Raw genomic sequence first — 288,358 nt, 5'->3', positions numbered from 1 at the left:
ACATTGATTTTTTTCTTATATATATGTAAGCTTTCCGAATAATTTCACTGAAAATCTAGTGTGATTGCTAGTGTGATACTTAGTCGAACTTAAAGGGCAGAAGAGCACATCTTTTAGTTTTAGAAAATAATTTTTACACACTGCTCCTATAGCACGAAGAAATGCATTTACTATGCACGAAGAACAAGGCATTACTATGGCATTATCATAAACTAAAGTGGTTAGAATAAAAAGAAAAAATCGTAGAAAAATAAGCTTTTGAAATGTTTTTAAAATGATTAACGTAAAATGGGCATAAATAATTGGCAAAATATGGCGTCGTACCGAGAACAATGGAGACGAGTTGTAAATCAAGCTAAGGCTCATCCGGGGCTTTAACGCTGATAATGATGATGATGATGAATTTTTTTGAAAATTTAATTTAGAAGTTAACTAGAATGAGAAAACTGTTGTTGGAAAATATGAGCACTTACTTTATATGAGCACATTTTTTATAATAATATTGTGCACTAACTTGTTTAACTTTACTTGCCCGTGCAGTCAATTTTTATAGAGTAAATACATAAATACACAATTAAGTGGTAAAACTATTGACAAATTAATTTTAAATTGAATATGGGAAAATTGTTTGAACGAAGTTTCGAATTTAGATAAATTTGTCATGAATAATCTATTTTGGAATTGATAAATGAACAAATAAAAATTTAAATAAAAATTTCATTTACAAGAACACATTTGTTGTAACGGGAGTTTCATTTAGCTTAGGATGAGCTGCACTGTTCCATCGGTTGATTGCTTAATGAAACAAACTAATAGAAGCTTTCTTCTGATAGAAATTTGCTCAGATAGTAACAAAAAGTTCAAATTAAAGCTCGAATCTAAGTTCTTAAAATCACATTTATAGTCAAAATTATTCAATTAACTTTGGAATTACGAGAACCTCTTTTACTAAGTTTCTGTAACCAATAATGATTAATATTTAAAAAAAAAGAAATCTAATTTAGTCTGCAATTATCGGAGACAATATAAGAAAACTATAAGAATATTAGGCTTTGTGAATAGATATTAGTGAATCTTTGGTATTGTCCGAATGGTAATTAAATATATTTTGGAATTTTTCAAAATTTTTTCGTAGGTACCCCGTACTGTCATATTTGGCGCCTTTAAATAAAAGCTCAGGACTTACAAAGACTGTTCTGAATCCGACATCAGATCTCTTTAGAGCGGTGGACCGCATTGCACCAACCACTTCCACGACTTTTTATATACGATAAGAAAAAATTACAAAATTCGCACCAAAAGCCTCTAGCTAACTATAATAATGACAAAAAAAACATTTTTTAAAAAGTAAAAAGGTAAAAGAAAAATTGGAGTGGTTGGTACAATAGGATCCCGCTCACTGAATTCTTTTGAATGTTATACATATTTTCTAATATTAGAAATGGCTCCATTCTTTTACTGTCTGAAATAAATCAATGTCCAAAATTAAATTCTACTAAACTGATTGTAAAAGACATGGAACATCAAACTATGGTATGTAAATGTGTACGCTCAAACCTTTACAATATATTTCTAAATAATATTAATTTCGAAAAGAAAAATTGTTAGATGAAAAAATTTATCAATCACTTTAATGAAATTAGTTTTCCCTTGAAGTACATAAAGATAAAACAAACCCATATTACTTAAAATTTATACAGTATAAAGCTTTTATTTATATTTACCGCGAGTAAGTAAATACTAGAAATTTTATCTAAACTTTACAATAAAATTTATGTTATATGCTATGCTAAAGCATCTATAATTGAAAACATAAACATTTTATTTGTATTTGTATAAGCTTGAGTGAATTCAGTGAATGGTTAACATTGAAGAAGTATAAGCTATATATAAAATTGTAATCTATAATTAATTTATCTAGTGTTTAATCGCTTAGCATGTATATTTGATAGGTTTATGTTACGCTGTTTGAGAAAACAAAACATTAGTCGTTGATGATTACCAACTGTGGAATTTATTTTGATTTATTCTACTGATGGAATTCCAAACACTAGACAATTGAGATTATACCACAAGGAATATTATCTGCGTATATGGGTGTACATACTTATAATTAAAGGTTTTTAAGTGTATATTAAAAATATTTTAAATATTCATAGAAAATATTATTAAAATTTTATGTCCGCTTTCATGTTATGTTGGACAAGTATATTATTAGCATACTGAGATTCATTAATAGTTTTCGTGAAATTTTTAAAAATTTTATTAAAATATCTTTAATTTTAGTTGTGGAGGTTACAAGTCAAATTTTTGACAGATTTATATGTTAGTATTCTCCAGAGATGCAAAGACAAACAACTGTGTGAAAAACAAATCAAACATATATTTTGATAATATACCATTTTAGTTTCAAAATAAGGACGGTAAACTTCATTGTGAGAATAGTAAATTTCAATATAAGAATTGTTAAAGTAAAAAGTAATCCTTACAATGATTTCAAAAAAATTGTAAAATAAAATTTTAAGTGTTACTGTAATTGACAATGTATTTTGTCATAGCAAAATTGGTGAAGTTCTGCTGGAGCAGGAATTTCGTGACAACCATACACTCAGATTTGCTCACTGTTGAATGCTTAACCCTATTGAAAACATTTGGTTTTTATTAAAGAGTTACCTGACAAAAAAGCTTTTAAGACACTTGTCTTGACAAATTCTTAATGTAATAGCAGAAATGATTTAATCATAGGAGAACAGAGAGTAAGAACGTTATAGAAGGCCTTATAGAAGAATCTTTGCAAATAATCGCATTACTTACTTGGTTGGTAAACGTACCAAAAGAGACTGTATTGTTTTTGTTTAATGAACTAACATTTAGCTCATATTTAATTATATATTTATAGTAACTTTACACTCAAATAATCTCAACCTTTTTCAGGCATATTCAAAAGGATTTATTCAAAATTTCTTTCTAAACGTATGCAATCATGATAGTGATTAGTTATGGAAATCATAAAGTGTTGTTATGCAGATTAAATTGAAAACAAATTGATGAAAAAAACAAATTTGTGATGTTTAAACTGTTAGGTCTTCTTTACAATACATCTTCAAATTCTATAAGCCATTTCTGTTTTTATTAATTGTTTTCTTTTAAATTAACCCGTTTGAAGGATTATTCAAAATAAATTTGTCACTCTATTTTTAACGCAAACAAATTGACGTCTGAGGGATTGACAAAAAGTATACGTTTTTGATCGGCGTCAAATTCTCAGTTGATTTAGCTAAGTCTGTCCCATCTTTTCTTAACTGAATGTGAAAAAATGAAAACACATTTAATGTCTTCTTAGTTTCAAGGTACCACTTTTACTGCCAATTACTTAAAAATCGTTCACCTTGATTTTATTATTTCTATCTTAAAAACAAAAAAAAAATTAAATAAAAATTTATTATTTTAGGTTTCTTAAAGCTTTAGAATTATAAAAAACAAGAAAAAAAAAGAATAATTATTTTTAATATTTTAGAGAAAATTCTTTGATGTTAAAGTGGAAACAAATACATAAGCACATTCAATTAATATTATGGATTTTACAATATTTTTTTAGAAAACAATAATATTGAAGGTTTTTTCAAAAAGTATTATAGGGTTAAAAGGTTTTCAGAGAATATTACATGTTATTACATTGTATATAGCGCCATTTAATTGAACACATGCTGTGACTGCTGTATTGGAAAACGAAAAATTTTCTTTACATGACAAAATATTGAATTTTTTTAAATTAAATAAGAAATTATATAGAACTTTTCGGAAACATAATAAAATTCTTAAGAAATACGAGTACTTTAATAGTATTGTAATTATAATTTGTAAAAATTTCAATGTGAAATTTATTATTCCTTGGATTTATCATCGTATTATTAAATTTGAAATAATAAAAATTGTTTTGCTTTTATTTTAGCAACATAAATGAATTCTATATTAATTGTTTCATCGTGACCGATTGTATTTGCAAGATATTTTGTAAAAATAAAATATGATTCATATTTTAAATAAATAATAAAGTGGTTTTTCAGGATAGTTATTTTCTCCTATGCTTATTATAAGATTTATTTTTAAATTTATTAAACTTTAATTCACAATAATGTAGAAGTTTATAGAAAAATTGAATGAAAAATTGAAAAAAATGCAAACCTAATACATCAAATTAATATTTTTGTATATTTTATTTTTGAAAGACTGCGGTTTCAATAAATATTCACAAAAGAAATGCAATGATGTGGTGAGTAATAATTTGTAAATATATAATTTGTATGTTGGATAAAATTTTTGATGGCTTTACCTATATATACTCCACATATCATATTAAACAAAAACTTAAAGTTAAACTAGCAAGGCTTGAACTAATGTTCGAATCGGTGGCGCGCTTAGGGGTTGTATTGCAATGATTCAGTGTCTTTGTGCCATATTTGAAACTGATAGATATGTGCCATGCATAATTGAGTATATCTCTCTTTTGTTTTATTCATGAAAGACTTTAGAACTTCGGTTCCATCAAGGCAAACGTGGAAGGATGGGATGGCTCCATCCATAATAGTGTGTGGGAAGAAATCTACCTCAAACAACTTGGTGTGAAGATCTCTTTTCATCTTCCAAACTAATGCAACGTTTTTCAGGCGGAGCTGGTTCCAATAAAAGAGGTTTTACAATGACTGGCTTGCAATATAATATTAGGCTATGTATGTCAGCAATTCAGTATTTTCGTAGGTATAAAGATGTTAGAAGTGAAGACGTCTTCTTTTAGTACGGTACGTTATTATATATCATTTTCCAATCAAAAGACGGAATTGTTCGAAATTGACCTGATTGACCAAGGAAGAAGCTATGTAATGCGGCAATAGAGCAACAAGTGAGCAAATGAAATGCATTTTTACTTATTATTACTTTTAAAATCATTTTTATCTTAATTTTTAATATTATTTAAAATGATATTACTATATGTTTATAAAAGTTTTACCTATATGTAAAACTACATGCAAAAATATATGTAAATTTAAGAATATTATGTGATGTATGCTTATTACGAGAACCTTGAATAAAAAAAGAAATAAATTCATGAAATTTTTTCAATTAAAGGTGAAATAATAATTATATCTTTGTTTACAGCTATAAATATACATATTTATATATTTTGTGTATATATATACGCACATGAATGCATAGAATTCATTTGAGAAGAAATGAATATCAAATAACAAGAGAAACAATAATCTTACAGATCGAATTTCATCATAACTACATATTTCAAATCAATTATATACACATATTATATTAATAAATTGCTTCGAAAATGTTTCACTCACGTTGATCTTATTGTATAAATTATATTTACAAAGACACATTACAAAAATCTCTACATAATAAACTATACTTAAAATTTTCATAGTTCTTTAATTTAGTTCGACAATAAAATCATTATTTTTATTATTGACCATATATTTTTCTAAAAACTTCAAGTAATAAAGCTTCATTTAAGTATATGTAATTGCAATTTTTCAATATGTCAATATATAATAGAAAAAAGTAACAAAAAAGAAGGCTACACCAAAAAGTAACACAACAGAAAAAGTGTTCACAATAATTGTAGCTGGTGTGATCACCAATCACAAAAATTAAGCAAAATTACAACAAAATTGCTATAAGAAATGGAGTTAACGTATTTTAGAAATTCTTACCTCTTCCGTAAATAAATTAACAAAAAAAAGTGAATATTAAGAAAAATTGAAAGAAAACTATGTGATGCAACCAAGTTCTAATGCATGTATTTCTTGCTTGTATATTACTACATAAATACTAATGTAAATGAATGACCTACTGTTGGTAATATTATTGCACTTATTATGCATGTTTTGAGCCGGAAAACTCTAAAAATCTTATTGTTTCGTCTTGTTTACTCAAACTCAAATTTTAATAAAAATAAGTAATTTCTTGAAAGTGAACAAATTCAATGTTTTCTTACAAAATTTTTCTTACATTTATTTCGTAATCGTTACACTTTAATTTCAATAAATTCACACTATACACTTTCTTAATATAGTATTCATTATCATTATCATTATCCTTTTTAATTTATTTTTGGTAAATTAGTCGTCATTGAATTAATATTTTCCATTTTTAGTTATATTCTAACATGAAAATTTCCTACCACAACATTTCGAATATTTATATTAAAAATATTCGATTATTTAAGTAGATTCAATGGCACATGTTCGATACATAATATACTCGAATTAGCATTGTTGTGACTGATTGTGAAAATGATTATCTTATATAAAGTATAGAAAATGATTTAATATTAAACTTTGTTAAAAAATTATACTTAGCACATCTATGTATGGGTGTATTCTAAGTTTTTTGTATTTGATATAGAGAGCTAGATATTAGAAAGTGTTGAAGTTAAAATCAATTCTAAAAGGATTTATATATTATTATAAAATTAAATATTTATATACATGACAAAATAAAATCAATATACATTGTATGTATATACCTATTAATCAAAATGAATATTAATAATCAAAATTACATATAAATATTATGAACTTGTGAAATAGTTTTTTCCCATCTTGTATATAAAAATAATTTTATTTCTAACACGTTTACATATTTTTTTTTTGCATACGCAAGAATGTAACTTTTACCTTGAAAATCTACAATTTTTTTTTTCCATACTAAAATAGAAATATTATTTGAAAATTCGATTTTTCCTTCTGATAATAATTTTCGATTATTTTAATTTGACAATTACATAATTTTAATGATTTATTAGCATTTCTTGCTGCACGGTAAACAATATAAACGTATTACATAGCCTAGCTATTTCCGAAACAAAATTTAATATATTTTTCTTCGCCTGAATATATGCAATTATTACAAACTATGTTGAAATTCAATATAACTTTGTGTCATTATGAAAATCTTATTAAGGGAAGAGTAAATTTAAATAGATAAAATATTTTTTATAAATAAAGAGACTTTGTAATTGTATTACTTTAAAGAGGTGGTAAAATATTTGAAAAACTACAATAAAAAACAAATAAAAATTAAATAAATATTATTTTTTTTTATAAGAGGTTTAATATTTGATTTGTAAATGGAAAAAGTAGAAATTAATTTTTACACAAATGTCAAATGAATACACAAAATTATGATAACGGTTATCGTTTTTATAATTATCCTTATTTATACATATATATATTGTATAGTATTCAAGATATGAAATGCATAAATCAATATCTAAATGAAAATGTTAGAAATCTATGAAAAATCTATGAGAAATCGATAAGAATATTGATTCCTTTATAATAATTATATAAGCAAATATAGGGTGTTTAATTCAAAATTAACGCCACCTTTTACTGGCAATGGTTTCCATTTTTTGGCAAGTAAGTGTCAAATTCTAATATTGTTCTTAATAATTATGGAAGATTAATCTAACAAAGTGATATTTAGTAACAAAACACATTTTGATGTCGGCGGAAATTAAAGAAAATCCCATAAAATAGTTTTTTTTTGTGGATGCAGTTTTATGTAGGACGCTGGTGTTATGTTTATATGCAGATTTCCAATATTACTAGTGAATTTAATTTTAACACCATATTGGCTGTTACAGCAATTATTTAATATAATATAATAGTTTTTGGAAAATTGTTATTATTAAGCATTATATAAAAAATTTAATTATTATTTTTGTTATTCTCTTCAGTTTCACGTTTGGTAATTGAACACCATTGCCAACGTCTTGCTATATGATTTTACTTTAACTTATAATTGAAATCCTTAAATGGTTTCTAATAGATTTTAAGTATATGAGAAAAAATATTGCATGCAAATTTACTTTCTATACACATAGAATTTATTCTATATTTCATTTTGGTATTACTTGGAAACGTGTTATAAATTTTCTTTTTAAAAATAAATTATTTTCACGATTTAGAAAAAAAAATTGATATTTTTGCGTGTGTAGTGAAAACATCGTGTCAAAAATAAAATATTTTTGTTATTGCTTTGTCTTTTATTTTAATTTCTTATGAAGAAATATATTTTACCACATATTTTCAATTGATAATAGAAAATCGAAGGGGAAAAAAGGAACTAAATTAAATAGAAAAATTGGTTTGGAAATCTTAGTTTCATATTTGATATTGAATCGAAATTCAATAGGTAAATAAATAAGTGAATTAAGGTGTTATATGTAGGGTATCCGAGACTTTACAGTAAGGTGATAAAATGCATACCTTGTAGAAAATTATAGTGGATATTTCCCCGCTCTTTTCCTCAAATTACTATGTACCTCAGGCTTGATCCTTCTTAAAATAATCTTTGTCTTACTATTTCTGTTGTCACTACTGAAATCAAATTTTAATTAGTCTTTTTCAACCGAAAAAGAATTATCATTAATTTAAATGTGCACATTTAACTAATTAACAAAGATATCAATTATATGTTATGTGTTTGTTAAAAATATCAATTATATATCAAATAAACTTAAATCGCATAGTTTTAAAAGAATTTGTAGGAAAAAACAAATTTTTCGCAGAGTACATTCAAATGGACTTCCTTTTGATTGATACATTCTAGTGATCAAGGAAAGTCGATTCTAGATTCGATTGACGTCCATGTCGAGAATTCTCGGCTAAATTTAAAACACTCACGAAGCTTCATGCATATTTCAAAAATTCAATAAAATCGGCAACACTATGTTTATCAAACACATTTTATTTTTCAAAATTTTATTAACAAAATCTTAAAGAACCAAAGGAATGTGAAAACATTTTTACTTTTTGAACTCATATGATATACATTGCTTTTTATAGTAAAGTTGTAATTGAAAATATTTTTATTTTAAAAATGTGTTTATTTTATACATTTTGAATAGAATTATCCTATCTAATATGATAATATACTTTTGCAAGTACCTCACCAGTACATGTTTATGTAAATGTGAAGTGTTCGTTACCTAATTATGTACTTCACATATTTGTTCTCTCTTTCGTTTTATAGTCACGCTTTCCCTTTTATTATTTTGAGCTTTTTAAATTTTGTTGCTCTTTATGTTATTTATTTTCACACTTTTTTTTTCTTATTGAAGGTCCTTTTTGGGAAGTTCTCAGACTTGTCTATTTACTTTTTGTTTTATTTTTTCACTTTTTGTTCTCATTTCTTGCAATAGCATAAATACTTCCAAAGAACAACAAACAGTTTTGTAAGTGGGAATATGTACAGAAAAAAAAATAAATAAGTTATTTTCAGAAAATAAAGTGAAAGTTTCAATGTTTTTAAATATTTTTCTGCACAAGTTTAACATTAATGTTAATGTACTACATTTTACTATTTTATTTGAAACAAAAAAAAATTAAAATGAAAGGTGAAATTTCATAAATAATATCATATATTGTGTGTATGTGTGTAATAAAATATTTAAACATAAAAAAAATGACAATATCACATGAATTCAAAAGGCACATGTATGTATACGAAAACATCATATAATTTTGTGTTAATATCATCGATATTTATAAATTATTTAGAATTAAAAAGAAGAAACTAAAAATATATGTTAAAATATGAAATTTTATAGGTGAGACATATTAAATGTATGACATAATATAAATGATTTGACATAAATATTAAAATTCATTCGTTTCGATTTAGCCAATGAGCCTTTCGGGCTGATGTGACATTATGTGATTTTAAGTGCTATGAGCGGAGTTATAATTGCTACACATGATTAACATTTTAAAAAATAAAGGAAATTCATTATTGAATTTAATTTTATGTATAATCTCCAACAATTTAACAATTTTACCTTTGTTACGGTTCAAATTCAAATTTTGTCTCATACATACACAAAAAAATCAATCAATTTATATTAAATTTAATATTTTAATTGTGAATTGGTAAAAGAATGAATAAGAATATCAAGGCTTGGAAATTTGGCTTTTAATAAAAATAAATTAAATTTCTTGAAATTTAATATTTAAGAGTTCTGTGTGTGAATTAAAATATATGAAGAAGATTTTAAAAAAGTCATGAAAAATAAACCTTTACTACGAACGATATCAAATACATTTTTCTATAGGTAATTTTATTAAAAGGGTACTGACTCTGTTAGAATTTTTAAATCAGGACATTGCACCTTCTCGTCAAATCAATTGGAATATTCTTAATAATTATCTGAAAATCCACATATATGTCCTGACCTTATCATATGTGGTTGTAAAAAGGAATAATGTGACAGTAATAAGATAACGTAAGAGAAAATTTTCGAGTTATTTATGCGTAATAAGTTTAAATAATAGCTATTTACCCATAATATATTCCATTATATTTAAGAATTTTCAATTTTAGAATTCAAGACTAGTTATAAACCACATGCTTAGCATCACATTTAATTTATTTTCTTTTATTTTTCAAAAGTTTCATATCTTAATAAACACCTTGCTATTCTCAAAATATAATGAACAATAATTTGTAATATAAATCTATTATATCATTATTTCATATAAATCATTTACAAATAAATCAATTCAATATATATTTTTGTATTTTATGAAATCACATATAAAATACACTAAAAATAATATTATGAACTACATAAACATTCTCACACATATTATATATTGTTCATAAATGTAAAAATAAATAAAAAAGGATATTCTAATATGAATATATAAAAAAAAACACAAATCTCACGCAAGTTTGCAAGCTATTAAAAGGAATCCAAAAAGAAATTAGAAAATAGCAAAATAGAAAAAAAAATTATTTCGGTTTTCCTTTCATTTTTTGGATAATTCGATATAGAAACACTTAAAACTTAGATTTTGATGAGTTAAGACGTGTAACACGGCATTTTTTCAAATGGAAACTAAAAGATTATTTGGAAAATAAATTAAAAATAAAAAATATATTTAAAATAAATTCGAATTTAAAAAATGAAATGATATAAAAAGCAAGAAAAGAAAAAAACAAAAATAAATTGAATAAAATAATTGAATTTTACTGTGAAAGTGAAAATAAAATTAAAACAAATAAAAAATTGAAAAATGACTGATTTTAATAAAGGTACTCCAATAACGCAGGAAATTGCTGTTGTAAGTTTTTTCTTGAAAATTTCATTGAAATTATTGAAAAAAACTTAAAAATTATAAGGTTTTTGTTGGTAAATAGCTACGCGGAGTATAATTTAATTAAAAGCATTTTAATTCGAATATAAAAGTGGCTTTATTACAGTAATCGGGGAATTTTTAATTGAAATTGAAAAAATTTTCAAAAATATATGTATATGAATTTAGAAATTCAAAAAGTCAAAACAATAGCAGTATTTTTTAAAAATTTAAATGTTTGGTAAACTTTAATTCGGTTTTTTTTAAGTTTGACATTTAATAACTTTAGTTTTGACAAATAATTTCAGTTGAAATCAAGTTATGTTCGACGAAGAGTGTTAATCTATTTTAAGTACAAAAATCAGAAATTAAAGAAAATCTTAATACAATTTGGTTTATTCACCAATGTAATTTTAATCGAAGGGTATACAAAATTTGCCTTACCGTTTGTAACGCTAAGAAATAATGGTCTTAGATATAGACTCAAATGTATGTTTTTGATCAGCGTCGATTTCTGAGTCGATTTAGTTTTGTCTGTCTATCCATCCGCCCCAACGATAACTCGAAAACTAATTGAGCTAAGTCCGAATTTTCACAAATGATTTTTTATAGTAAGTGCCAGAACCCTATTTAAATTGGACATACAACTTCAAAATTTATTTGACTATATCTCAGAAACTATAAAAGCTGTGGTATTGAAATTTCGCACAAGTAAATATATAAGTAGGGCCGATGTGTTTGATAAAAATTGTTGAAATTTCTTGGCTCTTTTTGGTAGCTGTCATGCAGCTTCAATAGTTCTTTGCCACACACAGTAGTTTTAAAAACACAGTGCTGAAATTTTGCATAAATTAAAATGGTAATATGGCAACTTAAGTCATAGTCTGTCCCATAGTCAGCTATGGCATATTTATTCGCACATAGGATAACGAATTCCCAAGGGTATCACAGAGTTGACATGGTCAACTCTATTTTTTTCGTTTATTACTGAATGCAACTTACTTAATTGTAGACTAATTTCCCTATAGGTTAATGGTCTACGGTTTAATGGCTTTTCATATCCGTTCAAATAACATGGCTATCAGGGACAGACAAGATAAAAAATGCTGGATAACATTAAAATGATTGTTAATTTAAAAAATGTAAAATATTTGAGTGAAATTTGTTCTTTGCTGAAAATTTAAGAATACCTAGTAATTTTCCAAAAAAAAAATAATTAGTTCCATTTATTTTGAAAACAAACACTATTATTAGAGCTATTATTGTTGAAATTGTTATTTTCTGAAGGAATTTGCAATTTGCACACGCGTGTAAGTAAGTTGCAGCTCAAAAAGAATAACACAAAAAATTTCGTGTTAATTACCTCTGATTTAACTAGTTTTGAAATTTTTAGTTTTGCTACAATAGGACAATATGATTGTTTCTTTATCAATTAGAGTCTTACAATCTATAATCTTGAAAATAAAATAAATTTCTTGTATTTAAAATTTATTTTTTTTTTCGATTCAAATGAAATATCAAATTTCACTATTAAATACTATGACTGACTTTTACTTTACTATCTGTATATTGATTTACCATAATTTAATAGCAATATATAAATATTATTATTATGAAAATATATTAATATTTTTATTTTAACAATTTTATAAGTGCAAATATTAACAAACTGAGTAATTTCAATACAACATCAACAATATTATTATGAAAGATAATAAATTGCGCCTATTTTATATGCAATATTTTTCTTATCATGTGAACTGAAATAAATTTTCTAAGTAATTCTCCGTTTTGAAAAAATCTATGTCTGTTCAAATTCCATTATATGAAATTCGGTGCGATATGAATTTCAAAAATGAATTACAAAATAACAAACATTTTCATATGTAACTTAATTTTTTTCTCATACATACATAATAATATATTATTTATAGGAATTACGTCAACTTGTTTTTGGAACAGCAGCAGCTCCACCACGTGGAGAATGGACAAGAACACCATTTACATTTAGTACACCAAATCAAGATTTGGCATATGGATTAGTTTGTCCAAGAAATGGTACCAGAGGTTTATTATCTGCTGTTCAAGCTTTCATTTTGAAATATTTTCTATTTGATAGACGTATTAAGGAAAGAAGTCAGGGTTTCGAATCGTAAATATTAAATATAAATTAATTTTTTTTTTTAATTCATATTCAACTTATAAATTTATTTTAGTGTTTTAAAACCAAATGAAGCACAACAAACTGAAGCATTAGTTTCATCATTAACAGAAATTCTAAATTTAATTGCTGATAAAAATAAAGTTTATGTAGTATTACCAAGTGAAGAATCTTATATACCGCATAGTATAACATATTTTCAAGATTCTGTGACAGAAAAGGTTTGTTTTAATGTGTTTTAATTATAAGTCAGGCATTTAAAAATTTTTAATTTTTCAAAAAGCTACATATTTTTGAATTGAGAAGAGGTGAAGAAACTCAAATGTTTATGAAGAAGAATATTCATTATGTAAGTTTCAATTGAAATATTTATATTAATATTTTTATGGTTTTCTAAATTATTCACATATCTTGTTACAAATCACAAAGTGTCAATATTTTTTTATTGATGATATATGAAACATAATTGTAAACACGCGATAATTTTATTGAATTATTAAATTCATATGTTATTAACACAATGTAGATACATGCAATTATTTATAGAGTAAATTTATTGATTCTAATTCTAATTTACACCTTATGAAAACCTCAAAAGGTTAAAATTCTTTTGTTAATTTAAGCATATTTTTAGGTACTATGAATTTTCTAGAAAGAAATTTAACGAAACAATTTGCGCCTTGCATGTATGCAATTTTTAAACAATATTATTTTAATGTTTGCAACCATTATTTAGTTGTAGCATGGAGTTAAGTAGATTGACGTGATTTTTCATTAAAGTTATCGTTTCCATAGAAGATTTTTAGTGCTTAATAATTTCAAAACAATTTAACAAGATCTTAAATGAAAACCCAAAAATTTTGCTACTTTGTACAAATTTTAAACAAACAGTCATTGACACCATTCATGGAGTATGTTGATAGTTTCTATAACACAGTTTTTATTATGAGTTCCAAAATCATATGTATTCGTACCAATAAAGGCTTCTGATTTACAATATTTGTAAAGCCTTTGAACTATTCACGTCAAGAAATTTTTATAATTTAAAATTGTTTTTCATAGGAATTTTTATTAATATGCTTTTTTTCAATTATTATCACAGTTTACAGAAGAAGAGGGACCTGGAACACTTTTATTTTTATATTGTTGTGTTTTTACAAGACATGTTGCAAGGTGATTTAATTTTTTTTCGGAACAATTCATTCAATCTAAAATTCAAAAATATTTTATAGAACTAAAACCGATTTAGATGCGCCACGTGGCTCATATTTAGTTGGAAATCAAGAAGAAGGTTCTCTTAATATAGTTATGTTATTGTTGACAGGTCGTGCCACACCCTATTTACACAATGGTGTCGTTCATGTTGGAGATGAAGAGTCATATGTATGTAAAATAAACTAAAACCAACTAAAATATTGTTTTCGCAAAAACCTAAATTTTTCTTTTAAATTATTTTTTTAAGGCAAATCCACAATATGGTGTCCTAAATAGATGTGTTGTTGGTTTATTAATTTATGAAAATGATAAAAATAATGCTGTAAGAAAATTTTATTTTAAATTCCCATAGCTAGTATTTTAAATTTACTATTAAAAATATAAATTTTGTAGTTTGTTAATCGTCAACCAGGATCACGTTTAAAAACACCTACAACACCAATATGGGTATCATGTTGTACTGGTCATTATGGTGTTGCATATAATACAAATCCAGATTTATTACGTAATTATCATGCTGAATCACGTTTTGATCTATATTACTATAGTTGTTCTGGTAGTTTAATAACAATGACAATTGATAATAAACATACAAATGATAGAGCAAGCTTTATGTTACAACGTCAAACATCAACAGTAAATGCTCCACCACCACCAGATGAAAAAGGTGAAGAATTTCAAACAACACCATTAGAACGTTTAATACATACAAAATGGGAAGAAGCACATATTAAATTCCATGTACAACCATCAACATTAAGTTATCTCTTTAATCCACATAAATAAATTGTCATATTTTATACAAAAAATACACGACATATTATTTATATATACAAATAGTACATATATATAATGTAAATGCAAATTATTTTATAACACAACAATATTAGAAATGAATCATAATATAAAATGATCGTAAAATTTTCTGAGTATGCAGTATTTCCCGAAAAGTACTAATTTTCTTCGGTGGTAATATAGATTTTAATGCAATAAGTGTAAACAATTTCTGTTTTTGACGTGTATAATAAAAGTTACGGCATGTGTGTAATGATGCTTGCTGTCAATTAATCCCAGACAGCAAAAATTATGACTATGTACATTTGCATTAGAATAAAGTGCGAAATTTTCCAAGCAATTTAAAAAAATTTTGATTCAAATTAAAGTTTGAAATTCAAAATTTTTACTGTTTTCAGAAAATTTGCTAGGCCGTGGTCATTTATAACATACACTTACAATATATTATATTATAGTGATAGGGCATATAACTACTGTGTATACTAGATCTCAACAAAAGTTACAAAACTTATTAATTATATGAAAAAGTTTTCCAACAATAAAATTTTTTTGTTAAGCTTTGTTTTTTCTTATTTTATTTACAAATAAAATAAGATTAGAGGCTCAGGTAGACATGCAATTTTTAGCTTTGCAATTACTGCTTAATTGTAGAATCGTTACGTGTAAATTTAAGCAATTAAACTATTACGCCAATTGAAAATCCATTGCGTTATCTAAAAATTGTAAAAAATTACAAACTATTTGATTGCTTAATTGCATGCGATCATATAGTTGCACGTTTGTTTGAAATAGAATACAAACAATGAAACTGTTGTAAAATTGTATTTCTCCCTGAACCCTAATATAAAACAAGTACCATAGAGAGTAGAATTCAGTCTAGATCGACTAATTTTATTTGAAAACAAAAGCTTGTGAAAAGTTGTACGATATACAAAAATATTATACTTATTTTAATTAAATTTTTGAATTTGTGTTCTAATACACAAATTTTGCATTTCTTTAATTAAGTTTGTGGGCAAATACCAATACAATACATGACGTTTTACATTGATTTAAACATATATTTATTAAGCGCTTTACACTTAATTTCACACCATCCTTCCTGTAAACTCAAGAGAAGAAAAAGAAGTTAAAGAAAGAAAGTATGAAATGAACTCCAAAGCTTTTAACACGTTGAATCGTGTGAAATAATTGATTAACCTCTAAAATTTAATATATTTTAAGTGGGTTCGATTACAATAATATTTCATTTATCATATATATATATATATATATATAACAAAAAATAAAATGAAATCACAAATACTTTACAATACACGTACACTAAGATTTCAAATAAATAATATTTTATTAAAAAGATTTATTAAGGAAAACAACCTTAAGGACATTCCAGTATTAATATAGTCAAGAGATATTGTTATTGTTAAAATTGTAAACATTAAAAATAAATATTTAATTTATAATATTATAAACACAAAATGTATTTTAATTTACTTATTATTTGGATATTGGAATAACATTTGTAATAATATTTATTTTACCAATATTATTAATGTATTACCGTTATTTAGTTTACTGCTTATCATAGGCATCTTTGTATATATGAAATACATTAAAATTTTAAACTCAAATGTAGATTTAATAGAAGAGAAAAAATATAGTTGACCTTGTCAACTCTGTGATACCTGTACGAATTTGTTATCCTATGTGCGAATAAAATTTGCCGTAGTTGACTATGCAACAGACTATGCCGAAGTTTAAGTTGCCGAATTACCGTGTTAATTTATGCAAAATTTCAGTACTGTGTTTTTAATATTTTCTAAGATATGACCAAACTATTATTGAAGTTGTGACCAAACTATTTTTATACCCTTCGAACAAACGTTCGTACGGGTATAAAAATGTTATCGTAAATTAATGAAATCTGAAAATATTTTTACATTATACTTGCATAAACACTAGTCTTTGGTCTACGTTTTTTATTAAATAATATGTACTTCATATATTTAAGTTTGGAAACTCAATAAAGTTAATAAAAACTGTAACGTATTATAAGGATACATAAGGATACATGCTCGCTCCATCAATAAAAAATAAAATTTACGAAAAATTATAAAAACAAAAAAAATTATAAAAGCATCATTTGCAAGTTATTTTTTAATTACAAAGGAAAAGATTTGTTATTAGTAATATTACAGATTTATATAAAATAATCCTGATTTTTATGAGAAACTAATAAAGAATATAAACCATTTGATTACGTTCCTATAGAATATTTCATGCACTTTAATTAGCTAATTTAGTTTAAGTTTGGTTATTCAACCATTTTTTTAAAAACTTCATTAAAGTACTTGAATAACGTAAAAAATTCACTAAGAAAATTGTTATTACAAATATGAATTCTCAATAGAATTCCCTATATGCTTTTAAACAAAGTATATGTAAAATAAATGTTTGAGCCTGTTGTAGTCCCAATAACATAATCTTGACTTCATACCAGCCAAAAACTAAATATGTAAGTTTACATATTAAATTTAATTAATAAAATTATTTTTTAATTGATCAACTATTACACACCTTCTTAAGTTTAAAAATTTCTTAGGTTCAGGTCATTAATCTGAAAATTTTATATACGCGTATATGTGTATATTAGAATATATAATAAGCTTAATAAATATAAAATGCCGGATTCCAAATTTATTCAAGTTAAAAACAAAATTTTTATTAAAAAACAAATTGTCTGTTTTGAAATTTGTCCTACTAGTATTAGTAAATTTACACTCATTTCCATTATAAGGTTTTTTTTTGTAGGTGAAAATTTTTAAATATCGATGTTACATTTTAAAATTAGCTTTTTGAAATTATAAAACCCCAAAGAGCTTATAATGTACTTCAATATACATATGTACATAGAAAGTATTCCAATTGTAATTTATTCATATGTATACATGTGATTATAATTCAATGCCAGTTAAATATTTGCTAAGCAATAAGAGTATGCAATATAAGAGAATTTTTTTAAGAAATGATGTCAGTTGCTATTTGCCACCATTTAATTCAATTTTCATTAATAATAAATAAAATAAGTACATGTTTTCTGTCAACCTACGTGAGCAGTTATACGTAGATTGTAACTATGTATTTAATATTAAAATACAAAAAGCAAAATCCTTGAAATTTTATGTTTCCTTGGCCACTTTCTTTACCAAATTTACACTTATATAATGAAAATTTTACAAAAAATTGTGCTATATTATTCATTCGTGTTAGTCATTTAGAAATTTTATTTCATAGAAACATTGTCCGTGTATATACATATATTATATTCTTCCCACATATATGTACGTCTTTCTTTATAAATATAGACGGTCTTTCTATATATATATTTACTTTTAGAAAACGTTCGACATTAATAAATATTTTTAAACCGTGTATATATGTTCGAATGTCATTTTATATTTGTATCATTTTAATATCAACATGGGGATTCAAGTGAAATTCAACATGCCTACTAGTAGAACACTATTTTTTTATTACAGTTTACAATATTGTAAAATAAATTCAATTCGAAAAATATTCAAAGTTTATAGAACGTATTTGTAGTAAATTAATTTATTTAGTTTTCGCCTGCAACAAAAAAAATTTAAAGTATATTTTATTTATAGCAAATTAAATGATTTAACATGCTATATAAATAAAATATACTTGCAACAACAAGTGGCACCGATAAGAAACTATAACAAATCTATTAAAGTATATTGACGTCTTTTTGGGGTGATTTAAGTAACAAGCCTGCATATTATATCCTCTCGTAGTTTAAAAATTCATATTTTTAAACAATATACTAAACCCTAAACACCAAAAATATATTTATTCCAAAAGTCAGCAAAAGGTGAGTATTATTATAAGCGGACTACAAAATATTAATTTTAATTATAATATTAATAAAATATAAATACACAATTAATTACATGTATATCTATGTAAGTATATACATACATTTCATAAATGTTCTGGCAAAATTATATTAAAAAAAAAACAGACAAAAAAAGAACAAGCTTTTTGTTTCCCTATTTGCTAAATATATGAGTCTTTCGTTTATTCAGTTGAGTACCAAATTATTGACACAATTAGACTTTTAATAGGCTTCGATGATTTTATTATTTTGAATTTTTAAAATATAGCGTTCAAAATAATTTTAATCGTGTACCCGTTAATTAGAGTTTTTAAGATCGTGAAAATTATTATATGAATTTTTCGTATTTTTAAATTATAAAGATGATATTTTAAATTTTCGAAACCAAAAAACAAAAAAAAATTTATAAATATATTTTTAATTTTAAATAAAAGTGTAGAATATTAAAATTTAATTTTATATTAGTAGAATTTTTATACTGTTTTCTTAAACCGGTAAGTGAATATAAAATATTTATATTTAATTAAATTTTTTGTGGACCATTTCTCGATGAGATAAAAAATTTACAAGCCATTTTACGATTAATATTAGAAAATGAATATTATTTTATAAGATATTATCAGAAATAATGTTAAATGAATTGTAAAAATCTCACTAATGTGCAAAAACTAAAACTTACATAAGGAGTCGTGAAAGAGTGAAGATCACGACTATTCAAAATAACCACATATTTTGTATAATAGGAATTGATTTTTAATTTAAAATAAAAAACTATTTAGCACAAATATAGATAACTAAAATATTTTAATATATAATTAAAAATAATAATTAACAATATTTAAGTTAAAGTTTTTGGAACAGATAAATTCAATATTAAAGTTAAAAATTTTATACACGTATTAATTAATTTAGTAAAATTTTAATTAATGACCGAGTATTTCTGAAAATGCAGTTTGCGTTTGCATTTCTAACTTAAAACTAAATTAACTTTAATAGCAAAAAAAGTGACTGCAAAAACCTCAATATTGCTACTTGTAGCAGAGAAATTTTTTTTGTAGTTGATGAAGTAATGTCACAGTCAATTAAAAAAATGGAAGCTAATAACATTTTAAAAAAAATTTGCATTTGAAAATTTATAATAAATAAATAAAAATTAAAAAATTAAAACAAAAAACTTACTTTAATAATTCTTTTGAATCTTCCGATATTTTTTTTTTTTTTGCAGTATTAAAATAAAATTTCGAATTTCCAATAAATTTTTTAAGATCCTACAACACCAAATTGTTGTTTAAAAAAAATACTGACAAAACATTGCTGCATTTTTAAAAAACACTTTTTTTGCAGTTCTTGTAGTACTCAATTTTTAATAAAATGTACTGCAAATGGAATACTAGAACAAAACTGAGTCATCAAAAATTCCCAACGTATTAGTGGTTAAAGGATTTTTTTCAGTAATATCTAAAAGTTAAATTTAATTATATTAAAACTTTAAATTCAAAAATTGGTATAACAATTATTTTATAACCGTACACGTGGACATGCATTCAAAAATTTCAATTTACACTGTAAACAATTCAAGACTTTAAAAATTAAAAAAACATTTTAGTTGTTTACAAAGTTTAAATAAAAATCTTGTGTAAAAAAAATACTCTTTTCCGTGAAAATATTTAACCATTATCCATTTTAGTACTTCATTATTTTATTAACTATTTTTAAAAATTAAATTAAAAACAATATTTAAAATCTAAAATGAAAAACACGATAAAAATTAAACAATTTGAATAAATAGGGAAGAATAAAATCGCAAAAATACACAAATTTATTTCATAAATTTTACAACATTAAATATTTTTTATCATTATTAATAATATTATGTAACTAAATTTTTTTTTTTTTCAAAATTCTTTTATTTTAATGTAAATTTAGTTCATTTCATGATCGAAAATTTTACTTATTTATTTATTTATCGATATTTTTTCGATTTTTTTTAACTTTATTAAAATTATAATAAAAATAAAACGTAAAGTATGTAATATAAACGCACATCATTATGATTTTTCTACAATATTATATTAGTAATATTATTTTATTATTTTAAATTAAATTTAAAATATTTCTGCAATAAATTTTCATTGGTTTTCATTATTCAAAAATATTTTTTAGAGCCATAATCTAACACTTTGATCCCAGCTAGTTGATGCTAATGCCATACCATTTGGTGTCATTGAAATACAAGTAATACGATTTTCATGTCCAGCCATCATTCCTACAATTGCGTTTTAATAAAATATTAAAAATAAAACGATATTAAAACGATATTATGCTATAATATATATATTTTTCGCCCTTTGTTTTTTTACAGTGTGAAATTCAGTTCTATTAAAATAGCATTCAATAATAGGTCAATAATTCAATACAATTGTACAAATTTAACCAAATGAGCTGCTTGACTTGGTATCAAATATTTTTCTAATTTAATATTATATTACACAATTATTTTGTATTCAAATTATGTGCACACATTTTATTTTAAATGTTTTAAACTTATCCTAATTAAATCTAGTTAAACTTTTGCGCGATTAAATATTGTCAACATGAAAGAAATTTTTTATTTTTAAAAATTTTACATATTGGCAGCGGAACTGTCATCACATATTGCCATATGTAAATAATTTGTTTAAATTTTTCTCATATGACCGTTAGAAAATTGTTAAACAATTTATGAAGTACACTACTGAAATATAGATGGCACTACATATTACGTATGTATATTTCCTATTTTGACAATTTCATTTGAAGTGGTATTCAAACTTTAATGTCAAATTTTAATTTTTTCAAAACGGATGCCTATTTATTTCTAATTTTTATTAAACTAAATATAATTTAATATTTAAAAATTATTTATTAAAGAATTGCATTATTCAAAATAATATATGCAAAAATGAAATTAATTAGATTAAGATCACGTACATTTTACCTGTGTGTTATAAAACTGGAACGGTGAATCAAATTAGAATTAATTCCGGGTACGATTTGAAAGTCAAGGTAAGAAAGTTATCTGTTGGTTTCTCTACATCAGTTCAGTTTTTTTAAATTGAATACTTATAGAATCAATACATTTTAAAATGAATGAATCCGTTAAAAAAAATATGCGCAAGAGTTGCGTATGTTTGTACATACATGCCTATGTAAACATATCAATCGGTAATAAGTTATTTCCAATTTTCCAACTTATTTAGTTATTTATGGGGCTCTAACAACAAACTTTATGTAATGTCAATAAAACTTACCATTATGAGTTTCTTTCATCGTATCCCAAGCATGAATATTACCTTCTATTCCTGCACATACCAAATATCTACCACTTAAAGACAAAGCTGTAATTAAAAATTAAAATTCAGGTATTTTAATAATTATACAGGTTCTTTTAATTGATTATATTATTGCTGTGATATTTACCGCAAGAAGTAAAACCAGTGTTTTTCGCTGGTGGTTCATAAAAACCAAATTGTTGATCAGCTCTAAGATCATAAAATCTAGCTGTTTGATCTTCAGAACAAGATGCAAATGCATTTCCACTTGAATGATACTATAAGAAAGTATATAAAATACATAATTAATTGTACATATTAAATTTAATATGTATATAGTTTTTTAATTAAAAATAGTAAACTTACACAAACACAATTCACATCTAATTCATGACCGAAAAACATTTGTTTATGCTTATCTTCACGTATATCCCATAATTTTGCTGTACGATCAACAGATCCAGTTATATAATTATTTTTATCAGGTGATAATGATATTGATGCAATATCACCAGCATGGCCATTGAATTCCATTGTTTTTTTACCAGTTTCTAAATCCCAATGACATCTTTAAAAGTTAAAAATAATTTTATTGTTATTAATAATACTTATGTACACTTATATTTACTCTCAAAAATTTATTTAAAAGATTTTAAAGAATAAAAATCTTACATTTTCATATCACCAGAACCGGTTACAATATGAGTATCATCCAAAAAACGACATGAACTTAAAAATCCTTCATAACCTAATAATTCTCTTGTCATTTTAGCAACACCACTAGAATCACGATTATTTAAATCATATATGGTACATTGATTATCCATACCACCACAAGCTACAAAATTACCAGATGGTGCATATGCAACTGACATTACCCATGCTGAACGCAAAGGAATAACCTAGAATATTTTATTTTGATTAAAAAATAATCAGTTTAATTCAATTTTTATTTAGAATTTTATTGCTTTTTTACTTGAACTTTATTTCCAGACCATGAATCCCATATTATTAATTTTCCATCTAATGAACCAGTTACACAATGACGATTATCTTCACAAAAATGAACTGAATTTACTTTATTAATATGACCCTTAAAGATTTTTTTACATTGCCATCGAATTTTTGGTATATTACCCATATCACCGCATTTATCTTTTAAAGTTGCATCTTGACCAGCTTTGTGGGCTTCCTAAAAATAATTGTAATGAAACGAATCATTAAAAATCTTGCAGTGTCTGAATGGAAAATAAACGTATTCATTTTGTGTTTTTTGTGATTTTTTTTTTTTGAAGAAATAATTATTCGAGAAGTTATTAAATTTTGTTATCAAGTACTCGGAGATTGTAAAAACTTTAACTATAATTTTTTTGAAATGTATGTGTGCATGTATAACGTATTTATATACACAGCCTTACATACTAGTGCATGCCTACATATTTTATCCGACATTGCAGCGAATTTACCTAATTAAATTTAAGGAAAATGTACAGGGCTTCATTATTACGGAATAAAAACATGCGCATTAACTTAATTTATTATTGCAAAATGTTTTAAAATTATTTGTTAATTTCCAAATTTTAGAAATTTTTAATGAAATTTTGCATAAATTTGCCACACAACTTTTACTAATTTTACTAATTCTAAGAAATAAATTAGAAATGTAGAGTTGACAACGAACTGTAGGACTAAAGTTAAATTACAGGGCTAAGATTGTGAAATATTAATTAACAAATTTGTTCACGGATTGTTCAACAACAATTGATTTTAATAACAAAAAAAAAATAAATTTATGTACCAAAATCAAATAAAAAAGAAAAATTAAAATTTAACATCCTTAAAAATTTCAATTATTATTAATATTACAAAATTAAAAATATTTTCTAAAAGCAAATTTAATATACATAGGTACAGAATTGTAAAATATTTTCTTGAAAATTAACTCTTACAAAGCATTGCAATAAAATTTCATTATTGAAATTATAATTTCATTATTAATATGAATGGTTTATAATTAGGGATTAGCAATCATCCATTTCTCTGGATAGTAGTGTTCTTTGGTTGTTTTAACAAAAAATTATAATTTGCCAATTAACTTCATATTTTAACTTTAGCGTGCTGTTAGGGAATCGCTTTCAAACGAATAATTTGTACCAATTTTTTAACAGTAGGATTATTACAAAATTATACTACCTTGAATTTTTCGATCATTCCATTTAATTCATCTTTAAGAGCAGCTACTTCAGGTTCATCCTTTCCCATTTTGAATTTTTAATTTCAGTGTTAAGTTAATAAAATCAATAATTTATTATTATTCAATTTGAAATTAAATAATTAATTTTATTTTTATTGAAAAAGAAAAAAATATTTTGATTTGCAATTTTTAAAATAACTGAATTTAATTTGATGTGGCAAACACAATTGATATAATTGGTATCCGACTTTAATTGTGTTTTACGGCCGATGTTAAAATTCAAACTAAACCATTCAGAAAAAAAAAAATAAATTTAATATTGAGTTTTATTTTTTTTATTATTATTTTTTCTATTCTTTGTTTTTGACTTTAATACTGCAATTTCTTTGTGATTTTGAGTCTTTTCGTATAATTGTTTTGAAAAAATAAAAAATGATTTTCCAATATTATACAAAAGTACATAATATAATTAACTAAATGGATTAAAAAATTTTTATTTTGTGGTACTCGGAATATAATACGTAACTATTTTTTTAATATATATTTTTTTTAGTTTTTCCTCCATTTTCATTGTACTGCTGCTAATATAAATTTTCTATTAGAATTTTCGTTTGTAACATAAAACAGTATAATAATTTCATTGTCCTTCCCCTTCAGGAAATTGAAAATTTTCAATACCGTGAAGATGTCATTCTCTTATCTCTAAAAATGATAAGCAAATATCAAAATATCGGGCCGACCCCTAAAATTAACAGTTTATTATTTTGAATCGAGTTTGCTTTAATTTTTTAAAATCATACACAGTATAGTTTTGAGGATTATATTTTTTTACATAATTCGTTACAAAAAAATTTTCTTTTACCTCATTCCTTTCCAAGTTATTTCACTTTAAATTTCGCAAATGTCAAATTTTGAACTTTATAAAGATAGAAATGTTTTTTTTTTATAAGAACGAACAGTTCTCTTATCCACACTTAATAATGAAAATGATAACAACTTTGTCTATTTACTATCGTTTACAACTGCAATTCTCTGGAGGACTAGTTCCCCATCAAATTAATTATCAAAAAATAAAATGAATTAATTCTTTTTCAAAATATCCTACGATTGTTTTTTGATTCGTTTTTTCCCCTCTTATTTATTTCTTTTCAAGTTTTATAATTTCAAAATAATACTTTTAAACATCATTGAATAATTTTATGTTTATATTGTCATATAACACCTTTATATGTATATATACATATGTAAATTATAACAGAGCCAAAGATATTTATGTGTCGATTTATTTATTATTTATTTATTTAATCTTGTAAATTTATCGTATCAATAAAAATTTTGATAGTAAATAAAATTTGTAATTTGATGATTTTTTTTTATTTCAAATTTTTCTGTTTATTGAAAATGTTGCATCCAATTCTGATTTATAGGAAAATTTTAACTTAATTGCTTATATTTGTAAAAGATTGCGTATTGAATTATTTCTTTCTTCCAATAAATTTAAATAATGCAGGGCCCCGAATTTTAGGTAAACTTTTGTAATAAATCAAGCTGTTCTGAGCAGTTTACTTTCCAATTTTTACTGATACGTTAATTTTATTTAATTCTCTAAATATTGCCATAAGGAACCTCATATCACACGGCAAGGATAGATCATTGAAAATCTTATATAATTAAAACTGAAATTCTTAAACTTAATACTTATAAATAACATAAAATCAGAAAAAAAAAATTTGTTGACCTAGATTAGTAAGAAAAAACTACTACTATTTTTAATACAATTTTTATAACGATTCTTCTTTAATATGATATGGAACCTACTTAATTTCCTTATTTAAAAGAAGTAAAACGGCGACTTTTACTATTAAAGAAGAGAAACGTATAGAATTACAAATACGTAATGTACATACATTATGAACTATTTTTAAAACAATTTTCGTAACTATTGACATAAAAACTAAGTAAAAAATTCTTTATTTTCTTCCAATATTCATTTTATATTTACATACACAATTACACAATAAAAAATATTTGCAAATATACGCGTATGTATTATAAAATTAATTGAAGGGCTTATTTTTACTAAGTAGAATTTGTAAATGAGCATGTGTACTTTTCAAAAAACATTAATGACATAGGATTAAATAATTAAAGTAAAATAATAATAGCATAATAATAAAATTACATTATTTTACAAAACATTGCAATATTTAATACCTTAATAGTTATAAATGTGGTAGCTATTTAGTTTATATCTTTAATTTTCTTTTTCCATTTTATATATTCCTACATAGCTATATTGAAAAAGAACAAAAGAAAATAAAAGTTTTAAAAATTATACCATTGTTTGTTCTTTTTCCTAGTATTTTAAAGATGATTTGATTTTTACATTGAATAATTTTAGAAATTATATAAGAATTATTATGAGCCATTACAACATCTTTTCATCAACAAAACATTTTTTCTACTAGTTTAATTAATTTTAATTTAATGTTCTATAATTAAAATCACGTATTACACTATGTTATATCTGTTGAAATTTTAGACTCTTAATACGAAAATAAATTTGTCCCACGATGGACGGGTGTGTTCATATTTTGTTTTTTGCAGGTCTGCCACAGTCAGAAATAAAAAGTTTCGAAGAAATTTTATTCATACATTTTGAAAAATTTGAAGGTCTCTTACTGAAACGGAATTACTAAACTTCTTATATTTTTGTTTAACAATCCCATTACTTGTCTAATTCAGAAAGCCCGTTATCAGCTTATGTTACCATCTTTTTAAAAATTAATCAAATTTCAAGAACCATAATATTTTTTTTTTGAAAATAATTACATGGATTTTTTTAAGGGTGTTTTCTATTTTTTAATTCGAGTAAAGAATTGTCCAAACCGAAAAAATTTTTTTGGTAAATTACTTTACCTAGGCAATTTTTTATTAACTATGTCACTGATATTTTCTTTAAAAAAATTTTTTGCAATTCTTTGGTATACAATTTGGTATTTTTTTTAAAGTAGTAAATGTATTTAAGGCCAAATATATTACTATGAATAATATGGAATTGTGTTATATTAATTTATTCTAAACTTAATCCAAACGCACGATAAAATACTATAGCATATATCTTCGACTCCAATATCATATGTTATAATACTTTTGCATTTTAGCTAACGATTACTTAATAATTTTGTCTGTTAGAAAATAAAAAAAAAATTAATTGAGTAATCCGGGTGATAATCGAAAAATTTTCAAAAGAAATATTATTAAAAATATAGCAACAGTTTGACTATGATTCAATTTCAATTAAGGTTAGACATTTTTAAAAAAAAACACAACACTTACTCAAAACAATGCCACCAATCTTTTGTTTTGCTCTATTTCAAATTTTCCTATTTTCTTCTTTTTACCATTTCTAAATAATTTTATTTAATTTTCAATTACTTATTATGAAACCACTATGTAAATGAAGAAAATTTTTACACTTCTTTGAAATTTCAAAGAAAATTTGTATATTATCTAACAATATCATTTAACAGTGAATTCATGGATCACTAAATAAGTAAGTTTTTGTGTTTAGACCAATAATAAATAACTTTCACTGATCTTTAATTAAGAAACAAAACAAAATGAAGAATTATAAAAAAAAAAAAACAAAATTGCCATTAAACTATAAATAAAATGAAATTTTCTTTCTATTTTTCAGATTATAACGAATATGCATTGCAGTGCGGTATTAAAATTTTCTATTTTAATTTTTATCTCACTTATTTCCGATAATCAAGTTATCGGACAACATTGTACCGTGTCCTCGGATATATCAACATGCCAAAATATTAGCTTTAAAGGTAAGTCTATTAAATTTTCGAAAAAACTATATTACCCTTTAGTTATTTAATTAATTTAATTGAATTTTATAATTATTTATTATTTATTACAATATTTTGAAACGGTTTGTTCTTGAGAAATGTGAAGTTTTGATAACAGTTCTTTGATATTCTAATAACTTCATACATTCTATAAGATATTCCCTTTTTTCCTTTTACATCCATATTTTTTTCAAATTTTATTCTCCCATTCTATATAAATATGCGAATAAAAGATATTTATCGCATGCTAGAAATATATTTTAAATTGTTATGCATTGTTTATTTATATATAAAATTAAATAACAATGTATAACAGTTGAAATTTATTTTCTGTTATACTTTCAATCTTTTAAAGTCAAATGTCAAAAAAAAATGCAGGGATGGCTACGTTGTCTACATATGAATGATACATTTATTAAAGCATTTGTAGCGTATAAAATAAATATATTTATTGTGTGAAGTTTTCGAATTTAAGCAATGTAAAGAATATAAAATAATTCAATTAATAAAATAAGATTATTCTTTTAAAAACTCTTTTTAATTAATTTTACATATATTATTATTTATTTCATGTACATAATTTCAAAAATGAAATTAACAAAAACAAATGAAATTATTATTTAAATATGCCATTATTATTTATTTTGGAATAATTTTTAAATAATAAAAATAAATTAATTCACTATTTTAATATTTATTTGATTTCAATTCCCATGTCTATTTCAAAATTATTATAAATTTAAAATTTGAATAGACAATTAATTGCTATATTTGTCCTCTCCTTGAAGGGATACTTTTAATTACGCATATTTTCAATTTAATTACATAAAATAGACTACATTAAAGAGTAGATAAGGAGTACTTGCACACATTTGTTTCAGTACACATGTTATACATTTATACATGAAAAACTAAATCAAAAACTTGATATTTATTTTCTTTTATAAATCTGTAATAAACAGTCTAATCGTTTATTTCGCTTTTTTACACACTTTTTACTTCCTTTCAAATCAGAATTCCCCGTTCTTTTAATGGATATTTTTCCAATAATATTACACATTTTTTCAATTGAATTTTTACATTTTTTTTTTTTCAAATTGTTGACGGAACCTCTTAAATAAATTTTGTATACATTGTTTTAGAAAAAACGGGATACGCAATACTGAATAATTCTTCTCAGTTGCCCAATAAAATAACGAGATAGACAATCAGGCTCTAAACTTTTATACAGAAATAATTGTATTTATAAAACTACATTGAACATTATTCTCATATATGGAAACGAAATAAAAGGGTTGTATCAACTATGATACAGATTTAATTTATTCCAAACACTATTTTGTTATATATACTCGTATCATAAGAAATTTGATATATTATCTCTTTTATACTATCTTAATAAAAGTAAACATTGATAAGCTGAATTGCTTAATGCATATTTTGTTCACTTTATAGCTGAATTAATTGTAAATTTTACAATTCAAAGAAGAAGAGAGTTTCTCTCTCTTGGTTTCAAATTCTCAGTAAATTCTCATTCATTCATTATTCTGAAAAGAATTTGTTATTTGACAGTATAGTGACAGAATTCCTAAATGAAGCATGTTTTATATTTAAATCGCATGCGTTTTATTTATTTTTTATTATTATTATTTTTATAATATTTTTTGTTTACAATTTGTGCGAACAATCATTTTAATATTTAAATTTGAATAAAAAGAATAATTTTAAAATAATTAATTATTCCAGTTAACTAAAGAATAAATTAAAAACAAAAATTGATTAAGATTTTTTTGAAAAAAATTAAAAAAAAAAGATCTAGTCCTTATAGAAGCCAAAATTCCAAAAATTATTAATATGATACTCATAAGAACATACAATAAAAACAATTAATAAAATAATATTCTTAATCTTATATACATATGTAGACAAATATAATATTAACTAGCATATGTATATGAATATATATATGCCATTTATTCTTAATAAAAAAAATTGTGACGAATAAGCAAATAAATTATTTTCTATACTTAATAATATTATAAAATACTAGTGATAAATTAGATTTAAAAAGCAACAAATATAAAATGGAACAACAAAGAAGATATTTTTTATACCTTGCAATCACATTAAATTTATTAATTCCAAATATTTTTGGCTTATCATCTAATGAAATTGAAGATGATATTTTCGGTAAGTTTATACTCAATATATTAATTTAATTGTAAACAAATATGCACTCTGTATAACATATTTAGTATGCTGTACATACACCAACTATATGTACCTATATATGTGAAATATTAAAAATTCAAAATCAAAAGAGTTGAGCGAACAAAATCGACAAAATATCAAATTAAAATTCGAATATTCTAGAATTTATAACATAAAATATAAATATATTTGTATAAAATTAGCTATAAAACATCTTTTACGTGCTGTTATTTAAAAAAAAAAAATTTTTATTAAAATTTTTCAACTTCCTTTTTCTTTTGTACATATAGAACATCAAAATTCCTAAAAATAGAATTCCATTATAGAAACAGAAGAAGATAAGAATAAATCTTTTTTAAAAATTCTTATAAACACATCATACATAATTTATAAATTATAATTCTTTATTTTTTAAAGAATATTTCTTTAAAAGATATAAGTATGTATACATAATATTATGTACATATGTTTAACTGAAACTAGGTCCGAAATGTGTTCATCATTTTCAAAAAAAAATTCAAATAATTGTAAATTACATATTAATTTAATATATTTAATAAGCATGTATATTATATTTGTATTGGTCTAATATAATTGATAAAACAAAAGCTTTATACTAGCAACATTAATATTCATACTTACCCTTAAATTTTTTTATACATACGAGCATATAATCTTACAAAATGCAATAATAATGCAACAGCATCACATATATACATACTACGATTTGTTTTTTTTTTTTTTTGCTTTACATTGACCGCGGGATTTTAATTTTCATTTAGATCCATTATATTCGGTTATGTATGTTCATATCATATTTGTTCTTGTACTGTACATACTATAATGAACTTCTACTAAAACACTTGCAATATACTAATGTGTAGCTGCAATTTTAATAACTAATGTTATACTATATATTTGTATCTGTTATGTATAGTAAAAACACTTAATTGATTATTTAATTGAATTATGCAATAATAAAAGTTATAATGTTTAATATACCAATAAAATATCCTTGAAACAATAATATGATATTTATAAGAATCAACTATAATCATTCCGTGGATCCATGAAAATTAATGACTTGAGATGGGTATTTGATTGTTTTAAGTATATTGGTATACAATATTTTGGAAAAGATACTATGTTTATCCTGCTGGATTAAAAAAAATTGTGAAACATAATATTAATATATAATGTGTCAGGGTAATAAGATTTATCGATTATAGTATAATAGCCTATTTGTTATAAATCATATTATGAACTATTTGCCGAATATAGCATTTTATAAATATGCATGTTTTGTATTGTACGGGAATTATGCAAAATATAATAATAACTAAAAAATATCACTTACTTTTCCTAATCTTATTAAAATTCTAAATAAAATTTCTGAATTTGATGAAGTATTTCTGGAAATTCTTGTGAAGTATTCTTGGAAAATGCCGAATCGCTGCTCCAAATTGATTAAATTGAAATGATATTAAACAAGGTTAAATATATTAATTTTCTATAATAAAGTACCCATTCGAATATTTTCCATAATGAAATACCCAACCGAACATTACAAATAGTTCAACAATTTCTTTAAAATTGCGAGAATTTTTTCATTTACTTGTCATCTGTTATGTCATTGTTCTATTTACAAAGTGTTATATATAATCATAAAAATAAATTTACTGAATTTATTCAGTAACTCTCATTATTTTGGAAATTTTCCTTAGGTAGGCCCTATTACCCCTAAGTATTCTATTACTCGGAAATTGTAGTATTTGAACAGTTTTGATATTTCCTAAATAAACGGTATATTTCCGCTATACTTATAAAGTAAAATAAATATAGCGAAGAATATAAGAATTTGAATTTTCAGTAAAATATGTACATAATCCATGTTTTCCGTAAATTTTTTTTACAAAATTATAAAAATTGTATAACAGTATAAACATTTATTAAATTTCCAATGCATTTATTTTAATATTAGAAATTTATAACTTTAAACAGAAAGTGTCTGCATTTTAAATCAGTTTCATAAATCTTTTATAAAAGCAAAAAATATATAATGGCAAATGCATGTGGTTGAGTGTGCATAATAATAATACATATACATATAAAATATATTTATGTATATTTTCATTATCTTCCTGTTATTTCACACTATAAACTGATGCCGGCAACATAAAATACATATATATGTTATATAGGGTAAAATCGACTAAACAACAGCAAAAATTATAATTTAAAATTTCTTTCTCTTAATGTGAAATGATAACAATTTTTTTTTTTTTCTTAATTTCAAAACATTTTAATCTGGAAACCTATATAATTTATATTATTTTATTTTGTTTTTTCAAAAATTTACAATGGTGTACACTAATATAGAAATTCATACATATAACTCAATGCTTGATTCAAAAGAGTAATTATGTTGTAACTGCAAAAACAATGTTTCGAAATTTTAGAGGGGAAAAAATTTTGCTAAAAAAGTTTATAGATAATTGCTAAATGCTATTTGAATTAGCGAGAATAGCACAATAGTTAGAAACAACAACTAGTAGAGTTAGAAACGGCAATAAATTAATTGTGTTGTAATGTTCATCCGAGTTCTATTTAAAATTACTTCCTATTCTTCTATACTAAAATGTTCTAAAACGTTATTTTTGTGTTAAACTTATTAGTCCGTCCGTTTGTTCCTGTTTGTCAAACTTCTGCATCTTTTGAGATAGAAACTTGAAATTTTATACACAATTAAATCTTTAGTAACAATTTATTTGATTACTTAGAAGAAAATTTTTATTTAACCTCCATCTCCTCTCAAGTTATTAACTCTTTAAATTCGAAAAATTCGAATATTTTATTTGAATATTTTATCGAAATATAATGCCTTATTCTAAACTGGAAGCTTTTGAAATATTATTGCTTATCTATATTAACTCCCGAACTTAGGCGTTCAATTCAACAATTATCTAAAGACTTCTCTAAATTTCTTATGAATATAAAAGTAATTTAAATAATTATATTAAACTGTTTGAATTTTTTCAAAAGCAATATTTGTTGTATTCATTTGCAATTCACTTGTTCAAAGGAAAAAGGCTTCATTAGAAACCATTGGTTTGATCCAAATTTATTTTACAATAATGTCAATCAAATTATGTAACCATGCAATACTATATATAGAGCATGTGGCGTTATTATTCCAGGCTCAAAAATTAATTTTGTTACATACAACGTTTCAGTCTTAAGTATGATATACCGGCTAATTACAATATAAAAACTGTATCTGAAAATCATTAAAGATTAGGTTTTAATTTATACTATTGACCTATGATTTAATTTGTACCACTTTAAGTATAAACGCATAATACGTATACAAAGAACGGAAATTTCATGTATGTATACATTATATAACATTATACATAATGACAATTTCATATATAATATGTAATTGAGTAATTTGATGTTTAATTATAATGTGAGTTGTATTTGTATTTAGTATAATTAATTGCATGAAATGCATTTGTAACAATAAATTATAGATGTTATTCAGCTGAAATTTTACACGTTCGTTACGGCACTATAAATAACAAAAATTGCAATATTATTGATAAAAATTGTTAAATGTAATTTTTCAGCTCTGTGAATATATGATGTTTAAAACCATGAAATAAAAATTAACGATAGACACAAAACAAAAAAAAAAAACATTAACCAACAACGCTGTACTTTATTTTGTAAAAAGAATAACGAATTAAATATTCGAAATTGTTGATTTTCAAATTAAATTATAAAAGAAACAAAGGATTCAATTTTATGGTATTTATACATTTACATATAAAAATAACATTAATTGGACTTTAACAGTCTTTTTATATTTTACTGATTTTGACCACTGCAGTTTCAATAATTTGTAATATTTGTAAATTTATGACAAATATATTAAAATAAATATTAGGTGTGCCAATTTACACAAGAAATCATACAACTTTTAACCCTTTTTTAATAAATTTGCTCTGTTGTAAATATTTTTTTTTTATGAAATTTTAGTACTCAATCTCAACAATCTCTGGGATTTTTTCCATTATAAATTTATGTAACAATATCGAATCACTGCATCAATTGCATCGTAAATATTTGAAATATATTGTGTTATTTACTATTACCAATCATTTTTAATATTTTCGTGAGTTTGTAGCTCAATATATCGCAAGACTATTATAGTTTTTGAAAGAGGTAGATGGATAGATGTACATATATGTTTCATTAAGATAGCTGAAAATATTTGTTAAATCTTTCATTGTATTAATAATAATTGTCCAAGTCAAAGAAAGAGTTTAAAACGATATGTCGGCCAGAAAACGATTACAATTTTAATATATACTTATCTCCAATGCAAGCTTAAATTCAACAAAGCACATTAAATCTTCATATAGAAGTTTACGGTTTAAATCTAATATAAAATTCCTGAACACATTTTACTCTTAAAAAGATAATAGACATACAAAAAATTAAATAAGAATATTAAAAATATTATAAAAAATTTTTTCTTGAAAAAGTAATATCACATGAAATTTTATTGTACAATCATAATCTCTTTGATTTGAAATTAGAATTAAAAAACAGGAATAAAATAGTGTCAAAAATCAAGGGTCAACATTCTTTTTTCTTCTAAGTTCAATATTTTCTTCTATTTGAACGAACCTACGAGAATTTTATTATTTTGATTAAGTATAGAATAAGTTACTGATTATGATGTTTTTTTTCTTAATTTCTTATTCTTTTATTTATTTAAAATTAAGAATTAGAATTAAAATTAAGTTATAGAAGAACTATAAAACTGATCTTTTAAATACAATTGATACCATAAGATTTTAATAGCATTTTTCTGTTTTTCTTTTTCAAAATTTTATTCTAATTTAAATAAAGGAGAGGCTTTGTCTAATACATATACGAATATTTTACTAAAATCATTATGATAGTAATAAATTTTTGATGAAAAGTTATAAATTAAAATAACAAGAATAAAATATTTTTATTTTAAAACTATAATAACAGCGCAAGGTCAATGAAATTACGGAATTATAATATTATATTATTAATGAATCAGACAAAATATTTTATTTAAAATATATAATTTTAATTTTTATTGAAATTTTTGTTTATTTATTTAAACTCTACACTTTCGAGTAATCGAGCTTTAAATTTAACCCAAAAATAAACAAAAATTTGCAATTAAACAATATTTTTAATTAAAATTTTATATTACAAAATAAAAATTTAATTAAAAAATTTTTAAATTTTTTATATTTATTTAATAAAATATTTTTTCTGAGTAATTGGAATATTGCTTACTAAAAATGTTTTTAATTAATATTTCATAATTCGTTAGCAATTTACATATGAAAATATTCGCATATCTTCAAATTGAATAACAAAAAGAACAAAAATTTGCTTACGCTTGACTAATTTTCCAAAAAAAAATATACTTATATACTCGTATATATCTTAAATAATTAAAATAGTTATGAATTATTTAGGAATTTTTTATTTTAACTACTTATATATAGCTTAGGTTTTTTAATGTATTCTTATAAATTCTTGTAATTTGTAATATCTTGTAATTTTTTTTCATTATAATTATAATTAGCAGTTGCTATTATCTCATATAATAATTTTATTTTTATATTAATATTAATGTGCTCCAAATTATATCAAGAAATTGAAAGAATTTAAACAATTTTCATTAATAATATTGGCAAATTTTATAATTTTAATGAAAATAGATTTTATTTTAGTGGTTCTTGTTTAACTTTTAATTTCTGTCTTTATTATACGCGTAAATAATAATAAATTTACAATACAAAAAATAATAAATCAATTCATATTTAGAATAAATTATTAAATAAAACATAAAATTTCAAATAAGATATGAAATAAACGATTAACACTTTAGTGATATAAATACCAGCATAAATTAATATTTTAGTTTAATTATTAATTTATACTGTAATCTGACAACAAACATAAATTTCGTGAATATTAATAAAATCTCTATCTCTTAATTTCTTTTTCTCAATTTCTTAATTCTTTCAGAATAACGTAATATAGCTAAAATTTTTCTAAAATTTAATCTATGTTATGAACTCTCATGTTCAATTTGAATACCCATTTCCAATATTCTTATGGGTTCTATAATTCCGAACTCACTTAATAAATCTAATAAATTAACAAAATTTAATAAATTTGCTAAATTAATGAATTGATTTATGCAAGTGATTAATATTATGTATTTTTACCACTTTTCCAAAAAAATTTTGAAAAAGGGTGCTTATTAGTTTCATTCAGTCCGTCCGTCCGTGGACATGTTTACAAAACTTCTACACCCTTGAAGACAGAAAACTGAAATTTTATATGTACATAGATCTGTACTAGAAACTTATTTCCGTAAAACAAAATTTTTACCTATCTCCCCCCCTCTATGAGTTATACCCTGCCAAAACCCTAAAAACTGCCTTTTTTAAATATTTGTTGCAATGAAACCATAAGCATTTTTCAAATTTTGCAAACGCAGAAAGGTAGTGGCTCGCTTCCCCTAGCGCGGTATACTACAGGTAAACTTTAGAAAAACAAAATGGCCGCTCAAATTTACCGTTATCTAAAATTCGTTTGTTCCAAATTTTTGATGTCGTTTTTCTTGTAGACCACAGGTTGTGGGAGCCTAAAATTTTAGCTGTTAGGCACTAACAAATAGTTCATTTCGTTAGAAAAAAATCTTTTTCTACTTGAAATTTGAAATTTGAAAATTTATAAATTTGAAATTTTGTCGCCTTATATTTGCGAACCAGCAAGCTTTTTCAAATTTCTATAAACGCAAAAAGCTGACGGTAAATTCCATAACATTAAAAAATATAATTATTTTTCTTAACTTACACAATTAACCCTTAAAATTAAGCATTATGTTAACCTCTCTTCAAAGTAATTTTTGCTTTATTTTTTTTACTGCATAAATTCTTTATCCTAAATATATGCAATCCTAGAAGTAGTTTCTTATATGAATGAAAATAATTTTAATAGTGTGGTAGGTAGGTAAACATAGACTGTATTTAAAAGCAGTATTTTCACTTGTTGAAGGGAAAAGTGCTACAATACAAACCATTGGTTTGACCCAACTTTATTTTTAATTATTTTTCCATTTCGCAACGTGTTCTTTTGAAGAAAATGAAAGTTCCGCGCATTCGAAATCTTTCATTAATCATAAATATTCACTTTTTCTAATTTATTATTTTCTTTTTATTTCTTTCAGATGATGTCAAAATATTTACTGTGGCTAGTGAACCAACTGATGGTTACCTTAGATATTTATGGTCAGCTGATCACTATAAAATTAAATTTACAACATTAGGTATGGGTAAGATATGGAATGGTGGGGACATGAGTAGTGTTGGAGGTGGTCAAAAAATTAATTATCTTAAAGAAGCTGTTGAATCATTAAAAGATAAGAAAAGTACCATAATAATGTTTACTGACAGGTAAGTAAAAAGCCATATACATATAAATAAAACGCATTTCTTATATTTTAATAATTTTCAAAATATTTACTAATTCTAATTAATTCTAATAATACCACCAAATATAGCTATGATGTCGTATTTGCAACTGGTTTAGCTGATATAATAAAAAAATTTAAACAAACTGGAGCTAAAATATTATTTGGTGCTGAACATTATTGTTGGCCTGATAAAATGTTAATAGAAAAATATCCAGCAGTTGGAGCTCATGGTGCAAGATTTTTGAATTCTGGGATGTTTATAGGTATATAACGAATAATATTGAATAACATTACGATTTTAATACCATAAATATTGTACTTGCTAAAATTAAAATTTTACTATATTAATAATTTTATTTTAGGTTATGCTCCGTATGTGTACAAAATGCTAACATCAATTGATATTAAAGATGCTGAAGATGATCAACTAGCTTATACAAAATTATTTGTTGATAGTGAAAAACGAAAAACTCTTGGAATGGAATTGGATTGGAAATCAGAAATTTTCCAAAATTTATATGGTGCATCCGGTATGGAATACAATTATTAAACACCTTTCATAGAATCTTCATTAAAATATTTTTAATTTTTGTAGATGATGTTAAACTTGATATTGATTTGCAAACAACCGAAGGAACCCTCCGTAATATTCATTTTATGACAACACCAAGTGTTATACATGGCAATGGATTAAGCAAAGTATTTTTAAATGCATTAGCAAATTATCTTGGTGGTACATTCAAAGAAAGAAATTGTTTAATATGTGAACAAGGAAAAATTACGTTAGACGTAAGTAATTTACTAATTTTAAAAAGAAAAAGATTAAATTCACGATTTTTATGACTTCTGTTCAGTTTTGATGCAAAAGTTTTTGATTAGGCATTAATTTATCGCAAAAAAATCTTCCTAAAACTCTTTAAAGTATTTTTATTTTAAATTAAAATTTTTTTTATTTTGTTTCCGTTTTCAAGAAAACAAGCTTTTGCTGAAGTACTCCGTAATAAGCATCACAAAATGCATTGCAAAGATTTTAACAAGCCAAAGCGTTCCAAAATCAAACAATTAATATGACTGATAGTGAATTAGATTAAGAAACGTCCTACAAGCTACCTTTAAGACTCACTTAGTCTTACCCTGTATCATTTGAGTAAAATTAAAATCATTAAATGACTGAAAAGGCTTTTATAAATATGGAAGTTATCTCACCTATTCTTTTCTTTTAATGAAATACTAAAATTACACAAATTTCGTGAAAATTTCTTAGATTCTTTTCTAATAATATTATTAGTTCTCTTGCAATTTTTGTTTGATTTTTATACCCATTTACAGAATTTACTTATATTTAATTTTATTTTATTTTTCAGGAAACTAATCTACCATCAATTTCATTATCAATTTTTGCTGAAAAACCTGTGCCATTTTTTGAAGAATTTCTTGACAAAATTTTAACTATTAATTATCCTAAGAAAAATATTCATCTATTTATATATTGCAATGTAAGTTTTAATCTAAAATATTATCTTAATATTACATACATATGTAAATATATTTTTAATTCTTCTCATTTATTTACGAATTTTTTGTAAAAAAAAATGTTTAAATTACTTTTAGGCTGCATATCATGATCCTTTAATTAAAACATTTGTTAAATTATATGGACCAGAATATAAATCTCTTAAGTATATTTATTCAGATGACAAGATTAGTGTTGAATCAGCTAGAACATTGTCCATGTAAGTTAAATTTCTATATTGTATTTATATGTAAGGTTATAATGTTCATTTTGCTGTATTTTCTAGTAACTAAAATCAACTGCCTTTCAATTTGTCGTATATATCGAAAATGATGAAACTGCGAATAATTGTACTTAAAAAATCTCGAATTATTAAGTCGCTAAATTAATGTGCCACTTTGAATGCATACTATTTAAATTTTTCATTCAATCTTAATAACTGACCAAACTAAATCTAAAATTAAATCTAAACAATATACCAAAATTTAAATTTGGGAACATGTAGACATATGAATTAAATAGATTGAAAACTTTCTAATTATTCTAGAAACGGAAGAGAAACAACTGCGCATCTCCATGCTGCTTTCACTTATTTTCTTATTTTCATTAATTTATTGAAGAATATCGTGTTTTTTTTTAAATAGAATTTTTCATTATAATATTCTTTTTCATTAAGATTCTGTCATAAGTGCTATTATATATACGTTTATATGCAATAGCTTTTCAAAATCGTTTATCAGCAACCTGAGAGTAATGCCACATCAATCTAGTACTCGTATAATTAACTAGACATATTTAGGACATATATCGTTTAGACATATTGTGGGGAGTTGAAAATATTTCGCTATATCTTTGGCTCCAAGTGAATTAGTGATATTTCATAAATTGATAATTTATTAACGACTAAGTGAACTCAGTTTTTCACTATTTGCCTAATTCAATGCTGCAAGATTTTGAGATATAGCAAAAAATCTAAAATATCTGTTGTTAATGTAATACTGTAACATGTTAAAAACTATACTTTTGTAGTAGAAAAATTCAATAAAGAATGCAATATGTTGTATGAAATGGTTCCGTTTTAAAATTGCCATAACTTAAAAATAATATAATTTCAAACTTAATTTACGCCAAATTTTTGAAATCTATACATACATTACAAGGGTGCAACATTATGTTAGACCTTCGTTTAGTCTGTTAAGTTTATGTTTTAGATCTTATAAGATCTCTACTACTCAATGAACATGTTTAATTCAATTAGTAGTCGAATTTAAAACTAAAAATCACAATAGGTGCGTTCGAATGAATTTGGCAAACTTACGATTACATTTATATAAAATTTAATATATTTTTAGTAAACTATGAAATATTTTTTGTTTTAATATTGAAAAAAAAGTTTCTTATAACTTTCTCATTTTTTTATGATTTCAGACAACTTGCTAAAGATAAAAAGAGTGATTACCTGTTTGTCGTCGATAATTTCGTACATTTAGATGAACCCGAAATTTTAAGAGACCTCCTAATTTACAACAGGTGGGCAAATATAAAATTGTTATTAAAAAAATTAATATATGTACATAATTACATATATGTACATATGTATGTACATATTCAATGTTAAAATTGTAATTTATTTTTTCAGAACATTTATCGCACCTGTAATAGCCCGAACAAATGAATTATGGAGTAATTTCTGGGGTGCTTTAAATGATCATGGGTATTATGCCAGATCTCATGATTATGTTGATATTGTCAAAAGGGCGTTAACGTAAGTTTTTTTATTTAATTATTTAAAATTATAGAAAATAGTGGGGTTAAATTTTAATAGAGATTGTAACTTACCCTAAATTAAAATGGAACATCGATAATTTTACAAATAACCTGCTTCGATTAAATATATTATTGAATTTAATAAACCTAATATTAATGGGCGTGCTATAAATATAAAATTTAATGATTAACCATTCTGTATTTTTAACAAGACAATCTGTTACACTATCCTAAACCAAAATTGCTAAAATTAAAAACTATTTTTTCCTTGTCAAAAATTTATTTTTATCCAAACTTGAATCAAATATGAAAAACTAACAAAAAAAAAAGAAAGTTATTTTTAATTTATTATTTTTTTTTTTTATAATTAATTTTGTGTATCGTATAGCAAATATATTAAGGTTAGTTTAATCAAAAGCTATAGAGAAATCAGTTTTAAAACTGCGACGATCAATCGAATACATATTATCGGCCGTACATTCATAGACTCCGGCATCCATTTGTGTTGCTGGATCAATTTCAATTTTTGATTTGACTTTATCTTCACCTATACGCCATTCGTGTATCTAAAATGAAATTATTTCCAAGTTATAAAAGTTCATTCACAGTGTTCATAGATTTTAGGAAAATAAATTTTAATTTTAGTTGAAAAAACTAACGTGCATGTAAAGATGTTGAAAAATCTCTGTACCATCCTTATACCATGTTATATGAGGTCTTGGATTACCCTTTGCAACACATAAAAATGCTATTTTATGTCCCAAAACATATTCAAAATCAAAATGTGATGCTTGTAAAATTTTTGCTCCCTTAAAAAAAATTAATTTTAAAAATTTATTAAAAATTAATGGAATTAAATTCAAAATCAATTTAATATTTAAATTTAAGTATTGATAGTAAAGTCTAAATGTATCCAAATAAAATATCTTTAAAATCTTAAATTACAATAAACGAATTTATGTAATACGTAAAGATATTGTTATTAACATAATTGACATGGTGTTATTTTGAACACTTAGTATGTACTGGCAAATATTGCCAATCATAAGGTCGGCCCAAAATAAAATTCTACTGCAAAAAATTACATTCTTGCTTTTTTCATAATTTAAAAAAATTCAGAATAAAACATACGCGAAATTTCACTAATATAAATTTATTTTAAAGATTATGGAACATAACAAACGTCCATAAGTTCTTAGGTAAATAAAATATTTATTTGTTTTTAATCGCCATTATTTGTTTAATTAATATTAGTCATGCGCTTTTCTATGTCACTTGTGAAGCAATAATTTTTACATGATATATTTTTCTACTTTAAAAAATTATTTAGCATGATAAAAGAGAAATGATCACTCAACATATCGTCGGCTGTATGCTTGTCGGCCGCATACGCCAAGCACTGTAAACCGAGAAAATTGAAAAAGAAAGTTTGACAAAGAATTAAAGAAAAACTGCGCGCTGGGATTTTTTTATATTTTATATACGAAATAGTACTTTTATTTTTAGTTTTAATTTAAAATTTCAGTTTACGGACTCTTACGGTTCTTGAAATATTGCAACTTTTGTAAGACCAGTCGTTTTGGCCTTTGCTGCATATTCCATGATCTTGTGCAAATTTGAAATTTTATTTTGTTATGGAGCTTTGCGTTATATTTTTAAGGGAAAAACTATATTACTATGAAGCAAACAAAAATTTTCAAAAAATTATCAAATTAACTAAGGGAATGTATGAAGTGGAGCAAAAAAGAAATTAAATTAACATGCAAAACAACAACAAATTTATTATTAAATATTAAAAAAAAAATTTTAAGCATTTAGTACTGAAATATATAAAGTAAAACAAGTTATTTAAGTAATGTTTTTAAAAATTTTTATTGAAATTATTAAATTCCGAAAATTTCATAACAAAAATAATAAGAGTATGCTACCACGATGAAAAAAAGTATAACAACTCAAACAAAACTATTAGCCTCTGCATTTACAAAATGATTTATTGTTCTTTGTTTATATTTTAAATACTATAATATAAAAATATTTAAATTCTTCTTATAATCTATACAGGAATTGTTTTCAAAATAAAAAATTAATAACTTCTTACAAAAAATTAACAGCCTTTTCGTAGCTTAAGTTTTACGAATTAATTATTGTACTTTGTTTCATTTTTAAATGCTATAATATAAAATATTGAAATTCCTATAATCTAACAGTAAATCATTTTAAAATAAAAATTAATTACTTAAAAAAAAAAATGCAGCCTCTTCTTAGCTTTATACATTTTTAAATACTATACTATAACAGAACGTTAATACATTTGTTGTTTTTTTGTTTTAATTTAATTTAGTAATATAAATTTTTCAATTAAGTTTCAGTAAAGCTTTAAAATACTCTTGATCGACTTTAGGTAAATATGGCAATATAGATTTTATATCACCTTTCTTTTCATTTGTCACATAAGGGCCCATATTTTTAACATTGCTCTCAAATAGATTTTTTTGTCCCTTTTTTATAAATGGAAATCACCTTGAATTCTAGGTCTGAGAAAGAAGTTTTATATTTTAAATTAAATGGTTGATTGCTTTCGTAGAATATATATTTTGCTTTTGTAAATGGTATAGCCGAGTAATTTAATTGGGATGCCATTGCTGAGTAGTTTTTAAAGTCGTTATCTAACATTTGAATTACATCGAGCTTGACTTTAGGCATTTGCATGTTTTCAATTTTATTAAGTGCAGAGGGCTATGTATCTCCAAATTTTTCAAGTACTTTTCAATAACTGAATGAACACAGTCAACCTCCTGAATTTCGGAATGCTCTGGTTCAGAATATTTATGTAAAATTTCTTTGATATTTAAAGATGAATTTATAAAATACTTCATACATGTTGCATTAATTTTATTTTTGTTCTGGGGTACACAACTGTCACTCCATAAAGTTATTCTCGTTAAATTTGGATTTGCTTGGCATACTTTATTTAAAATTTTGGCTAAAGCACTGCAAATGTCATTTCCAGTTCTTCCACTATTGGCTTCTGACCAAACTACGCAATATGTTAGCTTTTCTTTATTTGGAATCATCGCAGTGCCAGTTAAATTAAAAACATTTAACTTTCTTTTGTAAAAAAATGCAGACGCATATCCTTTTGGTAAGGCAAAAACATTTTGCAAATCATAGCATATGATGCAATGATTTGGATCTATGTTGCTTCAATCTACGTCTTTATCCATTGTTGCTAAGTTTTTTTCATGTGTATGCCTTTCCATTTCTTTTGTTTCTTCAACAGTATGTGTGTTGCTATTTTTTGTATGTTTGTTGTATTGTGATGTTTTTTTCCAATGTCTATGCAGCAAAATAAAATTTTTTATAATTTTGAATTTTAATGCTCTATCACGCAGTACTATGTAAATAGAGCACACAAGAAAAACGTAAAAATGTTCTCATTTTTCCATACAAATTGTGCCGCAACAACCAAAAAATGGTTCATGGGGCACATAAGCATTAGAAATTCGTAAAAATGCAGTCTATGGAGCAAACCTGACACTCTGTATCTCAGCAGCAGATCGAGATAGAGAAAAACGGATTAGACAGACAGAAAGAGCATCATTTAAAACCTATAGATCCACTCATAAGTCAAAAAGTGCAAAAGTGGCGTATGGAGCCGATAAGCATACAGCCGACGATATTTCTCTCAATTTCGTACTGTTCTATCTTGAATTCTTCTTATTATATAAGGCATTTTATAATGAATGCACTTTTTAGACAGACCTTAAGTGACAAATTTGAGTCACTTTGGAAAAATAATGGAGAAATTATAAAAACAAAATAAATATGTTAAATAAATACTTACATTATTATTGTTATAATATTGATCTGATTCAGGATCTCTATATTTTCCTGTTATTGGTAAACCTATTTGCACCTAAAAAAAAAGAAAAAGCAAAATACATTATTTTTCTTCTATAAATACTCGTACATTTAAAATTATTAATAAATTTGTCATTAATTTTTGAAAACATTCCCTTAGTTCCTCAGGTTTTAAATTTAGGTCTTAAGCATTTTAAGTTGAATTCAACGATTTATCTCTAAGATGAATCGAGTATAATAATAAAACTACAATAAAATTGCAATATGGAACTCTCGGATTATTAAATAATTTACAAATTTTGAATATACTCGTATGTACATAATATGTTGCAATGTTTTAAGAATTTTCGGCATTTTTTTTAAGTTACTCTCTAATATTCGAAATACATTAAAAATATTAATTAAATAAAATGATTATCATTTAAATTCAGGAAAACTGCATAAAATAGTTTTCTGTTGTAAAAATTTGCAAAAATATTTTTCATTAAACCTGAATAAATAGTAAATTTTGAATTTGCCGAATTTATATTAACCCGGCAAATAGAACATATAGAACACATTAGAATAATTTTTTCATATTTAAATTTTTTTAATTTTCATTTAAAATTAAAAATAAGTAATATACTTAATGTGTATATCAAATATAGGTAAATTAAATATGATTTCTACTATATTTATATATGCACTTATTTCAATTTACATCCCCATTTACAAATTATTTACAAATTAAATAAAATAATGTGAGCTTGTAATACATAAAAGTTTTGAAAAAACTGAGCCGCACAACTAAACTGAGATGTTATTTACACAAATATATTATACGAGTAGTAACAATAAATTAGTATATGTGAATTGGTATTTATTGTGAATTGGTATTGGTATTTTAATGATTTAAAATCATATAAATTCTAAATTAATTAAAAGTATTTATAAATAATATAAAAGAATATTTTGTTTGTAAATGGAATTGAATTGAAAAGTTTAATAACTAAAAATTACATTACTTATTTCATCAAAATAGCCTTATTTAAACCCGATTTTTTATATATTAAAATAGAACACAAATCAAGTATATTCCTTGAATAAAATGCAATTGTGTGGTCATAAGGAATAACAATCTAAGTAGAAAGAACGTATTTCGAGTAAATGTACTTCAAAATTTGGATTTCATTAAAAACAAAAATAAATTGTAATAATTGTAAATTTGTAACTAATAACTATTACTTCCAACAATTAATTTCAAATCAATTATAGGTACAATGACTAAATTATGACAACAGGGAACCACTCTACCTAATTTTATTTTAATTTTTTGCTTTATAAACATTAATATTTAATTAGAAAAGTTTAGAATTCATAATTAATAAGAAAGTTTAATATTTAGAATTATATATCAAAATATTAACAATAACTTAATTTGAAAATTAAATCTAATAATCATAAAATTTAAATATATGTGAAAATCTTAGTTAAATTTTTATTTTGAAATTTTAAAACTCAAATACATTATCAGTATATAAGGTTCATTCTATTTGATTACCCTAAATTATTTTGACATAGATATTTAGACATTACAAGGTTAAATTTTATTCATATGTAACTTAATATTATCATTGCATACAATACACCTGCTTAAAACTTTTTTCAAACCAACCAATTTGTTTAAAATCATGAACAAAAATATTGTTTATATGGTACTACTATATATTGTAGCTTTATATACTATGTTTTTTTAAATAACTTTTATCATTGGAAATATGTTTGATTTAATATATGTACATAGCTATAACGCAAAAAAATTCCCAATAAAATATGCAATACAAATAAAAATTATTTAATTTTTTTTTTTATTTTTAATTATTAAATAGCTAGTAACTATATTTGCTTTTTTTTTTTGGAATTTTTAATGGTATTTTAATTAATGCAAAACTAAATGCAATAAATTTCATATTGAGAATTAATAATTTTAAATAATATCATATGTGTGAATATATGTATTACATATATATATATGTTTATGCCTTCTATAGCCAACTGAAAAGCACATTATTATGTATTTGTGTTTATTAGCTATATATCATTTTAAATAATTTAATTTATGTTTTTAATTTATCAATATAAATGTTTTTATTTATAAAAATTTTAATTTATCACAATATAATTTTATTTATTTTAATTATTATTAAAAATTTATCATAATTTCTCACTATATTCATCACTAATTATTAATTCGTCATAATAATTATTTTTTTTTTCTAATAATTTCTTTAATATTATATGATTTATGTTTATTAACAATTTTTTTTATCTCAAAAGAACTCTTTCTACTTTTCATGAATCTTATCACTTGTTTAAATTAAAATATTATCTTATACATCAAATTCAATTAAATTAAAATTTCTTTATATATATTAGCCAATTAAATTAAAATAATATTAAATTTTTTAATTTTTATTTTAAAATTCTTAAAAAATTTTGCACTTTCACTAAATAGAAATAAATTTTTTAAAAATAATTTCATTTTAAGTATTTATTTTTAAAATTTATATTTTTCATTTATTCATAATGTACCCACTTTGATATATATATTTATATATATATATATATATATATATATATATATATATATTTATATATATATATATATATTTAAAACCCACTTACTCTGGATTTGGTTCTACCGCGTCCACGCCCTCTTCTTGCCATACATGTATCACTTGTAATTAAAATTATTGTTAAAATTATTGTTAATATTTTTAAATTCATTATAATATTAAAAACTATAATTTTTTTTTTTTTTTGTTACAATTAAAATATAAGTATATATGTGTATACGAGTTTAATTAAAGGATAAAATATATGTATAATATTATAGAGTAATAATAATTATAATATTTCAAAAGAAGGAAACAATTGGAAATAAATAATGCAAGTATAAGAATAAAAAAAATATATATATTAAATTAGGAGAAAAAAAAAAACTCAAAATTCTATTTTATTCCTCGTTTTTTAAAAATTAAAATATCATTGATGGAATTTTTACAGAGGCTATAAGCCATATAAAAATTTTATTTTTTTAATTTATGAAACACAAAAAAAAAAACAAAAGGAGTACAAAAAGAAAAAAAAAAACTATTTTGCGCAAAAAAATTTTTTTTTTTATTTTTTATATATATATTTTTATAAAGATATATATATATATGTATTGAATGAATGTTCCTTCCTTGAATTATTACACTGAACTAAATTTTTATACATGGATATTAAATATAAAATCTCTGATTTTCTAATAAATACAAAAAAAGCAAAAAAACAAATAAAATAAAATATAATAGAAGTGAAAGGTATATACCGCGATTTCAATGCTCTGCAAAATAAATTTTAAAATATTATAAATATTATATAATATGTATATATATATATATATATATTATAAATTTATTATAAGGTTGGAATTATTATAATATAATATTTTATACGAGTATGAATACTCTTGTATGTATGCATAAATTCAGATTTCCATAATATTATATTAAGTGGTCTTATTTTAAAACAATATAATATTATATTAAATATATATATATATATATATATATATATATATATATATATATATTAGCAATAAAACTATATTACACTTTTATATATTTTAATAAATTTGTTTAATATACAACTACTATTAAAAAAAATATCCAAGTTATTAAGTTTAAGTAAAATATTAAACACAAATTCAAGCCAATTTTAATCATCGATGGTCCCTCTCTTTTTTTTAGCATTAAAGAATATTTCCAAAAAATATTCTTTAAAATGTACTAATCAGTTTTCTCTTCGTCGAACTCCTGCCTGTATATGCATTTGCTTACAAAATTTTAAATAAAATGATGAATTTCTACAAGTTGGTAGATAGTACTAAGATTTTCATCTATCTTCATTCTCCTTCAAGTTAGATAAATAAATTTCTTTAAATTTCTAATTTTTAACATTGTTTTTCTCTGACAAACTACGTTATATTTAAAAGTCTGAAATTTTAATAATTTTTTTAAAACATTTGTAAACAAATTTATATCGCTTTAGAGGATATTCCCTTTAGCGTCACAAATATTTAGGGAAAACTTAATTTATGGCATCTTATTTTTCTAAAATTATAAGCTTTTTTTATTTAAAATATAAAAGCGACTAACTAACGGTTAATGCTTTGCTACCAAAAAATATAATTAATTTTAATTGTTAATTTTTATTGTCATCCCAAAGGTATGCAATGTTTATGATTTTATAAACTAATAAATGTGAGAAGTGAGAATAACATGAAAATGAAAAATTTTTTAAACATGTAAAGCACTTTAGTTACCCTCGTCTGATTGAATTATACTGTAGACTTATACTATGAAAATTTGTTTTTAGAATTGTATGGCACCTTCCTGAACTTGTTAAGCGATTCCACAAAAATTTATAAGATATATTTGAACTATAATTGTACACGCTGTAACTGTATTTATTTTCGACGCTACACTCTATTTCACACAACTGTAGTTTTATTAGTTTTTGAAATATTTTAAATAATCTGTTTGTATACCAACTGTCTGAACATTTTATTCGAATTAATTCAATTATACAATAGCAGGCGTCCTTGACACAACAAAAAATATTTATGTATTTAAAAATTTGGTAGTGTGTACTAGGACAACAACTAGAACAGACAGACTAATAAACATGTTTAAATCAACGCGCAATTTCAAGTTGAGCAAAACTACACACGTTCATAATGCGACCAAATCCATCAAATAATTACAAACTCCATAGCAACGATAACGCTCTTCACTATGATGTTTTTCATTTCTTCAATGGAAATATGCTACTTTATAAACCATTAATTTGATCGAATTTATTTTGTTTAATTTTAAGTGCATCTTAAATTAAAATAAAATACTTGTATTTGTGCCTTTTTTTTTTTTTTTTTGCATAAAATTTAGAATTCTAGAAGAAATTTTATATATTTAATAATAATTTTAGTAAATATAGTAAATTAGTAAATTTTTTTTTTTTTTTTAAATAGGTATAAAATTTAATATGGAATAATTTTTTTCAGTAATAAAATAATTCTCATATAAGTTTTATTATAGTTTTTTAAAAATATAGAATAGATTATGGGTAATAACCATAGTTTCCGTCACAAAAATAAATTTTTTGCAAACATTTTAAACTTCTATATAATTTCGAGCTTATTGTGCTCCACTACGACATCTTAAAATTTAATGGTATTTTCTAGTATTATCAATGTTATTAAAATAGCATAATCTCTGAGAGAAAAAAAAACTGAACAACACATTATTCATTTTCGAAACTTTCTCATTTGATTGTCATTTTCAGAATTCTAAACCATGCGAGAAATACGCACTCTATATTCATGTTGTTATTTATGAATAAGATACAAAATAAAATAAGTAGTGCATTTGTAAAGAACAAATAAATCTAATTTAGTATATACATTCGAATCTTATTAAATAATTTAAAAAAAAAAGGAAATTCAAAACAACTGCTCAGGAAAACAAATCTTCATAAGAAGATAAGCAAGATTTTTTAAGAATAACCTTGTTCATTTTTCAAGTAAATTAATATAAATGATTTAATAATAAGCATATATTTTAATATTATATTAATAAGTTCTATATAGAGGCTTCTTTTTTAATTCCATTAAAAGCTTAATACAAAAGTACCCATACTTACATTCTAATTTTACATTTAACTGTTGTATATGTACAATATTATAAATTACAAAATATTAAATCGCGTGCCCTTCCTTTAGAAAACATCCTTAAGAAAAATTTAAATTAAATTAATAACAATTACATATTAGGTATAATTTAAATAAAAATTTTATTTAAAATAATGTTATTGAAACTTAATATTTATACACTATATGAAAAATTTAATATAAACATACTCCAATTGAAATATTCAAGGGAAACTATAATACATAAATCGCATGCACTATATTCAAAATTTTGTTTCTTCCGGATAAAATATATACGTACATAATATACACACACATGAAGTCAAACATATGATAAACATTTACAAAAAAAAATCGCATGGTTAGTATAAGTAATAAATTGGATATCCTACATTACATACATATATACACATAAATATAAATATATACCTTTAATATAAGTACATATTATCTATTTTAGTATTTACTTCCATCTAGAGGTGAGCACTTACTATATGGTATATACAAATACATATGTACATAATATATATATATTAATATAATATATAAATTAAATAAATTAAATGATTGAACCCAATTGTCTCATCTTCTCTTTTATTTATTTGCATATGCACAAATAATAAATAATACAAAAAAAAAAAATTTTTTAACAAACAAACAACTAAACAAGAACAGATTACCTACCATTTTTTTTTTTTACATTCACATATTAAAAACTAAAAAATTAAATAAACATTTTTACATATTTTAATAATATTCTGTTCTAAAATTTGCCAAGCTTACATATTATGTATTCATATATGTAATGTTTTACAAAAATATTTTATCATAGTAAAATATCGGCGCCCTGAAATAATACTCCTAGGAAATAAAATTTAATTTAAAGTTCATTTACCTTTTATTATGCATATATGTATATACCAATTATTGATATATGTATATATATATATGAATCTACTTACATGTTATTTTATTATTAAAATTAATAATGTAATGTACAATAATAATATGCATAATATTATTATAATATATGGCCTTGATATTTAAATAAAAATTAATTAAATTATAATTTTATAATATTATTTAAATTCTAATATAACAGAGTTTTGTTCTCGATTTCTATATATATATATATATATATTAATTTATCTCTTATAATACACATATATTTTCAGCATTTTATATAATTTTTTATGCACAACATATATAAATCTATACATTTTAAAGACAAAAAAATATTTGGGAAAATATGGTGGGAAAAATATAGTTCGAAAAAAATCTGAAATAAATATTGCATATATATAATATATATTGTGATATATACATATATATATATATATATATATATATTGTGGATAATATCTGCAAAAATGTATACATGTGCAGATTTAGAAAATACAAAAAAAAAAACTAATAAAATTTAATTTTATTGTGTGAAATAAACTATGTATATAGATCGAAGAGCATTTGTAGAGAAAAGCTTCCAATTCAATTCTGGCTTGAGTTAGGAGTTAAAAATCCGACATATATGAATTTTATCGAATAAGAATAATATTGACAATTTCCAGCTGACTAATGAATTAAAGTTTTTCTCACACTTTCTGGATGAAAGACCAGTTTTTGCATTCAATATGTTTTCGGTATATTTTTTATTTTTTATATACATTGTATTAAAATTTCGGAAAAATAAAGAACAAACAGGGCTATATATCAATTATAAAAATAAACATATGTGTTATATTTATAACATATAACTATTTTGTAACTAATATATAACTCTTATTCATATATAATAAAATTTACGTACCTGCATCCATCTGCGTTGTTGGATCTATTTCCATTTTCGATTTAATTATATTGTTACCAATAAAAGATTCATGTACCTATATTTAAATAAAATGAAAAAGAACAAAATCGAACATTCGCATTCTATAAACTTATAATTCGAAATTTATTAGAATTATTGAAAGAAATATTGGGGTCTGAAAAGCTAATTACTTTATTTCCTATATTTCAAATCGATTTATATACATATATGAATTATAAAAAACTATGTATAGATTCTTTCCGGCAAATATCGTTGTCGCGTCGCGTCGTCACTTAGTAATTCTTTATTTAGTGGTAATATTGATTAAATCACTTTAGAAGAGATTCATTAAGCCAATACAAAAAATTTAATAGTAATATCTAGTTTATATTTTGTTATCTGAAACGGTACATTCATTCAATTAAATTTCAAAAATTTTATATTTAATTTCAAACAATAAATTATCAATATCAAATTAAAAAAAAAATAATATAATTAATCAACAAAAATTAAAGAAACTAATTAAGTTATTATTATTGCTAAAATACACATTTTTTTTGCACCGTCGGTCTCATCAAATTATAACACGATTTTTCTATTAACGCGATTTTAAATCTAAAATATAAATATTATATAATTTGTTTATAGCTAAATATAGAATTTTATATATTGCAATCAATTTAAATTTTAACAGAATAATAAAAGATTTTTTGACAGATTGTAAAACCTACAAACAAAAATGTATAACATATTTTGACAAACCTGAAAGAATCTATGATGATATAATTCAGAACCATCTTTAAACCATGTTATCGTTGGTCTTGGAACACCTTTCAAAAACAATAAAAAATAAACATGAAATTAAAAAATTTATTAATTTTAAATTTTGTATATATGTATATATATTTACCTTGTGCCATACAAAAGAATGTTATTTTTCGCCCTAAATGATAATCCAATTCAAAATGTGATGCTTTAATTATTTTTGCACCCTAAAATTTATACACGTTTTAATTTTTCAAAAAAAAAAAAAATAATATTTCTAATAAATAATTTATAAATTTTAAATTTATAATTTAATTATTTTATATTTATTTACATTTTCATGATCGTAATAATTGACTGCATCTGGTGTTCTATGTTGTATAAGTGCTGGTTTTTTACCAGTATAATTTCTTCTCATCGCATGTCTTCCAACATTTAGTCCTAAAATTTCAATTTTTCCATTATATATATATATATTTTTTTCATATAAATAAATAATTTATAATAAATTTATATTAATTTATTTAAAATATTAAAATATAAAATTGCCAATATAAAATATATTAAATGAATTTTGAATGTTTACTATTGAAATTATTTTTAATTATTAATTTAATATTAAGTATTTTAAATAGAAAACAATTACTGAAATGAAAATAACAATAAATTAATGTTTAAACAAATTATGTGTATATATATACATAATATATGTAAATATAAATAAAATAAATAATTTGTTTACTTTGTGCAAATATATTTGGTAAAATAAAACCACCATATATAACAATTGTTAACCAAAATATAAATGTTGTCGTCGTTTTCATCTTTAACGCTTTAATAATTTTCATCAACTGATGAGATTAAAAATGAAAAAAATTTAATACTTTATTTTTTTTTGTTCTTCATTTTCGTTGCCTTTTTTTTTTGTATGGTCGGTCTTTGATGTTTTGTTTTAATTTTTTTTTTTTTTTTTTGCATTACACATTATTATACATTTTCGTTCATACGATATTTGCACATCTATTCATATGTGTATAACATTTTTAATATATAATATTATAATGTATGTATTGTGTATAGAGTATTGAGTGTTATACAGAATTTGGGACATACTACATTAAATTTATGTATAAATAACAATATTATTGAGTTCTCTTCGCATTTTTTTTTTTTGTTTTCATTTCTCATTTAAAATAACATTATTTTGTTATTGACCATTAAAGTTCCGTGATCATCAGTTGTAATGAGTTTATCAGATCACTCTTATACAGTCTACATATCGTATAATATGTAATCTCTCTTGTTTTACTTTTTTCTTTTTTTAATTTTATTATTTTATTATATTGTTATATTATTGCCATTTTTATATAATGTACATATCAAAGTGATTATAATAATAGTGATAAGAGAATATTATATGCATACATATTATATAATATACATATATATGTTTATATATATACGCCTGTACATGTTTGCTTTACCTGTACATGTTATAGATACAATTAATTAATTAAATTATTAGATATGTAGTAGAGTCTTATATTAAAATAGTTCTCTCCTTTAATATTGTAATTTTCTCATACTTAAATAATATGAACATACATTATACATATTACATTATACATAAGCTGCGAAAAATTTTTTTTTTGTTTTACACGATTTATTAGTCCCTTTAAAAAATGTGCTTAACTGAAAAAAAAAATCATATAAAACAAATACATATACGATTTTAATAGTAAAATATATATACATACACATATAGTATAATTCATTTTATAGTATGTTTAAAATAGTATCCTTATAACAGTTATTCAAAATGCAATATTGATTAAAAATTTGACAGCTGTCTTTTCTTAAATAATTTCGAATTTAAAAAAAAATACGACAAAAAAAACATGGCAAGAATGCGTAAGAACTAAGAACTTTTAGCGTGTGCAATTTGTTAAATTTTCCAAGTGTTAATATAAGGGCCCCATTGATAAGCTCGTTTGATTTAAATTGAAACCTCTTTTAAGCGAATTATAGGCAAAGTATAGGTATAGCGAAATTCGCAAAGTAATAATAGTTATTTAATTGAGCCCTTTGATATAAGCTGCCAGTACAGTACTATAATTTTTTGAATATTTCGACGTTCATTATCCGAAAAATTTGAACTTTTTTTTGTAATTAGTTTTTATAACATATTATAGAAATGTTCTAATTTTCATAAAAAAAATTTTTACTATTAGACCAAATGTATTTTTTATTTTTTGTAAAAAAATATCATAATATGTTTGCATGTTTACAACATTTTTGGTTTTATCTAAGGAACACTGTATTTAAATTTGTAAATGCAAATTCGCATTATATCTATGGAGGCATGTACGTATACATATATGTATGCATGTATTTAAAGTACCTGAACAAATTTTATATCGTTAATTTTGTTTTATGTTTGGCTCTTAAAATAGACTTATCAATTGTACAATGTTTGTCTATTTATATGTTTTTATGTCATTAATTTAGTTTCTATAAATTCGTTTGTGCACCTTAAAATGATTTAAAAATCTTCTATTAATATTCTGCCTACAAGACGAGGACAACTTTTTAATTGAGGAGTTTTTAACATTTTTTGCGTAATACAAAAGGTTTTTTGACCCTCTTTTGATATATATGACTTTGGCAAACTTTTATGGGTTATCGGAAAATATGTACTATGTGACTATGCAATATGTAGGAGTATGGGCCCCTCAAGTTTCTTACATTACCTACTTACAAGAAAAATTACATTTTCAACTAATTTTATTGAATTTGAACCAATTTTATTTGAATACTTTTAAGCTTAGATATTGGTGGCAGATGAAAGAACATTCGATTTTATAACGCCTAGGTTAATTATCTAAAAATATAAATGAGTTATCTAGTTGTAGCATTAATCTTACAATCTATTATTGAATTCTCAAAATTTTTTTGAACAATTTTAATTAGCGCAATCGAATATAATGGGCCACATTTGTAGGTTAAATGGGCCGTATTTTGCCGATGGCCGCTATATACTATAAAACATGTTTTAGTAAAGTTAACAACCCTTTTTCATAAATAACATGCAAAACGTAACAAATTTATTAAAACTTCCATCCACATTTGCTCTCTTTCACCAATGATATTACGTCATGCATGAAAAATCTTACATCTTCTTCTCGACAAGTTCTAATATTACTTTTTCGGCTCTGCCACTCCTATTTATACCTAACACTCATATCTCCTCTCCTCTCATTATTACGATTGAATCTTTATCAATTCAGATTTTTCAAAATGAAATGCATTTTTTTAAAAACCATTGGTTCCCTCAAAGCTAATACATATTATGTACATATGTATATACTTATGTGATGTCGTATTAAAACAAAAAAAACCTTGTATTAACATTAACGTAATTATAATAAACAAATAATATCAAGAAATGTTGGAGTACACACAGTTCATTAGAACCATTATTTTAAATTAAATATTAAATTAAGTGAAAAACAAAATATAAAGAGCAACAAGACTACAATCATAATTAATTTTGATTGGCGTTAAAAAGTCATAGTGCTGCATAGAATTTTTTTTTTATTATTACATTTTATTATAGAATAAAAATTTTTTTTACCTCAGCTTTTTGTCCAACATACTTGTTGTAGTTATAAAAATAGAATTCTCTTATGTGCACAAATTTTTTAACGAATGCAATATTGACGAAAAAATAAAATAAAAATTAAGTATATTATATATGCGATGGGTACATGCCCACATATATAAACGATGTGTGTGTATGTATGTGTATGTAATAACGTTATAAAGTTTTTCTAATTTTTGTAGTATACTTAAAAAGCGGCAAAGATTTTTCTTATCCTTGACAAAAATAAATTTTCATGAATTTTTTGTTTTTTAACTTAATTATATTGTAGTTATATATGCAGCAAACAAATATCTTATAAAAATATCTATTGTCATTGGAAACTACAACCACAATTAAGATTTGCAAAGATTAAGTTTTGTGGCGTTCAATTAAATGAGAAGCTATTTCAGTAAAGCAAACTATCTACTTTTATTTTTTGTTGTCATACTTACATTCCACGTAATAAAATTTAAAATTTAAAATTTATTTTACACATGTATACAAAATTCATATTACATTTATATATTATATGTGTATGTTGTAATATATAAATGTAATATGTACTATACACATTATATAATCACTTAAATTTATTATGCAAAAATTATTTTTAAACTTTCTTTTTGAATTTCTAAATTACTCAAAACTTCGATTATAATACATTTCGCAAATTCTCTAATGCAGCACATAGTTATTCCATCTTGATTTAATGCCTAAAATTAAAAATGCTGAAATTGTATGTTTTGAATCTCGAATAGAATTTGCATTTAACTTCAAATTGTGACAAACGTACTGTTAATGTACTATTACAATAGATATCTTAAATATTAATATTACATTCAATGTTGGTATTTAAGTCATCTATCGTAATTAGCAAATTGATTTTAATAAGCTAATAGATTAAGGGGACATTCCTCAGTAGAGCAAATATGTTCGTCAGTCTTCTTTTCTTTTAAACTAAAAATTAGGCATACAATTCGACTATGCAGTTTTGCAGAAAACCTCAATCTTATATGGACTATAGTTTGATAGTACCTAGACAAGATTAATTTTATAATTACCTAGACAAGATAATTTTATAATTAAACATTAACAGAAACAAATTAAAATGGGATCAATTAAATAATACTTAAATTATTTTTATATTTTAAAATTATTATTAAAAAATAATAAAAATTATTTATATTTTACAGTGGAATGTGGAATGTTCCTTATATTTCAACAGCTTATTTAGTTAAAAGTTCTGCATTCGATTCTTTAAAATATAAAAATAAAGAAGTTGATCTGGATATGGCATTATGTGAAGAATTAAGATCAAAGGTATAATTAACATTTATGGTTAATTAAATTGGTTATTTTACTTTTCTTGTAGCTTTTATCATTAAAAATACTTTATTATTTCAAACATAAATAAATTCTAAATAATATTTATGTACCATTTATTATTTTAAAGGGAATATTTATGTATGTAACAAATGAAAAATATTATGGACATTTGGTTGATTATGAAGAATTCAATACACAATTGACGAGCCCGGATTTCTATCAACTTTTAAAAAATCCTAAAGATTGGGAACAACGTTATATTCACGAAGATTATCAAAAACAATTAGAAGCTGGTTTTAAACATATGCAGGTAAATAAAATAAAAAAATAAAAAAATATTAAAAAAAAAAAACAATATTATACATTTGCGTACTAACATATATATTTATAATTTAGCCATGTCCAGATGTATATTGGTTCCCGATTGCAACTGAAAAATTTTGTGATGATTTAGTAAATATAATGGAAGGATTTGGTAAATGGTCTGATGGTACAAATTCTGATGAACGACTTCAAGGTGGTTATGAAGCAGTTCCAACACGTGATATACATATGAATCAAGTTGGTTTAGAAAAATTATGGTTAGCATTCTTAAAAGATTATGTAAGACCATTACAAGAAGCTGTATTTTTAGGATATTATCATAATGTAAGTAATTACGAGTATGTATTGCGTAAAACATTTATACATATGCATATTATATACAATTATTTTTTCATTTCTATTTTATTTTAAATATTATTTTATATTATAATAAATTTTCTTTTGTAGCCACCAAGATCATTAATGAATTTTGTTGTAAGATATAGACCGGATGAACAACCAGCATTAAGACCACATCATGATTCATCAACATTTACCATTAATATTGCCTTAAATAGAGCTGGAATTGATTATACAGGTGGTGGTTGTAGATTTGTAAGATATAATTGTTCTGTTACAGATACAAAAAAAGGTTGGATGTTAATGCATCCAGGTCGTTTAACACATTATCATGAAGGTTTACGTACAACAAATGGCACAAGATATATTATGATATCATTTGTAGATCCATAAATTTAATAAAATATTATAATATCATTTAAGATTCATACTATTATACAATAAATATTTAATTTATAAGTTTTATAAATTTTAAAAAGAATAAATTTCAAAATTTTATACAAGAAAAAAAAAAATAAAATAAATAAATACATGCATTCATTTGTACTTGAAAAATAAAAGAAAAAAAAAATAAAAAATAATTAAATTGATGTTTTATTTATTTCCATTTTAATTTTTAATATTTCAAATCTGATTATTTCAATAAAATGTGGTATCGCAGGGACCATAGTCTAGTACGCAATTTAAAAATCGAAATTATGTAAGGATTGTTATTTGTTATCCAAAACAATATTGCTATCCTATAATTAGTTGCAATAAAATATACAAATTTAGAAAGTCTCATATTATGCCCTTAACTTACGAGTTCGCATTTGAGTGATTTGTTTAAAACTTTACTATATTTTATGAAGCCCTCAATAACTTTCTTTCGTAAATTCTCTTTTCTTCGAAATATAAAAATTTTAATTAAATTTCACTACCAACCTATGATAGGTTTTAAAAAACAAAATTTAACATTTTAGGTACATTCCCTGTTTATAGTGAACAATTGCGTCATTAAACGTTTATTGTACAAAATTAAAAATAAAATAGTGTATATTTTAAAAATATTTTATTGCCACAAATAGGTGAATACTCTTTAATACAAATATGTAATAACGAATTCTGCAATTATTTTTTAAATTACATCTTATAAATTAAAATAATCTTTCTCAGGATATCGAAATTTCTTTAAATAATCTATTACTTATTACTTACTTTTCTGTCTCTTCTAATTTTACACCCTATTTAAAAATAGAAAAGTTTAAAGATTTTTATAAATTTTATTTCATAAAAATACCCAAAATAATAATTTCATTTTATTTAAATTTCATATTTTATGCAAAAAAAAAACTAAAATTAATTACAAAGTAATTAAAAATTAAATTAAATATTTATAAACAACAATTAAAAAGTTCAAATAATAAAAATGTCACATAAAATGACAAGAAAGTATAAGACCAATTCACCCATTATAAAAGCTATGTTAAGAAAATAATAAAAAATTAAATAAATTAAGCCCCCATTATAAAATAAATAAATTATAATTTTATATTTTATAAGCTTTCATTGAACTAAATTTTTGTATTTAAGAAAAAAATTTAATTTATTTACTATTACTTACCCCATTACTAAAAATAATTCTGTAAAATATTGTTGCTTTAATATTTTTTTTACGTAATTTTATAAAATTAATATCTTTAAATTGAAATTTAATATAAAAACTTTTTCTTTTTTTTTTTTTTGCAAAATATCTTTGATTATATTATTGGGCTGAATTTATTAGAATATATTTCAAAGTTAGAAATTTTGGTAAGTATGATAAGTTAATAAAATATTGTGTGTATACTCATAAAACAAATGGAAAAACTGACGATTTATCAATAATAATTAAAATCAATAAAATAGTATTACAAAAAAAAATTATGTTTTTAAAAGTAAAATTGGTTAAAAATAACATTTTTACAATTTAGTATTTAATATAATAAACTAGTTAAAAAGCAAGAAGTTAAATAAAATAATTATATCGGAAAATAATTTTCCAAATCTTAAAAATATTGGGAGCCTTTAGTAATCAGTAAAATTATCATACTTTAATGGGGAATAACTTAAATTTTTTTATATTTTTACGATTTTCTGACTAAATAAGTAGAACCTCTTACGAATTAATGCTGAAGAACTTTAATCTTTGATGAATATTAAAAGATCTTATGAACGTATAATTTTTATTATTAATAAAAAAAAAAATTTCGTCAAAAAGTAAATATTCATGAAAATTAAAATATTCATATTTATGGAAAACCAGAATTATATATCAACTGTTTTAAAATAATAAAATGAATGCTTTTTAAAGAGGTCTACTCTCTCATTTAATATCTTTTTAAATAATCACTAAGCTATATTACTAAAGACCATCTTTAATTATATCAAATTATTTGTTGAATCGAAAAATTAATTTTTAGAAAAAACTTGTTTTATTATGAGAAAAACATTCTTTAATCAAGTGAATACTATATACTTATGCACTAGTTTAGTTTTACATTTCTACGTTTTTATTTCATTTCTATATTTTTCATATATATATATATATAAGTATTTATATATAATTCTTCTTAATTTTTTTTTATAATTTTTTTTTCTTTTATTTGTTTTAAAATTGAAAATTACTCAATATAAAGTGTCACAACATTTATTAAAATTAATAAACAAGATCTTTAATTTTTTTTTTTAAAACTATAATTACGAATTGCAAATCGATACATAATTAAGATTTTTATTTAATATTATTTTTTTTTTGTTTAATATAATATATATTTTTATTTTAAGATAAAAAAATTTATTATTCATTGCTAAAATGAAACGATTCCTTAAATAAAAAACACATTATTAAATAATTATTATAATTAATATTTTTTTTTTTTTCATTTATTATTAATTAAAAATTAATGCAATTACGAAGTCATATTCCAGGAAGATGATGAAGAGCATGACGAGCACTCATCACTTTCTGAATTATTTGTTTGTTGCAAAGTTTTTGGGCCCCAAATTCGAACAGTACCATCATCAGATGCTGAAGCTAATAACGATGGATAAACAGGATTCCAAGAAACACAATTAACAGTTTTTGTATGACCTGGTAATTTAGCTAATGGTTCTTCGTTTTTAACATTCCATATGTAAACCTTATAATCTTCGCTACCACTTGCAATAAAGCTTTCATGAACACCGCCAAAACATGAATATATAGTGAAATTTCCTTGGCTAACACCTTGGAAACGTCTAATTAAACATTTATCTTCAAGATCCCATAAATGTAAACCTTGTGTAGCGATATTTAATAATGCCAAGCGATCAGATGAATTAACACTAAATGTCATGATCGGATGTTGTTCGTGTATTAATAAGAAATCTGACCTTGGATTATCAAATACATAGCTAAAAATAAAAATTAATACATGTACATAAAAGATTGATTATGCACTCAAAAACTAAAAAAATAAACTGAAAATTAACTCATATTGCAAGATACGATTCCAATTTACAAGAAAATGTTAGAATCTCAAAAAAATTAACAAGTCTAGTCGGTTTTAAGTTTAATCAGTTAGATTATGTCTGATAAGTTTAGTCTATAATCACGTTAAACAATAGAAATCAAATGGTGCTGTGCTTATTTAAAATATTATAAACAATTTGAAATTATATATATATATACACAAATTATAAAAGGAATTGTATCAAGCTTGGCACATCTTAAAATATATATATGTTAAAATAATATAAGGAAAGTATTTTAATTTTGCAAAAAAAAAAAAATTACCCTCTAATGCGATGATGAGTATCTGCAGCTAAAACAGTTTTGTTATCGGCACGAAATGCTAAACAATTAACTCGAACACCCTCCCAATTCTCCAAAACTGTACCGGTTAAATCACATAAATAAAATTGCCCACGTACACCCCCACAAACAAAACGTGTACCATCTTTATTGAACGCTCCACATGATAAACTATCATCCATTGCGTTTGACATTCTAACAACAAGTCTACCGTCTTCAATATTCCATACAACAATTTCTGGGCATTCTTCTGGGCCACCTATTAACAATAATTTTGAATCTGGACTCCAATCAACAAATGATACACCGTACTGCTGAAATTGTATATCTAATGAACGCCTATTATTTAATATTAATTTATGTGGGTCAACATCCCATATTATAACAGATGAATCTTTACTTCCTGTAGCTAATTTTAATCCATCTGGGGAAAATTTACAAAACCAAACTTCGTCACAGTGATCAGTCAATATTTGTAACGTGTGCATTGGAAAGCCATCCAAATTACAACTATGATCGGACAATAAAGATATATTTTCTATATTCATTTCCCATGCCATACCATGGCAGTAACATCTTTCTGTTTGCAGTTCAACTGCTTGATTTAATAAAGACCTTAAGCGTCGTGGAGGGAGCATTACAGATGATGGCAAATATGTTTGTAATCGTTCCATGACTTGCGATCGCGAAACTACACCTTTACCTTCCCAATTAGCTCTTTGATATAAATCATGATTATTTGAGCACATCATATATGAAGATAACTGATGAACACGATTAATATTATGTTGTAATGGTGTTAATTCATTTCGAAGAACATGTAAAGCATCGTACGGACGACCATCTTCTAATAATTCAAGATACTTTTGTTCCAAAATTAAAAATTTCATTTCAATGAAATTTGAATTTTTCTTATCTATTACAGGTTGTAGTTCCTACAAATAAATATAACAAATAATATACATAGTCACTTTAATTATTTGCAGATAAGTACATTGAAAAAATGTGTAACTAATATGCAAGCTTTCTTAAATGACTTATTAGCACAATGCTCAGAAAAGCAAGTATTTTTTGAAAGCAATACACAGTTAGATATATTGTAACTTGTAGGACCTGTATGTTCACACATAAGAATACATTTTAGACTTCAGAATTCGACTTTTCGTTCCTCAAGTAATTTTAAAAATTGAAAATATCACAAACACTTTTTTCAGTAACTTTCATTTAACTTCAAAATGTTATGCAAACTTATATTGTTAATTTAAATACGTCAATTTACTGCTACTCATTTGAATCTGATTTCTTATAACATAAACTAACTGAACTCACCTTTAAATCATTGTCTGCTTTGGTCCAATCACCTGACATAACATGTTGTCTAAATTTAGTTGCTGAAGGATGTTCTAAATAACATCCAGATTCTTGCATTAAAACATCAGCTGTTTTTTCAAGTCCAACATTTTTTAGATATTGTCCAATTAATCTAACAATATCTTGATTTGTTTTATCGAGATTAATTTTTGAGAATTGTTGTGTGAAACCATTACGTGAGTCACCACCATTTTTTTCTAAACGATCTTCATTATTAATATGTCCATTTGATTCACTAGTGGAACCTCCACTTTCATTATTTGTTGTGGCTGTTGTTGTTGTTGAATTTGAGGATTGTTGTTGCTGATGATTTGATACAGATTGCTGCATTTTATCGTTCGTCTCTTTTATACCTGAATTAACTAATTGATTCAAAGAAATATTTGACGTTTCTTTGTATATTAAAATATGGAGAAATTATAAAAAAGAAAAATAAAAATGCATAAACCCAACAATTTCTTTTGGACAAAGAAATTAATTTTTCTTTCTTACCAATTTCACTGGCTGTAGAACGACGTCCTTTTTTGCGCGGCGGCTGGCCCTCAGGTGAGGCACCAGTAGCAGCTGCTTTTTTGTTATTTCTATCAATTTTGAGATTATTAAACTAACCAAAGAAATAAAAATTTTACAAAAAAAAACTTTTTCCTTTTCGTAAACGTCTTGAAGGCTGACGTTTTAAAAATTTTATAAAAAAAAATTTTTTTTAGTATTTTTAAAGTGATTTTTTTTTTACACAGCTAGCTCTTTTTCTCCTTGCTTTATGCTGATTTCTAAATATGTTTCTATTAAATATTATTTACGAAAATCTTAAGTTTGATAATATGTTTAATAATTTTAATTTCAATGGTATGACGAAACAAAGAGCTGAGGACCTACTTTACTTTATTTTAAATGCTCTACCACTTCCAAAACGTCAAATACGAATAAGTACACTCAACTTTTCTGTATTTCTTCAAACTTGAAAAAAAAAATATTTTGGATGCGTTTTTAACATGCACCTTTTACTTCAATTAAAGTTGATATTTTGACAGCAATATGATCTATTGTGAATTATTAATATGTTGTTATACAAGCACAATATTATAGCTACGATTACAACCAATAAAAATATAGGTAATTTCAATGAAATGACTGTGAGACTTTCGCGATTAAAAATATTCCAAAAGTTGTCTTTTTTATAGTGTTTCTTAGCGTTCTACCAGCATGAAACTTAAAGTGATGTTACAGCACTAAGTCCTTGCGAAGTTCAAAGTTGAACCTTTTGTAGGTAAACTTTTGTACAAATCTGTTTTGCGCAATAATACCAATTATACGTTATACTTATCTGGGTCTTGCAGTAAATTGTACCAGATGTGTATTAACTCAGACCAGATGTATATTGTGAGCGGCAACTGAACCGTAAGATAAAACGATCACGATAAGATTAACTTCGATCACGACACTGCTAAGTTGTAATTTGAAAAATATAAATACATGAAAAATTATAGATTTCTCTGTTATAAAAGTTAAAATTTTTAAAAGCAATGTTTTTCACAAGTTAATTTTTTCTAATCTCAATCTAAATCATCTGCCAAAATCGTCAGTAGCATATTTTCAAATTGGTAATTTATATTTAAATATTTGAATAAATGATGCAGTTTTTGTTGGGTTTTCAAATCGCGTGCTTTGTCATTTGATTTTTTACGTGATTCTTTGAAAAATTAAAATATGCAAAATCATTATGTTATTTTTATAAACTTAAATAAGATTTGAAATTCTTCTAATTCTCCATAGTATTTATGAAATTAAAAATTCAAACTAAAAAATATGTGCCATAATAAAAGTAAATGAGGCTATTCTGAATTTCACATTGTGAATTACTATGTTGTTTTGTTGGTAGCAGTTTATTTAGATTTTGTCAAAATTTGATGTTTATAATATATAATATTTTTCACAATTTAATAAATTTTATAATGGTAATTTACTTATTTTTTAATATGAATCACACATTCAAATACATTAATATTTATTTTTTTTCTTATTTAGAATAAACTTAAGCCAACACAAAAAGATAAAGTGAGAAAATTTATTTCATTAACTCAGACGGGCGAACAAACTGCAATATTTTGTAAGCTGCTGTTTTATAAAAAAAATTAATTTTAAACTTTTGTAAAACTTATATCGAATTAAGTTGAATAATATTATTGTAGGTTTAGCTCACAATGACTGGAAGTTAGATTTGGCCAGTGATAATTATTTTCAAAATTCTGATTTTTATTATCGGGAACTAGATCGCAAAAAAATCGATGGTAAATAAGACAACAATGTACTGCTTGTGCTTCGGGAAAATATATATGATTTTTTTATTTTAGCATTATTCAATCGATACAGAGATTCTTGTGATCCATCAAAAATCAATTTTGAAGGTGTTATTCGATTTTTAGAAGACTTGCAATTAAGTCCCGACTCCAAATTAGTATTAATAATTGCATGGAAATTTCGAGCGGAAACTCAATGTGAATTCTCCAAAGACGAGTTTGTTAATGGCTTAAGTGTTTTAGGTGTAGATAGCATAGAAAAATTAAAAGCAAAATTACCGTCTTTGGAAAATGAATTAAATGATCAATCTAAATTCAAAGACTTTTATCAATTTACTTTTAACTATGCTAAAGACTCTGGCCAAAAGGGTTTAGATTTAGAAATGGCAATTGAATATTGGAAAATAGTTTTACAAGGACGTTTCAAGTTTTTAGACTTATGGTGTAAATTTTTGACGGTAAATATTAGTTATTGTACATAAGAATTTTCTTAAAAAGTTGCTTTTTATTTCAAGGAGAAACACAGGCGATCGATCCCGAAAGATACATGGAACTTATTGTTAGATTTTGCTTCTCATATCGATGATAATATGTCAAATTATGATTCTGAAGGAGCGTGGCCTGTACTTATTGATGATTTTGTTGAATGGTGTCAAGAGAATAATTTTATCAAACAGAGGAATATGACTTCAACTAATTTTCAAACATCTCATAGTACAAATATGAATTATGGTTAGTAAAAGTCTAGAAAAAATTTTTATTTTTAATTCTATGAGATGTTTGGAGATACAAAATTGAAATATATTATTTACTTTTTCGGTTGAATAATATGTAATTGATAATGATTTTTGGTTGTTAACTCTATTTTATCTGTAAAAATATTCTCTTTTAAATAATAAATGAATTCAATTATTAGAAATATTTATCGTTTTATTAATATATGTAATTAGAGAAAATAAATGCTGTTTATTACTTTTACAAATACTGATATCATTTTTAAGGAAAAGGCTTCAAAAAATCTAATAATCAGTCTATATAAATTTAAAATAAATGAAATGTACCTATAAATATATATTAACCATCTTTATATTTTTTAATTTAGCTAAAATTGACCAGTACGTCAACGAATTTTAAATAACAAATAATCTTATACAAAAAATGGTTTCTGCGATTTTATTTATAAACTTTATTAATTAAATATTTATTTAACTTTTTTTTTTAATTTCATGATCAAATTTAAACTACATATTAGTAACTTAGTGTGGTATATGACAAATTTAAAGTTATTTTTCTAGGAGTTTTTCACTCTTCAAACAAAATAAAATACAATTTACATGATGATAAAATATTTTTACTTTCTTTTATTTTTTAAAATCAACTGTTTTAATTAGCCATTTTTATGTATAAAAAATGTTACGGCAAAATAAACATTCTGTTTTGCCTTTCAAAACTAATTAAATTTTTTTAATTCTCCTAGATCAAAATATCATTACTTAATGATGAAAAACTTAGCTTAAATATGAAAAATAAAAAATTGATATTAAAACAAAAATAAAAAGATGATGATATATTATATAAGTTAAAAATTATGAAAGTTTTTCAATTAAGACTTTTAATTTTTCGTGTGCATAACGTATCTTTTGATATAAATCTTTAGAACAACCATGTTCAGTGATTGTTGAGAATCTATAAGTTCGAAAATGTTTTTCACTATCCATGTATGTCACTGCACTCATTCTTGGGCAAAGTATAATTTTAACGTGATCTGAAAAGTTTAACTAAAAATTGAAAAAAAAAAAAAAAAATTACAGAAAGTTACGCAGATATATCAAACGAAAATTATGAATTTTTTTATTACTTGCACAGATCCATTTGTCAAATGCATTACTACAGCACATGTTGTTCTAAACCATGTATGTAAATGTGGAATTCTGGAAATTGAATCGCTTTCATGATTAACAGCATCTGCACCAGCCTTCACTAAATGTTCGGACATATAGCGTTTAAAATAAGACAAAAGCTTCATTTTTTTTTCTAAAACTTGTGGGTAATCATCTACCTTCATGTAAGTTTCTTTACCGTCTTTATCGATAAAATGAACATTGCTTAAATTAAAATTATTAATTATATTAGTAGCCTTTATAAATAAATTTACTAATTCCATATTCTTACATTTTATTAGGAAACATAATCAATTTTGTTGTATCATTAAACATAACACCCATTCCTTCATCACATAACTGATATCCAAATCCATATTTATCGCTATAATCAACCCATTTAGAAACCCAGAATAATGGATTGGCTGCGGGATCAGTGTTTTCATCACCGAAATTAGTTTCTAATTTCATTGGCTGCAACAATATAAGCATGTTTAATATTCTTAAAATTTGGTTTTTTTTTTTTATTATAGTGTAGATAGAGATTTAGTTACAGACATAGGGATATAATTAAAAATTAATATTAAACTTACTTTTGAATGAATTAGAGAACTAAGTTGAACATATAAACTTTGTATATCATTTCGATATTCATCGTTATGTCTAGACATTTGTCCAGAAGCTGTAATAGCGTCATGCAAATGATTTTTAAGAAATGTTAGTTCCAATTTTGTATCATCTACGTTATATGCATGAATTTCAGCTAATGGGGCCCTTCGGCCACCGTAATTTTTATCAATACTTTCTAATAAATCAGGCCTTGGAGCCATTGTTAAACAAGAGCTCGGTAAACTAGTTGGCACTGGAGTACTATTAATAAATTCATAATTCAAGAGATCAGATATTGTTGGCCTTTTTGTTGGATCTGATTGGAGCATTGCTATTATCATTTCTGCAGCACTTCTACGCAAGAATGTTGGAACCCTATAATTTTAAATTTACATGTTTTTTAATATTATTGCAAATCAATTTGAATTAAAAAAATTTTTAATTTGCTCAATTGAAACAACTGAAAAATTAAAATGCAACGGTAACACTCACTTTAGTAATCAACAGCCAAAACAAAGTATTTATATATACGTAACAAAATATGTATGTACGTATATATTCAACTCTTTTGAAATAATATGTGACAATATGACAGCGTAAAGGTATGCTTAACAAAAACAAAATTCGCATCCGAATTATACAAAGCAAAAAATTAAACAATAAAATATTCGAGTTTAGTTCTCAAATTTTCAATGTTAACACAACTTTACCAAATTAATTTATACCTATAGTATCTATATGTATAATATTACAAAAGATAAAAATTTTTTAAATTTTGATTCGAAGAAAATAAAAAGCTAACCTCAAAAAAATAACTGGCAAGTATGCACTGTCTATCTTTTTAACTGTACAACAAAATGAATAGATATTTATTAAACTTTTCATACATTGGTACTGCGTTCAGAGGACTTCAACGCCAAATTATAAAATCTGAACCATATAAACCAGATACAAATACTGTACAAGGCTGTATTGAAACCGCTTTGAGAAATATATTTCCTGTAAATAAACCAGAGCTTATACTATCTAGCAGAACAGATAAAGGTGTTCATAGCCTTTCAAATTACGGTCATGTGGACTTAGAGGAAATCAACGGAAAATCTTTTCGAGAAGAAGAAATAACAAGTACTCTTAATAGAGCGTTTTGTGTTAATAATATTCCTATAAGAATTATACGTACAATTCATATCCCAAATTCTTTTCATTGTAGATACAATGCTAAATTAAGAACATATCTTTATAGAATAGCGAATACTAAAAAAGAAATTAGTAAAGAAGAGAAAAATATCCACTACATCGCTTACATTCCCATTGAGGATGCTAACAGATGCTTTTACTTGCAAAAGAAAATCGATATAGATATTTTAATCAAAAACTCGAAACTTTTTCAAGGAAAACACGATTTTAGAACTTTTATGTCTTCTTCTAAGAACAATGAAAAACAAAAGCATCCTATGCATAGTATAAGAACCATAATAGAGATAAGTGTGAATCGCAGTATACCCCCAATTAACTCATACGAATATGAAAAAGCTATAGAAAACTACGATTATTGGGAAATCAAAATCATAGGACCTTCTTTCCTATACAAACAAATTCGAAGAATTGTAGGAACACTAATAGCCGCCAGTTCTGGTCGTATAAGCTCACAAGAAATTTATGAAATGCTAACAATTCCATCAAAGTTTTCATGGAACACAAAAGCAGTTGTTGCTCCACCACACGCTTTATATTTATGTGAAGTTCATTACAATGAGACAGATTTTAGGTTTAATAAAGATATTGATAATATAAATGAAATTGAAAATGAGTCTATTAGAGAAAATAATGCAAAAAAAGAACAAGCTGCAACCAACTAAAACCGTTGTAACAAAATACGATGGTACCAAATTTCTAGAAAATCATTTAGAAGGAAATAGTATAAAATTAAATGAAAAATCCTTGGGTTTTGTTGTAGATACTGCACCTGATTTTATTCCAGCATTAATTTTTGAAGAAAATAATAATAAATTATATTTAGGATCTCAAGATTCAGTTTTTTTAGAAAACATTGAGAAATATCAAATAACAGATATACTAAGTATAGGGATTCAAACTCCTTCATTGCCAAGTAACACAAAAAACATACGAACAAAATTTATTGATTGTTTAGATTTACCAGAAACCAAAATTAAAGCAATGCTTAAAATCAGTAATCAATTTATAAATGAGTCACTTGAAAATAATGGAAACGTGCTTGTTCATTGCAACGCAGGTGTATCCAGATCCGCAGCTGTAGTTATAGGATTTTTAATATTGGAAAAGAAAATGAATTTTGATGAAGCTTTTCAGTTAACTAAAAGTCGTAGAGAGTGCATCAGACCAAATGACGGATTTTATAAACAATTAAAAGAATTAACAAATTAATATTCATTACTGAATACTTATACTTCACTAAATTTTTTTTAATCAATTATGAATTAGGTTATCAAATGATATTTGTAAATATGTAATATATGTAGGTAAATAAAACTTACTTGTAATCGCACTTTTTTATTTTTGTATAAGTATCTTTCAAAGTTTTAGTTTCAAAAGGTGGCTGACCAACCAATAACGTGTACATCACACAGCCGATAGACCAAATATCAACTTCGTACGAATGCCCTTTTTTTGTAAGTATCTCTGGTGCAATATAATTCGGCGTTCCACACAACGTTTTTTTTCTTTCACCTATTTATTTTACAATATTGTTAAATATTCCTTTATTAATTATTCTATCTCACCATCATATTCCACTCTTGTAGCTAAACCAAAGTCACCAATTTTAACATGTAATTCATCATTCAAAAACAAATTGCCAAGTTTCAAATCCCTATGTATTATTCGATTATCATGTAAATATTTAACTCCCTGAATAATTTGATAAATGTAATATCGGCATTCATACTCTGTTATAATTTTTCTTCTTTTGTGAAGTTCCATCATTGACTAAATAAAAAAAAAAATAAAAATTTGCCATACGCTTGATTGAATTTTAAAAAAATATGTACACACCCTCTTCTTGCAAAGTTCTAATACAATGTAAATGTTAAGCATATCATCAAAGAAACTATGAAATTTAACGATATTTTTATTGTTCAGACTTTTGTGGATGGAAATTTCTTGGGTCATTTTGTCTCTCTGGTTGTGCTTTATCATTAACTTTTTTGAAACAATTTTTCCGGCGAAAACTTCATTAGTAGCTACATTTACTATCTCATAACATTTAGCGAAACCACCCTTTAAAATCAAATATCACAAATTATTTGCTTCTTTAGAAAATTATTTTTATTAAAAATGCTTACTTTTCCGAAAAAACGCATCCGTTTATATGTTGTGTCAGTTGAAACATCATAGAGCCTTTCAGGTATATCACTAGCTTTTTCTTCGTTTCTTGATGTCATGTTTTTAATTTCCTCACTTAATTTTGAACAAAATTAAAATATAAAAAAAAAAACTTATTATTTAACAAACTTTATTTTATAATAGTGCAAAAGATCAAATATAAAATATTTTTTTGATTTTAAAATTAACAATTTAAACGCTGACCTACACAACACTTGCTATAGAATTTTAACCTTATGAAAAATTTTAAATTAAAACAGATTAAAGCATATACCGCTCAAACCACCGACAAACATTTGAATTTGAAATACCCTACCCAATTAACATATGATTTGACATTTAGTAAATGCGTCGATTTAATTAAAAAATTAAAGCTGATCCCTGATAATGTACTGAAAATTAATTTGGCAGCTCTGATTTCAAAAACGAACACAATAGCGCTTATTAATATTTGAATCAATTAACAATATTTGAAATTTAAAGTGATAAAATAGTATATAACCTCTGTGAAATTTTTCTGCGGCCTGCACTCAATACGCTCTGCTCGCAAAAAGAACTCGAATTCCTAGCTCTTAACGGTCCAAGGTAAACAAGAATGCTAATCTATTTTTGAAGGATTTGAATCTGTTCTAATAAAAAAACGAAAACTTCTATAGAAAATGTGATGTAAACGCTTGTCTTTGTCGTACAATATTTCATAAAAGTTTTGGGAAAGGTGTAAAATGTCACGAATTTTGTGATAAAAGCATTAATTTCTCTTTAATACTTATTAATTGATTAAAACCTGTAGAAATTTGAAGGGGTAGACAATAGTATTTTTTTTTATATAATACACATATACCCATTTAGAATAAAACACTGACAACAAAGCTTTCAATTTAATCATAAAATAGTTGAGCATAACCAAAAATTCTGATAAATTCGAAAAATGTATTTAATGCTTACTTTAACTTTATCGTCTTCGTCTAGATTTTAAAACAAAGTTTTTATCAACTACGATAATTAAAAATATTAATGCCCTATTCAGACTATTGTAGAATAACATGTCATTCTATTCCATTAGCATGTTATAGAAAATTGGTAGTAAATGTGTTTTAAAAAATGTTTGATTTTCATAGTAAATTTGTTTTGTTTGAGATTTTATTTATTTAAAAATTTTTAAAAAATTTTTGTACATTTTGTATTCATGTCATTTTTGTATTTTAAAATTTCTATCCATAATAATAAAAATTATTATAGATTTAAGCTTTTTTTTTAATTTTTTTAAGTTTCTTTCAAAATTTTCTTTAATTTGGGAAAAAATGCATATTAGAATAAATTATTCGTTAAGGTCTAAATAGGGTATAAGATATATGGTCATACGATAATTAAGCATCGTCAAATTATATAAAATTGGTAAATTTGATATAATTATGTTTTTCATCACAATACTTTAAATAAAAACAAATAACAAAAATTTATTTCATATTATAAAAAGTTTACTGACTTCTTAAACTAATGAAATAAAAAGACAGACGTTAAATAAAACCTGGAGACTAATTTTTAAATAATTTGATAACTATAACTAACATGTTATTGTCAAATTTTTTAATAAATCAAATTCATTTCTATTATTTAATTTGGTTCTGTGAAATAAAAAATATTATATTTTATTTTAGTGCCAATTCGTCGTTACGAAGAAATGATTTTTTTTATTAAATTTATAGCTTTTCCTTGTGTTTAAAATAAAAACATGAACAAAGGTTAGAAAATGTCAAATATGTTAATTGTCATATTGATGTCAGAAAGAGCTTAAACTTCAAATAATTGACAATATAATTTTTTTTATTATTCTTTTCTAACAAATGTAAATTTAAAATCTACTCGCTTTAAAGTATTGTACTATAAAATTAGTAAAATAAGAATAATGAAAGTAGTATTCAAATAAAAACTAAAAGTTTTTCAAAAAATTTTCTACTACATTAAGGAAAATTATTATTTACAGATTCCAAAAAGAAATTTCAAAGTACATACATAATATTGTACGCAAAGTGAAAAAAAATGGCTGGGAATTTCTGGCAAAGTTCTCATGCTCAACAATGGATTCTCGATAGACAGGATTTAATAAGAGAAAGGCAACACGATTTAGCCATTTTAACAGAAGAAGAATATCAAAAATTATTTATATTTTTCGCAAATGTGATACAAGTTTTAGGAGAGCAGTTGAAATTAAGACAGCAAGTCATAGCTACTGCCACTGTTTATTTCAAAAGATTTTACGCTAGAAATTCTTTAAAGAATATTGACCCTCTATTATTAGCTCCTACTTGTATTTTGCTAGCGTCTAAAGTGGAAGAATTTGGTGTTATATCAAATTCAAGATTAATTTCTACTTGCCAAACAGTGATTAAAAACAAATTTAGTTACGCATATCAACAAGAGTTTCCTTACAGAACCAATCATGTATTAGAATGCGAATTTTATTTATTAGAAAATTTAGATTGCTGTCTCATAGTTTATCAACCCTACAGACCTTTATTGCAACTAATACAAGATATTGGACAAGAAGAGCAATTGTTAACACTAACTTGGAGGATAATTAACGATTCATTAAGAACTGATGTTTCTTTACTTTATCCGCCATATCAAGTAAAAAATAACTGCTTTTAAAGAAATATGAGATTTTTAAAATGATATTCTTTACAGATTGCGATAGGATGCCTGCAAATAGCTTGTGTAATTTTGCAGAAAGAATTCTTAAAGACTTGGTTTGCTGAATTAAATGTAGATATGGATAAGGTTCAAGAAATAGCCAGAGCAATCATTAATTTATTTGAATTATGGAAGGATTGGAGAGAAAAAGAAGAAATACAAGCCTTGCTGGCAAAAATGCCTAAACCGAAACCAGCGCCACAGCGATGAATTATATGGTAAAAAAACTTTAATTTTCTGGTAACACTTCTTTTACCAAGCTTAAAAATGAATTCTTATTTAAAGGTTTAAATTATAAAGCATAGACAATACATATTATTTTAACTACATATATATTATCTGTTTTATGAACTTATTTGGAAATTTAAAATAAACTCTAGGTTTTTAAATTACTTTACGACAAAACATAAATTCAAAAAAGTTCTAAAAAAATATAATTCCGAAATTTTTATGTTCTCTTTAATTTTTTAAGCATTCTAAATATAGTGCATTTGTGGAATACAAGTTTTTTATTTCATTTTACAAAACTCAACATTGGATCTTCTTCTCTTTGTCGTTTCTTCATGAACTCTTCCATTTCTTCTTCAGTTGGTGCCTTATTTTCGTACATACTATTAAATTTTCGTTTTCTTTCATTCAATTCCATTAAATGTTCCAAATTCTGTTCTTCTTCTAATTCTTCTATAGTTTTTTCCGAATAATCTTTCTCCTTAGTTTTTTCTTTCTTTTTATGCTTAGGTTTTTTCAATTTCTTTCTGTGACTTTCAAAACTTGTTTCTGACATAATTTTGTCGCTTTTCTCCAGGTTTTCACTGTTATTACTTTGGTCCACGTCAGCAGTATGCATATTTCTGTTTCCAACACAGTAAGAATTTTTTACAAAGGAGTAACAACATTTATACCCCCACATTCCCTTATCCCAAAATGAACCCCATATAGATGTGTGATTATTTATGAGAACATCTTCTTCATAAATGCTCTTAACTTTTTGCTTTTCTTGGCCTCTAACCACTTTTCCACTTCTCGAATATTCGATGTATTCTTCCGTTTGAGCCAAAAGTAAGCTTTTTGGAGGCGCTTTTAAATGTTCGTCCCCCCCATACTTTTCTAAAATTTGATTCTTAGTCTGAGATTTGAATTGTTCTTTCTTTTTATCGTATTCTGATTGTAACAGCTCAAGTTTGGTTGGTTCTGCTAGCAGATGAATATCAACACCCTTTTCGTGCGCTTCCCAAGCAAATAATTGGGCTTTTGTGTGTTTTTGTGTATCTCCTGTAAAACGAACAAAATTTTCACCAGCAAATTCTGATTGTTCTGGAGTATTATCCGGATTAGGATTATCTCGCATTGAACGTGTTTTCGGGTCATAATATGCAGAGTTTGGATCTAAGTTTCTTAAATATTTAGCAGTGTCCTCTCGTATTCTTAAATTTCTAACGGTAATACGTTGTTTTGAATCTACTTTGGTTCCGGGCATGTCGAAATCATCTGCATATTTATCTTCATCTTCTTCTGCTTCATCTGATAGTTCTACTTCTGGGTTACTTTGCAATTTACTTGCTTTTAGTTGTCTTTTCGCTTCTTCAACTTTTTCAAACTCTTCTACGATTTCCTTATGGCAGGCTGGATCATAGTCATTCCACCGGTCGCGCTTTTGATCATAATCTGAATCATTTTTTTGGGGAATATGTTCGTCGTAAGCTACTACAACTTCCGCATATTTAGCTCCTATTTTCCTAGGTCTTTCCAAACAATCCTTTTTTTTATGTGTCATTGCCCCACAATTTTCACATGCTCCTTTTCGATATTTCGTAATTACTTTTGAGAGATCTGTGCCTTTCTTTGGTATAACACTTAAATCTTTACTCTCATCTTCTTCGGAAATATGCTGAGGGCGTTGATGTTTTAGTGTCGGTCCAGCGGCTCCATAATACCAAGGAGCATTAGCTATATATTGCGGTATATGTGGGTTTATGTCCTTTCCTTCTTCATCAACGGCAGCCGGAGCAGTGCCTGCTTTACGAGCTTCATCAAGTTCTTTTGCTTTTCTCCAATCTTCTCTCGACTTTTTCTTTGGTTCTTCTTCAGTAGTTTGATGTCGTATTACTTGAGAAACTACCACACGACTTCCCGAAGACATAATTATAAAAACAGTCCAGTATTTCGCTGGTTTTCAGATTGCTATGTTTTATTTTTGTAACAACTTAATTTTACAAAAAACAAAAAATCAAAACGAGAAAATTAATATTTACATGCAAATAAAAGTTGTGAATTTTGCTTTACTTATTTTTGTTTTGAAATATTAAACGTCATATTTTGACTTTCGATTTGATACCATCCATAGATGTATAGCATTAATAAACTAGCAATAGAGTATATCTTTCCTTTTCCCTCAAAGTTTTTGCTTCATTTCATTTTCAATCAAATAAAAACAAACATTTCGTTCCGTATTGAATGAAATTAAATATTTTTATGTTAATCAGATTTTATTCAAATTCATTAAGTAAAAACGCAGCTATGTAGTTATGTTGTTTTTTTGTAGGCAGGATCAACTACTAATTTTTAATACATATAAAAATTTAACAAAATATTAAAAATTCATATCCCAGCAGAAGTTATAACTAACCAATTTGCAAAAAATTAAGTTTATAACTACAAAAATTAAAATACAAATTACAAAAAGTAAAAGCAATATGGAAAATAAAAATTTGGAAACAAAATCCAGATGTATTATTAAAAATGATATAGAATGCGAAGTAAAAAAACTCAATTTTGGGAGGAAAAATTTTTTTAGTGGCAGTCTGGACTTGCAACAAGTTGCTTTATCTAATAATTCAATAAGGAATATACATTTATGTTCATCAAATAAGAATTAAAATTGTACATAAAATATATTGTAAACGAAGACTAAAAAAACTAGCAATGGATGTATTGTTACTGCACACAGGTTTGGGTTAGTTACTGAAATATTAGCTTGCTTAGAAAAGGACAAAATTTTTTGAGTACCTAGGTGGATAAATTTTCGTTATTTACAATACTTATTTTTAAAATTTATTTTACACAAAAAGTACATACAATATGTACGTAAGTTTATATATAAAATATGTAAAGATACATAAGATATTTATTCAATAGATTCCTCAGACCAATCAGATGATTCCGTAATGTCCGATATATCTTCGTCTTCCAAGTTGATTTTCGCTTGAATATTTTGCATCTCCTGGAAGTTTTAAAAAATGTTTAATTGTCAAACGATTGAAATAAAAGTTTGGTTATAAGCCCAGTTCTCATTTCTAAAATAACAATCTTCAGAGGATTATAAGGATTTATACTTACTTCAACAGACAATGTATTTAAATATTTTTTGAACTTTTTTAAAAATTTTTCTTCGGCTTTTTTATGTTTTTCTACCAACTGCTTTCTTTCTTCTTTTGTCAACCGCTTGTAATTATATTTAGCTGAAGCCTTAGGACCACTGAAAACGTTGAGCGCATAAAACTTGTATAGTGACCTTTAAAAATAATAAAATAGTTAAAGAGAAAAAGTATGCCAACTATTTCCATAAAAATATTTTCATACTCTGGTGGTTTTTTTAAATTAAACGAAGGTTTTTGAACAGTTTCCTCTTCTTCAAAATTAATCAAATTTTCATCTTTCTTTTTTTTGTTTTTTTTTGTAGATGAAGAATTTTTAACGTCAGCGGCATTATTATTCAAGAAATTTTTGTCTTGCGAGTTATTTTTTACCTCAGATTTTTTGATTGCATTTTTTTCCTTTCTATTTCCTAAATATTCAATTTTTAGTTAATAAAACCTTTTTGTTAATTTTATTATATAAAAAGTTGTTACCTTTATCAGTTTCAGATGTAATCAATTTAGATTTTAATGTTTTATGTTTTGTACTGGTTGTTTTTTGTGGTGTAGTATCTTTTTTGACATCAGCACCAGCCTCATCTATTATATAATTATCCAAAGTTTTTTGCTTTTTATTATCTTCCTTAATGTTTGCTTTCTTTTTTCTTTTACGTTCAGTTATTACCTCATCTTTTCGATCTTGTGGAAGTGTGTCAATAAAATGTTTAAGGTCTTCGTCGTATTGAATTTTTAGCTTGAATTAAATAATACCTATCTTTAAAACTAAATCTAAAAAAAATATGCTCTAAATTTGAAGTACCTGTCCAGCTTGTTCCTGATATTTTTGCTTCTCATATTCAGGCAATTGCTTCCAAGCTTCTACTGCATGTTTTAATATCATTGCGCCGTTCAATTCAGTTCCTCTATTCTTCATGTCTTTAAAATAATTCTTAATAAAGTAATTGTATGGTGTCATTTTTTTTGGTTTTTCCTCATATTCATCTATTATTTTCATTTCTTGTTGATTTAAAACGTCTTTAGCTTTTTTGTACTGTTCTAAGTTTAACTGAAAAAAACTTCTTTAATGGACATGGTTATTTATTTAAAAACATATATTTTACTTTTTGTCCAGGTATAACTTCTAAAAACTTTAAAATGCATTTAAGTTTTTCACTATCTTCCATATTTTTGTACTTTGATCTGGCTTCATTGTATTTAACTAGAAATAATGAAATTTTAGTTTTATTTATAAGGCTCTGTCAAAATCCAATAAGTATTTACCTCCATTATTTTTTATTTCATCATAATAATCAAAGAAAGGTGTTCTAACAGTCTCTTTCTTCTTTTTTGGTTCATCTAAACTATTAAAACATAAATATTGGTATTTGAATATCAAAAGATTAATTTATTTGGCTTACTGAAATTTATTTATAACTGTTTTAATGTCGTCAACTTTTGAATTTTGAGTTTTAAAAGCAAGTTTTGCATCTTCCAAAACCTCAAGTAATATTCTATGTTTTCTAACCTTTTCTATTGCAGAATGTACTAACTCCTTAATTTTTTTGTATGGATGTTGATTAATTTGAATCTGAAAAAACCATAATATCAGATTTACGTATTTGTATATTGTATATTTATTTACTTTCTTCCATTTTATTTTTTCCAACCTTTCTTCGAATGGCTCTTCATCGTTCTGAGGAATTTGACTAATGATTTGGGTAATAACGTTATCAAACGTATCCACTGATATTATGTCATTAGTTTCTAAATTTTCAAAAATTAAAACTGATGTATTTTGAAGAAAATAAAATTAATTGAAAGTGAAACTAACCTTTGTTGTCTTCATCATTTAATTTTCTAACTTCATCTGCAAATAAACAAATAATGACACTCTTTATATGGAATATTAACAAATCCCGCCATTTCATTTTCTTCTAATAAATTTTAATTTATAACATACCAGGAGAAACAAAGCATGATTTAGATCTTTGCCTCATTTTTAAAACTTTTTAACTTCTTAAGAACATTCAATAAAATTTACAAGTAATATTTAATTTTGAAAAAGCGTGCAAGTATCAAAAATAGAAATGGTTTAAATTTACAATACAACAATTTGAAGTTTCCAAACTTAAAATTTGACAATAATTGACAATCTCCCTTTTCCCATAGCGTATAATATTAATGAGTTACACAACAAATAGTGAATGCGGCATTTGCGTTCTTACGTTTTTCAAATGCGAAAAAACGTGTGTACCATAAACCAAATTATATAGCATATATGTACGTATTAAAATTTTAAGCAAAATTCATTGAGAATAATAAATTATAGATTTATAGTAAAATTAATTATTAATTTCTATTTTTGTGTTGAGATTTTTAAAGTTAGAGTAAGTTTGAGGATATTTGCAAAAAACAAACAAAAAATATGAACAAGTTGTATCTTTTTAATGTTAGGGATGAAACCCTCTAAATCTAAACCAAAGTATATCTACTAATATCTAAACGTGTGCAAAATAACTAATGGGACTTAACTAAAAAGAAAACAAGATATAAAATGAGGTCTTGAATAAAATTTTTAATTTGAAATATACTACTTCAATGTTGACTAATTGACTTTAAATTTGAAAAAATTGGGAGTGACGCAAACTCGCCCAATAAAAAAATACCGTCGAATGTGATTTGTAAAATGGTATGCATAAAATTCTTATTTAAGATAAAGCAAAAAAATATTTGTTGTTAACTCAATTAACAAGAAAATTTCCACCAGATTAATTACATAATAAGTCTGTCTGGGATAAGAAAGATTTTAAAAACTTTTAAATTTTATAAAGTTTTTGCATGCAAAACTGTGTGGGAAAATACCTTTTTAACAAAAATGAAAGAAAATGATGGCATTCTCATTTTCTCGATGTTTAAAGTTTTGTAAAGTTTTAAATTTAGTGTTCTGAAAATTTTTTAAATCTTACAACTGTCAAAACATATATTTTTCTTGGTTATGTCTAAAAGTTTTTATTTTTGAAAAATTTTTCATCAACAATAATTTTTTTTTTCAAAACATTTTAATTAAAAATAAATTATAATAACCAAAAAGTGTTCACAAATGGTTTTTTTCTAAGTTCCACACTTTTATAATCCAAATCAAAATTTTTGGTTTTTGGTATAACCAAAAAATATTTGTTTATGTTTGATAAATACTTTGAAATTTGACGTTTATAACATATAAATTCTTTTATAATAAAGTTTTTAAGTTTTTTCAAGTTTTCTCTCTGGTTTATTTTTCCTTTTTTAGAGAAATTTCGCCATTGTTTCTCTTTTTAAAGTTTTTGCAAGTTTTATCCCATACAGACCAAATGTTTAAAAAATTTTTTCCAATATTTCAACACTGATCAGCATAATTTCCTAGACATTCTCGGAAAATTTTCTAGTTATCCCAGTAATAAATATGTAATTATTCAACTCAGATCATCCTTCTTCTTCCAGAGTAGGATATAGAACACACATGTTCACTAAGTACATAATTTATTTTAAATTAATAAAAATAATAAACAAACATAAATCTGATTTTAAAGATGTTTGGTACGGCCAAATTCGGTATGGCTTACTTTCTTATTTATAAAAACTAATAAATAACGGTTTGGTGAGAAACATAAACTAATTTTTTTTCTATTGTTAAAGCAATGTCGTTTTATTCCTTACTTTTAGTTTTTTAATTTTGTAATTTTGTGAGAAAAAAAAAACAATGTTATAAAATTAATTTTTATTTATTTTTAAAACTAATATATAAAAATTAAAATTTTTTCTTAAATTTTGCACTTTTTATAATGAACTTTTACAATACATACATATATTAATGATAATATTTTATTCGAATTAATTATTTTGTCTTTAGAAATAAAAGAGAATTTTTTATATACATACTTCATACAAGTATACAAGCCTACCGTACAAATAAATGTATAATTTAGAAATAAAAGTATCGAGTAATGTAGCTATTGTGTACAATGTATATATACAAGAATAAAAAAAAAACTATATACATGAAATTTTTTTTTAAATTCATACAATTTTTTTATACATAGGTACATATACTCAAATTTTACGGTATGCATCACATATTTTCGACATACAACAATTCAATATTTTATAATTATGTATTATTATTTATATATATATTTTTTTTTTACTGTTAATGACAATGTTCTGTAACATCTACAATAACTGATTTTTTCCAACAGAATAAATAATAACCAAAACCAGCACCTAACACAACAGCTAAACATAACCAAACATTATAAGTCATAAATATTAACATTAATAAAAATGATAATGTAACTTGTATTAAATGTAAAAATGTTTGATAAAAATGCATTAATGAAAACATTGAAGGTGGTTGCTTATGTAAAACTTCACCAACAAAATGTACAGCTGATGGTACATTATTTTCAGCATTTGCATTAGATATTTCGGTTTTTGGTATTGCAACTGGTCTATATTCAAGTAAATTATATGTTTTCCAAAATAAATATTCTCTATAATATTTTAAACCTTCATATACAGTTGCCATTACAAATATTGCTAACATTGAACCAATAAGGCCACCAATTGAATTAATTTTCCATTGTTCAAATAATATTGTTTCATCATAACCAAAATGAAAAGCCATCATCATCATATGATTCATAGCATTATGACCGCTATGATGATCATGATCAATATTATCATTAGCGCCACCACCAGAAGCAATCATATCAGCATGATTATGATGTGCATGAACATTAACTGTTGGTAGTACAGTTGATGTTAATATTTGCGGAATAACTGTTGCATTTACCATATTCATATTCATGTGTTGACTGTGGTCATGATGTGCATGATCATGATGATGTGAATGATCCATTTTATTTTTTTTTTTTTTTTGTATTTTACAACTGCTTTTTATATATTTTTAACTGATTCAATGTTTTTATTGATTTTTTTGAGTTTAATCTGAAAATTAAATTAGCATTATAAAATTTTTGCTTAAAATCAATTTTATAAATTTAATAACTATTAAAATTCAAAAGATTTTGTTAACTAAATTTATATATGTACATTATAAGTACAAGTAACTTTTTTTAATACAATTTTATTTGATAAAATTTTCTCATAAAATTGGTTATATTTCATGAATTATAAAATAAATTCAAAATTTGAATTTCACGTTTAAATTAATTTACTTCTCTGTTATCTTGAGTACCTATATATATTAATGTTATAATATATATATGTATTATTTATAATATTTTGAATTATAGGTATTTGGATTTTCCTGATGAAAATCTTGTATCTAAAGCTTGTGCTTTCTTTATGATAGATTGTTTGCGTGCTTGATCGAATCGGTTAACTTGTAGATCTTCTTCTCGATTAAATGGACGTCTTTCCGGTTTTAATTTGTCCTTATCCTTGTCTTTTTTCTAAAAAAAAAGAAAACAAAATATTAAGTAATTAATATGTAGGCAGCATTAATATAAAATATACTTTAAAAGTTCTACAAAAAAAACCTGTACATAGTGTCTGTAATAGCAATTTGAATTTTTCAAAATTCGTTTGCGATACAAATTGCTTATTATTTTTCTAATATGATGATAGATTTAGGGTTACATAAAGTATTTAAAACACATTTCAAATTGTAGTTAAATTGGAAAATTCTACATCAGTTCCATTAAAATAGAAAAATTATTTTAATTTTGTGTGATTGTAACATTTTTTAATTATTTTATGCATTAAAACTTCTTTATATTTAGAAAAATAACAAGATAATGTACAATGATTGGATAGTAAAAGAGCTCAATTAATTTTAAATAAAAATTATGTATTTTATTTAAAATTATAAAGAATTGGGGCAAGTCATAAAATCTTATCATCTTTATTGAAATTCTGTTAAATGTTCTTATATTCTAAAATATAAATGAGCTTCTCTTTTTATCTCTTAACAATAATATTAGATATTAAAAAAATAAAACACTTATTTCTACTGTAGATATGTTGAATTCTGTGTTTGTAATACGCTATTATTTTTTAAATTATTCTATGAAAGTATCAATTGAATTACATATTAATTACTATATAGAGTACTTTTGAAACACACTATTCTCAAAATTATTTATAAAATTCAAATCAAAACACCAACCTTCTTTTCCTTCTTCAATTTCTTTTCATGCAATTCCATTAACGATTTATCACGTTTATGTTTCTTTTTATGCCTTTTTATAATATCATCTTGTTCTTTATCTTTTTCATAGTCGAATTTAGTTTTTTCAATTTTTAATTCTGATGATTTTTTAGATTTTTTTTCGTTTTTAGAATTTGGTGTATCTGTCCATATAGATCTAATATAACAAACATACATACATTTTTTTTTATAAATAAATAAATAATTTCTAATTTATTTTGGAAAAGTGTTGAAGTAAAAAAAAAAACATTAAGAATACAAGTTATGTATGTACCTATCACTCATGTCGGGTCCGTCTCTTTTACGAAATTGTCTAGCAAAAATACCTAAACCACTTTTATCCAAATCTGGTAATTCAGTCATCCATTCTTCGCGCGATTTTTCATCTTTACTTGTTGATGATGTTGCATTATCAATATTTCTTATTTTAATTTCTAATGCTCTCTCTTCTAATTCTTTTTGCTGTTTTTGATTACTACTTGTAGAAGGTAATATTGGACCAACAACATTATTATCATCTTCCCTTTCACTTTCGTCTGTTGAAGATTCATCATTTGAATTTGAATTTTTTCTTCTCTTTTGATTGTCTTCATCCGTGTTCTCATGATCTTGATGTTGCCGTTTCAGTAAATGTGGTGGAAGTTGTGGTCCAAAATATTCAGGTGTTTTATCATTAGATTGACTATCATTATAATGTAATTGTATATTAGATGGTAAAACTGGACCATAAATTCGCTTAATATTTTCCTCACTATCCATATTTATATAAGCGAAACAAGAAATTGTTTCGAAAAAATTATTTAAAAATAATTTTTAAATTTTGTTGAAGAATTGAAATTTTCTTTTCAGTTGGAATCTGCGAAGTAAAATTTTTTTGGTTGCGATTTGATTTCAAAAAAAATTTGTTTTTTGTATGTTTTTGCTTTATATTAAAATTTAATTTATTATTAAATACTATAAATTTAGCAAAATATTATTTTACATTTTGAATTGAAAGAAAATAAAATCAGGGATGGTAAAACTAATTGCAACTAGGTTGTTGTATAAATTTGACAATTCGGAATTAATTTGTTTTAATTGTGGGGAAAGGGAAGCGGCAGGTATACAATCGGAACAAATACAGGGTTGACTTGTAAAAATATGAATCTGTTTCAATTTTGCCAATCAATTTTATTTAGACAAGCAACAGTATTAAAGTTTATTCATATAAATAGTTGTATCTCATTTTTAAATAAACTGTAAACAAATCCCCTTACTGTTTCTTCAGTAATTTCCTTATACATATATTTTTCTAATTAAAAATATTTTCTCAACATTAAATTTTACTAACACAATGGTAATGTTCTTATGTAAAACCAAATTGTTTGCCGGACTAGTCATTTAAATAAACCTATAGAATTTATTTATCATATCATATACTTTATTGTAGAACTGAACAAATTTACCTGTTTACCTGTTTAAATATTAAATATGCAAGTTTCATACATTATAGCTAAATTCCGTTACAACTTATAATTACATAACATTAAAATATTAGAAATTAGAATACATATACTTCTGTATTTGTAGTGTTAACGTAGAGCTGATTAATTTTCATTTTAGGAAAATAATAATTCCTTTTTTAAAAATTTTAAACTTTTAATACATACGAGTATATATATATATGCAATATAATATGTACTCTTAAAATCGCATCTAAACACGAATTAGGATTTTTACAAATCAAAACATTTTTAACCTCCATAAAATTGTGAATATTTCAGATTAAGTTATTAAATATAGTATTTGGATGATATTAGCAGATTTTATCAAATTGTTATTAAAGCGGTAAATATGCATAAACGTAATCGTATTACGTGCATAAATATATATATATATATATATATATATATATATTTGAGCACTTTTTTTGATAAACAGAGATATTGTGTGTGATAAGAAAAAATTTATAAATGCTATTATATCCGAAAATAAACTAGGTACTTAAAACGAAAAAAATCCAAATAAATTTATATAAGCACATCATACATTATTATGATTAGGTTTTTTTATTTAAATAATGATAAAAAGTATTCATATACATACAATGTACGTAGGAGTTCATGAACTTAGATCAAAGAATTTATTATATTCAAAAAAAAAAAAACCCGGAACTTGAAGAGAATATAAAAATTCAGACAAAATTTACACAGAAGATAAATTAAATTTAATGCATACCTTTAAAAAATAGCCGGCATTTTTTAAAGGCAATTGACTGATGGCCGGGTCGCGATTCTGGTCCTAAGTTCGAATAGAGTGTTCTCGAAGCTTGGTATTTGCTGGCCATAGTATCACACTTAGGTTGCTTGCAATAGTATCACATTTCGATCCCGGGTCACCATAAATCATAATATCGGAGAAAATGAGCTGGCTAGGTATTGCTCAGTCATGGATATTTGCGGGGCTGAACGGATTTTTGTTCCCATAAATACAATGAAAATTAATATGTATAGATATAATATAAAATCACAAAGCTGTCGAAACATAGGCCCTTATTATGATCGGCGAAGGTAATGAATTTTTCTAAACAGAGATATTTTGTGTGATAAGAAAAAAATTATAAATGCTATTAATTCAAATAAATTTATATAAACACTTTATACATTATTATGATTAGGTCTTTTACTGAAAGCATTCGCCGATCATAATTTAAAATGTCATTTGATTCGCATTCCCTTCGCTGATCATAATAAGGGTAATTATGTATGTGTCTCTTTGTGTATGGACGGTTTATGTTTAATAAATATTTCAAAATTTGAGGCTTATTAAGTATTTTATAAAGTTTTTAAAAATTTTCCGTGTGGTTTATTTTCTTTGCGAGAAGTTACGTCACGCTTTTCTCTTTTTAAAATTTATTCAAAGGAACGAATTAAGGCAGAAAAAAAGAATTGTATGAAGTAATTTCTATATAGTTGTATTGGTAATTAGTAATAGGTTTTTTAAGTTTTATACAAGACAGACCTTTTACTTTATAAAATTGGAAAAAACTTTAAACATTGAAAAAACGATGACGTTATCATTTTCTCTCATTTTTTTTCTCAAAAAGCATTTTACCAGATGCTTTGCATACTAAAACTATATAAAATATTTCCAAGTTTTACAAAGCTTTTAAAAACTTTTTTATATCATAATAAGAGTAACCAGACCATAAGAAAAGTAAAGAGTATAAGAAAAAAGTAGAACTGACAAATTGTTTCAAAAAGATTGTCAGGCATTCGCTAGCAATTCCCCTAAACAATGCGTAATATTTTAGACTAGTACAATTCTCCTAATAAAGTGTAATATATATATATTCTAAATTTGGAAATCAATTATTGTTTGTTGTGATAAACATTTAATTCAGCAAAAAATAAATAAACAACATATTGGAAAAATATAAATTTGCTAGTAAAAGATAAATTTATTTCTTACTAAATAACTAATTAACGTCACAAAAATATTTGGGGATAACCAATTTATCATAAGAGCTTTCCGAAATTTCGAAAATAATAAAAAATTAATTTTACACTGAAGTAAACTTAAAACTATTTTGACTGGTACAAACAAGCTGTTCAAAATAAAATATCAAACATAAAAAATTCAATATAACAAAAAATTATAAAAATATATTGTAGATAAGTATGTATGTACATGCATGTAAAATATAAAATTTACTGCATTAGAGATTAGTATTGCAAACTATTAAAGTAAAATTCTTTAGTTATACATATTAAGTTAATATGTATAACTAAAATATTATTCATATAGTCATAATTTTATCTTAAATTATAGTTCATACAGTAAAAAATTATTAAATATCGGAACATGTACATATATATATGTATATAAATATAAAAATATCAATAACAAAATTGTCATAAATTACAAAGTTTTATAAACTTTTTATAATATTTATTTATATATGAATGAATGTATGCATTGTTTATAAAAATAAAATTTTGCAAAATATTCTTTTTTTTTTGTATTCACAATGTATTTAAAATGTATGTATTAAAAATTGTTTATCAACTCAATTTAAAAATGATAATTTTTAAAAAAATTTTTAGTAAATAACGATAATGTCAATAAACTATTGCAACTAATTTGAAATCACATACTTATGTATGTATAACGCATACAAACGCATTAATATTGTTAATTAATTAAAAAAAGTATTGGATTGTGAATAAAAAGAATAAATACTTTCATAGAATATTATTATGAAATTTCAAAATTAATAAACAAACATTGTCTCTATTAAACAATTTTGAAGCAGTAAACCTATGATTTTCATTAGAAACTCATATTTTTTACAGCGTCGCATAATTATTATTCCAAAATTCATTTTCCATAATTAAAAATATATATTAGGCCTTTTCATAAACGCAGTATATTGCGATATAAAACAAATGCTATATTTCTGTTTATAAACTAATACATAATTGTTAACCGAATTTGCTAATTTCGGCGAATTTGTTAAATAATAACGGCTAATTTGTTGGAATACGGCGAAATTAGTATGAATAGCGTAGTTAAATCATATGAAATACTTTGATTTCATAGAATACTGGAAAATATATTGCATATTCATCACGCTATATTTTTGGAGTAGTGCGTTTTGCAGTTATTGTTTTACAGTATTGCGTCAATGAAAATCTCTACTACAATAACACTTTCCTTTATTATTAAATTTTTGGTCATTTTTTAAAATTCATTTACTAAAAATTAATAATCTGTAGAGTAAGATTAATGTAATTTAACTTCATTCAGAGTGTTTTTTTGAATATTATTTATTTACCTTAAAATGAGTTTGAAATAGAAACATAATTATAAATAATAAATTTTAATTAAATAATTAATTATGTCGTACTGTTCTGTATTGCTGAAATAAATTATGATCAATAAAATTTATAATATAAAATGAAATATATTTATACAAAGTTAAATCTGTAGTACTGTTCAACAATTCAAACGCAACACACATTTTAATTTCGAAATAATTTTGTTTTGATGTGAAATATATGTTTTATGTGTAAATTATTACCTAAATAATATAATTTACTTTATAATAATAATAATATCATTTCATGTAAGGATATAAAAAACACAAAATAGAATAATAAAATAGAAAATGTAATTTTATAAACATGTAGGTGTATTAAAATACCTTTGCTATTTAATTCTTCAAAATTTCTGTTTTGTTTTCATAAAATGTAAATAGCTTAATAATAGAATAAAGAATAATATTTGTGCATTAATACATGTGAATTTAATATAGCCATTCATTGATAACAACAACCCAGCTATACAAATAACAAATATTCGAAACGAAAAATAGTAGAAACTAAAGAAATTTTAATACGAGTATACACATAAAATAGATAGAATTTAAGAATCAAATTTTTCTTCATATTAAAATAATCTCCATTAATTGTACATTAGTACGTACATAAAATAATTTAAAAAATAGTTAACAAATAATTAGATATAGATAATATAATTAGATTTATTTTTTTTTTAAATAGTACATAATTATAATATTTTACGATTAATGTCTAATAGCATATTATTCAGTTGGCATAACATTATCGTCAAAGAATAATTTTATTAACATGTATGCAAAATCAGTAAAAACTAATTAAGTGCGTTATTAAGAACATTGATATTGGCTCTGATATTGTCATAATTATATTCTAGAATCTAGATCCTAAAATATTTTCTTTTCGAGTGGTATAATAGCGTGTTATTATGATGAAAGATGATACTAAGTGGAAATAAAAATCGTTAATTCTTTAAAAGAAAAACGAAATTTCTAAAATATTTATAGCGATAAAAAGCATTATATATTAATTTTATTTTTTGCTAATTTTGATATATTGTGCTTGACTGTTTACTTGAGCTACAGGTTACTTATCTTTAATTTTTTTTTTCAGAAGAGACAAAACATTGGTATTGTCACTCTACTTATGCTATCACAAAGGTCAACCAAAAATTTAATAATAAAGTGATAATATTTCCAATAATGATAAAAATAATTTTATTTTATAAAAGCAAAAATGATGATTTTACCTTGATTCCATGAGTAATTAAATATATTTATTATAATATTATATAATATTATGTATACTTGTATAAAATGTTTTAGTTAATTAACTAATTATTTATTTTTAAATTTTAAATCGACAATAGAAATTAATATGATTAAAATTTCCTAGGCCACTGTTAAAAAATATAATACTTGGTGAAATTTTTCTTATACTTAGTATTTGAAATGTGATCATTTGCATCTTATTACATTTATTATTATAAATATAATAAGATTACTATTATAAATATAATAAGATTATTATTACATCGTATTTTAACCATTGTTGACAATATGAATGTATTCGAATTTGAAAATTAAATATCTACTTTTATATTTATTTTGATATTAAAATTTAATAATAAATTTGATATTTATCATTTTAATCAGAAATAGATTCTCAAAATAGAATATGTTTTTTTGTAATAACTTATAAGTATGAATCTAACAATAATTTAGTCAAACAACAGAAGACACCCCTTACATTAAATAATAAAATAATAAATAACAAAATATTTATTACAATTTTTATTATTGTGACTAATAATGAAACATCAAAAAAATATTGTTATTGTAAAGGTGGTAAAAATCCCTCCCAGGCTTTTTTCGTTATCATAATTTAGCAAAACTGTTCGGGATCTTCACATCACACTAATATTACGTATATGTGCTTAAATTTAATTGTAAAATATATAATGTATCGAATTAAAATAATCGTTTCCTGATTTAAACATAATTTAAAGCAACCGGTAGAAAAGAATTTCTAATTTGCAATTGTACACTTTAATGATGGTAAAAATGAATTTTTTCATAAATTTCAATAACATTTTAAATTTATACTATAATTTATAAATAGTAATTTTAAAAATTTTATTTAATTCTGTTTAAAGATATGTATGTACATTACCAAAACGAAGAATTATCGTCATATAACATAAAGTAACTAAACAATATTAATTTCAAAAATAATAAAAGAACTGCACAAAATGAATGAATCATAATAACTGCTACAAATTAAAATTGCTTTTAAGTCAATATTTTGCGTTATGGATAATGTGGAGCGTTAACCATGAACGCTATGCACATACCATTTTTAATAAATATTAAAAATAAGTGGATATTTACAATAGATAAGTACATAAGCGTGTATTCCGGTATCAATTTTTCTATATTTTTCACAAACTGAAAAACGTTCAAATATTACTATATACGTTGACTGAATTCAATAATTATCATGATTAAATAAAATTCTACAAGTAATATATAGCCGTAGGTGCCAATAAAAAATTCGTTATTAAAATTTAATACTAAATAACCATAAATGAAATTCAATCAAGGTTTTTACGAAGCTGAATTAGGTACGTGCATACTATGCTGTTACATTATTTTCAACATAGAAAAGAAACACTCATAGGTATCGCTGTTTAATTTTTATAACTAAGTATAACCATACTTAATTTATGTTTCTTTAATATAATATATGATGTTAAATAGATTACACGTAAGATATCGGCGGAACTGAAATTAAATTAGAGAATTAATTTTATTTATCAGCAAAATTAAAAACTCTAAATAGGATGCCTACATGTCACCCACAAGCGCCGCTTTTGTCTTTTTACGTTTGAACCAAAATTAACAATTTTCCTTAATTGCTTCATTATACTTCAGTGATTCCTATTGAGAAAGTATCATGGCTTACTAAACACAATAATTTAGGAAAAAAAAACATAATATCTATGTACATTTTGTACATTTTTTTTATTTTAAATTCCTTTAATATCTCAAAATATGTAGCAATTACAAACAAAAAGCTATGTCTACATATTTATATACAGATGTTATTTCTTAATCTTAATTGATACGAATATTATTGTTTTCTTTTTTATTTTCATAACCTAAATTTGATGTATTTGAATTAGAGTTCCTTTAGAAGAAGTTTGTACAATGTTACTATAAGTAATAGGTAAGTAATCCATTTGCTTAAGAACATTTTGAACAATAACAATCAACAAATTATTTATCATATCATAAATTTTCTTTCATAAAAGTTCTATGTACATAATTAGTACTTTGCCTACATAATCAAAATTCAATATAATTACTATAAATTGAATTGAAATTTATTTTAATTAAAAGTTTTTAAAGCTTTTTTCCAACTATAGAAAATAGATTTTAAAATACCAGCTGTCGGAATATTTTTTATTGATTGTGTGATGCTACTACGCCAAACAATTTCATCAACTGATTTAGAAATTAATTTATTACAAGTTTTTTCATTATTTGAAATTATTTCAATTATTTCTTCAGTTTTTTCATTTTTGATATCATCAATATTCTCTAATTCCATTAATATTTCATTTTTGTGATTTTTATCACTAATTTTGGCGAAGTTTTTAATAACAATAAATTTTAAGTTATTCGGTAATGCTTTTATGTGCTCTTTAATTGATATTTTAGATTTATCTTGCTCATATAATATTTTTCTAATATCATCATTATTATTTTGTATTTGCGTTACGCAAGACGATATTTTACTTATTGGTATTTTATACAATTCATAGAATTCTTTTAACTGTGGACTTACTATGTTATGTACTTTATTTTTATTTTCGCCAAATATCATACGAAAATCTCCTTTATAACTTAACTCAGAAATTTTATAAAATAAATCATACGAACTAAATTTTTTTGGTAGTAACAATAAAGAAACGTGTAATGCTGACAATAAATTTTTCTGTATTGCTTGTTGCAATTTTTTTTCACCATCATTAATGACAATAGAAACTGGTTTATGCATACGTCCAGCCATATATAAATGTGTCCAATTACATAAATCATCAATAAAATTATCAATTGATATGACATTATATTTAATTTGCAAATTTAAATCTTCTAAATTTACTAAAGTATTACAATAAATATTTGCTCCATAATTTTTTTGAAAATCAGTTATAAATTTATTACCAAAAAATTTTAATCCAGAATAATGATTTGGATGTAATGATAAATTTTTTGAATGCCATTCTTCTGTATTTCGCACACAAAATACCAGATCAATCATTTTAGATTTCTTTTTTACATTTTCATATCCAAGTTGTTGTTTTACTCCAGATCCATAGGCAATACAATAAGCAATTTGTGGGGGAAATTTACTTGCAATCTTTTTATACACATTCATTTTTCCTTTTTTTCTGTTTATTTTGTACAAACTATTGTGTATATGTGTATTTATGCTGAAAACCATTCACTTTTCATTACTTCTACATTAAACGAAGTGTTTTTTTTGCATTTTTTGATACATATTTATAGATATGTAATGCTTTTGTATTGAATTTGAAATAATTGAATAACCACCAATAGCACAATTCATAAAAACGAGAAGGGTAAAAGAAAAAAATCAAGTTTCGTTTTCTCGGAATTAGAATAGACGAAATTTACATCTAAAAACGTTTTTAAATTGTTGGAATTTTTGAAAAAACTATTATAACTAAAATATTTACTTACTTGTTATAATAATTAAAAAAAAAATATTAATAAATTATACAACTTGAAAAATAATTTTTTAGAATAAAACCTTCGAACACACGTATGCACACACCGAACTTTTCAACTAAACTTCAGCAGAAAGAGAATAATAAAATTTAATAAAATTTTTGACATTTTTGACTTATTAATGTCAAGTGTCAAAATATATTTCTTAGCTTTCAAAAAACAGGGCTACCAGCACTAGCTAATATTAAAAACGCATTGTGCTTTCGCAAATTATATTTTTACGTCAAAATTTTTTTTTGTTAAATATGACTTTCATTTAATAAACAATTTAAATCGGCATACAATTATTCTATATAAAGAAAAAATGATAAATAATATTAATTAATATAAATATAAATAATATTATTTTGATGTAATCAGACATTAAAATTAATTTAAATTTTCTACAATATTCTTTTTAAGTTCATTCCAAAGTTAAGTTGTTTTAAGGGCAAAATATATGTTGTAACTGGAATCAATTCCGAAAATTTCTACAAAATTATCAGTTTCCAAAGCATTTTACCGTTTTTGGTGGTAAAAACTGACTATTTTTAAATGCAACTTTTTTAACGTTGCATTCATATATATTTTAATTATAGCATTAACAATTCATTTTTAAAAACAATAATTTATACACTTGTTTACACTTTATCCATTTGAAATATTGAATAGCTCAAAGTTCCACTTCATCTCATTCGGTTTTTTTTGTGAAACATGTGTTTCATAGTTGAACAGTGGATTTTGCTGTTCCACTGTTTCACTGTGTTAACAACATAAATCACCTGTGGCAATTCACAATACATTTCAAAATGAAGATTAAGAATAAGAGTTTGAAAAAGTTAAATTATCATTTATGTGGTGTTTGATTGATTTTTATAATATTGCTTTTTCTTTTTCCGTGAACGTATCTGTAAAACAATTACGTAACAAATGTGTAAGTGTCGAACTATTATACATAAATTTTATTTAACTTTTCAATTATAAATATGAATTTGAAAAGTTTTTCAGCAGCATGAAAGTTAAAGTCTCTTACATTTCAACGCTGAGGTTAAAAGTTGTGCTACAAATTACACCGTACTTACAATACAGATGACCTATATTTATATTTGCAATATAAGATGAACTACATTTTGCTTAAAGTTCGACTTTTTTTACGTTGCGCTTTCTATTGTGGATCTGAAAGGGTAAGTTTGGGTTTTTCACATTATTGCGTCATTTTCGTGGTATATCAAAATTCAAAATATAATAGAATGAAAATTTAAATCAGTGATTTAGGTATGGAAGTCTATTATATATATTATATATAATCGCGATATGTGACATGAATCTTTAAAAAGTTTCGAAAATTACAAATATCAATCAGATTGCAAATATATCTTTTGTTGAAAAGATATGTCATGACAATTAAGTCACAAAAAAGTTTTGGAAATTTAAAATATAAAATTGATTTCCAATAATTTCATCAAGTACCAACAAAATAAATTAATTATAGTTAAAAAAACTCATTTTGTTCGATTTTAATCTAAAATATAATTTTATTCTTCTTTTTACCGTTGATTTATAATTCAAAATAATTCAAAAACCAAGTTTTCAAATAGGTGCTTATTGTGAATTAAAAATTGACGTTAAATTGAATTTCTAACATTTTGCGCTTTTTTCTGCTGACGGTGAATAAAAAGCGATATTTCAAACTTGCTCGTTTTTAATGAAAATTCAATTTTCTACTCAACTATCATTTTAATTTTAGAATTCAGACTTATTCGAAAATTTTAAAACATATGTACATTATTTGAGAATATTATAAAATTCGATGGCTAAAATAATATATAATATGAAAATATGGATACTACACACACGAAGAAATACATACATATGTATGTAAAATAAGATTTTCAGAAGACGTCAGTATTATTGGAGCTGAGAATTATTTTGAAGATGGCTTAAATTTAAAGTTACTTTATTACAATTTGTAAAGTGTTAATATGTAATATTAAATATGTTAATATTATATATATATATATATACCTTAATGTGTGTTCATCTACGTACATATCTACATATATTGTGTTAATAGAGTATTGGTTTCACAAAATTTGTAAGTGAAATGCTTATTAAACGATATTATTTAAAATTAATTAGAAAAGTATGAATTTTTCTTTTTAGGATAATAAAATTATGGCAGCATACACGAAATTATTAAGAATTCATCAAAAGACAAATAATGTTTGCAATTATTTGATGAAAGTGCACAATATATGTATCTGATAGTTAACTAGCGCAGAAGTAGTAGAATAAACTCACCCGCATACTTACGTACATACAGAGTTCATAAGTTAGTTATCATTTTGTAGGTAAGTTATATACCAACAGATTAAATAAATTACCCAAATATACTGAATCAGTATAGTAGCTTGGTTGATATCATAGGATGAAACAATTTTCTGTATTTAGATTTTAACGGTGAATTTCTTATCAAAATTTTGTACATTTTGAAAGAGAATTACTCAAAAAAAAAATAATTATAAAACAAGAAATACTAACATACAAAAAACTGCAGAAATTCCAATAGGAACGTTTTTCATAAAAAATAAAATTTTTGTTCTTTTAAATTCCAAAAATAGATACGTATAGGAGATACTGAGAGAAAATATTCCAAAAAATGTACATATGCATGTAATTTTCTTTTGAAGAAAACTATGAACAGGGGAAAATTTTCTATACGTGTAAACAAATGTCCTTAACTCTGAACTTGAATTATACTTAAAATTCCAGTGATTTTCGTACATGAATCTATTTATTCCGATCTGATTAGAAAATTAAGAGAATCAAAGTTCTTTAATAGATTCAGTTGAGTTTCAATTGCGATTAAAGTCGGATGTATCATCGGCAGATTTATTTTTCATTTTATCTGAATATTTTAGACTCCAGTTACATATTCTATCAATCATTCCACCAACTTTACATATTATTATGTAATTATTTTGAAAAGTAATTTGAATTTAATATAAAAATTGTAATTAAATAAATAAAAAAAAAATAAGTAAAAAAAATGTAATCAAAGATAAAATAATTTTAAAATTTATTTTATTAATTTCAATAATTATTTCAAAACTTTTCTCTTTTCAAACATTTGAACTAATTAAATAACAAAATTATTAGAAAAAAGAAAACATTATATTAAAAACGATTAAAAAAGAAATTCAAAAGTGCAGTGACATTTTTATATGTTTAATCATTTTTGTTACGTATTAAGGAATCTTCTGTTTTTTTTTTCTATATTGTAATTTTATCTAAAAATAGACACCTATAATAGACAAGAGCAAACGTAACCAAACAGTAAGTGCAATGAAACATCCGCTTATAGTTTTATATTTTTGTTTTGCTGTTTTGAAAATAAATCCTTATAGTGATTTAAAGCGTTAAATAACGCAACACAAAAGATAATTCTTCGCAGGGGTTCAAATAGAAAAACTGAAATATTTTAATTCTATAAATAGATGAAATGTTTTGAATATTATGCATATACCTATACATATAACTAAATATATGCGTACGATAGATAGGTAGATACGTTTCTTTCTTTTATGTACTAAAATTTAAGATTTTGAAACGCATACGTATGGTATGTACCTACATGAAATATCAGATCAGAAAAACTAAGAATATTTTCTAATTCAAATACGAGTGCACAGAATTTTCATTACATACTTGGGATTTAATATCCTTAAAAGTGAAAATTTTAAAATTGAAAAGTGAGAAAAACTAAGATAATTTTTTTTTTTGTTTTAATTTGAAGTCACAATATATTTCTGTTCTTGAATATAGAAATAAATATTTAAAAGGTAGTCTTGCGTTTAAAGAAACTTGGGTTAACAACCTCAGTTTGAAGAAGGTTGTTGAACTATTTTTATATAAATGTTTTGTTTTATAAGGGGATTGAATAAGATTTTGTTTGCTCTCTACATATTTTAATTTTTCACGTTCAAAAAAAAAAGACTGAATTTATTTAATAGAATATGATGTTTACTAATGATGTTAATAATTTCGGTTTGGATACAAGTTTGGATTCAGAAACATCTTCATTATGTTCAATATTGAATACAAATCCATTTAATGATCCATCACATGAAATTAATAATGTACCGACAGTACAGAATATATTTAAGCAACAGCAAAAACAAATGCATCCACATAATCATCATAGAATCAGATATTTATCATGCATACATGAAGGTGGTAGTGATGATTCAACTGAATCGTTACTTAAAATTGATTTTATTAATGAAACTGATGAAAAATTTAAAAATATGGCAGCTAGTTTTTATGTAAAAAATAATACAAATATTGATGATATTATTGATTTTCGTAACTATGATAATAACGGTGATGATGATGACGATGATGATAATGATGATATTATTGCAACATTAGATGAATCAAAACCTTTTGAGTTAACTGAATTATATCAAAAATTAATTAAAAAATCATCAAAAAATTATACAATCAATAATAATGATGATGCTGATGATGATAATAAAGAATTTTCTGAATTTTGTTCAGGATTAAAAAAAACACAAAATGTTGATATAAAAGATAATATTGTAATGAATGAAAATTTAAATCAAGATCAACTAAATTTTGTTGAAAATTTTATGACTGAATCATATTGCTTGAGTATATCGGATGGTGGTAATGATGGTTCAATCGGTTTCAACAATTCCTATGATGATTCAATTTTTAATGATTCAATTGATTTTGGTCCAGAAACAAATAATATTGAGCAAAACGAAAATCAAGGATCTGGTAAGTAAACGAGAATCTTTAAACTAAATATTTTTATGTATATGTAATAATTAAATATTTTATAATAAGAGAAGAAAAACATAGGATTGTTACTAAAAATTCGCATTATCATGCTAAAAAGAAGATAAAGGTTGAACTTTTTATGTTAGTAATCATCCATTACATATATTCATACATAACTAATGTTAGTATTGAAGGGAAAATAATATTGGATAACATTTGATGAAATTTTGATACGTGTGAAATCGAGTTCTTTTAAACGGAGCTCCTTACGAGTACAAATCTTTAAATTTTGTATAAGATTTTAATTTTATATAAGGTTCGGAATAAGACATGACCTTTACTCTCTAAGCACATACGTATTAACGAGACTTTAGAAATTTTTTAAGGGCAAAATGAAAATTTATAAAAATTTGTATTAATATTAAATAATATTTGATGAAATATGCTGCGCTTAAATATTTGCTTTAATGTTGTTAGAGATTTATTTTTAGTACTTAGAGTGATTTGCCAAACAAAATTTTGTGTGCTCATCCAACAATATGTGCTATTTTGAAATGGAAGAATACTTCATTTGGATAATTTTGGTTAATTATGAATATTTTTAGAGCACAACATAATTATTTTGGTCCTAGAAAATAGTTTGATGGTTTCGCAAAAACGCTTCACTAATTAAAATATAGTTATGGTTTTTGAATAATTTTAAATTAAAATTGCGTATAGAAGAATTTTCAAATGATTGAAAATCTCTTTGTTAAATGTGTTTTCAGGAAAACTCATTCCAACTTCAAAACTAATCTATATACGAGGATGTATGAATATCTATTTTAAACAATAATGACATTATTAAAGAAAATTATATTACCACATTTATAATACCATAAAATTAAAATTAAACATAAAGAAATCGAAAGTTTTTTTTTCTTAAGTTTGCAATAAACATTCTTCTATTTGAGAATTTTTTTTTTTAATATCATATAACACGGGAACGTGTAATGTGAAAATGTCTCTCCCCTCTTTATTTTAAAGTTCATTTTGATTTAAAAAAAAAAAAATTTTAATGTTTTTATAAAAAGATCGGTTGTTTTTGTTTAAAATTTATATTTCAGATATTTTATAGGTAAATATGTATAAATATGTAAAAATATACATATGCACAAGCTTAAAAATTTCCGCCAGAAAAATATTATTTTAAAAATATACCAAATATAGCATTGTTAATAGTAAATATATATGTATGTAAATATTAAGTATTATAAATATATGCACACATCTATATGTGATATAATTATTTTAATATTATATAATATTGTATTAAAAAAAAAATAATACGCTATAGAATTTAAACAAAAAAGAAAAAAAAAATTTTAGTTGTTAATGTTTTCCACGTTATTAATTAAATTTCTCTTTTATTGTCATTTACGATCTTTAATAATATAAAATTAAATATGTATATACTTTAAATATCAATAAAATATATATGTAGGTATAACATTACGTATTATGTACATGTAAATCTATATTATTTTCTTTAATTATATAAAAATTTTTAATAGAAAAGTTTTTAATTTGAAGATTCTTTCCCTCCCCCCCTCATCTTCTATTCGAATTACAAAATTTGTATTTTGAAATTTTACACGAAATTGCATCATTAATCTCTTCAATTTATTACCATAGACTGGGATGTTGATGAATGCAATAAAATTTTACGCATAAGGAAAAAGTTATATTACAATTATATAGTATAGGAATAAAAAACAAAAGAATAAAATGAATTTTCCAAACATTTCCTGTTTTCCTCTGCATTTTTTTTTACCTATATACACTTAATTCCGCTTTTTTTCTATATTATTACTTTTTGGAGGGTGCGTGAGTATATGGTCGTTTTCTGCATTCTCTTGAATTACAATTAGAAAATTCTATATAGATTTTCCATTTTTATATTTTTAAATAAAGTATAATAATACTATAAAATATAAAGTGATCTCTAAATTTTTTTTCCCTTCTTATTTTCTCTTAAAAAAAAAAATTTAGAAAACGAAATGGGGAGAAAATAAGTTACGATCATAATATTGAAATAAGCAATTAAAAAAAAATATGTATATATATATATACATATATATTTTTAAAACCAAATTTGACCAAAAGCTTTCATTTTTTGTTAATTAAAATATTATAAAATTATTATTTATTCTTATTTAAATATATGAATAATCCTTAGGATAGGTGATCCTGATATCGTATTTATATATACGTATATGTATATCATAATTTTGCTCGCATACAAAATATATATAATTTAATATTAAATATAAATTTAAAAACTGCCAATTATAATCTTAATACGTTTTGGTCGATGAAAATAATAAATCTTTTGATCACGATCCGATTTAATATATTAACATGTGTGTATGCATATCATTATATTTTAAACCCTAATTTATATAGGTTTGCTTCTATATATTAGCTGCATGCGGTATATATTTATTATGGGCACACAACTTTTTTTTCATATTAACTTTAAATTTGCATTATAATGAGGATGGCATTTCGATCATGCTAAATTTCAATATTGAATGTCTGTCTCTTTGAATACTTCAGTGTCTCAATTTTCAGCTGAACCGATCTTAATAGAAATTTAGATTTAAGTTTACTTTTGAGAAATAGTTATTTGAACTTTTGCGGTATGCCAAGTGTAAAAAAACACATAAAACCACGCAAGTTTTTTCCAGATGTTAGGATAATTGTTTTAATAAAAGATAAATTTGTGCACCTATTCCGCTAAAATGATGAAAAAAATTTTATTAGAGTTTCTATTAAAAATTTTTATTTACGGTTTTTATTTTAAGTATTAACATATTAATTTTATATGAACAGAGTTTGTTTAACAAATTATGTAACAAATATAGGCACGTAAAATGTATCAAATCGCCTGGATTTCAAGCTAAAGAATACCCATTTTAAAATCTTATTTTATCTATGTTATATTGATTCTCCGAAGAATGGTTTTCTGCCAATTTTTTAATATAAACCAATACCATTTAAAGTAGTTCGACTTAATGGAACAGTTAATACAGTTTCAATGATTTAGCAATTACTTATATTACGAAAATTTTTCGTCCAACAATAAAAAGTTACCGTGTGCCTTAGACTATTACCAATGCCCATTGTTAATAAGACCTACTTGTTAATATAATTTGTCCATATGCTATAATATACCAATGGAATTAGTTCTTCTGAACTTATATTATAAACGAAAATTTATGCATGTGTGGCACATGTGCATGATTAATTGCTATCGTGAAAGAAATAACAACAATATATTCTTGCAAAAAAAAAAAAAACAATATGTATCTAATATCAATATGAACTTTTTTTTGTATAGGTCTCAAAATTTAGACTTTGAACTTTAATCAATATGATGTGGAAACTAATTTTGTGTAATATAAAAGTGAAAAAAAATAAAACAAAAAAGAAAAATATTGGAAACCAAATTCTTTTTTTCTCTTTTCAGTTTTTTTTTTTCACTTTTATTTTTAAGAGATTTTATCGGACAACATTAACCCTTTAATTCAAAGCATAGAATTTAAAAGAAAATAATCTGAGTATACGGGTATTGTTAAATGGCATTAAATGTCAATGATTTTTTTTAATGAGTGCTTTTATTGAAAAATATTCTTATTTAGGAGTTAATATCGTTACCATTCTTGAGTGAAAGAAATTGTCCCCAACAATAATTATAAGAATTAATAAGCATTAAAAGTGAATAGCACTTTCTCTAAATTATTGTGAAGTGAAAATGTTATTTTCATATAATGAAAGTTGGCTGCCTTTTGGTAAATATTAAGCTAGCAAATGGAATTCATTTCTAAATAGAATTTAAAAAAAAAAGTACTGATTTTATAAATTTAATTATGACAGGCTTTTAACTGATCTTTTCATATATTTACGGTATTGTACCTGGGAGTGTCATATGTTTTTAAAATAATACAATCAACAAGCGAGATGGACATTAATTTGATTATTGGGAGAGTTTATATTATGAATTATGAGTTAAGATACGTACAATACGAAAACTGAAAATGCAATTAGGTATTAAAATATTAAAGTTTTTGTATAATATTTAGAATTTTTCCAAAAAAGAAAAAAATTGGAAAGAGTGCTAATTCACTCTATCCACTCCATCAGTTGTTGTCATGCGAAGTTTGTAAAATTTAAGTTTGCATCGCTTTATATCCCTAAAACTACAAGCTTCTGCATCGAAATATGTGCTTATGCTAAACTGTTCGAATATGTTCATTGAGAAGTGCTTATATTTAAATAACTAAATAGGCAAGTGAATAACCCTTGAGTTTAATTATATATTAAAGCGGAATTTTGCAAACTAAACCTATAAGCGGAATCGGTTTTATATAAATTCCAAAGTTATATTATTTGGTAATAAAGAGTTAAAATATAAATTTATAGGTATTTATGTATGGACGTATGTATATTCAAGCAAGAAATTATATTTTTTTTTGTATAATATGCATTCTTATATATCAAACCCATATTTTATGCAATAATGATATCTTCTGAATTTTTACTTAAAAATTTTTTTAGTTTTATTGTCTGGGATTTTGATTTTAATTTTAGTTTCGCTGTTTTTTCTTTTTTTCGTTTTTTATTTTTTTTTTTTTTTGAAATAGAGAAATTGGATAATTCTTTTGTTGAAAATTTAATTTGATCAGGATGCAAAAAAAGGAAAAAAACTAAGCAACACAAAAAAATGAGAAAGAAAAACGTTAATAGTGTTAAATTTGCTTTTGTTTTAAATCGATATATGACATTTATTGATACATGTATGTATGCATGTATGTGAATATATATACGTTTTTAGTTATATTTGAATGTCGATACTTTTTGTCAAAGAAAAAAAATTTTTTCTCTCTTTCGCTGCCCCTTTTTTTAACATCTTCAGTTTTGTTAGTTCTTATCTTATATTGCAAAAAAAGAATTTTCAAATAAAAAACTATATAAAACAAAAGTCAAAAATGTGAGGAAAAAAATCACGAAAAAATTTTTAAATAAAAAAAAAAGTAAAAATGTATTACAAAATTTCGAAAATAAATCAAGATTTTCAAAAAAAAAAAATAACAACAAAAAAAAAGAAAATGATTTAGTTGTGACTCATCGAAATTTAATTCATTTGTGCGCTTTCTGAAATGAAATTAAGCAAAAAGAAAAAAAAATTTAATCGGAACAACAAACAAGCAAACAAAATTCGCGAGAAAGAAAAAGAGAAACAAGAATTGAAACTGGTCCAGCTCCAGTCATTTCTTCTTATTTTCAAACTTCTTCTTGTTTTCCATTTTATTTGTTATATTCCAGCATTTTATTTTGTTATATTATTTTTATGTTATTTCAAAACTGCTCAAACTATGGAACATTGACTCTAATCCTTAAATTCATGTCACTCTTGAGACATCGAAAACTAAAAAAAATCGCGCCTTCATTCTATAAAATTAATGTTAAAAAATTAAGAAAAAAAAAACCTTTAATTTAAATCAATTAGCACAGATTTAGGTTAAGTGAGAATAAAAAAAAATTTTTTTTTTTCAATTTATTTTAATGTTCAGTTTTAATTTAAAATTAATCGAAAAATCCTTTAGGTCTTAAATTGTTAAAACGACAAAATAAAAAAGATGAAAGGTATTAATAACAATTAAATCCTATATTCCTGCTGCGTTTAATAATTTCGGATCTATGTACATATGTATTTCAATAATAAATAGTTATATATTATAATGTGGTAATAGAACAAACTGCCCAAGTGAACTCACATAGTACGAAATCTACTATAGTAGTAGATGTTATACTATATTTGAATTTTCTATATTCAAATTATATAATATATTAAAAATTGGCCGTAAGATCTTATTAGTATTATTAGGATTATTAATTTAGACAATTAAATTCAAAGTAAGGAAAACGAACTAGTAGAAATTTCGTCAAATTATAGAAAACTTAAGAATGCAATATTAAATTTCGAAAATCTGGTGAAAATTGAAAACTTCAAAGCTAGTAGATTTTCAAAACTAAGCATTTATGAAAAGAACCTGTTTTAGAATCTATTTTACTAGTGTCAGAAGATGAAATTCTCATTCACATTAGAAGAAATTTGAAATTTGTTTCAAATTTGAAACTGCAATATTTTAAATAGCATCTGACATTTTAAAAATTAGACTCAATAACTAAGAGAATATATTTAAAATCATGAATATTTAGAGTTAGATTATTAATAAAATTTTATTTCTCTAATTTATTAAATTATTGGTAAAAATTCTTATATGTCTAGGCTCGCTAAAATCCCGAATTCATTTTATGTTTTAATTCCTCAGTATGAGTTTTAAGTCGAATTTTAAATTTAAATTCAAATTTTCAGAACGATTTTATATCAGAACAAGATTCAGAACCGTTTTGTCTTATATTAAATAGCTATTTTTTCCCAGAAATTCAATATTCATTTTACATTGTGTAATACAATTGTGTAATACAATAGTTATTCAATAAAAGAGCAAATCATGCATCTCTTAATATTTTCAAAAATAATTAAAAATTTTTAAATTCCTTAAATTGTTGCCATTTATGATAAAAAAAATTGTTGATAAAAATATGCACTAATTTCTTTTGAATATTTTATTTCAGAAATTTATAAAATAATTTTTGTTATACAAAGTTATCTCAAATATTTTCTTACAATATAAAGATGACCAGCTAACAAGAAAAAAAAATATTTAAAAATTATTTTTTTTTAAAAGTTTGTGATGTAGTTTTAAAAGCTTGAAATTTTAATATAAAATATTTTGCAAGTTTTTAAAAATTTTAGACGTAATTTTAGACAAAAAAAAAAAGACACTCCAGAAACAACTAAAAAATAAAGCGAGTAAACAAAAAAAAAAACCAGACAAAATATCAATCTTTTTTCACGCTTCTTTAGTTACGATCATTCTTCATCTTCCTTTTAATACTTTTTTTTTCCAACTATAATAAAAAAATAAAAGTTAAATTTTCGTTGTACAAGACCTGTAATACATAGGTACTTAAAGAAAAAAAAACTGAGTTTTTTAGAACAAAAAAGAAAAACAAGGCGAACAAAAAAAAGCCTCGTCAACTGTTCATTATAAAAAAAAATATAAACGAGCAAAATTTTTAAATTGCGCTTCACTCTTTATAAACATTAAAAAAATGGTAGTAAATAATTTCAGTTATATTAACTTAATGTATACATTTTTGTATTCTAGCTTATTATATTTCAAGTAGTGTATAAATAATAATGTATGCATAAACCTATTTATGTATATATATACTCTATGTATACTCGTACATGCATGTAAGTTTTCTTAAAACTCTTCATTTAAAATAGACTGAGGCATAATTGCCTTTTAATAATTCTCTGATATCCAAATTACGGGAATACTGCATATACTTATGTCCATATACAACTTATAGTTTATTAAAGGCTTAATTTGAAGGCTTATTGTTGAATTATGTAAGAACAGGGAAACTTCAATATAGGAGTAATACGGACTCGATACTAAAGCACTTTATTTAGCTTACGAGTTTTTGAAATGAAAAATATAGCATTAAGTGCACTGGGTTTTAAACAATGAATTGTTTTTCAAAATAGAGTTCAAATGTCTACTTGGCTTATTCCAGAAAACCATATTTTCGTTAACGAATAAAATGGATTGCAAAACGATATTTGCATTTAAGTTTAAAATTTACAATATCTTAAAACTTTGATTTGACATTTTTCACGTTTTTTTGCCAATACAATTGATTTAATAAGAGGTTTTGCAAAATATAGAACGCTTTCAACAAGATTCATGTTGAAATTAATTGAATTAATTGATTGATTATTCTAGAATCTATAGATTGAATTAATTGAAGATTCTATTTGAAATTGAGATTGAATTTGGATTAACTTAAAAGCTTCGGGTTTTGATTTATTTGTTTAATGAAATAAAGATTTCATAAAAATTTGAATTATTTTTTTATTATTAATTTTTTTATTATTTCTATATTCATTTTAGGCTATTTTTAGAGATTATATTTACAGTTGCCTAAATGTAGGCAATGTAATGCAGTAATTTGCAAATTTATGATTTTGTATTTTATTTGTAATAATGGGCAATAGTGGCCAAATTCTAGTTAAAATATTATGTTCTTGTTAATAATACATGTTCATATACAAATGCAATTGTTTATGTTTAAAATTGAATAATTCATATTATAGGAGTGGAGTAAATTTTCAAGAACAATATTGCAGTCATAAACTTTAGAATACAAGGATTGCATGCCTTCCCAATTGTAACAAATATAATTTTGATTAAATAACTATGTACGTATACATTATACATGACCCTTTAAAGTCAAGTTGCAGTATTTTTGTAATACGATCAACTCTTGAACAATATCATATCCTAAAACTAGATTTTTATTGACTTTTACAAATTTATTTAATTAATTAAATTAACAAAAAAAAATCAATTAAGAATATCGATACAGCCAGGATTAAATTTGACGCTGAAGTTTAATAAGTTGAATGAAATTTTGGGGCATTTAGCATAGTTTTTCTTTATCCAGTTTGAAACTTCAATACAATTTAATAGGATTAATTTTTTAATTTTAAATGTACAAATAAGCAAGTAATGTAGTCGTTACCTATGCGTTAATCGCATTAAATTTTTCATTTAAAATATTATTATACTATTATAACCAAAATTAAAGTTTAAATGCTTAAATTGTTATTTATAATTAAACAATTTATAAAAGCCAAAATTATGAAAGGTTATAATTTTATTTAAGTATACAAGGACCGACAAAATTAATTTTGTGAATATATTTTTATCAAATTGTCTTTATAAAAATTACACACATATATACATACATAATATACACAATTATTTCTATATCATTATACTTTAACTAAATATGTATGTGCATTGTATATATTATTATACAGATAATTTTTGCACAGGTAGGAATAACTATTTTAATAGATGTACGAATTTTTTTTCTCATACAATTTTTTTTTGTCTGCTTACTACAGGTTTTTCGTTTTATATATATACATATCTTGAATTACTACTCATATACATACGAATTTATAATAAAATTTTAGAATATCGCAATATCTATATGACATATGATAGAAAAGACTCAGATAAACTCTATAAACTCTTTGTATTATAACATATGTTGCTATATATGTAGCTATATATCACAAATTTATTCAATATGGGTTTTGTATTTACGAATACAATAAACATATACAATAAATAAATAGAGAAGTTAATATTGTAGAAAGAGAACTTGGAGAGCGAAAATTATTTTAAAATCAAAAGTTAAATTCTGTATAGTTTAAAAATTATCACAGGTGCATTGAACAAAATAAAAAAAAAAAAAATAAAAATTGAGATACTTATGTATTGAACATTTTATCAGTGCAGGTAACAATGATTATTTTAACAAACGCCAGACACATGTTTCATATTTAAGTTATAGTTCAAATTTTTTTTTAATTTATTAGAGAAATAGTGCACATTCCGGTTGTGTTATGTACTCAAATTACTTTTCATATAATGAGAATTTCTCCTATTAATTATAAAGGCTTAATAATTATAAAATATCTACTTTTAATTTCGTTCAAATAACGACAACATCTAATGAAATCGGGCCATCTTTTTCTCAATAATTATTTTCCAAATTTTTTATTGTGTAGTTTGTTCTTATTTTCAAAATAAAATAATTTATTTTTTAATATTGATCCAATTTGTTTACACTGTGCATATGTATATACTATATGAAATCAGTTATTTTTTTATATTTTTACTTGTTTTAGATTAATTTTCGTAAACAATAATTTTTTACGCCCCTTAAAATTGGAAATTAAATTTTGAATACACATACATATAGGTATAACTATAGGAGTTTTTGATAATGCAATTTGAGTGTGCATTCCTAACTGAGAATTTACATAAATAACTTTCAACTGTAAGATTGTTGTAAAGTTTAATTTAATTTACAGCTTCAGGTACTGTAGCATTACAGTAACTGTACTATTTAAAAATGCTGAAAATGTATTTGTGTAATGGTAATCTGTTAATAAATGCCAATTTGCATATTCTATGCTTTATGATTATCCCAATTACCACCTAATTGAATAATAATAAATATGTTGACAAAAAATTTAGAATTAAGTAAAAATAGAATTACTGTATGAAGTGTCAGTCTGCTATGTGTATAGTGAACCTTATATTAAATTAATGTTATTATTTATTAGTTAACTCATTTGAAAATGAAGCCTATAATTAAGTGTTGAAGGAACTCCTTTATTTTAATTTAAATAAAACTGAAAAAGGAAACACTTTAATTTACCAATACAAAAGACGGCGAACTATTGTTAAAGTAATAACTAATAACTATATGGTTAATAAACCAGTTACGAAATTAAATATCTCTTAACACCACTGAATTCTATGATCAGTTTTGTTTTTTCTTTTTTATAATTTTCGTTTTATTTTCATTATTATTATTATCGTTTATGTTTTGTTTTATTTTTTTTGCTTTTCATCCCAGACCAGACATAAAGTTAGGCTTCAGCGATCAGCTTCTGCAATATTTAGACTGAAGTTAAGATTTAGTTCTTAAAATGACGCAGTAAATTTATGTTGTGTTGTTATGTTGTGTGCACAAAAAAAAAAAAATAACTGTGTATGACTAAATAGTGTTAACGCTAAGTATAATTTTAAGTATAGTATATGTAAGTGAATCTGTGTGAAGACGAAAAAAGAAGTGATTTTTTTTTTTATTTTTTTAATTTTCATTTTCATTTTTGTTCCGATCGAGCTTAGTTTTCTCATTAAAATGAAAAAAAAAAGAACTCGTTGTATAGTTTAAATTTTTTTTGTGTTTCCTTCTATTTGCTTTTGATTCTCGCTCGGTTTTAGACTTAAAAATTTTTAAAGTGCGGTTTAATTTTTTTTTTTTATAATAACATTTTCGCTTAATTCTTTTCTTTAAAAAACAATAAACGAGTTTCAAGTTATTGCTTTTTTTTGTTTCATTTATTTATTTACGATATATATACGGTATTTATACATACATATGTGTATGTTAGATATAATATAATATTTACATTTACGTTTTTTTAATTTAAATTTTTAAAATTTTGTTAAGAGTTTTTTTTTTTTAAAGAGGCTTGTTTTTTTAATTTGTTTAAAAGAAAAGAAGTTTTAACAAATTATTTTTTAAAAAAATACATGAAAAATATAATTGAAAATTAAAATAAGAAAACAAAGAAAAAGAAAAGAAAATGAAACAAATTATTTTATAGGTAGTCAAAGTCCAACATTTATGTTTGAATTGCATTTTATGGTTTGTTTAAAAGAACAGTTATGAAAAGAAAGTTATAATTCAAAGAATCACAAAAGTAATAAATTATATAAAGAGAAGTAAAAAGAGTAAATTAAAATTAAAAAAAAAAAAATAAATATTGTACACATACACGAATATACATACAAACATATGTTTGTAAGACACAACAATAAAAATAGTATGTAGAAATGTAGAGATAAATGATAAAACAAATTAAATATCAAAAAGTTAGTGACAACCTACCACCATCCGAAAATAAAGAAAATTTATGTTAAAAAATCTTTATGTTTTTTTTGTGTTTTTTAATTAAAGAAAACCGTCAAAAAAGAGAAAATCATAACAAAAAAAAAAAATGAAAGATGTGTAAAAGCGGTAAAGTGGCCAAATTTAATTTTGCTGTTTTTTCTTTTCTTTTTTTTTTTAATTCATTGATAAATAAATAAACAAATAAAAACGCAAAAAAAAAAAAATATTAATTAAAGCGAAAAAAAATTGTATAAAAAATTAAACGAAAAAGAAATACGAAGAAAAAAAATGTCTTTTATCAATTATGCAATACAAGATATTCAACATAACAGTAACAGTATAAGTAGTAGTAATAGTAACAGCAGCAGTAATAATAACAGTAATTGTACAACAAAACGAGATAATCGACCTAAAAGTGGTCTAAGTTTTAGTGTTTCTGGTAAAGAAAAAAAAAAATATTTTTTTGTTTTTTTTTGCATTTTATTTCTATAATTTGTTTTTATGCAGTTCTATTTATTTTTTTATTATGAATATTATTTTGCAATTTATTTTTTCTTTAATAGAACAATATGTTCTTGATTTTTATTATAAAATAATGTATGTAATCATGAATGTTATGTGATGAAATCCATATAATGAAAGATAAATAATGATTGAGTGTTCATAATAATTATAAGCGTTTTTCATAAACGTAAGTATGTTGCGTATATGTGCAAGAATTGCGTTATATACTTGTGTTCATAAAAGAAAAATGTTGCTAATCTAATTTGTTCATCAACATTGATAATTTTTCGGAATATAGCGAAATTAGTATGATATAGCGCATATATTTATATATTAAATCATATGAACTGTTTTAGTTTTATAAAAGAGTTAAAAATATATTGGATATTTATTACATGAATGTTTAGTTGCAATACTGCAAGCGTCTCGTAGTTATTATTTTTCACTATTGCGTTTATGAAAATTTCTTATGATATGTACAAATTGAGTATTGTGCTAATTTTTATACCTATGTAAATGCATTCTAATATATGTATATTTCAAAAGGCATATTTTGAGCTTACAGCCTAATCGTGTTTCTCACTTTTACTCACTTTCAAATCGAGAATTGTCCTTTTTTCTAATGAATATTTTATTTTTCCACTAAGACTACTCATTTGGAGTTTTGCTTTTTGTTTTTAAAATTCATTGATTGAACCTATCACTCTTAAAAATAAAATGAATAAATAAAGATTAAATTTTGTATGCACTTTAGAAAATACGAGATGCGGAATATGGAAAAATTCTTCTCACTCGAAAATTACTTTTATATAAATATATGATAGTCGCTCACTTTCACACTTGGCGAATGAAATAACAAAATACACAATCACATCCTTATAGTCATTTTTTTTGGAAGAAAATTGAAATATTCTCCTGGGTATTGATTTTTGCAAATGTATGAGAAAGTCGGTTGTTAAGTTGAACATTTGTATAATACAAGAGAGACACAATTCTGAACGGTTGTTTTAAATTTTTCTAAGTCATGGAAAAAGAAATTGATATAAATTAACATTTGCAGTACTGTATTTCAAATAATTCAATAACTCCTAAAACAGAACAGGTGTGAAAATACTAAATATCCATATACCAAATTGGAGGTCAGGAGACAAGGTTGCCAGCTGTTTTAAAATTGGAGAATGCTCCAATGTTTCGTCGTTATTTTTGAAAACGAAAAGTTAAAATTTCAAATTTTTCCAAGTTTAAAGTCTTGTGATTCCAAACTCTGAACAGATTATAGCTAATACAGATATTCATAAGAAAGCTGTTATTCTGTAGTTTTTAAATATTTAATAATTCACCTGTTTTACACGGGCACTGAGTTAATTTTATTACACGGGCACTGATACTTAAAATTTCAGAAAGTAAAAAAGTCAATCGAAATTGACTTTAAGCCGCTGTAATTCCGAACCTGTTGAGCTGTGAACATCGTCTCCATACAAAAGTTTTGTCTTCCCATGAGGGCCTATATACAATGGTATATTGCAGTACACTTTGATACGAGAAGCACTCTGTATACTTACATATTATGTGCTATATGGATACATGTTTAAATATTGAAATGGTACTGAAAAACGTGATGCATTTATCCGAAATATTTTCAATACAATAGAGATATATATTTTAAAATTTTACTATATACAATTTTCTAAAACATAATTGTGTTGTTGTATGCATATTGTGTACCCTAATATTCAATACAATATCTTATTGAGTTATTTTATAATAATTAAATTAAATATAGTTATTATGAGCATGTAAATGGATAGGTTGTAATTACGAACAAATTAACTTATATTTGCATACTATTTCTATTTACCATATATTAAATTGCCTTGTACATATACCTGTGTTATTTGTTTAAATATATAAAATAAAATATATGTATAATAATGTTGCGCACGTAATATAATGAAATATCCAGTATTTAATTGCATATTTACTTTTTAATAAATGATATTTGTTTAAATTTTATCCACCTTACCTCCTAAGAAGGCTATATACAATTTAGTCTATTATAATTTAAATATGTAGTATGTAATTAATATATAATTTTAAGAATTATTAGTTGTTGTCTACATTTTGTCTAATATTATATAAGGTGTGTCTATTTTTCATGAATTATATAAATATTCAATTTGTATTAATAACATTTATTTTGTTGTTGTTTTAAATAGTTAGCAGTTTTACACTTAATTTTTTCTATTTTAATTACTTTAATTTTTTATCGCTGATATTTTAAACACTAATAATTTAAATTGCATATGCGAAAGAACGAACTTGCATTTATTTTAGTATGAATATTTTAAGATTATTTTCTATATGAAATTTATAGTGAAATTGAATTTTGTTATAATTTATAAAATGTAAGAAAAGTAAGTTATAAAGTGGAAAAATAAAATTTAAATACTACGAGTAAAAATGAGTCCATTAAACTCACTATTTATTTTTTAAATCTGAATTTCAGTTTTTACATAAACGCTCAAAAAATTTTTTTTGGAACATTTAGAAATTTGAAAAATTTTTTGTTCTAAATTTAAAATGTGCCCAATTTTCGTATTTGACTTTTACCATTTTCGTCTAATTTTTTATACCCTGCACTTCGTGAAGGGTATATTAACTTTGGTATGGAGTTTGTAACTACTTGAAGGAGTCATCTGCGGTATGGACATATATATATATTCTTGCTCAGCGTAAAATTCTGCGTTGATTTAGACATGTCCGTCCGTCCGTCCGTCCGTCCGTCCGATCGCACGATAACTCAAAAACGAATAATGCAATCGACACCAAACTTTCACAAGTTGCTTCTTTTGTGCCAAGGACGAACCCTATTGTTATTGGACCAATTCGGACAACGGGTTCGGGCAGCTGCCATACAACTCAAAGAGTTTATTTTAATTATTTCAAAAACTAATAAAGTTACAAATATAAAATTTTGTATACATATGTCCAATTATATTCTACATATGCTCTAAAAATTTTAATGAGATAGCTGCACCGGTTCGGGTGGCTGCCATACAACTCCAAAAGCAAATTTTTTATATTCGGCAAAATAATAAAGTCAGATTCATGAAACTTGGCAGTCGTGTGTCCAATTATGGGTCAAAGATATTTCTGAAGTTTTGGTGGAATTGCTTGACAGGTTCGAGTGGCTCCCATATAAGTCCAAAACCTTATTTTAAATATTTGAAAAAATAATAAAGTCAGATTCATGAAACTTGGCACTTGTGTGTCCAATTATAGGTCAAAGATATTTCTGAAGCTTTGGTGGAATTGCTTGACAGGTTCGAGTAGCTCCCATACAAGTCCAAAAGCGCACTTTAAATATTTGAAAAAATAAAAAAGTTAGATTCATGAAACTTGGCAGTTGTGTGTCCAATTATAGATCAGATATATTAGCGAAGTTTTAGTGGAATTGCTTGGCAGGTTCGAGTATCTGCCATACAAATATAAAAGCTAATTTTAAATATTTGGAAAAATAATAAAGTCAGATTCATGAAACTTGGTAGTTGTGTGTTTAGTTATAGGTCAGACATATCCGTGAAGTTTCTATAGAATGGTTTCACAGGTTTGAGTAATTGCTATACAACAATGAAAGGTGCAGGGTATAATTCAATCGGTTCATACCGACTGAAACGTTTTTACTTGTTTAATTCTTACTTTATGGCTTAGTTTAAATTTTATTTAGTCAAAAATTGTCATAGTGTGCATATTTTTAATTGTTGAAATAATTATTAAAAAATTATTAAAAAATAAAGTTTATACATTAAGTACAGAAAGTGTACATTGTTACAAAAATTCTAAAATTTTTTGAATAATGACAATAAAAAAAAACTATTTAGGTTCACAAATTGGGTGAGATAACATCTTCTTGTTTGATAATTTGAATGCTGTAACTTTATCTGCCAGATTGTTATGTTTTAAAGGTTTTTGTTGTCTAACTTTTAACAAACAAGATTTTGTTAAATTGAGATTACAAGATTAAGTCAAAATATAAATTGTATTCATAATGATATGTACAAGATGAGTGATAGAATAAAAAATATTTAATTTAGTTTGTAGAAAATAATGAATAATTATGATAAGCCAATAGGTTTCCTTTTCAATTAGTTTTATTGATATCTATCTAATTTATTTTTAAATTCATAACTGCAGTGTTTCGCAGTAGCTCAATTAAGTTCTTATAAATTTTTGTATTGCATATTTATAGGAAACTACTTGAATTCTTTATACTCATTTTACTTTCGGTTTATTCAATTACAATACTATGTACAACATATACACAATTCTATGTGCGAACATGCATAAATTTTACGGTACGCACAGTTGAATGTAAGTACGCTACAGCAGCATGTAGTACTTCACAGTTAAATGTAAACATGCAATAGCAGCATGTAGTCCTCAACAATTCAACAAATTGCTAAGCAAATTTTTTATAAATATAACTCTGTTTTGAACTTCACTCATAAAGATTTTTGATACTTGTATTCCAGTAAGTAATCAACTTACTGGATCAAACTAAATTAAAATAAAACAAAAAATTATTCAAAAAAGCATTGTGATTGTCCATTAAATTAATCATGTAATCTTTCATCTTTTCATATATTAAATAAAGGATGGTTAATTTTGACAACCAAATTTATGCAATTTTATACTTTAAAAGATTATTGCCTTAAGCTTTTTCTGTTGCAAGTGAAAGTTATATGAATAAAATCAACTGTCTTTTTTTTGAATTACATATGGTAATGTAAAAATGATTTGGTTTAAATTGCTTTAAAAAGTTAATTTTTGATAGTTTTTTTTTTTTTGAAAATCTGTAAACAAAAATAAAATTGAGATCATAGTACAAGTTCTTTGATTTTGACATATTAAAAACAATATCTTATACATAAATACAGTAGTAACCAATTAGTTTTTAAAAAACATAAATTGAATTTGAGTGGTTCAAGTAGCTCCGAAACACATTTACGGTCAACAGGGTAGGGTGAAGATATTAAAACGTCATCTTTCAAGGAACTTCATTTAAATGGGAATTTATGCATTGCGTAAATTATTTATGTTAATCAAGTTTCATTTATAAAATTTAACAATAATATCCTATAAAAAGTTTTAAAAAACCATTAGTTACTCGCGTATTTTTATAACATATAATATTCTAAATTTTTAAACGTTCAAACGCCACTAACATATTATGTATGTTTGTATGTATTGACCTTTAACGGTGTGTTATTTATATAACAAGCTCTCAATCATCTTTTGTTTAACTACAAAAACTCTAAAATATACAAAACTTTTTGTTTTAAATGCTTAACAAATCCATATGCTTCCTATACAAATACAACAATAAGCTATTATAATAAAAATTTATTTAAACACTTTCATAAAATTTATAAATAACTATCATTCATAATAAAATAATTATGATATTATGATAGCAAAAAAAAAAAAAATTCAAATAAAAATCTAAAATAAAAATATTGCTAATTTCAATAATGACTGATAATAGTGTAAATAGATTATAATTATAGTTGGTATCTGTATTTACCTTTATAGTATTTATTTTTCAATTTAAAAAATATTCTTATATATAGGCAGTATAATTAGAAATGTCAAAAAAATATACTTTGATAATGTATTACGTTCCGTATTGTCTTTTCTTAAAAAAATTTTACAATGCAATGCAGAACGCATTGTATAAAATGCGTTCGAAACGCAGATACTCGTATAAGCAAATTATGTATTCAAAAAAATTCTGGATGGTTTTCGTAAAATTTTGACGATAAGAATTACTAGTAACCCTTAAATTGACATAACGCTAATTTTTGATTTTTTGCGTTGACTTTGATGTTGAAAATTGGAAAAATAGGCTGATAATTTTAAATAGGCTGATAATTTGTACTTAATAATGTTTACAATTTTATTCATATAACATCAATTTAAAGAAAAATGAACGTCAATGTCAAAAAATTAAAATTTATATTCAAAAATGTATAAGAAAAAAACTTTGTTTTTGATAATACGAAATACTGCGATAATTATTACATTTATAAAGGTTGTCACTTTAATATACATTCAAAAATTATCCAAAATTAAATTTTTTAAATTTGAAAGCAATTTAAATTTTTAGTTTCTTTCTTTTTATAACAAAATATTAAAATACATTAATTAGTATTGTAATAAAATTAATATTTTGTTTTCCTTAATTAATATGTTTTATTGATAATTTAATGTTGATAAAAATAAATTATTTATACAAAAATTTATTGGTAATATGAATTTGATTTTACAATCATGAGATGGAGGAAAGGCTAATGTCATTTGCTTAGTTTAATTAGTTAGAAAATCTATTATTAATATTATGTATTAATATTAATAAATTTCGATTAAGCTGATAAAATTAGGGAACAGATTTCTTATATGTGATTTTATAAAAATTATTATAAAATCACATATATATAATGAATAAGTCATTATCATTTCATTGCATACATTTGTACGCAATGAAATGATAATGACTTATTCATTATAATTGCAGGTTATTTTTTAATTTTTAAGCGCATATATCTTAACAATATTCCAGATTTGGGGGCTCTTATGTACATACTTTATTGCGGCAGACTTTGGGGAGTATTAATAAAAATTGACATTGAAATCCACTTTCGTATTTAAAGATATACACAAAATTTCCCTAATCAAATTTCGAGTGTTTATTTCAAACCTGTAGTATAGAAAAACTTTATTGTTTATTCTAATTACAAGTTAATTGATTGTAAATTCCTCACATTTTACACACCTTTTTGAAATTATTTCTTTTTTTTCATATTTAAATAATTATTTTCAATTATTCTTTATTTATTAATACTTGTACTTAGAATCAAAACTAATAATTAGTTGCGAATCGTAGTCCCTTCTGCAAATTATTGCAATAAAGTTTTTATATAATATGTTCCGGTTCAAGTAACTGAAGAATCAATGTTTATTATACCCATTAGAATATGCGCATTAGAGTATTACTTTCTATTATTCAATTGCTAAAAAGAGATACATTTCCTGTTAACTGTAAGAAAAATTAAGTACTAAGTGTAAATATACATATATAAATATAGACAATTATTTTTTATTAAATTAGAACATAGTTTTTGAATTTGAAACGTACGTAATTAAATTAAATTCAAAAATATTTGGGACTCTAAAATCTGTCGCAGAAGGAGGTGAAAGCATTGTTAAAAAGTTTAAAAAAAAATGTAGTTTCTCATCTCGGTCGGTATTATGTTACGTTAAAAATTAATTTTGATTAAAATTTATCAAAAATTATGTTATTATTAATTAACAAACGTTTGATTAAATTTTTGTTAAATTCTAATTCAGCTATATGTCTCTGTAATGATCGATGATTATCGATACCATCGGTTTGGTTCTCACTTACTCTTAAATTGTATCGACTATGTAAATTACAGCATATTCATTTTATTTGGTATGAGATTATCCCTTTAAATTTTGTTCTTAAAGAAAATACTGTGTGGCTTTAAAAGCTGCACTTTGAATATAAAGTTAACTATCGTAGATCTATGAAAATTTAATAGGAGATGTCGCTCGTTATTATCCTACTCGTGAGAAATCTACTCCAATTCCTTTTTGGGGTAAATGTTGTAAGGGTTACAAAGTGTATTGCAGATGGTGAGATGCCATATAATAATTAAAATGAGATGCCATATATTGATTAAAATATATTTATAAATAAGTATTTGAAAATTTATTTTAATCTTTTTAATTGACAATTATATAAGCGGTGAATTTTTTTATTTAATTTTTTTTAATTAGTTATAGTCTTTAAATTGTTACATATATGATTATTTACATGGGTGCGTATGTATGTTAGTACGCGCGTATATACCATGAGCATGAATATTTTAAGCCATAATTTTATTTTTTAATTTGCAGCTATTTTAAATTCTAGTTTTTCTCTTTCTTTTTTTTTTTGTCTAACTAAAGTAACAATTTATATAATATTATAATTTTTAGTGTTTTACGCTTATGACTTAGCGTACACTATATTAGAGACCTTTATAGAATATTATTCATAATATTCAGTGAATATGAAAATTATTTATTTATGTAGATTAGTTTGAAGGAGAAAAAAAAAATTGTTTATTTATTTTAATTAATATAAGAGATAAAAAAGCTATAGAGGAGAGAAGAAGAGGTAAGGTGGAAAAAGGGTGTTGGAGTTGAAAAATATTATACAAATTTTATCTTATATAACTTTATTAATAAGTTTATGAAAAAAAAGTTCTATTTAAAAAAAATTTATGTATATATATTTATAATTTATTTTTCATAATACACCTTTCTTCTTCATGATTCTTCAAAAAAAAAAACCTTGGTTTCTTGGCGTTTGTTTTTCCTGTGTAGTATTTGTTTCATGTTAATATTGCATTTTGAAGAGGGTTGGGTCCAATTTTAAAATATTGGGTACGTTAATAGATATACTTATACTAAGTATGTATACCAAATAATATGAGAATTTTTTTAACAGTTTTTAATTAATTCAATTAATATTCTTTTTTTTCTCTTTTTTTTTTTTTGAAATTGTGATCATTTTAATATTTTATACCTAGATAATTGATAGAATTTATGATGCTTCTTTTAATTAAAAACACGTTTATTTTCAAAATATTGTATAGACTATAGAAGGTATATGAAAATTGGTATTTTTGTAATATATTTATGTAGTGTTATGGAACAAGAACTATATGCATATTTATATAAGCAGTTATTGAAAATTTAAAGTATAATACTAATATCGAATTTTTAAACTGTCAAGTCTTTCAGGAATATTTAGGAAAAATAACACAGCGTCTTGCAAAATCATAAAATTTTGATATAATTGACGAGTTTTTTTTTTAATGAATTGCATTTTACAGAGTATGTGCTTTGTTAAGTAATAATATAAGAATTATTTAGTGTTTTATTCTCTATGCATTGCTATATTATAGAGAATAATACTATCACAGTTTGTGCTATTTACGAACTCTGAATATAAATTTAGAGAAATATAAATTTTGAATTACAAAGCTAAAGATGTTGTAAAGCGAGTGAATAACGGTAAGAAATTGCAGATGCATATTCTCAGAGCTTTAACATTTTGCAAAATTCATGAATTTTAATAATATCTGACATTAGCGTCATGAATTCCAGCAGTAAATACTATTACAAATTAATGTCAATTTTTTAATATTTTTGTAATCTTTCTTATTTGTAAGAAAAATATTTTGAAAATGACTGCTTTATATAGAAAAAGAGTAAGAAATATGGGATTTTTATTTATAAATTATAAATCCAATTGATAAGATTAGTTTGATTAATTGCATTAGACTGTAGATAGATCTGATTGAAATGACCAGATTCATAACATTCTGGGAAAGTGCCAAGTTATTGCATTGGTAACATTTTTTCAATACAAAAATATATTTTTTTTCAGCAGCAAGTCTGTTGGCATATTATGTGAATAACTGAAACTAGTAAATGATGTCATTAATTTGACAGATAAACAAACAAATATTATCGTGAAATCATCTCGACTAACCCAAAATAAACCTTATAGTGTATACAGAACTTTTCAAGTATAATAAGTTTAATATAAATAACTATAAAATTTATTTTCTTAATACGTAAATTTTTAAACAGGAAATTGATAATTTTTGAAATCGATTTTTTTTTTTAACTGAGTTTTTTATTAGCAATTTTAAATTTTATATTGCTGCTGTCAGATACTCGTTGCATTTAAATTCAATTATAGTGAATGAAAAGTTTTTTTTGGTTATTGTGAATTTTATATAATTTTAGTTTGCTAACTTTTGTGTGTCGCTAAATACATGTAACAATTTCGATCAACGATAAAATTTTGACATTTTTCTGTTAAAAGAAAATATCTATAGCTTAGCACAATAAAGTATTAAGAAAATTTTGCTTTAACTGTAAACTAAAACTACTTTTAATATATAAATTAAATTAGAAAATTTTCAATTCATTTAAAAAATTAATTTACTTCAAACACCATTTATAAAAAATTTTTAAAATTTTTGATTAAATTTTTATATGCATATATACTTATATAAATTATTTTTTTTGTACATGTAAAATTTTTTTTTTGTTAAATTATTTTTGTAATTTTGTTATTTAAACTCTTATTTGGTTTAATGCATCTAAGGTATATGATATGTGTATGGAATTTTTCATATATAGACGAGAAAAAATTTTAACTCGGTAGTTGATACTTAATTTAAATTAACATTAAATTCTTATGATTCCATAAATTTAATTAATTTAAAGTGATTTAATTACACTTATTTCTTATTTAAAAGTGATTTTTTTTTTAATTGGTTTTATGAAATTAAAATAAAAATTATTGAAATCAATTTAGAATCAACTACATACATATATGTACCAGTTTTAGTTTCCTATAATGAATTTCTATTAATCATTTTATATGAAGAAATCATTCTATATGTGCGTGAATTATATCATAATTACAATACTGGAATGTACTTAGTTTATACAAGGTTATTTGTGGGTGATTCTGCATAATTAAAAAAAAAATAAAAAATTTCGGAGGTGTTGTATGTACATATGCAAATATTATTTTTAATATATTTTCAATTTTATTTCTTCAATTCTTGTTGCGTTTTTGTTTTGTTTTATTGGTTAAAATTTTGTTTTATTGGAAATCAATATACAATTAATTTGAAATTCTAAATTCAATACTGTTTTGTGAAAACCGTACATATTTTATTTGCAAGAAAAATATTCGATACGGAATATCAATAAACTATAAGAAAATTCTATAGTATATTCGCTCCTAAAAAAAAACATTTAATTTTTATGAATTCAATAGGTATTTTCACAAACACCAGTATATTGCTTCAGTACATATGTATGTATATATAGGCAAAACTGTGCTAGATTTATGTCTATAAACAAATGTTGCTAATCTAGTTTGTTCAAAAGCACTAACATTGTTAAATTTTCGTAATACAGTAATACCCCGCACTTACGTACCCTTTGGGACCGCAGCGTGTACGTAAAACAAAAATGTACGTAGAATGAATCTACTACTCGTACTTTATTGATGAATAATATGTTTGAAACAAACTAAAACAATAAATATATAAATAAGAAGAAAAAGAGGGATATTATGTATGCAGTTTTATACTTTTATTTCATACGTTTTTATACTATATTTAACACTTAACGTGTATTAAAAAAACAAAACAAAAAACAAATTCATATACATATATAAATATCAAACAAAACTGAAATATAAAACATAAACTTCAAAATTCATCAATACATAATTTAAATATAAATAATATTGTAATTGTTACGCGAGAGCTCAGAACACTGGAGCTTGGATTAGCCCCGGGAGAGGAATGTTTGAGAATGCCGCCAGACCAGTCCAAGTTACCTCCCTTTAATACCGCCTTTTTTCCATAAATTTCAAAACCAGAAAAAATGTACTTGGGGACAAAAATGAGATGTACGTAAGTGCGAGGGTACGTAAAACGAGCGTACGTAACACGGGGTATTACTGTATATAGCGAAATATATATGAGTAAATTATTTGAACTGCTCTTATAATGAAACAGTTAAAAATATATTGCATATGTTTTGCAGTATTGTGTTTTGCAATTATTGTTTTGCAGTACTGTCTTTATGATAATGCCCACAGTCTATAATTTATTTCGAATAAGATTCGGTAATAAAATATAATTTTGCAGATATTAACTCTAAAACTACAAAATACATACCATTATTTGAAGAAATTCGTTTGCAATATCAATTATTTATACCAAGCATATAAATTATTCTTGCTAGCAGAAAGTTCAATTATTCTTACTAGTAGAGAGTTTTAGATAAGCTTAGAATTATTTACCATACCGCAATAAATTTGTTTTTTTTTAATTTTTTACAAGATTTAGAAAAAAATTTAATATTTATATTGCAAAACAAGTCTGTTTTGGTTTTTATGTCTCATAGGGTTGATTTTGCAAAATATTTCTATTCAAAATCTATAAAGGTTTTCAAGCTCATTTCAAAAGTATTTTACTCAAATTTTTTTAGGAATTTCTTTTGGGATCTTAAACATCGCATATCCAAAATAAATATTGTTTACAAATTGAGATAATTTCGACAATAAATTGAACATAATGCTTCTAAATTTTTAAAAAATTAGATGTATCGTTTACGATATGGTTTTGTGTTCTTGATTATTATGTACTATATATAAATTTATTTATTGCAAAATGTTTACCCTCAGTTTGAAAACGACCATTTTACACCTTAATTTTATTTCATTTTCTTTTTTTTTTCGTTTATAATCCAAATTTGATAACAAAGCGAAAAATATGAATAATTTAAGAAGTAGCATAGGCAACAAAAAAAAAATAAACTATCTTGGTGTGTTTTTTTTAAAATTACTTTAGTTTAAATTCGAATTACTTAAACTTGAAAACTGTGTATTTTATGTTCCAATTATATGAGATTTAAATTAAAAGTAAAAAGACATTTTATGCTGTAGCTATAGAAATTTAATATTATTTTTTTTTTTTGTTAATTAAATTTTAGTACGTACACACCAAACCAACATAACAAAACCGACAAGCAAATTAATAATAAGCAAAAAACAAATAAAAAACAGTAAAATAAACATAACTACGATTATCTCTGATCTTAAATTAAAAAAATTGCAACAGGTGTAAAAAAACAAAAAAAAAATTATAATATGGAAGTAGTAATTAGAGTAGTGGCATATAACAACATAAAAGTGTAGTGAAAAAGTGTAATATTGGATTTTTGTTTGTTTTTTTTTTTTGTTGTAAAATATGGCAATAAAATTATAGTCATGTTTTCTTTTAATTAAAATAAAACCTCAAATAATTTGTTTTTCTTTTAATTTCATTTAAAATGAAGAAATTTAATATATGTATCTTATATTTAAATAACTGCGTGTGTGTATAGAATTCTATGCAGCTTATAATTTTTGCAATAATGTAATTTTTTCTTTGAAATAAGAACACTTCACTTATTTTTATAATATTATAAATTGTATAGAATCATGGGATTATCATGTGATCTTGCAATGATATTCTTCGTTTTTTCTATAAATCTACATACATAATAAACCATTTCATATATTCATACATATGTTTGTGTGGAATTTCATGAATAATAAATGTGGCGAAAATTGTACGCGAAAAACATCACACAATTTAAAATTATGAATTAAAATTAATAAGGTTAAGCTTCGTTCGAATACTTTTGAAATATGTCAGTCTAATTCTGAATATTAGTTTTTAATTTGGCCATTTTACTCACTTTCAAATTAGATGTACGAAAGACACAGAGCTTCAAGACTTTAGTTAGCGCTTTCAAAAAAAAATATTCATGCGATAGAATAGAAGTGCGATAGAATGTTATAAACAAGCCATACTTAACCGAAATTGATTTGTAAGCCGTATTCAAAAATGTATATACTAAAAAGAAGCCACAATCTTTTAACCATAATCTGAATTTTTTTTTTTTGCTTTAAAACGGCGGGGCATTAAAAATAAGGTACTTCCATTTGGAGCTCAGAAGACACTCAGAAGTTATGTCATCGATAGAAAATGGATTGAAAAAATCTCCAAATTTTATTTACATCTTTTTAGCACTTTTCCAACATTTTTTTGAAAAAAAGTGCTTATTAGTTTCACTCTGTCCGTCCGTCTGTCCGTGTGTCTGTTTACAAAACTTCTACACCTTGAAGATAGAAAGCTGAAATTTTGTACGTACATAGATCTTTACTAGAAACTTATTTTCGTAGAACAACATTTTATCTATCTCCCCCCCTTTAGAAGTTATACCCCACCGAAACCCTAAAAATGTCATTTTTTAACTATTTAGTGCAATGAAACCATAAGCATTTTTCAAATTTTGCAAACGCAGAAAGGCAGCGGTTTGCTTCCCCTAGCGGGGTATACTAAAGATTAACTTTAGAAAAACAAAATGGCCGCTCAAATTTACCGTTATCTAAAGTTGTTTTTTTCCAAATTTTTGATGTCGATTAATTTCTAGACCCCAGCCTCTAGTAGCCTGAAATTTTAAGGGCTTTTAGACACTAATAAATGCTTCATTTCGTTAGAAGAAAATTTTTTTCCATCTCCACCCCCTCAAGTTCGCCTCTTGAAATTTGTAAAATTTGAATTTTTGACGCCTTATATTTGCGAAACCGGAAGCTTTTTCAAATTTCTATAAACGCAAAAAGCTAACGGTAAATTCCATGACATTAAAATATATAATTATTTTTCTTAACTCACACAATTAACCCTTAAAATCGAGCATTATGTTAAACCCACTTTTTATTAATTTTTGCTTTATTTCAAAGACTGCATAAATCGTTCATCCTAAATATATGCAATCCTAGAAATAGTTTCGTATATGAATGAAAATAATTTTTATAGAGTGATAGGTATACATAGACTGTATTTAAAAGTAGAATTTTCAATTGTTGAAGGGAAAAGTGCTACAATACAAATCATTGGTTTGACCCAACTTTATTATTTTTTTGAATCCAAAATCAAAGCGTTTTGCCAAAATTCTCAATTTAAATACCTTTAAAGGGCATTAATACGTTATTAATATTAATTCCATAAAAAAAAATAATGTTTTTGTATGACAAATTTTTACTGAAATTATTGAATTCTTTGAACCGCATATATATCGGAGCCGCAGAAAATTATTGAAAGAGATACATAAGGTTCATTAACCACTGATTAAGCCTAATAGTTATAAACTACAGGGATTATTAAATAACGATTGATCTTATACATATAAAAATTTATCAGAAAAAGTGAGTCACATTAAAGTACAATAGGGCAAGTTTGAGATATTTGAAATATTTAAAATTAAACATATTCTGAAGTTTCTGATTTTTCGTGCCATCAATTATCAAAAATGTATCAAAAACACAATCAACAATAAATTAACAATAATGTCATACACTCTTCTTCCACAATTCAAATTTTTTTTTTCAATTAAATTCCTAATGTTATACAAATTTATTCGAACATTTATTATTATAATTGCGTACAACAGTGAATAATATGATATTGTTTAATTTAAGTATTGAATGTAACATTGTATAAAATAAACAGTAGCAATATTAATGTAAATTAAATAACATTGACATTTCAAAAATTTTTAATTAATTATGGTTTGCCCATATTTTGTATTTTAATTCTACAATATAATAAATTGATATCTACTCAAATTACTGGTTTACATTTTTAAATTAAATGTATATCAGTGTGTATGTGTGTCTAAAGATTATTTTAAAGAAAATATTAATAGCAAGAAATTTTCAATTAAATTTTTAATGTATTCATACATTGTGTTTAATTATTTATATAATAAAAAACAAAACCACAAAATTATATCAATGAAAATTATTAAATTACAAATTAAATGGTTAAATTTTTACTTGTAAATAATTTATTATTTGTGTTATTTAAATTAAATTTCGTAAATTTAATTGATTGTATATAACGAAAAAAAATTATTTCAAGTAATTTTTTTTTGAACTAAATTTGAATATATACAGTAATCTCTAGTTAACTAGACCTTTGTTTGACCTACAAGATCAGTATGAAACAAACTGTTGCAACCTTTGTTTCATACAAACTGATGCAATGTTTGTTTCATACTGATCTTGTCCATGTGATACACAATACAGATTTTTTCATTACAGCAGTTATTGTTATTATTATATAACATAATAATGGTAATAGAATTTAGTAATCAAACAAAATGGGTTGTAAAAGCGCAAAGTTCAGAATAATAAATTGAATTTTAAAAGCTAAATATCTTCAAAAATTTGGGAAACTAAAAATTAAGGTTAAGGTTTAAGAATTTTAAATTTTATTTAAAATTCGAAATTTATATAGAACAAAGAGTATGGGAATAAGAGAAAATTTTCAAAAATTATCTATGTCAACAAATTTTGTTGAACACATTTTGGGAGGAATTGAATTTGGAACTAGTATAATCGAAAACGACATATAAACAATTTTATATCGTTTATGGTATAATGGTCAAATTTTACTGAAAGACTGAAACATTTTCAAGACAATTTTAGTTTTTTACTAAGGTTTAATTTTCTATAAAATTTCAGTTTTTTTTTCCTCTTAACGGGTGTAGAAATTTTGTAAATGGAATTATTAATGTGCTGAAAATAAGTCGCATTCAATATATTTTTGGGTTTTTTCATGTAGCGAAGATGAATACTCGTAAACGCGTCATGAGTTAATTCTATGAAATTTTTTTACTAGCTGCATTTGATCTAATCTTTTTGTCTATCAAATTATCTATGAGTTTTTAACAGCTTATCCAAAATCCCGGTGAATATCATACAATCCAATCCCGAATATCACAAAATTAATACGACGTTTTACTGTATTTTATATGCTATGTAAAAAAAAATAAGAAAAGTAAAAAAAAAAATAATTTTAAAATTGGAACCAATTTAATTGATTGTTTAAAATATCAAATTAAATATTGTACCTACCCTACTTATGTATATGTACATGCTTATTTCAAATTTACATTAAAACTCGAATACTATAGTAGTTATACGTTTAGGATATAGAGATCTTGTTACAATGTAAATCTTTAATTCTTATTTTTTTTTCGCAATATTTATTTAAGTGATTTAAATATCTTGGCATATTTAACTTGCTTACACATATATATTTGATTATTTTATTTGCTGATTATATTATGTTACATTAGAAATCAAATTGAAATAATTTATGGTTATATTAATCGTTGATTATTTAAAATTCTGAAATTATAATAAATACTTAAGGCTTACATTTGGAAAAATATAATATCCTTAATTCTTTCAGTTCTTCTAATAACAACAATAACAATTTCTATAAACAATCTAAATTGTTATTGCATTATTATTGGATGCCAAATGACTGTCGATGCAGAACTGTTTAAATTTTTTACATTATGTAAAATTATTTTGAAATAAATGTTTAATGTCGATTGTCTGTTAATAGCAAAATATTAATGGAAGTAATTAATTTTGATTGCCAAACATTAATTTTAATGCTAAAAGTATTTCGAAATTTCCAATTTAATGTGTCATTGGGTAAAATAGGTTTTTTTTTAGAATTTAGCTTTAAGTTTGAAGTCCTGATATTTTTGCGTCTTAAATTTAATGTCTCTGTGGTATTTGAGTATTCCGAGTTAAAATTGATTGTGTAAAATGTGTAATTTACACTTACTCTTATTTTTTAAGAAAATGTGTAATTTATAAAATACTTTTACTTTATAAAATACTATTATTTTACAACTTTTTTAGAAAAATTTTTCATAAAAAAGATATGATACTCGTATGTGACAACTAAATGAGTCATTAGACAAATTTGGAATAATTCCAAATAAAACTTGCTACATATACAAGGATTAGGTTAAACTTTAATTATAAAATTTTTTATTTTTTAAAATTTTAATGACAAATATTGTTTTTGCTTTTATAAGTACTTCTAAACCAGCCCACGTATTTTGTATTGGAATAATGAATATTGTTAGTGCAAAAATAATATGAAAACAAAATATACAAAATTTTACTAACTATGTATAAATATTTCAACACTGTTGTATCAAAAATAAATAAAAAATTATGATTGCATTTTAATTTCATATTAAATTGGAAATTTTGTAATGTTATCCTCGATGAAAAAACCTCAAGAAATTTCTCTTAAAGCACATGAATAAATAGATTGGTTACCAATTGCTCCAAAATAAAATATAAAATGAATTCAAGAAAATTTCAAGTTTTAATCTCCCGATATGTACATATATATAAATATATGTATAGCAAATATTAATGTGAGAGCGTATAATGAAACAGTCTACTGTTATGAATGGGTATTTTTTTTATAATTCAGTTCTTTCTAGTATTTAATTTTGCAATTTGATAATTAAGTGCTGCATGAACCGTCAAAAAAGTATTTTTTGGAAACGTAACAATATTTTGACAATAGTTTATTAAACTACAGATTAAAAGTCGCAGATTTAATATTGTCAGAAGAATCACAAAGTAGAGTAGCTCTTCTTCACTACATTCAAGTTGCAATTTTGAGGTATTTGCTACTTAAGTTAAAAAGGTAAACGCAAACTGCAAACCTTTCAAAAATAATCTCTTCTGCTATAATATGTACAAAAGATGGTCTGTTTATTTTTCTGTCTGTTTAATAATACAGATTTGGAATAGATGTGAAAAAGTGTTACCAGAGTGAATTTTTAAATTTCCATCGAATACAAATGAAACGGGAAAATTACTAAGTGTCCTCTACAAATAAAAAAAAAAAAATTATAAAAATGTGCTGGTTTGTATGCTTAGATGAAACAACAAAAATAAAAAGGGAAAATAAAAAAAAAAAATAATTCTTGCTATTTTTTTCTACTGACACTAATACTGGCCCGCCTTTATTGATTTTCATTGCGGTGTGTAACCGCAGTGAATTTATTATTTTTTTTATTTTTTCTTTTTGTTTCCTAAAATATCAAAGAATTAAAATAACGTGGTAAGTTATAAAAATGTTAAAACAAAACATAAAAATTTATAAAAGAGAGTATAATGATAGTATCGCAATGATAGTTGTCTTCACAAATAACGTGTTTTCAGATATACGAAAATGCACTAATGTAAATTTTCTTAATACCATTCTTTTGGTTATTATACGTACATACATAATATATTTTGATAATTTTTTTTTTTGTTTTTGAAAATGATCTCAATTATTAATAAGTTGGTAGTCAGATAGGATCAAATTTTTCTTCAATTGTGGTTAATTTTTTTACAGTATAAGTATAGATGCTTATACTGTAATAATAACCTTGAAATTTTTAAATAATATTGTACGAACAGTAGTAGTTATATTTATTAACTTTCTTTTGATTTAAAATTCCATGTTATTTGATAATTTGAAGTATTAAATTGCAAATTATATATAAGCATGTGTAGATTTGTATTTACTTACATACCATATATTAATGAATAAATTACAAAATGTACAATATTGTTAAATTAGAGTACATTCCTTCAATAAGATTTTTTAAAAATTCCAAATGAATTGAATCAAAATCAGACGGGGATTCAAATTAGGTTTTAACGAATTTAATAAATGCTGGTGGCAGATCTGATTATAGTTGTATGTTCTTAATTCAAGTTACACAATAATGAAATGCAAAATAAATAAAGTAAATTTTATCAAAGAAAATTGTAATTTTGGAATTTTACATTTAAAATTCTGTTCGTTAGTGTAATATTCACTGCTACCTAATAAATATTGTGTATATTTTGATTAAAGTGTTTATATACATACATTTTTAATTGAATTTAAACCTTAGTACTTACTTCAAGAATTGTAAAATTCTTATATTAGAAGGAAATTGACTAATCTTTTCTTAAAAGGATTTTTGGAGTATACTCGTATATGAAAACGTTTGAAATTTGTGAAAGTTTTATGATATTTACTTCTAATTTCCGGGATACTCTCGGAAACCGAACAAAATATTGAATCAATAAATAGTTTATTTTATAAAATACATTAAATATTTTTCTCTATACACGTTAATTTATAATTAATGGTTAATTCATTAACAAAATTTTACAATAATTAGCAAGTCAAATATTAAGTACATTTATATGTATGTATATTTAGTTTTGTCGAGAAAAACGTGTTTTTATATTCTAGTTTCAATAACTTTACAGTCTTTATATTTGAGCTTTATTTTATATATTCGGAAAAAAGGGTTTTATAGAGAAGAAACAATATTTAAATGAGGTGCCAAAATTAAATTTCTAGCTTTTAGTTTTAGCGAATAATTGTAGACAATTTTTGACCAATGTTATAGAGAACCTTATTTTAATATTAATGTTTAGGCTTTATTAAAAATGCAGTTTTTTTTCTTAAATATAAATCGAAGCCATTATTATCTTATTTTAATAGATGAAGGTATTTATACAGTCACATTTATTAATCAGTGAACAATATAGTCGTAACTTTATATTTTTACAGAGTAACTCAATACTATTTAATGTTTTAATTTATTTAAATTATTTAAGAGTGATCTTATTGAAATTTAATTATTCCTCGATTTAATAAAATAAAACAGAATTATTATTCAAATACAGAATCATTATTTTTTTTTATATTTTTATTATTTGAAATCACGGAAAACCACCTCATTTATTAAGACTTCTTAGTATTTCATAAATTAATTTTTTTGCTTTATATTGTACACATAAATGAAGTGAACTTAACATTGATTACCTTAATTCAATTACTATTTAATTGTAATTTAATACTTTTTATTTTTTTTTTAATAAACAACTTATTTATCAAACAATAATAATTTAATTGGTATATAAAAATAACTAGTTTTATACTTAAACAGTAGCACAATTGAAAAAATAATGTACTTAAAATATATTGAAATACATGTGTGTGCATATAACCTTATAAAATATATTGTATTTGAAATTACTGAAACCTATGGTTGCCACTATTGTTATGATATTTCGGAAAATTTATTTTTTTTTATAATAACACTGAGTATCCAAAAAAATTTTATTCCGATAATGATCTAATTGAAAATCACGAAGATTCTGTCTAATATTTTTTTGATAAATTTTCAATGATATTTTTTTTATAAAATTTTCAATTTTAGGTAAAAATAATTAAGAGGGAACTGGAAAAATTAGGAGTTGAAGTTTTTAACTATAGTCATTTAATATGAAAATTTTTAATTATAAATAATGCTATATAATTTATTTAATTCATGTATGTATGTAACGATGGTAAATAGATGAAATCGTGATTATTGGAGGTCATCATTAATTTGTTATAGAATTAAAGTGGAATTAGGTTATGTTATTGGAAATTTGCAAAAAAACATACAAGTATTTCTTTTCTTTTGTTGGCTCTAATATTAAGTACATTGTAAAATCAGAATATAAATATGAAATATTAAAATAATTTACGATTATGAAATTTTTATTTTATAGAATTCAATTGAAATTTGACAAGAAATGTTTTTTTGAATTGTAATTAGTATACAATTAAGTATACAAGTATATAAAAATGTGAATAAAATTTTAAGAGTTATTGGCGAAAAATTTCGAATTCTTTCTTTTTGTCTGCTTATGAAGGTTTTTAGATTTCGAATAACTCATATTTTTAGGACGCAGATAGGCATTGAAGGTATTGGAAATTTTTAATAAATTTATAACTAATTTCAATTAAATTTCAACTTATAAATTTATACTAAAATTGCCATGTTACGATTATTCTATAAAACATTTATATTCTAAAATTGTTTTATATAGAAATACGTCATTGTTTTTAAAAAATATTTTCCTAAAAAAATGACTAGAATGTTTTTACTTTATAGAATTATTAAAATATTCAAGTTCATGTCTATTGAAACTTGTCTTTTGAACTAAATATTTGAATTAATAAATTATTTGTGGAGATTTCCCAAAGCCCTTAATGTATTAAACATTATTTGGGCATTTCTAATTAATAATTACAATTCTTGATAGCTTAATTTCCCAACTTTTCGTTAATAATAAGCATTAATTATAAACGATAAATTATTGTTTGTTATGCCAAACCGTGATGGCGTAGGCCTTATAATTTTGCTAAATTAAAAAAATGCCTTTTTTAAAACTTTCAAATAGCCGTACTGAAAAATTACAATTTTGCCGACATCACAGTTCTTGAATTGGATCACATTTTCTTAAATGTAATTTTTTGAAAATTTTCATGGGGTATTGAAGAATTTATGATAAAGATTTACGACTCCAATTCCAGTTTGTCTTAAATTGTAAATTGATTCCGGTTCTAGTTTCGGCTTGCTGATTATGCTATCTTTGTTTAATCAAATTCAAATTTAAATACATACTTATGTCCTCCGACTCAACAAACCTGTTGTTAACTTGAAACCTTCTTTTTAATATAAAACAAATGGTCACTTTGTATTTGTAATATTAAATAAATTTTGCAAATAGAAAAATCTTAGAAAATTGCGATCTCTATATTAATGATTCTCTTATACCAATTCTATAATAATATCTATTCAAAAAAAAAAAAATTAAAATTATAATTAACACAGTTGCCGGTAGTAACAAATTACATATTGATTGAAAACTGTTTTTTTTTTCTTTTTTTTTTGTAAGAAAAATCAATTTTTTATTAATTTATGCAGTAACTGATTGCATGTGTAATTGAATACTTTGATGATTCCTAAAGGCTTTAACATGTAAATATGTTATTCTTATATGTTATTAATTAAATTTTCTGTCGCTTATAGCTATCACATACCTTAAAGGCTTATCTTTGCGTAAGATATCAAAAATAATTTGTTTAATATTTTCCAACATAATCTACATATGTATATTTACAATGTATATGTGTATGTGTTAATAGTAATTATTATTAAAGTATTTATATGCACTGCGAGGAAATCTATATCATAAAAAAACAAATAATTAATAAGAACGTAAAACATAATTTTCAAACAGGATGAATAGTTGGACTGACAACAAATAATTGTTAGGTTTCAATTTCAAAAAAATAATAATTTAAAATAATTCCAAAATTAACTGACCAGATTTTTTTTGTTTAATTTTTTCTATAAATATTCACATATATACATATACACATACATTATATATGTATGCGTTTTTTAATAATAATAACTTCCTTTGAGCTGTCAAATTTATCTTTTATTTTATATGTAATAAAAAAAAAAAATAGATAAAATAGAAAAATAAAAAATAGAGAAAAAATTAAGAGGTTTTCTGGGAGTGTTATGGAGCAGAAAGAGAGAGAGAAAGGCGAAGAAAAAATAGAGTCCTCGTAGGTTGATTTAAAGATGCAGAATAGTTCAAATTCATTTTTATGAATGAAAAAATCAAAATAGAATCAAAAAATGGATGCAAAAAAGAAAAAAAATTATAAAAGAAATCTTAAGCACCATCAGAATTCAATGATTTTGAAAACATTTTTATAGTATTTTTTTTTTTTTTTTCGAAAGTGATAAACTTACGTACATGCATGCTTAATTTTATATACAGGCGCAATATCACTAACTATATACATACATATATACAAAAAATATAAAGTACTTACAACTTAACTCTAACGACATGCAACATCTATTTATGGAGACTGGAGAGTATAAGGAGTACATTTACATGTATGTAGGTAAAATAGAAGTTGAGGTTATGATGTTAAATGGCAAAAATGTTATACATTGCATTTTATATGCATATATAAGACGTTAAATAATTCGTATTTCTTTTTGTTTGTTTTTTTTTTTTTGTTTTTTGTTGGTGTGCTTTTAAACCACATAACTTTTTGTATACGATAACAGGCGTAAAATATAAGCAAAAGTGGGTATACAAAAAAAAATTGGATTTTTTTTTACTCATGGTTTTTTTTTTTTGTTCTCAAATTTGTGGAGTAGGCTCGTATCTAGCAAGCATTTTGTTTTATACTTATAGATACGTCAGACAAACGTGATGTTTAATTTTCGCATTTTATTTTTTTTTTATTATTTTCTGATTATATGAAATGGATGTGTGTATCTGCATATATAAAGTGCATTTCATTGAGATTTTATAATTTTTTTGTATAAATTTTTACTATAAGTATATGTAGGTATTATGTACATAACGTAATCGAAAGCGGGAAATTATATTGACCTAACAGGTTTATCTTTCAACTTTATAATGGGAGTTTGTGTTAATTTTTTGTTTTTATTTTTTTTTTTTAAATAATATTAGTTTCAATTGAGTTTGAAGTAAAATAATATTTTTTTTTTTTTTTTGATTGAAAATTGGTAATAAAAAATTTTAAAGGTTCTTTTTAAGATTACCATGGGGCGATCTTAAAATTTTCTTGCTCATATACTAACTGTTCATTATTGTTAATTTTAATTTTGTATAATTCTCAGTGAATGGTATAATTTAAAATGCTTACGATTCATATTCGAATTTTCTATTCTGAGTACGAACCTGTTGCGAGTATCGAAGGGTATTATTTATTTTCCATCCTGTTTGAATGGTATTTTCGGCAAAATAATAATGATCTGTGCCGAATTTTTATTAAGTGCAGCAACTCAGATGAGTTAACAAATTTTTCTTATGACAGAATGAGCAAATGACAGAATGTTATGAATGTTTAAATTATATATATATACGAGTGGTGGAAGAAGATTTTTTTACTAATGAAGAGGTAGAGTCTGGTGTTGATGTCTATTTTGCAGAGTTTCCCAGTCCTTACTATAAAAATGGTATCGAAGCAATTCAACACCGCTGGGAAAAGTGTATCGATCTAAAAGGGGACTATGTTGAGAAATAAAAATAAATTTTGTCAAAATTTTTGTGTTTTCTTGGTTAGGCTACTTAATTCTGGGACAGCCTTCCTATATATATCCTTTTTTTTGATATGAGAATTTTTGATATTGGCTATAAAGAAGTGCAAAATGAAATTGATCATTTCTCGATGAAAATATTAACGAAAATATTTTGTACAACTAAATACAGAACAGAGAAGAGCTACAATTTTCGTAAAAGGTATATTTACGATATTGTGTGTACTTTATACGATATAGTTATTTTACGAATTAAAAAATAATTTTAGAATATCACAGAAAATATTCAAGAAATCAGCTTGTTCTTAAATAAAATAAATTGTATTCACGGCAAATTATTACATATATTTCTTAATTTCATTTATTTGACATGAATAAAGTTTTTCGACATAAATTTTGGCAATATGTTTGCTCTTGTAATATCCAAAAATAAATTCTAGATTTAGATTATAACTATATTGAGTCTGTTTAAAACTATGATTTCAAAAATAAAATCAGCGTATAATATTTTCGATTTGTAACAGAAAATCGACTTAATTTCGTACAATAATTGTTTCCGTAATGAAAGTCCCGGCCCGTAAGAGATCCTTTATCAAATATTTGAGGTTATTCATTTAAAAATGTTAATATTTGAAAATTATACATAAGTTTCGCAGTTAAAATGAAATTTATTTTTTATGATCGACCAATAAACTTATGGAATTATGAAAAAATACAAATTACTATTTTGTATTTAAAATATGTAAAAGTTTCTTGTATTGCAAATAGCTAGTAAATTTTTTTTTTCAGAATTGAATAATGAATGGGCAGTTTTGTTACTCTTTAATATTTTTTTTTCTTGACATGTTAAAATTTTAAATTATATATTATTAAATATTAAAAATATATGTGTGTGTATGTGCAACAAAGTTACATAATATTTAAATTTTCATTTTTTTCTATAATAAATATTTTACACTTTTAGTGAATGAAATTAGTTTTTATTTGTATACTTAATTCAATTTCATTTCCGCTGGTGATTGTGGGGAATATACAAAATATTTTTATAAAGTCTTTAAATTTGTAAAGTGTATGCTGAATAAATTTTCTTTTAAAGATTTAAATTGTAAATTTAGAAGATGATGATTAAATATTTTTGAGAATTTTTAATATTTCGCGGTAAAAAATTGTGCTACTAAAAATTTATTGTAAAATAATTTCACAATTTTCTGAAAACCAAATAAAATTTCAATATGATTTTCTTCATTTAATTGAAATTGTTCTGCTATTATACTGCTATGAAAGTAAAGGTATCATGAAAATAATTTGACACTAAACGATATATATACACGTAAATGAGTGTTATAAATGTGAAAATCAGGAATTAGAATAATAAATTTTAATTTAAAAATAAAGGTCTACTACACGCAATATTAATTTCAAATATAATATAAAGAGCTACATATAAGCTCTGATACAATTTATTTAGGGCACAAAGTGGGTTACAGCACGATTTTGCTGAGCTTCCAAGAAATGTTAATGAAAAAAATCGATAATAAATATTTTTTTAAGGTTGAAATTTTATATCAGGTCTGTAATACTGTAAATTCTCTAATTGAAAGTTTTGCCAGAATTGTAAAGAAAATAAAATTGTGTTACAACCATATTAAATTTTGAAAGTCACTATTTGAGAAATTAATTTCTGAATTAAATTTTTGAATTGTGAACGTGTTTAATATTAGAATTATTTTATTTTTTAAATTTAAAATTAAATATAATTTTAAATCTTAAATTTTCGAATTTTTTAATTTTCGTCATTAATGACAATATTTCTAATTTTTATTTGTAATTCTCATAGACTCACACAATACATGAAATTAAAGTATACGTAGGTTATTTGCAATTTTTTCTTAATTTATGCCAATCTTTCTTTGCAGGTGTAAATTAGAATTTGAAGATGACACATAAAATTAAAAAAAAAATATGTATAGTAGATAGAAGAGGAAGTTTAGAAAATATTTACAAATTCATATATATACTAAATTTTTATATGTACATATAAGATATTGGTAAATATATAATATTTATATGAATATTATTATAGCGTATAGGATGACAATAACGAAGAGGTGTGAAAATTGTTAAAAGAAAATTTAACATTTAGATGTTATTTAACTTTTTATCATATAACAAAACTATAAAAAATCAAAAATATCTCTTCTTTTTTTAGCAGTTTTCCAATATAAAATTTGAAAAAAATGTTTTATTATTTTCACTTTGTATGCCCATCTGTATTCCTGTTTACAAAAGTTTTGTTTCAATACAAATAGATCTTTTTTTCCTCTAGAAGCTATAGCCCCTCAAAACCTTGAAAATGTCAACTGGTTTTTTCTTCTACCGCGAAAAAGCATATTTGAACATTAAAATAACAAAATGGCTGCTCAAATTAACCATTGTCTAAAACCCGTTTTTTGTTTTACATTAAGCTGTAAAAATTTGAAATTTTTAGATGCTAACAAATAATAATTCATTTTGTTAGAAGAAAATTTATTTTTCACGTTATTGCTTCTCGAAATTAGAAAATTTGAATTTTTGATGCCTTGTGCTTCTAAAACTATCAGCTTATCCGGATTTCTATAAAAGCATAAAAACTACCGGGAAATGTTATGGTACCAAAAAATATAATTATGTATTTATCTTAACTCACTCACTAAACCATCGAATTATGTTAACGCTTCTTTATATTTTTTTTCTTCCTTTAATCCTAAATGTATGCAACGATTTATGAAATATTTTGATATTTTAATCAAAGTAATTTAAATAGATAGAATGGATTGATAGATGAATTATTGCATTTGTTTAAGGGAAAAGTGCTACTTCACAAAACCATTGGTTTGATCCAAATTTTTATTTATTTTTATATTTTAAAAAGTTTATTCAGTTATTTTACGAGAGATAAAATGTCACGATTTATCATATTTATGATTTTTAACTATCTCTTTAACCTTTTGAAAATTACAATGCAAACAAAAATATTGATAATATAAGTTTTTTTTTTGTCATTTTGTAATTTTAAACACGATGCAATATCAAGTAAGAGTATACGTTCGTATACGCACTATAAATTTCTACGAGGGTCACTATTTATATTTCGGGTCTAGCAATAAAAAACAAGCATTTATCATTGGAAATGGTTTTATTGTTTTTCAAAATATTCCCCATGAAGATCAATACACTTTTGCATGCGCTGAAACCAATTTTCGTAGCACTTTTTCCACTCCGATTGAGACACCTCCAAAACATGGTTTTTGAACGCATCGACTGCTTCTTCAGGTGTTGAAAATCGTTGTCCACGCATTTTTTTTTTGATGTGAGGGAATAAGAAGAAGTCATTGGGTGCTAAATCAGGACTGTACGGCGGATGACCCATCAATTCGACATTTTGAGCGCTCAAATAGTCCATTGTTTCAGCTGATTTGTGAGAGCTTGCATTGTCATGATGAAGAATGATTCGCCGGCGCTTGTTTGTTTTCCTTATTTCTTCGAAAACTTTCGGCAAACAGATGGTGGTGTACCATTCAGAATTGACCGTCCTACGTTCCACTAAAGGTACTGTGGCCACATGACCGGTTATACCAAAAAAAAAGTCGATCATTTGCTTCGATGTGCTTCTTCCACGAACAACTTTTGTTGGATTTGGCTCGTCTTGGAACACCCATACGGTCGAATGCTGTTTCTTTTCGGGCTCATATGCATAGATCCATGATTCATCACCTGTGACTATCTTATAAACGTCTTTTGACGCACCGAGATTGAATTTTTTCAACATTTCTTAGCTCCAATCGACACGAGCCTTCTTTTGTGCAATCGTCAAATTTTTTGGGATCCATCGACAACACACCTTTTTCACGGCAAGATGTTCATGCAATATCTTATGTACGCTGGTGGAACTAATGCCCAAGGATGCCTCAATCTCACAGTATGTCACATGCCGGTCCATCATTATCATTTCGCGCACAGCATCGATGGTTTCCGGCAAAACGACCGAAATTGGCCGACCTTCACGAAATTCATCCTGGAGCGAACGGCGTCCGAAACCAAACTCTTGGTACCAGCGATTTACAGTGGTTTTTGATGGTGCTTCATCACCAAAAGTCCAAACAAGTTGATCGAGACACTCTTGTCTCGATAATCCGCGCCGAAAATCGTAAAAAATCATCGCACGAAAATTTTCACGGGACAATTCCATTTTTTGACCGAGATGAATTTTTCAAGTCACTGTAAACAAAACAATTCGCGCTCGAATGACAAAACGTTCTGAGTGAAGTTGTCCTAAAAAATGTCAAACTTTCCAATGGAAGTGTCAGATTGCACCTGGCAGCACTAGTATTGCCAGGACCCGAAATATAAATAGTGACCCTCGTATATGTCTATATAGATAGAAAAAAAGTCTTCATTGATTTTATGGATATAGGTTGTATATTGTTTCATTCATTCGCAAATACATGAGCGTAACGTACACGAATAGAAAAATTTATTGAGAATTAAAGGAATTCAAGGTGTTACTTTGTATTATAAACTTAAATCCTTACTCCATGTCTAGATGGAATTATTTTTAATGAAAATTTTGTAATTATAGGTATAATTAGAATGTTTATAGACATGGCGTCTTTAAACATAATACATTATTGAATCGTATTATATATGAAATTTGTAATATAATGTCAGAGGAAAGTTCAAAAACCCAAAAATTCTTATATAGGTGTGTAGTGTTATTAGTAAATTTAAATTTAACATGAATAATTTTATACTTATTTGTTATGGAAAGAGCTGTATGGCTTTGATAAAATGCAAATCTTTTTATGTAGAATTTTATAGTAGCATAAATAAACTATTATGTAGATTGAATTTATATTTAATTTTGTATTGAAATTTAAAGATTGTGCACACGAAACGATAAGATTTTCTTATTTAAGGTTTAAAACGGAGGACCTTATTACGAATCCAATGAGCAGAATAATATTTTACGTATGCCTTATATAAATTTCATATTTTTCTTCAATATAAAATAATTCGTATTTTAAAATTTTTTATAATAAACTGAAAAAAAATGAGATCTTATTTGATTTTTACAAAATTTTTTAACAAAATGAGCCAATCAATCCGTTGTGGAAGTTTAGTGTTAAAAAAAAAATTTAATTTGTTAGGAATTGATCATAAATCTTCATATATAATAAACGAATAAAAATTTTACAAGAAAAATTTCTCAAAAACCTCACGCTTACTTCGAAATTTCGCTATTTTGATATTTTCTTATGAGAGTACTCTTTAAAAATTCACTATTTCTCTTCTATAAATTGATTTTATTTTCTCATTTTATTATTAACATCTATCATAGTTTGCGAAACTCAGTGATATTCCCGAAGGAGAATTCGCCTGAACGCATTCTATTACCCTGCTTCGGAAGTACTATTGAATTTCGGACGACCTGTATAAATGTTTTTATATAGGTATTTGCATTTTTTAATTTGATGCAAATTTTGTTTCAGGATTTTTACGTTCTTTATTTCTATTTATAAATAATTTCAAATTTCTTAAGAAAATCAATTCACTTTTATTTTATAAATATCGAAAAAATTATTGCAAAAAATTAATGTTAATTTTTTTTAGTATTCATGTAGGAAAACACGTTTAAGTAGTTCGTTTGCGCTTGACATTAATTCTTTTTGTTACATTATTTAATAATTTATATTCTGGGTTACACTTATATTATATAACTTAAACATAATGCAAAAAACCTATAGAAATAGTATTGTATTTCATATTTCTATTTATGGAATCGATATTGTCTCATGAGAATTAGAATAATTTTTCTATATTTTATTTAACAAGAATCAGTAGTATTTTATATTTAATTGTCAAATACAGGAATAATTTTCTTTCCATATTATAAACTAATAATGAATTTCATTTTTGTTTAAAAATAGTGAAAACAATGTAGTATTATTGGTAGTGCGATATTTAATGAGATTTAAAAAAAATTTTTATAAAATAGTTCTCAGCTATCAGGTTCTTTACACAAAAACATTTGTCTTATAAATAAAAATCTTGTAAAATTATTTTAATTACATATTTAAACATGTTGAATGTGTTTCATGGTAACTAAATTAATTATATTTTCTTTTTTTCAATTTGTAGATTTACAAAATATAAAACGTTTTGAAAATGGTGAATTTTCAGAAGCTAAATGTCCATCATGTCGAATGTTTTTTGATAAAGGTAAAAAACGTAAATTAATTGATGCATGCGGTCATGAACGATGCTATTCATGTATATTTCGTGATGATAATTGCCCAATATGTGCTTATAATTTACAATTATTAGGTTCGTATTTATAATAACTAAATAATTAAAATTAATTTACAAAAAATATTAATAAATAAATAATTTTTACAAAATAGATAAAAATAAATCAACAAATGATTATGATACTGGTATCGGTGGTTCAACATCAACTATTGTTAGCCCAATTGGTTCACCGCAACCTCAATTCAAATTACGTAGTAGATTACAAGGTGTTATAGCGAAATCATTTCAGGTATAAAAATCTTATTAAATTAAATCTTTAACAATTTTTTTATAATTAAATATTAAAAATTGTATTTAGAATAAAGAATCAAATAATAGCGATCAATTGAATTCGAATACAAATAGTAGTGCCAATAGTAATAGTAATATAAAAAGTTCATCTGGGAATTCAAATTCAACAACACCACAAAGTAGAAGAAAATTTTTTAATTCAAAAGCAATTAAAAATACATTTGGTAGTCATAGTAGTGGAATTGGTGGTCATAGACGTGCAGCATCAAGTGGTAATAGTAATGATATTACTAAAAATCTTGGAACATCAGGTAATTTTAAAATTTTGTTATGCTATATATTATATATAAATTTCTGTTTTTGGTTTAATAATAAGAAAATCATTTGGGAGTTATGGTTTACAATTTTTATTTTATTTTTTAATTATTAATTTAAAAATATATTAATACCATAATAATGCAAATTTACTTGAAACATCAGGTGATGCAAATTTACTTGAAACATCAACATGTTCTGATTCAGTTGTTACAAGAAGACGAAAACAATTAATTAGTAATTTAAATAATGGAACAAATAATGGTGGTGGTAGCAATAGTAATAGTATCACAAATAGTGGTAGTAGTGGTACCAATAATAGTTTCGGTATTAGTATTGATAATAATCGAAATCGTTTAAGTCTTGTTGGTACATCAATATCACCTGGAAATTTATTAGGAAAAATTAAATCACTTTGGAATGCTCAATCTTGTTCTTTAAATGCTGGATTAAATCAATTAGCAGGCAATAATTAATTATTAATTAAATATGCATGTTTTTTATCACTTTTATAAGGCAATAACACGAATGACAATAATTATTAGTAATTGATTGATATTAATTTAAATTTTTAATTAATTAAAAATTTATTAACAACATTTTTTTATAGAAGACTACAAATTATTAAACTAGAATTGTATTAAAAGTAAAATTAATTACTTGTTTATTGCAATTTTGTAAAATTCTTGTATATTTTTATAATGAACTAGTTTATTAATTTATAATAGATTTTTATGATGATAATTTGAATATATGAGCTTTGTTTTAAGATAAATATAAAATATACATATTTGATGTTAGTTTAACAAAATAATATAGAGTTAAGCTCTGACATAATTAATTGAAATAAAATAGAAATGCAATTATTAGACTTACCATTACTTATCATCAGCCACATTGGCTTTATAGTTAGGCATTTCAATTTTAGATTTGAAAAATTGTTTTATTATTTTGTGCACTTTAATATTATTATATAATTTTAAGCAAGTCCGATTTGATATGAGAAAAATATCGAAAGATAAATTCAAAAAGTGAAAAAGTAATTATTGTTGAAAATTTTTAAATATCACTTATCATCATGAGACTTTTAAATCTTCTTAGTTAAAAAAGTGGTTTCATTTCAATGGCGGTTTCATTTCCATTATAAAGTAGATTTTATTGAAAAATAATTAATAATGTTAAAAACTCTTAATATGTTGTTGATTTTTCAGAAAATACAGAAATTTTTTTTATTAGCTTAATTTTTAATAATTAACTTAATTGATTTAAAAGTACACAAACAAATTATTTTTACTAGTTAAAAATCTATTAAAACTAAGTAGATACGTTAATGATTCTGGAGAAGTTCAAACTAGGCTCCTTAAATTAATATTCTTTATAAAATGTATTTTATGCCATAAGAATGGTCTAAAACTTTTTGTGAACGCAATTAAATAAAAGGATTCGTGTATAATACTCGTACGTATAGTAGCGCTTATTGAAACTGCCAAACATAAAAATATTTTTGAAATCAATTGATCACTAAGTTTAATTATGAATTTTTCTTTATATTTTATTAAAATTTAAAATCCATTTTTTATGATTTTTGTTTAAACTAGTTTTTAATTATTTTTTTCCTTTTATTATTTTAATAATATTTTATAATTACTCAACAATTCACTTAATTATAACTGACAGATTATTGATAAAATTTGAATTAATAATGCATACACATATTTGAACAAAAAAAAAAATTATAAAGTATCTTTTATTAGATTTTATTTAAAAAAATATTAATAGAAATGCGTAATAGTAGTAAATTGTAATTAAGAGAAGAAAAAACAGAAATGAGTAAGTACAGGGTGTGCGCTATACTCTAACACTATCATTGTTATAAACCTAATGTTAATTTTTATAATAATGCCATGGCAAATAATATTGTGTAAAAAATTAATTTTTCTAATATTAGAACTATTTTGCAAATACAATTAAACGAAAAAAGAAATTTCATTGAATTTGTAGTTAATAAAGGTAGCTTTTATTTGATTTTCTGAAATAAATTGTTCTTAATCTAATTAATTAAGTTTTTATTCTAAATTTACAATTTGTTTTCTTACTCATTAAAGTAAGAAAATTAATCATTAAGTTAATCATTAGGTAATTTACGTTTGAAACACCCTGTGTGTATGTCTATGCATATTTTATGCATTATAAAATTTATTATAATAAAAAAATCATGAATTTTATTAAAATATTAAATTTAATTAAAATATTTTCGCACCTGTATTTTATAACTACTGCATTACTAACTAGATAAACAAAGAAGTTTATATAATATAAAATGTATTTGAATAGAATTATAGTGTAGTTTAAATAGAAAAGAAAAATCAAAACATAATCTTTGCTGTTCAATAAATTGTTTCTTGTCTAAATTTTAATAAGCCGCTTTGAAAGTTTTAATCGGGAATTTCATTAAAAAAAAAAAACACTCAACTTGTCTCCTTACACAAGTGCGCTTTTCAAAAATTAGATAAACTTTCTGTATTCAAATAATTCTCAATTTTACAGTAAGATTTAATCGATTTTCAAATTTTATATAAAAAATAAATTTTCATTTTAATTTATAATCGTTCTTATACACCCTTCCCATAATTTCGAATAAATTTGTGTACTAAAATTCACAGAATTCATAAAATAATGAAATTTTGTAGCTTGAAGACACTATTACATAACGAAGTCATCAAGGTTGCCTTCAAATGAATTTATAATTAATTAGTGTGCAGGTTATACTTTACAAAAATTTTTTTCCATAGCTATAATATTATAAGCGTATTCAAATGCGGCATATTGTAATTGATATACGAAATTCAAATACTTTATCTTTATCCTTACTTAATATTTTAATATTACGAAATAAATCTTTTAAATTTTATGATTTTATATTTAAAGAAAAGCCTTTATTATTTTGCATACAATATATTATGGCCATATTTTAAGTACTTATTTATAATAATTATTTCGGTTCAAGTAGCCGTGTTGATTGTGTTTATTATTTTTTCCCAATTTATTTTTTTTTTAATTTTTCACAAGACAACACGAATTTCAATATAATATTGTGGCTTGACATTTTTGAGGTGTGGTGATTATTATAACGAATATTACATAATTGATTTAATAACAGAATTACAAAGCAGATTAATATTTATACTTATGTGTGTGTATGCATTTGTAGGTAAAAATTAAATGCAATAAAAAAAACTAAAAATTAAAAAATTATTTTTTTTAACATACCTAGGGTTACCTAGTTAGAATTTGTATTATAAGTACTAGTAATATATAATTACATAATTTGTCGATAACCATTAATCTAAATTCCAATAAATTTTATAAAAGAACCTTTAGTACAGTGAAAAATTAATTAAATTTTTTTCTTAACTATGCAAGTAGTTTTATGAACTAGGCAAAATGTTTTCTTTTTTAATATAATTTCAAAATTAAATAATTTTGTTAAAATTTGAAATTAAATCTAAATAGTATTGCACACAGTTTTTGAATTTAATTTTCATCTTATTAATGCGGTAAATCATTTTATTACTGAAAATTCATGAAATAATATAAATGTAAAATTAAAATTTGTTCTCATCTTTCCATCTGTTTATTTGAAATTTTGCAAAATTCAAATCTTTACTTGTATGTATATTTTTCTTTAGTGTAGCTCTTTCTTACAGATAACGAAAAAATAATGGAGCTTCCACAACTCGAATCTCAACAACTCGAAAATCTCCTCATTTCGCAGCCATATGAGTTCCCTTAAATATTGAAATAGCATTTTTTTTTCTCTTCAACTCGAAATTTCAATAACTCCAACTCTTTTAAGGGGTGCGACTTCGAGTTATAAAGGTTCCCCCGTACTTGCAAAAATTATCACTTTGCTTGTAAAATTTTCATGCTAGGAAAGTTATTAATAAGAAAGTTGTAGAGGATGATGTTGCGCATTGAACAAAAAAATAGGGGTCTTTTTTGAGGTAATTAGATAATTTTTCCCAAAAAATGTTCAATGAATCAGTTCCTGACAGTAAGGTGATTAGCACTTGAACCGGACCACTTTGTGTAATTGTATAATAATATTAATATTCATTTTTCATATTAAACAATTTTTTATTATGTTTATTTGTATTTACTAAAAATTTCACAAAAAATTATTTAAATTATTTTCGCAGGAAACATAAGTATAATAATTCCGTTATTTCTATAAATAATAATATTAGTACCTTAATTGTTTCGACAAAATACATAATATTTAAAATACAATTCGAGTAAACCGAAAGAATATGAAATTTGTATAAAATAATCGCTTGAACTTGAAATAGAAATAAAATAAAAATTAATATTTAGTATTGCTAGGAAATTCAAAATTTATATAAAAAATTTGCGTCTCATTACAACTTTCTTTACGAATGTATTTGTGTATGTATATCCCGATTGAATTAGTTTGTAATGTAAATACAAATTTTACCAAATAATTTTCCCCCGGAATATTTCCTTCATTCCGGAACCACAAGATTAAATCTACATTGAAAATTTTCTAAATAGTTAATTTTGGAACTCTATCAAATTGGTCAATTGTGTTTCATTGTATTTTATTATGATTAGGGTGGGATAAAATTAAACTAATAAATTTGAGAAGGAAATAATATTTTTGATTAATTGTTTCTTTCTTTCATCGAAATTTACGTTTAACTTTTCTGTTCTGATTTTTGTCTTAAAAAACAAGATTGGCATTGTTGAATTTTTGTTCTACCAAACAATACAAAATTTTATACATAAAACTTGTTACATATATACATACTTATAAGTATTCACTTACCTTTTTATAATTTAAAAAATCAATTTTAATTAATTTCTTCACAATTTCTATTAAAAAAAATTTTCAGAACACATTGCACTTTTATAAAATTTATATTAATACTTTTTATTTTTAATTTAAAATAAATAAATTTTCAGTTAACAAAATTTAGCGAAATAGGTTCAATTACATTCAAAAGTTATTCAAGGTAATTGAAATAATGAAGAGTGACAAGCGCATTACACTAAAACCAAAAATAAAAACAAAAAAGAAAAAAAAAACAAATTGAAAATATTCATACAAAATAATAAAAAAAAAAATTTCTCAGCAATTTAATAATTTTAATTTATTTTGTTTAGTCTTTAATAAAATGTGAAAATTTACATTTTGTCAGTTCTTTGAACTCATGCACTGCAATTACAGGTAACATAAAATATAATTTTTTGTTATTGCTTATGATGCAAAAAATAAAAAGTCTTTGCAATAAATTTTTGTACAAAAATAAGTATGTAGTCATAGAGATAAGTTTTATATTGAAACTGTGTCGTACTAACTTACTATTATTCGATATTCTTAATAATACCAAATTGTACTGCTTAGCGCATTTAATTCATAATATGGAATATTCAAATCTGCTCCAGAGATGTAGTATCCCAAATTGCGAGATTTAAGGTATTAAAATTTTTGAATTACAGTAGAATCTCTATATAAATATAGTGACAAAAACAAATTGTTACTTTCAGTGTTAAACAAATTTTTCGCTAAGTACAGATTTTTGTTGTACTTATGGACAATTTTTTATAAGAATAATATTATAGAGAATGCATTTCATACATTAAATTTTGATTTATGGCCTAGGCTTATGACATTCTCTAATGAATTTAATAGAAATATTTTAAGTTATACATAAAGTAAAGCAATCATATATTATAAAAATTAAAATTATTCTTGGGAAAATAGAAAATTATCTTGTTATGAGAAAAAATTTGATCATGAACAAAATCATGTTTTTTTTTATAATGGTTGCAAAATATATACAGGATTTAAATTTTATTCTTAATTTTAATTATTAATAGATATAAAATTTTACAATTTCGTTCTGCCATTTAATAAATTATATACGGTCTTTTAGAATATAGGTTTAATCTAAATATTCATGGGTTTTGTATAGTTGTTGGAAGCAATTAAAATCCATAAGAAATTGAAATCGTTTTTTAAAAATTTAAATATTATTAATTTATCTTAAGATTAATGTACCGTAACTAATAATTAAAGTTTAAAATTTAATTTTTAAGTTTGTTTGCTTTTTTTCAATTAATTTTATTGTGTTAAAACGCTGTAAAACTTAACTATATGCTTACTTATTATTAAAAATAACATGCTTATTATTATTAGAAATATATATGTAGGTATGTGTATAAGCGATATCATAGACAAATCATTAACATACTTATTTAAACATTCTATTGTGCTGAAGAAATTCACATACTGCCTGTCTAGAGCAAAACTATCTTAAGTCACAATTTGCATAATTGAAAAACTGAAGATAGAAATGTAATTTTTATTCAAATTCCCATAACACAGCTTAAAAGGATAAAAGATGGCAATCCAATTTCCATATATAAATAAAATATAATATGTGGACATAAGATTATTATGCGCGAATGATTTTTAAGCCGAATTCTTGTATGAATGAGATTCAAGTATAGGAGTATAAATATGCTTTTGCGTTCGGTGCGAATGATATAGGATATTGTTAAATAAATTTTTTTTGGAGAAAAATTGATTTAGGCTAATTCTGCTCTAAGGAGGCGATATGTATAACTGCATGATTATAATAAATTACTAACACTTAAATAATTTCTTTATTAATTTTTCTTAACAAATTGTTTAATATAAAATATTTCTAAAATCACTTATAATTCATGCAGGGAATAAAACATATCAAGATGAATTGCAAGGTAAATTAACATTTTTATCAGACAAATTGATTGATCAACAACAACAGCAGAAGCAGCAGCAGCAATTACAACAGCAAAATGAACAAGAAAATCAAAAGAATTTAGATGAAAATATGATTAAGTTGAAAATAACAACTTGTAGTAATTCTGATCAATCAATTGGTGGTTTAACACAAATAAAATTTAATGAAAATGAAAAATTAAATACAAATACAATGACGACAGATATTAATGATATGCAAGGAATTAATTCAATTGGATTTTTATCACAAGAAAATTTTAATCAAAATGATATTAAAAGAAGTTCAACAACAAAAGGTTAAAAATTTTAAATTATTAAAAAAAAAAAACAAAATTAATAAAAATAATTTTATTTCTTTTTATATAAAAAACAAAAAATGCAGGAACTTTTCATGATATATCATCAAAAAGTCGAAAATCAATAATAAGACGTTGGTTAAAACCATCATCAGTATCTTCACAATCAATTAAAGATATTGATAATCATCGTAATAAAACCATTCCATATAAAATGATGAAATTAAATTTAAAACCATTATTCTTTGAGGTACCATTACAAGAAACTGATCCAATATTTATTGGACGACAATGGATGTTACGTGAATTATCAAATATATTAATATCAACTGATACACCTGGTATATTAATTAATGGTAATTCTGGTACTGGTAAAACAGCATTTATATTACAATTAGTTGAATATTCATGTTTTGGACGTAAAAAAACTATTAATTTACCAGAGAATGATGGTATTTATTGTCAAATAAATATTAATAATGATCGTATTAAAACATTAGCATCATATGTTGTTGCATATCATTTTTGTCAAGTTGATAATAATGTAACATGTTTAGTTCCTGATTTTATACATTCATTAGCTGCACAATTATGTCAAGCACCACAATTAATTGCATTCCGTGATTATTTAGAAAATGAACAACATTTACAAAATATATTAGGTATTAAAGAATGTTTTGCTGATCCGGAACGTGTTATTAGAATGGCAATATTAGAACCATTAATACAATTAAAAAATTCTGGTAAAATAACAACAAAACATTGTATTATATTAATTGATGGATTATGTGAAGCTGAATATCATAGACCAGATCATGGTCATACGATATCATCATTTTTATCAAAAATAACATCATATTTTCCACAATGGTTAAAAGTTGTATGTACTGTTAGAACAAATATGAAAGAACATATTAAAAGTTTACCATTTACACAAATAAATTTAGATAATTTAAATTCAAATGATTGTATACAAAAAGATATATTAGAATATTTATCATTTCGTATAAGTCATAGTGTTGATATACAAAAAAATATTGGTACAACCAAAGAGAATTCAGTTGGTCAAATGAAATTTTGTAATCATTTTATGTCATTATCAAAAGGTTCATTTTTATTTTGTAAATTAGTTATGGATTTAATTGAAAAAGGACATTTAGTTATTAAATCAGCTAGTTATAAAATATTACCGATATCATTGGCACAAATATTTTTATTACATTTTAATTTACGTTTTCCGACAACTACAAGTTTTGAAAAAGCATTACCAATTTTAAATGTTTGTTTGTCATCATTATATCCGTTAACTTTAAAAGAAATTTATTTTTCTATATTGGCTTTAAATACAGAAATTAATTTAGATTGGGATGAATTTCTTGAGAGATTCAAATTATTAAATGGTTTTTTAGTACATCGGTTAGATAATACGTATATGTTCTTTCATCCGGCATTAAGAGAATGGCTTTTGAGGCGGGATGAAGCAGAATCAACAAAGTTTTTATGCGATTTTCGTATTGGACATGCTGCATTAGCATTTCGTTTATCAAGAATGCAAGCTCCTTTAGATCCAGACAAAACTTTAGAATTATGTCATCATATTTTAAAAGCACATCTCTTTCGTAACGGACAAACAACGTTATCAGCTCGAGATATACAATCATATTGGGTTACAACATCAGCTGATTCGACCTCAGAAGCTCTCTGTACATTAAGAAACATCTATAGCCCCAATGTTAAAGTTTCGAGATTACTATTATTAGCAGGAGCGTCAGCTGATTATGTAACAGATTTCCTAGGAAACGCAACAATTTTATGTATAGCTGCCCATGAAGGTATGGAAATAAAATATTTTATCAAAAATTTGTAAGAAGTTTCTCTTTTAAGTCTTTAGTTTGAAAAGTTGTAATTCAATATTATTTTTCATATTTAATACAGGAATAGTGCCAATGGTAAGCCTTTTATTGGAATTTGGAGCTAATGTAAATGGAACAAACAGTCAAGGATGTACCCCATTAATATTTGCTGCATTAAGAGGTCATTGTGACATTGTCAGATTATTGATTGCGGCTGGGAGTGATGTCAGTCAAACTGATACAACGCAACGTTGTGCTCTTGTACATGCTGCGAGAGTTGGTATGTCGAGCGTTGTGAAATATTTATTGGCGTGTGATTGGACATATAAAAATTCAAGTTCAACATCAAATGTATCTTTTACAAATGCTTTGCAACAATCTCTAATAGCAGCCGCTTCAAATGATTATTTGGGGATAGTTGAAGATATTTTGGACACAGATAAAATAAATCTTAATGATTACGATACCTTAACTGGGGACACAGCATTAATCGCTGCCTCGAAAAATGGATGTTTAGAGACAGTTTCCGTTTTATTGTCTAGAGGAGCAAATGTTGATGCTAAAAATAAATTAAGTCAAACAGCTCTAATTCTTGCAATTAAAGAGGGTCATCTAGCTGTTGTTGAAAGATTAATACAATATGAAGCAGATATAGAACAATGTGAAAATGAAGCATCAAAAACATCTCTTATGATAGCATCTGAAGAAGGTCATTTAGATATTATAGAATTTTTAGTAGAGAGGGGTGTCGATTTAGAACGTCAAGACAAGGATGGTCTAACAGCATTATCATGGGCATGCCTACGGGGACGTTATAATGTGGTTAAATTTTTAATTGATAAGGGTTGTCGGCAAGACCATGTTGATAAAATTGGTCGTACTATATTAGATTTAGCTGCTTATCAAGGATCATCAAATCTTGTACAATATTTAATTGAAAATGGTGCTAAAATTGAACATTTAGATATTAATAATATGAGGCCATTAGATCGTGCTATTGCTTGTCGCAACGTAAATGTTGTTCAAATATTTTTGAAAAGAGGTGCAAAATTAGGACCAGCAACATGGACATTAGCTGCTGGAAAAGTTGACATTTTAGTTATTTTAATTAATAAATTATTAGAAGATGGTAATTTCTTATACAGAAAAAATCGTTTTCAAGATGCTGCATATCGCTATCAATATGCTCTGAAAAAAATGCTTTTCATTGAATTTCCAACCGAACAAAATTTCATTTTTATTCAATTAAAGGTTAATTTATTACTTAATTTGTCAAGAAGTAAACGAAAGATGAACGTAAGTTTACATAAATTTAAATAATTGAAAATAAAAGTTTCCTTTTTGTTCCAGGAACTTTCGGAAGCAATTGATCTCGCTACACAAGCTATCGAATTGAAGCCAGACAGCTATGAAGGTTATTATGCTAGAGCTAAGGCAAAACTTGAAAAAAATTATATATATGAGGCATCAGCAGATGCAAAAAGTGCACTGGAAAAATCAAAAGCAGCCCCGGATGACGTTAAAGAAATTATACAACGTTTTTACAATGATTTGATATCTCGAAATTTAAGGCCAAATAACTCAAATGAAATAACAGATTTATGAAAATCAAATGTTTATTTCTCGATCCGCTGATTCCTAAGAATATTGTTTTAAAATAGATATTGAAAAAACTGCTTTTGTCGTGCTTAACTATTTTACTAAATTGAATACATTTTGTTTGGAAGCATACATATTTATTTTTGTCTTAAATTATAAAAAATTAATTTGATAAATTGTATTTAATAAAAGTTTTAATGTTTTAAGTATAAAACTGTTTAATTTAAGATATCCCTTGACCCACTACAAATTTTATTGAAATTACCGTCTATTTGATAAACAAATTAACAGATTGGGAATATAGCGAGCTATTAAATAAGATCAACCCAAGGAATTTCGAAAATTTTTTTATACCGTGTTCTACAGAATTGGATGTGAAGAGTGATCTTAATTTAAAACAAGAAACATATAGGTCTAAATATTAATAGTAATAAAATATAGGTTCAATTTCTAGTTTAGAGTAGAACATTTTAGACAAAAATTTGAGCAAAATTAGCAGATTCAGTGCCCTTAATTTAAGAATTTTTAATAAGAAAAGATTAAGCTCTTCATCTAAGCTCTGCTAACACTAGGTTTTAATAAAAATTAAATTTCACTTCAATGTAAAAATTGTTTGGATTTTATTTTTACACAACTTTTAACATTCTCATATTTAAAAACATACTTAAACTGATTCTTGTACAGGCGGCTCATAACCTTCTGGTCTATCAATTACGGCACCTTCTGATACAGCTCCTTCTGTACCTTTACCACCACCATCTCCATGTAAATCAAGTAATCTTGATAAATCAAAACGTGGTTTTTTAAGAACTTTTACTTTACGAATGTACACATCATGAAGTGGATAAATTGCTTGACATTTCTTTTCAATATCTTTTGCAATGGAATCAGGAAGTAATTTATTTACTACTTCCTTTAAGTCAGAGCTACTAACATCGCGAATAATTGCATCTGTCATTTTTTTACGAATCTGACGAACTTGTGAATGTTGAGCGTAGCAAGTTTTACGTTGAGACATTTGATCTTTTGATGTAAATCCAATACAGAAAACACGTAAAAGATATCCATCTGTAGTTTTGACATCTACATTAGCTTCAATCAATGTTTGCCATTTTTTAACCATTGACCTAAAATTTAAAAAATTGCAAATTTGAATTAAGTATAACAAAAATAAGAATTATGAATATTTCACATAGAAGTGTATACATGTACATAATGTATACACATGGACGTACATATGCAGGTTGACGTGTTGTATAGGTTAAAATAAATTCATACACATACCTTAATTTATCAGTTGTTAAGTCCATACCATGAAAATTGGTAAGAACATTACGTTCTTGGACATCTTCAGCGATCAAACGGAATTTTCTGAAGGAACGTTCTGCATCATGATCCTCTTGTAAATCGGCTAACGATACTTCAAACACGCGGCCTTTCAATCCTTCAGATGCAATTTTAGTACCTTGTGTCCTGTTTACAAGTGTCTTACCGACTTGTCTTGTATGAAACATATTTGGTGCTTTCACATCGTACCAATCTTTACGTGAAAAAGGATCTACAACCTTCTTTTTACCACCTTTTTTGCCTCCTTTGGACAAACCTTTATTTTTTCCTACCGCCATGATTTAGAGTTGAAACTAGAAAAGAAAGACAGAAGGTGCTGTCAAAAAGAGGAAATAGATATTTTCAACGGAACTTGTCATTTTAACCAGTAAACAATACTTATTCAAATTTTTAGAGAAATGTCAAACAATATAGGCACATAACAGATTGAAATACAGCATAGTTTTCAAAATGAAAAATTTTTTTCACCTATTTATAGAATGAAAATTTTGGTTTCTAAATAATTTATTACCACATACAAAATCTAATTTTATGTATGTATAATTGTTTTGATGCTTCGTAAAATTTAAATTCCCGTTGCCAACGTTCAGTTTCACTAACACAAATTCATTTTCCAATTTCCATTTCAATTCCATTTTACACAACCCTAAAAAAATTGATGACAACAACAATCAGCTGTTTAAACATTTTGAAATTTGACCGGTGTTCAGTAAAATCATAAAAACAACGAAAACAAAAGTGGTACAAATTTGTTGGAAGAAGCTGCATGTAAAGAAAACAGTTTTATTTACTTTTACATTGAGCAAACAGTGTTTGAGTATTTTTTTTATTTTAAAATCATAATGGTATTTTATTTTACAAGCAACGTGGTACAACCACCATTTCGAATTTTCATGGGTGCAGATAAATATGAAAATGAAGACTTAATAAGATGGGGTTGGCCAGAAGATGTTTGGTTTCATGTTGACAAATTATCTTCTGCACACGTATACTTAAGATTACAGAAAGGGCAAACGATTGATGATATTCCATCATCTTTGATTAATGACGCTTGTCAGCTCGTCAAAGCAAATAGCATTCAAGGGAATAAAATGAATAATATCGATGTTGTTTATACAATGTGGGAAAATCTTAAGAAAACACAAGGTATGGAGGTTGGACAAGTAGCATTTCACTGTGATAAGGATGTAAGAAAAGTGCGTGTGGAAAAACGAATTAATGAAATTGTTAATCGTCTTAATAAAACAAAAGTTGAAGAACATCCAGATTTAAGGGGTGAAAGAGAAAAACGGGATGAAGAAGAGCGCGAAGATAAAAAACGATTACTTAGATTGCAGAAACAAAAAGAAAAAGAGGATGAAAAACGTAGACAAGATGAAGCTGAACTAAGAAGTTATTCAAGTTTGATGAAAGCAGAAAATATGAAAACAAATTATGATGATGGTAATGATTCAGATGATTTTATGTGAAAATTGTGAGAAACAATTTAAAATTTTATATTTTTCGTTTGCTTTGTAATGTTACCAATATACATACTGTGTATAAGCTGTTTTTTCTAATAAAATCTATGTCATTAAAATTAGATTGTTATCATTTTAGTCCTATAATTTCAAAAATTTTTGTCTTGATAGAAGTATTATTGTATTCATGGATGGTTGTACAAAACAAGTTTAATACAGAACAAACAATATTTGATAGTATTGCCACACTAATGAGATTCTTAGGTTAAGAAGCGAAATCCAAAATAAGGTTTTTTAATATTAAACATGTATAAATAATATATATTATTCTAATAATTAATAAATAACTAATTCAAATAATTATTCATACATTCTCATTAGTCAAATTGTAAGAAACTTTAATAATGTGGTAGCACTTTTCAACATAATACATGAATTTGACAACTTGCTTTTCAATTTGAATCAACTTGTTCAAAATTGATTCAATAGTCTTCTGGTTGGCGGTATTGTTTATTTTTTTCCATAAAAAACTTTCCTCATCTTTGAACATTAAAAAACATATGATTTTGAATACTCAAATTGGAAATATGCTTAAATATTCAGACTTCAAACAAATGTTTTGATAAGATTTCATAATTTTAGTAATAATACTAATAATACCAATAGATTAATAGATTTCATTCGGATTTAGAAAAAAAGTTTTATAATGGTAAGTTTGCGATATTAAATTGATTAAAAGCATTTTCAAAATAAATTGTGGGTATGTAGAAATTTAAATAAGCGCAATAATGTGTTCATTTTAGGCCAGTTCTGCGATTCTAGCCGGATTAGGTTTAGCAGTTATAGGATTTGCAGGAAAACATTTAATGCGCAGAGTTCCAAACTTATCTGAGAAAGTTAGTGAAACTTTAAGAACTTTACCAAAATTAGATGCTGAAAGCTTAGCAAATTCAAAATATTATAAAGGTGGTTTCGATCCAAAAATGAATAAAAGGGAAGCAGCTCTTATATTAGGTGTCAGTCCATCTGCATCTAAAGCAAAAGTAATTTATTTTTAAGTTTTAAAATATTCAATTTTGTTATGTTACCACAAATTTTAGATAAAGGATGCTCACAAAAGAATTATGCTGTTAAATCATCCTGATCGTGGAGGTTCACCATATATAGCAGCTAAAATTAATGAAGCAAAAGATTTCTTGGATAGTGGAAAATGAAGAAAGATAAAAAATGAAATGAATTAGTATTAAATAAAATATTTTAGTGCATATTTTTCATATTTTGCGTATATATTTTATGTTGTATATCTAAAGTTTAAAAATTTAATTTTTAATTTTTTAGGTTATAGGTAAGTGGGTACTAAATAATAATATGAAAATAATGGTATAAAGAGTCAAGATATATACACACATACCTGAATATAATAAAAGGAGCCAAGATACAATAAAACCTTTCCTCATTGTATGCGAGTAATAAAAGGCAACAATTGAAGATAGTCTCATAAAATGTAAAATCTTTCAAACTAGAAACTGAGGATATTAGAAAACTTATAATCTGAGGACAAGTAGGAAACTTATAAATGGTACGTTTTCAAACAGCGACTGATGAGAAGAATTCTCGACCTATTCTAATCATTTATGATTTGATTAACTTAATATATTTATTTTTGCAGCCAGCAAATTAAAAAATTTCAAATTAATATATAAACCGATTTTTCTGAACTTTACTTCAATATAAAATACTTATATTGGGCAAAAATTTCAAGAATATCTGAATCAGTAAAACAAAATAATTTGATATTTTTAAATATTTTAAATTCGCTTTTTTTTGAGTAAAAATGTTTTTAATACAAGTTAAGTGTTCTTATAGGCAGAATGTCTTCGACTTGAATTGTGGGAAAATTTAAGAAGTAGATATATAATAAAAATAGAGGATATAGAGATCCAAAAAGTTAAGAAATAGTTGAAAGAAACATGTTTCCTATTATATTTGTTTATCTAAATTTTCCCAAAATTTTTTAGAATAATATTGGCAAAAAAAAAATATGGTTTGTTTTTGACTCTTATTAGTTTGGCCAATTTAGATTAGAACATAATTAGATTAATATTAAACAGCTTATTTTTGAATTTGGAAATTTTTTCAGTTTTAACTTAGATCCTAATATAAAGTATGTTCGCAAAATCTTACCAAATAACTCATGTTTGAAAAATCTTCAATACTAAAGAAGTACGTTCGAAAATCGAAACATGTAAAAAATGATGTAAAAATATTTTATATTTGAAAAAAATATCACGTAGGTAAGTATAAGATATTAAAATTCTGAAAAGTAAACTGGTAAGTTCCAGTAGATCTATAATGTTGCAAAAAAGAAAATATTCCAGATAGAATTTGAAGTGCATATATGAATTATAGAAAATCGTCTTTTGGTCAGCCATTTGAAAGATGTAAGCTGTTTTCAGAAAAAGTAGTCAAAAAAGAAATCGTGGTTCTGTGTTCTTCTCATGGAGACTAAATTGGGAGGGCATACTTATAAGTAAAATTTAAAATAAAAAACTGCAAAATTTATTCATCACATTATAACATTTGAATTTATTTCTACCAAAAAAAAAAAAGTTAATATAAAATTTGTTTTTTTTTCTTTTTCTTTCTTTTTTTTTATAATAAATCATTTTTAATTTGATTGGCTGGTATTTTTTCTTCGTTTTTTTTTGTTTTTTATTTTTTTTTAATATTAATATTTTATTGTTTTATTTATTTAATTTGTTTTATTATTATTAAATTACATATAAAATTATTTATAATTATATTTATGAATTTTGCTTTTTTTTTGTGTTTGCTTTTATCGTTTGTTTTTTTTTTTAATATAAAAAGATTAAAATAAATTAAAGAACAAAATAATAAATTTTAATTTTGTAAAATTTTGGAAACAAATTTTCATATAATAAATTTATAATATAATTATTATTTTACACAAAAAAAAAATATATATATTAAATAATAATTAAAAATTTCTTTCATTCTTTTTAAGCAACAGAAGACGGAGAAGGATTAGATGCAAGGGCCTATAATTTGCAAAAAGGACTAAACAAAAAAAAAAATATAATTATATTGAAAATTACATAATGCATATTTTGTTTCTTAAATTTAAAACATTCGACTTTTTTCTTCAAATATCATATAATTACATATGTTTATATTATATATTAATAAAAATAATTAACATTTATAATACACGTTCATTTAATTAATTTTGTAGTTAAATGTGTATTAAAATTTTATCATTTCAATTCAGTATTCCAAAAAATGAACGTGAATATTTTTTTTTTAAATATTAAGCATTATTTTAATATTATTTTGATGTTTAAATTATAAATATTTAATATAAACATATGTAATTTATTTATGTTTATTTTTAATTTTAATTTTATTTCTATTTGTAATACAATTATTATTAACATTTTCTTGTTTTAATCAATTTAATTTTTTTTTAATGAATATAAATAAATATATCTAATTAAAATTAAAAATTATATTTTAATATTTTATATAGGTAGGTATATATATGTATATATATATATAATCTATTATGTACGCATCTATAAAGAAAATATTCTTAAAAAAATGAAAATTTTTTCTGTATTACTTTACATTTTAATTTTACATTTTTTTTTATTAATTAAATTAATGACAATTATAATTTTTTATAATTATATTTAATATAGTAATTAATTTAAAAAATAATGATAATAATAATTTATAGTGAAAGAAAAATATTTTTTATAGGTACGTGAAATATATGAATTCATCAATTAATAGGAAAATTCAATTAAATAAAAAAAGAAAATTTGAAGAAATTTCAATATTTTAAAATTTAATAAATTTAAAAAATTATTTATTCAATTGATTGTAATGTAAAGCTTTTTGGGTTGTTTAAAATTTATTCCCATTTATTTTATTTTATTTATTGATCTTTCATATTTTTAATAACCGTACTATATGAGTAGATCTATAATAACCATCTAAAATGCTCAAATTCAAAATAATTTCACTCAAACTCATTTTAATATGAGAATGTATATATTTTTGACATTTAAGATTTTATAAATTTTAGTATGACAATTAATTTCATTTGAGAGAGTTGTTAAGTGCTTGATAAATTTATTTTTAATTAAATTGAAACAATAATCATAATAATAATCATTCAAATTTAATAAAATAGTAATTTAATTATTCAAATTTAATAAACAAAAATTAAATTCTTTTAATATTGTCAATTATACTAATTTAATTTTATATGTTGTTGCGATTGTGTGAAATTCCTTTTTGCACATGCATAAATAATTTGAAACGGTATTTTACTTACAGTAACTTATGTATTTTGCTTATATGTACATAAAGGACAAGCTTTCAGTTTTGGATTCTGACTATTAGCAATTGAAATTAATTTTTTTTTGTATAATAAATTTTACTTTAAATTGAAATGAATTAGTTAATTTAATATGTGCGTATTGAAAATTTTCTGTATTCATACATTTTAATAATACCGATTTATACATGTGCATAGAAAAATCTCAACATATCTCAAAGAAATATATATACAAAAAATCAAACACGGAAAGTGAAGACAAAAGATGAAACTAAGATTGTAGGTAAGTAGTAAAATAAGTTCAATCATTGAGAAAATATTTTAATATTGATTACTTTTTATAATATGTGTATTTCTTTTTAGGTATATATTTTCTGGTAAATACATATGTGATTGCAATATGATTTTGTGCTTGTTGAGATTTTTCAGCGAAAGAAAAATAATGTGCCATTCATTGCTTCTTCTTTTTTCTTCAATTATAAAGTAAAAATTTGATATGATATATGGAGCATGTTAAAATTTCCAGAATATAAATATATGAAATCCAATTTTTGTAATTAGTTCATAAATGTAATTAGATAAATTAATTATTATGCAAATGTTCGAATTTTCTTTGAGGAAGTTTAAAGATTTAAAACAAATACAACTTTTAAAATTAACTTCGTTCATAATTAAGTTCGTAAAAGCCCACTGACAAAGAAGATATTTTTTAACTAAGGTTTTCCAAATCTATATATATATTTTTTTTTCGAATGAATATGTAAAATTTTTTGTTTAATTATTTTTTTTTAATACTCTTGGTACAGATATTTTACATTCCTGTTTGATTATTATTTTTATTCATTCATTCAGATTTGGATTGTTATTTTTATCAACCTACAATTAATTGCTTTAGGATATTATAAAAAAAAGAATTAATATAAAAAGTATGCATATACAAAAACATGTATAATTAAGTTAAAAAAAATACATATATATAATTGCAAGAAAATTATTTTGTATTACAATTATAATTAAATATATATTACAAAATATTATAGGATATTATAATTTAATATATATTAAATATATATTAAATATATATTACAATTATAATAAGATTTAATTTATGCTTTCTAATACGTTCGTTTAATTAAACAAATTGTGTTATAAGAATTTTGATTAAATTTTTAAAACATATTTTTTAAAATATTAAAAATGAAGATTTTTAAAATTTTAAATTTTATGTACATACAATATGCATACATAGTGTATAATACAAATCGTATACAATAAATTGTAACATTTATAGTTAAGAAATTTTTTATTTTAAATTTTACAATTTTTTTTTTAATATTGATTATAATATGTATTTGAATTTTAATTAATTTTTGTAAAAATTTTCAAAAAAATATATATAGTTTATAATTTGTATATTTATATATTTTATTGTTTTTAATATTTAATTTTTTCTTTCATGCATTACACAAGTTATATTACGTATTTTTAGTATTTTTGTTTTTTTTTTTGGTATTCATAAATTTTTTAGGAATTCATTTTAAAAGAAATGAAACAGAAAAATTGGAAAAGAAATATAAAATCAAAATTAAATTTAAAAGAAATTTTTTTGAGAAAATCCAAATAATTATAATATAACAAAACAATTTTTATGTAGTTAATTTGTTTTTAATATTAAAAAACAATTGAAATTTAATACTGAAAAAGGCAACAAAGTAAAAGTTTATTATGTTGTATACGAGTATAATACTATTGTACCATAAAGTGAAAAGAAAAAGTGAATAAGAATAAAATCCCAATTTAATTATTATTATTCTTTAACTTTCTTTAGTTATTTTATTGTAAATATTTATAATACTTATATTGTTTTCATTAAATTAAAGTTAATCGAATAAAAATTTAGAGGGTTTTATATTTTCTTGAACGTTCCCTTAATAATGATGACCTGTGATAATGTTTTTAACTTTTCAATTTAAATTTTAAAAATAAAGTAATGACTCGAAAAACTATTAAAATATATGTATTATTTTTAATTTTAATTTAATTGTGTTCAAATATTATCAAATGATTTGAGTTTATTAAACAAAAACAATTGTAATTCTTTCAATTTTTCAATTAATCAAACATAATAATATTTTTTATAATGTTTTATAGTTATTTTAAAGATTTTTGAATTTAGATTCAAAATTGGTATTTAGCAACATTTTTTTTTTTAAATTCATTAAATGAGTTGCATACGTTCCATAATAGTTAATACTAATTTATTTAATTAATTTATTTCCTTATATTTTAATTTAAATTTTGCCTGATTTTATAAATTTTTGTAATCATAATAATTTTTCAATAATTTATTAAACTGCGATGCAATATATCCAAATATACATGTATTATACTTATTTATGTTTTGTTTAATTATAAATTTTTAATTAATTTAAATCCTAAAAAGTATACATCAACATAATCACAATATTTTGAAAACAAAAATCCAAATTTAAATGAAATCAAAATTATATAGAAATTAATTTAGGCACGATTTTAGTGGATATTTTTTATACAAGACAAATCATTTTACAAAATATTACAAAAATTGGTTTTGGGTTGTAGTAAATTTAATTGATATTTTATTAAATTAATTGATATTTTTTATTTACGGATTTTATTTTAGAGTGATTAACAAATTTAATAAATGGTTGTTATTACGAATACAAAATTGCTTATTAAATTGTTGATATTTTTAAAAGGAAATTGTATTTCTTTCAGTGTTGTGTTTCGATTACATTTCTGTTAATTTTACAATTAATAGAATTGATAATAATTTTTTATTTTTTCAATGCATATATTTGTGGTGAGAATTTAATTGAAATTTAATAATTAAATTTAACCGAATTATATGCTATTTTTATTATATGATAGCACATTTTTTTGAGAGTAAAAGAAAAATAATAAACATACTAAGTTAAAATGTAAGAAGCATTAATTGCAATTATCATATTTCAATAATAAATGTTGATATTGCTAAATTATTAAATTTTTATATTAATGAATTTAATTATTGAAATTGATTTTTATAAGCAAATTTAAATAATAAATTTAATAAATCTTGTTTTTATAACAATGAATTTGATTTCAAATATTTGCTTCCATTAATCACTCTACAATTTTATATTAGTTCTGTCATAAAATAATAGAAATCACATACGTAATATTTAAAAATTAAGAAAAAAAATTGTCGGATTAAATAATTATTATCATTATTTACTTTTTTATTAAATATTATATTTGTTATTTATTTATTTGTTCTTTAAATTCCTAAATTACTAAATTAAAGTAAATTGATATTTTACAAGGTTTGTTTTTTTGTATTAATTATATATATAAGACTTTTTTACTTTTGTTTGCAATTATAAATGTACGTACATCGTTTTCATAAATTTGTTTTATAATAATATCTTTAAATAATTTATATATTTATATATAAAAAAAAAAGTATTTAGGGCGCCTACGAAAATACAAAATCTAACGTCAATTTGACTTATTCAGCAATGTATTTTTAATTATTGATTAAGTTAATTTGATGTTGGATTTGCATTTTGATAGATTCCCTTTGTTTTCAGTAATATAGAGCACATTTTGTTAGCAGTATTTGCTACATAATTTTAAATTTTTTGTTTTTTTTTTTTTAATATATTATAACAAAATGATTTTTTAAATATAAAAAACAAAAAATTATAATATGGGCGATATGTTTTATTTAAAAGATAAATAAAAAAAATTAAAAAATTATAATAATAATAAAATTTTTTTAAAATGAAAATTTTAAATTAATATAATTTTTTTGTTTTGTTTTTATTTTATAATTATTTTGAAAAATACAAGTACATTTACTATACAATAATTATTTTATATTTATATGAATATATTTAGTACAAAATAATTTTATAATTTTATTAAATATTTTCCTTTTTTTTATGTTTGTTTTTTTCTTTCAAATTTTTTAATATTCTGTTGATTGCTTTTATATTTTAATTTATTTAACATTTTATGTATGTGAATATATTTATTCTGCTTTTAGCATTATTCAGATTTGGAAATGGAAGATGTTTGTTTGTTTTTTTTTCATTTTTTTCATTTTAAATACTAAAATAATAAAATATGTTTTTTTTTGTATTATATTTTTATATTTAAAAAGCAATAAGTTATATAATAATATGAGAAGAGAACTACAAATTAAATGTACATAATGTTTAATTCAAAAACAAAATTAGAAATACTATTAATAGCATTTATATATTAAACAAATAAAAATTGTTGTCAAGTATTCCAAAATATAATAATTATAGTGTTATATATTTGCATTATGATAAAATGATTGCACTAAAAGTAATCTTGATTTAATTGCTAAAGCAATTAACATTATTATTATTTTTTGAGAAACATGGAACTTTATATTAATGAGAATAAGGCTGTCTTCATTAAAGCATAAATATGGTATTTTTACAATGTATAGTTTTCGAAAATGTATTGCGACAGTATAGCTTTTATATTCAGTAATGTAAACGTAATTACGGCAGGCTAATCACCAACCTAGTTAACTCTATGACGCTATGAAACTAGGAGTGAAGAAGGAAAAAACAAATGTAAACGTAATCAATGTTATAATTTGTGCAGGTAAATATTTTTATATACATTTGTTTAGAATTTTGAGATTTACAAATTACTGATTCAAAATGTAAGTTCTTTTTTTATTATATTTTGATGCAATATTATGTATAGATTTTTTAAGATTGTTTTTAATTTTAAGAAATAAAATTGGAAACATACGGACAGATTTTTTTTTGTATTTTTAAAATATATAAACAGTATATAAATTTATTTTTATTTGAATAATAGAAAATAAAATTTTAATTTAATTTATTGTTCAAATTTGCAATTTGTATGGAAGATTTTTGAATATATGTATGTTTATGCAGATGCATACCTGAAAATGATTCTACCAATTGTATTACTAACTAATTAATGTTATATTCAATTAATGTATATTATATTTAATATTATATATAATTTTTAAAATAAATTCAAATGATAAATCCCATTATGCATGATAATGTAAGTCATATATGTATATAATGCCACATATACTCTATAATATTATTTACTATATGTGGTACAATACCAATATTTTACAAAATGAACCTAAATTTTTAAATTATTGTTATTAAATATTTTAAAATCTTAATTTAGGCTTTTATTATTACAAAAATGTTAGTTAGTAGGTGTACTTTTAAAATTTTGGAATATAAATTAATAAATTATAAAATTTGTTTGATTTGTCTTTAATACCTAAAATCATATATATAATTATTGTTGTTATATAACCGAACTTTGTGCTATTCATAATCAATAGTTTTTTAAAAATTTTCAAAACTTTTAGTACAATCATCTTTTATCATACAAAAATTCTATTTAAAAACATTAAAAATGAAAAAAGTTAAACATGTATATATATAAAAGAATAAATTAAAAACAAATATTTTAAATTTAGATTATCTTTCCTGATTCAGAGTGATTATGTACAATTATATTTGTAATGAAATTTTTCTTTTTTCTTTTTTTAAATTAAAAATACTATAAACTTATAATAATTTTTTTTAGTACAATTTAACTGTGTTGTTTTCATTAACTTTCTTTTTATTATTTTACTTTTTCTATATGACTATCTCTCCATTTATATTAAATATTTATAATATATATATATATATATATATATTTGCATATATATTTGTATATATATATATATATATATATATATTTTATACAAATGATTTTGTATGTGTTAATAAAACAGAACTTATTAAATATATTGTATTTGTTTTTTTTTTGTAATTCAATTTATATTAAATAAACTTATAATTTATTATTATTGTAAAAAAAAAATTAATTATATTATTTTGTTTTTTTTTTTTTCATCTATAAATATGAAACTTAAATTACTACCAACTTTTTTTTGCCAGTTAAAATTTATTTTGCAACTTTGTTTTTTATTTTTTATTTATATCTTAAATTTTTTGTAAATTTTTTCATTTTTCTTTTGAAATATTAAATTAATTTTTGAAATTTTTTTAATTTATTAATATGTATGCAATGTACATATATATATATATTCATATACATAAATTTATATATTATAATTTAATGAAATTTATCATTCCTAAATGTTAGTTTTACATAATATTATTTTTGTTCTTATGTAAGTATACAATTCATATTGTTTATATGCTGTACATTTATATATTTTTATATATAAATACATATATATATATATATATATATATAAAATTTCTTTCATTTTTCATACATTTAAATGTATGAGAAAGATTTATATAATATATATAAGGTATATATATATATATATATATATATATATATATATATATATATATATATATATATATATATATATATATATATATATACGTATAATATAATGCAAAATTTGTTATTTTTTTTAAATTGTGTTTCATTTTTAAAAATAAAAAATATATAATATTATTATAATTCCTAATATCTAAACATAAAATCACAGCAACTCCGTAAATATGCCACCAAACCATGCCATATAAATTGGAAATAAGTACATAACTATTGCTTTTATTAATGATATTGCTTTTAATTTTGTTGAACTATTTGCTTTATTATGTTTATATGTTTCATTTTCATTATTTGATTGTGTTATACTCTTTTTAGTTGATGTTTCATCTTTTCTATTTGTATTACTATTATATGTATGATCATGATTGCCATGAATTTGTGTACCAGTACCAGTACCACCATGACCACCATGATCAATTGATATACCACCATCACGTGAACCAGTTGGACCAATTGTTGAGTGATTATCATCATAACCATGTGAACCAGAACCATGTATATTATCTTCATCATCATCTTCATCATCGCTACCAATACCATCACCAGATCCTGAACCATTTTCATAATCAGGTTCTTCTAAAAAAAAAAATAAAAATAAAGAAAGTTATAAAATTAGTACATATTAAAATTTTTGATTTATTATTTAAAATTTGTTATGATTTATGGTCGTACTTAATAAACAATGATTGAATAAAATATGTTCGGAAATTTCAAAATTTAAAAAGTATAGCTTAAAAAATTGTATAATATCAGAATTACTTCGTTTCAATTTTTATTTATATTATTAAAAAAAAATGGAAAATTTCACTTACCTTGGTCTGACCAATCAACATCTAAGCCATTAAAAGCATTTTTCAAATGATTCACTGTTGTTTTCAAATAATATAATTGATTAACAATAACATTATTAGGTTTAAAATTTTGATTTGATGGAAATTCTGGATTAGTACTTTGTTCTAAAACAATTGGATGTCGATACCTTAAAAATAAAATTTATAAAATTAAAATTATTTTATTATAAAATTAATTATTAATTTTTACCTATCAACAGTTGTACCATTCCAACAACGATCATCTTTTGGTGATGCAACATTATCTTCATTATTACATAAATGATACGCTAAATTTGACCAAAATTTCTTTGATTCTTTTACTTTTTCTCTAATATCTTTAACTAATTTATCTAAATCTGGTTCTCTATTATCCATTTCATCATCATCAATTTTTTTACCACTTTTTTTATTTTTATTTCTACCACCGCCACCACCTTGTGTTTCTAAAGATGATGGTAATGATTGTTCAGATTGATGTTCTTGTTGTAATTGTTCCTGGTGCTCCTGATCATTTTGTTGCTGTTGTTGTTGATCCATTTCGGATATTGGTGATCTTTTATTTAAACGATGTTCATTATTATTGTTATTATTATTATTGCTATCTGTAATAACTTCATCTTCAATTTGTGCATCAATATCTAATATATCGGATTCATTATTTGAAATAGCAATTTTATCACTATATAGATTACGTCTTTTACGTCCTAATGTTGGTCTACCACAGCCAGTAAAAACTTGATTTGATATATCTTGACCAGTTTCCTATATTTTTCAAAATAAAAATAATAAAATAGAATTTAAAATTTGTGCTTAAAAGATGGAAAAATTTTTATATAATAAAATAATTTTTAAATGATTTATTTCATTTTAGAAATAATTTTAAAGTTTAGATATTTAATTTATTTAGAGTTTCTTATTTAGAAAAAGAAAGTGCATTTTTCATTAAAAATTATAAAATTACAAAAAAAATTCTCCTAAGCGTTATACTATTATTTATGCTAATTTAAGGCGTAGACAAAGCAATTTTTCATTCGTTCAGATGTTACCAAACAATTTCCTGCAGAAAATATTAATAAATTTCTTTCAAAATGTAACCCGTTCCAAAAATTCAATTAATTTACGCTTAAAATTTTACACCCTTCGTAGATTGAAATTAAAACGAGTATTTTCATAATTTTATGAAAAAATTGAGACACTTTAAAAAATTTTCCTCAGAGGGTACCATTAATATTTTCCTCAAAATATTTTGGTTCAAGCAATTGAATTAATTGAGAAATCTATTGATTCGAATTTATACAATTATAGGCTATTTAAAAATTTTTAACTTCGGATTATTAGAATTTTGTTATGAGAAACTAGCCTAAACACATTTAAATATACAATAGTAACACTTAATGTGTTCAATTTGTTTGCTAAGGACTTAATTATATTATTAATTTTAAAAGGAATCGCATATTTAAAATGGTGTAGAATTCTTCTAATTAATTATTGCCAGTATTAATTCAAAAAGTGCATTCAACACCTCTAATAAAACCATATAATAATAAATAAAGAAACTAATCAAAGGTTAAGATTGAATTGCAAAACTGAACGGAAGTGAACAGTAAATTTGAAATTTAAATTTGATTCAATTAGATTTTTAAATTTCTACGGAAAAAAATTGATCTAATCTGAAATTGTTTCAATTTCTTATATAACAGCTATATACCTTTGTTAATCATTTATCGTATATGCATTCCATTGATTATAACAATTTAAAATCAGAAAAAAATTCATTTAGAGGGAATATAATCGAAAAAAAAAATCAAATTTTCATGGGATGCGTTCAACTTCCAAAGAATTCAAAAATAAAACAGAAAATTCAATAATCATTATGATATTAAAGTTAATAACTTAATTACAAGAATATAAATTAAAAAAACCAAAAAAAAAAAAATACGAGTATACATATATATATTAATAAAATTCATATTTTCTATTTTTCCATTTTATATTCTTCGGCTTTTTCAACTCTAAAAATTCTTTTCGAATCATTTTTTTTTAATTTCTAATTTAATCAATATCATTAGTCGGTATCAATATAAATTTTCATCATTTCATCTGGATATTATCATCAAAATCAATATCTATATAATCAACAATAATATTTTTACAACATAGGAGGTCTTCATTAATAATGTTAATAGTTTAACACAAACATAAGCTCACAAACATTTTTTTTTCTTAAATTTTTTTAATGCACATAATATAGGCAGACATTATGTTGGAAAATATCTAAAGAATTTAAAAACATAAATCATTATCACATATATATATGTGTATGTACGTATACAATATACACAATAGTACATATTATATAATGTAACATGAATATCTATACTCTTATTTATGTTTCGGTGAACAAAAGAAACAAAAACTTAATTATAAAAACCCAGATAATTTGTAGTAAATTAAGAAATGAACATAGAAAAAAAAAGCATATAAAATAAAATTTGTAGATACCTTTATATGTAATAATGTTTAATTTCTACATATAAACACACTTATATACATTATACAAAAAATGTTTACATATATGTACGTACATATAAAGTATAACCAGTATTATAAAATTAATAATACAATGATAATATAACAAAGAATTTATACAATTTGAAAATCTTTAACACCTTTTTCAAAAAATATTTTTATTATGTAGGATAATGTTATAGATAATACACTATCCGCTATTACATAACTTATATATATACATACCTGAAAATTCATTATAGCCTCCGAAATTTTTATATTTATTGGTTCAACAACCATAACAATATTAAATGGTCCTAATAATCTTTCTGATAATTTAACAATTGCAGCAACAAAATTATCCCATTCTGTATCTAATTCATTAAAATGTTGCAAACATCCTTTCATTACATTAACACAATATGCATTACATGGTTTCTCTGAGTGACCTTTACAAATACCACATTGTTGCATTTTTGTTAATGCAGCTGTACATTCTGAATAAACACGAGTCTGTAAAAGAGAAGAAGAGCAAAATTAAATATAAAAAAAAAATTTATGAAAATATAAAAATTTATACGTATAGATATGTATATACATACCAGTATAGGTATGTACAGTAATAACATGTTGTAATGAGCGAAAAATTAAAAATTAATTAAATAATATTTAGATATGTATATATGTATATATATTTACACTAATACTCATATGCAGTATGCAGGTAAAATTAATTAATTTTTATTTTAACTTTTGGCCTTTGATCATCATAATTTATTTTATTTAGATATACAGTGGGTTTACAATTACTGTGGGACAAAATACTATAGTATTTTGAACATATAATTACAGCAATTTGAAATTTAGCTAAAATAGTTATCAAGAATTATATTTCTTAAGCATTCTTTGATAAAAGAGCGGGTTACAGGGTTTTTCATTTTGAGTTTCGATTATTTTGTAATCTGTTTTAGTCATTTAGTTGTATATTTTGTATGGATTTATTCATATTTATATAAAAAGGGTAAAATCTAATAGAAGAAATTCTCCTCAAACGAAAATTATACGGGAAAATGATACTGAGTCAGTTTCCTTTGAGGATCTTTTTTTCTTGAATTTTTATCGCATAGCAGAATTTTATTGATTGTGATCGTACTCAGTATGATAGTTGTTAACTCTTTTTGTTGTTGACATATTCTCGTTAATTTGGAAAATAATAAACTGTAGATTGTGTAACTCTAATTTTAAATGATAATGCACGTAGTAATCCTTAGGCCTGAAATAAAAAGTTTTGGCGATGAAGATATAAGCGCTGATTTATAAAATTTATTACAATGCATATAGGTATCGTATATTTTATAATTATAGGTCACCGACATACTCAAAATCATCGACATACGACATTTTTGGTTCCAGAAATTTATGTTGTAACTCGAATTGTTATTTGAGGAGTAAAAAAAATGTATGAACACAAAATGTAAATTAGATAAACTATTTTATCTTAGAAGAGTTTCTTGTAATAGATTTTACCCTTTTTATATAAATATGAATAAATCCATACAAAATATACAACTAGCTGGCTAAAACAGATTACAAAATAATTAAAATTCAAAAATATTTAAAAAATTTACAAAAAAATAAAAAAATTTTTAATGTCGTATCAGGAACAATGTCGCACGCCGAATAAAAATGGTCCAATTTTATATCGTATCGTAACTTGAAATGTTGTATTAGAAAATATCGTATTTCGAGGACTTAGTGATATTATGCATGTACCTTAGACTATATCCAATTTAATAAGGTTATTTCGTATAATATGTAGAGGGAATAATATAATTTCAGAACAAAGCGAGATATTCGAAAATACACAAAACAAAAATTAAATTAGTAAATCATAATAATTTTTCTTAGACTTTTTTAAAATGCCGGTTTCGCTTGACTATTTTTTTAATTTCGCTTAAAATTAATTGTAGATATGCATAGTTTTTTTTTTGTTTATTGAAAAGTGTTTATTTAACAGTTTGTAAATTTCATATATATTTAATTATATATACATGTACGTATATATGTCAAATGATTTCACACTTCGTTTAGTTTATTTTACATTGTATATTAAGGAATGTGGGAAGACATTTATTTCAAATATCTTTGTACTTATGAACTGCATGAATGCGGGTATTTATTAAACGATTTATAAAATATGCACTTTAAAATTCTTATTGTATTTAGTCAAAATTCTTGCCAAATACCTTACTGTTTAAAAAATAATTTTTTACTGAAATTGTTAAATTATTATGATACCTCCCATTTTTTTTAAAGAAAATCCTGCCCCTTCTTAAAAATTCAAAACTTCAAATAATTTTGCAAATTTTTCATTTTAATATTTTGCAATACGAATTTAATTTAAAACTATAATGCAAATAAATTTAATTAATATTATTTTAAAATTTGGCATTTTTATAAGTTTATTTTTGAAAACTTTCATAATTATTGTTGCACGCAGTTTATCTGTGCATGTTGATTGGCTTCTTAGATTATTTTGTAAAATGGAATTTTTCAATGAAAAAAAAATATTTAATTTGCTTTTCTTTAATTGCATTACGTATTAATACTATTTATTTTTCTTTTAAATATATTTATCATGTGCAGACATCAGACATCTTTATTTTTCGATATGAAAAAAATTTAAAGAAATATTTTTCTATTTTCCGGTCAAAGAAACTTTTTGAAGCATTTTAAAATATTTTAAGTACCTTATGCAATTAAATGTACTTTTTTTTCCGAAAAATCTTGATCATTTATTTTCAAAAACAAAAAAAAAAGATAAATAAGAAAATATTATTTAATTTATATTTAATTACCATGTGCAACAATGTTTTATAATGTACACATATTTTCTTCTATACTCACTTAAGAAACCAACAATCAACAACAAGAAATAAGTAAAAACAAAGAAAAAACATAAAAATATTAAACTTACGTTAGCAACTTTTTTAACAATCTCTGATGCAGTAATTACAGCTTGAGCATATGTTCGTGTTGCAACAAATGATCGTTTTATTTGCACTGATAATTTATCTGGAACATCACCAAATGGTTTTAATTCTCTCATATGTTCACTAACGCAACCCAAATATCTGAAAATAAAAAAAATATAATAAAAATGTAATAAATTGTGTAATTATGAAGGAAATATGTGAATATTTGAAAATACAAAAAAAAAAATTATGTTGATTTTAACAGATTTGAAGGAAAATATAGGGGGGGGGGGGAGAGGAGGGACAAGAAATGTGCTGGGTTATGCATAAAAACCTGTTTGTTTGCTTTTTACTTATTTCGTTGTTTTAAATTAAATTTAAACAAAAAAATTTATAATACCATGGTGTTAATTAATTTGTTATTATCTTGTGATGTTAATTTATTTGTTTAATAAACTTTTACACATATAAAATGTTGTTTATTTCATATACATAATATGTATATAATTTGTTTTCGTTTGTCTATTTTAATTGGAGGAGAATTGAATGCACCGCATGTGTATAGAATAAAACATGCAGTGAAAATAATTTAAAACAATTTTAATCTAAATCATATTGAATTAATTTGTAAGTAGTTTAAATGAATGTTATAAAAAGAATTTTATAGGGTTGATGATGAATATTTGAGGGTCCAGTCATAATGAAGAATCATATTAAAATTCATATAAATTTCATCAAAAAATTTTATTATACAGGACATAATATTTACGTATATAGACTCGCTATAATATCAATGAAATGTCAGTTTCCTCAAATATGAAAATGTTAATAAACAATATAAATTTGAAAGAATTGTCAGAATGTACTTACTTAAATAAAAATATAAAATCAAAGTACAAAAAAAAAATTTCTCTAACATTGTCGACTTTACGGCTTATCTATTTTTTCTAGACTTCTAACTGAACGTATAGATAAAAATATATAAAACCAATATTTTCTTTTAAAATTTCATCCAAGTATCGGATATCTATAGGGTATAAAGAAAGTTCTTCCGATAAATTAAATTTTATTGTATAAAGATCATCTGTTTTCAGCTTTCCCGGTTTTAAATAGTAACGCTGGTTTTCTTAATACTTTTATACTATTGAATAGTTTCTTGATATTTTTAAATCGAATAGGGCTTTAAATTTGTAATTTTAAATTAGTACTATTTACTATGCAATAGACGATTTATAAATTCAACAAAAGTGTGTAGTAGAAATGGAGTTCTAATAGAGAGTAAATTTATTTTTAAATTTTGCTACTTGAATAATAAAAATTACATTCTAAGCTTATATTTATGTGTAAATGAATGTTCTTCTTGTTTTAAATCCTAATTTTATTATTATATTGAATTTATATAAGATTTAGAAATATAAAATTAACTAAATTAAATACCACGTTATTTAAGTTTGATAAATCCTTATAACAAATTATTTTTATTTAAAACGGCATTCTTAATAATCAAAAGCCAGTTATGTATGCCCTGTAGTTTAAAAAAATGTTACAGTTTATCATGTTAATACCAAATTTAAGTAAAATTTAAATAACTATAGAGCAAATAAATAAAAATGTAGAACAGAAACAAATTTCACTGAGGCAATAAATTTAATTTGGCAATAAATTATAAGGATATTTTTTAAATATTTTTTAAAAATTCTGCATGTATTTCAAATTATTTTAATAATTCTATATATAAATTTTTCTACATAAATCAATTTTCCTTTTTTAATAAATTAAATACCATAATACTTTAATAAAATTTCATCGTCATTGTTTTAAATGTTTTCTACAAAATTTTTCTAATTATTTTATTACTTAAATACATATTATTATTTAATTTCAATTATAAATAGAAGTCACGTGCCGTGCCATGTAGTGTTAGCAAATTCATTTAACACGATATTATAATTTGTGTATATATAAGGACAAAATATATATATATACATATATATGAAAATATTTAATGTTAATAAGTATAAGAAAATAGAAGAAAAAACTTTGACTGAAAGGTAAATAAAGAAAAAAAATTGGTAAAAAAATGTTAACAAGAACTCGCCCAGAAAATTTTATTTTCTATATTTTTGACATGCACCACCAGAGTACACAAAATTCTCGTTTCGAAAAAGGAAAGGGGTTTGAAACTTTCCTCCTTTTTTTTTTCTTTAATTACAAAAGTAAAACGAAAAATGATTTTTTTTTTATTTTTAACTTTTTTTTCCATTCACTTTTTCTTTTAACTCTAATAACTCATATTTCGTGAATAAAGTAATTATTTACTTTAAGAAATTTTTTTCTTCTCATTTTTACTTCTGTTTCTATGCTGTTTTGTTTTGATTTTTTATTGTTTTTATTATTTTTCAAGTATAATAACATTTATTATTAATTAGCTTAATTGCACTTCCTGTATTTTTTTTCCTTTTTTCCTTTTTTTTTTTTGTATTCCTATATATGTTAACTAGGAATAAAACAAAAACGGAAAGAGAAAATTTTATTTGTACGTACCTGTACACGTTGCATATAAAGGTGCACACACATTATATTTATATAGGGGCCATAAATTTGTATAGAAAAAAAAAATTGTTTAAAAACTCGGTATTTGGAATTTAGGGGAAAAATTAAAAATCTAGGGAATGTTTACACTCGTATATTGTGTACATATGTAGGTAAAGGTAGATGCTGGTACGAAAATTAAATTTAATAAAAAAAGTAACAAAGTTTTTTTAAAAGAAAAAAAATTATTGATGGTAAAAAAAATTTAAAAACAATTTTTTTTTTTTTTTTTTGTGTTCTTCTCAATTCTGAAAAATTTTGATTTATTAAATTTATATTGTGATTTAAATCTTAAATTGTTCCCAACTTATGATTTTATACAATGTAGGTTAGTAATAAAAATGACGATCTATGTAAATAAGTTTAAAAGAATTTTTATAAGAAAGAAAAAATGTTTTGTTTAAAGAAAGAAAATATGGTGTATATTTTTTATTTTTTGTTGTTGATATTATTGGGAAAAAGAAAAATTATAAAAGGAGTTAATTACAACGTACACACTGCAATTAATTATTAAGTTTAATAGAAATCAGTCATTAAACACGATCAAATGAATGAACAGATTTTTTTTAATTAAAAATTGTAATTGAAAACTTAAATAAAAAAAATGAGTTTTAAATAGAAAAATTAAATTAAAAATTGAATAAACAAAAGCTGGGTTTGAAAACTAGCACTTTGTTGCCTAGGAGAAAAATGTCCACGTACGGAATGAAAAAATGAAAATAGTAATCATTTTTTTCAAAAATTTTTTTTTTGAAAATATGGTGGAAATTGAATACTTCGATGGTGAAAATTGAAATGTGGTGAAAATTGAATTTTAAATTACATAATGCGTTTTGGAATGTGTTTTTAGAAGCGTTCTTAATTCAATATTGTTTCTAAAAAATTTTGTAGCGTTTGTTGACTCTTATAGAGTCTGTGTTTGCTTCTTATAGAGTAGAATATACATAATGGGTCTAATACAATTGGAGTAATTATTTAGGAGTGATTATTTGTGATTTAAAGTTGATTTCATTGATTTCATATTGTCTACTTTCATTCTTTCTTTAAATCTGGTGAATCTTAAATATTGATTTAAACAAATAAGACTTTAACATTTAAATAACATTTTTCCTCTTAGTTTTAGGGTTTTGCATCTTTTTAATAAGAATGATTATTTAATTTTTTTTTAATTTTAAATAATTCTAGACAAAGGAAAGTCCCAAATTAATTCAGTAAAATGCATTGAAGAATCGCGATCATAGACAGCAGATAATGTTTGAAGGGTTCAACGCTTAGAATTTTAAGATATTCAGATTTCTTATAGAAAAACTTTATTTTTAATTCTGACTTTGTTAAGCTTTAATTTTTTCGGAACAAGTCTGAACCCGATTTCCTAACTATTTTTAAATTTTAATGTAAATGTTTAAAAATTGAATTGCATTAATCTATAATTTTTTAAATCACTAAAACCAAATTTTTGTACTCCCACAGGGGATTTTATTTAAACTATAAAAAAAAAATATTTGAAAAAGTTTTCAAGAAGTTTAAAATTTTAATTTTTCAATTTTTTACAAATATTTTTTAATAAAAATTTTTTTATTGAGTTTATTTGATCTATATTGAGTTTATTCGGTTGAGAAACGAAAACACAACTTTTGATTTTAGAATTTTAGCATAGAAATTCGAAATATTTACCTATTCTTTAAGGAAAACATATAAAAACGGCTTTCTTAAATATAGCCAAATTAATTTGGATGATCTACAAATTTCAAAACAATGTATTAGATTATATTAGATTAGATATGGGGTAATATTGCATTTCAACCCAAAGGTTGCCGGTTAATTGTGCCTCCTTTCCATCTATCACCTCTAAAGCGATCCCTCGAGACGTTCTGACAAATGTTTATTGATCTGATTGATATGAAGATATTTTACGAACACTTGCTTGTAATATAGTTTTCTTTTCATATTTTTAAAGAAATTCATTTCTTTTGCAACTTTATTAATTGAAATCTAAAATTTTTGCAATGAAATTGAATAAAACTAATAAAAGTTAATATAAATTGCAAATTTAAAATAATTGCAAATGGGAATCTATTTTTATGTAATTAAAATATAAATAATTATTTTTAAAAATTAAATTGATTTTATATTTTAAAATAATTTTTTAAAAATACGATATAAATAAGTTATTCAAAATTAATTAAAAAAAAATTTGTTTCCAAATTAATTTTAAATATTTGTAAATTATATAGCCAATCGATATGAAATAGAGTTGCCAAATAGTTCATACAACAATGTTGTTAAATTTTAAATTTCATTTTGATGATATTTTGGATTAATTTTTCATTAAAATTTAGTACAAGGTTATTGCAATTTTTTTCTTGATTTTTTAAAATAAATTACTAGAAATGCTGTGATATAGAACATTATGGTTGCTCTTTAGCAAGTATTTCATCATTTTTATCAATATTTACTTAATGATATTGTAATTTTTCTTATATGTATATCCTTTCGACGGATTGAATTTTATCTACACTTCAATAATTTTTTGTATACGTATAACCTTTATTACAAAAATGATTTTTTTTTTATAAAATGAAAGAAATGCGGAAAACTTGAAAACCTTGACATTTTTTTTTTGCGAATAAATATTAAGTTTCTTTCTTTTTTGAAGAGAAATTGAAGAAGAATGTTATGGGAATGAAAAATAATTTTATGGAAATATTTCAGATTTTATTTATTGTTATTTTAATTTCTTTTCTTGTTTTTGGCAACATTGCATATAATTTTAAGAAAATTTCTTTTTCCATAATAAATCTATTGTTTTTGTGTTTTTGTTTTTTTTTATGTAAAACATAAAAATCAATTTTCATTTTCCTTTTTCATATATACAACAATTTAATGAGAAAATTTTTACCACATGCTGACATTTTATATTTTATATAAAAAATAAAAATATATTAAAAATATTACCCATATAAAATTTATATAAAGCAAATTTTCAAAAAACAAAGTATTAAAAACATATTACGTACACATACATATAAAGAAAGAGAGAACCCCAAAGTAAAAAAAAAAAGGATAAAAATTAATTTTATATCCTTGATATTTTGATCATTAATTTTCTTATATAATGTTTACGTAAATAAATACACAATGTTTACCATGGCTCATCTATGTAGCTATAGGACATTATTTAGAAAATTTATTTTATAGAATAATAATTTATCGAAAATTATCCAATTTTTGAATTCTTTTTGAATGGAGGACTTTGCGTATAACTTATTTAATAATATTTATTTTTCTATATAAAAATATTTGTTTTTATTACCATCTATATACACACAATCTCTCTTATACCATCATATTAATCATTTTTAATTTAATTTCATATAATATATAAGAAATTATTGTGTTTTCGGGGATGTAGTTTTTACGCTTTTACGTATTATATGTATGTGGCAAATACAATTTGGTTGTTATAGCAAAAAAAAAAAAAAATATTTTCATTTTAATTAATTATTTTTAAATTTATTTTTTCATTTTAATGGTTCTGTGATTTCATATATTAATTTGACACGTAAAACAATTTAATTGAAAATATTGTTTTTTTATTTTGTTTTCGTAAAATATTGCCCCGAAAATTTGAAATTAATAGAAATAATATTATACAACCGAGATTTTTATAGTGGTGTATAAAAAAATATATAGGTAGTATTTTTGTTAAATTTAATAAGACCACAAAAAAATAATAAATATTGAAATATCAATAAATAATATGAAAATAAATAAATAAATACAATATTGTTGCAAAAAATTGAAAAAGTTTACATGAGAACGGAAAACAGTACGGAATTTCATTGGAATTTTCAAGAATTTTGCTGTTAGAAAATTGAAATTTCCGAATTTTTATTATTTATTTCACAAATTTTCTCCACAATAAGAGTTAACAATAGAAGTTAATTTTATTCCCACTTATATTGGGGACAACTTATATTAAATGCAGAATAGTTTACTGATTATGGAATATTTAGTTTGGGAAAGTTTGGAAAGTATGATTAAATCTTATTAGTTAAAAAGGAGTTCAGTCTTTAAATAATAAATATGGTGCATATATGAGCCAATGTTGGCAAAAAATATTTGTACCGAAATCAGATGAGATAATGTAAGATAAAATCGGGTCAAATTCAAGAGAATTTTAAAGCTTAATCGGAAGCACTTAATTTCTAATCCTAAATTTTCTGAAATTTACCATCGGCCAACCAAGAATGCAATACTTTATTGTAATTTTAAAAGAGTGTGTTGTATAATAACTTATCATTGTTATGTGCCAACAAAAGTAATTAAAGTAAACCAGCTTATAAGATTTTTGGGATGATTTATGAAGAAATTCTTTGGAGAAAGAAGAGTCCTTGGAGGACCTAAATTAGAGATTGTAAAATTTAATTATTTAATTGTTTACTTGATTTAGAAAGTTTGCTACAACTATTTTAATGCAAAAATAATTTCCTTAAATTTTTTTGAAGGATAATTATTTGAACCTTTGAATTGACTTCCTTGTGGGTTATTAGAAATTTAATTATAGAATGAAACCGTTTTTTAATATAGAATTGCATATGAAGAATTAAAATTTTCAACTTACCTTACAGACATAATATGTGTTATTGAGTTTATTTATTAAATAATGTTTCAGTAATTATATAGGAACAATAAATTATTTTAACTACTAAATTGTCTACAATAATACATTAAAACATTCATTTCTATATTAAAAATTCTAATTGGGTATACGATTTGTAAATGTTGGAATTTAATTGAAAAACTTTTTTGAATTATTATAGTAGATCGCAATGTAAAATATTTACATTGAATTTCCAAAGAATTTTTTTATCCAAGAACAATCAATATTGTTAATTTATATACGAAATAAACATATACGAACAAATTTTTAATAATTAAAATGATTAATTTAGGGAAATTAATAATTAATTTTCTAAATATGGATAAGATTTTAGTGTTTATAAGTGGGAAAGAAACTTTAGAAAACAATCAATTTTCTTGGTGAAGATGCAGCGATTTTACAATTGCATTTCTTCAAAATCAGAAAATTTTCAACAAAAATAGAGGACTAACTATTGGAATTAATGTATAAGGTAAGTGTTACTGTTTTCTTGTTTTAATAATTTTATATTATACTTACTAGATATAGCTATGAATTGATAAAAAGAAGTCTAGTAATTAAGGTGATATGTACTTAATTTGTTCGGAATCATCCATTGACAATTCCCTTTTTTATAAAAAATTAAGTATAACAATAATTTAGAATTCTGGAGAAAATTCATCTTTAAATTTTATATTCAACCAGACTGCAAAACAATTAGTTTTAAAGCATATTCGGTTTAGGAATTTTGTTTTTTTTTTCGGAATTTCAAAGTTTTCTAAGTATATTTGTTTGCTTTTCTTAGTTTATGCCAAATTTTTCGTATCAAAACCAAATACTATATTTTTGATTTATTCTATTGCCCCATTTAATAAGAAATTATTAAATGAAATGAGGCAAATTAAAATTAAATTTAATTTTTTTTTAAATATTTTAAATTATGTTGCGTTCTTTTCAATAAAATGAAATTAAATTTGAACAATTCAATTAATTTTGAATATAAAAATTCATATGAAAATGATATTAAAATATCAAATATTTGAATTACATAAAGAGTAATTATTATATTGCAACATAATATTATAAAATAATTAATAATTATGGTATAATTATAATTAAAATATATAATTATTTTATAAAAATTAATTCGATTGTATTTTAGTATATATTTGCAATTAATTTCAAAATGTTATACAAAACGGAAATTATATAATATGTATATTATTAAAAATTATTGAGAATAGGGGATAAAATTTAAATATTATCAATATTAATTTAAAATTTTTGATTAAAAAATTAACAAATTTTAAAAAATTTATTTAATATTTAATTCATACAATAACATTTTTAATCTAATTTTTTTATAATTTAATTTAAAATTAATTAAAAAATAGAAGAGAATATAATGAAAATTAATTATTATGCATGTTATCTAATTTTCATATAATTAAAGTTGATATTGCTACTCGAAAAGACGACGAAATGGGGAATTAACCTAATTTTGTGTATTATAGAAGAAAAAGATTAATGAATATTTGTTTTTTTTTAGAAAAATTAATTTTTTATTGGGAAAATTGTTTTGTACTATTTATGCAACGAAAGCCTAAAATTAGGTTAAAAATTAATTTATTAGATTATTCTGAAAATTTTTGAATATTTGTGCGGTCTTACATTGTTTTAGTAAAATATTTTCAGTTGTACCTTTACCTTCAAATAAAGTCTTCTATTTGTATTACGCCACTGTTTCAAACTTGTATTACGCTACTAAGTTCTTAACTAAAAAAAAATTAAAAATTGGTATACCTGAATTTTTTTGTTTAATAAACCTCTAGTTGCCCCCTATTTTAACAGTAAATAATTCTTTTGATTTTAACAGTAAATAGAGTATGTTTGTGGCTTGCCTGTAATGCAGTTAAGTAACAATGAAGACAATTTCATTTTGAATGTTACACGGAGAAAAAATTTATCAATTAAAGTAACATTGAAATTAATAAATTTCAGAATTATTCGCCTAATAAAATTATAAAATTCCTTACAAATTTCTTTGTGTGTGATAAAATAAGCAACTGGTTGCTCTTCCAATTCTGGTAATATTTTATCTCATTTGTAATATGCTTAGTATTTGTAAATTTATTTCGAATTTTTTCCCAAGATAATAAAAACTTTTTTTTACTTTGAGCTGAAAAATCATAAAATTTTACGTTTCACTTTTACTTTCTGATCACAGGAACATCTCAACTTAATTTGTATATCTCATAAAATCTAATTTTCTATACATATTTTTTTCAAAACTTTGCTATTGTATAACTTGTAAGAATTCATAATTAATTTCATTTTTAATTCTTGAATTCCCTATATATTTAAAAAAAAGTTCTTGTTTATTTCTCTCTAAAACTCTATAAAGAGTGTATAAAAAGGATCTCAAAGGAATAAAAATTTTTACAAGTAAAGTTAAAAACGAAAAATAAAATTAATTTTCTACAAAATACTTTTCTATAAAATTATTTATAACCTATTTTTTTTTTGTTTTTTTTTTGTTGTTGTTTTTATGCTATTTTAAAAAAACTTTGTCTTATATATTCACGTAGTATATATAGAGAGTAACTAAAGCTTTATTTAATTGCCAAATTAATGTTGTACAAAAATATATAATAAAATGTATATAAATCTGTGTAAATAATGTGTGTTACGTTATGTAAATGTATAAGAGATTATAAGAAAATTCGCACCCGAAATTATGGAATAATTTTTGTTGTATAACATTATTTTTGATCTCAAATTTAAACTGCAGTCAAGCAAAGTTAAAGTCAAATTAAATTTTGTTTATAAGTTGATTTTTAAACATTTGGGAATTCTGTAGTACTCAATCCTAAAATGAGATCAAAGAGTATTCTGCTGGCTATATTTGAGAATTGGCATTTTAAGTAATTTTGTTCAATTATTCTTTCGGATCAATCTCAGGTAGTTAAAATTCTCATTAATTCACTGTATTCAATAATTTGAACTGAAGGAAAATTTTAATTTTACTTAGCTTCAGGTTAATTTTTCAATATCGCTTTTATAATACTTAAAATAATTGAATTTCAGAAAAGAATTACTCATTTTTAAAGAAGTAATCCTTTCTCCTCTATAACAAACGTAATTCTTTAATTTCAGCTCAACTTTGGACTTTATCTAGCTCTGAATTTAATAGATTTTAATAAGGCAAATCACTAAGGCTTAATAAAAATTCAAAATTTAACATTTTGAATTTCAATGTGAACTCTATAAAAATTTTTAGATTTGAACCTCTGATCTCTATTTTAAAATGTATATACACATTGTAATACCATTCTACTTTCATACACAGCATTAAAATAGAAAAAGAGACTATGTCTTCCAATATCCTAAAAATCAAACTTGATCCTTTTGAAAACCAAAAAATAGAAATATAAGAAAAAGAGGAAAATTTAAAGGGGCGTAAAATATATATAAAAAAAAATTACAGTTATTTCAAATTAATTTTAAAGAAGTAAAGAAGAAAACATTTTTGCATATAAAAAGGATAATATGTTTATGTGTAACAATTTATTATTCTGACCTTCATCCTTCATAAGAAGTAAAATGAATTTAATATTAAAAATATAAAATAATAAATATATATATATATATGTATATATAAAAGTCTATTACTTGTACGTATACATTTTATATATATATAATATATCGTATGTTAAAATACTTATACAGGGTGATTCAGTAATGAGTGACAAAAAGGATACCATAATTTAGAGCTTCAAAAATGAGTAAAATTTTTGTTCGGAACTAGGTATCAAATCTCAATGGTTTCCGAGGTACAGGGATTTCAAAGAATTGTTACGAAATTTCTACTTGTCGTCCAAGTTTTTATGCTTATAACTTATCTTCCGAAAACGATAAACAGTTCAAATTAACAGTTTTTGAAAATACTAGTACAGGAATTGAAATCAACATATTACTTGAATTTGTATTTTATAAACTTTCGGAATACCAAGCATTCGAACTTTGGGAAAAATCAAATTTTTCCCTTTTTTATATTTTCAGGTTTTTCTAATCAAAATATTTTCGTACGAAATCTTTTGAAATTTCGCGGTTTTTTTACAGAATTTTCGCTACTTTCCCAAACTTTAATTTAAGTTATTAAGTGTTGAAAAATCTTGTATAGTATAGGAGATAGAAGAAAACTACAATTTCTATGTCATGATTTTAAGGACCCAAATAAAATATAAAAAAAAACAAAATAATTGAGTATGGTATATGTTATGCCTCTGGTTACTGAATCACCCTGTATAATATAAATATACGTGTATGTATTAATAATTATTCCAAGTTTTTTTTTTAAGTAAAAATTCTTAATTGTTCTTCTATGTTAACATTAAAAACATCTTTATCCTTCATTTATAAAATTTTATTCCTTAACCCAAGTACAAGTTATTATATATATATTTGCTTTCTATAAATATATAATAATATAGATGCGTATACATAACATAAAATGTAATGGGGTGCAGATATACTTTTATATAAAATTATATTCATATGTCGAGAGAGATGAGAAAAGAAAAATATGTCCTTTTATTGCAGAAATTATTGATTTTTTGTTGATTATATTTTTTTTCTTTATTTTTTTGTTTTTCTTTTTTGGATTCCCTTGAGTCTAACAGTCTACATTTTATTTATTATACATGACTTATAATATTAGAATGAAGTTAAGTCTCAATATTCCATAAAAAAAATTTTTATATTATATACATAGGTACATTATTACCGTATTAAATTTTATATACATTTAAAAATTGCATGTATGCAAGTGTATAAAAGAGATTGTATTTTTTACTAATTTACAGACATTATTATATACAAAGTACACAAGGATTGTTTTGCCATTAAATTAAAATTATAATATTAAAATAAATAAAATATTTTCTTTATGTACTCGCATTGAGTATACCTATGTATATATGTATGTATTGCAGTTTAGAAAAGTGAATGATTAAATTATCCTTGAATTAAAATGCGAAAAATTATATGTATATTTTTTGTATATATTTTAATTATCTATGTGTGTGCATTATAGTTATTGTGGTTGTTAAGTTCAAATAAAAATTAAAAGTTGATGTCATCCTCTTCTTGTCTATTTATTTATTAATGAATTTTTTTTCTAATTATATAATTATTTTTTTAATATTATTTTTATTATAAAATAGAAATTAATATTTTGTCTCATACTCGGGATATAAAGAAATGCTTTGTTTTTTTTAAATATTATGAGAAAAAAAATATTTTGTGAAAAATTATGGTTTATGAATATTATAATTTAACAGTTTATGTGTTTATGTGACGATATGAAAAATATTAGCAGAAAATTGTATTAGACTGGCAATAATATTGAATTGTGGTCAAGTCGGCTATTACAGAATTCAGTATATCAAATGTGGTTTCACTGGAGCAATTGCCTTTGTTGGAAGGTCATAAAGGCAAAATATGGAGAAAATATAATAAAGAGAAAGATACTTGCTAAATTAATATACTGCATTTTTGAAATTTGCCCTTTCAAAAATGCAGTATATTAAGATATGTACTGAAAACTATGCTATGTTTATGTTCATAAGCAAATGTTGCCAATCTAGCTTGTTCATAAACATTTATAAATTATTAGTAATAATGATATTCTTCAATCATATGAATTGTTTTGCTTTTATAATGAAAAATGTATTGCTTATCTATCACGTTATGTTTCTAAAGTATTGTGTTTTGTAGCTATTGTTCTAAATTATTGCATTTGTAAAAATCTCTAATATTATTAGTATTTAGTATTTGTTCAGTATTAACAACATTAATATATCGTTGATTAAATGGTTTGTAAAATAGAACAATTCCTTTTTATTAGTTTAGGTCAAGAAATTGGATTTACCTTTCCGGTCAAAATAATGAATTTTATCTAAATATTAAATAAAATTTTGCATACATTTAGGAGGAATTGTGGGATATTAGTTGTTAAAATAGATATTCTATCATAAATCAGATTCTAATTATGTATGGGTATAATGTAATTAAGGCACTGAGGCATATAATATATGATACAGCTTTCGATAAGAAAACGATTACTGCTATATTTTTGCCCTTAGAAATTCTATGGAGTATAATGATAGTGTTGTAAAAAAAATACATATGATTGATTTCGTAAAATTATAATGGGAATTAATTTTCCAATTTTATATTATTCATAAAACAAATTGCTTTTCACGATGTTAAAAAGTGAGGAAATGATATGAAAATTTCAGAAACTTCTATGAAATTTTGTTATATTGAGGTGATTTATGTGAAAGTTCCTGTATCAAAATTTGAGATTCATTTGAGTGTACTATTTATAATTAATGTAAAAATTACTTGCAAAATTATTGAAAAAATTATTAATATGATTCATGTAAGTTATGCAATAAGAGTATAACTGAGAGAAGCACCTGTCAACATTTATTATAATGCAGACAGGTACTAATATAGACTACGTACTACTAAACATTCTCAAATTTTCTATACATGTATAAATGGAATCACAAACGTCCTTTACTTTATTTATTTTTTATAAGCGTGTTATTTTTTTCAAAATTACAACAACATTTAAAATAATTTAATTGAAATAATTTTCCACTAGACTGTACAAGTTATTTTCCAAATAAATATACAAAAAAAATAATATTTCCCTAATTGCATTCACTTTAATGTTAAAATACACACATTTAATTAGTTATTACTCTAGATAATCATAATATTTTAATGATATATATATATATATATATATATAAACATATATGTACATATTTATTTATGTCATTATTATGAATGAGTAGAAAAAAAAAATAGGAAAATTAAATATAGACAATAAAAGTAAAAAATAAATAAAACTATTTATTTTACTAACTTTGCAACCTCAAAACATATAAAATAAATTGCATAGAACAACAAAATAATTTTCTATTTTCCTCTATGTGTAAATGCATGTATGTGTGCATAAGACATACACAAATATGTGTAGAGTGAATACTATTTTGTTTTATGAATATTTTAATTTTAGTTTTTATAAAATAGCGTTGCAATTTACTTTATGAATAAATTTTTTGCATTTGAATGATTTCATTTATTTGTATACGAAATTATTTAATTTTAAGGATATTTTTACATACACTTCTATATGCATATTTGAATATTATAAGAGCATAATATAATGCTATAATTGAATATTATATTTAATATTATTGCAGGTTCGTTATTGTAAAGTGTTGCAGTATGTGATAATAATTAAGTTCAGTAAAAAGGTTTATGGTTAATTTTAAATTGAATTTGGAATTCTATGTAGACTGAATTTGTTTATTAAAAATTTTTCTCGTTATTCGATTTATAAAATTTTCAAAAGGGCCAAAATTCTTTTTTAATGCGTTTTTATATTATTACATAAGTTGATTTTTTTTAAATTTAATAATAAATTTTCAAATTATTGTTATTGAATATTACATAATTACTTCTATGCCTCAAAAACTAAATAAATTTGTATGATTTTTGGATAAAAGTTTTGCATGTGACTTAAAGTTGAATGAATTTTTGGCGCCATTAAGTAATTTTAATGTTTATATGCTGCAGAAATTTAATAATTTTATTGAAATTTTTATATATCTAGTTTTAAAATAAATTTATTTAAATTGATGATGAAAATTTGAAAATTATTATATTAAATTATTATATATTAAAATTGTAGAATTAACAAGAACAAAATACAAATTTAACACTACAGAACCGTCAATAGTTATTACCCGTCCATTTCTCGTTTTACAATTTTAATATGATCGTTTCGATATTTTGGTGTTAGCAAAATGAAATTCGAAAAGTATTTCAGAAAATAAAAAATGTTCAGAATTTTGAAATCAATCTGTGCGAACAATTAATAATTTTGATGAATATCGAGTTTTAGCGGTGAACAATTAATAAAGCATTATACATTAACTATGAAAAATTAAGACTTAAATTAAAAATTAAGATAATATTGTTAAATTTTATGATTATTTATGATTATTTAAGAATATTATCTTTTAAATAAAATATTAACGTTAGTATAAACAGAAATATTTTCAATCAAACTTCATCGAACGTGTTTGATTGAATTTTGTTTCATCAGATTAACAATTACACAATTGTTGTTGTTTTCTCTTCAATTACAATGTGTTATTAATAGAAATGTAATATAATCAAAAACAATGCTTTTGCAATTCAATTAACTTTCTCTATACATAAAATTATTTTAATTTCATTGCACATTTCAAAACGAAAATAAAAAGATATGAGAAATATTCTGCATTTGTTGGTTTTTTTCTTGCATTTTCACCCATTTCACTTAATCATTTTTAATATACAATATTTTTAACTGAATTACTATTGAAATTGTAATTCACATATTGTAATAGTTGTTTTCATACAACAATATAAATTACATTGTATAACAAAAGGTGTGAAAATAATATTAACGAAGTAAATTTGTGGTTGATTAAATTTTTATATATTTTTATTAAATATGTATTAAATTTTTTATTTCAATTAATTTAACATGGAAAAATATTAATTATACCTTAATTCCTCTTTACGTACCTATGTAAACATTATATAATGTACATTAAAAAAAAAACAGTATCAATTTTTCATCAATTACATGAAAAAAGATGAAGAGGAAACAAGAAAAATGAAATTATTAAAATGACAACAATCCACTTAAAATTAATTCAATATTGATTATTAAATTTAATTAAAATGACAACATTGTGTCAACATTTTTTTTGTTTTAATATTTGCAATACATTTAATAATTTACATTTATTAAAATTACATTAGTCACATAATGTACGTTTATGTTAACATTAGAAATGAAATTTTCTTATACATATGTAGGTACATTATTAAAATATAAGATTACAAATTGAACTACATATGTATAAGAAGAAAATAAATACAAAAAACCCACATTTAATTTTTTTTGATATCTTATAATAGTCAAATGATAGTAAATAGCTAATAAATAAGATAAAATTGCTAGGAATTTTGCAAGACAATATCATTTACCATATTTCTTTTATTTTGCCTACTCTATATGCACATATCCATATATATATATTCATTATTATAATAATATTGTATAAATAATAAATATTGGATTACTTTAATTTCTATTAAAGTGAAATTTATGGATTTTACTTTATTTCTTCTATACACACAATATTTGTAGTAGGTATAAGTGGTTATACTCGTATAGTTAAAATTATAATTGTAATATAGTGGCACAGAGTTACAATATGTTTATTTATATATTATGTATAGATATATATATATATATATATATATATATATGCAATGTACATATATATTATTTAATGTAGCAAAAATGATTTATGTCTTGTAGATTTCACAAGGAAATAAAATATAAAAGAAAAAGTAGGAAAAAAAAAGAGAAAAAAAAAAACTCTTATTTTTCTTTAGTTTCTTGCTCTCTAATCACAAAAAAATATATTTATGTGTGTACATATATATATTTAAGTAAAAAATAAATATTAACATTAATATAAAAATGACAACTAAATAAAGAAAAGAAGAAAAATTCAAACTAAAAAAGTAAATTGTAAAAGATTTTTAAGTGAACATCGCCCACCCTATTTATTTTTCTTTTTTTCCATATTAACATTACTGCAATTTTATAATAAATGTAAACGTATAAATGTTAAAAAAATATAGACCTTTCATATTCATAATATTATAAATCAAAATAATAATGTTATTTAAATAACAATATGGTATTATAAAACTTATATTTTTTGCATGGTTTAATTTAAAAATTTAATATCAGATATTAATTGCATATTTTAAGGGGATTAAAAAAGAGCTGCCTATAAAATAATTTTCTAAATATGCCTATAAATTTGAAACTGAATTGAATTACTTTAATTCTATTTGAAAATGGGGGAAATTCCAAATTTTCATCATTTTCAAATAGAATTGGTTTTAACACATTTTTTTGTGACCTGTGGTTAATTAATTAAACTCTTGAATATATGTACATATATAAAATCAGAAAGGCGAGACCTTATAAACTTAATATTGAGTTTCAGATTATTTATGCTTGACAACAAATAAATTATTTTTATGTAAATATATATGTATATGTATTGAAATTTTATTTTGAATATTGTAGCGGTTTTATGTAATGAATTGACGTTTATAATATTTGAAATATTGGAAATTTAAGCAGTAACAAATTGGTTTTGGAAATAATTTTACATTTTAAAATTTTATTTTTAATTGTAATTTTAGAATTATAGGACACTTTCATGTTGCTCGTGTTCGTGCGTCTATCCAATATCTAAGAAAAGTTTTTGCCTAATTTTTTCGTCAAAATTGTTTGATTTATTGAATTTCTATTATACTAAAAGGGTGTAAGAAAAAATACTATTTCTTTCAAAAATTAATATCATTGCTGTTTATGGCTGAAAAAAAACTCATGGTCGAATTGAAATATTACGCTAATTATTACAATTTTCTAAAATACTAATCCCTTAATATTCATCCTAAATGTATACAATTGGATTAGGTTATGAGTTAATATTTTTTTTTAAATAGAATTTCCTTTTCCATATTTCAAAATGTTCGAAGTTTTATATTAGCATATTTTGTAATTAAAATATTCCAATTTAAAAATTCTAATATCTTGGATTTTTTTCATACTTCTGTAGGTTTCAAAGAATGTTGAGATTTTTTAGACGAGTTTAGAGAGAACAATGTTTTAATTTTTCTACTTTGACTTATTCTTTCGGCTTCATCTGATTTACAGTTGTATGAAGAAATTTTCATTGTGTATTTCTTTAAGAGATGAAATTTTGCAGTTATTGCAAATTTCAATAATATATACGTATATTTATGAAGAAATTAATTATAGTTTTCTTCTCGCAAATATATATATATATTATATTAATAACATTTTTATAGTTATAGCATACATCATGAATTGGAACCCTAAAAAACAGCCTAGTGTTATGTTTTTTTCGTATGTAAAAATGTATATGTACATACATATGTATGTATTTAAAATAAAAAAAAAATAGAATTTTTTAAATTTGAATTTGTCAAAATATTTTTACGTGTGAAAATAAAGTTACTTACTGAACAAAATAAGTAGTTAGTATTTTGGTGATCTAAAATATAATTCGCAGTTCCACAAATTAACATTTGTCCATACATTATAAATTTTGTCCACAAATTAATATTTCATCCATATTTTACGAACAGTAAATTCCTAAATTCAATAGTGCTAAAAAGTATTTCAGCTTATTAAATTCATAATGTTTACCAGCTAAACTAATATTCCAAGTTACATGAATTTTCTTTATGATTTTTTTACAGGATATAATCAATCATTTCCGTGCATCTTCTTTTAATTGATAGACTTTTTAATTCTTTGGAATTTAATTTGCAGAAATTTGTAAATTTGGAAAAAGAAAAATGTTTCTCCTTTCTTAACTTAGAATTTTGTAATTTGAGTTTTCCTTAACTACTATTGTCTAAGCAAATTCTTTTCTTTGATTGATTGTTGTTTAATGTTAATGAGGATATTCAAGGCCTTCCAAAATTTGCAAATTTTAAATATATTCGATTTCTTTTATAATTTAATATTTTCTTGTTCATCAATTTGTTAATAATAAATTTAAATTTTAAAGTAAACAATATAAAAATTTTGAAATTTTATTATATGCCTACTAAATTAATGAATTTTCAAAATTAAATTTTTGAAGGAAACAAAATTAATTCTTTATTGAAAGTTTATTTGGAATTGTGGTAAAAATTAATAATGAAAACCGTATATCTTATAGTTTTCATTTCAAAAGAGTTGATATTTTATTCCATTAAGTTTTGCAATGTTGAAAAAATTAATTCAAAAGTGTAGAACGTACAAGAAATGTTAGTGAGAAAGTAAGAGGAGTGCGGGAGAGTAAAAAAAAATTGGTAGACTTCTTGTATATTTTTGTATTTTTGTTGTTGTATCAAAATTACATTTTTTTTTCTTATTTCTGCTGCTTTTGATATAAAGTGTGTTTGTGTAAAGTGGAATTGTCGAAAAAAAAAAAAAACACTTTTTTTTTAATCTTTTACTATAGTAAGAGGGGTTACTTTTAATAGTACTTGCGCACAAAGGCATTAATGCAAGTTAAATTAAAAACAGAATATAAGGGGTACAAACCATATTTACCTTTTTTCTTTTTATACTCTTATTTTTTTTTTCTTTGTTATTGTTATTATAATTTTTCGTCTTTGGTCTGGTTTGTTTTCACTTTTTTCTTTTTTGTTATTTTTCTGCTTCTTTTTTTTCAAAATTACTTTACACTTTAATATTTATGTGCATATAGGTTTATACTATAAAAAAAAAATCTGATGTGGTCAGCACATAACCGATCGCATTGTGTATTTTCTAGTTAAATGAAAGTGTTACAGAATATTATAAAAATGTCTGTTAAATACTTCGTTCCAATTTTTACGACATTAGTAAGCTTATAGTTAACATACTTAGAAAAATGTAAATTTGGCTCTTAGTAGAGTTTTGCTTTGTGCTACCCGAATTCCCTGAAATGCTCGCCAGTTAGTTTCGGTAACAACCAGAACTCAAATATCAAATTTCAAGAAATTCCATAAATTTGTTCTGTGGATATGGTGAAAAATGTAAAATCGGCCCGTAAATCAGTTCTCGAGCCCTGATCTTTCCAAAAAAGTTATATGTTCATTGGTTTAATATGAGGAATTCATATATTAAATTTCAATGAAATCGGTTGATTATTTCTCTTTATATACACAAAAGTGTATGTTTGGCCCGTAGTAAACGTCTAGTTGCTGGTGCCTGATTTCTTCCAAAAGTTAGGAATTTTTGCGTATGATCGAGCAAAGCTTATATATGAAATTTCAAGTAAATCGGTTGAATACTTTCTTCAAAATGGTGAGAAATGTAAAATCGGCCCGCTAAAAAGTGCAGTTCCCGAGGCCTGATATATACCAAAAGTTGATCGATCCGTGCCATGGTGGAAACAAACTTACATATAAAATTTCATCAAAATCGGTTCAGCCGAACTTGAGATACACACGTGCACACACAGACCGACAGACCGACAGACCGACAGGTTGCTAAAAATAGTTTATTTACACTTCCCTACTATGGAGAAGTACGTTCCCACCGAAAACTCGATATGCAAAATTTGTTGCCATCACATAACCTACCTATTGTTTACACAATACGGTCGGTAATGAAATGAAGTACGTGTGTGAGTTTGTGGATTTGTGTATAAAAGGATTTATTTTTTTTTTTTGGTTTTAGTTTTTTTTGTTGTTTTTCTTCTTTATTTTTTGGAATCTTCACTTCTCATCATTGTAAGAAAAAATTCGCTTTCTTTCTTTCCTTATCTCTCATACTCTTTAATCAAAATAAAATTTCCTTTTCTTTCTCATTTTAAATTCCCTTAAATGCAATGTAAGGAATTGTGAATTAATTTTTTTATTTTGTGTGTTTTAATATTTTTATTTCGAAAGGAAAACAAAAATTGTAGTATGTATGTTGTTTTCGAAAAAAAAAGAAGAAATACAAAAACGAAAATAAATAAATAAAAAAAAATGTTTTTTTTTGCTATAGTTGTAAGGGGTTAATGTCCTTTCATTGATTAATAGCTTAAAAAGAAAAGCAGAATAATGTATACATTATAAAATACATACGTGTACATTATTTAGGAAAACTGTAATACTGTAAATAATGTGTATAAAATATACGAGTTCTGGTACAAAAAAATTTTTGTTATAGTCCTCGTTTTACTATTATTAATAATATTTAATATGGCTATAATACGAGTAATAATTTAATAGCGATTATAGTAACAAAATCATATTTATTAAATACTCGTATATCTACCTAACTATATTGGATATTTTTTTTATTCCTGGGACGAGCATAGGGCTGGTACACGGATATTTTATAGATAACCGTAAACACCAGTTTCTTATGTCATTGAGTTTACTAGGTAGGTGACGAGCTTGCCGCAGTTTTATAATAAATATTTAAGGTTATTGATATTTACTATTTTATTTTCCTGGTATTTTTCAATATTGGGATATTATTGAAATATGTTTATCTGTATAATATGTTTAATGTAATGTGTGTAAAGCAATATAATATTGAATATAATTTTTTATAGTAACCCGAGACTCTTCTGTTAAAGGACCTGTGCAATAACCACTGCACCCTTGGTCAGGTATATTCGATATTATTTGACCATTTAAGATCAAAAAATAATAGTTTCTAAATTAACAGTTTAGATAAAAACAATGTAGCCGTTTCTGTAAGTTAATTAATCATTTATAGAATTTCGTGATTCCACCTACATTTTACTTCCAATATGAGAGCATTATTGGCCATTTTATCATACTAATTTTTACTATTATAAACTTTCAAATTGGAAATTGAGAATATAATGTGGCTAGGCAGAAAAGAACTGAAAAATTTTTCCTCTCAAACCATCAAACTGGAATTAAATCAGTGATATAACGATTTCTAGGCCTTGTTCGCCTTTCCTTCCTGAGTTTCCTCGCATAAAATGTTAATATAAGAGTATATAATAAAAAAAGCAATTTCGTATTTGTGTAATTAAAATTTCTTAATTTAAATTAAAAAAACACTACAATTAATTTGAATATTTTGCCTAAAATTATGCAATTTTTACTTCTTACATAAAATGTTAGTAAAATATATTTATGAACTTTAGCTTTGAGTTAAGACAAAAATACTGCGGGTTAATTGCACAATACTGCAAGTTAAAGCCATAATATTAGATAATAATTCCTAATTTTGGAATTTGAGACAGTGAGACTCGAAATAATTCGGAAATTTTATTATTTACTGATGAAAATTGCAATTTTTTTTGTAAATACATACGAGTACAACAAATGGCGATATCATTATTTTAAGAAAAAAAAGTTATAAACATATATATGAAAGTATGTATATAACCGATAGTTATTAAATTTTTTTTAATATACTACTTAGTTAAAGGTTGGACTAGTACAAGGAAGGAAAAAAAATACATTCTATATTTGAACTTATACAATATATTAAGTAGAATAAAGAAAATTACAGAAGAGTAAAAGAGATAAAAAACTAAAAAAAAAAATGAGAAATGAAAAAAAAATCTAAAGAAAATGCCGCGTGCTTATGCAATATCAAACACGACGGCATTATTCATCTGTACAACAACAGCAGAACGCATTCATATAAAAATTAACAGAATGAAAAAAAAAGGAAGAAAAAGAGAGAAAAAATAGAAAAATAAAATAAATATCCTTTAAGGAAGAAGGTTGAAGAATTTATTATAAAAATTGTTTTGCTGTTAGTTTTCATTTTTTTTCGCTTTTTGTTGATTGAAAATACAGATGAAAGTTAAAAAAAAATATAAAACAGGAACAAGAGAGCGAAAGAGAGAAAAAAAAGCTGATATCGAAGGTTTTTTTTTTAATGTCTTGACTTTTTCATTTTTTCTTCTCTTTTAAATATGTGACATTTCTTTTGAATCTTCATTTTCTTTTCCTAATTTTTTTTCTACCGTTTTTTTTTCATCATTTCCTGCAGGAAACTTTTATTTTTTTTTTCAACAATTGAATATGTTAAGCAATAAATTAAAAAGAGAAGATTCTTTAGTTTGAAATAAATAATAAGAAAAAAAAAATTAGAAAAAAAAAGAAGCAATACAGAAAGATGAAGAGTAGAGAAGAGAAGAGAAAGGGCAAATAACTCACCTTTTACATTAAAGTTCATGAAATCATTTAACCATAACTAATTGCTTCATTTATATTGTAATTTAAATTTAAAATTTTTTTTTTACTCATATACATACATTCAAATATTTCAAGAGTATGAATTAGATAGAATTTGTGTTGTTCTTATAGAAATAGAATTTTTATATTCTATATTCTGGAATTATATATTAAATATTCATATCTAGATATATGTACGAGTATAAATATTGTTATATAACTGAAATTCTCTTTGTTATTTTAATTCGGTTATAAGGTTTCGTTCGGTTTTATAAAAACATAAAATGCATTCAAAGCATAAAATCCTTGACTAGGTCCTTTATTTATAGGGAGAATTATTTAATTATTTGGAATTTCATACAAATTTCTTATTAAAGTTTTTTAATTCTTTAAAATTTAAATCTTTAAAAATGTTGGTTTAATGTTTAAAAGAAAACAAATATCTTTAGCGCATATGTTCTCGTTTTTTAAGAAAAAATTTATTATTCTTTGTGAGTGTTATTTAATTTATGGTCTATAAATTTTTTTATTAGTATATTATTTGTCACAATTTTATTATAAAAATGTAGTATGAAAAATTTCAAAAATTATATAGATTAATTTATGAAAATTAAAAGACTTATGAGTATAGAAACGAAAGCTTTACTGTATAGGTTGTTGAAAAAATTTATGATATCTTTTTAATAGTCGAGTAGTCTAAAATTGAGTTGTCTAGAGTTGAGTAATAATACCATTTTTAAAATAAATTTATAAATTATACGATTTACTATTGTATTACTTAAGACTTTTTGATTTGATTGAAAACAGTTTAGCTGTAATTAGGAAAATATTGTTAAATATTTTTCTGTGTTTATTTTGGCCTTTACCCTGTTGCATACTTATTGTAAATATTTACATATGTATAACATATTGCAATATTTAATGAAAATTTGCTGTATTAAATAAAAATTTTTTGACGATTTCGAAAAATTTTTGTTTATTTTGAAATTGTTGTGCTACTCTGGATACATAAATTATGCATAATTGTTTGTTCTGAAGGTAAAAAAGGAATACAGGGCCAAAATCAATTATATGAGAAGGAGATTATTTTAATTTGTTTTTATGTTTGTAATTTAAAAAGCAGAAAGCAGAACTATGGTATATATTTAACGTCCAATAAATACTAATTTTTATAATTTATGTAAGATCAGAGTCAATAATGTATGTTGAGACTTTATGCTGCAAAATAATTTTTCAGTTATAAATATAGAAAAATGCACTATTGAATGAAATATATATGGAATTTTTTCAAAAATAAGATCTTCGAGGTCTTAGATCTTGAAAATTTATTGCAATAATTTAATCTTGAATAGTGTTCCAATGTTAATTACAAAACATATAGTTTCTGAATTTATTAATTGGGATCTTGTACAATTAATTTCACTCTTAAATAAAAATACAAAAAAAAAGGAAAATCACTTTAAATTAAAAAATTTTTTGTGTGAATTTCTTCCGAAAGATACTTCAAGTTTTTGGAGTATTTCCCATTCCAAATAAATTCCCACCTTTATTCAATTTTTAAAAATTTCCATTTAAATTCATTGATAACATATTCTTTTACTGTCGGCTACTACACATATGCTTGTATAATTTTTTATCATTTTATTAAATTTTTTTTTTACAACGTTTATCATAAATGTAATCAATAAATATTTCCAACTAATTTTATAAATTTATGGGAACGATATGATAAGAAATTTTTTTGTCACAATATATACGAACAAAATGTTGTAGCTAATAACAATTAAGTTCTATATTTAAAACGAGAAAAAAATATTTTAGTTGCAAGTTCTCACTAAAGTAATTTTTGTAATTTAAGCTTGTATCGAATACATATAGTCTGTTAGGAAGAGCAACTATATAACTCAAAACCGCCTAATATTTTCTTTATAATATGTGTTCAAGGATAAAATAAAATTTAACCCCAAATTGGTAGAAGGGGCATTTAATACAAAAAAATATTTTAGTAAAACCGTTTTGTTTTATCTTCCATAAATTCGTATGAGTTTTCATTTTCATTTAGAACAGCAACTATTTATAATATTTAAGAATAATTTTTGATCTTTTCACTTAAAATTTTACATAAATATGAATTGAAAAGGGTTCAAAATTTAAAACACAAAAAAAAAAAAACAATAACTGAAACTATTTCTATTTATGTTAAAAATAGTTTTTATAAAAACAGAACAGAACCTTTTTTTTTACAAAAAAAAAAATAAACATCTTTTAAAATTTTTCCCACAAAACATATGTGAAAATAGTTTGGAAAAATTATTTCACTACCTCACCCAAACCATTCAGGTGCTCATGAAAATTAAATAATTTAAAATGAGAATAGTTTGGAATTTTTGAATTTTTAATACAAAATTTAAGTATCTATATGCAAATGTGTACCGTGTGTGTAAGGCAATTTCAAGGTTTTAAGTAAGAAATTTTGTATAATAAAATTGTAAAAAAAAGAAAATTTTTTAATCTTATGTACGTGCTTTCAACGTTTACTTTTAGAATAATTTCATAAACACATACATACATAATTAAGTTTTTATTATTTTACCTATGTATTATGTAAGAGAGTGTAATTATAAGGATATTTTAGTATGTATATAGAGGATACTTGATACATAGTTTATATAAACTGAAAAAGATGTTTTGGCTTAAGTGTTAAGGATTAAATTAATTTAAATAAAGAAGAAAAAAAAAGAAAACAAAAGTATGGTAATAAAGATTATTATAATTTTGGGTATTTACATAAATTACTTAAAAAATATTTTGTATATTTATAATTTTTAAATGTTTAACTTACAAATTATTATATAAGTATGGACTGATATAATAGAAGTGTTATTAAGTAAAGTATATAGAGAATTATGAATTTTTAATATGAATTTTGAATTATGATTAATTATAAAATAATAAACAATTCTGCTTATAAATTAGGGTAATTAATATAAAGAAGATTTTGGAAATATACAAAAATATTTGACACTAATTTAAAAATTATTTTAAAAATTAAATTAATGTAATCGTATAATGAAAAAAAAATGGTTATTTTTTGTTAAAATTTTGGAAATTCCGTTAAATAAATTTATATAGGATGATAAAGGATGACGATCACTGCAATTATAAATCCCCTCAAATCAAAATTTCTTAATATTTATTATAAATTTCTGGAAATAGATTTACTAGTTGGCATTGAAAGTCTAAATAGAGAATTACTAATAAATACCTTGGAATTTGCAATGAAACCAGGAAAACAGAAATCTTTTTCATATTCATGACATACAATTAGCAGTTAAAATTGAACATTCAGAATATATTTCAAGAAGCCATGACTACTAATATTATTTCCATGACCAATTTCAAAACGTTAATGTAATCTAATTTATTATCTCTAAGAATATTATATATTTTGAGAAAATGGTTTTCAAAATCTTCTTAATAGAACTTAAATGTATCAAAAATCAAAAAACAAAACCATAATCCAAGATAAATTATAATATTATTGAATTCAATATTTTTGAAATTAACAAATATTTTCCTTATACTATATAAAATGAGGTTAATGATCATCTGCTATTATGTTTATTGCTATCCAAAAATATACATGAATATATTAGTAAATTTCATCCAAAACTGTAATTATTCTCTAATTTGAATGTTTTTTTTTTTTTGATTGCAACAAGGATAATTACCCAATATTATATAGTTGAAAATTAAAATTAAATTATAATTATAAAAACAAAGTCACATAATTTAATTAATGTAGGTTCATACAATATAAATATATTTATTACGAATTCAATTTTTGTTAATATAGTCTAGAAGAATTCTTAAGATTTTTATTAGCCCACTTAAGAATTATATTTACCCACATATTTTATTTCGCACATTATTTTTGTTATTCAATTGCAAAATTCAGTATAATTTAATTGCTTCTTAATTAGTTATGATAATTATTGTGATACACCGTATATTTCGTTCCTATATGAATGTATAAAATTTGTTTAAAGAAGAAATAAATATAATATTATATAAGTTGCATGTTGGATATACATATATAAATACATATTGTGTACTTATGTATAAATTTTAAATTTAATTATTTTATGCACAATTTGCGTGTTTGTATGCAATGTAGGCGAAAAATAAATAAAAAATTTTTTGTTAATATTTATTAAGATAACAATTTCACGCCATATTTGACTATTAAAAATAATTTAAATAATAGTATTTGACATTTATATAGCCATAAAAGTGATCATTAAATTATAAAATATTAATGTGAGCGGGCTTCTATTAGGGGGAAAAATTGCATATACAATATTTGCTATTATAAAATAGAAATAATTAGATTATAATCATTTAATCTATTCTGAAATTATAGTAATTTAATTTAAATTTTCAAAAATATTTGGTAAATTTGTTTGTAATGAAAATAAAATTCTATATTTTGGAAAACAAGATGCCGTTTGTGCAGAATATCTTTAGAAGTAGCAGAGTTGTTTTTGTTCCGGTATTTAAGATCTTTTTTTTCAAGTTTGAAGAATAGCATGAGCTTTATTGCTCTCATACAAATATTTTGAGAAATTTGACATTAAACACGTAAAGCGAAGCTGGTTTTTTTTTTTGGAGTTCTTTTTAAGGAGAATATAATAGCGTTCTAATTTTTCTATTGAACTTTTGATCAAACATCAATCATACTAAACGTTTGATAGTGCAGAAATGCAAAGTTTGACTAAGAAATTATAATAAACTGTGCATGGTTTGATAACTCTTACTCATTATAAAGCAAAATATGCAACAATTTATATCAATTTTGAAGCAAAAAAAAAAAAAGAGTTTAAAATAGAAGAAATTTTTTTGCTTCTGCAAATTTTTTCAAAAAACAATTAAAAAAAATTTGGTTTCTTTTCTTGTTGTGATATAATAATGGATTGAATATTATAATTATTGAAGGAAAAAGAAAAAAAAAATATTAAATTTCTATATATTGATTGATTGACTGACTCAATTGATTGATTGGTTGATTGATTGATTGATCGCTTTATGACAATATGGCTTTTTACGAAATTTTCCTATTCATGTTTAATGCTGCATACAATGCCGTATTAAAACTATTGTATTGCAAAAATACTTATACATAAACATCCATATACATGTGTACATATGTACATATACGAGTATGTTAAGATTATAATAATAATTATCACTGTGGAAAATGTCATTCACTTCATTTCCTTTTTTTGTTTTTCTTTTCTTTTCGTTATTTTTTGATTTTTGTTTTTGAGTGATATTTTCATTTTCTCATAATGAATTTTAAATGTAGGACTGAGTGCACCGTAATTAGTTATTATGCATGTGATTGGTATGACTTTTGATTAAATGTCAGATATATGAATGACGTATACGTCAGATTTAATAATTTTATATTTGTTTATAATTTGGTAGTGGAATGTTATTGGAGTAAGTTAAATAAATTTTACGAAATTATTATTAAAATTAAAGTTTTATTTGTACAAAAGATTGAATTTATATTTTATTATAAATTAAAGTGAAAGCATTGTTATTATAAGAGACTCAATTATCTCAAAAAGTCGTCGCAGTTAATTGTTACATGATATTGTTATATAAGGCCTTATATGTCCTTGAATTTCCTGTTTTAACGTATAGAAAGAAAAATCCAAAATAGCTACCAAAGTAAGGATACTAAGTAATAATTTTAAAATTTGAAAAATGTTATTGAAACATAAATTTTTTTTTGACAACTTGTATATGTACAAATTAACGCATTTAATTATCGCTTTTTCTTTAGATTTTTGCTGATCCTCAAATAAAAGAGCCTAAATAAGCGAGAAGTTGGAAATTAGTTTGTATTTGACTCAATAGATGGCTATTGTAAATAATTAATGTAAAATAACAGTTTAAATTTTACCCATATAGAATCCAATTATTGTGTTGCTGTCAGGATTTTGCAAGACTTTAAAATGTTGCGGGAGTATGTAATTAAGAGAAGTTTGTAGTAGGACAACATTATCTTGTAACATTAACATTGTATTAGTGTAACATTACCTTGTGTTGGATGGGAATTCTTTTATACAGGAGTATACTTTATTTTTGAGAAACTCTGTATATTGAAATAATTTTTAAATCACTAAACTTTAAAAGTTTAATAAAGATAATTGCAAAATTTTCGCATATATACGTCATACTACTTACATACGAGTATTATGTACGTATTATTTTAGCAATATATACATTAATATAAATTATACAAAGGAGAAATTATATATATGTATGTGCATATTGAATATATCATATTGAATATGTTTATACAATGTTAATGTAAGAAAAAATATGTGTTTAAACAATAAACATTTTTAAAACAGCTCATCATAATTATAATTGTCATCATTATCATCCATCTTTAATCATCATTATCATTATCAAGTTTTCTCTTCTTTTAGAACGATTACAACGTTCATGTATGTATATACATATGTGCCGACACAGTACATACATACCTATGATATTTACACCATATAATGTATGACTCAATAAATTTTCGTGATAATTTTCTGCTCTTATTATTTATAGGAGCTTTAAGTTATAAAATAAAAAAAAAAGGAAAAATTTGCAGTTCGGAAATAATTTGAACGTGAATTCATTTTTTCCATTTTTTTTGGGATTTGAGGGAAAAGGGAAAATTTCACGAAAGAATGGATAAACAAGAATAAAATGAAGGATTAATTATTATGAAATTTTTTGCTGATTTATTAGGATTCAATAATATTCTCAATTTTCGCATTCTGTTTGTTTGATAAAAGATTTGAAAATATTAAAGGTTTGAGTTATTTTATACCATAAGTTAAAAATCAAATTCTTGTAAAGCAACTAAAATATACTTAGGTAGAAGATTTTCGAATGAGTTTATTGATTTATTGATTTTTAGAAAATTTATATGTGCACCTACAAATTATAAGATAAATTAAAATAATATTTTTTCATTCGAACATACATACATAAATCAATTTTCAGATCGAATTGGATTGAATTTTTAAATGTTAAATGGAAATTGAAATTATTTTAGGTAAATTGTACTCGTATAATGTGTACTTAATTCATGTACGTAAGCTTGCATACTATATTGGAACAATTGTTAATTAATAGTTCCAATAATTATGTCCTATGTTATTACATATGCCCTCATTTATTCAAATCCAACTTTCTATTTCAAAAAATATACTCATATAATTTATCTTGTATTAGAAAGCCTACGATAATAAAATAAATAGTAAATGTAATTACAATATTGTGGTTGAATTTCCGTATACCATTCACAATAAGTTATAGTTAATCAATATATAAATTGTAATAATATGGTACTGTTATAGAGTTTTATAGTAATATAGAGTCCTACAGTTTCAAATTAAATTAATTTCTGTTTTTGAAATTTTAAATAACAACAATTTATTTATAATTGAGATTGATGAGGTTACAGAAATGCATGTATACGCAGAATATTAATGAAAATTGTGGATAGTAAAGAATTTGCAAGTGAATGATTAATCATTTAGAATATGTATAAAAAGTAAAAAAATATGTGATGATATTCAGTTCGGTACAGTGATATTTTCGAGTAAAATTTACGCATAATAATGTTAAAAAAAATTTAACAAGCTTAGGCTTGCCGATCATAATTTAAATATGAAAATTTTTTTAATTGTAATTTTGTTATTAAATTGAAAAATAAAATTTATAATATGACCTGATTGTGCTTAAAACTAACAATACCACAATGTACGATAATACTGCATTACAAAAACAGTTGGGGTTTTACCTCGGTCTCATATATATTCAAAATATTTCCGTTTATCCGTTCGCTTACAAAATTTTAATACCTTATAAGCAATTTTTACACTTTATAGAGTTTAGAATATAAATTATCTATAATGTTTTTCAACAATAAAATTTTTTGCGTATCCCTTTCCCTTAAAGAGTAGAGACCAAATTATTTTAGGCAATGTAAGAATTTCATATATCGAGGGAACGTCAAATGAGGTCATATTTTATATTTAGCCTGTAATTGTAAAATATCATTTGTAAAATCACTCACTTACAATTGAGTAAAGTAACAGATTTTAATAAAATTCTGTATATTTAATTTGTCATTTTGCGCCAAAACTGTCATTACGTGTTTCACACATTATACAAACGCATTATGACGTGATAATGCTTACATCACGGCAGTAAATTTTATTTTGTCAATTATTTCAAATTACACAGTTTTCTCTAATAATTTTATTGTATGGCGCTTTCGCATAACCTATCAGTGTTAGTAAATCAAAAGTAAATTACATTACAGTTATTAGATAGCTATAGTTATGAAATTTTTATGAGGAAATCAAAAACAAAATCTAAATTGATAACAATTAAGGTTTTTGTTTTATGACTTATGCCTCACCCTTTTTTATTAAGTTTTTCTTTTCATTTGTAATTCCATCATCCTGTATTATTTATACAAAAACCAACGAATAGACAATGCCAAAGATATAAAATGAAAGTAAACCACCACCTATGGGGAAATTGTCAAAAATGAAACAAATTCGTTGCTTATATGGTTTGTAATTCGTATTTCTTATACGTTCATTAATAACGTAGTATCATTTATCCGTATAGATTCATTAATAATAATTAATATAAAAGAAGTCAACTTTTTTTTACTTTTCTTGGCAAATTATTTTATTATATTCATTGAAAGAAAGAGTTTCTGTGCTTCTGTGTTAGATCAAAACGTGAGCTCTTTAATTTTAGTTGGAAGAAAATATTGTATATTGACTCTTAATAATTGGGAATCAAAAATTGATCAATACTATGAGAATAGCTTCTTCACCAATTCCATATTTATTATTAAAAATTTTCGAATTTTTTTTAAATTGTTAATCTTCAAGAATTTGTAAAAAATAATGAATATTAGCTGTATGTCGCAGAGCTCTATTCACCCCCAGAATTATTAAATATTATGTTTTGTAATATTGAAAGTTCTTTTTGCAAATTACCCAGAATGCAGTATCTAACATATGTATATACATGCTTACACGAAAATATACGTATATACTCGTATATGTTATTTTTGGATCTAAAGAGAATTCTTAATACTGAAAGTATTCACTGATATCTTATCTATTAAAAAAAATGCATTTTTATTTAATAAAAATTGCTATGAACTAGAAAATCTTTTCATCAGAATTTTGATTTACTTAATTGTAGATTCCTGATAATTAAAAGTTTTCGTATATTCTTGATTTTCTTAACTTTTCTTAATTTAGAGATAGAACTCTTCATTATCAAACTATTTTGAAATTCTATGTCTATATAGTTCTAATTTCTTAACCTAAATAGTTTCAATAGCATGATGAAACGTTCCCTATTTTAAACAGAAACAAACTTGCAACCAAAATCACATGAATTGTTATAGTGTATGAAGTGAAAAGCGATTTAGGATCCAAATAACAAAATTATTGAAATTAAGTTTTAGGCGTGAGTTTGCCTTTGTTGAATTTACAGCCTGTTTTCATTAAACTCTTGCGCTTTGAATGGAATTTTTACAAATTTTTATTGTCAACTCTAAGATAATCATAAGAAAATCTAAAAATTCTTTATCCAATTCGCTCATATCGAAATAAAGTTATAATATTCTCGTAAACAAAGGATAATTTATTTTAATTATTGAAACTTTAATTGATCAGTTGACAATCTTACTTACTTAGTTGTTGGTTTAAATATACACACATTTGTAAGTAAATTTTTTATTTAATAAAATCGGTTCTCGTTATATTGTCTGCAATCAATTATGTTCCAATATTATTAGCATATTTTCATAATCGAATGTTTTTAATTTATATTTAAATATGTATTTTAAAATTACATATTACAAATATAAAATATTTTTAAATATGTATTAGTTAATAATACGGTACACATTAATTGTATGTTCACAAATTAACATTTATTTTTAAATTGATATACACGAAAGTATTATACAATTTACTACAGATTTTCATATATAGGCATCATATACAATGCGTTATATGTTAGTTGCATTCCATTTACATTAACGGTCTATATGTTTAGGACTAATATTAAAGAAGCAGAATATTGATTGAACATCAAATTTCTGATATTTAAATTAATAGTTTTTGTGACTACTATTGTTGGATTTTCGTACATTAAAGACACAAAAAATCTCATTTGCAAATTGCCCCTTTCTACTCTATTCCTTTTATTGGTAAAGTACTCCTATAACAGCTCTGTCGCAATTTACAGAATATTTTATATAATTCCCTTAAGGTAATGCAAGCGTTTGCAATATACATACGTAACTATGTAGTATACTACTATGCTGAATTTTCGACTTTTATATTATATACTCTTAAATACAAGTCAAATATGTTATTGTCATATTTTATACGTTCGGTATTTAAATATTACAATAATATCATTGTATATCAGTTTTAAATTGCTCACCTATTAATAAAGTATACCTACAATTATATACTTGTATGTATACTATAATTAAGTAGTTGAAATATGAGATAATAATTATAGTAGAGTGAGTATAGACAATAAAATTACAAAAAAAAAAAAACAAAAGTATAACAAAATACAAAAAAAAAAATAAATTATATTTTTATAATATTGGGACATCAATATATATAAAAGTTTGAATCATTAATGAAAAATTTTAAAATTATATTGTGTGTATAAGAATTTAATCGGTTCCCACTATACCGTATAGATTTAATTATCTAAAAAGGCCATTGAAATTAATCATTAAAATTTGATGTTAATTTTAAATAGCAAATGGGATGGTAATGAATGATGGCCATTAAAATAATTAAAGAACATTTTAGTAATTCCAACAAATAATAATGAAAAAAAGGCATCATAAATAAATTATTTTATTTTAAATTATACTTACACTTTCATTTTAACTGAGTAAGCAACTTTAAATGAGGTTATGTTGTATACGTGAAATGTGAATTTCATATATTACAATGTACCCATAGGTGTTAATCAATATAGTAATAAAAATTTTTTTTAGAGGTGTGATAATTTTTATAGATTCCTATAGGAGATGAAAAAATTAATTGAGACATTATGGATACAATGTGTTTGACGTATCACAAAATATCAAAATGTATTTGGAAATAATGTAAACAAATTAATTGTGATATTTTGGAAGCAATTGCACTTGAGTATTGACTATTTATAATGAAATTCGAATATAGGAAAATAAGCAATTACGATATTTAAAAGCTGAAGATTAAACTTAATATAGTTGTAAAAATTTCAAATTAAGTTTTTGCAAACGTGACGTAATTCATGTTATTTGTTATGTTGACCTACATATGTTAGAATAAATCTTTTCCTTAATGCCAATGAGTCAGCAACAGAATATTCTCCATTTTTGGATAAGTTTAAATTGACTTTTTCTAACTATTTACGTTCAATAAATTTAAATTTTCAACACATTTCCTAAAAAATTAAAATATTATCCTCTTTTTAAGCCGCTGTTATCTTTGAAGCTCTTTGAAAGCGTGATGTTTTTAATAAATTAACATATTTTGTCGAAACCATACACAATTTTTGAATCTCGTATATGAAGGAAGATAGTAACGATATTCTTCCAACATTACACATATTTCATAAAGGTAAATGCCACGATGGAAAAATTTCCGTTTTATACCCATTTTTTCTTTGAATACGTTTATACAGTTTTAAAAATAAATGAATAAACTGTGAACGAATATTTGAACTAAAAATTCTTCTATATCATCCACTTCCGAACTGTTATCCCATTAAATTATCGAAATTTCAATTTGCGGTAATTAAGTATAAAAGCAAAAGTTTAATTGAAATAATTGGCCTAATTAACTGAATAATTCCATTATTATAAAGTACTGTTATACCTTCACCTACTGTTATATTTTGGTTTTTAAACTGACATAATAAATAATTTAAAATTCAGTTTTAATCATCAAACATGAGGATGATTTTCAGAGACAATAAAAGACTTTTAGACTCTTCTATTCTCTTAATAGAATAATGTTCTAAAATTCTTCTATAAAATCAAAATTTTTCATTAGATTCCTAATATTTCAATGATAAAAAAATTTTAATCTATTTAATTTGTCTTCTTTTTAAAAACACGGCCATTTACTTTAATATTTTCTAATATAATTTATCCTAATTTAAATTTTAGATAAGATTTACAAGTTGAAATTTTCTATTAAAATAAAATTTTATATCTTTTAAAGTTTGGGAGGTTCTTGACTTTGTGAAATATAAGAAAAAAAAAATTATAAAATAAAAGAAGAAAAAACTTTGTTTCTATATCTTAAAAATTCATTTTTAATTATAATTTTTAATCTTGAAGACATAGAAGCTATAGAGAGAGAGAAAGAGAGAGAGAGAGTATACGATATGAAATTCTTTTTCTACCTCATTTTTTTTTTCTTCTCATCGTAAATAATTAAAAATACACAATATAAAAAAATAAGAACATTCTTTTATTCTTATTCATAGCCTATTGTCCTAGGTTACTACTGTAATATAATATGAGCACAGTACGTACACACATACAATTTGTACATACATATATGCACAACTATAGTAGATGTTTATTGTTATTGTGCATTCGTACAATTTGTGTGTCATAATGAAAATGTTTTTCTTCAGTTTTGTTTTTTTTTTTTTTGTTAACAGGACTCTTTTTTTTTTTATTTATACTATTGTTAAATAATGAATTTACAAGAAAGAAAATGAACATCAAGTTTAGTTTTTCGTTTTTTATTGTAATACATATGTACATTAAGTTTGTAAAGGGTCTGCCAATAATTTTAGAATAGAATATGCTAAATTCGGAATGGCGTTAACAATTTCGAAGACAAAATAAAATAAATTATAAAATTTTTGCATTAATTTTAAAGTTAAAATGAAAAGACGTCTTAGGTTATAGGTTGCGTTAAGTCTCAAATAACAGGAACATCTTAATAACAAGAAATTTCATTATGGTTGCTCATTTTATTCAAGAAAACTGGCTAAAATTAGGATTATTATATTGAGAGTGTCACTTAATTTTTAGTCTGATAAATTGCTACCATTTACTGTCAAATTCACTGTCGAATTTTTTAAGTTCTTGAAACAAGAAACGAAGATAACGAGTTTACCAGTTCGAGTTTTTTAATTAATTTTTTTTACTTTTTGAATTTTTATTAATAATTATTGAATTATTACTTATTTATTAATACACTGAGAAAGCTTACTTCAATATGTTTCAGCAATAGAGAAACTTAAATTAATTTAATCCATCACAATTCCCGATTCAACACTGAAAGAAAGTCAAGAGAAGTTTATGAACAAATAATTTGAAATAAGAATTCCACCACAATTATGAGCAAATTTACTAAAGTGAAAAATAGTAGTTTAAGTATGAAATATTAATATTGATTTGAGTAAATCTCGATTCATAAAGGTTTGTATTGAATTCTTAGCGATTTGCTAACTATATATAGTTAGCACGGATATTTGAGTCGACGACTTTATTCAAATTTTCTGGGCAACTTTTACGTCTGCAGTAGCAATATTATTGAAAAAATTGAAAACCTTTTGTTTGTAATCTCATTTCATGTGATGTTGTTTTGCATTTCAAAATTATATAATAATAAATATATATATAAGTGCATATATACATATATATCTGTTCTTGTATAATGTTCTTGTTTAGGATTCTCGTTTTTCATTTTAGTATTCATAACTGTTTTCTTTTATTATTCCTATAAGATTGTTTTATTTTTGTAAATTTTTTTTTCTTTTTTTGAAATAGAAATGTCAATTTTGTAAATGAGGACATTTAAGAGTATATGATTTTCTTTTATATTATATACATTTTATTTTGTTGTTAATATTTATATTATAGGTATATAATATGTATATAATGTATATAGGGCTCCTTCAGCTCTAATATACGATCCTTAATCTTCCTTGGAGCATTTTCAACAAAGTATTAAGTTTTTTCTTCTTTTTTTATTTTGTGCAATTTTTCATTTTACTAAATTATAAAAATTTAAGAACTAAACGTGCATACTTAACAAAAGTTTAAGTTTAACTACATAAAAAATTATTAGAAATTTTATTTTCCATTCGTAACATTTCGAAGAGTAAGTTGTCTATATAAATAGCGTTTGTTCTAGGTGTTACATGCAATGAACACCCAACCGTTAGTTTATTTGAAGAATTCAATAGTTTTGAAATGTGAAAATCAAGTCTTTAAGGTTAACACTCGACGTATGGGTGCGAAATTATCTAAATTACTTGTATTCGGTATTTTTATATCAGTGATCGAAATGATTCGAATTAAATTAGTGAAATGGGCGGGGGGGGGGGGGGGGGGGGGGAATAACTATCACACAAGCGCCATATTAATGATCAAGAAATAGCATTGAGATTTCTTTCATATCTTAGGAAAATCCTTTAAAGCTGATGGTATCCTATAGAAAAAAATTCCATTAAATTATTATAAATTTTCTCAATTACAATTAACAAGGATAAAGGAAAGTAAAAAATTTTGTTGCAAAAAGAAAAAAATTTTAAAGAATAGAAAAATTTATTACCCAAAAGTTAATTATTAATGTTGATAGAAAAAACTTATTTTTCTAGTGAGAATTATAATTTGAGTTTGTAAGCTAATTTTTTCCTTTTTTTTTATTTTCTTAGCCTAGACTAGTACCATTTACATGCCTTCTTTTAGACTTCACTTTATATACAAGTATTTGGGTAAGTGTATGATTTCTATATTATAATCTTTTTAAAATTGTAGGTCTGTAGGAGTTTGTAAATATTTTATGATGAACTGAAAATTGTATTATTAGTGTAAAATTGTGATAAAAAATTTTTTTTTAGATTTTAACAGTGACTCATACATACTATGAAATAAAAAAGTGCTATACATGACATACAGAGAAAAAAAAAATAATAATGTAAAATTTAAAATTTATTTAATCTGCAGTATTATAATTTTAATTCACAATAGAAATAAAGCACAACCCCATGTAATATTATATAAAACATTATTAAGTACATAGGGGTATAGAAATAATCTTAAAGAATTAGTTTAATTTATTATAATTGCATTATAATCATTGTAACGGAGAAAAATAGAAGAATTTAAATTTTATAGAATTTTAATGATTTAAAAATGGTTCAAATTTTAATGACTTTAAAATGTAGCCGGGGGAAAATGTGTGAATACTGACTGAATCATTTTCATTTTAAAGAATTTATGATTAAAACTGGAAAAAATACTTAAGCATAAACCACAAAATTTAATAGAAAAATATTTTCTTAAATACATTTATTTTATTTATATATTTAATTATTTCATAAATGGTTTGAGTTGATAAATATTTGAGATTTTTTTCGCTTGAACTAGAACAAGTCACATTCATTGTATTTTTGTACGTATATAACAAATTTAAATGAATCATTACTTTTCTGAACTGAAGAATTATTGAACATAGTATGAACTAATTTTTTTCAGTATATAAGTAATGGAATGTGATTACAAATTGGTGCAAATATCAATTACACACTAACTATTTTTAAAATATGATGTAATGAAGTGGTATTCTTTGTCTTAGCCATTAAAACAATTGAATATTTAAGGCTTACTAATTCATAGTTAAATGTAGTATGAGTGATTATTTCGGAATATTTAATTTTCAGTGGTAACTTTAATTGTTAATTGTTTTTTTTTAAAGGGGTTTTGGGAAAATATTGAATTTTTATATTTTAATATAGGGAACAATGATTAAATCACTAACAACCTAATTTATGTAAAACCTCATTGTTTAATTAAATAATATCTATGGAATGTACGTCAACTATTTTTGAAATTTGATTTTGTTTAAATATTATATAGTTAACATGATTAATTGTCAATAATACGCAATTTGGCAAGATATTATAGGAAAATTTATAGAATTAGATATAGGAAAATGAAAAATTAAATTACAAAAAGACCTTAAATTTTAAGAAATTTGCAAAATATACGATTTCTAGAGCAATTTTCAGCATTTTCTTAATAATAACAAAGTATTTTAGAAATAAAAATTATTGAAATTTTTGATATTGTCATCTAAAAGGCAATTATTATAGCTTAAAGGCTATCGTTATAAATTTCTACATTGGAACGGCAACAGATTTTAACAGAATATGCAATTATGTCTACTTGAAAAATATTAAAATATTCTAAGCAATAGTATATTTTATGCAATATAAAAATATTCGTTAAGAAAGTACTTTCTTTCATTATATTTTCAGTGGAACACGCTCTTACATTCAAAATAGAAAACGAAAACCTAAATTAAAGTTCCCAAGCCCTAGATCTTAAAATTTAATACGAAATTAAGAAACAAATTTTAATTTGTTTTCGTGTTGGTCTAAAGTCGATTTTGTTTTGTAACTTTATCCGAAATTTCAAAAAATGGATTACACCCAACCCTCGATTTGCACGGTAGATTGGTTCCTCAAAACTACCGTGTAAATCGAAAATCGTGCAAACTGAATCCACATATTTTTAATATTGAAAATTAGAGATATACATATCTTACAAATTCGCAATAGGTATGATATCAATGGACCATTCAGGAAATATTCCTCAAAATAACCAATGGTTTCATTATAAAATCACCAGAGGCATTACTACAGAAGAGAACAGTTATTCTATCTTTGGATAACTTAAATCTACCTGCCGATCTTTCAGTTCTAGATAGGTACGTCCTACGTGGCATTTTTTTCCAAAATAGAGCCGTTTCATTACAGTTAAATACTTGATCCGGAACATAAGAACCTTCTTCAATTATTTTACATAATTCTTTTGAATATTTTTCAGCTGATGCCGTTTCTCCTTTTATTTGAATGTTATGTAAGGCATATCTCCTTTTAAACTTCTCAAACCATCCTTTACTTCCTGTAAACTCAATTGTTTGATTTAAGGATGTTGATTGTTTGGCTTTGATGTTATTGAAAATTTTTACTGCCTTGTGCCTAATAGCATTACCATCTAAAGGCATTTTTTTTTGCATATTATCATCTACCCAAATCATTAGTGCTAGCTAGCAACGGTTTAAAATCTTACGCCTACTTAAATTTCAAAAAAATTTCTTCCTTGAAAACTATTTTTTTGTACATACATAATTTATTCAACTGTTTAAGTTTACTGTTAAATAAAAAAGTGCTACTTAGCAATAGTTTAAAATCTTGAAAACATTTTTTTTTAAATTTATGTGACCGTGCTAAACTGAAATGGTGTCGTGTAAATTGAGGTTTTTCCCCATTTCTCCGACCGTGTTAAACAGAAACCGTGTAAATAGAGTACCGTGTAAATCGAGGGTTAAGTGTATTTGAATTTTGATTTTCCGAAGCCCACCATAGACATTTTATAAAATTGATTGACTTTTACAAAAATTATATTTTCGGAGTTCTTTTTTATTTTCTATAAAAAGCTATTATTTTAATTTATTTTTTTATAATCGACTCACTGTAATTCACCTACATAGAAAATTTTTAAAAAGAAGAAGAATATTAAAATGTTTTTAATGAAAAATTGTAATTTTATATTCACATATATGTGCCTATGTATGTAAGTATGTAACTATTACTGTGTATGAACAATTATAAGTATATTAGCCCCCACAAATCTAGGAAACAACACAAAAAAATACCAAACCACATTTATATAATATTTATGTAAATCTGTATTTTAAATATGCATCTGTATGTATGTATGTACATGCAACATTTATTTTTTCTTTGCCAATAATTACAAATGAATTGCAGTTTTTCTTTTTCACTTTGTTTGTTTTTTTTTTTTGTTTTTGAAGCAAAAAGAAGAGGAAATAATATAGCACAGTTACGTGCTAGATTTAATTAATGAATTTAACGTCTATTTAAACTTTACACCAGAGTTTGGAAACTTATTACAAAGTGACCCTTTATATTACTTTAGTTCCGAAAATTACGTACACCGGTACACGTAATAGAGATTTATTAGGAGTAAGTATTTAAGTTCGATTGGTATAGACCTTATAAAAATTTTAAACCTGTTGTTGTGGTTGAATATACATAAACGATTGTATTAAGCGCTCAAAGAGTTAAAAGAATTGAGAAAAAATTTGGAAAAAAAGTTAAAATAATGAGTTGCTCATAATGAGTCATGTGCTCATAAGTTACTCTTATCTAAATGGTAGAAATACATTTTGTGAAACTCATATCGAGGAATAGGTATTTAAATACCGGAAACTTATATCCTTGTATTTTGTCTTAAAACTAGAATTAAATAGCTTAAGCGAAGTTCTATTTCAGCATTAAGAGAGTCATGGATATTGAAGAACAAAATAAAATCTCTAAACATAATACAAAGAATGAAATGTAAAATCTCGTACAAACTGCTTTTGTACGATAATCTTTAAGAAAAAGAGTGTAATATTAATCCGTGCTGCCCAAATCTAAAAGCCACTATTAATTGGTTTAGAGCCGAAAAATTAAGATCAAATTTTTTAGAAACAAAATTAAGAGGAATTCTGTGAAATCTTTTAAAACTGAATTGTTCTTAGTGTCCAATAATTTTGTCTAGAGTTGAGTCATTATAATTGGTTATATTGTACATCATATTCTTATAGCATTATTGTTGATTTTAAATAAAAAACAGTTGCTGTCCCCTGATAAACACTCTCCATACTATATTCTTTATAAACTATATAATATAATATTATAATATATATAAAACTAAATGTGCATAATTTAAATCAAATAATTTATATACGTACATACATATATGTGTTTATAAACCAACTGCAAAAATTCATAATATTATATGCATAGATGTGCATAATATGTATGTATTTATGCATAAATAGTTGGTATATGAATGGTTTCTATTCTATTTTCTATATACATTTTAATACTTTTCTTTTTCACTTTATGGATGGGTGGATGAATGAATTTAAATGGATATAGAGTTAGATTATCATCATCATCACCATCGCCATCGTCATCCTCAACATTCATTTTGCATCAGTGTATCATCATGAATGTCATCCTACACACAATATATTGTTACTATTATCTTTCTATGTATATTCTATACACAAATATACATACATATATTGAGGCCATATAGAATAATTGAAAAAAAAATTAGAAAAAAAAACACAAAATATTTGTTTTTTTTTTCTCAAAAAAGGAGATTTGAACAAAAACAAAAAGTTCACTTCAAAAATACGCAAACATTTTAAGTTGAATGGTACGAGTAAAGAAAAAAAATTGCAATTACAATTCCAATTTTTCAAAAATTTGTAGTTTATATTTTATATTACGAATCTATACATATGTTTGTATGTGGATTTATGAACACGAACTTGTACATACGTATGTATGTGCAATTTTTTTATATAAATACTTGCATACATAAGTGTAAGCGTATAACTATAGTGTATTAACGCATCGTACTTAATTTCTTAAAATTTTTTCTTATTTTAACAGAAAATTATGTAACATTATGTGTTATACAAACACATAAATTTGAACAAATATACATACATGCATACATAATAAAATGTGAATTATAGATGATATTTATGAGTACACAGCGTGTTTCTATAAAAATAAATTCTAAAATGTTGGCTGCATTACTTTGCAAAAATTAATGACATCATGTTATTTTTTAATGCATTAAATAATTTTTAAAACTTTGACATATTTAAAATATTCTTTTGGTTTGTTTTTGTATTAGAAGTCAACTTCGTAGCTCGTTTTTTTTAAGTAAAAAAAATTTTTTAGATTTAAAATCAAAAATTTCCACTAAAAGAAAATTTATATCGTAAAATAAATAGATTATAACGGTATCCTTTTAGATTATGTGATATTTAATGCAATTTTTAAATAGATTGAGTTCAGAAAAAATGAGATTCATATATAGAAAGAATGCATGGAGATCTAAGACAACATTTAGTAATTCAGGTTGTGTGAAATAAATTCGTACGACAACCATAAGGGAAATTGCAATCGTCATAATCTATTCAATTTTGGAGTAAATTAATTTTAAAAATTAAATACAAGTTTTTTGCAGAAAATTTGAAGATTCGAATTAAAATCAATTTTGTAAAATTTATATTAAATTTCTTAGTGAATTATTTGATTTGATTTCATTGGTTCGGAAAAACTGCTATTTTAGTAGATTATAACTTATAGCACATTATAATTTATGTATGAAAAAAATAAAGTTTGGTCAAAGCAATGCTTTGTATTATAGCACTTTTCCCTTCAGCAAATGAAAATAGATAAATGAAATTCAAGAATAATTCATCTTATATTTCAGAATAAATATGTATGTATGCATTACATGTTTTTTTGCCAGAAACTCTTTGGGAGGCATCTATTTTTCATAAGTTTATTCAAATTAAAATCATCCTGTATGATATACTCAAAAAATATACAATGTAATTCCTAATTTTAAAATTTATAATTTGTAATGATTATACTGTACAAAGATCAACTCTTAAAGGTGATGTCGTAATTTTGCAAAATGTAAATTTACTGTTGAAGACGCCTAGTATGTATGTACGAGTAATAAGTATATTGTAGTTTATTAAAGGTCATTCATTAGCAATTAAATCAACACAAACTATGCATAAGTCAAAATATAATTAAATATACACATATAAACACATAATACATATTAACGTATAGTTATACTTTAATTTCATCATGACTTTATTACTTTATTTCGAAATACTTAAAATATACAAACATACTTCATATATACTATATACATGAACAAAAACACATTTTTGTCACTTTAAAATTAAAGTTTTTTGAGTGTTCAATATTTCATTTTCGCAAAATCTTATCAAATTATTAATATACTTATCAATAGTAGTAAATATAGTAAATATAAAATGTATAAGCTGTTATACAACATAACAAGTATGTTCATATATACATACATATGCATATGATTATGGCATATTATGTGAAAATTTATCAATATGAAATAAGTAGGTGAACAAATATTTGAAATTTTATTGCTTTTTATTTCTATATAGCTAGTTAAATAAATATTTTAGATTATTTTTATCATATGAAAATATTTATATATAATTTTTTTTTATATTATACTTTATATAATGAAGATTTTAATATGAATTAAATTTGACTTTTAAACCTATAGAAATACAGGAAATATTAAAGTATATTGGAAGTTTTGTCAAAAAATTTATATTTCAGATGAGTGGATTTTGAAAAATAATATACAATATCGAGCAGATTACACACACATATAATTAATTTTTGAACATATTAAAGTACAGCTGTTACAAATATTTAATTTTTGAAACTCTTCTTAAATATAATGAAAAATTTTATACTTGATGTTGTTATTCACTACCCTCGTTCCAGAAAATTACGAATATATAAGTTATAGATAGCTAACAAATACGATTCTTTCATTGTATTTTCTTTCCTTAATATGAAATTGTATAGCATGGGACGCATGAATTTGTAGAAACGAAAATTTGTAGACTTCTCTTATTAATGCCATAAGTCTCATGCAAAACTTGCAAATAATGCATATTTTTAGGAAAAGTGTCATAGCAAAAATTTCTACGTCCTCTCAAAATGTATTCAGATTCCAAGTTTCTTCGACACCTTTGACAATATATATCCAATTTCTATATGCTTTAAATAAATTAAAAATCAATGCAGTTCAATCTTTATAAATTTAAATTTTCCCTAAAGGTATGCAATGTTACATTTTAATAAGAGTATTATTCCGATAGAACACACTAAGTTTTATTTTACATTAAAATGGGTATGAATGACTACATTTTTAGTTTCCGATATGTATGTCTTCAAAGTTACAGAATTATGGTGCATAATTTGTTGATTTCAATACTTCATTTTGCTCATATATTGAATGTAGTTATGCCTCTTTTTTGCGCTATGATATTTTTATTTTTCGAATATTTTAGTGATATCTAATTATTGTATAAATTCTCTTATACCTAATTATTATGTGTATGAGAAGAAAATCAAAAAAACGCGATTTACAAAGTGGATTCCTTAAATAAATATGTACGTATTGTACATATACGTTATATCGTATAAGTAAGTACGAATGTGAAAAAAAATGTATAAATAAAGAAGAGGTGAGAACTTAAAAAATATTATAACAGATTATTTTAGTCATTTAATATCTAATCGTTAAAGGATTAACTTGAAATATATATTTACAAATATTTATATTACAAAGAATATACATATGTACATATGTGAATTGCCAATACAGCATTACTTTTACTGTATTGCCTATAATTATAGTCTTTTATTAAATAAATATCATGTCTACGCTACACATACAAATATTAAAGAGTTGAATGAATTTTGTTTTTTACTTTTAATAAATACATCTAACTATATATAAACATTATATACATATCTATTATCATTATATATTACTTTATCATTTTTATTGACTTTCTTTCATTGAAATGATATCGCAAAATGGTTCTAATATTTGTAAAGTAATTTAAAAATAGAATATTTTTTTTTATATTACTTTACTATTAAATTAATATAGAGTACAGAGTGTGACAGCAATCAATTTTTAAATTTTAATAAATCGAATTAAATTTGAGAGCTGATATTAAAAATGGTCGAATATAATTTTAGTACAACTACTCGATTTTCTAAATATGATGTAGATCGCCTGAGTTTTTATTCAGTTTTCGGTGAAAAATAAAATTTTTGTAATTTTATAGGGTTCAAGATTCTTAATTTTTTGGCAAATTTAAAAAAATTTTGTAAAAATTTAAAACCATAGAAAAATTTAAAACCATTGGTGTAAAATAATTTCGGTGAAATTAGAAAATAGTTGGAATATTTAAATATTTGATCTCAACGCAGTATCCCGATAATATTGGAAAAGCGTATAGCTAAAATATCTAAAATTTTTTATGATAGGAGTTTAAATTCTGAAATCTCTGCTGTCGTATGTTCAATGTAATAGATTTGGAACACCGCATGCATAATATCTTGCAAATATTTAATTTATGTGTTGAATGTAATTTTTACTTACTTATCTTTTATGAATTTTTTTTCTTTTTATTTATATTTGCTTTTGTGTGCATATTATACTGTATATTGATGTCAATATTTTTTTTTAAGAATTCATTTTAAATCATAAAAAAATAAGACTGTAAGGTTTTTATTCCATACACCTTTAATTTTTTTAGCTTTGTATGCTAGAATTTAGGACATTTGTGATTAATTTTTGATACATATACATAAATTCGTATATATATTTCACGTACAAATTAATGTATAATTCTTATATAACACTCGATAAGAAACATTGTTGTTGAGTATGTCAAAGTCATTAGTCTATGATTTAGATTGCAGAGGAAAGATTGATTGCACAAAAATTAAAATGTTGTGAAAGTAGTAGACTTTTTGACGTCGATTAATATTAGTAAATAAGTAAAATGGAATGCATTAATTTTATGTTGTTATATGAATGAATATGTGAAAGATATAGCCGGTAATTTTAATGGATTTTCATGTACGTAATGGAGGACTCCACTCATGTCCTATTTAAGTGTAATGGCATGGCCCGCTCTAGATACAGATTTCTCGGATTTGATCTTGAGTTCAAATAATCCGGCGCGGGGTTGCACAAAAGGTCTGTATGGTATGATTTAGGTGATTATACAAATGTCGTTTATTGGAAAATATTCTTCAATATAATAGAAATACCCTATTACAGAAAAAAATTTAATAATTAAATGCTTAAATAGTATTTTTTGTAAAATGTTTGTGTTCATTGTTCTCTTATGTAAAATTTTGCAGTAATATCCAATTGTATAGTGTAAGAGCTCATATATTAACAATAATAACAACAAATTTTAAATATTTGTTATTAAATAAATTAAAAATGTTCCTTAAATATACTTGAATATTTAAGTATGATTTCAATATTGAAAATTTAAAAAAAAAAAAAATTATTAATTTTTTTTAATTCTCTCATCAAATCCAATAGAATACGTATGTATTTTTAGCCTTGAATCTCTTTCAATTATCTCAACTCATATAAGTAAAGTGTTATATCCTTGGCAATATACAAAACATATATAATATTTTCTATATACAATGTGATGGTCCTAACAATTTATTTTACTCTATAATTCAGCATAATGTACAGGTGTAATAATATAATAAATTCAAAAATTAAATTCTGTTATACAACCAACATTTTTTCTTTTCGCCGTGTCTGATTATTTTTTTTATAACAAGAATAATTTTTAATATTATGCTTTTAAAATATTATCTTTGCTATTGATGTGTATAATGTGGGTATGGTGACTACTTCAGACGACAATTATTATCTTATATACATATATGTATATGTACATACTCGTACACTATAATATATGAATATAGTATTTTTAAAATTATTTTATTCGAATAAAATTTAAACTCGTGATTAAAATGAAACAAAGCTTTAATTATCACGATTTTATAATAACATAGATAGATAATGCGTGGCGTGGTATATGAATATCTGCTACTAGTATGTAATATATTAAAATTACAATTATATATACTTAAGCATATGAATTTATGAGACTGAGAACAAAGATTTTTACAAAAAAATAAAACCCATTTACACATAATTCTTTAAAGCAAATTACATTATAATTACAATAATTATAAAAATTACATTTCAATTGTATGTAAGAAAATAGAGAAAAGCATAAGCCTATAGAAAAAAATGCACAATTTCGTTTAAGAAAATTGAAAAAATTTAAATATGTGCGTATATGATTTGCATTTAATTTATTTTTTTTTCTTTACATATAGTTTTAAAGTTTGACACAATTTGTATACGTTCACATGATAGCTGCATAAATTTTAAATAAGTAAATAAATTGATTTTGGTATTTGGGTGGGCAGTTTTTCTTTATTTTCTTCATTTATTTGAAAAATTTAGTAATATTCTATTTTCCACGCTATTATATTGTTTATAAATGCACACGAATGTAATTTGAATCGAATTAATTAACCCCATTATTGAATTGTCTTTGATTATATAAGATAATTGTTTAGTATTCGGGCGTGGTATTTATATAAGAAAAGATGACTTAGATAAAATAGTGTTATATTTAAGTTGACAATAAATTATTATTTGGTTACATAGTAGGGGCATCTGTAGATAAGGAACATTATTTCCTATTTATATAAATTTTGTCGATTTGTTTTAAACTGGAGACTCTAACTGGAATTGTTTCATTTATATTTAAGCTGCATATTTCTTTTCATCTGGTGAATTGATTACAATAGAGTGTTTGCCAATAATTCCCTTTTATTTTATGTAGAACTCCAAAAGAAATGTCAGTGCACTTCTGTGTCAAATCGATTAGAATTGTTTGTTTTCAAAAAATTAATACAAGATTTTCTTAAAATTTTATATAGTAAGTAATTTTTTAAGTGTTTGGTGTTTAAATTTAAAGAGAAACTAAAAAAAAAAATTTCAAATTAATCATTGCCATTTCCTTTATATATATTAGACACTATTATACCCTTAATTTGCTCCTTTTAAAAGATTCACTTTGAAAGTACTCATTTGTGCGTTTTAGCCGAATTATCACGCTTGGTAAATAAGATATGTTTAATTCATTCATGAAGATAATTAGATTCCGAAAAGCGAGAACAAAATTTACATTTTTGGAATTGTGTCATAACAAAAAGCTTTTACAAATAATGCTAAATTTGAAGAAAGTATAATTTAAAAATATTTTTGATCTTTTGCATTTATGTCGCTGATCTTATTAAATTAAAAGATAGATATACAATGATAAAGAAATTTTTGGTTGAAAATTTATTATTGTATCTATGAGCTTTACAATCGTAATATCATATGATTCTGGATTTTTATTTCAGCTCTAGAATTTGTAAATGAAATCTAGAAATGACCACTTTTAAATTTGATCTAATGAATTTTTTATTAAAATTTTGCTAATAAAAATTTATTTGATTAATTAATTATTTTTTATTATTTATTTATTTTCGTATATGATTGAAAATTAATGTTATACGCTATTAACGTTAATGAAATTTATTTCTATTTTTGTAAGTTTTTACATATATGTACATAATAGAGTTTTATATAACAATTAGCTACTATACACACTATATGGTGTATGTGGATGTGAAAATTGAGCATATTTAATTCGTGAAAAAAATTTTATAACTCTTTTCAAATTTTTATATAATTAAGAAAATTAGCAAAGCTATTAACCAATTAACACTGTAATAAAAAATTATATAAAAGTTTTTTTTTTTTAAAAGATTAAATGTTAAACCAGCTCACTCACATAAAATTATTTTCAGTAATTTTAAGTAGTACAAGTATAGATAGATAATCTTATACATAATATTATAAATGCTTTGATTTCTTGCTGCAACTTATGAGTTCACAATAATAATTGATTTGATTATTTAGAAACAAAATTATGTAGGAGTTTTATCTTAAGCCCTCATTTATTTATATATAGAAAGGTTTCATATGAAATGTGTGTTTACTGATAATTAAAAAAAAAATAATTTTATATTAATTTATTTAATTGTTAGAGGTCATTTTAATGACTCTTATAAAATTTAGCGATAAGCGTTTAGTATACTTTTTTTTTCGTTTTTCAATATTAATAAAAATTCTCTTCATATACACTTATGTTTAGTGGCTAATCATAATTTTTAATCTAGACAAATTGGATATTTTGTGTTTTCTTGTTTGTTTTTATTTTTTATTGAATGTCATAAATAAAAAGTTTAAATTACTAATAAAATTAATTTGTTAATCAGTCGAATATTTGATCGTTTTGTTATAATATAAACAAAATTTTTGATGTCGTATTATAGATTTCATATTGCTTATTTGGGACTTAATGAATATGAACATACACAAAAATATTAATTTATAAATTTATAAAACCGAGAAGGAGCAATATCTTAAACGATTTAATATGAAAATAAATTTAATGTTGAAATTGGAGAGGGAAGAAAGCGTTGCCTTCTGAAAGTTAACGAAATTTTTGGTTCGGTTGGTTGGTTGGTACACGTTGCCGGTGCAGCAGTTCTATCAAATTCTAATTAGTATAAATGTGCCATTTTGCAACCACTACCCCACGATAACTAGGCTGCCATTGAGCGTACCATTACAGGTGGTTCATCGTAGCCACTCGGTTTGTTTTATTTGGAGAATTACGTCTTTCGGAATGGAACATATTCTTGAATATTAGTTAGAAATTGTAAGAGATATTAGATTACCTTCTCTGTTCAAATTTAACCAGCTAAATTATAAATTCAAATTCAAATATCCAGCTAAATTATATGTACATAGTTTGCTTCCTATGCTTGTTAAGAATTTTCAAAAATAATACTTTTATAATGACTCATATAAATCTATAAAAATGCAAGTAATTTGACTGTTATGCATGCAAATTGTTGTTAAATTTTTGACTTGCCTCACAATTTTGAACATAAATTTTAAAAAAAAAATTTTTAATTGTTCGAATTAAAATCTCACTGTAAAAACTTCAACAGAAAGTATGTTTCTTTTGGTTCAAATTTCATGGGACCAAAACCGGCTACGAAATTTTTAATGCTATTGAGCTTAAAAAATAACCACGTCTGCGTTCACAGTAAAGTAGTTGTTGTTTACCTTGAAAGGAATAGGGTGTGGTTTTTAATATGTACTCAGTTGGTTTGTGACTTAGATACTCCCTCAATCTAATTTTAACTTTTATTTAATAAAATTTATATTATTTCAATTCTATTTAATAATTTTTGAAATAAAAATTATTCAATAGTTTTTGTTACATAACCTCCTAATTTGGTCAAAATAAAAAGCTAGATATATTCTTAAAATACACTTGACCAACTATACATAATATTAAGAATTTATTTAATTTTTGATTGATTTTTTTAATTAAAAATAGACAAATAAACAAAAAAAAAAACGCAAAAAACAGTACAAAACAAAAAAAATAGCTATTTTTAAGAAAATTATTTTTTAATATTTGACATAATGGCATATAAAAATTATATTGTATAACTCGAATTTAGATTGGCGTTTCATTTTCAACTTGAAATCTTGAAGGTTATTTAAGAAGATTATCAAGGTTATTCTATTATTTTAGTCAACAATAAAATTTAATATTAAAGAATTTATTATATTATTTGTAAAATATAACAGTAAAATTGTAATTAAACACAAAGAAATTGTTATAAAATGAATTTTACATTTGTATTGTCTATTTCATAAGAAATTGTAATCTAAAATTTCCAGGAAAACTATTCACAATTTTGAAATGAAAACAAAAACAATAATTCACAATAATTTTATTATTTATTTATTGTTATATTATTTCTATAAGATTATTCTGACCTTTATGTCACCTATAATATGGTTACAAATTCTAAAAACAGAAAAATGTTATTTAATTACATTGTAGGAGTTTAGATAGTATTAATTTAAAGGTTATAGAAAAAGATTTTATAATAAAAAAAAAACAGATACAATAATAAAATGAAATTCTTTTATACAAAAATGACGTGATCTTATTTTTAATAAAAAGGTTTGACATTTAATATTATATGACATAATTTTCAAGATGAATACTGATTTCTTTTTTTTGTTATTTTATCTTCCATTTTCTTTTTATACATTCATATATATGCATTTCAAATCACTTATTTCAATTAATTAATCTATCATCAAAATGAAAAATAAAAACAAAAAAATTTTTTTATATCCTATAAATCACGATTTTTAAAAAGAAATTTTTTTGTTATACAAAATAATTATTATTATTATTTTTTTTATTAATTCACGGGAAATTATTTAAATAAACATTATTATTATTATAACGCTCTTACATAAATTGTTTATGATGGGCGCCGCCATGCGCTACCTTCTTTTTATATTCACATGTACATATATTTAAATAAATGCACTAATAAAAAGCATGTGTGAGTGTGTATATTATGATTTTTATAAGAAAATTATAAAATTTATTTTTTACATACATTGTATAATTTTATTAAAAATATTTATAAGGAATAATCTCTGTTTTCTCAAAAAAAAAAAAATATTGAAATTTATTTTTATCTTTATTTACAATGAGACTGCATTGTATGGAATCAAAAAAAATTATTAAAAGAAATTTTTCAATATCAAAAATAATATACAAATATTTTACACTTAATATTAAAAATATAAGGTGTTTTTATTCTGTATACTCACTCTTCACGGAAATGCCATTAGATCGGCATAAGTATGGCAATGATTCAATCAAACTGAATTCAGTTTGATTGAAATTCAGTATAAATTAATAAATAAATAATATGAATTGATTTAAAATATCGGAAAAACTGAGAAAAACTTGAAACCAGTGAATTTGAAACTTCAAAATTTTTGATTAGTTTGAAACGCGAGAAATGTGAATTTTTTGAAATAAGAGATTTGTGGATTTATAAGCAGTGTTGAGATATTGGAATTAATTGCTGTCTCGTTGTATGTATGTTTTTTTTACAGGCAACACTGTTTTTAATGTGTCATATGTACAACTGTCAATTCGATTAACTGAAATAAGTTATTTATTATAACTTTTTTAGGCTAATTCAGTGTTCAACACTTAATATAAAAATTTGACGCATATATTGCGATCGATGAGGTTCTAAACATAATGTAAAATTCCTGTAGAAATGTGAACATTTCCGTAACTTTAACCATCAAGTTTGCCATTGCTAAATATTAAAAAATTTTTAATTTATTTTAAGCTTTAAAAAGTATAATTTTGTGTATATTAAGGTCTATATATGTACATAAATACAATTTAATTACTTTTGGAAGATCATACTAAGCTTTAAAGCTTGATTGTCTATCTCACTATTTTACTCACTAAGTGAGAAAAAAGAGAATGACTATTTTTTTTTTTGTATAATGTAGTTTTCAATTGTTAAGAATTATTCAATTTTGTTTTTGAAGGTGAGACGCAGAATTCTGATTCGAGAGTGAATAAAAAGTGAGATGAAAAAGTGAGATACACGAATAGGCTATTAATATAATTGACCTAAATACATGGTTTTTTCATTTTTGGAACTGAAATAAAATACAATGCTTGTTGGTTTTTAGATAGCTTTTAGAATCGAAGATGATGTGTTCAGTGCTATCACAAGATAAAGAAGTAAATTTTCAAAAAAATACAAAAAATGTGATTGATATTTTTCTGATATTGCAATGAATTATTCTTTAATTAATTCTCTACAAACTTAACATGAGCTATATTGAATTTCTTATGAAAAAATCTTATTTTTTAACAAAAAATCTTTATATTTCAGATATTTTATTATATAATATTTTCATAAGTATTCCTTTTTTTTAAAAAAATAATAATGAAGTTGTTGTCTTTTATAAGTACAGAGAGTGTAAAAATAATATTATCACAATTTATAATCTATTTATTGTAATTCACATTATAATTTTCTTCTGCATAATTATTTTAATAATGCCGAATAGTATTCTATTCTGTTTTTATGTTATACACAAATACCTACTGTTATATACATGACTTATATATGTACATAAGAAGTGATTATTTCATTACACTATTATATGAGTAAAATATACAGATAAATAGTTTTTATATGCTTATTACACAAATATCTTTATTCTATTTGAAATAATTTTTCTAATTAGAATTTTTCATGATTCGAATAACAATAAAAATTATTATAAGACAAGAAACAACAACATAATTGTACAAACATATAGAGAGAAAAATAACTAAAGAATAAACATTTTTCTAATAAAATCGCTAGATGAAATTCATTAGAATTGTTTATTGTTTTTTTATTACAGATTTTTTTTTTTGTGTCAAAGAAAATTACGTGCTTATATGCTGTTATTTAAGATTAAAGAAACTATTTTATATTACTGAATACAGTAAAGCAATTTTAATTGAAACTATGAAAATATTGTTAACGTATTTTAATTGTATGTAGAGGTTAGAGAGAATAAAAAAAGGTTAGGGATGGCTAATATTGAAATACATATGAATTTATAAGAAAATAAACTATTTATGTAAACTCATTATTTCATGAGTCTGTATTATTTCAATAAGGCGCGCATAAACAAGGCAAGCTTGTTACAGCATATTTTACTTTTATATACTAGAAATTTATCTCTTCTAAGTTTAAAATGGACGAACTGGTTTAAACTGGTGTTAAATTTTATCTTCAACTGATCTTAATAAATCTCAATATTTAAAAAAATATTAGCTTTCAAAGATTACATAAAATTGCAACATTAAAGGTACTTTTTGTCCTTTTAGTGTAAGACAAAAGTTTTTTACCCCACTGCAATGTTGAAAAATATATCCATAATTTATTTATTTATTCAATATTTCTATTAATGAAACTAATTCTATAATTGCAGTGTTCAGACAAAGAGAATATGAATGAGATGTAAGCCACCACAGGAAAGGGTTTTAAAAGAAGTTTTCAAAAAAATTAGTCTATTATGAGTCTAATAATTTGTTATTCTAAAAGTCACTGTACAAATTCAATAATACCGTATTATACTCTATATATATTTTATATGAGTTTAAATGTAATTTTCGATATTGTATGTGTTTATTGTAATTGTAACAAAAATATTCAATATCGTTAAATAATTTTAACTATAACTCTTCATCAAATTGAAATTGAAACCTCTATTAAGAAACCTCTGTGTCTGACTTTTAATTTGACTTTCATATATCATACATTAATATATAAGTTTTAATTATCTTTCATGAATTTCTAATGATGTTTGTTATGAGGATAAAAAAACAATTCTAAAATTGTTTGTTCAGTTTATTGAAGTTTTACTGTAAATATTTTATATAAATTCCATAAATAACATTTGTATAACTAGTGTTATTACATACCTATTATATATTTTATGGTACCTACATATAAATAAATATATATGTACATGTTTATGTAGGTCCGTACTATTAAAAAAAAATTTTAAGTAATAAATCTTTGCAGACAAAATGACGGACGGTTATAGTTTTTTTTTTTTTTATAATTTTGCCTTTTTTATTCTCTCATTATTATTTCATTATTATAATTTTTTTTTTATTTTCTTCTTTTTTTTTTAATGTTTGTTTTCTATTTAATTTTTACTGATTTTTATCTTTATGGAACTTAATTAAAAATGTATAACAGCACATTTTATTATTCCTATTCTAATATTCTGTTTTTATTGTTGTTCTTTTTTTAATGAATTAACGCTAAAAAAAGAATAAAATACATAAACTTAAAAAAAAAGAAAAAAAAAATATGACAAAACTATTTAAGTAGCATTTAGATGTCAAAAATTTTAATATGTAAAAAAAAAACAGAAAGAAACTAAAACAGAATAGAACAGCAACAGACAGACAAGATAGAGAGAGAGAGAAAGAAAAAAAAAATGAAGAGAAGAATAAATAAAGAAGTCACTATCCCCATATCAAATAATTTTAATTCACTTATGGTAACTAACCGCCAACTAACTATTAAAGTGACAACTACTATTACTACTACTGTCTACTATTACCATATTTACAACTACTATAATATTGTGATGACTACTTGGCATAGATTTCATTATGATTTTTTTTTGTTCTACTATTCTTCTATTTCATATTTTTCTTATTCTCATTGTTTTTGTTTTTTTGTTTCATGTAAATTTATTCTAATACAGAAAGAAGATAAATTTAGAAAAGTTTTATTATTATGAATTTTAATTTTAGTTTAGAATTTTGCAGAATATGAGAAAGAAATTTTTATACATTTTCATTTTCAATGAATTTAATATTAATTATAAGTGAGATTTGAGGAGAGGAGATTTTTATTAGCATAATATAAAAACTCAAATTTGTTTGAGTTTTGAGTTCAATAAATTTTCTAATACTCAAATTTAAATTTCAATTATTTTAAAAAAAAAATATTGATTCGGTGTTTTGCACTTTTCAAAACGGTTACACTATGTTGAAAATTCCAGACTTGATTTTGCTAGCCTTTTGCTATAAAATAAGAAACAAAGAGAGAGAGAGAGAGAGAGAGAAAGAGAGAGAGAGAGAGAGAGAAAGAGAGAGAGAGAGAAGGAGAAAAAAATGTTTTAGGAAAAATTGTATGATGAAGTGAATTGAAGTACGAAGATTTCAGCCCCTTAAATCTTGGGTAATAAATTGAGTACGATAATTTAAAAGAATAATTATTTTAAATTCTAAAGATTTTGTTATTGAATTTTTGTTATTGCAGAATTAAAGTTGATAGCTATTTCAAAAAAACTTACGGTAATGAACTTTAAATTTGATATAATTTTATGAAATGTTGCCAAATTGTCAATGTTAACAATTATTCTGTCATTTTAAGCAAAAACTGCTTTATTTCTGAAATCTTATTCTTAATTTAATAATTTAATTGGCTTTAAACAAAATTTTTCAATATATATGGTAAATTTTTATTTAAAACCACAGAATAATTAGTTGAACATTGTTATAAACTGTAGTAGGTAATTGAATATTTGACTAATCGCGTTAATAACAGAATTCGCGGTTAAAAACACGATTTACATTAATTTTATATTATTTTATAATTATATTTCTGAATTATAACATTAAGAAATAGAATTTGAATGAGTCCATATAGAACTTTAAATTAGTAGTTTTATTAAAAAGACAAGAGACAACTTAAACAAGAAAATTTATATAATGCACTGTTCAAATTTAAAATTGTGTCTACCGTATTCTAACTTAAAAATGCATACATACATTTAGATAAATTTATTTAATTCTGGCTTGACAATAACTTGCATATCATTAAAAGAAATGTAGGGATTCCATCTATGACTAGTCAAATTATTTTATTTAAAATATTAATGTGAGAAAAATATCGTTTTCTTTACAATGAGAACAACTTACGGTATACTATTCTGAAGAGAGTAAAATTTCTGAAGAGAGGCAATTAATTAACCATGAACTTGAAGGAAGAATAAAGTGAAATTATGTAAAACAAGGTTTCTATAACGAAAACAGAAGAATTTGCACACTTAATGTAGACTTACTGCAATTTTTGACAATTGAGACTCTATTCATACAACAATTGTTATCTATATTGCAGTGAACATTTGCACTAATTAATTGTATTTGAATTGAATAAAGTTTCTCCATTTTACACAATCTCATTTATATATATTAATATTATGTTCATTATTTCAAGCTCATAATAATGTGTATGAAATGCTAGAGTACAATATAGATTCAACCTGCTTTTTTTTTTCATTAAAAAAGTTTCAACTATGTAAAAAATTATGTAAAATCTCTGAGTTTTATTTACAAAATTTGTGCTTTTTCAATTTTAATTTATATTTTATGCTAATTATGTCTAGCATGAGAATAGGTTAAATTTATTGAGAAATCTATTTTTTTTTTTAATATAAAAAATAAAAAATTTTTATATAATTTTTATAGGTGAGAAGTTTACACAGTTTTACAGTTTTTATAGACTTTGATTAATACAATGAGATCATGAGAATAATGGCACGTATAACAATCAATAAAACAAAATATATGTACATGTACCCCATGCAAAGACTTTTTTTTTTGTGTAGAACATGCAAAAGTTTTATTTTGTAATCATATAAGCATATGCAATTTTAAAGCGTGTGGTATTTCTTTTGGTGTACATATTGAGTAGGAAGTTGTTAATGTGTACGGTAGTGAAATAACAATGCTTCTGTTGAAATAAATTTAGGTTTAAATTTATTTACTCATTTTAATAACAATTAATATATGTATATAAAATTAAAAATAATTTATGTGGGGTATAAGACTATATAATTATCAGATTCGGTCAGGAAAGAGTTATAATTAGAGGTTGGTTGATTTGAATTTTTTTTTTGTTTGATATTGTTAACCTATATATTATTCAATATGGAAAATTATTAAAATTGATGATTGTACATTTAAGATTCTAATTGTATAAAAATGTTTAAGAATTCAATCAGTGCATTATTGTGAAATATTTTATGGAAATCAGGCAAAAGTACGGAAGTTGGTAGTTTTAACTAAATCAAATAGTTTTAACTAAGTTCGAAAAAATTAAATTATTTTTAAAAATCGAACTAAGTTATTAAAGAAGTCAGTTTTTATTACACAATTTTTTTAAATTTAGTCAAATTTTAGGAGTTATCATTTTCTTATTTGATTACTTTAAGAATTTTTAACTTTTCTTGGATTATTTGCTTGGGCAAACTTTGCTGGATTATTGATTTGAATGCGAAGAATTTATATACTATAATACGTGAATGTTCTTTCAATTTGACTTGATAGCTGTTTTGCTTTATTGCCAATTTTAGATTGAATTGAGCAATGTAAAGTTTTTGCCATTCTCTATGTTAAAATAGCAATCTAAGGTCGTAACACACTCTTAATATTTTGTTTTTTTTTTCAATTTAATATAATAAAACTTGTGCTTGTTTCAAATAAATAGAAATTGCTAATAACCCTTTATATTGGAAGTAAGACGAATTTTACTTAATATTCTTGATCTTACTGAGCAATTTAAAAATATAAAATGATTCTATTAAAATATCGCTTAGATTCTATTAAAATATAAAAGATTCTATTAAAATATCGCTTTTGGCCATAATATAAGCCTAGTGCCTTCTTCATTGCAATTTACTTTATTTTTTCAATTGCATACTTATAGGGAACTATGTTGTACGCTATGTTAATGAGGCTCAAAATAATTCCATTATTATTAATTAATTAATTTTACATTTTGATATTGGAATATTTTTTTTTCTGGTTCACAGGAAAACGAAGCATATGTGACTTATTCATCAAACCAATTTTGAGGTGAGTAATTTTAGTTTTATTAATTTTAATTAAATTTTAAATAAAATTTTAAAATTTAAAATTGCAAATTTATTTTGTTTAGTTTTATATGCAAAAATGTTCTTACATAATGTTTGCATATGATTCAGAAATATTCTAAAATTAATTGCCAAATTTTTGAAATTTTCTATATAAATTTTAATAAAAATTACTTAACGTAATGGCAAGTGTAATAATGTTATTAATAAATAATTTTCATTAAATCAAAATTATTTGAATTTTATTAAATATCTTATAATTCAAAATAAAAATATATAAGAAAAAATTCTTTAGAACACCGGATGAGAACTGACCAAAAATATTTTATTCTAAGGTTATTCTTTCTACACAATAGTTTGTAATTTCATAGAAAATCTTATAATTATAGCACCCATTAAACCTCTCATATATTAAAAATTTAAATGTTTTACGGTTTTATTAATATTGCGACTAAAAATCAAAAAAATATATTTTTTTTCTTTTGAAGATGGAAATGCATAAAATTTTTTCTAAATATTTTTTTTTTTTCAATTATAAATTTATAATTTTTCCTATATTGTTATTTTTAAATTTTCTTGAAAATGAGGAATTTGCGTAATTCTCTGTATTAAAAACTTTTAATATATTTATAAATAATTTTATTGTTATAATATTAAAATTATTTTAGTCGGAAAATATAAGCTATAAAAATGTGCAATATAAAAACCAAAATTATTGTTTATGAAAGTTGACCAAACCCTTACAATGTATTCCAAATTGACGTAAAGGAAATTTTTATTAGGATATAAAGAGGGTGTAAAAATAGTGCAAACGTATGAATGTTTCAAAAATCTTATTATTGAGGATGTAGCAAAAAATATTTAAAGTCTAGATAGTGGACGTTAAGGCTGTTCAAAGTAAATTCAAAATAATTGCATAAACAAAGCATTAAGACTATATACAAGACATGTGATTCCAAGCTTTTAAAATTAAATTTTTTTTATAAAGTTCACAGTACGAGTATGTAAAATTTTAGTTTAAAATACCCAAAACAAAGTGTCATATCTAGCTATTTAGATTAAAATCCACAAAGTAATTATTTTACTCGTTAACTGTTGCAAATCAAATTTGTATGAAATTAATCAAAAAATCTGTATACATCATTGGATTGCATACTTTAATAGAAGCATTGTACTAAATTTTGTTATATTTGATTTTGCACAATAATCCACTTTTATGCGTTAAAGAGAAAATTCAAATAAAACAACCAAAAACACGATATGGTCTGTCTGTTTTTATTTTAGCTGGATCTGTTTAAACAGTAACTTTTGCTACATTTTCTTTATTGGATAATTTTTCGGGGAATTTCCAATTTTATCATATGGCAATAATCAGTAAATTCATTTAAAATTTTATATATCAGTTTTTTTCTTATAAATTTTAAATTGTGTTAATTTCAAATTGAGTCTAATAAACTGAGCATTCATTTCGATTTATTTGAGGCTAGTTATAGCTTTCCACCAATATGTACAACACGTTTAGCACGTAAAAATATATAGAATTATCAGAATTTTCTCTAGCATTAAGATTGTTTTAAGAATATACAAAGCAGTCGGCTATTTGCCTTACTAATTGTAATTGAATTGCTTGAAATTTCTGTATTTAGACCAATTCCTTTTGTATCAAAAGCTTAATCATACATTTATTTTTTATATCCTATAGTTAACTAGAACAGTCAAAAAAATTTTTTTATTATTATTAAAATCTTCTGTACGTACAACGTTTATTGTCTATTCTTTGGTATACTTTTGAGCCGTGAATGCTTTGTAAATTTTGTAGATCACAAGAAGAAAAGAAAAAGAAAAAGAAACATTTTTTTTATGTTATTTTTTTTTTCCTAAACTTTTATCTGTCTTATTCATCTTTAATATGAAAAAAATTATGAAAAAAAAACCAGAGTTGGATAGAAAATATGAAAGTCAAATTTCAATATGCGCAATCTGCTGAAAGCTTATTCAATTTTTTGTCCTTAATTTTCTATTTAACTAAAAAATAAAAACAGAAAAGACAAAAAAAAAAAAATTCTTTAGAATTATGACATACTTGTAGATCACACAGATGACGGAATGCATTTAAAGCAAAATGGGGTTAGTTTGATAGCACATTTAATTTTTTTTCTTTTTAATAATAGTGTAGTTTTAATATGATAATGTTGTGTTTAAAATTCTGCCGAGGAAAAGATTTAATATGTAATTACAATACAAATTTTTAAGTGAAATATTTTGAAAAATACACAAAGCACTTTAGAATTGATGAATAAGAATTTTAAAGAAAAAACGTATGTAATTTTAGGCTTGGAAAAAAATTGTAAAAGCATGAATATTAAAATTTTCGAAATTTCAGCTCAGAATTTATTCATTCAATAACGTGTAAAAACTTATAAAAAATAAATTTGTTAAAAAATAAAATAAAATTTGGCAGATTCTTAAATTGTTGAATTTTTTAGATTTTTAAATTAAGAATTTTTTAGATATGAAAATATTTGCAAAAAAAAATCAATTGAATTGATTTGGATCTTGATTCTAATCCATAACTTTCTTTAATATTACATGTGTTTCAAATCAATTAAGTTTTAGGTGTATATTAAATTACTTAAACACAAATGTGAAAGATCATAAGAAGATCTGTAAACTTTAAAAGTAAACCACCTTTAAATTGTTTAATTGGACAACGCTCCTTTTTAAAGCATTAAAATTATAGCTTTAACATATATTCTAACTACAAATATCCTAACTACAAAGTCAAATACAGAGGTTTTGTCTAACACTCCTATCAATGACGAGGTCACATAAGCCATTACTTATACATATGAGTTTTTGATGGCATGATTTTTAAATAATTTTTTATATACATGTAGGTCTTTGTCTTTGGGAGCCCTTTGGTAATCATTAAATTTCTATAATTAGTACCGACGCAACTGTTCTATGTTTATCAAATTGAGATATTGAGAAAAATTAAAAGTTCAATGAATTTTCAAATTGAAAGAAGCAAATACTGTGATAATTGACAATGTGTACAACTTTTTTAGGTTTCGTTTAATTAACACCCCTAAAAGTATGCAAAATAATATGTAGCTAGAAAATATTGCTTAAATTTCATACTAAATCGAAAATGTGCTTTTTTAAAAATTATTTATTTAATACAATACTTGCTTTTTTACTCATTTAATTATATTGGATGCATGTGTGTATTTTTTAAAAATGAAATCTGCATTTCTAAACTCTCACAAACATTATTTATTTATTTATACAAACCAAATATGCAAATAAATATACAGTGTACGTGTGTGTATGTATCGTAAATATTCATTGCTTATGCAGATATGCAAAGCAAGTCAAAAATAATTTAAAATGATATTAAATAATTCCTGAAAATTAGTAACTGATATCTTGAAATTGTATTTTATTCGTATTTTTTTTCTGTTTTGGTTTTTGAATAAGTGTTAAAAAACAATGACATTTATTTTTCTACTTAAGTAAGAAGGAAAAAAAAAAATACAAAACAAAAGGCAATATAAGACGTAGAAATTATGACAATGACTCAAAAGATGCTGTTAATGAAACCTTATGTGTCTCTATACTCTTATTATGAAGTTACATATAATTTTACTTGAATTTTACATGATTATACACAAACGCACACATGTTATTTGTATGTTTAATTAAAATTTTCCGTGCTACTATGATTACAGTAAAATTCTCTTTTGCAATATTGCAAAAGAACTCAAGAAAAGAAGCAAGAAAAATGTGTTTTGCGTTTTTGTTTTTTGGTTATAATGGTAAAATTGATGAAATTGAAGTTGATTTTGAAATACTATAAATGAGTTAAAATGTACATGACAGGCTTACATACTAATATGCTACTGTCATTTAATTTTGAGTGGTTTTTATATAGTATATACAAATGCATACATACTATTGCGTTTCACTTAATTAATCTAGAATGTTTGGTAATAATTTCGTAAAATAAATAAGTTAAATAGATGAAATCAGTTGAGATAAATGCCATTTTATTGGTTGGAAATCTTTTATAGTTAATTCATTGTTTCAATCTTATTTTAGTTGAAGCTGGATAAAATCTATGTTTACTTATAGTTATTGTTATTGTTATATTATTTCAAACAAAAGCTGGATCGCTGTGTTCCAACGCAACAAGTTAAGTTGTATGAAACTGTAAGGTGCTATAATTAAAGGAAAAAAAAATATTTGTGAAAATTCTATTCTAAGGAAATAGTTTCTCGCTTGTTGGTCAAATTTAAACTTTATATAAAATTCTCGTAAACATGCATCTGTGCAAGAAGTAATTTTTTCAAAATTTTTCTAAAATCAAAAAGCTTAATTTTTTATACAGAGTAATCCAACAAAAAATTTGAGCAATTTCTATAATGAATGTAAAATGTTATAATTTTAGCATTTTTTCTAGTTTAATAGTGTAGTAAACATAATTATAAATTTTCGGAAGCTTATCAATAAATTACAAATTTGTATTTTGCAGTTGTTTTTGTATTTAATTACATTCAATGAACAGTTTGCTATTAATATTAGATTAAGTATAGTTGAATAAGTATAGTCTGTTTTAGTGTAGACAAGTACTTTCTAAGTTGAATTTCCTAATCAGATTTGAATTTTTAGCAAAAAAACACCTTACGAACTGTAAATACAAATAAACTACAGACTTTGTTTACGCAATCAAACATTTTTCATACATTTTGTTTGATATCATTTGAATTTAATGCTTAATAAAAATTTTATGTTTTTTTTTTATTTGGTACAAAAGAATGAAATAAGCCATTCAAGAAAACTTCACCAAATAAAATTTATTAACTGTCCTAAATAAATTAGCCTAGCAGTCCTAAATAGGTAGCGCAAGTTCTTAATAAAATTACAGCTGAATCAGCTTATTTTGTTTCTAAAATTCTAATTGAAGAACAATGCAAATACACTTGCAAATAACTTAATTAAATGATCAATTAGCAAGCTCATAAAATTAGTTCGATATTTAAATGAGTAAAATGATGAATTAAAACGTAATTAAATTTAAATTAACTTTTCGATTATCATACAATTTCTTTCATACATAATTTCTCACTATTTAAATTTATTAAAAATTTGGTCATATGTTAGAAGTTGATTGAACTTATTAATTATCACACATGTTTCTTCAATATTACTCCTTTAAAATAAAATTATAGAGGCTGTACTGTGTATGTGAACAGGAAATAACAGAAATATTTTGTAGATTTCAAACCATAAATCACATTACATTGTAAGCTAATACGTAAGTTAGTAGATTACAATTTTGTTATTTTTTTTTTCTTTTTTGCATACTATTAAATATTTACACATGTTCTACAAAATATAAACTAATTTGTATTAACAATAGCAACAACAATATAGCAATAAGGCATTAGATACATGAAATTTAAGGCCTGCGTTAGTGAAATTTTTTTTTTTTGTTTATATGACAAAAAAATAAGACAAATAATATTTTAGCAGATGGTTTCTCTAATTTGTTACTGATACGTTTTTTTTTTTAAACACTTCTTCAATTTTTTTTCAGAATTTCACTTAAATGCTCTAATACTTTTTAATAAAAGGCGAATAAATGTCACCACAATATTTTTAATTTAAATTATAAATGAATATTGTTATCGTGTTAGTGACACTGAAATTATTTAATTTCTTAGTTTTTTGTTTTTAGTTCAGAGAAAGCTTAAGGATTTAAAAAGAATGAGTTCAATAACACTTAAAAAACAAAATATTGTTGTTGGGGGAGGCATTGAAATTTAACATTCTACGAGTATAACATTTTATATTCTGTGAATCATGTAATTTTTGTAAATTAATATTATACTCGTATTCTTGCAAATGTTATGTTAAAAACTATTTTGTTACTACCTCTTAATCTTATTCTTTTGACAACATAATATAATATTTAATTTTTAACATTAATAAAGCAAATGAACTTTTAAATACTTGTCAAAAATTCTAAGCTTATTGTGAATTAGCATAAGAAAATTTTATTAATGTACAAAATTTTCTACAGATGGCCTGAAACATTTAATAGGCATTAAAAATTTCAGTCAATTTACGAAACTTATTAAATTTAAATTTAAGATTAAATGAAATTAAGGGAAATTTGTATGGAAATTAAACTTATAATTTAAAGGCAATAAATTAATATAATAAATTATTTTCTAATATTTATACCAACATTTGTGTTATCTTTGCCAATAACGTTTAAGTTTACATTAGGATTATTTTAACGGGATTACATGGATTGTAATTAATTGTAGTAAATTTAACATTAAAATTAAACCATAAATGTTAAACATTTTCTAAAAAATTATGCAAGCATAACATGACCCAATATAAAAATACTTTCAAAAACCATTTATTACAAAATCATTATTTAAATAAAAAAAAATTTATATTCCTATAAAACCATTACATAATAAAATTTCTGTTAACATTTTAGAAATAAATTTTCTTAAGAACTTCTTCCTTTAAATACGAGAGAGAGCAAAATAATTCTTAGAACGTGTTTTTGCTCAAAAAGGTGCGTATTCAAATTACATGCAATTAATGTAGTGGTCTTTCAACAAAAACTCTAAAATGTGCCTTTTTCTTTTAATATATGAATTAGGCTATAAATTTAATTTTATATTCATTCTTGAACATTTTATTTTCTTAATGTGTTGATTTGAATTATAATTCTAATATTTATCAATTAATTAAAATACTATAAATATATTTTTATTATATTAGAGGTAAACTTTTTCTTATATATTCGGCAGGGGAACGGGGGATTGGAATTTAATTTTCACTCTTCTCTTATATATTTATAAACCATAATAACTTTTATAAATTAAATTAAATGGTTAATTTTATAATGGACATAAAATATATATGAGTTGTTTTTGTTTTTATATTAAAAAAAAAAAAAAAAGTAGAGAAGAAAATGAAAAATTTTCCAATAAAAATTTTCTTCCGAAAAAAATTTGTTTTAATTTATTTTTTTTTTTATTTTTTCGCGTAGGAGTACGAAAAAAATTAAATTGATGCATTCACAATATAATTTTCATAACTCACTCAAGATTCGAAATAATAAAAAGCAACAAAAAATACCTACTCGGAAAACTCTTTAATTTTATTTTCGAACAATTTTGAATTTTTTTTTTGTTATTTTTTAATTTTATTACAAAAGTTGAGAAATTTTCGTTTGTAATAAGTTTAAAAAGAAAAATTTGAATATAATGATTTTTTTTCCTATTGTTTTGTAAAAGTTCGAAAAGAAAATTTGTGTTCCACTTGTATGAAAAGAAGCAACTCTGAAGATTAAAATCTCAAAAAGTTTCACGCATTATGTTTGACAATGTTAAATTTTACAAAAACAAATATGTCAAAATGTTTTAATTTTAAAGCGCTAAATACTTTAATATTGTTGGAAAACAAATGAAATTTGAACTTATTTGACATATTTATTAAATTTGTGTGAATAAAAGAGGTTTTTAACAAAAATTGTTAAATTAAATACAAAAATTATTTAATTTTCTGTAAAATTTTAATATAACATTTCTTGAACGTCAGTCTAAACAGGTTAATCGGCAAAGACGACTTTAACTTATGACAGCAACAGTTTGTTTCGAATAGCTATTTTAATGTCTACGTCAAGAAGCATTGGTTTTTCATTAAAATCAAACAATTTTTGTTCGTAAGTAATTGAAGTATTGCATATCTCTTGGAGTAATGCTTTTTTTCTTTGCAAAATGCAGAATGAATTATAGAATTCCAATAAAAAAATAAGGACTATAAATTCATATTGAACCGAAATATTGCTTTAATTTTTATTCAAAAATATTTTTTTACACATAATGAGTACAGCAGTATCGAATAATTTTTTTCATTAATCATTAAAAACTAATTGGTATTTTGATATATTGAATAGGGTAGGGTGTATTCGTCTTTTGTTAGTTAAAATTAGGGTAAATTCTACGAAATGAGTTTTTCTAGAAAAATTCAAAATATTTAAATATCTGGGATATTTGAATTTTGTAAAAGTCTTACAAAAAGTACCTGTTACTTGGGGGGCGCGTTTTCATGAATTTATATAATTAAAACATTGTTTTTAACTAAATAATAAATATGAAAATTTCTAACACCAACGTGTAAACGATTTCCAATTGAATAACTTTAAAAACAATCCTATACAACATACTAAAACTTGCCTAAAATCTTAGCATATTTTGGAAATCGTTGTCAGAGGTTAAAAAATTATAAAATTTGTGTATAATCTTTGTGTATTTTAAAACTTGTGCTCTCGAACGGAAGTATTTCGTATATAAAGGAGTGAATATTTTTATTTTACTTATTTATTTATGATTGCTGTTTTTTTTTTTCAAAATTTTTATTTCCTTTTCTTATAAGACACATTCCAACAGGTTGACATTTTTATTTCTGTTTCGCTATATTTTTGTTTTTAATTTTTTTTTTTACTTTTTTTTTGTGTACAAAAAGTTAATTTTATAATTTTTTTTTTTGGTTTCTTTTTGTGTTTTTTTTTTAAATAAAATAAAAAAAAAATTTTAAATATTAAAAATTATTTTCAAAAATATATAAAAATAGTCACACATTATGTATAAGTGTGTAAGAAATGTATTTTTGGAACAGTGGTATGTATGCATATTTGATGTCTCATGAAGAAAAATTATGAGAAAGTGACTGAACCTTATGGAAAAAAAAAATTGATTTTGAGTAGCGTATAAAAATAAATAAGAATGAGATGAATGTACGATTAAGATATGCAGACACATAGGAAGTCAAAATAATTATTATGAAAAAATGATGGAAATTTCGTACACTACACCAAAACAGCACTCTACCTTAATATACATATTTTGGAATGGATGTATGGAAAACTGTATAAGAGATTTTGCAATATTTTATGAGAGGAAGGATATGGCAAAAGAATTTCCTCATTAAAAAAAGAAAATTTAAAAATTGTAACCGCAACATTTAAGAATTTTTATTATTTTTTACTTATTCAAATAAATGTCTAAATTCCTTTTTTTTTCTTGTTTTATTTTTGATTTTAAATATTTTAATTAGTTAATTTAGAAATATAAATGATTTATGAGTTGTATATATTAAAAATTGCGTATTTTGGGCATTTATACAAAATTTTGTAAAAAAATGTTTTATACATATTTGTTACATGATTATAGACAGCACTCCTACGACAAAATTGTATATCAACTTTAAAATAATCAGTTTCGATAGAAACTGAAAAAATGGTTTTTTATAAAACTGTAACGCAATTTTGTATGAATGCATGTACATAATGCAATGGAAGGCTTTAACACTATCTCATACAGCTTAATACAACTTCATACAGTTTCATACAATTTCATACAAAAAGTTTTTGATTATATTGCTACTTGAAATCTGAAAACTAGCGTTTTCCGAGATAATAGTCTTTTGTCGCTGAGATGTATATATGTATATACAATAGATGTTTATACAATAAATGTATATACAACAAATGTGCATACACATACATACACATGTTAATGTCTGAATATAATGTGTTGGATAGTTAAAACATGAAAATAGCATGTGAAAATATTAAAAGTAAAATTAATATTAAAATTTAAATAAATGTGTTGGTTTCCGAATAATTTGGTAAACTGACCATATTATGTTCTATGGTTTTTTTTTCAAGAAAAATGTTATAGTTCACATTTTAAATTTATCTACTTTGTTGCTTTCATTTTTAATTTTGTATACATAGTAAGAAAACCATAATAATTCTCATAATTTTTGGCATTGTTATAAGAATATGGTGATTTTATTTTACTTATACGGTATTATTAAGTGAAAATTTCGAATTTTAAAATTTTTATCAATTTTATCAGATTGTGAGGCGAAATATTTAATTTTTAAAACATTGTAGTACAGTATGGAGAAAACATAGTATAGATTCGCACTTGACCTTTTTAAATGCCGTAACTATGCCCATCTAGGTACCGGGAAAACGTAGTTCCTTTCACGTATAATTCGAAAATTTGGCGATTATCATGCTGTTAAAGTTTTTCTATTACAAAATATAATTGTATATAAACAGAAATCGTAAATCTTAAATTTATTTTTTAGTGTAAATGCTTGTCAAAATAAGATTGGCAAACGTAGATTTAAGAGATTTAGAAAGAAATATTTCTTTTTTAACAATACCTGACATCATGATTCATTCGGGTCGACTAATATGAGTTTTTAAATTTTTCAAATTTTATTTTTAAATTTATTAATTCTTCTAATACATACATATGTACATATAACAATACGTATTTTTTTTCTGGATATTGTATTTTTAGGTAAGAGCATAAAAAATATTCTAATTTTAAGTTTATATAAAGCAGAATATTATGGTTTTAAATAATTTAAAATTTGGCCATAGAGATACCGAATTTTTACCGAAAGAAACTTCTTTTTTTCAATTTATATATTTATATCTATTTTTGAATGGTAAATTAAAAATTCTTGTAACGTGGGCTAGAAATGGAAATTCAAATTCTTTGATCAGCATTTCCTTATATTGGGTCTTTATGTAAATATGATATAATAATTGTAGATTGTTGATATTATTAAAGCGTAAAACTTTAATTTAAATTATTGAAAAACAATATAATATGTGAGAGGTCATATTGGAAAAATTCATACGCAATTGCCAAAATCGATAGAATTTCTAATTGAGTTCAAATTTGAGCGGAAAATTTTCCATGTTCCAAGAAGAATGTTGCCGTTGTTATTTTGGATTATTAAAGTTTTTTTGTATATAAAAGTGTTATCCCTTTTATTTTAATGTACCAAAAATATTTGGGTCTTTAAATAAAAATTTCATTGAGTCTTTGGAGCATGGTTCAATGATTCTCCAACTAGCTTAAAATATTTTCTAACAATTTTCTTAAATTGGTATTTAATTACAAAGATACTAAATTGGCCTTTCGTACTATAAATTTTATCTTGTAATTCTTAAGGATAAAATGATTACTGATGATTTAAGGATAAAATGAAAACATTGTAATTTTCTTATTTTTTTTTTTTTTATTTAAAAGAGTTTCGTATAAAATCACTACAGCACCATTAAAGAAATTTAAGAACTTTGAATAATAATACTTAAAGAAAACTCTATGAGAAACAGCAGATCGAGTAATTGAGAAATTGGAGTATTTTTTTTTTATTAAATTTTATAGTAAATCAATTTACAAGAATAACGAATAAACAAGCAATTATTCACAAAAGGGAATTATTAAAATCTTTAAATATGTAGTGTGAAGGTACAGTAACCCAGAGTTAAGAGCATTCTTTTGCTTAGAGATCTTAGATGATGTTAAAATATAAGTATAATATTAAAGTCAATTATATAAATATGCCTGACATTTTTGTTAGAAATTATTTTTCATGTTTTCAATTAAATAAATATTTTAATATAATAATAAAATTAAAAATAAATAATAATAAAGTAAATTAAACTTACTTATCATTAAATTGATATTGTGCATTCAATACTGTAAACATTTTTTGATATAATGTATTAAAAAATGTATCGATAGCTTCCGATAAATTAACACGTCCACGTGTATAATATTTTTCTAATTCAGCAAATAAATCAGCAAAAACATAAGCATTTTGTTCATAAATAACACCATAAGTTCGTTTAAACATCGTATGAAATTCTTTTTTAGATGTTGCTAATAATGTTGCAAATTCGCCTATATAAATAAATGCGCATTAATATAAATTTATGTTTTAATTTAAAATAATTTTGATTTAAAAGTTAAATTAAAATTTTAATTGCTTCCGAAATTAAAGTAGAAAATATAAGTAAAATTTGAACGAGAAATCTTTTTTATTCTAGTAGCTAATTTATAAGAATTATAGGATTTTATATATAGGGATTGGAGGAGTAGAATTAATAACATTTTTAATTTTTCTATTTTATTGCATATTGTGTACAAGATTTCGTGAAAAAAACAAATGATAGAATTTATTGGAAGAATTCAAATTTTTATTTGAGAAAGATTCAATTAAATTATTGCTTTTTATCATATGTAAAATCCTTGTTGTTTAAGCAATTGAAGAAAATCATCGTTTTTAAATGATACCCTTGAGAGAGCCCTAAAATTATGGTACATAACTAATCTAGCAATTAAACGGAAAATATAAAATCTTGATACAAAATTCTGTGGTTACATGCAAATACTGCTTAATTGAAATTTTAAATCTTCATATAATTTAGTACGACTAAAAATTCGCAATATTGTTAATATTACCTTGATTAATTTTGCAAGTCTAAATAAAAGTGAAAACAGTCAATATTTCTCTTAGAAATGAAATTTCAATTTTGAGTTTAATTTTCAAATATTTTACTCAACATCAAATATTTTCCTTAAACCCATAAAAGCGTTCATTTTAACGTGCACTTCATTTTCCTCTCACTTTTCTTTTAACAAATTGTCAACGATAATAGCAATTAAAATAAAAATTATGGGAAATAATAGCATTTTACGCCATTCTACCCATTTATTTATTTTTTTTTTACAAAATTATATAATATTATTGATAATATTAATAGCGGTAAAAATAGAAAAATAATGTAATAATGGTATCGGTAAATCATTAATATGTTCAAAAAATTCTCATATTTCAAAAATTTCCCATTTTTATCACATAATAATTTTTTTTGTTTTTTGAAATAAAAATTCGAAATCTTGATTACAAAAAATTATTTGTTGAAAGAGAAAGAAAAGCAATTGAAATTTAATTTATTAAAATATTTTGTTATCATTTCTGTCTCAATATATGAGTATTATATATATATACATATAAATATAATATTAGAATAAAAATATCAACTTACTGTTAAATTTCATAGCTCGTGTTCCTAATACAGATGACAATTTCCCTAACGAATCTTTAACATTACGTTCCAATTGTAATCTTGATGAAACAGCTAATTTACCTTCCATAAAATATGTACAACATGTCCCTGATGGTGGGATCTCACAATATCGAAGAATTCCTATAAAAAAGCAAAAAGAATAAAAATTAAATAAAAATGACCCTTAAAAAACAAAACGACAATAAAAAGTAAAATAAAAATTTTTTTTATATTTATTTCATTTTTATGTCTTTATTTTCAAGGACTTTTCAAGTGAGTTTCTTTAAGGATATTCCCATTCATAAGCAGTATATAAATACAAATGTAAAATTTAGGAGCAAAAATATAAATTTTATGAAAATTTATTCCGATTTTAAGGACGATTGCTTTTACGTGGTTTTCTTGTCTTCATATACCCAATAAAATATTATACACGAGTTAACAAAATATCACACATAAATAATGTATTTGTATGTATATATGTATTAAAATATTTCCTTTGTTTATTGAAATTTAAGAAGTTTTTGTTTTTTTGTTTTTCGGTTTGAGGTTTCAATATTAGGGTCATGTTTCTGTATAATATTATTATATAGGTACTTGTCTTTTATGTTAAAATATCAATAAGAAATTTTCTTAATATGCCAGGATTGCGTTTAATATTTTCTGTTTTTGAAAATTTCCGAAAAATTATATCAAAAGTTATTAGGGTAACTTGAAGAGTTAAATTTTAATTTAAAACTAATTAAAGTTATTTGATATTTTTCTAACATTGTACGGTGTAAATAGAATTGAGCAGCTCTTTATATAGCTACCCTTTTTAGTTATTTTCATTATAATTTCATCGGAAAAAATTCGATCGGAAATCTATGAATCACCTAAATATTTCTAAATTAGGAAATAAAAATATGTGAAAAAATACGATATAATAAATAAGAATAGGTGATAGGAGGGGAAAAAAAGGTTTGGAATGTGAATTTTGTATTTTTGGGTGTAAGAACAGAAAGAAAAGGAATTTTGAATTCCATAAAAGTTTCAATAGTTTACATGGGTTTGACTTTTTGATTTGTGAGGTAATTTGTTCAAAATAACAAGTTCAAAAAGATTAATTTCTTAGTTAATTAAAGTGAAATTTATTTTTAGTTCATACCTATATGAACAAATTTATATGAAAATGAAATTTGGTTTTTATTTTAAGGTGAATGTAAAAAATAATTGAATTGATGGCTAAGATTTGTGCGTCAATTTTTATGGACTACGTAATATGAAGTAATATTCAAAGTTTAGAGGAAAATAGAATGATTTTTCGCATTACCATACCAAATAATTTGATTACTAAACCTTTTCTTTCACAGGTCTTTTTATGCATCGCCTCCATTTCGTATTCAACATATTTTTTATAATATTTTTCTAATTTTTTTAATGTACTAATGAATTTCGACTATTTTAATGGGAAAACTATTTTTTCAGGCTGTTTAAATTTCTAGACTTTTATTAAGAATAACATTTGAGGAATAATTGATTAAATCTTAATCTGACACACAATGATATAATCTGAAGCTATACGATTGCAATTAGAAAGAAAGGGTTAAATAAATAGCTTGGTTAGCTAATTGATATTATATGAGACGGATGAAGTTGCCAAAACAATAAATTTTGAATAGTTTTTCTTGCATTAGTATGGGATATTGAAAATTTATTTGATTTCGTTTTAATGCTTAAAAAATTATTTGGTAAATCTATAAAACTCTTACCGCAAATTTACATTGGTCAAATTCGTTTTATACTTCCCTCATACCAACGCTTTTAAACTCTCATTCTTTTCGAATTTAAAGCTAAAGGGATACGAAATTAAGTTTAATCCTTTTAACACTTTGAAACAATATAAAATATCGAATTTGTTGTTTAATTCAAAAAGTTTACTGAAAAAGTGCGTATGTACTTGCATTTCATATAAGACTTCCGTCTTTACAACCAATTTAAGATATTCTGTACGATTTCTATTAAATTCAGTGAAAAAATCTATTTAAAATTCAACATTCACTATGATGTATGATTGTAAATTACGCACGTAACTAAATTAATTGTGAATTCAAACTAGTTCATAAGTTTACTAGAAAATTTGTGATCAGAAAGTGCAGACTTCAAAAGTAACTTGTATTTTAAATTGATTCAAAATTTGAACTCATCTAAACACATTTGAAAAGAAAATTGAGTTGAGGCAAGAGGCTATACAATATACGTTTAGTTTATTCTTAATACAATTAAAATAAGACATGGTAAGTTATCAGGTGCAGTTAAGATTTCATAATTAAAAAATTTAAACACGTTTTAATTTATTTATAACACGTTTTTTCTTATTTCTATTTAAAATCAAATTACTATGTGATCTTATAACACCTATATATTTTTTATATAAAAAATTCTCCGTTATTGAATTGGCCCATTAAAATACAGAACCAAATCTAATCGAATATTGATGGAATGATTTTATAATAATATTAAAAATAGGTCTATTTTTAGAATTTTATGTTGTCCAGTCTATTATTTTTAAATATTAAAGATATTCGTGGAAAGATTTTTAATCTTATACATAATATGTAAGTATATGTATATTGTGTATAAGGTACATGTACATATGTGTGTATGTTTAATGCATGGACTGATTTCTAATTTATTGCCATAACATTTAATATAATGTTCTTTAATATTAAAGTAGTTAAAATTCATTAAACAGCATTGAAAATTCATTGTGAAAATTTATTATTTTGTGACGGGACATGCGATGACACCTTGCTTACATAAGGTAAAATATTATAATCGTATAAAACGCACGTGTTAAATTTCTTTAATATTACATTTTGTATTTACGGACATACCTTTGTAACTTGTTAGTTTTAATGCAAAAATTTCAAAATAAAATTACGCGTTTAATGTGAGCATGTATGTTGGAGTCACTGTCAAACTTAAGCACTAAGTCACTTTTAATAATAAATGGTGATGAGATTTTAATTTTGATATTATTAATTAATTTCATGAAGCGCCATTTTCTTTGAAATTAAACGCGGCATTAACTATTTTAAAATATAGAATAAAAATGATAAAATACTCGTATAATTGTGAGCAAGTGAATTGAATTTAAATTTCTATTTTTTAGAATTAGGTGTGATTTAAGAATTTATCATCCTTATAAAATAAATTATTTCTTTTTATATAAATAGGTTAGAAATAAATTTAATTAAATTTATTATTAAGCGTTTGATTTAAATTTTTCTTTGTCTGTACATTGTGTGAGTCGTTTACTGCATAATAAATTATATAATTGATTTACGTCAAACGTAAGAAAAACACGTTAATTTTAACATTTTATTGATTTACAAAATTTGCTGAGAATTTTAAAATAATTTTTAAAATTTATTAAATTATATTTTAAAATATTGATTTTAAATTTATATACTATTGAAAATTAAATTGCAATTGACTAAATAAATATACAAAATTTCTTGAGTAATTTCTAGAAAATAATATTCTGTTTGATTTAGCGCATAATTTGTATAGTAAATAAACTTAAAAATAAGTAGCTATGCAAGTAGCTTTGTCCTGGTTCAAATTATAATTCACATTCAATTTTGTAATGCCACGTAAGAGGTGGCATTAATTATCTGGAGGTTTTTTTATGATCCATGAAGCAATTAAAGAGAAAAGCCTTCAACATCTCTGTAATTAATAAATTGAAAGTAATAACAGACCATAAAGAGGGCGGTACATCAGTGTTGAAATCGGATCCTAATATACCAGATATGACACAAAGCTTATCCGAATCGTGAACTTTACTTCGCAATGAGTTGAATTTATATTATTTATCGGAGTTACCATTCGGAATCCGAATCCAAAACTAAATATTTAGAAAAAAAAAATTGTATTTTCAAATTTGTTGTACAAAGTTTAGAGATATTTTAGAGTTGTAGTTTGGATTAAAAAAACCGAGGTAGAAATGTTTCAAAAATTTTCAAAAATAAATAAATAATATTATTAAATATTTTCCAAAATAAAAATTTTATAAAAAATATAATCCCACGTCTGCAATTAAGTTCAAAGCTTTTGGTTCGTGTCTAAGCTAGACGAATTAAATTTCTTTTTTATTCTTTACAAGCTCCTGTTAAGGAGCATAAGGCTACCATTAAACCTCTCCATCTTTCTCTATTTTGAGCGATAGATTTTGTTTGTGCCCAAGTTTTCTCTGTTGCTGCTATTTCTTTACCTATCGTTCTACCCTAGGGATTCCATTCCAATGCTTGTTTGGCTATGGACTGCTCTGGCTCACCAATATGTGGCATACTCCCCTTGTTTTTGTTATGGCCTTAGCCTTCCTTTGTGGAGAATCTGGGTCTCCGCCTTTTCATACATTGCTTTAATAACGAATTAATTTCGATTTCGAAAAATGAATTTTCGAAAATATCAGAAAATTGGGAACAAATAATAATATTACTGTTTAATTACAAGTCTTTTTTTATAATTTGTTTTATTGTGTGCATTGCAAAGTTTATCGATGGTCGTTACTTCCCTATTGCAATATTAATTGTAAGAGGTTTTAATAATTTATTGTAATTCAAATTATATAATCAAATACTAACTTAACCCAATAATTAATTTCCTAAATTATTATTATGTCTGTATAATGTGTAATTTGTATATATATGCCGAAATCAAATAAAATTTTATCTCCTCTATAATTAAAGAATTAAGGACCCACTATAATAAATATTGGATTTGCCACTGCCCCAAATCGTTTTAATCCTCTTCTTCTGTTATAGTTTTTTTACAATTTAAGTAGAAACATTAAAAAAAGTAATTTATTTGTGGTCCTTAAATTACAATAATAAATTAATCCATGTTATATAAGTAACGTTATAATTTTCTCAAGTGATGAATAATAAAACGAAAAAAAAACTTTATCACTTTTAACTATCAAATAAAACACTTTGAATCAAATAAAATGTCATATACAAATTTATCCCATTGTATACGAAGGATAAGTGTAATTAAAAATCAAAAACATTCATTCATACTTGTATTTCTCATACACACACTCAAAAAAAAAAAATATAATATAAAAAATGTAAGAGTATAAAGTTTTTTTTTTGTTTATTTTTGTATCATTTTTGAAAATTTATGAAAGAATACCCTTAAAATTATCAAAAAACAAAAAAAAACATACAATAATGAATAATAATAAATAAATTTAAACAAGTTAATAAATTATCTTTATAAAAATTATATAATTTTTGTACATAAAAGGTTTCTACACATATACAGGGTGTTTAGTAACAAAATGCACTGCTATATACCATTGTAAAGGTAATGTAGAAAATTGACATTTTTTAAAAATGAAAATTTCAAATTTCTTGAATTTTAAAGTGATGTGCCTCTGAAATGTGAACAGATTATTATTAACGTAGATATTCATTAGAAAGCACTTGTTCTAAATTTTCCAATTCATATTTAATAATGCGCCTGTTTAACACATGCACGGAGTTATACTCAAAAATTAATCGAAACAATCTGTTATATTGTTAGTGACATTTTATTTATTAAAAAATATTATAAAGTACCTCTTGATGATCATTGGCACTGAAATTAACATCTTATGTTTATAAATGTATATATATATATGTATATGAGTATAACACAAACAAAAAGGAATTAAATTATTAAGGATTAAGTATACAAGAGTTTCATATCATAAAATATAAAAATAAAAAAAAAATTGATAATAAAAGGTGAGTCCTTTGGTTATAATATACATTTATTTATATTGTATATAAATTTTACAAAATAGGTTCTTAAAATAATGATGGGCCATTAAATTTTATATACTTTAATATATGCACACATAATAGATACATGAATATTAAATTTTCATTTATATATGAATATTTTATTATAGAAGGTTTTTCATACAGGAACTTTGAATATGAATTCGAATGAGATTATTAATTGAATGCAAGTTGCCTGTTTGAATATACATGCATATAAAAACAAAATAATATTATTAAATTTCAAGATAGTTTTCTGCAATATTATTTTTATATAAATGAGAAATGGTGATGGAGTTTAATATCTGAGAAAAATAACAATTCAAGACGCCTATAGTGCGAGTAGGGTAATTATTTGGGAAATATTTAAAACTTAACATTTAAAATTTATAGACAAAATTTTCGTAAAAAGCTTCTAAGATATTTTAAGCCCATAAATACAGTTTCTCATGAAATTTTATAGATGCTACTATAAGCCATTAAAAACTGTTTGTCATGATCGCCATTGGATTATGTAGAAGTGACTATTTATATAAGCAAATATCTATCTGAGAGACTATAGAAAGCACTCCTCTATGTTTCTGATGAAACTGGCACTTTTATTGGTATTGTTTTGGCGGATATAAAAAATTAGCATTAATATGTTCTTAAAAGCCTGTCAACAGTTGTTTATAAAGCCTGTCAACAGTTGTTTATAAAGCCTGTCAACATTTTTAAATTATAAAATGGATTTAATCAACAATTTATAGTTTAATTTGATATTATTTGTTATACCTATTGCTCGTTCTGCTATATTTTCACAAATTCCAATATAGAGTGGATATTTTTGTTTTAATATTTTCCCATTAAAATTAAAAAAATTAGTATCATTTATAAGGAAGGGAAGGGAGTGGCTCAGAAGCATAGTAGCGTAACTAGCATTATGTTAAAATTAATAGAAATCTTAAACAATAAAAATAAATATTTTTTGATTAGGAATTACGTCTTTCTGCCACTAGCTACTCATATATGCATTGCAACAAGAAATAGTTTTCATAATATACATTAAATACTATGTACATACTGTCACTTTTTGTCATTCATTTTCTTCTGTAACCCTATATTACATATTGAATAACCTTCTATATTACTCAACTCAACCGCATAATAAATTTTTTTTTTTCATTTTTTATAATGTTATTAACATGCCATTTAAAGACTTAATATCGTGACTTAACTGGACACTAATATTCCTTATAATATCTAAAATGTATAATTAAAGATAAATATCAAGGATATTTATATTAAAACAAGAAAAACAAAAATTAACTACCAAATTTTAAAAAAAAATTTTAACCGGAATTTTATATTTTTTGTTTTTTTCTTATTTTTTTTTTATCATTCAACAATAGAAAATTATGGTCATTACGAGAACCCATAATTTTAAAATAAATTCTTCTTTAATTCTATATTTTATAACATAATCCTTGATTCTTGTTTTTTTTTTTTTGTAAAGTAAAATCCTTTGTTTAGAAATGGGAAACAAGAAACCAAGAAAAAAAAATTTATTCATTGTTGTTTTTTCGGTTTTTTTTTTTTCAATGCCAAAATTTATAATATTGCGGGTGTTTTCTGGTTTTTTTCCATATTGATTTGATTTTTAAATTTTTTCTACATACTACATGCAATGTCTGTATGTATATATATTGTATAACATCAAAAACTGTAATAAATTTGCTAAAGGAGTTTAATTATTCGATTGAATATTTTGGAATTCGAATTCAAAATTTCGATGGTATGCCATTGTTTAAGATCAAAATGTTAATTATTAGTATGTTCAAATTATTATTATTGTTGTTGATTTGATACCAATGATATTGATTTTAATGATGAATATAATGATGATGATGACTATACTACCTTCCGATTATGAAGGTTAATTCTTTAAATCTAAAAAAAAATGCTACTAATATTTGAATAAAATATAAACTAGATTTTTGAATATGTTAATGAAATTTTGGTATGTATATGTAATTACTGAATGAAATATACGAGGAATATATAAATACGAGTATATGGGTATATTATAATACGATAAATAAATATTCGACGCATATGTGTTTAGACATTAAAATTCAACACGAGCATAGAATTCACATTATTATTATATTTATTAAATTGTATTTGACAGGCGAATAGACGGACATCTTGTGTCAAAAATTTCCTGTTCAACCATAATGCTATGTTTTATTTACAAAACATGTTTGATTATAACAGAGAAAAGTACGAATCTCTATAAAAAAAAATAGTATGCATGCATATTTTGCACAAGTATTAGATTTGTAATTAACATGTGTGCTGACAGAACGAATAGAAACTAGTGTATTTTTCATTATATATAGTACAACGTAACTAAAGCAGTTGTGTTCTGAGGTTTACGAGTCTTTAAGTAGATAAAATTTATAAGTTTCTATAAGGTTTTTTATAATGTGGAAGATATTAATTTGATAAACATTTAAGAAATCTATAATCTAGCTATAATTGAGTCTTAAGTATAAGGAATCTAGAAGCGACAAATAATAACTTAAATTTACCTGAACTCTACTTTCAGCTCTACTTTCAAATCATTAACATTTCCGATATAATTTACACACTAATACGGTAACATCAAGTGTAATTGGGTTGGCTCCATTGAAAAATATCGAGAATGAAATGTGTAACCTTAACAACTTCATAAAATCTAAAATTGTAACAAAAAGTCAAATTTGCTATCAGACTTGAAAAACCGCTTATGGCATTCTAATCCAAGTTTGCTTACATACCAGTCCACTTGCACGTAAAATACGGTACTATTTAAAAGAACTGTTAAGATTATGAATGTGTTTAAAATTTACATTATACAAATTATACATGTGTATATACGTTGTGATATGTGAATACGTGTGTATATGTACACCTAACAAAAATAAAGAATGCAAAATATGAAACTAGAAATTATAACCAATAAATTTTGTTGAAATTTAGAAAAAACAAAACCCAAAAAAAATAAAAAAATATTAATAATGATGTTGATAATTTTGATTATTAAATGATAGTTATTATGATAGTGGCAATAATAATATGGTTATGATGATGATGATGATAATGATTGTAATAATGTAGATGATATGACTAATTTTATCGTTCTTCTCTGTTAACTGAACTGAACATACAAGTGTATACACTCACATAAAGACTTAATCTAATAAATTTTCGATAGATTGTTTTTTTTTCTTTGTGCAAAATTATGATTTTCTTTCGTGTATTCTTTAATAGCTTTAATATAACAGTAGATTCCGGAATAATATTATGAATGTAATGGTCAAAGGATAATGCATTAATTATTGTTATTAGTTCGAGTGTTTCATTTTCTTATCTAAGTATTTTCCTAATTTGTCATTGCAGTGTTTCAAGAAACTTTTTTGTTCTACTAGAAACAGATGCCCGAGATGTACCCTTAAAAATACACGTATTGTTATTTTTTGTTAGTCCGTCCGTTGTTGCAAATAGTTCGTTCATGTATCCCTTGAATGTATGTATATTCATAATTTAAAAAAGCATAAACCTAGGCGTTAACAAATTTTTTCACCACAGTTATTACACGAACTATATTCTATTCAAATTCGATCAATTAAAGCATCAATTCGAATAATTGCCATACAACTCTAAAAGTAAGAATTGTTCTTAATATAGTTCTGAGATTTGTCCTTAATAATTTAATGAGAAGATACAATTTTTATAAGCACATTTTCAGTTTCATTTACCTGGAAAGTTTTGTATAAAATTTATAACGAACTTGAATAATTTTGTTTGATATCAAATACATGTCTACATACATACCTATCAATACGTACATATGGTATGTATATTGTATCTACACACGCAGAGTATATTATGCAAAATATATATATATGTACATTCATACATGCATTTGTATATCTTATGAGTTATTGGATTTTAATATGACTTATGAGTATGACTAACTATAGATATTTAAATTTTGTACATATTGTGAATTTGTGAATATAAACAACTTTGATCTTGTCTGGATTTGTTTTTGCAAAATAAATGTCAGGTTGTTGTTTAATTTTTGAAAAAAAAAAACAAAAAAATTTTAAAAATAAACTCAAAACACACACAAGAATACACAAAAGAAAACGGGCAAGATCTACAACTTTTTTTATTCGGGTCTTTAATTTTTTGTTGTTTTTGTTGTTTTTGTTCTCTTTTGTTAAAAAATTTTGTATTCAAAGGTTGCCGAAAATTGCTTTTGTTTCGTTAAATTCTTTCATAATTTTTTATGTTTTTTTTTTTACTCATCGAAATAATAGATTCAAATTCAAACACTCACACGTTTATTTTTTTAAGATAAAAAAAAAAAACACAAATGTTTATTTTATTTTGTTTTTTCTTATTCCAACATTTTTTTTATATACGTGTTTGTACACATTTGAAAATGAATAGCAAACTCACAATCAGAGACTGTATGTTTAGTGTAGTCAAGTGACTAGTGAGTGAGTTGTGTTAGAAATTATTCTTTGATTCCGTTTCCATATACGGCATTATATATGAAATGAAATGAGTAATACGTTTATGAAGGAAATCAAGATTTAAACAAAACAAAACAAAAAAAAACAAAGAAAAACAACAAAAAAAAATGTAAGTGATTCTTTATGTCAATGATTCTTCAATTTCATTGACTCAGAATCAGTCAATTTAAGAAAGAAGAAATAAAATGAAATTAAAAATTTTAATAATGTGATCAGACAAAAAAATGATATCTTAATCAAGAGATAATATAAAAATTTTTTTCGTTTTTTAATTATTAATTTTAATTCAAATTCTTATAAATTGAATTTTTAGAATGAAATTTTTGGTACGTTCGTAAAATGTAAGTAGAAATTATGACGTAACACGATTAACTCTATTAAACTGCTTCAGTAATGATAAAGGCGAAATATAAGGGATATGTCCCTTATTAGATTGTAGCCTTTTGGGTTCAATCTATTTAAATTTACGTTAAAATAAAAAAGTACTTAATAAGTATTAAAATTAGTTTGAATTTGAAACGAAGAAGTTTTTATTGCAATAAGAAAAATGATGGAATTTTATCGAAAGTCGGAAGTAAATTAGAACGAGAATGAATTTCCGAATAAAACTCTTACGTAAGAGTATAAATTTTCTCCTTAATCAATGATTAAACCTGCTGCGGTTTATTAATGCTCAAATTTTAGGAATAGTTAAATTAAATTTGTTGGTATAAAAATTTCGTGAAAAATTGCATATTTTAAGGCGCAGATATTATTATTTTTAGTCATAAAAAATATGTGTTTAATAAGTACATATTTAAAATTTATAAAGTATGCTGCAATGATAACTAGTACAGAGACAATTGTAATGTCTTAACAATATCATATTTATATTGTACACGTCATCAAGTTAATGGTATAATTTTTAAAATTATTTGATCATATCTCAAAAACGTTGAAATTTCATTAGTTTTTATTGTAGGTGTCATACAACATAGAAAGTTATTTAATCATATTTAAGAAAATTGTTTTAGCTACACTGTTCTGGAAAAGTTTAACATAAATTAAATGAATAACAGGCAATTATTTAGAAAAACTACAAATAAAATGAATCATGAGACCAAGATGAATGTGTAAAGGTAGCATGCAAAATACGGTGTCGGATCAACTCTATCCTGTTCTCGTTAAAAATTAAATTTTACATATATTATTTAAGATTTTTGTTTAAATTCTTTTACCTTTTATTCAAACATTTTAATGATTTTTATTTATAATTTCAATTTCACCTCTTTAAAAATCCAATGCTCATTAAATAACAAGCATTTGAGAATCTATGAACATGCAATATTTTCATAACTATTAAATATTTCCCAGTAATTTTTTTCATATTTAAAGTTTACGTCTGCAGTTATCAAAAAATCTGATATGGTCAAATGTCCTTGGGAATTTTCGATATACTAGATACACTTACATTATATTCACATATATATACGTGTATTTTTAAAAAAAAAAATCCTCAATATTGATTGCAAGTACAAGGAAATAACTGAACGCATCAAATAAAATATAATCGTTAAAGTAAGTGCGGTCAAAAATACAAAAACGAAAAAAAAAACTCAATTTAAATTGAGTTTTCGTATTTCATACAGTATAAGTACCAAAAGTGCGGCAGAAAACCGTAATACGCTTAAAGTATATGATATTTTTATTATCGAAAACAAAAACAACATAAAAAAGAACAAAATCTCTCATTGGAAAACATTATGAAATTTAAACAAGGAGCTCTGTTGTTTTTTTTTTTGTACAATAACTAACATGGGAAATAAATTGACATTCATTTTTACAAACAACCCATATTTATTTAGGTCCTTTTTACATTTTTCTGTTGAAATTTCACTAAAACTAGATCACCATAAAGAAAAAATAAAAAAAAATTTCTCCCATTCACTAAAAAAAATTCATTTGAATCCTTTTGTATGTCATACCGTTTATTTATTTATTTTTTCAATGAAAATATTGTTAAAAAAAAAATTTTGAAAATTTTGTAATAAAAAATAGTTTCTCTCTTTTTATATTTTTATTATTAAAACTAACAAAAAAAAAACAGGACATTTTTTAACTGATTTTGAAATCGTAATCAGCGATAGAGGAAAAAAAAATTAGTTATTAATTTCTTTAGTTTTACATTGAGATCGCAAAATTCATTCTCATACATTTTAAACGAGTCTTTTTGTTATCATTAAATGGTGAACGGCTCCTTTATGAGAATATTTAGGTCACTTTTTGGGAAACAAGCGCATCATTTTATTTGTAGAAATTTATTTGAAAATTTTCAACATTTTATTAATAATTAAATAAAAATTTTAATAAATGGTTTATTCATTAAAGAAATTGAAAAATGATTGTAAAATTTATAGAAAATTATTATGGATAATGTAAAATAGGATAACAACCTGTTAATCTTAAAATCAAAGAAGGACTTGAATTATGTGATAATTGCTTATAGAATGTCGGGAAAATGCAATATTTAATAAAAATTAGAATAAATTTCAGCGAATTTAAGTCTTAACGAATTTGAGATGCAGAGAAATTAAAGCATTGTTCTTTTGGGATTAAGTTTTGAAGAAAAAAGTAAATAAAGTTGAAATTGTCCTATTCTTAAGTAATAAAATTTCTGTATTATTGTTTTATAATTTAAAGAAGGATAGAAAATTATTCACATAATTTAGAGGAGGAATCAAATATCTATTTATTTTCAAGTAAAATATTAATTTATTCGATATATTGATAATAAATTGAGCAAAGAAAGTTAAACTATAATATGTTAAAAAAGTGATAAATATTAAATGATGTTTCTATTTCAGTAATCGGTTGGGTTACAAAGTTTGTGAAGATATTTAAAATTTTTAAATTACATACACACATATTTTGATTTTTTAACATAATCCCTAACAATTAATATATTTTTAGGATATAGTAGATCGAATGCAATCGTCAAAATCAAATCTAAGAGAAAATCGACCATGTCGGATTCGAAAAATTGCAAGACTACAAAACAGAAAAAAATATATCGCACTTAAGTGATTTTTACTGTAATATGGTCAATTGATAAAGCGAATTACCTCATAATTGCATTTAATGTATTCGACTTTTAATTTTATTTTCATTATACGAAAATTACATAAAATATTTTACCAAATTTTTAACTGGAATTAATGCATTTTCAATTTAATTCATAAAAAAACAAAATAAAAGTTAACGAAGCAGAGCATACAAATGACAGCTTTTTGAAAAAAAAATTATTAAATGTGAAGTATTAAAAATTGACATTGTAAATATTTGCTACTTTAAAACATGAATAAAGATGTCGCGATTACTTCAAAATGAGAAATATTTCATTGTGAAGGATTTTGAAAATTCACAATTTCAAATTTTTTTTCTTGTTGCAATTAAGCAGTGATATTCTTATGTTTTTATGAGATTTTTACCTTGCAATTTGAAAGAGTATTTCGAGTGTTTACACCGGGTTGCAGCTGTTTGACTGAAAATGTTACCTATGCATATAATTTTAAAAATTAAGAAGTATGAAATTTTTCAGATTTTTAAACAAGTTTTGCATTATTATATGCGCGTTAAAACTACACGGGTTTGATTGCATTTATTAGGAGAGTTTCTGTATGTAATTAAATTTCGACAATATAATTTGCATTCCTTTTAAACTGTAAGAAATTTTTATGTAGTTTCGAATTGAATGTGCAATATGGTAAAATTTATGACTGATTTCTGTAATTACACGAAATATACAAGAGCCACGAAATATACAAGCTAGAATTATTAAAATTTTTAATATCGGGAAAATTTCTAAATTTCAGATTTTTATAAAAGCCTTCCATCCATATTTTAGTTATCATAATGACCAAAACTATTTGAAAATCTATTAATGTATACCACATTACAAGGCTATATGTAACTATTATTACATTCGAATATACATATATATACATATATAAAGTTCCAGTATATCGTATACAATATTATTCAATTTTGATTAATTATACAGATGCACTATTTCACTTAAACAACAAATAAAAATAATGCATATCTAATCGTAAATGAATGCATACATACAACATTATAGAAATATAGAATTCTCAATAATTTCGAATTTATATCAATACATATTATATATGTACGTATATATATGCACGTATAAATTCTAAATAATTTTATAAATAGATTTTTTGATTGAAAACTGATGATATATGACGGATATTTTTCCTTTTTTTTTTGTAAATTGAATATTATTTTCTTTTGATATATGTGTACATATGTATATATATATACAGGAAATTTTGATTGAAGAAATGCGCCCATATACATACATATATAGAAAACAAGAACAAAAACAACAACAGCAACAGTAGAAACAGCAGCAACCAACACCACCAGTAACAGTGGCGGCAATAATTTTAACAAAAACAAAAATGAAAAAAAAAAACTAAATTTTGAAATTGACATCAACAGGTTTACCTATTGATCTTAAAAAATAATTTAAATTCAAAATGTATCAGTGTGTATGTATGTACATATATTTAATGTGAATATGTAGGTGCATAATGTCATCATATATCTTTATTTTTTCAAAAAATTTTTACTTTCAATCAATCTAGAAAACACATAAGTCATATAAGATTATGTATAAAGGTGTACAGTTTGTGTTACCTTTACCTTTAAGTTCACATATATTCATACATGGGCACGTATTATGTATAGGTACATTCATACAAACGTTATTAAATTTACAAGTAATATTTCATTCTATTTCTGTACAGGGTTTGTGCTGTGTGTTGCTATTTTTGACTTGCTTGTTTTTTTTTTTTTAATAATAATAAAAATTCCTTACAAGAAATTCTTATAAACATTTCACAAGTATCATTGAAAAAAAATAAAAAAAAAAAATTTTTTTTTCTCAAATAGTTTTTTTTTCTGTGTATAGTTTCCTTTCTTTAATAGCCTGGCTCTTCACCTTTTTCTTTCATATTTAATTTATTATTGTTGTTGTTGTTGTTTTTGGTTCTTATATTCTTTCTTTCTCTTTGGTTTTCTTTATTTTGTCTATAAACTTGTTAATGGTAAAACCATTTATTAAAAATCGTGGCGTTCCCTTTTTTTTTTTGTGTTTCTCATTTTACTGTTTAGTTTTCTTGTTTTCATTCAAATAAAAAACACAAGAAGATCCATTAAAAAATTTTTCTTCTAATTTCTTATTCTTGTTGTTTATTGTTGTTCTTGTTTTTTTTTATGAAATATTAAAATACCTCTTCAACTATTGACTTTACCACTATGTTCGACCTATGTATGTAAGTATGTAACTGCATATGATATACGTATAAGTTATGTGTTTGTCAATATGTATATATATATAAATATTTTTCACTTCATAATGTGTACACAAAATAATTCATATAAAAAAATTTTTTTTGTTTTTGTTGAAAAATTTATATAGCAAATCCTTATGAAGGAAGGAGAAGACCAAGGAGTAGAAGAAGAAGAAAAATGAGCAGAAAAAAAAAAATTTAAAATCAGTTTACGTTTCATTATGGTAATAAATTTTTCGGTATTTTTCTCTAATTTTTATGATGATCCTTCATTTTTTTTTTGTTTTTGTGTTTTTTGTTTTCTTTTTTAATAAAACACACCTTTGTATTATGGAACTGCCAAATAATTTTGAAGGAAAGTAAAATGTCAATGTTTTACGAGTTTTTTTACGATGACAAATTTATGATTTGTTTATAAATTTTAAGTTTTTTATTTTTTTTCGGTTTGTGAGGGCAATTGTTGAAAATTGCGTTCCAACTTTTTTAATTGATTATTTTGAAAACGTATAATATTGTACTGTACCATAATTTGTAAATATTGAGATTAGAACAAACGGTCTTGAAAACATTATGCAAGTGTACAAAAATACTAAAAACAAATCACCACTTGGGGCTGCTTGACTAAATTCTTTCTAAAACAACAGTATTCTAAGACAAAATTCGATTGTTTAGCAACAGGACCAGTCTACAATTTTAGAATAGAGCGTTATCAGTGTAATTTTTAAATAATTCAAGTGTATAACAAATTCTACAATTACTCAGCTTCTATATTGCACAACTTATGAAATTTTTATTTGTTCTAATTCGTTTACTTCAAGTGGATTTCAAAAAATTTAAAATTTTCAGGTGAAAAGAAAAACAAACTTAACTATTTTCGAAAGAATTCTAATACAAATATTTACAAAAGAATTTTAGAGTTTTAAAGCATAAGTAAATTAAAAATTATGATTTCATTTAATTCATTTATAAAAAATTTTAATCTAATTATAAAATTTTATTTTATTTTTGCATTTTACGTGACTTCATACTTGGACATTTTGATCAATTAGAGAATTAAATAATATTACAAATAATTGAACAGTTCACGTTAAAGTGGAAAAGCGAGTATTGCAGATTGTAGTTTTGTACAAACGAGGCGACCATGCTTAAGGATTTATTGTGCCCCTGAGTCCGGGGCATACCCTACAACAAATGCTCGAGACCGACCCTTGTGATAAAATCAAGTGAATATAGTCACGAAAATAAAAATTTTTATTTTACAAATCTTGAAAATTTCACATTTATTAAGAATTTTTTAAAAAATTTTTGTTACTATATTTAAAATTGTTGAACTCTTATTTAGTTTTTGGAAAACTAAATTAAATTATAGAACTGGTTAAAGGAACAAAAATATTAGGTTATTAATTTGGAAATTTGTCAATAAAATTTTAAATTTGCAGACAAAAATTTTGACGTCGAATTTAAGGTTTGGCACTATTCTTAAGAGACATTTTAAAAACAATCATAACATAAGTCTTTTTTCAGCATATTTTAATTTTAAGCATTAATAAAATCAATTTTAAAACTCGATATAGAAACATTCACAGTTAACTAATTCAATTTTGGAGAAATAATTAATGCCACAATTGCCAATTACACGGCTTTAAAACCTACTTCACTTACGAAAATATACTTGACAAATTTCTTTTACATTCTGAGTAGCAAATATGAGTTTTTTATTCTATATAGCTCAACAAACGTAACAGATATATCAGATATTATGCTCTACAACACCTTATTCACCACTAAATACGAAATTAAACACATATGCATAATTTCACTCTGCTTATTTGCAAAAAGACGATCATATTATCAAAATCTATTAATCAATCAAATAAGAATAAAAAATATGTTAAATAACACTATAAAATTTACGGTCTGGTAACGCTTAACATTAACAGTCTTTATAATTTTTTTTTTCTTTCTTTTGTTTTTGTTTTAAATGTGTAGTTGACTGGATTTAATTTTCTTGCTTTCTTTTTCTATTTTATTCTCTTTAAGGCCTGATGAAATTAACAAAAAAAAAATTTTATAGTTTTTTTTGCTGCGATTCTTTTTGCTCTTCATTCTTCGAATAAAATTGTTGTTGGTGGTGGTGGTGTTAGTTGTGGTATGGTTACCTTTTGATCCTTTTGATGAAGTCAAATAACTCTCAAGTAAATATAAGACGGAAAGGCAAAGAAATCAAAATAAAACAAAAAAAAACAAAAACAAAAAATAAACAACTTGACCTGATAATTTACGAAAATTTTCTTTTCTCTTTCTTTTTTTTGTTTTTTTATAAAAAAAAATTAAAATAAGGAGAGTGAAAAAAAATTAGAAAAACAAAGGATTTTTTTTTTCCTTCTCTTTCGTGTTTAATTTTTTTTTGTATAAAATTTCCTACTTCTAGTTTTTGTTTATTAAAAAAAAAAAATTCTTTGAATTTCATTTAATCGGTTGGAAAAAAAACCTAGTAAAATTTTAAAAGAGAATAATGAGCGCTAGAAAAGGAGAGAAAATTTTTAGTTTTTATTTTCGGTTTTGTTTGTTTTTGTTTTCTTGTGAAAGAACACCCTTAATATTTTATGGACATACAAAACGATTTGCACATATTTTAAATGTATTTAAAATGAAAGCAAGCAAAAGACAGAATTTGGAATCAGGGAATATGGAGTAGTTTTTAGGTTAAATTCTTGGATTTATTTGAAATATTTGAAAAGAAAACGGATGGAATTGAAAATAAGCTGGATTTTTTTTTATTAAAAACTTTAATCGGTCTTTTGTTAATGGCAATTTTTGTTAAATGTTATGTGAATAGTTTTGGATGATTTAATTTAAAGAATGATTTGAATAATTACGATAAATTGTGCTGCGTTAAAGTAAGAAAATCGATTTTTTTTATGCTGGTACACCTCCTTTTTATCTCATATTTTGAACACCTGGTATTAATATCTCTGATATCCCAGTATTTTTTCTAGACTAACTGAAATCTTCATCCTTGTCAGACGAAGGTTGTTCCCAAATAAGTTTTCCAAATTCAATCTTCACACTTTTATTCAAAAGAACAAAACTATTTTCTAAACTATTTCGAAAGCTCAATATTTGTTTTATGGCTTATTTTTTTGTATTTATTCTTATATTTAAGAACCAACGTTATTAATTCGCCAGTTTATTTGTTGATTTCATTTTAATAAATTTTGGGAAATTTTTTCAACATTTTCCTGTATCTATCAAAAATTTGGCTCATTCATTATTTTTAGAGCAGCAATCATTTTCAGATAACGTCAGTAATTATCATATTTTTTATTACAGATTGGTGACTTTCAGTCTCTTGGAGGGACTTTGTATAATTTTATTACAAAATTTTGATCATTATTTGAAATTTTTAAAAAAATTCAAATATTACTGAAAAATTAACAAATTCAATTTGATATTCCTTCTCACCCAATGAGTAATAAAATCGGGTACATGACAAGGTTTTACAAAACAAAAATTAAAATGCAATAAAATTAATTATAAATTATTTTAAAATCATTTTGAATGAACAAATTATAAAGCATACTAACCAAAGATTGAGTAAATGTTTAAAACAATTTATACAAATTACAAATTTATTCATAGCTTGCCAAATTGATTTTTTTTTGCTATAAATGTCAAGAAAACATAATATTTACATACGCCTGTATGTTACGCCTGTTGTGTTTTTGATGTAAATCAATTTTCCACTTATAAATAAATAAATTTAAATTAATCTAATTTTTTTACTTGTTATTGTTAATATTTTACATTAATTATCAGGAACCTGAACATTTTTTACAAAATAAAATATAATAAATAAAATAAATTTCCTTATTCTTATATACAAATATATTTTGGTTAATAAATTTATTACTTTAACATTTTATTTTATTAATAATAATCATATTAATAAATTTCATTTTAAAATTTAAATTCAAATAATGTTAAACAAATTAAAAAGGTGTGTTAGTTGGCAAAGTTTTAAATGACCTATCGCGATTCATTAAAGATTAAAATATTCCAAATATTAATTAAAATTCGTGAGTATGTATGTACATAAGTAAAATTTAGTGCAGCTCCAAAGTTCATATATTTTATAAAGTTAACCAATAGCTGCATTAATAATTTTCATGGGGAAATTATTATTAATAAAATTCGATCACGTTTTATTGAGAAATTGTGTTTCGAATTCGTCTTTTTGATGTGCAAAATCATGTTTGAGTATATGAACGGCAGCTGCTGAATAAATATTGTACACAGTATAAAATTTTAATTTAATTTTAATCTTAAGTTAGTTGAATACTAAAAACAGAAATAAAATTTTAAATTTTCTACTTAAAATTCAATTAAAAATTCAATATAAACGTAAAACACAAAATTTTATTTATTTTTCAACATTTTGAAGCTGTTTTTTTTTTTTTTAAATTTATTAGAAAATTAATTTTTATTTCTCATCTGTATTCTACATACATCATTTAGTGTGTATGTGTGTATGAAAACATAATTAAAATTTCTAGTCATGTCTTATTTAGCTCAAGCAAAAATTTAATTTTATTTTGCAATTAAGCAGACAAAATACCAACACACATAATAATACAATGCAATGCAGTAGCCGTTTGACAATTGTTGTAAAGTATTACATATGCTACAAGCAGTATAAAAAAACTTAAGAAGTGCTGCTAAAAAGTGAATTTTAAACAAATTGTCTATATTAACGTCAAAGTCATATCAGTCAATGTAACAACAACAGCTAATCTTGAATGTGAATTTTTAATTACCAAATTCATTTGAAATTTTTAATTTGCGGTGCAGCTGACCTTTCGCACTTTTGTGGAAGATATTAGATTTTAATTTGACGTTGATAGTTGTCGATTTCGGACGAAGTCACTTGCCATAAAGACTTATTGTAACGTACTACTGCTTAGATTTTCTGGTACACCAATGCTTTTCAGGTAATGACACATTTGCCAAAGAGTTATTTTTCACAACAAATGTGAGGTGATAACAAATTATCACTTCAAGCTACTGCAAATGTGCGACAGCTTTTAAAGCTCCCTTTAGTGTTATTTTGTCAATATATTAGATCTCATTCCCAATTTAAGCTCTATTGAGAGCACTGACCGAAAGAAAATTATTAGCGCTAAAATTTATTCTGACGTATGATGAAAAAATCTGGAAATTGCACGTAAATATGTGTAGAAATAAGAAAATTTTACGATAGTGTTGTCTCAACAAATAGTAAAAGCACAGTTTTTCCATGTTAAACCTAATTGCATGTATTTTTGTTGTTATTAAAACCAGTATGTATGTATATTTTTTGTTCAAAAGTTCATTAATAACTACTGTGATTTTGTCAAATATTCATTGTTATTAACATCTGCCAAGAACTGTTAAGAAGCTTATATTATCATAATGTACAGTAAAGGTTAAAAAGTAGTTAATTTGTTTTGATTTTTAAGAATTTAGAAAAAAAAAATTAAAAGAAAAAATGTCATTCATGGTTTACTAATAGTTTTAAAATTAATGGTTTTTTAAAAACTAAAGGTCTTAAAAATTTTTTCCTCATTTTTGTTATTATCTTGGAAAAAAATTTGATACCTGAGTTCTTGTATAATAAAAATTTTACAATAAAAGTAGCAGTAGAATTCAAAGGAACATTTTAAGACCAGTTAGTCATGGGTATATAATTTTGATATTTAAAAGAAGCGAAATAATATTGGACAACTAAGTAGGGAGTCACTCTTAAAATTTGATTTTTGGTTTATGATTTTTTTGATTAATTTTTGTCTAGTTAAGTAAATAGTTTTAGGTTTATTATCCTGTATAAATTAATAAAATCTTTTAAAATGATTGTATTCAAATAATATTAAAAGTTATTGTACATTTAACAAGAGACAACATTTAAATAACGTATGCAATAAAGGAAGGTACAAGTACATGAAATTAGTACGAAGGCATAACATGAATTGGCAACACTTAAAATTATTTAAAATTTCTATTACTCCCGTTATCACTTCCTAATTCAAATTTTTTAGGTTATTTGTTAATATTTGGGGCAATTGACCTGATCATTTTTTATTAACAGTTGCTAATTTATTATAAAAACCAGGTCCAGTTCTGGTTTTATTAAACGCATTATTAAATTATACCTGATAAATTAATTGTCATCTGGTCTGCCATCATTGTTCGATACAGTAATAATTTTAACTCGATTTGTAACGTATGCCTTATTTTAAATTAATGTCACTAAAATGTCAAAATGACTATGATCTTTTTTATGAATTATAAGTATATATACAACCGAATAAGAAATTTTATGTTCCGATTAATATTTTCAACTTAATAACATTGAAAGAATGTAAAATATTTTCTTAATTTACAAGAATATAATTTCTAACCATATGACATTTTAGTGTCACAGGCAATTAAAAATCAAAATTGCATATTTAAAATATGGGGAAAAAATTATGGCAGTGTTTCAATATAAAAAACAAAAAAATATTTTTTCTTCAAAAATAATAAGAAAAAAGAAATGAAAATAATTAGGTCGCAGATAAAAATTAGGGTAATTTGAGTTCCAGTGAAAATTATTATAAAACACCTACGGAATAATAGCATTAAGAGCAACATAAAAATGCAACACAAAATATGTGCCTTCACATCTGTGTTATTCGGTTGCATTATCTTGAGGGATATTTTATAAACTAGCTTGTCAAACCAGTGTAAATTTTTATTAGTGTAAATATTTTCAACAAAACTCTTAGCTGTGATATTTTTAATGGTGTCTTCTTCTGTTCTTATTTATAATGCTATATTATTCTATAATTTTCAGCAATTTTGCATTTGACGTAGCAAATTGTCATATCACATGTCGCTATTAAAGAACATGATATTTTACAAAACTTTCTGAACTTTTATCTTAGAATAATAACTATTGTTTTCAGTATTTATAAAGTAATTTACTTTTTTTTAAGAAAGATATAATAACGGTTAATTAAAATTAATATGAATGCATGCTTAAAAGGTTTATTAAAAATTTCAATATTTTTGTGTAAAATTCTTATATGACCAGAAAATTTTCTTCCTCATTAAATTGACTAGGTCTAACTATATTCATTTTATTTTAAATTTTTACCCATATATTTCCCAAAAAATTAAAATTTTTTCGAGTATAAAACAAAAAATTTTCAACAAAATCTCATTGACAATTCACAATTACAATGAATACTACCTACTATATTATTATTCTATTCACAATTACTTCTTACATTTAATTTTTTTATTTTTCACTTATTTAAACAATTTTTGAATATTATTTAAATAGCTATATTTGCTTTTTCATTAGAATTTAAAAAAAAAAAAACTTTTTTACAATTTCGGATTGCTTCTCCTTGCAAAATTACAAAATAAAACAATAAACAACCTGACAAAATGACAAAAGATGAAAAGAAAATCATTGTGGGAGTTTTTTTTGACTCTTTTGTTTAAAAAATTTTGTAAAAAATAAAAAAAAAAATATATTTTTGTTTTTTACATTTGTTTTTCCGGTATTTTGTTTTTTTCGTTGTTTTATTACTTAAAATTATGTAAATTTTCTTGTAAAACTTCTTTAAAAATTCACCTTAACTAATTGTTGTTATTATTATAATTTTTTTGTAATTTATGACAAAGTTATACTTAGCAAGTTTTATTATTTTCAATTTTGATAATAGAATAAAATCTGAATTCATTTTTGTAATTTAGAAAAATCTGCTTAATTTGGAAATGATTTACAAAATGGGAAGAAAATTAAATAACGTAGCAAAGATTTACAACAAATTACAATCAAATGACAAAAGTTTGTAATAAATTACACGTATTTGTACATTTAAGCCTTGACTTAAAATTATATTTATTTTAATTCTGAATTTTGATTAGAGTTTTAAAATAAATTAATTTTCTAATTCTAAAATTTAAAAAAAAATTTATTGTACAAATTCACAATTCACATATGAAACTTGTTTTACGGTTGTAGAGTTGGGAAAATTGACTTTTTTTAGAGATAAAATTTCAAACCAATCAATTTTAGTTTAGAATTTTTCTCATTAGTTGAGTTGAACAGAGTTCAATTTTTCAACCAACCAACTGGCAATGTCATTTTTACATGGTAATGTCAAATTAATTAGAGTATTTTGCAAAATTTGGTGAATACTGTGCAAGATTTGGACGGATTTACTCAAATCCGTTTTGATTTATTTTATTTTTATATATTTTACTTTAATGGTGTATAACCATATGTCGAAAAATTGAGAGATATGTCAAACCAAATTAAAAAGCATTTTTCTGGCTAAAGTTTTGTGTTTGAAGTTTATATTTTGCCGTCAAATTTATTGTATGATTATTTCACTTTTCATACAAATTTGTATGTCAAATTTGTCAAAATTTGTTGTAACTGGCCAAAACTGTTTAAGAATGCCTTTACTGGCTTTAAAGACAATAATAATTTGAAACCACATTTGGATTATTATAATTAAAAAAAATTTCATTAACTTAATTAAAATAATCAACACGATGATTTTGGATAAAATCAAATATTGTCATTAACACAGTAATAAGTGTTCATTTAGTTGTAGTTGCAAGTCTAAAATAAAAATTGCATTGAACCGAATTAATATATTAAATCTAATAAATAAAAAGAAATTCCTTAACAAGATTAAATTTACAATTAATTATTATGGTTATTTTTTTAAATATTCCAAAACCTCACTAACATCACTTCTCTGACAAACATCAACTTCATCAAATTTTGTAGCTTTCAAAATATTTTCACTATTCAAAATTTTTAAAACGTCAATAAACTTTCAAACGAATTTTTAATTTACAGAAGAAAAAAAAAACCAAATTACCATACAAAAGACAATGACAATCTTAATGACCTTCCATATTACAATAATTATGACTTGTACATTAAAATACACAACAATTAACAAATTTACAATTAAATCCATATTTGTCTTTAACATCCTTTGTTCACGGACAAAAAATTATGATCATTAAAACATTTTCAGTTTCACTTATGTATATTTTTTTTTGTTTTGATTTTATTTCGAAAAAAAAAAAATCAAATGAAACACTTTCCCCCTTTTCTTATGTCAAAAAAGAAAAAAAAAGCGATTTTCATTTTAAAAGGAAAGTCATTTACCCCCTGGTTATTCAAATGACGTTTTAATAAAAAAAAATGAGAAATGAAAAAAACAAATTTGGCTCATTTAAAAATTAAAAGCTTTTTTCGAAATTCGAATATAATAAATTATTTCATATGGAAAAATTTGCATTTACGTCTTTTATATTCTGACAATTAACTTTTTTCCTGGAAAATTGAAATAAAAAAAATCATCTAAAATAAAAATTTATTTGCCTATTTAATTCACAAGAAATAAATTAAAATATTTCAAAGATGACTTGCTCATTAAATTCTTTTAATACTGTTTAAACTCTGTAGTTTCGAAATTATTAAATAAAAAACTTTCTAGGATTGTTAAAGATTTACAAAACACTTGTCAAATTTTAGTATTTGGAAAATTTTTTGGTATACGAAGAACTTGCTGTCAAGGTAGCATCAAGAATATTTAATCTCGCCTCATAAAGTTACGTTTACACATATTCGCAATCACCTTAAATAAGCATTCTCAATTAAATCTGTACTGGTGCATGCATGTGTAGTTAGGCTTGTATAGTCATGAAAATATATTCAATTTTATATTATGTAACACTGACTTAATAATAAATTGAATAATATTAATATTTCTTTAAAATAAATATAAAAGAAAGATCATTGAATAAATAATAGAACATCATATTTTCATACATGTCAAAAATGACACATCAATTTCTCTCTTTACGAGTATATACGAAACCAACTTTAATTGCAAATTTTAAATATTATGAAAATAATATTTTTATTTTTTTACATAATATTTTACAAACAAATATCACTCCCACTCCTACATTCAATTATGTATATACATATATGACAAACAAATTAATTGTTAATAAGAGAAAAATTGTCCCGTATATTGCTCTCAAGTGTGAAATGTGTTTGTCCTCTTCTAATATTTTTATTACTTAATTAAATTTTTTTATAAAACTAAACAAAAATTTTTAAAAGTTAACAATATTATTAAAAATTAAATACAAAAAATCTTCCATTAACCTTCATTGTATATAAAACGTAGACTTAAAAAAGTCACAACACTATAGCTGAACCATTTTATTTCAACGTCAAAATTAATGATTCACAATTGTCTATGTATGTAGGTATATAAAATCTAGTCCATTAACCATTCATCATCATAAAAAAAATGAACTGCAAATTTTTTTTAATAAATGTTCAAAAATTTTAATTAAATGAATACCAACACTAAATATGGTAATAAAACAAAATTTGTAAGACGAGAAAATTACAAATGTTTTTGATACCTTTTTTAAAAAAAAGCACAATAAAGCAATAATACAAAAACAAAACCAATATAATTTTTCATTATTTTCTTTAGATTATTGATTGCTTACCTTAATTGGAATTTTTCTTCTAAATACTTCAATAAAACATTAATATTAGTAGGTATAGATTTTATATCTACAAACACACGTACATATATATACATACTTATCTAGTTATGAATATTTTCTATGAACAATTCATGTTCATAATTATTCGGACATTTACCCATTTTTAAATTTTTTTTGTATAATCGAATTCATTAAGTTGTTATTTCACATTGTTTTTGTTTTGTTTTTGGGTGTTCAAAATTGGGTCAATGAACATTTTTAAAATGCTTCGATAAACAGTGAATGAATGTTCATTTTATACAAAATAACAATAATAATAATGATGATAAAAAATAATAATAATAATAAATAATGAAACAATAATAAAAACAACAACTCAACTGAAAAAAAATACTTAGAAAAAATAAGAAGAACATCGAAGGAGGAGAAGCCGAATAGGAGGAGGAAAAGGGAATATCAAGTAGAAGAAGAAGAAGAAGTAGAAGAAAAAAAAGAGTAGTCATAATTTCAAAGCATAATTTTCCACAATTATCCATTTGCCCATAAAAGGTTTAACTTAATTGAGCATTGTTATAACGATTGAAAAAAAAAAACAAAAAAAAAATTAAAAAATTAAAAAATAATAAAAATATTGTCTTTAAGTTTCTTCTCTCTCTTATTGTTATTATTATTTTTTTCTCTCTTGTTTTCGTTTTTTAATACACTTAATTTTTAAATAGCACAATTAAATTGAAATTGATTGAAATCGAAACACAGAATAACCACAAATTACAAAAAAAAACAAGAAAAATATAAAACAATAACCTGGCTAGAATGGACGCAACGCAATATAGAATTGAAGAATTTTTTTTTTGTGTTTTCGAGTAATACAGTGAAAATTCAGTGGCCTTTTTAAATTAGATTGAATCTATGTTATGAATATGAAATTTCACACAAATTTGAAAAAGTTAAATGAGTTAATACTCGTATTCTCTTTGACATTAAAAAATTTTAAAAGAGAAAATTGAGTTGACGTTAATTATGTCAGATTAAATTTTTAGTCTTTCTCTTAATTCTCAATCATCAGTTAGTAAGTTTGAATGCTCACCTTATTGAAAATTACTCAAATTGAGTGAATTTGTTTTGACTCTAATATTCACTGAATTTTTATAATGCTGACGTCAAATTTGACGTTTTGAAATATCAGGTTTTTTCTCACTATTTTAATAATTTCGAATATGAAAAAAAAAGTATTGTAGCATTATTATATCATTTTATAGCTCTAGAATGAAAGTTAGTAAAAAAGTTAATTGGAATTTTTCATGTTACACTTAAACCATTATCATGCTTTAAATGCAAGAGTCAATCAATCGCATTACGGACTGCAGCAAAATGCTTCTAAAGTATGATTGATTTTATTGTCGAATTGTGCTACTCTTATGTCCAAAAGCAGTTCAAAAGCAGAAATTTTTTTTAATTTATCTAACTAAAAAGTCGATTATTTTGTATATATTAATGAAGGTAGTGATTGTGTATGCAGACTTTTGACAAAAAATTAAATTGATTACTTAGAAATTTATAATGTACTCACATTTTATACAAATATGATTATGAAATACGATTATTTTTTTGAGTAATTCCAAATTAACTCTAATTCTTTCATTTATCAAAAATGAGTTAAGAGTAAACAGGCAAAGCAGGGCTTCAAAGATCTTCAAGACTTCAAATACAATTCAATTGAGTACAAGACTTTAAAGCATAAGTACAAGTAGAGGCCTAAATTTAATATTGAACCGCAAAATTTTTTCTCTTTTTGAATGAAATAAGAAAATGAAAATTAATTGCGTGTACTCAAAAGCAAAATTAAAATAAGCAGAAAATAAAGAAAAGAAAAAAAAATTCATAGCTTAGTTATCGATTGGAGTCGATTTTTACTGGTTTAACTTTATGATTTTTTTTCTTTACGTTTTTTTTTTTTTATTCTATCATAAGAAAAGCGAAATTATTATACTTTTCTTTATTTGCTTTTGTTGCGTTTTGAAGCTATGAGACGTTGAATCATCATCAAGAGTAAAAAAATTATCAATTCTTTCATACTACTTACATGTAATACAGTGAGCGTTTCATATTGATTATCAAGAGACAATGTACTGGCTATGACTTTAATGGAATTTAATAGAAAAGCGTAAATTTTTATTATTGCACATTTAGATTTTTTTTTTGCAAATAAAACTATTTTCGATTTCATTTATTTATTTTGTTTTTATTTTGCACTACATTTGTTTTAATAAATTTGCAATAAAATCTGAGAAAAAATGTGCTTATTAATTTTAATTCATCCGTACATCCGTTAGTGAAACCATTTCCCGGACGGTATATACACGGATTTTAGTGTGAAATAAATTTCTCTTGAAGAAAAAAACATTTCTCCACTCAAAAGTTATTATTGTCAAAGCCTTAAAAATGTTTTACTTTTAAAATTCTTCAAGCGTAAGAGAAAATATTGGAGTTATTCTTCCTCTAATGCAAAATATAATGTGAAAGTCTTACTTAGAAAAAATTGGCATTGAAATTTACCGTTATTATTTTTTCCCAATTTATATATACAAATTTTTTCCCAGAAAAAAATGATTTATTGCACCATTCTCCCGAGAAATATGCAATTTTTTTTCGTAAAATAAATTTTTTTGCCTAATTTTGCTTGCCCTTAAACTGCTTAAATTATTTAGTAGAAAATGTGCTTTTTTTTGCAAACACATTGGTTTGATTCGAGTTTGCATTATATTTGTTTAGGACTTTGGTCTGAATTTGTTGTTGCCTGGTATTTTAATTCGTCGCGTTTTAATTTTTTTAAATTGTCCTCCTTTTTTTTTCTGCATATTTTTAGCACTTTTCCAAAAAAATTTTTGAAAAAAGTGCTTATTAGTTTCACTCTGTCCGTCCGTCCGTCCGTCCGTCCGTCCGTCCGTCCGTCCGTCCGTGGACACTTTTTTTGTTTACAAAACTTCTACACCCTTTAAGATAGAAAGGTGAAATTTCATACGTACATAGATCTTCACTAGAAACTTATCTCCGTAGAACAAAATTTTTACCTATTTCCCCCCCTCTAGAAGTTATACCCCCCCAAAACCCTAAAAATGGCCTTTTTTAAATATTTGTTGCAATGAAACCATAAGCATTTTTGAAATTTTGCAAACGCAGAAAGGCAGTGGCTTGCTTCCCCTTGCGCGATATACTATAGTTAAACTTTAGAAAAACAAAATGGCCGTTTAAATTTACCGTTATCTAAAGTCCTTTTTTTCCAAATTTTTGATGTCATTTTTCTTCTAGACCCCAGAATGTAGAAGCTTGAAATTTTAGGAGCTTTTAGACGTTAACAAATAGTTCATTTCCTTAGAAGAAAATTTTTTTCCATCTCCATCCCCTCTCAAGTTATCACCTCTTGAAATTCGTAAAATTTGAATTTTTGACACCTTATATTTCCGAAACCGCAAGCTTTTCCAAATTTTTATAAACGCAAAAAGCTAACGGTAAATTTCATGAAATTAAAAAATATAATTATTTTTCTTAACTCACACAATTAACCCTTAAAATCGAGCATTATGTTAACCCCTTTTTATATTAATTTTTGCTTTATTTCAAACACTGCATATATGCGTCATCCTAAATATATGCAATTCTAGAAATAGTTTTGTATATGAATGAAAATAATTTTAATAGTTTCATAGGTATACATAGACTGTATTTAAAAGCAGAATTTTCACTTGTTGAAGGGAAAAGTGCTACAATACAAACCATTGGTTTGACCCAACTTTATTTTTTTAATCGATTTCCAATTAGAAATTATTAAAATTTATAAATTGATTGAGATTTTTCTAAACATATTAAAAAAGAATGTCATATAAGAATGCTATGGCATTTTACAGTATGGAAGATTGTTGATTTTATTATTGCATAATCTTAAGTAAGCAATTGTGAATTATTCAGAAAGGTTTAGATTTTTTTAATAGAAAACTTGGGGTCACATTTTGTATCTCACATTGACTAGTATATTTTTTAATAAATCTTCAAATTGAATTCTAATTTTTTGGCTAGAATTGTTTTAATTTAAATTTTGAGTGTATCACACATGAAAAGCATTCTTCTCACTTAAAAACTAAATTATAAGAACAAATCACTATTTTGCCATATTCTGATTCCAATGAATGAAAATTTGGGTTCCAAAAGAATGAAGCCTTTCTAGAATTTTTTTTAGCAGTTTGAATTGTTTATTTTTCTTATATATAACTCTGAACGAATTCATAAAGTCTCGTCTGTTTATAAGAAGAAATTATACACATTTTTAAATTTCGAAATTCTTGCCGAAATCTCAATTACGAATTTCTTTTTCGAAATCCAAAATACGAATTTTTGCTAATATTCTATATTATCTAAGCTTCTGTAGAATTAGTAAATAAACTATTTATTCAAAATCAATGATTTTTTCTCGGTAAATTTTAAATATTTCGAAAATTTTTTGATTATGTTGGAATAAATTTCTTTTGTATATATACATATATGTTAAATGTCAGACTTCTATCTGGTATATCTTGCATTACCAATAAATTCATATACTATGTAAATTACGATTTTGATCAGTGACAGCTGGTCAATAGATCAAATCGATCGATCATCTTTTTATTTTATAATTATTTATAAAACAAAATTATACTAAATGATAACGTTATAGAACGTATGTATTTGCATATATTTTCATAAATACTTATATTTATTACTATAATGTTTATTTAAATTGCAAAATAAAAGTGGAGAAAACAAAAATCACTTGAATGGAATCAAGGGAATTAAAACAAAAACAATTTTTAAATTAATGGAAAGCGATCATCATTTAACGATGAATACTGTTTAATTAAAATGCTAAAAAGAAAACAAAAGCATGCTGATTTCAAAACAAAAATCATCATTTAAGAAAAAGGAAGCTGTGCTGTGAGTTTCATTTTATATTTGTATTTAAAATTTTTGATTTTAATTAGTTTTGATATGCATGTAGTTTAAAAATAAACCGCATAATAATTAAGAGGATTAGAAAAATATTTTGAGATTTTTTGCAAAAACAAAAAAAAAAATTATAATTTTATATTAAAAAAAATTTCTTGAATAACCGGATTGTTTAAAAATAATTTATAAATTTATTTGCTATTTCAGATTTTATGGCATTAATTTCATCATTCATGATTTAAGTAAGTTTAAACGACATAATGCTATATACGCGTACATTTATATGTATATATCAGCCACTAAAGAATTAATATTATTAAAAATTTCAGCTAAATACTTACATATATGTACTTATATATATTTGAGTATATCGCTTTTTCCACTTTTTGCCTCTAATATTCACTTACAAAATTTAAAAAATTTCACTTGACCATCTTTATTTTTTTTATTTTATTTTAAAATTATATAATGACATTTATTATCTTTAGTGATAGAAAAGCAAAACTTTCTCAAACTTGATTTGTGAATATAAGAAGTACATATTTGTACACAATTACCGCGTTTCATTGAAAGGCTTTATGTACATATAACCTTTATACTAGCTTGTTCGTACAAAAGAGTAGCCAATGCGAATAGTTACACACATTTACATCAGTAAATGGTTCAACATTTTTGTGTGGAATAAAAATACTAAATGATAAATGACATATTTAGATTTAGGACCACCATTTGCAGCGGGACCACTGCACCCCAATTAGCACAAATGTGACGTTTTTTTACCGCTACCCCGTGATCACAATAGGCCGTCATTGAGCGTACCATTACATGTAGCCTATCTAGAGCACCTTGTTCTTTTGAGGAATCTATCTAAATCCCCGATGTTAATCTTCAATATGTCGTTCAGGCCCATCACGCATGCTCTGCCTTACATTACCAGTCGGACTGGCCTTGAGCCGAGTACACGCAAAGATAATGAAAAATGATGACCTAAAATAAAATAAATAAATGGATTCCAGTCTATTTTCATGCTCTCCCAACCCTAGGGTCCTGTGTATACTGCCGCAAGGCAGGCGATGTCTCTTCGAGACTTTCCAATTACTTAATATCGCATTTTGGTCACATCTTTCTTACCGCCCCGCATATGGGCAGGGCTTTTTACCTGTGGTCGGCACACGATAAATCATGCCTATGTACATACATTCAGAAATTTTTTAATCCACAAATTTATGTTTCTATGACTTACGTCCCCTATGAACCTTATACAATGTTTACATTGCGTAGTAATATGGCACTATTCAAAAATTTATAATAATTCTCTAATTCCGCAATTTATACTTAAGCTGAATTTGATTCAAAAAATTGCATTATTATAATATTGAATTTTAAAAATTATTATTCAATACAGAATTCGTACAATTCCTTTATGATTTATTAAAATAATTTTTCCAATATAAATGCAAAAACAGAAGTTCTAAGTAGTACAGAGTTCAAAACTAGTACAATAAACTATTATTAAAAAACTGCGTCAAAATTATGAAATTTTTGAAATTTATTATAAAAGAACGCAAAAAGAATTTATTAAATTTATTTTAATAAATAATAAATTCAAAAATAAATTTAATGCAATTTTTATTTTAAAAAAAAAATTTTTTCAAATATTCCAAATTGGCAAAATATCATCGAATATATGACTGCTTTTTTTGCTTGTTTTTTTGTTTTTGCTTTTTCTAAATAAATAATGATTGGTAATATTTTATTATAATTTATGTAAATTTTTGTTGTTTTTTATCCCCTATTTCTCAAAAAAACAATAATTTTCTGCATTATGCCATATTTTATAAACTCATGTATATCGCTATACAATAGTATACGTACATATACGTTATTTATATATAAAGATCTTAATGGTCATTTGTCACAGAAAATTTAGAACAATAAACTTGAAAGGAGAAGAAAAAACAACAAAAACAAAACGTATTCATAAGTGGTTTTCTGTTTTTTTGTGTGTTACTGAAGATCTTGATTAGCATTTAATCGTTTTCTAAAACTAGAAAAAATTGTTAACAAAAAAATAAAAAAATTTGTGTCTTGCTCCACTGACTGAACTTTATTTTCTTGAATTTTAACTTTTTTTTTCAAATTCAATACTAATATACCCGAATATTAGACGCGTATCATAATTACAAAAAAAAATGTCAATGTAGGCGATATTTGGATAGATATATTATATGTATACATATATGTACACATAATATACATAAACAGTAAATAATAATAAATTAAAAACCAATTTTTTAATGTCGGCAAAATATCAAAATAACTTTTATTTATAAATATTTGTATACACTTGATATATATGTATATGCGTACATATATAAATATTATGTACATATATATTATTAGTTATATACATATACTTTAGGTATATATTATGCATAACAATTTATATAGCTATATATATATGTCTACTATATATTATATATAATTCCTAATAATTAGGGAACAGGGTGTCACTCTAAATATTTAATAGGAAATTTTATCGTGTACAATAGTTGCATTGTCTAAATAGGCTGTTGGCGATTATTGTAGGCATTTCTCTTATATTAAATAAAATTCGCAATTAATAAAATTCTTAATTTGAATAATCATGCCATTTCTCGTCAAATTTGGTTTCAATATATCGATATCTAGGAGAGCTATAAAATATTAAACAAAATTTTGTTGATAATTCTTATACCAGATCTGGTCTTGTATATATATCTAGAACAATACTGCGATAAAACTAAAAAATACCAAATTCTAATCATCCAAATCTCAGGATTTCTATGATATCAAAATATGTCAAACAAAAATTTAATTTACATTATTTCTTCTTCCGTAGTCGTTTAAGTATGTCAAATTAAAAATATTTTAAAATTGCGTACAAACATTATAGCAAAGTATGAATTTTCTTAATGCAAATTAAAATAGGACGGTACATACAGGAACTCAGCTAGATTTTCAAAATTAACTTTAATTTGTTTTTTAATTTTCATATGCTTAAAGAACTTTATTATTTTAAAGAACTTTCAATAAAAGCAAAATTATCAGCATAAGCAGGAAAATTCTAAATTTTAAATCGATTTTACTCATTCAATAATCCGAATTTTGTTGCCAAAAATGCCAAGTAACTTAATTTATAATTTGAAATCTGCATTTCTATAGATCGTTACTAATTCTAATTATAATATTCCAGTTAACAACAAAATATCATAAGAAAACTATGAGGAATTAAACCTTCAATCTATAACGGTCATGAATATATATATATATGTACTTATTTATTTACCAAACACCCTATAATTATAATTATAATGTTCTTTCTATAATTCTATAATCACGTCACAAGAAGTAGTTTTTGTTCACAAGCGCAAAGAAAAAAAATTGAATTCGCGCTTTATTGTTTTTCTCAACTCTAATTTATTTGAATTCTACATATAGTACACATACATATATACATACATAATAAGTTTTTCTATAAATACATACATATGTATATAAACAATCATATCTATAGCTCTATTTCAAAAAATATACGACACAGCGGAGATGTTTATGGACGGATAAGTTACATCACTTTTTTCTACTCTGTATAAGAACATATTCAATATGTATAATAATGTTGATATATGTATAGTATTTATATACATATATGTATACATATGCTCATTCATATTATTATATTGAATTAAATTAATACATCACGCGATTTACGAATTTTCTTGTTCCCAATTTACCTGATTATAACAGTTTATATTATAAAGATTAAATTACAAACAAAAAAAAAACCAGAGGGCGTACATTATAATAGAGTATAAAACTGGATGGGAGGGGGAAGAATATTGAAGAGGTGATAAATTTTCTAATCTATAAAGAAGATGTTACGTTGGTTTTTATTTTCTATTCTATTTTTTTTTTAAGTTTTGATTCAATTTATTACCCGTTATAATATTATTTATCTAATAAAGTTAAAACAACCTCTTAAAAGTGACTATAATAATTTGTTAATTTGATTTAATATATTTTGGTATTAAAAAAAAAAAACTTTATAAGTACATACATAATATCGTTTTCCATAAAATATACTTATCTGTGGCAACAAAGCTCAAAATTGACAATTTTTAGTTAGGGTTTTCTAATTTAAATGTGATAACAATTGAAATTTTCAATTAAATTATTGAAATTCAACAGATTTGTGGGGAGTGAACTGCAGTATATCGAGCCTAAAACTATGCAAATTATCAAAGAAATGAATATTCTTGGTTTTCTTTGATTTGGACAAGAGATAAAATATTGTCTGCGTGTTATCAAATTCAAAAATTTTTAACAAGCATGATCTTAAAATTTAGCCAAGCAATGTTAAGAGAGGGCAATGACAAGTTACTCCACATATATGCAGATTGATATTACTCTTTTGAACAATATTTTTTAAGTGGTAATTCCCTAAAATATAGACAAAGAAGCAGAAACATACTAAAGGTAAATTAGTAAAAATAAAGCTTTTCTCGTTAATTTTCATTGATTTAAGTGTCATTCCTCAAGATTAAAATAAATAAATAGATTTATATGTTAAGCTACGCCGAAAAGTAAATGAGGCTGTTGTCATTTTTTGACACATTATGTAATGTGTATTGTATGTACTTCATTTAAAATTGATTTTCAAACGGTTTAAACTTTCGAATTATTGGTCATATCAAATTATAATAATATTCATTAATTAACTGTAAACTCGCATTTAATTTAACATGTTTGACATAAAATGTACTCATTTTGGGAAATTTGCTCTTTTGGGTATATGTCAAAAAGGCCATAAGTTTCAAAATGTTTTAATTTCGGAAAATGCTCCCAAGTACAGTATACAAATTTGCGTGCATACATTGTTTCATACTACACAGTCTGAATTGTAACCACAGAATTTTTTTGTAAAAAAAAAAAAACTTAAGATAATGAGAAAATAAAGTTTTTTTTTTCTTTTCTCTAATATCTTATAAATGATTATTTTATATTTTTGGAATAGGTTTTCGTTTTCATTTTTGTATATTTAGCATTTACCTTATAAATTTTCATTGACACGCTATATTTTTTTTATAATTCAATACAATTACATATATACATACATACTTATATTTAATGACTATATTTTTTATTAACAAACAAAAAAAAACTAAATATTTATTAAAATTTTTATATAAACATAAGAAAATTGAAATATTAATATTAAATTAGAATTATAATATTCCTCATTTATTTAATAAATAAGTAATAATTATGTGAAATGAAATTTATAGAGAAAAAAAAAATATGAAAATAAATTTATGTTAAAATATTAGACAAAAAAACTAAAAATATGGAGAAAAATTTTCGTAATAAAAAATGTAAAAAACAGAAAAAAAATATTAATTTAACATTGAATTGAATTTATAAAATTTATATTAAGTAAGTATTTAATATTAAATTTATTAAAGGTAAGAAAAGCCAATAAAGGTAGAAGATATTTATTTTATGGTAGAGAAATATTCAAAATGAATTTAATTATAAACACAAATTTTAGTTTGGAATCACAAGTAATTTAATATCAGGCTGCATGAATAATAACCACGGTTAAATTAAGAAATTAGTTGAAAATAATTGCATAAACTTATTTGATTTCGAAAGAAAAATTGGTAAATTACCTATAATTTTTAACTTTTTAATGTTTATGTTAAATTTGAATTTAAATTTTATGTAAAAATAAAAATTTGTGCAACACTAAAACGTACAAGTCTTTAACAAAAATTCTACTTGGTTGATTTTCAGTCTCTTGAAAGGATTTGTCATATAGAAAAATGTTTATTTCAAATTTTAAAACCAACATAATGATCCAAAAGTAGAAACAAATTCATACTGTTAAGCACAGTCAGTGTGGCTTTGTGATACCCACAAACTTATACTGTTATTTACGATCAGATCAGAAGCAATATCAAAATTTATCAAAAGTCCAATTTTCAGATTTATTTAATGATAAAAATAAATTGCAAGATATTCTACAAAATAACATAGGACATATAAAAAATGTTAAATCCTGATATATGTACATATGTCAAAATTGGTAGAATCTATAGAAACTCTTATTTCCTTCCCCTCTGGACTTTTTCACGTTTTTCTAATAACAACTTTATTGACCATTTCTTTTATCAATGACATTATTTTACAGTTAGTGAATACTTTCACGTCATTGGAAAATATCAATGGGAAATCGTTTATATATGTAAAATATAAAACTGTGCTAAAGAACAAAATTGTCAACCATACCTACTTACAAGTGTCATGAAACCTTGTAAAAAATAGAAGTATTCAAGTCATTTTTCATAATTTTTTCCAAATTTTCCTAGTAATATTTTTGCAATTCTTGCAATTTTGTAATTTTCAATAAAATTTAAAGAACTCTTATCGCTTACATCATTTCACTTCAAAATGTCAAACAAATCTTTCAATTATTTTTGAAAAATATTTTTTAAAATAAATTTCATTGTATTCTAATTTCTAATAGCTTCACACACCATACATGTGCACATACATGCTTAGATAATTATTGAAAATATCTGAATAAATGCTTTTATTATTTCAATATTTAATTTTTATTTAAAATTTATTTAATTTTCATTTAAAATTTATGTAATTTGTATTTATTTTAAAAATTTTGTTGCTTTCTTTCTGCTTCGATACTTTGTATTAAATTTCTAATACATTCTCTTCTATCAAATACCGTATGAAATGCAATAATAATAATGTAGAATAATTTTTTCTTTCTGTATTTAATTAGCAATATTGTTGCTTAAAGTTTGACCAAGTGCGGCAATAGCAAACAAAAAAAAAAACAAAATATTCTTGCATATTTTAAATGAAAACTGTATATAATAGCGGAATTAAAACTATGAATGACATTTGATTTGACAGCAAACTCGTTAAGCATATGCGATTATCGTATTTAGCACAAAATAATGTGTGCACATATGTATACTGGTGTGTGTTGTATATACAACGGATATGATACTTCTAAGTATAGATAAAATTATAAATTTTTAGAAATGGGAAATTTTAAGAGAGAACGTTCATTTGTTCATTGATAGTATTTAAATATATTGAAAATATTGTAAATAGAAAATACAGAGAGAAATGTTATGCATGAAAGAGAGTAAAGAGTTTTAATATTTTTACAGTTTAGTATCGAAATTATTCAACAAAGTATGAATTATTTAAAAAAGTGTTTGTTTACATATCAACAATTAATATGCAGCTAATGTGAGTACTGCAATTATGTCGCTATATACTGGGTGGTCAAAATGATTGTAAATAATCATTCATGGAAAATGAGTACATTTTACTTTCTTTAGAATAGCAGGAATAATTTTATTAATATAATGAGACTTATTTTTGATTATTTACCCGAATTTGTGTGTAATGGTAAAAAATTTGTTTTGAAATGCATCAACTAAATGCCATTCCAATTGTTTGTCGAATTCATGTAGTACTCAACTTCAAATATCAAAATAATATTGTATATGACATTGCAATTCCTAGTTCAAATTAGTCTCTATTAAACCCATTCTATTAAGCCTTAATTAATTATAATTAAGCACATCTTTTAAATAAATAATCGATTATCATAGTTAGTCAACTGATTAATGATTAAAGAGAGAAAAACCAGCCATTTTTTTCTCAGACTTTCAATAAATTTAATTATTCAATTAATTTTCATGTTAGTTTATAAAATGATTGATTGGAATATTGTTAAATTTAATTTTTGTTAATCATTCAATTAACAATTAAATTGTTTTTTAGCTTAACAATAATTTTTAATTGCAACTTAAATAAAAATTTTTTTTTCCAATTTCTAATTTTAATTGTTAATTCAGTAAATACATTCTTTTATTTTTTCACACAATGCTGAACTTGTCTTCTATTGAACTCAAGCGAATATTATTTTGCTTAAACATTTGCAAAACAAATTAAAAATAATTATAATTTTGAACTTGTTCTGTATAACATTGAAATTTTATTTTTTTAAGAAATCAATATTGCTTTATTGAATTCAAACAAATTGTATATTGATCTGAGTGATGATAAACAAATTCAAATTTAATGTTATTATTGAAAATGTGCCAAAGAAATAATAGAATGTGAATGAATACATTGTATTTTAGCATTAAAACTTGAAAATACTGTAAAGTATTTTAAATACAAGGTGACAGAAATAGTAATTATAGAATATAGTTCTTTAAGTATTAGAGATAAATTGAATAAATCATAAATTTATTTCAGTTGATATTTTAATTATTGATCTTAAGCATGCATATTTCAAATTATGTAAATATCATTAAGAAGTCAAGAAACTAATATACCAGTGTTCCGATTACACTCTATGAATTTCTATAATTTGACACGTTTACAACAGTATTATGGAAATAAGACACTCTGGATTTTAAGTATGCGGATCATTATAAATTTCAGTATAAGTAGTTTCTGGATATAGCAGTATACTTTAGTTTTAACTATAAATTTTTGAATTTCATGTTGTTTTAATATAATAGTTTTGTTGGTCTTAATACGGCAGTGATTTAAATTGACAACATATTCTTTATTATTCCAAAACAATGGTTTTGTATGTTCATTGAAAGAAATATTTTTAACTTGAAAATGTGTCAATGGTTCTATGTTATTATATTCTATTAAAATATTACAATATTACCAGACGACAGATATCCTTTTTATTCTAAGAAACTGTCATAAACTTGAAAAAAGATTAAAAAATTGAAAATGATGTAATGAATTGCTATCCTATGCTTTTTTGCTCAAGTTGTTGAAGGGACATAAATAACATGCTCTAAAATAACATGACATGCTCAATAAATGGAACAAATGGAAGACTTATTGATGCCAATATGATCGCATTCCAGTCAATTATACTTATCAAGAAATTATTCGGTTTTAATTAAGTTTTTCTCAGTTAAAAAACAATGGTAAACAACAAAAACCGCACGAAATTAATTTTTTACACATTGTTTTCTGGACAAAACAAAACGACAGTCATAGAGTGACTCTAATTCATACAAATAGAGAAATTATTAGAATGACATGAAATGTTAAATGCATGTCATTCTAATATAATTCTTAATGTTGTAGCTTTACAGAAAATATCTTGTATCCAGAAATCATATATACGATTTTGCCCAAAATATTCTAACAAATTGTGTCTGACCGGGAATTTATACTGACTGACGTGTTAAATAATATTTCTTAAAATAAAATTTCATCTTGTTTCTATATAATGCTTTACAAATTTCAAAAGTCACGAATTAAATTTGCAAAAAAAAAGAAAATAAAAAATATTTTTGAAATTAATTGTGAAAGAAAAGGGTATATAGAAACTATAAAATATTTCTCTAAGGCTATTTTTTAAATAGATATTTTTTCCATTTTCCAAAAAAAAACAAGAATTTCTTTCACAAAATTGCCTTCTAAAATAATTTATGAATAACGTTCCTTAAACAGTGAGTAATTTCTATATTGAAATAAATTCAAATTTAGACCCAAAAAACACCAACAATTTAAATTTCATATAAATCAAAAAAATTAAATTAAACAACACCATATTATTTTCAATATAAGATAGAATTTCCGTTAAGACCCTAAAATATTTTATATACATATAGCAATCCGTCCGACATGACCCATCTTTAATGCAAATTATAACAATCTATATACTTACACAAATCGCTATACATACACTCATAGAATGTTTTCTTTGTTTTTGTTAAGGTATGGAGTATTTAAAAATTTTAAGAGCTTTGTTTTAAAATAAAAAAAAAAAACGTAAAATAATAAAATTCATCCAAATAGAATTTTTATTTTTCATACCTTGTCTACCTTATTCAGGTTTGAGGAGCAGAACAACACAAAAACCCTTTAGAAGAGAAAAAATAAAATAAAAATTTTTTACACCCTTTCATTTTAAAATTTTGCTTATTTTCATATCCTACTACACGTTTCTACCTTCGTATTCTCCGAACGTCTTTCCTCTCTTTATTTATAAATTAATCTTGTTTAAAAAAAAGTTCAAGTCCGATCGGCTGGCTGGCTTGTTTACCGACCAATTTAATTGGTCATAAAATGAGTAATCATTTGAATATTTTTGCTTTGTTTAGAAGCAAAAATAAAAAAATATTCCAGGGCAACAGATTTTTGTTCTCTCCTGGTTTATTTTATATTATTTTTTTTAATCGTTTCTTTTTGTTTTTGTAAACGCCTCCTTTGAATAAAATTAATTACATGGCAGTTTTGTTTATAAATAATATTATGCGTAAATATATTATATTGTTAAATGGTTTATACTTACATATTGAAATTTAATATATGTATATATATATATAAAATGGGCGCATATAGATGTTAAAGAGTCACTTTTTAAAATAGACATTAATCCTTTGAAAAAATAATTTTAAAATGAATCAGAGGAAATTTAAATATGTGTTACATACCTACATATATTTAAGTATATATGAATGTAGGTTTATTCATTTGAATACCATGTTTGAATATTCCCAATATATATATGAGTCTAATGTAGTGCCATATTTAAAATATTCTATTTAAGAAGAAAAATGCATTTCCAATTAATTACATGTTTCTTAATCGTTTTTCTTTTTTGGTTTCATATTTAATAAATGTAAGAATGTTATTCATTCATCCCCAAAAATAAAATGGAATGCGTATTTTAATTTTAATTCAAATCTCTCAATATATTTTTTTATATGTAAATAATCGTTATAATTAATACATTACAACTGGGGTAGTTATTTATATTTTTTAAAGGGCTGTCCAGTTACGTTCTGCAATAAGAATATTTATTATTTTATTTTGGCTAAAAAGGAAAGTGCAAAGAAAGTAAAATGGGACTCTTTGGAGAATAGGAATTAGATATTTGACTTGCGTTTTTAAAAAAAAAATTATTTTACATGTTTTGCTATTAATTTTGGCTTAGATATATTAAACTTAAGTAGACATATAGAAGAAGTTGAATATTATTCGAGGGTTTATGTTTTTATAAAATTTAATTAAAGTTAGAGCCGGAAATTTAATTCGTTTTTATAAATTAAATATTAAAGTTAGAGCCGGAAGCATACATGGATATAGTAATTTTTATTATCAATTAAATAAATTGTTATAATAATTCTTTAGTTTGCAATCAAATAGTTCTCGATTTTGGATTTTAAAAATATAAGAAAAAC

General features: G+C 23.5%; 20 protein-coding genes across 28 annotated transcripts; 8 read left to right on the top strand and 12 right to left on the bottom strand.

Annotated features, from left to right (window-relative positions):
* The first annotated feature begins 11,096 nt into the window (after positions 1 to 11,096).
* LOC129609263 (inactive ubiquitin carboxyl-terminal hydrolase MINDY-4B) lies at positions 11,097 to 15,318 on the top strand. Its single transcript, XM_055521198.1, has 8 exons — positions 11,097 to 11,144; positions 13,091 to 13,308; positions 13,373 to 13,538; positions 13,601 to 13,666; positions 14,420 to 14,490; positions 14,550 to 14,700; positions 14,780 to 14,854; positions 14,926 to 15,318. Exons 1-8 carry the CDS (start codon positions 11,097 to 11,099, stop codon positions 15,316 to 15,318), a joined length of 1,188 nt encoding a protein of 395 aa, XP_055377173.1.
* A 5,707-nt stretch (positions 15,319 to 21,025) lies between these two features.
* Positions 21,026 to 25,121, bottom strand: LOC129608999 (guanine nucleotide-binding protein subunit beta-2). Its single transcript, XM_055520822.1, has 7 exons — positions 24,748 to 25,121; positions 23,531 to 23,746; positions 23,227 to 23,456; positions 22,921 to 23,122; positions 22,703 to 22,832; positions 22,534 to 22,620; positions 21,026 to 21,509 (listed from the first exon to the last, which is right to left on the bottom strand). The coding sequence occupies exons 1-7, from the start codon at positions 24,814 to 24,816 to the stop codon at positions 21,403 to 21,405; spliced, it is 1,041 nt and encodes a 346-aa protein (XP_055376797.1). The 5' UTR covers positions 24,817 to 25,121; the 3' UTR covers positions 21,026 to 21,402.
* A 5,498-nt stretch (positions 25,122 to 30,619) lies between these two features.
* Positions 30,620 to 59,953, top strand: LOC129608995 (procollagen-lysine,2-oxoglutarate 5-dioxygenase). Its single transcript, XM_055520816.1, has 13 exons — positions 30,620 to 30,801; positions 38,120 to 38,345; positions 38,453 to 38,628; positions 38,728 to 38,895; positions 38,961 to 39,154; positions 39,730 to 39,861; positions 39,977 to 40,098; positions 41,307 to 41,408; positions 41,518 to 41,643; positions 58,646 to 58,772; positions 58,906 to 59,088; positions 59,175 to 59,426; positions 59,550 to 59,953. Exons 1-13 carry the CDS (start codon positions 30,696 to 30,698, stop codon positions 59,832 to 59,834), a joined length of 2,199 nt encoding a protein of 732 aa, XP_055376791.1. The 5' UTR covers positions 30,620 to 30,695; the 3' UTR covers positions 59,835 to 59,953.
* LOC129608996 (immunoglobulin domain-containing protein oig-4) lies at positions 41,988 to 48,313 on the bottom strand. Its single transcript, XM_055520817.1, has 4 exons — positions 48,171 to 48,313; positions 45,490 to 45,561; positions 42,305 to 42,454; positions 41,988 to 42,211 (listed from the first exon to the last, which is right to left on the bottom strand). Exons 1-4 carry the CDS (start codon positions 48,270 to 48,272, stop codon positions 42,053 to 42,055), a joined length of 483 nt encoding a protein of 160 aa, XP_055376792.1. The 5' UTR covers positions 48,273 to 48,313; the 3' UTR covers positions 41,988 to 42,052.
* On the bottom strand, positions 53,037 to 54,648 carry LOC129609047 (immunoglobulin domain-containing protein oig-4). Its single transcript, XM_055520902.1, has 5 exons — positions 54,552 to 54,648; positions 54,144 to 54,250; positions 53,955 to 54,036; positions 53,807 to 53,874; positions 53,037 to 53,120 (listed from the first exon to the last, which is right to left on the bottom strand). Exons 1-5 carry the CDS (start codon positions 54,631 to 54,633, stop codon positions 53,037 to 53,039), a joined length of 423 nt encoding a protein of 140 aa, XP_055376877.1. The 5' UTR covers positions 54,634 to 54,648.
* A 1,995-nt stretch (positions 59,954 to 61,948) lies between the features above and the next one.
* On the bottom strand, positions 61,949 to 65,571 carry LOC129608987 (WD repeat-containing protein 26 homolog). The gene is made up of 4 exons (XM_055520799.1): positions 65,119 to 65,571; positions 64,585 to 65,018; positions 63,238 to 64,190; positions 61,949 to 62,855 (listed from the first exon to the last, which is right to left on the bottom strand). The coding sequence occupies exons 2-4, from the start codon at positions 64,954 to 64,956 to the stop codon at positions 62,372 to 62,374; spliced, it is 1,809 nt and encodes a 602-aa protein (XP_055376774.1). The 5' UTR covers positions 64,957 to 65,018; positions 65,119 to 65,571; the 3' UTR covers positions 61,949 to 62,371.
* A 941-nt stretch (positions 65,572 to 66,512) lies between these two features.
* Positions 66,513 to 67,836, top strand: LOC129609155 (DCN1-like protein). Its single transcript, XM_055521053.1, has 5 exons — positions 66,513 to 66,581; positions 66,652 to 66,733; positions 66,816 to 66,914; positions 66,978 to 67,381; positions 67,439 to 67,836. The coding sequence occupies exons 1-5, from the start codon at positions 66,534 to 66,536 to the stop codon at positions 67,658 to 67,660; spliced, it is 855 nt and encodes a 284-aa protein (XP_055377028.1). The 5' UTR covers positions 66,513 to 66,533; the 3' UTR covers positions 67,661 to 67,836.
* Positions 67,837 to 68,399: 563 nt separating this feature from the next.
* LOC129609016 (serine/threonine-protein kinase polo) lies at positions 68,400 to 73,082 on the bottom strand. 2 transcript variants are annotated; one of them, XM_055520848.1, is made up of 9 exons: positions 72,980 to 73,082; positions 72,736 to 72,850; positions 72,446 to 72,670; positions 72,175 to 72,379; positions 71,929 to 72,121; positions 69,397 to 69,787; positions 69,096 to 69,277; positions 68,782 to 69,028; positions 68,400 to 68,701 (listed from the first exon to the last, which is right to left on the bottom strand). In XM_055520848.1, the coding sequence occupies exons 2-9, from the start codon at positions 72,832 to 72,834 to the stop codon at positions 68,510 to 68,512; spliced, it is 1,734 nt and encodes a 577-aa protein (XP_055376823.1). In that variant the 5' UTR covers positions 72,835 to 72,850; positions 72,980 to 73,082; the 3' UTR covers positions 68,400 to 68,509. The 2 variants fall into 2 exon arrangements, with proteins under 2 accessions (XP_055376823.1, XP_055376824.1); XM_055520849.1 differs by having other exon boundaries at positions 72,984 to 73,057.
* On the top strand, positions 70,250 to 71,922 carry LOC129609017 (tRNA pseudouridine synthase-like 1). Its single transcript, XM_055520851.1, has one exon. It carries the CDS (start codon positions 70,270 to 70,272, stop codon positions 71,269 to 71,271), a length of 1,002 nt encoding a protein of 333 aa, XP_055376826.1. The 5' UTR covers positions 70,250 to 70,269; the 3' UTR covers positions 71,272 to 71,922.
* A 1,517-nt stretch (positions 73,083 to 74,599) lies between the features above and the next one.
* On the top strand, positions 74,600 to 75,693 carry LOC129609007 (cyclin-C). Of its 2 annotated transcripts, XM_055520837.1 has the most exons (3): positions 74,600 to 74,621; positions 74,760 to 75,403; positions 75,461 to 75,693. In XM_055520837.1, exons 2-3 carry the CDS (start codon positions 74,816 to 74,818, stop codon positions 75,674 to 75,676), a joined length of 804 nt encoding a protein of 267 aa, XP_055376812.1. In that variant the 5' UTR covers positions 74,600 to 74,621; positions 74,760 to 74,815; the 3' UTR covers positions 75,677 to 75,693. The 2 variants fall into 2 exon arrangements, with proteins under 2 accessions (XP_055376812.1, XP_055376811.1); XM_055520836.1 differs by lacking the exon at positions 74,600 to 74,621 and having other exon boundaries at positions 74,628 to 75,403.
* Positions 75,694 to 75,963: 270 nt separating this feature from the next.
* Positions 75,964 to 77,850, bottom strand: LOC129609006 (pre-mRNA-splicing factor Slu7). Its single transcript, XM_055520835.1, has 2 exons — positions 77,750 to 77,850; positions 75,964 to 77,669 (listed from the first exon to the last, which is right to left on the bottom strand). The coding sequence occupies exon 2, from the start codon at positions 77,604 to 77,606 to the stop codon at positions 75,981 to 75,983; it is 1,626 nt and encodes a 541-aa protein (XP_055376810.1). The 5' UTR covers positions 77,607 to 77,669; positions 77,750 to 77,850; the 3' UTR covers positions 75,964 to 75,980.
* Positions 77,851 to 78,222: 372 nt separating this feature from the next.
* On the bottom strand, positions 78,223 to 80,059 carry LOC129609180 (high mobility group protein B3-like). The gene is made up of 6 exons (XM_055521098.1): positions 79,941 to 80,059; positions 79,640 to 79,885; positions 79,315 to 79,573; positions 79,046 to 79,250; positions 78,803 to 78,977; positions 78,223 to 78,686 (listed from the first exon to the last, which is right to left on the bottom strand). Exons 1-6 carry the CDS (start codon positions 80,001 to 80,003, stop codon positions 78,591 to 78,593), a joined length of 1,044 nt encoding a protein of 347 aa, XP_055377073.1. The 5' UTR covers positions 80,004 to 80,059; the 3' UTR covers positions 78,223 to 78,590.
* Positions 80,060 to 80,065: 6 nt separating this feature from the next.
* LOC129609262 (uncharacterized) lies at positions 80,066 to 80,916 on the bottom strand. The gene is made up of 5 exons (XM_055521197.1): positions 80,780 to 80,916; positions 80,651 to 80,686; positions 80,462 to 80,583; positions 80,238 to 80,407; positions 80,066 to 80,180 (listed from the first exon to the last, which is right to left on the bottom strand). The coding sequence occupies exons 1-5, from the start codon at positions 80,814 to 80,816 to the stop codon at positions 80,066 to 80,068; spliced, it is 480 nt and encodes a 159-aa protein (XP_055377172.1). The 5' UTR covers positions 80,817 to 80,916.
* Positions 80,917 to 82,294: 1,378 nt separating this feature from the next.
* LOC129609126 (high affinity copper uptake protein 1-like) lies at positions 82,295 to 94,754 on the bottom strand. Of its 4 annotated transcripts, none has more exons than XM_055521008.1 (4): positions 85,305 to 85,870; positions 84,989 to 85,187; positions 84,036 to 84,272; positions 83,661 to 83,805 (listed from the first exon to the last, which is right to left on the bottom strand). In XM_055521008.1, exons 1-3 carry the CDS (start codon positions 85,787 to 85,789, stop codon positions 84,108 to 84,110), a joined length of 849 nt encoding a protein of 282 aa, XP_055376983.1. In that variant the 5' UTR covers positions 85,790 to 85,870; the 3' UTR covers positions 83,661 to 83,805; positions 84,036 to 84,107. The 4 variants fall into 4 exon arrangements, with proteins under 4 accessions (XP_055376986.1, XP_055376985.1, XP_055376983.1 ...); XM_055521009.1 differs by having other exon boundaries at positions 83,670 to 83,805; positions 84,056 to 84,272; XM_055521011.1 differs by lacking the exons at positions 84,989 to 85,187; positions 85,305 to 85,870 and adding an exon at positions 94,638 to 94,754 and having other exon boundaries at positions 82,295 to 83,805; positions 84,056 to 84,272.
* LOC129609125 (phosphatidate cytidylyltransferase, mitochondrial) lies at positions 92,966 to 94,749 on the bottom strand. Its single transcript, XM_055521007.1, has 2 exons — positions 94,638 to 94,749; positions 92,966 to 94,573 (listed from the first exon to the last, which is right to left on the bottom strand). The coding sequence occupies exon 2, from the start codon at positions 94,375 to 94,377 to the stop codon at positions 93,259 to 93,261; it is 1,119 nt and encodes a 372-aa protein (XP_055376982.1). The 5' UTR covers positions 94,378 to 94,573; positions 94,638 to 94,749; the 3' UTR covers positions 92,966 to 93,258.
* Positions 94,755 to 110,117: 15,363 nt separating the features above from the next.
* On the top strand, positions 110,118 to 153,825 carry LOC129609297 (protein TANC2). 4 transcript variants are annotated; one of them, XM_055521236.1, is made up of 10 exons: positions 110,118 to 110,306; positions 110,848 to 111,573; positions 142,347 to 142,532; positions 142,610 to 142,746; positions 142,816 to 143,059; positions 143,229 to 143,528; positions 149,820 to 150,167; positions 150,254 to 151,999; positions 152,103 to 153,316; positions 153,371 to 153,825. In XM_055521236.1, the coding sequence occupies exons 2-10, from the start codon at positions 111,423 to 111,425 to the stop codon at positions 153,623 to 153,625; spliced, it is 4,581 nt and encodes a 1,526-aa protein (XP_055377211.1). In that variant the 5' UTR covers positions 110,118 to 110,306; positions 110,848 to 111,422; the 3' UTR covers positions 153,626 to 153,825. The 4 variants fall into 4 exon arrangements, with proteins under 4 accessions (XP_055377211.1, XP_055377213.1, XP_055377210.1 ...); XM_055521238.1 differs by having other exon boundaries at positions 110,127 to 110,274; positions 111,201 to 111,573; XM_055521235.1 differs by having other exon boundaries at positions 110,127 to 110,274.
* Positions 153,826 to 154,215: 390 nt separating this feature from the next.
* Positions 154,216 to 155,279, bottom strand: LOC129609298 (40S ribosomal protein S3a). The gene is made up of 2 exons (XM_055521240.1): positions 154,904 to 155,279; positions 154,216 to 154,746 (listed from the first exon to the last, which is right to left on the bottom strand). The coding sequence occupies exons 1-2, from the start codon at positions 155,242 to 155,244 to the stop codon at positions 154,284 to 154,286; spliced, it is 804 nt and encodes a 267-aa protein (XP_055377215.1). The 5' UTR covers positions 155,245 to 155,279; the 3' UTR covers positions 154,216 to 154,283.
* Positions 155,280 to 155,689: 410 nt separating this feature from the next.
* On the top strand, positions 155,690 to 156,539 carry LOC129609299 (coiled-coil domain-containing protein 25). Its single transcript, XM_055521241.1, has one exon. The coding sequence runs from the start codon at positions 155,809 to 155,811 to the stop codon at positions 156,433 to 156,435; it is 627 nt and encodes a 208-aa protein (XP_055377216.1). The 5' UTR covers positions 155,690 to 155,808; the 3' UTR covers positions 156,436 to 156,539.
* Positions 156,540 to 156,613: 74 nt separating this feature from the next.
* LOC129609261 (mitochondrial import inner membrane translocase subunit TIM14) lies at positions 156,614 to 157,700 on the top strand. Its single transcript, XM_055521195.1, has 3 exons — positions 156,614 to 156,634; positions 157,230 to 157,469; positions 157,527 to 157,700. The coding sequence occupies exons 1-3, from the start codon at positions 156,614 to 156,616 to the stop codon at positions 157,638 to 157,640; spliced, it is 375 nt and encodes a 124-aa protein (XP_055377170.1). The 3' UTR covers positions 157,641 to 157,700.
* A 9,571-nt stretch (positions 157,701 to 167,271) lies between these two features.
* Positions 167,272 to 247,125, bottom strand: LOC129609260 (glypican-6). The gene is made up of 8 exons (XM_055521194.1): positions 247,068 to 247,125; positions 245,730 to 245,891; positions 244,347 to 244,581; positions 173,534 to 173,690; positions 170,803 to 171,069; positions 168,257 to 168,810; positions 168,028 to 168,194; positions 167,272 to 167,791 (listed from the first exon to the last, which is right to left on the bottom strand). Exons 1-8 carry the CDS (start codon positions 247,123 to 247,125, stop codon positions 167,364 to 167,366), a joined length of 2,028 nt encoding a protein of 675 aa, XP_055377169.1. The 3' UTR covers positions 167,272 to 167,363.
* Between the last annotated feature and the right edge of the window lie 41,233 nt (positions 247,126 to 288,358).

The sequence above is a fragment of the Condylostylus longicornis genome, unplaced genomic scaffold (genome assembly GCF_029603195.1).
Source record: "Condylostylus longicornis isolate FDR11 unplaced genomic scaffold, ASM2960319v2 ptg000038l, whole genome shotgun sequence".
Taxonomy (NCBI): Eukaryota; Metazoa; Arthropoda; class Insecta; order Diptera; family Dolichopodidae; genus Condylostylus; species Condylostylus longicornis.
Note: the sequence above shows the minus strand (reverse complement) of the source record. Positions and strands in the feature narration are given on the sequence as shown.

Coding starts and splice junctions, on each gene's coding strand:
- LOC129609263 (XM_055521198.1), top strand. CDS start 11,097: ATGACTGATTTTAATAAAGGTACTCCAATAACGCAGGAAATTGCTGTT. Junction 11,145..13,090: donor TAACGCAGGAAATTGCTGTT/GTAAGTTTTTTC, acceptor TATTATTTATAG/GAATTACGTCAACTTGTTTT. Junction 13,309..13,372: donor AGAAGTCAGGGTTTCGAATC/GTAAATATTAAA, acceptor AATTTATTTTAG/TGTTTTAAAACCAAATGAAG.
- LOC129608999 (XM_055520822.1), bottom strand. CDS start 24,816: ATGGGAAAGGATGAACCTGAAGTAGCTGCTCTTAAAGATGAATTAAAT. Junction 23,747..24,747: donor GAATGATCGAAAAATTCAAG/GTAGTATAATTT, acceptor AATTATTTTTAG/GAAGCCCACAAAGCTGGTCA. Junction 23,457..23,530: donor GGTCTGGAAATAAAGTTCAA/GTAAAAAAGCAA, acceptor AAAATATTCTAG/GTTATTCCTTTGCGTTCAGC.
- LOC129608995 (XM_055520816.1), top strand. CDS start 30,696: ATGGAACAACAAAGAAGATATTTTTTATACCTTGCAATCACATTAAAT. Junction 30,802..38,119: donor AATTGAAGATGATATTTTCG/GTAAGTTTATAC, acceptor TATTTCTTTCAG/ATGATGTCAAAATATTTACT. Junction 59,427..59,549: donor TTTTAGGATATTATCATAAT/GTAAGTAATTAC, acceptor TTTCTTTTGTAG/CCACCAAGATCATTAATGAA.
- LOC129608996 (XM_055520817.1), bottom strand. CDS start 48,272: ATGAATTTAAAAATATTAACAATAATTTTAACAATAATTTTAATTACA. Junction 42,455..45,489: donor AATATTATAACAATAATAAT/GTAAGTATTTAT, acceptor ATTTTTTTTAAG/GGAGCAAAAATTTTACAAGC. Junction 42,212..42,304: donor TTCAACATCTTTACATGCAC/GTTAGTTTTTTC, acceptor ATTTCATTTTAG/ATACACGAATGGCGTATAGG.
- LOC129609047 (XM_055520902.1), bottom strand. CDS start 54,633: ATGAAAACGACGACAACATTTATATTTTGGTTAACAATTGTTATATAT. Junction 54,251..54,551: donor ACCAAATATATTTGCACAAA/GTAAACAAATTA, acceptor TTGAAATTTTAG/GACTAAATGTTGGAAGACAT. Junction 54,037..54,143: donor ATTATTACGATCATGAAAAT/GTAAATAAATAT, acceptor TATAAATTTTAG/GGTGCAAAAATAATTAAAGC.
- LOC129608987 (XM_055520799.1), bottom strand. CDS start 64,956: ATGCAGCAATCTGTATCAAATCATCAGCAACAACAATCCTCAAATTCA. Junction 64,191..64,584: donor AAGCAGACAATGATTTAAAG/GTGAGTTCAGTT, acceptor ATTTATTTGTAG/GAACTACAACCTGTAATAGA. Junction 62,856..63,237: donor ACTCATCATCGCATTAGAGG/GTAATTTTTTTT, acceptor TTTTATTTTTAG/CTATGTATTTGATAATCCAA.
- LOC129609155 (XM_055521053.1), top strand. CDS start 66,534: ATGTTTATAATATATAATATTTTTCACAATTTAATAAATTTTATAATG. Junction 66,582..66,651: donor ATTTAATAAATTTTATAATG/GTAATTTACTTA, acceptor TTTCTTATTTAG/AATAAACTTAAGCCAACACA. Junction 66,734..66,815: donor CGAACAAACTGCAATATTTT/GTAAGCTGCTGT, acceptor ATATTATTGTAG/GTTTAGCTCACAATGACTGG.
- LOC129609017 (XM_055520851.1), top strand. CDS start 70,270: ATGAATAGATATTTATTAAACTTTTCATACATTGGTACTGCGTTCAGA.
- LOC129609016 (XM_055520848.1), bottom strand. CDS start 72,834: ATGACATCAAGAAACGAAGAAAAAGCTAGTGATATACCTGAAAGGCTC. Junction 69,278..69,396: donor GTTCTCTAATTCATTCAAAA/GTAAGTTTAATA, acceptor ATATTGTTGCAG/CCAATGAAATTAGAAACTAA. Junction 68,702..68,781: donor TGACAAATGGATCTGTGCAA/GTAATAAAAAAA, acceptor TTCAATTTTTAG/TTAAACTTTTCAGATCACGT.
- LOC129609007 (XM_055520837.1), top strand. CDS start 74,816: ATGGCTGGGAATTTCTGGCAAAGTTCTCATGCTCAACAATGGATTCTC. Junction 75,404..75,460: donor TACTTTATCCGCCATATCAA/GTAAAAAATAAC, acceptor TATTCTTTACAG/ATTGCGATAGGATGCCTGCA.
- LOC129609006 (XM_055520835.1), bottom strand. CDS start 77,606: ATGTCTTCGGGAAGTCGTGTGGTAGTTTCTCAAGTAATACGACATCAA.
- LOC129609180 (XM_055521098.1), bottom strand. CDS start 80,003: ATGGAAGATAGTGAAAAACTTAAATGCATTTTAAAGTTTTTAGAAGTT. Junction 78,978..79,045: donor AATTTAAAAAAACCACCAGA/GTATGAAAATAT, acceptor TTATTTTTAAAG/GTCACTATACAAGTTTTATG. Junction 78,687..78,802: donor TAAATACATTGTCTGTTGAA/GTAAGTATAAAT, acceptor TAAAACTTCCAG/GAGATGCAAAATATTCAAGC.
- LOC129609262 (XM_055521197.1), bottom strand. CDS start 80,816: ATGAGGCAAAGATCTAAATCATGCTTTGTTTCTCCTG. Junction 80,687..80,779: donor ATCATGCTTTGTTTCTCCTG/GTATGTTATAAA, acceptor GTTTATTTGCAG/ATGAAGTTAGAAAATTAAAT. Junction 80,584..80,650: donor AAATGATGAAGACAACAAAG/GTTAGTTTCACT, acceptor TTGAAAATTTAG/AAACTAATGACATAATATCA.
- LOC129609126 (XM_055521008.1), bottom strand. CDS start 85,789: ATGGATAGTGAGGAAAATATTAAGCGAATTTATGGTCCAGTTTTACCA. Junction 85,188..85,304: donor GGACCCGACATGAGTGATAG/GTACATACATAA, acceptor TTGTTATATTAG/ATCTATATGGACAGATACAC. Junction 84,273..84,988: donor AATTGAAGAAGGAAAAGAAG/GTTGGTGTTTTG, acceptor CTTTTTTTTTAG/AAAAAAGACAAGGATAAGGA.
- LOC129609125 (XM_055521007.1), bottom strand. CDS start 94,377: ATGGTTTTCAGCATAAATACACATATACACAATAGTTTGTACAAAATA.
- LOC129609297 (XM_055521236.1), top strand. CDS start 111,423: ATGTCTTTTATCAATTATGCAATACAAGATATTCAACATAACAGTAAC. Junction 142,533..142,609: donor TTATAATTTACAATTATTAG/GTTCGTATTTAT, acceptor TTTACAAAATAG/ATAAAAATAAATCAACAAAT. Junction 143,060..143,228: donor TAAAAATCTTGGAACATCAG/GTAATTTTAAAA, acceptor TTGAAACATCAG/GTGATGCAAATTTACTTGAA.
- LOC129609298 (XM_055521240.1), bottom strand. CDS start 155,244: ATGGCGGTAGGAAAAAATAAAGGTTTGTCCAAAGGAGGCAAAAAAGGT. Junction 154,747..154,903: donor TTAACAACTGATAAATTAAG/GTATGTGTATGA, acceptor TTTAAATTTTAG/GTCAATGGTTAAAAAATGGC.
- LOC129609299 (XM_055521241.1), top strand. CDS start 155,809: ATGGTATTTTATTTTACAAGCAACGTGGTACAACCACCATTTCGAATT.
- LOC129609261 (XM_055521195.1), top strand. CDS start 156,614: ATGGATGGTTGTACAAAACAA. Junction 156,635..157,229: donor TGGATGGTTGTACAAAACAA/GTTTAATACAGA, acceptor TGTTCATTTTAG/GCCAGTTCTGCGATTCTAGC. Junction 157,470..157,526: donor CATCTGCATCTAAAGCAAAA/GTAATTTATTTT, acceptor CACAAATTTTAG/ATAAAGGATGCTCACAAAAG.
- LOC129609260 (XM_055521194.1), bottom strand. CDS start 247,125: ATGGAGGCGATGCATAAAAAGACCTGTGAAAGAAAAGGTTTAGTAATC. Junction 168,811..170,802: donor AGGCTATAATGAATTTTCAG/GTATGTATATAT, acceptor TGAAAAATATAG/GAAACTGGTCAAGATATATC. Junction 168,195..168,256: donor AATGGTACAACTGTTGATAG/GTAAAAATTAAT, acceptor TTTATTTTTAAG/GTATCGACATCCAATTGTTT.